Below are 288,358 nucleotides of genomic sequence, written 5' to 3'. Positions count from 1 at the left end.
CAGTATATTCCCTCGGCAGATAGAACGGCTGGCACTTAATAATCATAAACTCCACCAGGGGTGAGCAGTGTTTGCTGATCACAACAGTATCATGGCACCATGCATCATTGATGTAAACACAAAGCCCGGTGCCACGGGTTTTTCCTCCCGCGACGAGAGCTCTGTCCGCTCGATAGCACATCAGCTGGTTGAGCTGAATAGCGCCGTCTGGAACGCTGTTGCTGAGCCATGTTTCCGTGAACACAAAAACACACCAAGTCCCCCCAAGAGGGGTTTTCCTGCTTCTAAGCAGAATATTAGTTGTTGGATAGTCGAGACTATTAACACCACCTATGAGTCCTCTGGTCGTCCGCCGCTGTCGGGAGCCAAGGCTCACTCCACACGGGGTATGGTGGCCTCCAAGGCCTTCCTAGCAGGTGTGTCCATGCTGGACATCTGCAATGCTGCGGGGTGGTCCACAGCTTCTACTTTTGTAAGATTCTATGGCTTAGAGATGCCAGTCACTCCAGGCACTTCAGTCCTCTCGTACTAAACTGTGCTCTTCGGAAACACATTAGGCAGAGGTTTGGCAGTATTGGTACTCGTTCCCCAAAGCGTTTCGATGCAGCTTGAAAGAGGAACGCTTCCTAAAGAGGAACGTCTCTAGGTTACGTATGTAACCCTAGTTCCTCGAGGGAACGAGACGCTGCATCTTGAGGCCATACCCCCGGTACCCCAGCTGCGCTGCTCGTGCTTTTATAGCTTCTTGGTTGCTTACGTCACCCCGCCCGTGACGTCATGCTCTTCTATAAGACAGATTTGATATGATATTCAGAGTCACTCATGCTAAACGCGTTCCCCAAAGCGTTTCGACGCAGCATCTCGTTCCCTTGAGAAACTAGGGTTACATATGTAACCTAGAGACGTTTCACAGTATTAAACAGGAAAGTAACAGAATAAATGTTGAAAACGTAAAAAATAAACAAATACATATCTGATATAAAGTAGCTGTAGCAAGACAATAGTGTCATAATTGAACTCAATTAATTTCAAGTTTTCTTCACTGCCGATAGTGTCAGTGCCATCAAATCAATGATTTTACAGATTTGCACAATTGGCCTGCCAACTCTCCTGACCTGAACCCCATAGAGAATCTGTGGGATATTGTGAAAGTTGAGAGACGCAATACCCAACATTTTGGATGAGCTTAAAGGAACACTCCGACTTTTTGGGACTTTAGCTTATTCACAGTATCCCCCAGAGTTAGATAAGTCCATACATACCTTTTTCATTTCCGTGCGTTTTGTAAGTGTTATTTGACGCACCCACCGTTAGCCTAGCTTAGCACAAAGACAGGATGTAAATGGATAATGGTAGCATAGTAATGCCAATAAGTGACAAAATAATGCAAACATTTTCCTATTTACATGTTGTGATCTGTATAGTCACAGCGTGTACAAATAACAAGGCTATATGAGACAGAGACCATTTTTAATCGTATAAATACTGGGAACTATATTCTCACTAGGCGTAGGAACACAGCTAACATTACTTGGGCGGAGTGGCTACTTGGGCGGAGTGATTAGCGCAGCACCCGAGGTGCACCATGGTGAGGAGCAGAGTTTGCTCAGAGTTGGAGTAATAGAGTCAGCAATTACTAGATAGTAAATTTATAGTGTACAATCATGGGTGTTCGCTTTATTGTAAAGAGTATTTCGTTTGCTCTGAACATTTTACTGTAGACGAATATTTTGAAAAAATGCAAGTTGCCACATGGACCATGAAATGTGTGCTAAAGGATATAGCCATCCCATCGATAATAAAGACAGGACAAATTGGATCACCTGTTGCTGCGGTAAGTGTTCCGTTATGTTTTGAGATGACTAACATTAGCCATACTGTAACAGTGCCATGCTAATGTAATATAACCTTAATAGTGACACTATTATGTGAATAGGGGCTCCGTGTATCCCCTTTATTGTTATCATTGTGTTGTCATGAACACACTGCTCATGATCATTATAACAAAATCACTTACTTGGTGGACAGCTGACCATTAGGTTCACTCGGCATGGGGCGTTTCTTCCAGTTGATCTTGTCACAATGGGGGAAAAAACGACAACTGCCGGGTGTGTTAGGGCAGAGAAATCTTCCGTGGTAGTGACGCAAATATTTTGATTGTCATCAAGCCTTGACATTGATGGCAATACCCGGTCCCATTCATTACAACAAAGGAACTCGGTTTCTGTCAGCATAGGTTGGCATGTTACACATTTACACCACCAGTCCGTGTTCGTTCTGATTCTCCTTTCGACATCAATCTGTTCGGCATCTTGTCTTACAGCTTCCAAAGTTTGTAACTCCTCGTCTGTGTATTCTGGCTCAAAACTATATGGTTCTGGATCTTGGTTTGATACACAGTAAATTTCCTCTGAGTCTAACAATTCCTGAAAGTCAGCCATGATCACGAGTCACGTCTAGCTAGTTAGTCACGTTTGTTTTGTTTACGTTCTCGGTGCTGCGCTAATCACTCCGCCCAAGTAGCCACTCCGCCCAAGTAACGTTAGCTGTGTTCCTACACCTAGTGAGAATATAGTTCCCAGTATTTATACGATTAAAATGGTCTCTGTCTCATATAGCCTTGTTATTTGTACACGCTGTGACTATACAAATCACAACGTGTAAATAGGAAAATGTTTGCATTATTTTGTCACTTACTATGCTACCATTATCCATTTACATCCAGTCTTTGTGCTAAGCTAGGCTAGCGGTGGGTGCATCAAATAACACTTACAGAACGCACAGAAATGAAAAAGGTATGTTTGGACTTATCTAACTCTGGGGGATACTGTGAACAAGCCAAAGTCCCAAAAAGTCGGAGTGTTCCTTTAAGTACCCCCTGTTATGGAGTCAATATAACGTCTTAAATATAGGCAAAAAAATTAAGTTTTGCAAAAGAAAATAAAGTTTTACAAATGAAAATTAAAGTATTGAGGAAAATAAATTAGCTTTTTGCAAACAAAAATTAAGAATTGCAAAACATAAATAAAAGCGCGAAAGCAATGATTTTGCAATACATATTTTCCATGATCACATATATTAATTTTTTTTGACTTAACAAATCAATAAACAAACCAACTAGAGATCCAGTCTCATGCAATTTCTTTTTATGAGGACTTGTATTGTTCTGACCAGGGTGATGATCTAACAACAGACCAATTTTTACATGAATTGCCAAACATCTCAGAGGAGGAGAGGATAGAGCTTGACAAACCTTTTCTGAGGTTTCACAGGCTGTTCAGGAGTTGAGCCTCGGGAAGTCACCTGGGTTGGATGGGCTTTCAGTGGAATTTTTTAAAATCCTTTTGGAGTCTAATGGGCCAGGATTTATATGATGTTTTTGTAGGATGCCTTAATGGATGGACTCTACCTTTAAGTTGCCAGAGAGCAATGTTAACATTGATCCCCAAAAAAGTAGACCTTGGATGCCTAAAAAACTGGAGACCGGTTTCACTGTTATGTGTTGATTTTAAAATCTTGTCGAAAACATTGACTAACAGGCTTAAGCAACATATGACAACCATAATCCATGTGGATCAAACATTTTGCATCCCTAAACGGACAATCTTTGACAATCTGTTTTTGGTGAGAGACATCATTACTGTTGCAATAAGACATAAGCTGGACATTGCTTTGCTTTCTCTGGACCAGGAGAAGTCTTTTGACCGTGTAGACCACTACTATATGTTTAAGACTCTGGAAGCTTTTGGATTTGGTCCATATTTTGTATCTTGCATTAAGCTGCTTTATAATGATGTATATAGTATGCTTAAGATTAATGGATCTTTGACAAGGTATTTTTCAGTGACCAGAGGCATAAGGCAAGGCTGTCCGTTGTCAGGCCTTTTGTATGCGATGTCTATAGAACCGCTCTTGATTATGCTGAGGAAACAGTTGTGTGGTGTTTCCCTTCCTGATTCCCCTGAAATTGCTCCCATTAAACTTACCGCATATGAGGATGATGTAACGATAGTTATAAAAAATTTCGAGGATATTAACAAGTTAACCTCTTGCTTAAATAATTTTCAAAAAGCATCATCTGCTTGTATTAATTGGGAGAAATGTGATTGTGATTGGCAAACTGTTGCGCCCCCAAAATTGCCAAAACAGTGTAAATGGGGCAGGTTTCAAAATGCTTGGAGTTTACTTTGGGAATGATCATTATGAAAAGAAGAATTGGGAAGGGCTAGTTGGTTGTGTTAACGGTAGACTTCAGAGATGGAGATGGCTGCTTTCACAACTTTCTTTTAGAGGAAGATGCTTAGTAATTAATAATATAATTGCTTCAATGTTGTGGCATAAGTTTACTGTTCTAGACCCTCCTAAAGACTTGTTTAAAAGTGTTCAAAAGACATTGGTTAATTTTTTCTGGGATAGTTGTCATTGGCTTCCTCCAGGAGTTCTTTACCTTCCAGTGGCAGAGGGAAGTCAAGGGCTTATACATCTTGAGTCAAAGATCTTGGCAATGAGGATGCAAACATTGCAGAAACTTTTGTATAGTTCAAATGATTTGCCCTGGGTGCGTTTTGATAGATCTATACTTAAGCATATTGGTGGAATAGGTATGGACAAACAATTGTTTTTAATTAAGAAAACGTTTGTCAAAAAGTTTTCTGATCTGTCTTTTAGCTTTTATGTCTCAGTGCTCAAATCATGGGAATGTTTTGACATATTCAGAACTAGTGAAGAGCACTTTGGTGTGGAAGAACCTTTTTTTTTTACCCGCTTTTTGAGCTTCCTTCAAATGTATCTCAGTCTTTAATCAATAGATTTTTTAATTCTGGTGTTACTAAAGTTATTGATTTGATTGATTTAAGTAGAGGTCAATGGAGAACTTCACAGTGGCATGCTGATCAAATTGGCTTTAATTCTCTTAAGAGTAATTGATGGGTTTATTAGGGGGTTGAAATCATCCATTCCTCTATCATTTGGTCAATCTGTCAATCATGTTTTGGAGAATGGTGTTGTATTCATGAACTTCCCTAAGTTAAAGGTGGTTCCCAGAGAATGTGGTATTGATGAAACAAGGTTATGATTCCTTATTAAAAGGTTATGGATAATTTAACTTTGATTGTATAAGAAAAAAAATACTATACCACATATGCGTTATACTTTACATGTTGGTCAGTTGAAAGAAAAAGTTCTGACCAAATCTCAACTATCTATACCTGAAAATATTCTTCCCTCCTGGAGACTTCTGTATAAACCTCCAATTTTTAAGAGATGTGGTGATCTGCAATGGCGATTGATCCATTGTATCCTATAGCTACAAATAAGTTTATTGCAAAATTGAATGAAAATGTTACTTCGATTTGCCCATTTTGTGATGCTATTGATACAATTTTTCATATGTTTTGTGACTGCTCTAAACTTGACCCTATTTTTGTACTGTTGGAAATAATTATATCTAAATTGGGGTTCCTGTATACTAACAGCCTATTTATTTTAGGCTGTGGTTATAGGAAGTCTGCACAAGAACAATGTGTACTTGCTAATTTTGTCGTAGGTCAAGGTAAATTGGCAATTTTGAAGTCACATCAAGAAAAAAATGCAGGCAGAGATGTTTGTATGGTGGCTTTATTCAAATCCTTAGTGGAATCACGAGTGATTATAGAATATACATATTACAAGCATATTAATAATGTTCTTTTTTTTAAATGGAGATGGTGTGTTAAGGAAGCACTGGTTATAGTGAATGATAATGGGGGGTTGTTTTTTAATTGGTAATTTTGGTAATGCTGGTATTTATTTATTTAAAAAAGAGGAAGTGTGTGTAATGTGATTGTGATGTAATAATGTATATCCAAAAAAAATAGTTTTAACTATGGTGAATAAAAAAGGCGTGTAAAAGTCAAAGTCTCTGTCTCTCTCGTGTGCGCTCTCTCTCTGTCTCTTTCGCCCACGCTCTCTCTGTCTCTCTCACGCTCTCTCTCTCTCTCTCTCTCTCTCTGCCCTGTGAAACTTGCATGTGTTTTTCAGTCCTGTCAATGATAAACTTTCACTCTATGATGGTTAAGCTGTGCAATTAATCCGCAAATCACATTCGTCAAGGGCCGGGGAGCAGCTGGCCCGTAATGAATATCAACTACGACAGCCTACATCACACATCCTGCGATGTGACTATCGTGGATTCGTACATTGCGATATCAATGCTTAAACGACACATCGTGCAGCCCTATTACACACAATGTTAATCAGACCCGGGTCCCGAGGGATTAGATTCGGACCTGACCCGGACCCGGCTGATGTGTGATTTTGTCAGCTAAAAATAATACATCAGTTTTAATTTCTGCTTTACTTAACATACATAGTGAAGCATGTTTCCTCAAACACCAGTCATTACACAACACTGACTGAACAACCACAAAGTGTTTTTAAGTAGATGACTATCATTGTACAGTGGATCTCAGTTCTGGTCTTGCACATGTTGTATGTGTCTCTTAATAATAATAACTTTGCAAGTTACAAAAAACACAAGCAGTGTCTGATCACAGCCGGGTGTTCTCCGAGTCCGATGACGCCGATCGCACGGATATTACACACAATGTTAAACAGACCTGGGACCCGAGGTAATAAATTCAGACCTGACCCGGACCCGGCTGATGATTTAAAATATAGACCCAGGTCAGGTCCCGGGTCGACGTGTCTCGGGTGCACTGTGAAGACCTCAAGCGCACACCAAGTGCTGCCTCCTTAACCTGATCCTGCATGAGAGCAACCAAGAGGGCACAATCACAATTATCGCCTTGCCGGATTGCCTCAACAGTTTATCGCGGACGATCGGTAACAGTTGATAAATTAAACTTTTCCCGAATCCTGTCGGGATTATGGCCACAACAGCACCTCCATTCAAAATTTGAAACAAACGTTCTTCTTGTTCGGGCTTCTGTTGGCAAATGACGGGGATATTCTCCTCAACAGAGCGAATAGCATCCCGTGTCTCCATGTGCGCTGTCGTTTTCGATTTCCCTAAACTATAACTACAATTAAAAATTCAGCGCTTAGCATCTATGTCACGGCTCTCAGCCCACTCTCTGTTCGTTGATTGGATGGCTGGTGTGGAGCCAGAGAAAATCTGGGAGCTGGTTTGCAACCCCAGACTGAGTACAAAAACAAACTGAAATTGAGTGGAAATCCAATATATGACGTAGTCAGACTATTAAACTGCCACACATTTAGAAGAATTAGAAAGATGCTGGACACTTTTAAAAACTGAAATGTGTGATTCTGTCAGCTAAAAATAATACATCAGTTTTCATTTCTGCTTTACTTAACATATATAGTGAAGCATGTTTCCTCAAACACCATTACACAACACTGACTGAACAACCACAAATTATTTTTAAGTAGATGACTATCATTCTACAGTGGATCTCAGTTCTGGTCTTGCACATGTTGTATGTCTCTTTTAATAATAACTTTCTAGTCAGTTACTATTCATATCAGATAAAATACATATGATATACACATATAATTTGACCAAATTATGTTTATTTTTATATGAAACATCACAAAATATATTTATTAATCAGGTTAACACTATTTAATATGACAATTTATATTAAATAAAATAATTTGTATATGAATTAACTTGCATGTATTATATACATGTTTATTACAATATGTTTTTTTGATTTTTTTTGCATGTACAGTGTATAATATAGTGTGTTAGGTAAGAGAGATATACAAAATGTGTTGAGCAGGAAATGAATTGTGCACCAAAACTAGAATTAAGAACCACTGCTGTAAAGGGTTTTATATTCTGGACTCTTTCCAATGTGATTTCTAAAGCCCCTTTCAGACTGCACGTCGGACCCGCAATATTTACGGAACATTGCCGGGTCACCTTCTGTGTGAAAGCAACCACGTCCCGGAATTGATTACCGAATTGAACCCGGGTCGGGGACCTAGTAACATTGCGGGGTTCGACCCGGGACGAGCGCTGTGTGAACAAAAGCCAGATCTAATTCCGTATCGAAGTGATGACGCACGTTATCGCGCGACTCTTTTACCGGCTGTTTTGAAGGAAGATCAACATTCGCGACGAAAACATATGTGCAAACTGTAATGAAGCAGAGATCAGTTAGTTCCTCACTTTCCGCGCTGACGCCGAGATCGTTTGCTTGCTTCAGTGAAAGTATAACGTGCCTAGCGTTGTCGACTCGTACATTACACGTCACGCGCTGATGTCACGTGTCGTTACGGGATCTTCAAGGGTTGTGTGTGAAAGCATGCACATATACCGGGTCATCACTGGCAGTGTGAAAGTGCAAAATCTAGCGACCAGGGAACAATTGCAGGAACACTTTACCCCTGTATTTGCCGGAATGGCAGTGTGAAAGGGGCTTAAGATGGCTACATTCACACGGTCGACTGAGACCACAAGGCATGGGTTGAGGTCAGCGGAAGAAAACAGCAACAGCAAAATGGCTTTAAGAAGAATTTGGACACAAGAAATGGAGAGAAAAAAAAAAACTCAGAACAGATCATTACTCAAACAGCTTGCAACACTAATTTCTTCCTGGTATCCATTCTCAAATAGACTCCTGTTTCTCTCATTCTTCTCACATGTGTTTTAATAACAAAACGTGGTTTGGGGACAGTGTATAGTCATTGGGTGACAAGGTAGTTGTCAACTCCTGTAATGTGTGACCCCCTGTTGCGGATAATTTACATAGTGTCAGCTAGTGTGAACAACACAATGACTCAAGACTGCAAGTCATGTAGTCTGAACAGCACTGGGATCTGGCAACGTTTAATGTTGGCTTTTTTTTTTTTTTAATGAAGCCAATTTCAGAATTTAGTGTGAAATGGTCACAGTCCTAAACCTCTTGTGCAAAATATCAATTATCATACAGAAGAAAACACCCTTCCACTAGATTATTTATGAAGGGTACATGCAATGGTCACTTATAGGAAGTAATTAAATTGTTTATGGTCATTTGACCCAGGATGGACTGGGCAGTGTCCTGAACTGACCCACATGTGCAAAAGAACAATACGATTGCACACAACATGTGTTGTGTCATATGGAAATAAATATTGAGGCCACAGAAATTAGTACTTACAGATTTATTTATAAGCTGATGTTCCATGGAATCCAGTGAATTACACAGGGTTCTTCCTAAAGTTTTGCTTGTTATATATGTCACCATATATATTTAGTATGACATGACAGTGTCATTTAAAAGCAAATGGAAAAGTATTTCCTTTAAAATATTTTTATTTTTTTATACAATGAGTTGCCAATGAAAATTATCTTAAATACCTACAACATTATTGTAATTGTCTGAGAAGTTTATACTAGGATATACAGTAAGTGTATCTATTCTGTGTCCATACCTGCTGTGCAGCAGCATGCATAGCAGATCTAGACCCTCATTAACATGAGTGGAAATGCTGGTATACACCAAATATTTTTGTTTAAAAAATGTTGGCACAGGATGGAACTTATGACAGGAATTCCACTTATGTTAATGTTGTCACTGTGACCAACCAGGACAACAGGATATCTGATTATTAATGTGTGTGTGACTCTTATATGAAGTTAGTACTTAGATCAACCACATTACAGAGAAACATTCAACAGAAGACAACTATAAAAAAAGGTTCAGGTGTAGTACAGTCATGGCCAAAAATATTGGCAAATATAAGAAGGCTGTGAATATTAATATGCATTGTTAATCCTTTTAGTCTTTTATTTAAAAAAAATCTCAAAAGTATAACCATTCATTGGAATATAATTATGAAATACCTTTCAGTTCAGCATTCAACACAATCATCCCTCAAAAGCTTATTTACAAACTGATCCAACTGGGGCTCAACACTTCGCTGTGCAACTGGCTGTTGGACTTTCTGACTGGAAGACCTCAGGCAGTACGGGTCGGCAGCAACACATCCAGCACCATCAAACTGAACACTGGGGCCCCCCAAGGATGTGTGCTGAGCCCCCTCCTCTTCACTCTGCTGACCCATAACTGCACACCTTCACACAACTTCAACCTTTTTATTAAGTTTGCAGATGACACGACTGTGGTGGGTCTCCTTAGCAACAAAGGATGAGACAAACTACAGGAGCTAGGTGAGCTGCCTAGCCGGGTGGTGCAGTGACAACAATCTCTCTCTGAACGTGGAGAAGATGAAGGAGATTGTTGTTGACTTCAGGAGAGCACACACTCAGCACATTCCTCTGACCATCAACGGTGCAACTGTGGTGAAGGAGTGGATGCCGAGTTGCCATATCCTTCATACTGATATTATATTATATTATTACATGATTTCTTGTTTGACTATTAATCAAGTTATAGCAAGAGTGAAATGTGTAACCTTATGTGTGCTGTATTTCTTTTCCTCAAGATTAATGTCCACATATTATGTGTGTGTATCCAACCGTAATGATAAGACACTCGCCAGTGCTAGAAAGCCTTGAATTTTAGATAAGTTCTCTGTGTATGTGTGTTAGTATCTGTCTGTACAGGGAGAAGCTCAGACAGTCCCAGGACAAACGATCAACTGCCAGTGTCCAGCGTATCAGATATACGTCTTTGGAGAGTTTTATCTAGGTTTTGGAACCAATCAGAATTTTGTTGACTCATGTATTGACGCAATTAGTATCCTCTGTCAGGGTATAACTGTGGTTGATTTTGTATTGTACTGGGGGCGGCCTGCGAACTCCTTCGAGAGTGTTGAAGCTGACTTCTGCTGATGAAATTGCAAACTATTTTCTTCAAGTAAAATTATTATTATTAATTGAACTCATCTCTGAGTCCTGGTCTTCATTGCGACATATCTGGTCCTTGGGTTTTAACTGTAAATTCCCCTACAGTTAATGGTGGAGGATCGGCGGGCAATAGTTCTTTGTTGACATCCCTGATCAATCATCAAACCAAGGTAGGAAAGATTTTAGATTTAATATTATTGGTTAGGGACTGTCTGTAAGTGGAGGGGGTCGAGAGAAGGAGGAACGATAGACTCACTCAGACGTGAGGGGGTAGACACCAGCTCCAGGGTGGAGTAAGGTAAATTGGTGTCACAATATACCTGTAAATAAGTAACCTTGTGAGTATAAGGGGTACAAGTACACATCGGTAGGTCTTGATATAAGATATTTAGAGATGTGTACAGTTACAGAGGGAACAGGTGCACACCTATAGGTCTTAGAGAGAGACGTAAAAATTTTCTAGGTGTGCACAGTCCAGGGGGGGACAAAAACGCATTCTTAACAGGCATGTGAACCAGTAAAGGGCAGTGCTGGGTCAAGCACCGAGGGACAAGGGACACATAGAGCCGTAAATAGGCAGTGCTGGGTCAAGCACAGAAAGCCGAAAAGCACGAGAGGCCATAAAGGGCAGTGGATTTACGGCCAGGGAAGCCAAAGTAGGGGTATGGGAAATCCCGAGAAGAATGTAAGACGCTAGACGGGGGTTCTAGTCGTATCTCGCTCTTCCAACTCTCGATCACCCACCATTACAGACAGGGGCGCCCCGAGCTTAGAAATAGGCCAGGTCAGTGGTTAGGGAACAGAGTATCCAAAATTAGTGTTTAAAAATAAATAGTGATAATTCATATGTGCACCTATAAAAAATACAGGGATATATGCAAAGGGAAAGTATTGATTGATCTGGGATGCCTCAGGAACAACCCCAAAAGAGCTAAAATGTAGTTTTCATGACCCTGATTGGATTGGACCAGTATATGGAAATTCTGGAATATACTTTGCAGTTCCATCACGCAGAAGTCAAGGGCTGTTGGTAAGATCGCCGCCTCAATATGTTTTTGGTTTATGATAGAAATATGACTGACAAATTAGGTAACCTGGTAAGCCCTGATAGAAATAATGAAACAGAAGAGAGCAAATGCTGTAAACAGTTTGGCTCTGAAGCTCTGACTTTAAAAATATTCTCTGAATTCATTGAAAGAATGGTCAGTCTGAGCTTTGATTCTGATTGGAAAGTTAAAACTAAAAAATTTATTGGCTTTAAACAAAGACAGAACCAGAGAAATAAACATTTATAAATGTATGTGCCGATTTGTTAAAAACAATCCCAGAAGTAACTGAGTGATGATTTAATCTGATTCTCTGTGCATAGAAGGTTCAGATGACAAAGAATGATATCATAAGATCTGTTCCAGTTCTTATATAATTGTTGAAAGTTCTGACAAGGCATACTGAACAGAGTTCTGGGTTAGTGAAAAAAAAAAAAAAAAAAAACTGAAGGCACACAAATTGGCAGTGGCATTTTGGAAAAACTTAGAAGCTTATGTTTTGCTTTAAAAGATAAAATTGCTTTGACTACAATGAAGCCATTGTTTTATCTCATGCTGGCCCCCACCATGATTCTGGCTTAAGCTGTAAAAGTACCAGAGACATGTTCTGAGTGGAAAATTTGTAATTCCTATACTGTATTAACTAATGTTTGGCCAAAAGATTAATTTTATTGTTGGATTGCAAAATTGCAGCCACGCAGCATCATAAAAATAAAATAAAATAAAATAAAATGAAGAGAAAAGAAAATTATTGTTTGTTTATGAGATGATAAAGTTGTAAACAAGTAACATAAACGGGGGTTTCAAAGTAACTTTGAAGACAGCATGCTAGCAAGACCCAAAGTAATATACCTGGGTCAGATAACCTCTGACAGATTTAAAACCAATGTTGAAATTCAGAAGCCATGGCCAGAATTAAGTGAATGAATAAATACAAGTTGATGTAAAAGTAATGACAATGACTGCAAAGAACTTTGAGAAACATTTGAGTTGCGAAAATAAAGTAAAAATACAAATATAAAGATGTTTATTTTTAAAATGCATATAATTTCTGTCAAGTTTTGTAAAATGATAGTATGATGAAATTAGGTTAAAAATGAATGAAAATGCATTGTTACGAGTCCTGAATCCCTCAGAGTTCTCTCTCTCTCTCATTCAAAGTAAGCTAAAATGCCATTATCTGAGCCTGTGTTTAAGTGATAAGATATTTATAGTACAGCACAGTGTTTCAGTCAAATCATATGCACTGAGATGCTAAAGGACATGATAAAAAGAGTTCAGATTTAATGCATTAAGAGGGCAATTGGTAGTTAAATGTTCAACTGCCCAATGCATGTAAGAAATAAGAGATTATAAAAATAATGAATAACAATTTAGGAGCAATTGTTGAAGAGACATGAGGTCTTTAAAATCATAATACAGACCCTGAGCTATAGGTGTAAATAATTTTGAATAGTTAAACAGTTGTATTGCTATTTGTTCTATGACCAGTAACTTATCTGTCTTATTTTTAGTCTTCACCATCATACAGGGCCTGATGGCTGCAGCTACAGAAGCAACAGAAAATTACAATGAATGGACGGGTGTGAAAAATAAATTCACTGAGTAATCTCAGCATGATAGTTTGGAGGTATCCAATTTAGTTTAGCGATTAAATATTAGTTTGATTAACCTTTTTCAATGTTTTAACACTAGTAGGTGCTGTCAATGGCTCTCATGGTTCTTGAGTGCACCTTTCCTAAGCTGCAGGAAATACTGGATTCTGGAAGAAGACTGTCGAGGATGTTGCAACGGGAAAAAGTGGTTACCAGTGTGCATGAGGTGATTTCTCAATGACGGGTAAGATCCTCTTCTGGCCAATAGGGGACAACCTAAGGCAGGGGGTCACCGCCACTGGGCACCTGCCCTGAAGGGAGGTGTTATATGTGAGATGGTAGTGGAGTTGAGCAGATGCTTGATAGGCCTAGAGCATCATTAAGAGGGGAACTGTATGAAGTACAGCAATCTGCCTCAAAATGTGAGCTCCTCCAGACCTGATCACCAGCAACCGCATTCCTTGACTGATTGTTGTGACAAGCGTCCACAACTTGATGCAACTATGCCAGGGGATCACACCCTGAGGAAAAGAGGCTTATTTATAAAGAGTTAATGGCAATGGGCTGTCAAGAACCATCTGAGACCATGTGATGACAGTCATTATTTTGAGACAAAATTTCTTATGAGGCTAAAATTATATTGAACTAATATGTCTATATCATAGTCTTTACTCATGCAGGTCATTAGGCATGGCATAAGATGATTACAAGATATGGTGGTGGCTAAAAATGAAGACTGCTTCTGCTTAATCAAGAGATGGTTTAGATAAAGGTTAAGGGAATTAAGCATGTAAGGTAAAAATAATTTTAAAGAAATTTTCCTAGCATTATGTATTTTAAACAGTTTAAACTGAGATTTGAGATATAGAAACTTTGACATTTTTAACCTATTTGAATGATTTAGGGTTATATGTTGTAATGAATTTGATATTATAGTCTAAGTTAAAGTTTGGCAAAAATTGTCAAAATAAATAAATAATATTTTGCACAGTAAGAGAGAGAGAGAGTGCTTGAGTGGAGGCAGGGATGGTGCTCTTCTTCTTTTATTGGCCTGCTAAGTCAGAGTAACCAAGACAGAGCAATGATTTGAAGACCAAAACAACCAAGCTGATTTTACTCTAAATAAAAATCATTAATGAACAGGCAAACTTTGAGATTAGATAAGAGACTAGGTTCAAACTAGGTAAAATGCACAGACAATGTTTAAGTTTAAATCCTTCTGATTTAATTGCAAAAGCAAACCTTAAATATGAGCTGTTAAAATATTAATGTGTTAAGTATGTGCATGCACAAGGATGGCTACTATAAATTTTTGGGGGACAATTCTGTTCCTGTTTTGTTTCAATTGAGTTACTAACCTCTGGAAAGAGTGTTTTATCATTACAGATGTGTTGAGTGAAATTACTTTACAGAAGTCGATAATTCTGAGTGAAACTAATGAAAAGACAATGCCGAACATGGGACAAGCTTTAAGAGGATTGGTTATCCAGCTCTGTCTGCTACTGGTAATAATGACTTATTTGGTCTTTTATAATACTGATTTAAATCACTCTCTGGATTAATATGTTAAAGAGTGTTTATATGATTGGATTTGTGAAATTTAAGTTTGCCGTCCAAAATGGGTTTAAAATCCATGCCTAAATTTAAATGAGGGTCTAAATTTTAACAAGTTAACACTTTGTTGTTTGAATGGTGAAGGTAAATATTTTAGACTTGACGGCAGAAAAACAGTGACAGATTGGCCAAGTCACTAACCAAATTATCCAGAGAGCACCCTCACATAAAGAAGCCTGGTGGGAAAACAAAGGAGTGAATCCTGCTTGTGTAATATAGTGCAAAAGCTTTATGTAGTGGTTTATGTAGAACAGAGATAAGTTGAACAAAAACGTGTGGATAGCCCCTTAATGGAGCAAATCCATAACAAGAGGTTTGAATTAATTGAAATAGCACAGCAAAAAAAAATTATAATAATAAATTTTGTTTAAACAACACAATTGTAATAGGCTCTATGGAGCTGCTTATGAACACTTGTCAAGTCAAATTAATATTGTGAACACTGACAGGTCTTTTTGATAATGTATACTGTTTCAATACAGATTTACAGAAACTGAGGATGTCTCTTTAATAAATATTTGGCTGTTTAGAACTAAGTAATAGTATTGTTCATTTAGTAATAATATTGGGAAATCTGTCTGCTCTTTTTCAGTTTATAATAATTTTGAGTAAATTAATATTACTGCCAAATGACAAACATGAACGAGGGTTTTTAAGACATTGATCAAGTAGCTGACCTGTAAGCATTTATCACTGACAAAACAGTGAGAACTAAATTGACTTTATACTAAGTATTGAGGATTTGCTTCTGAATGTGTCGCTAATATAGTCTGAGTAATATGGTATGATAATTGACAAGATTTGCATTTAAAAAAAAAGGTAATAATAAGGCAATGAGTATGGTTAACAGTAATGTCATGGTATAAAATAAATACATGCATGACAATAAGTGGATAGGTTAGTTGTATTTTAAAAGTTAGACACTTCGATACTTAAAATGTAATTTTAACCAAATGTGTTAACAATGACAAGGTTAATGGTTCATGTATGTTTAAACAGCATGTGAACTATGATGACTGCAAATGGATTTGTGGTGAAAGTAAAGCTTAATAAAAGGGCTATTAAGTAATAAACTAGGAACTGCTCTAGGTTTTCGAGGAAATAATGATTATGATTATTTTTATTTTTAAAGATGGCTCAATATTGATCTTACTTATTTTTGGTTTGTTTATTTTTGTGTTTTTAACACCAAGTTTGGAATGAAAGGGTAAAATGGATATTCAATCTCTATAATTGTACCATTGATCGGGAAAATGATAGATTTTCATAAAATAAGGGTATCTTTACTGGGATTTAGGTTATAAGCAATGTCTGTATTTGGTATCTGTGAGGTGACTGAGGGTCTGACATATGTCAGGAATGCAATAACAGTGGTTATTCATTTAGCCCGGCTTCCAGAGAATAATATATATACGTTTATTGTAATGAGTTTATTTTACTATATGACCAAATTAACTAAAATTCATCATAGTTGTATAAGACATGTTAAAAGAAAACAAATAAGACAAATATCCTTCTTAAGGGTTAAATTTTTTTTTGAATTGGTTATAGTGTATGCGTTTTTCTTTAATGATTTGTTAAATCTGGTTAATGAATATGCAAATTTAGTCTTAAGGCTGTTGGATAAATGTTTGGTTTTAGAGGGTAAGTGTGAAGTAGCTGTAGTAGGAAGAGAGGTATTTACAAAGATATGTTGATGAAAGTGAGGACACTTTTCCAGGTAGAGGGACACACAGAATGATTCACTGGAAAAGACATTATGTGAAGAAAGACTAGTGCAAGTGCCGATATTGTGGGATTAAGTAAGTAGATTAATGTATATGGGAAATAAGAATGTATATGGGAAGTATTTTGTACAAAATAATGTGTTTATTACTAGAAATGTCAGCCAGTACCAGAGATTTTAAGTATGCACATGTTTAAGTTGACCAACAGTCTGCATTCTTAGCATGCATCACAACGACACCTGACCTCATTTATTAGACCAGATGTGGGGTATTAGACCCCACATTGATCTAAAACGGGGGACTGAAGGAGTGGATGCCGAGTTGCCATATCCTTCATACTGATATTATATTATATTATTACATGATTTCTTGTTTGACTATTAATCAAGTTATAGCAAGAGTGAAATGTGTAACCTTATGTGTGCTGTATTTCTTTTCCTCAAGATTAATGTCCACATATTATGTGTGTGTATCCAACCGTAATGATAAGACACTCGCCAGTGCTAGAAAGCCTTGAATTTTAGATAAGTTCTCTGTGTATGTGTGTTAGTATCTGTCTGTACAGGGAGAAGCTCAGACAGTCCCAGGACAAACGATCAACTGCCAGTGTCCAGCGTATCAGATATACGTCTTTGGAGAGTTTTATCTAGGTTTTGGAACCAATCAGAATTTTGTTGACTCATGTATTGACGCAATTAGTATCCTCTGTCAGGGTATAACTGTGGTTGATTTTGTATTGTACTGGGGGCGGCCTGCGAACTCCTTCGAGAGTGTTGAAGCTGACTTCTGCTGATGAAATTGCAAACTATTTTCTTCAAGTAAAATTATTATTATTAATTGAACTCATCTCTGAGTCCTGGTCTTCATTGCGACATATCTGGTCCTTGGGTTTTAACTGTAAATTCCCCTACAGTGGAGAGAGTGAGCAGCACCAAGTTCCTGGGTGTGCACATCACAGAGGACCTCTCCTGGACTGAAAACACAGCAGCACTGGCCAAGAAATCAAATCACCGTCTCTATTTCCTCCGCAAACTGAGGAGAGCCAGTGCCCCGCTCCCCATCATGTACACCTTCTACAGAGGCACCATCGAGAGCATCCTGTCAAGCTGCATCACTGTGTGGTATGGTGCCTGCAACGCGTCCTGCCACAAGACTCTGTAACCCATAGTGAGAGCAGCTGAGAAGATCATTGGTGTCTCTCTCCCCTCCCTCCAGGACATTTATGGAACCCATCTCACCCGCCTCTGCATCACAGGTGATCCCACACACCTATCACACAGCTTCTTCGGCCTGCTGCCATCAGGGAGGAGACTGCGGAGTCTCCAGGCCAGGACCAGCAGACTGAAGGACAGCTTCATCCACCAGGCTGTCAGGAAGCTGAACTCACTCCCGAACCTGCCTTTTGCCTTGCGCTGCTTTATTTAACTTCATTTTTAATTTTATTATATGTCTTTTTAACATTCCCTTATTGTATAGTTGTATCTACATTTGCCTGATGAGGTTAGAGAACACCTGACAAGAGATCAGAGACCATTCATTCATCCAGAATCACTTCAGACCCTTTAGATTCCCAGCTCCATGTTGGTGGTGCTTCTCTTCAGTTCACTCCTCTAATTTTCTTTAGGGTTCAGGTCAGAGGACTGGAATGGCTGTAGCAGAAGCTTGGTTTTGAGCTCAGTGACCCATTTCTGTGTTGTTTTTGAGGTTTGTGTTTGGATTATTGCATGTTTGGAAGATCTAAACATGGCCCATTATAAGATTTCTAACAGAGTCTGTCACTTTTAGATTTTTTATCTGTCGGTATTTGATGGAATAAAAGATGTCATGTATCTAAACAAGACATCCAGGACCTCCAGCAGAAATATAGGCCCACTACATAAAAAATACAGCTGTATATTTCATTGTACACATGGGGTACTTTTTATCCCTGTGTGCACCAAACCCATCTTGAGTGTTTGCTGCTAAAAAGCTAATTTTTAGTTTCATCTGACCCTAGAAGCCAGTCCCATTTGAAGTTCCAGTCATGTCTGATAACTGAATATGATTTAGTTTGTTTCTGGATGAGCTAGGATCATTTTTCTTGAAACCCTCCCAAACAACATGTGATGATGTAGGTACTGTTTGACAATTTTTTAAATGTTTTCTGACTCCGAGACTCAGCTATTTTCTGCAATTCTCCAGCTGCAGTCCTTGCAGAGTCTTTAGCCTCTCAACTCTCCTCCTTACAGTGCATTAGGACGATATAGACACGTGTCCTCTTCAAGGCAGTTTCATAATATTTTCTGTTGATTGGAAATTCTTAATTATTGCCCTGATGGTGGAAATGGCGAATTTTCACTGCTCTAAATCTTTGTTAAAGCCATTTCATTCATTTGTGAAGCTCAGTCATCTTTTGCTGCACATCAGAAATATATATATATTATTCTCATTGTGGTGGATGATTAAGGGAATTTGGGCTTTGTTTTTCCTCCTATTTATATTTTTGTGAGACAGAAAGCCATGGCTGGATAATTTCATGTTCATAATCACCCTAGAGTGCTCAAAATTGTGAACATGAATGGAAATATACTTCAGAAATATTTTAGTCAAAAGGGGTGTCAATAATTGTGTCCAACGTGTATTTCGGAAAAACATTCATTTCATAATGATATTATGAATAAATAGCTGCCTGGATTATAAAGCCTCCTAAAAGCAAACACAAGATAAAATGCACTTAAAGAACGTTTGGATTATGAACTGGGTTGAGCAAGCACCGCTGAGCGTATTGAGCGAGCGGAATCTTAAGAAAGACGCTCTGCGCACTTAAGAAAAATATTACAATCCGCTCAACTCACATGCTCTGGCCTTTAGGACTATTTTACGAGCGCTTTGTTTCTATTTAATATAAACAACTGTTTATATAGTTAAATTACAATCAGTTGTTAATGGGGACAAAATTGTAGCTACTATTCTTTTTTAAGATTACTTGCTTCTGTGGCTTGAGAGTGTTAGCTAACAGTAAATCGACAGGAAATGCTCTGACAAAATCAATTGCAGATAAGCTTTATGAATCTGCTGTAAGTTCGAAGAGAAAGAGTGAGTGTTCACTACTTTAGACTGTGGTGATAATCAATAGTTTGTTAATTAATACATTTTTCTGTGAGGCTGTCTGCAAGTTACAGTGTAACAGATGTTGCAAGCTAGCTAACGGTAATGTTAACAATGTCTTATCATCATCTCGTAACTTGATTGAATTACAGTTGATTGAGAACTGTTGAATTTATATCTAATTAACAAACAGTGTAATATCACATATCCTTTTCTTTGTAAAATGACATAAAACAGTAGAAAAGGAAAAAAGGGAAGAATCTATAGTGACGTCTGTGGTTCCTATAAATATCTTCCTGTAATGACGTCACATTGGGGGTGTAGCACAATGTCACAACATGAAGCATGTTAGATGTTGTTGCAACAAAGAGAAAAAAATTAGGGACGTCTGCTTCTTATACCTCTACTTTTCTGAGGTAAGACATTTTGGTAACGCTTTATAATAACTTTAATTAAAAAACATTATATAATGTTTAACTAGTCATTACTTATATATATATATATATATATATATATATATATATATATATATATATATATATATATATATATATTCACATATCTAGAATATGAGATAATGTGCTTTTTAATGTTCCCTAATGAACTTATTAAATATTACAAAATGATTAACAGATCATTACATGTAAACTGAAATGCTCACAATTTTGAATTCATATGATCATGTTTTTTATTTTTAATCTTCAAATGATTTTGACAGATGGTTTACAATGATTCAAGGCTTTATTAATAAATCATTAACAAACATTATATAATGCTTAACTGATCATTAGTTAATGGTTACAAATGTCATTAAACTGTCAATGTGTTTAAAAAATCTTCAAACGATTTTAACAGAAATTATAAAACGTTTACAAGCTTATTTGTTGAATGATATTAAACTTCAACTCAAATATTAGCTTATGCTCATTTTTACATTTACATATGTTGTGGAAATATAGCTTTTAGTCATTTTAAGAACTTTGCAAACTGTTTTTGTGTAAATATATTTATTAACTCATAATCACAGCCTTTAAAGGTCATATGTTTTGTCTTTGTTTAATTTTAATCATGTATTAATTATTTGTTAATGTTTTTTAAAGTACCCTATCTAAAGTGGAAACTATTCATTAGTTATAAATGCTTATAAACATTTACTAATCTTTCGTACCTTCATGAGCAGTCATTTTGATTGCAAAAAGTGTCCCAAAATCTGTACAAATAATTTATTCATCATTTGTTCATGTTTTTACAATACCCAATTTAAAGTGGAGACTAATCATCAAGTGTAAAAGGTTTATTTTTTATTATTTTATTTTTTTTACACTGGACTTTTAGCCACGTTAACAATGTTTGTTTAAATGGTTAAGCTTAGCTAAATGCTTGGTAAAGACATATCACACATTGTAATTTTGGTGCAAAACATGTTTTTAATCACTTCAACACAAAAAAAAAGTTGTAAAAATAGTGTTTTGACTGTAGCGGTCATAAGACAAAAAGTGTCTTTTCCATTTGGTCTCCATTATGCATAGGAAAGAATGGAATTTACAAGAAAAGCTTTTAATCATTGTAGAACATCTGTAAAAATCATTTGCAGATTTTCAAGATGTGAACGATCATATGAATTAGAAGTTTAATGACATTTGTAAACATTTTAATTGATATGAAATGTGAATTTTTAGGTTATTTTTAATACATTTATTAGTAAACGTTAACAAGCACATTATTTAATGTTTCTACATATGTGAATATATATGAACTAATGATCTGTTAAGCATTACTTAATGTTTGTTAATGATTTATTAATGAAGGTTTTTATAAAGTTACCGAAATTTCATTCTTGCAATTTCTTTCTCACATAAAATATTTATTTTATATATGTTATAACTTGAAAACTAACCTGTTAATTAATTTCAGAGTCTTTAACTATAACGAGAAGTGAGAGCTGTGAGTTGTTTTTGGGTGAAAGATTGCAGTAGTTTCTCAGCTGACCGTAAGTTCCTGTGAGTTTTCTGATGAATCAAGTCACTCAGGCCCAGTCATTTATCTTATGAAATGTTTTGAGCATAATAAATGTATTGATTTTTTTGCACAACGTGAAAATAATTTAGTATAACCTGTATTCATGCATGTTTTTTTAAGAGAAGTTTTAGTGAATTAAAATAATTCTAACATGTTTGTTCCTGATGCAACAGTAAATGTGGTCAGCCTAAAGAGTTGACTTATAAATTTTTAGTGGATATATAAAATAAGTAAACTTAATACATCAGATGACTATGTACAGCATCTGCTTGAGTGTAACAGTGAAAATGTAGCAACTCATCCTTATAGATCATAGCAGCAGGCAACACATATAGTAATGCAGTATTGTTGTTAAATGACGTGATGTATGTATTTTTTGTTGTATAGTGATGAAGTGTACTGTGTTGGTGTTTTGGACTCTTTTGTGGCTACTGTATAGTTCAATGTCATCTCCTCTACGAACCCCGATGGCAGGAAATCAGTTCACTTCCTTTATTTTCATCGGCTTTGTTTTGGGGCAAGCTCACTCAGGTTGGTCGATCTTTGTTGTCATTATGACTAAAGATGTGTATGATTATAATGTGTACTAATAGGAATTAAAAACCAAATGCTCATTTCTTCATGCCTCTAGTGTGACTAATGTGTTTTTATGTTCCAGCTGATGATACCTACTCTTCAGTGATGCCTCGGACAGTAACAGCTCTGGCAGGCTCTTGTGTGCAGATTCCTTGCACATTCAACATCTCCAATTTTGAGGACAAATGTAAGAGGGCAGAATCTAACAATGGGATCTGGCTGAAAAACCAATCACAGTATGCTAGCAAATACAGTTTTGTAGCTTTTAATTGCAGTGAAGATTTCATTAGAGGATTCAGTGACATAAAGATAACTGGAGATTTCAATAAGAGGAACTGCTCCACTGTCTTCTATAACATCATGATGAATCATTCAGGCCACTATTACTTCAGACTGGAAATAGATCCAAATGTGTTCAGAACTACATTTAACCCCAATACAGCTGATTCATCTGATTCAAGCAAGACTGTGAAAATCATTGTCAGAGGTAAATGTCATCTCAACTGAACCGACCACCTACACACCAAAGTACAAAATATTTTTTTTTCAGTCTTTAAAAAGAAATGAAAATATGAATTAATTACTAAATATAATGATATTAAATCACTTTTATACTATGCATGTCAACAAACTGCATTTTTTTTTTAAATTCTGTAACATTATAAAACTATATATTCAGTGTTGAGGGGTTGCATTTCTTATGCATGTAGACACATAGTAATGATATAGATAAAAGACAAAATATTTCAAATAATGGTAGCAGTGATTGTACCTTGGGAAACCTTTGGTGCAAGTGTGAAAACCCAACTTTCTAACATGACTATGCCTTGTGAGGTTTCCTTAATGTTGTCTGTCATCACTTACCTTGTAGACTCACCACAACCTCCTGAATTTAATCCCAGTGAGCTACCGTATGTGATGGAGGAAAGTACAGTGAATCTGAGCTGCTCTGCAGAAGCCCCCTGCCCCACGCAACGTCCTACAATATCCTGGTCTAACATCCCTGAATCTGCCAGCATTACAAAACAGTTACTGGAGAAACCTGATAAAACAGTGTTTTCATACGTGACCTTCAAAGCTTCATACACTGATCACAAAAAGAACATCACCTGCACAGCTACTTATCCAAGAAATACACATGATGCCTCTTCTGCTGTGACCACCCTGCTTCGAGTCCTGTGTAAGAGATTTGGAGTACTTTTGTGTTTCTCATCATACTTGATGTGATAAAAAATTAATAGGTATCAATTTTTAACCCCGTTTGTGCTTGCGTTTTTCTTAAAGTTCCTCCAAAAGAAACTCACATCATCATTACCCCATCTGTTGGCACTAATGTGACTTTGACCTGCAAAAGCAAAGCCAGTCCATCAAATAACTTGAACTACACCTGGTACAAACGTGGGCAGGAGATGCCTATAGCTTGGGAAAAAAAGATTAATTTAAGCAGAACTCATAGTCAAGAATCATACTTCTGCATTGCACAAAATAAACATGGAAAACAGGCATCAAAAGATTTCCAGTTCAAAGATGATAGTAAATAAAGCATTGTTTTTTTTATGTTCAGATATATTCTGGATTCACAAATACTGTTTGAAATACACTCTTCAGTAATCCTTTTGTGTTTTAGGACAGAGTGAATTCTCTCATCTGGTGATATATGGCTGTACAGGAGGACTTTTGGCTTTTGTTCTGTTGTCTGCAGGGTTTTTTTACTGTATGAGGTAAATATATAATAACAGAAATATACTGTAGTTAATGTGTACAATGTTGTATTTATTAATTGGATGTGTGTATAATTTATTAATATATTTATGTTTTATATTTACTTTTTTATTTGTATATTTTATTTTATTTTTTTGCAACAGAACAAAGGCTTCAAGACAGGGCCATGTCACAGGAAAAGATCAGGTGCATAGTTCAATAAACTTCAATTTTAAATGCCAGCTGTTTTGTCCACAGCAACTAAATTTGTTCCAAATAGAGCCACAGCTGAATTAACCATTGCATGGCTGTGTCTCAAACCTAGCAGTTTGATTCCCGAATGAAACCATGTTTTTTAACCAATCAGTTGAGTGTCTTAATCATAAAAAAAAAAAAATTCTGAATCCTGATAGGATCTGTGTATATGAACAAATCAGCTGAATAAAGTAAGAGTCACACAGAAAGGTGACTAAAAGACTAATTCATTTCACTTACAGTAGGATCTTCTCAAACAATGCTTATTTTACAGCAGAAGGAAAGCAATTAAAAAACTAATAAAACAAAATCTCACCTCTTTTCCTCAGGCTGAAGGTAAAAACAGAGACATGATGGCTATCTATGTTAACAATGATATTGTGATCAGCAAGAATGGTGAGAAGAAAGGAACTGATGATCTCCACTATAGTGAGATTGACTTCTCCAAACTCCAGACAGGCCACAAGACAAGGGAACACCCAAACAATGGTCCAGTGACAGAGTATGCTGTGGTTCAAATGATAGAGAGAAAGAGACAAATCAACAGTGACCAGCAAATGGACCAACTTTATGCTGAGGTCCAGAAAAAGTGATTTTTTTTCTTTTTAGATGTTAAATCTTGTTATTGTGCAGAGACCTGTGACACTTGTCAGCCATAGACAGTCATCAATTTTTCACAAATGCTTTAATAACATCTCTGACGAATGGTGTAACACTATCTAAATAATGAAATAATACTTTAGACTCCAGCAGCTACAAGAAATATATTTCAAATAGTATTAAATGCTCTTATAGTGCTCTTAAATATATTGATATTGAATACTGGTTATTTGAGTGGTATAATATATAAATATTCATATAAATGAAATATTAAAGGGGTCATTTTATGTTTAAATAAAATTAAATAAGAGGAAACAAGGTCTGGTTGTTATTAACTTGTGTATTAAATAAATTCAGTGCACACAGACTGAAGTTTAAGTCTTTCATTCTTTTAATTGTGATGATTTTGGCTCACATTTAACAAAATACCACCAATCCAAATCCCATACAATACACGTTGCAACATTTTTATGCAGGACTCCTCAGTCCACACTAAGAAGAAAAAAGCCCATAAAACCCCAGTTTATGCAAACGTTTTATGTTAAAACCAAGACAAACAACTCCTTACCGTTTACACACTCTTGCAGCACACCAGAAATCTGATGACGTCATTCATGACTGTTAGACGTATACTCCAAAAACACCCACCATTGCCTTTATAGGCCAGATAGGACACGTGAAACAACAACACGCCCCCTCATTCCACCAATTTGCGAAGAAAACTATTATCATTGAGGTCCTGACAAAGTTAAATTGTATCTTGTTTGCCGATGATACTAGTCCCTATTGCTCTGGACAAAATTTTTAGTTCCTCTTGGAGAAAGTGGAAAAAGAGCTTTCCAAATTAAAAACTTGGTTTGATTATAACAAATTATCAATGAACTTGAATAAAACTAAATATATTATTTTTGGTAATAGAAAAATTGAGGAACCAAACAAAATTTAAATTAATCATGTAGAAATGGAGAGAGTGTGTAACAAAATCTTTGGGTATCTATATTGATGATAAACTCAACTGGAAATTACATATAAACTATCTAAAGACAAAAATATCTAAATTATTGGTATTATGTGTAAAATAATCATGGATTAATCAGAATTCACTATATTTATTATACAATTCACTCATTCTTCCGTACCTAAATTATTGTGTTGAAATATGGGGGAATAATTATAAATCTATTATCAAACCTATCTTCATATTGCAGAAGAAAGCTATTAGAATTGATAACAGAGTTAATTATTATGCACCAACTAACCCATTGTTTATTAAATTAAATGCATTGAAATTACAGGATTTTGTTGATCTTAGCACATCTGTAATGATGTATAAGGTTCACAATCTCAAGTTTCCAGTCTGTATTCAGGAGAGGTTCAAGCCCAGAGAGACTCAATATAATTTGAGAGGAATCGGGGTCTATCAAAAAAATAAGGCCAGGACCAAATAACAAAGGGAGGTGTTTCTCAGTTAGAGGAGTAAATCTATGGAAGAGCCCTGATGACACATTAAAACAATCTATATCAATAAAGGTGTTCAATTTCAATTTTTTTTTTAAATCAAATGTGATTGGTAGCTAAATTGCATTAGAATGATATTGTTTAGTTTAAATACCATTAAAATAAGTAGAAGGCCGGTGTATAATGCAATGATTCACAGCAGTATTAGGGTAATGGAATGTTTAGAGGAAAATTAACAAGGTGACTTGTGTAATGTTATAAGTAATGGTTTACATTAATATGTTATTCATATGAGCTGTTTATATATAGCTGGTAATATTCTTACATCTGTTTCCACTTTGCTACTTTCTGATTATTGTTGCCTCATGCTGGGTATTTAAATCTTGGTGTAAATAGGGTTAAGCATCAATAAGTCTTTCACTTCAGCCTAAACCCCTTCAGTCATCGCTGTACTATAATAATTTTGTTTGTGTATGTTGTTATGTCTGAATGACTGAAGAAATAAACTACTACTACTACTACTGCTACATAAGGGCTAATAACATACAGGACTAATAACTGGCCACTAACTGTAGTGAAAGCTTTATCATTTGTTGAAGCAAATTCATTATACAACTTTCAAACACTAAAACTGACCTCATTCAAAGAAAACAAGGGAAGGGAATAAAACAGTCGACATGCCACAGGATGGAAGGCAGCATTCAACACCCCGACGGGACATTTTGAATACCAGGTCCTACCCGTTGGGCACACTAATGCCCCAGTTATCTTCCAGGCCCTGGTGAACGATGTGTTGAGAGACATGGTGAACAGATTTGTCTTTGTGTACCTTGATGATATTCTGATCTTCTCTCCCTCATTGCAGGTCTACACTCAACATGTCAGTCAGGTGCTGCAGCGGCTGCTGGAAAAACCAGCTGTACGTCAAGGTGGAGAAGGTCGTGTTTCATGCCAAGTGTGTTTCGTTCTTGGGGCATATAATCTCGATGGAGGGGATCAAGGCTGATACAGCTGAGGTAAGGGCCATGGCCAAGTTGCCAACCCCTGACTCATGGAAAGCATTGCAGCAGTTCTTGGGGTTTGCTAATTTCTATGTACATTTCATCAGGAACTTCAGCCTGGTGAACCCTTCACAGCACTCACCTCACCTAAGCTACAGTTCAGATGGAATGCACAAGCTCAGGAGGCCTTTGATGTTCTTAAGTCCTATTTCATCTCTGCTCCTGTTCTTTACCTCCCAGATCCTGAATGGCAACTCATTGTTGAGGTGGATGCCTCTGATGTTGGAGTAGGCGCGGCCCTGTCTCATTGGTTCCCAAGGATGGTAAGCTTTTTACAATACAAATCATTGCAAAGCAACTTTACAGAAAATTACGTTTCTACAATATTTAGTAATATTAGCATCACTTATAAGAGGTTACTGTCAGTTTATGTGCAAAGGAATTTTCTAAAAAAATTAATACAAGACAAAATCAACCAGACAATGAAGACTAATAAAAACAATTATTTGACTGCATAGTAAGTATCAATATTTGTTAGTTCTGTATGTTGTTTCAGGGTTAGCATCATCTGAGGTCCTCTGAGGGGTTGGTATCATCTCTTCTCTGGTATTCTGGATCCAGACTGGAGCTTGTGTTAATCATAGTTACCACAGGATGTAAATCCCGTGGCAAAACAGAGAAACAAATAGAGACACAATTAGCATAGCTGCTGTTCCCACAAAGTAAAATTTATTTGTTTAACCCAAGCTAAAGAATAAGAATGCGCATTTGATCAGATACAACTGCAGTCAGAAATTATGAGATGCATTATTCGAATGCTTGGTGAAAGAGATGTGTTTTTAATCTAGATTTAAACAGAGAGAGTGTGTCTGAACCCCGAACATTATCAGGAAAGCTATTCCTAGTGATTTAAAGTGGCTAAGAAAGAAAAAATCGTAGTCACCATGGAACCAGTATATTAAAAAAAAAAAAAAAAGATTTTGGAAAAAATAAAACAGATTTCATAGGGCCCTACAAATATCATCTGAAGCTATAATAAAATGTTTGTGAAGGACCCAAGAAGGACTATGCACAGTCACATTCCACAAAGGTAAACTTCAAGTTTTGTTGAAATAACCCTTAAGTGTGTAAATGTATAATTTACTTCAGTTTAATTTAAATGTGTAATTAAAATAAACAGAAAATAAATTTTTATTTGAAAGTTTAGAATTAGATAGTGTAAGGGAAACAGGTCAATTTAGCTCGAAGGGAATCATTTAAGATTTTAAAGGGAATTTGAACAGAATCTGTTTCATGGCTGATCACTGAGATGCCCAGCGATTCACTGAACGAGCCTTTTAACATTACATCTGCACTGGATATCAATATCCAAAGTAACACGATCGGCAGTTTAAGACATTAACTTGTAAGCACAAAACACAAGATACTTCTCTTTTCAATATGAATAAGGCTTTATTAGATAAATCTAAGACATATAAACTAATCTAACACATAAGCGCACGCTCTCACACATTCACACAAGTTGCAGGAAGACAGAAAGTTAGGAAAGGATGAGTTTAAGATAATGAAAATGTGGAATCCCAAGTTTACAGCAATACGTGAAATTGCATAGACATGAACAGCCATCAATCACTTAATTAACCCTCACATTGAGTTCCTCAATGAGGTTAAAATGATATTAGATACACCAGTATAGATCAGAGTCTGGAGGTACTTGCGTTGCCTGTGTAAAGGGGTTCCCTTTGTTATCATTGAAAGGGGGGTTTCCCGAGGTTGCTGATTAGCTATAAGTTCAGTCATCGTTGAAGTGACGTCTTGGGAAGCCTGTGGTTGGCCGTTGGCTGACGATGCAGAGATATGTGGGCTGGGTAAGTTGAACAGTCACTCGAGGTCAGACTCGGAGGCATGGCGTTACAAAACTTAACTCAGAACACGAAACACTCAAACGGAAAACAAAAAGAAACTAAAGTAAAAGAACAGAGGTAAAGTTTGACGAGACTCTGTGGTGTTTCCTCTTATCGTGGCTAAGTAGCAGCAGGCGTGCAGGCCGACGCATGCTGGAACCACGCTCAAAGAATGCTAACAGTGATGACTAAAAGCAAAGCTACAAGCTAAAAGCTAAAAGCCGGCATGACTAATAGCAAAAGCTAAACGCAAGCTAAAAGCAGAATTTGATGGTGTCCTGAGTATTTAAACTGACCTTTTGGCCACACCTCAAATGTTGTCTTGACCAATTAGATATTGTCTTTGCTCAGGGTATCATAAATCATATGTTATCTTATCAAGCACGTGATCCGAATTTTCCCGCTCTTGGGTATAATTTTGGACATGATACCTGTAGCTGTCTCTGAAAAGGTTGAATTTTCTTTTAAGTATTCATTTAAAAAATAATTTAACAATAAATCGTGTATTTTTGTTAAAAGGTATGAGGTTCCATTTGTGCCAAAATTATGTCGACATGCTGTCTGTCTATGCTATGTGTCGTCTCCGCTTACAAATGGTGTGTAATGTTTTATGAATGTTCATTTTTGGTAATAGTGACACCTACTGGTGAAATGTGTAACATCAGTTGAATTTTTCACATGATCTAGTTAGCCATGTGAGTATCAGATCTACAAAAGAAATGTGCACATGCTGAGAGCTCTTTAATTGTACGATTGGTAAAAGGAATGTCTACATAAATGTCTCCTAATGTCTCCTGGATTTTTGATTAGAAGGCACACACGGTATGTTGTTTATACTTTGGATTGCATCTCTTACTTTGCAAGGTTAATGTATTGTGTGTATTGATATTGGTTCAGTAAGAAATAGACTTGGTTAAACTGCGGTAAAAACAGAAACACACTCATAGGTTATGTATCTGAATGTAATTTTATTTGTTTCAGTTTTTAACGGTGTCAGGATGTAAAGATGTCAAGATGTTGATATACAAAGGGTGTCACAATGTTCAAGTGATGTCGAAATATAATCAAGATGGCGATAAAGACATTAAACGTTAAGACATCAGTTGAAGCGTGATTCTTTTAATCAGAAGAAAACCTTCAGGAGCCGTTACTATTCCTATAAAAAGAATATGATACATTTGACAAATAACTGATGGTCATAAACATTTCAAGCAAGCAGATTAAAACACAAACATACTAAACATGAATATGAATCCTTAAGCTATCCCATAGTTATTAAAAGACATACACAATAAGTGATTATAAACATGATAGTCAAATGTGTGGGTTACATATAAATGGTGGTTAAAAGGTCTCCTTAGGAATTTCAGTCTGGTTCTGCTAGGTGGGGGGAAGTCAATCCAAGGATCTTGTTTATTACTCTCATGGGTTTCCATGTGATGGCCGGCATTGTATCTTGGTTACTTGCCACAAATTTGGCAAAAATTTGGAAAAAATTCAATCTCTTCTCTGAATTGAAATTGTCAATAATTGTTCTAGTGGTGTTAATGTTGAAAGCTGTTCTGTGAATGAGTTGGTTGGTTGGTAAATTTTGTTTCTGACTTGTGGCACTAGGAATGATTTACAACCTCCTGTTGCCTTTCTGAGGAATTCGGCTCGTGTTTCTACCACAGTCCTGATCGACTCTTTAATTTTTCTGGTTCAGGTCTGATACGCTACAATAGCCTTGAGTTGTGTAGACAATTGCATAGTGAAAATTACCCCAAAGCACCACCTAGTGTCCATCCTATTCTAATATAACAACCAGTTTAAATGTGAACAAGGGATCTGCAACATTGAATAAATCCTTTATTTATAACATGTAAATGAAAAATATAAAGGATTGGATACACCTATGTGACACAGTCGTGCAGCAGCGAGCATCACAACAGTGAAAGGAACCTCAAGGTTGTAAATGTTTGAAATTGTATAGGGCCCCATAATATATTTTGCCTGGGGCCCCCCAAATCATTAAATCTGCCCCTGGATATGATCTAGTGTATGTGAATATTAAATGGCAAGAATATTGTGATGGGGTGAAGAAGCACATGACACATTCCTTAAAAGTGGATTTTATTAGTGAGGCGTTTGGTGCTCTCTCTCTCCCTTCATGCTGGGGCTGGTGGTCACACACTGCTCTCTGCGGGAACAATAGGAGAAATGGTTAGCCGAGCCTTGTGGAGACATTTCTGACCTCTATGTTTATTTGCCAGGTGTATAAACCCGGTGCTTGATGGGACACAGGTGTGACCACTCAGCCACCCCCCCCCACCCCCCAAGCGTCGTCCTGTGGAGAAGCGGGACCTGGAGAGACCGTCGGCGTTCGCGTTGGCTGTCCCCGCCCGGTGTTGCACGGTGAAGTTGAAGTCCTGGAGCGCGAGGAATCACCGAGTCACCCTGGCGTTCGTGTCCTCCACTCGGGCCTTCCACTGCAAAGGAGCGTGGTCAGTGATTAGGGTGAAGTGGAGGCCGAGGAAGTAGTATTGGAGGCAAACGCCTCCCTTTCAACAGTCGTGTATCTTCGCTCTGCTGGGGTCAGCTTTCCGTTGATGCATATCACCGGGTGTTCCTCACCATTATGGACCTGGTACAGGACGGCTCCCAACCCAGTGTTGGATGCGTCCATCTGCAGCAGGAAGGGGCAGTTGAAGTCGGGGGCTCTGAGCACCGGTTCCAACGTGAGGGCTGTCTTTATCTGCTGGAATGCTGCCTCTGTCTCAGGGCTCCAAAGGATCTTCTCCGGCTGCCCCTTCCTGGTCAGGTCTGTCAGGGGAGAAGCTAAGGAGGATAAGTTAAGGATAAAGCAGGGTTAGTAGCCCGCCAACCCCAAAAAGGCCCGTATCTGAGTCTTGGAGGCAGGTTTCGGCGCGGAGAGGATAGCCTTTGGAACCATAACGATGAGGCAGGACTATGGGCTAAATGATGCTTCGATGACCCCTCACCTCAGCATCTCCTGTACCTCTTCCTCGATTGCGTGTCACTGAGCCTCCGGGACATGATAAGGCCGCTGCCAGACGATGACCCCAGGTGGTGTGTGGATGTCGTGCTCAAGAAAGTGGGTCTGCCCAGGCTGGGGGGAGAACACATCAGAAAACAGACTGACCAGGTGTTGCAGCTCCGACCTTTGGGTGGCCGAGAGTTGAGGGTCCATGTCAACAACCACAGGATGAGAGTTGGCAAAGGCAGAGAGCTGGGGCCTGGTCTCGACCCAGCGGTTCAGGAGATTCACATGATACAGCTGGTCCTCTTTTCTTCTTCCTGGCTGCCGCACATGGTAGGTTATGAGGCCAACTTTCTCCATGACGGTGTACGGCCCCTGCCAGGTGGCCAGGAATTTTCAGGCGGCCGTGGGAACCAGGACCATATTGTGGTCTCCTCGCTGGAACTCCCGGTGCTGACGATGGGCATGACTCGGCCGATCCGCTCTCGCATCTTCCGCACATGCTCTACCGTGGTTTGGTGTACCACCGGTTGTTGCTCCCATGCCTCTCTTGCGACGTCAAGCAGGCCACGGGGCTGTTGGCTGAAGATGAGTTCAAACTGGCTGAATCCAGTGGATGCTTGAGGTACCTCCCGGATGCCGAAGAGTACATATGGTAGCATCTTGTCCCAGTCCCACGTGTTATCGGCGGCCACTCAACACAGCATTTGCTTCAGGGTTTGATTGAACCGCTCAACCAGCCCATCGGTCTGGGGGTGGTACACTGTGGTGCGGAGCTGTTGGACCTTTAGGAGCTTGCACAGGTCAGCCATCATCCGGGACATAAACAGGGTGCCCTGGTCAGTCAGTATCTGGGATGGGATGCCGACCTGGCTACACAGTAGAAACAGCTCCTGGGTGATAGCTTTCATGGTGGCCTTACGGAGGGGGATTGCCTCAGGGTAGCAGGTGGTGTAACCCACGATGACAAGGATGTGTTCGTGGCCCTGGGCGGACTTTGGCAGCTACACCAAAAAATGGTTCTTCAGTGGTTCTTCAGCGGTTCTTTTGGGAGGTTGAGGTACTATATAGCACCACTGCTGTACATAAAGAAACCATTAAGCCAGCCATTATGATGAATGTTTTATAAACAATGCCCGGGTCGACACTGGCTTTGCACATCATTTGCTATTAAAACATGGAGCAGTCCCAGTGATTAAAGACCCAATTCATTTAAGTACAACTGCATCAGATTTCTGTCTTTTGTTGGAAACAAGCTCAAAAGTGAATATATGTTATTGAAAACAACACGAAACATCACTATTATAGCTCTGCCCACGGCACGCCTCCAAGAGCACTGCTTTTTCCGGAGAGAATCGGAAAGCTGTATTTTTCTTTTATAAATATGTTCAAACTAAAGACTTTTTGGAGATATGAATGATGCAGTACTACTGTAACAATGCTCGTTGTGTAGGAAGGAAGACGGCAGGGTCAGTTGTGAATACTCACTGCTTTATTTATAAATTCAAAACAAAAAGTGGGCAAAACAGGCACCAACAAAAGACAAAACAATCAACATAAACTCCGTCGAAATGTATCAGCCAGCAGTCCTTCTCTCTCCCCCCAGCTCCTTTTTCTCCTGGTGTTTATACTCTTCCACACCAATTACTGCAACAAGAGACAGGTGTTCGTTATTTGCGCTTAACCCACTCACTCAAAATGCATTTCCTGATACTCTTCCCTGCTGTAGGGTTCGCTAAACCATACCCCCACCGTCAGATCTGTCAAGGGGCTGGTGAGGTCCGAATAATTAGGCACAAACCTTCTATAATGTCCTGCCAGCCCCAAGAAATGTCTGACCTCCTTTTGGTCTTGGGACACGGACTGGTCACAACCACTGCAGTCTTAAAATCATACTTAAAATCAAGAGGTTAAGCTGTGCCGCTACCTGGGACTCCCCGGAGAGCAGCTGGACCAGGCGCATCGGCCACTGGTCCCGTGGCCAGCCACGGACCTCGGCCGACTTCTCAAATAAATCCAGGAATGTCTCCGGGTCGTCCTCAGGCACCATTTTGTGAAGAGGGAGGTGGGCAGGCACAGCTTGTTGGACCGTGGCTTCCGGCCGAACCTCCCGGACCATCCAACTCCGGAACCTCTCGTGGTCTTCCCTGGTGTTGATCACGTTGCTTGACGGCGAGGGATGTAAACTCTGCAAATGGTGCAGCGGAGGGAACGGCACGGCGGTCCTTCTCTCTATCTCCCCGCTCTTGTTTCTCCTGGTGTTTATACTCTCTCCACGCCAATTACCGCAACAAGAGACACTTGTATACTTTCAGTAGATCCACTCTCCACCAAGGGTCAGTCTCAGTGTTAGTGTTGGCAAAGGTGGTCAACAATCCGTCAACAGCAAGTGTAGAGGACAAGTTTGATGACTGATTAGTTTTGCCCCATAGTGCTGCATTCTCTGAAAAATGTTTCAAGGCCAGTAAGAAGTAATTTTATTCTCATCAAGCAGAAGGTCAAATTGAGGGCAAGGATGCAAAAATGCCAAAGATGTTTAAAATGACGGGGCAAAATGACATTAAAATGCATCAAAGCTTAAAGGGTTAGTTCACCCAAATATAACAATTATGTCATTAATGACTCACCTTCATGTCATTCCAAACCTGTAAGACCTCCGTTCATCTTCGGAACACAGTTTAAGATATTTTAGAATTAGTCAGAGAGCTTTCTGTCCCTCCAAGCATCGCCTCTGGATGATGGGGGGGGGGGGTATTTTTTATTATTAAAAGGATTTCTATATTTTATCCACTCAATAGTCTATAATATAATAGCCATATAAACGTAGCGTAATTATAATAATAAAAAATAGTGGGAAATTCAGTGATATTGGCGGTGCAATATCGACTTTTGTGATTGGCCAATACTGGCAGACTGGAGCCAATGGAAATGCTTCTCCTTCCGTGCACGTCTTATTCCTCTGAGAACTTCAAAGCAGACCGCTTGAGGTAAATTATCTGGAACGATTCATTGATTTACAATGCTTGCCAACTCACAATTGACACTTTCCACACACTCTTACGCCACACATCCATTTCTCATCGCAAATCAAAGAGGACACGGAGACTGACAGACAAGACAGAGCAGAATACTTATGTTATAATAAATAATCTGAGCTCTCAGATTCTGTCAATTTTATTACAGAATTCAAGCAATAAGTTTTCGCGCTTGTAAATGTGACGTGACAGATCCCTATAGTGGCGCGTGAACCGATCATCTCTAGCTAATAGTAAATAAACATGAATGAACAATGTTGAAAGATACATTACTTACCGAAATGTATATTCCTCCTCATATTGATCAATCAGTTTTTTTTTTCAATGCACAGAAAGGTCAATAAAACTGCTGGAGAACAATTATAACATTTAACTCAGGAAAGCCATTTAATTACCATATATGTAGCATGTTAGTTGGCTAGAAAAAAAGAGCTATAGAGAATATTTAGCTAACTATCTGTAGGCCTACTAAACATATTTATTATATTTTTACTTATATCATTAAATACAGTTGTTGTTATAATAATAAAATGCAATATATTTCACTTGAATTATATGTGACCTAAGAATTACTGCCAGCTGATTGGGCTGATTAGATGATTTTTTTATTTATTTTTTTGTCTTGAGAAAAATTAATAACTACTGTATATCTTGTGTAGCCTACCTAATATTTATCCAAATGAGTCATTATAGAATCAAATCACAAGCACTGATCTGAAATCATAAAATTTGTCAAGCACAAAAAACGTGGCTAACCAAAAATTGTACCATGTAAACATTATAACAATTAAACATTGTTACTAAACCTAATACAATTCTGCTTAGTTACTAAAATGTTCAGATTTTTTACACCAATCTATCTGAGGTTGGAAGTACATACATCTAATGAATGAAATTGGAGTGTTCAGTCATTGACAAAGCTTCAAAGAAAGGTGTTTTGACCGTTTTTATGTCAGACGGTACAACCAAATAGTGAGTACCACCAAAGGGGTGGTGTTAGCACAGTGGATAAGACACACGTCTGTGGTGTGGGAGACCCAGGTTCGAATCCACTATGAGACACCAAAGTGTCCCTGAGCAAGACACTTAACCCCTAGTTGCTCCAGAGGCGTGCGACCTCTGACCACTAGCAATTGTAAGTCGCTTTGGATAAAAAAAAAAAAAAAGCGTCAGCTAAATGAATAAATGTAAATGTAATAAATGAGTATGGGGTGAAAAGATCAGGAGAGATGGAAGAGATACAAAAGGTGGAGAAAAACTGCAAAAAGGTCAAGTTTGTGAAAAAAAAAAAACCTTTCAATAGGCTGGCTACGAACCTGCACGCCCGAGTCGAACTTGTGAAGTCCGAACTACCGAGAACACGTACTTGTTATTGAGTAACAGCCCCTGTGATCCTGCAGAGCTTAGCTCCAACCCTTATCAAACATACCCGAACAAGCTAATCAAGGATTTCAGGATACAGGTAGGTATTTTTTTTTCAGGGTTGAAGCTAAACATTACAGGACAGTGGTCCTCCAGGATCAATGTTCCCGAACCCTGCTCTACAAGGTAACTTTTTTTTTAATCAACCCTTGCAGTATCGATGAGATCTACATCCAATAAGCTCCTTGACGCTTTATTGATCAATAGCCATCTTTTTATCTGTGCATTACTGCACAACATTAGCAACCATCCGTAGCAACAAAACATGTTTTTAATTGGAATACTGTTATTCTTGTTGCATGTCAAAAATTGTTCCAAGTAATATGTTTTTCAGTAAACCTGTTTAATGAAGTATGTTTGACCCCTGCTGGCATTGTAATGTCTGTCAAGAACTTCTTGAGCAGAGTGAGTGGTCCATTTGATGTGTGTATGTGTGTGTGTGTGTGTACGTGTGTGTGTCTGTGTGTGTAAGCTCACAGTTGCTGAAGTTCCGAATTTTTATTATTTCAATGTTTTAGTATGGATTCAGGTATGGTACACTACTGTTTGTTCATATAATAATACTGGTTAATGATGTTTAGGCAGACTCATGTGAACTGGCCTAGTTTTAATTAAAGGGTTACTCCACCACAACATTTTTGTCATTAATCACTTACCCCCATTTTGTTCCAAACCTGTAAAAACTTAAAAGTCTTCAAAACAAAATTTAAGATATTTTGGATAACTGTCCCATTGACTGCCAAGTAAGTTACACTGTCAAGGTCCAGAAAAGACATTCTGACGATGTCTTTCATACTTTTTTTTTTTAAAGTGACGTGACATTCAGCCATGTATGGTGACCCATACTCAGAATTTGTGCTCTGCATTTAACCCATCCAAAGTACACACAAAGTGCGCCCGGGGGAGCAGTTGGGGGTTCGGTGCCTTGCTCAAGGGCACCTAAGTCGTGGTATTTCCAGTCCGAGATTCAAACCCACAACCCTAGGGTTATGAGTCAAATTCTCTAACCACTAGGCCACAACTTCCCCAAAGTGTCACTTACTTGGCCTTCAATCACAAGTCTCTCGGTTTTCATCCAAAATATCTTTAATCATTTTCCAAACAGGGATGGATCTACTGGGGTGGCACGTGGTGGCAACTACCACCCTAAGAAAAAGCTGTGCCACCCCACCTTCCACCCCAGAATTATCACAGAATAAAATATAAATGTAAGCAATGTTCCATGTGGTATTTTTCAGCTGCAGCAATGACAGAGTAATGCAAAATAATCTCAAAAACACATCATGCCAGTGTAGTCCGCTTCATTAACAAATAACTCTTATGAACTGGACCTTTCTGAGTCAAAACCAGATAATTATTGCTTTTCAGGTAACTCCGCAGTCCTCTGAGAAATCTAATCCTGTCCAGATCTTGTAATTGTTTGGTGATCTGATTCTACGACCGCTCGCTCCACTCTCATCATGGATATAAGGTGACTGTGATTTCACCAAGTACAACATCTTTGTTGATCCAGGAACAACATTCCAATTAACGAATCCAAATTTAGGGATAACTTTAAGGAAATATCTGTTTTAGGCTTACGATCAGGGTTAGGTTCTTGTACACCCTTGTGAATCAGCTATCATTTCACACTGATTTTAGGAATAAATTATGGGTGGGGTTAGGTTTAAGGTTAGGGATTGGGTTAAGTCAATATTTTTGGACAGTAATGTTGATCCAGGAACATGTCTTAGTAGGTTCCTTTAGGATTATTTTTCAGTTTTTATCCTGGGTTTATGAATCCTTTAAAACTCATTTAAAATAAACTTCACTCTTGTATCATTCAGTATTTCAGAACAGGGTGGAGGACCCATGATTGTTGGCTATGGGGGAGAAGTTTTGCTCTTTTTTTTTTTTTTTTTTTAGTAAATTAAGCTTTCTTTTCAATATGGTGTACATGGATGGGTTTACAGCACACTAGCTACAGAAAAATAAGCATAAAATAAGTTTTTCATGGTGAGCTCTATAGATTTTGCCATAGTTTGTAAAGACCAATAGATGCAGTTAATTTTAACAATGTAGATTTGAATAGTTTCAGAATACATTCAGGAATATCAAAAATTACATTTACTGCCATTTTATGAGATATATATTCCATCATCTTTTCTATGCTCACAACCCTGATATTCACTGTATAATTAATGTTCAATGTATATTTGTGAATATTAACCCTATAAAGCCTACTGTATCATATTTGATACATGAATTTTCTACAATATCAACATGATCAAAACTTTGCTGTAGAACCTGCAATATACTATAATATTGTACAGTATACTGCATATACTCACAATCTACTACATTCCGTCTGATTGATAGTTAATACTTTTTACTTTTTTAATATGTAAAGGCCACCTAAAATCCATCTAAAATGTAAGATTTTTATAAAATGTAAGATTTTTATAAATTGTAAGTAGAACTCCTATACTGTTTTAATATTTCAATATTTTTGTTTTTGTTTTTTCTGTGTCAATTTCGTAAAGTTTATATTCACATTGAATCTTACGTGATAATATCCTTTTTGAAACAGAAATGGATTCTGTAAATGTGAGGTTTATGGCATATTGAATGAAGTGAAGCGATAATTGTGTATCAGTGTAATCTTTTTTATGGAATGACAGTTTATTGCATTTGATGTTATGTAAGAAAATCGAATGATGCACGTAGCAAACTTTGATTTAGAGTAGTATTTATTCAGTCAGCTCATGTCAAAACATGCACACATTCAATGACTGAGACTTGCCTGTGTTCTTTGGTCCGGATCCTTCAACCTTAGCTCAACCTGAATCATGTCAAACATATTCCACCGATAAAAGGCTAAATAAAAATTAAAAAGGCGAAATAAAAATTAATCTTTCGTTACATAACCAGTACAAGTAAAAAATTATGGCACTGGAGCTGTCCTTAAAGACATAGCTGATATCTTTGCTCAAAATCATTTTATATTATGTAGTATATATATATATATATATATATATATATATATATATATATATATATATATATATATATATATATATATATCGAATTCATAATATTGTCTTGTTTGAACAGAAAAAAAATAATCTAAAAGGCATTTTGGGACATATCTTGTAAACATTAAATAGAGTTTTTAGCTTCTACTGTAAAATAAAATAAGGCACCTAGGTACTGATACCACTGATGGTGAACTTTTTGGTTTTGTGTTTCTCAGGTACAGCGTCCACTTCAGTGCAAAAGTCACATTAAAACAGTCCCCTCTACCTCAACCCATCCTATTCTTTACATCTACTCAACATCAGTGTAATGTAGCATCTGTTCAGTTCCTCACTCTCTCCTCCAGCGCCCTCAGCTCTCCTTCCACTTGTGCAGGTAGATCAGCTCCAACCTGCTGGGTGAAGTAGGTCCGAAGCTCCTGTGTTTCCTTCTGCCAGAAGGGTTTGGGCAGGTCAAAGAGGGCGCCCATATCGATGTTCCCACCCAGGCCTTCTGTGTTTATGGCACCGTTTTGTGGAATCCATCCCACAATGCTTTTGGTGGCAGCTTCCTCTTCACTGGTACGGCCGCATCGTTTGAAGATCCACTCGAGGACGCGGGCGTTTTCTCCAAACCCTGGCCACAGGAAAGAGCCGGTCTTCTGATCTTTCCGGAACCAGTTGACGTGGAAGATCTTGGGGAGTTTGGTGGGGCCCTTGCGTGTCTCCATACTCAACCAGTGGGCCAGGTAGTCGCCGAAGTTGTAGCCGAAGAAAGGACGCATAGCAAAGGGGTCATGCATGATTACTTTACCTAAAGAAAATGAGCCATATATATTATATTCTTTTTTTAATCAGTAAAAGATTTTAGCTCAGTTTATCACTAAGTGCTTAAATGTAGCGTACACTTTTGTGTACTGTTTCTCATCTGGAGAAATAAAAGTTTGTACCTTTATGTTCAGCAGCAGCTGTGGATTCGGATCTCATGGCTGCACCCACAAACACACCATGACGCCAATTAAATGACTCGTACACCAAAGGCACACCTTGGAAAACAGACAGGTACATTTTGAGATATAATGTATCAAATATGTACAGTATATATATAGTACTGTTAGAGTTTGAGATGTGTAAGGTTTTTTTATGTTCAACAAGGCTACATTTATTTAATTAAAAATGCAATAATAGCCACAATATTTTGAAATATTATTATTATTAAAAAATAACTGGTTTCGGTTTTTAATTTATTAAAATGGAATTAATTCCTGTAATGGCAAAGCACAGCATTTTATTTGTAAATATATAAATGTCTTAACTCTAACCTTTGATCTCAATTTAATGCATCCTTACTGTTTACTGTAAGAATGATAACTATATGATAACTAGTAAGAAATAATGATGAATAGCTTCCACACCAACATATAATGAAACTCTGCAGTTTGTTTTGTGCCACTTTAAATGCTTGAGCTCTTTAAAGCAGGATGGATTCTGATTGGCTGTCAATGTTATCATTCATCAGCTTTAAATGCTATTCTTTTAAATTCCGAAAGGTTTTAAAACTATATATTTTTTCATTATTGTAATAATTATTGTCCTTGGTGTGAGCCAGTGTTATTTTAGTATCAAGATACTATTCTAGTTTTTAGTAATATTTTGATTAAGTTTTTATTTTTATATTTTCCATTTTGTTTTGTTTTTGTCATTTTTACTTAATGTGTATTTTATTTCAGGTAAAACAAAAATAATAAATACATGATTTTAGTTCATTGTGAACAGGCCTCAAAAGTATTGGAGTTCTTAAATAATATGTCAATTTTATATAGACAATTTTGATTAAGTGATACCACCCACCTTCTGGTCTTCTGCCACCAAATACAATGGCATCAATGGGGACGCCCTCGTCACTTTCCCAGAGTGGGTCTATGATGGGGCACTGGCCAGCCGGGGCACAAAACCTGGAGTTCGGGTGAGCACACAGTGTAGAATCACCTGAGAAACACAACACCATGCCACAGATGGTGTACATATACAGTAAATCATTTAATTTAGTATACGAATAAATTATATTTATATATTTATATTTGTTATGTATATATTTGTAAAAAGTTTTTTTTCTATTTATAAATGTTTCTAAGAATTTTTGTTTATATTTTGTAAAAAATGTGTTTGCTAAACAGTGATCTTACCATACTTCCAGGATTTCTTATGCCAGTCTGTGAGTTGGATTCCCGGAGCAGGTGGTTCCAGACCCTCCCACCAAACACCCCCATCGCTGGTCTCTCCCACGTTAGTGAACACCGTGTTCCTGGAGATTGTTGCCATGGCATGAGGGTTTGTCTTCATGGACGTCCCGGGGGCAACTCCAAAGAAACCATTCTCTGGATTAATAGCTCTGAGTTTACCTGGTGAAGAGAATCTAAATTAACCACTTTGTCTGGTAAAAACATCTATTTCTAACCATAAACAACAGTATTCCAATCAACACTATATGGCAAAACTGTTTCTCAGCCACTACAGTAGGTGTTTTGTTTACTGAAAGCCATGTGCTTATTTCAGTTTTAATTAGTTCTGTTCTGCTGCCAAATATAAATGCTAAAATAAAAGATATGGTGTCATCTCCTTGCTGCCCATAAACCCTTATATCATGCTGTGTTGTCAGATGCATGTGTGGTCTAGAACAAGTCTTATTTCTCACCCTGACTGTCAAACTTCATCCAGGCGATGTCATCGCCCACACACTCAACCTTCCAGCCTGGTAGTGATGGTTTCATCATGGCAAGGTTCGTTTTCCCACAAGCGCTCGGGAATGCTGCTGCAATGTAACGTTTTACACCCTGAGGATTTGTGATTCCGAGAATCTGGTGGAGAAAGAAACAGGGATGTCTATCAACATCGTGTTTGCAAATGATGACTCTAAAAGAGTAGTACAAAAGTACGATGCATAGTCACTTGATCAATGTGGCTAACATATAATATATATAAGGCTGTAAACATTCTGTATGATGTCCCGTACCAGCATGTGTTCAGCCAACCAGCCTTCGTCTTTGGCAATGCGTGAGGCGATACGAAGGGCAAAGCACTTCTTTCCAAGGAGCGAGTTTCCACCGTAACCGCTGCCGAAGGACAGGATCTGTCTGGTGTCAGGAAGATGTGAGATCAACACCTTGTCCGGGTTACAAGGCCAGCTGTTTACTAAAGGAGCTGTGCGAGAAAAACGGAGAAAAGGTAAGATAGTGACGAGAAAATAAAAAAATACCGTATTTTTCTTACTATACGTCCCACGTAAGTCGCATTAGTCCAAAAATACGTCATTACGAGGAAAAAAACATATAAGTCACACTGGACTATAAGCATGCATTTAGAACCAAGAACCAAGAGAAAACATTACCGTCTCCAGCCGCCAGAGGGCGCTCTATGATGCTCAGTGTAGGCTACAGGAGAACTGAGCGGTATAGAGCGCCCTCTCGCAGCTGTAGACGGTAATGTTTTCTTTTGGTTCATTTCTCTCGGTTCATGTCAAATTAATTTTGATAAGTCGCACCTGACTATAAGTCACAGGACCAGACAAACTATGAAAAAAGTGCGACTTATAGTCCGGAAAATACGGTATATAGTACAGTTAAAAGGTTTTTTATTTTATTTTTATAAACTCATATTTTTATTCAGTAAGGATACAACACATTGATCAGACATGACAGTAAAGGCATTTATAATGTTACAAAATAGTTATATTTCAATTAAATGCTGTTCTTTTAAACATTCAATTCATCAAAAAATCCAATACGAAATGTATCATGGTTTCCAAAAAAAATATTAAGCAGCACTGTTTTAAACACTGATAATAACAAGTAATGATACTTGAGCAGCAAATCAGCATATATTGGACTGATTTCTGAAGGATCAGTTGACATTGGAGACTGGAGGAATTATTTTGATTATTCAGCTTTGCCATCAGTTTCGCCACATTAAATTTGAAAAAAAAATTGTTTAAATTGTAGTAATATTTCACAATGGAGCTATGAACAAATAAATACAGCCTCGGTGAGCATGAGACTTCTTTTGAAAAGAAATAATCTTACTGACCCCAAACTTTTGAAAGGTAGAGTATTAAGCCAAATAATACTGTACATAAACAATATATGGCACATAAAGTGACACAATGGTTGATTTGAAGGAACTGGTGAAAATTAAGAGTTTCATTTGATCGATTGAATCGCATTTACATTTAATCTGATATTATTATGAATTAAGGTACCTTTGAGTGGTATAGGTCGGCCCACAGAGTGCTGGCAGCGCACAAACTCCGCCCCCTCAGCTAGTTTCTCCAGCACAGGTGTCCCCATGCGTGTCATGATGCCCATGCTGGCCACCACATATGGTGAATCAGTCACCTGAACGCCAAACTTAGCGAGAGAAGAGTTCACAGGGCCCATACTGAAGGGGATAACATACATAGTGCGTCCTACAGAGGGACAGAAAGACACAAAAACACAAGAGATGTTTTGGGCATCGCAAACTATCTTACATCAGTGTGTGGACTGATGGACAATTTGATGGGTATTTGTATTTTAAAATAATATTTTAATTAAATGTATGCATTTAGCAGATGCTTTTATCCAAAGCGACTTACAGTGCATTCAGACTATCAATTTTTCCCTATCATGTGTTCCCGGGGAATCGATTCCCCACCTTGCGCTTGATAGCGCAGTGCTTTACCAATTGAGCTACAGGAACACTAATATTTCAATTAATATTTCAGGTTAAATACTAATGAAATTCTACTAAAAGGATTCTGTGCATTTAACAAAATGGAAGTTTAAATTTTTAGAACAAACTTGACATTTAAATATACTTCAGTTTATATAATATTCAAATTCAATATTTTATACAATTCTAAATAATATATAAAATAATATTGAAATCTATTTATATAATATAAATAATATTTATAATATTCTTTTATATCATTATTTTAACATTTAAATAAAAAAGGCAATTTAGATTTTTATTTAAGACACATTTTCCATAACTTTCATATTTTAACTATTTGACAGGTTTCAGCTATTGTTCAGTGGTTTGAGTAACACACACCTGCCATGCATCCAGGGAAGCGTTCCTCTCTGGCTTTCTGAAAGACCTCCTCACTCATCCAGCTGCCCAGCTGGGACTTGGCACCTCCGGTGGGAATGGGAATAGTGTCTCTTTGGTCCTTAGTGACAATCACAGTTTTACTCTCCACGCGAGCCACGTCTTTAGGGTCAGTACGTGCTATCCAGCTGCACACAGAAAAAAAGTAGATATCTTAATCAGGACTAAGGTGATTTAAATAATTCGTATTATCATCAAGATGGGTTAAAAAAACAAATTATAAGACTAGAAAAGAAGGTACCGTAATTACCAGTTTTCATATTTGGTGAGTTTCTTCACCATGCCATCTTTCTCTAAGTTGGCCAGGATGTCTGCTGCCTCCTCTGGAGTGCCAGTGACCACGTGCACTTTAGACGGTTTACATTCGGTCACAGCGCCCGACACAAACTCAGCCACTGATGGGGGCAGAGAGGGGATGGAGGCGAGTGACCGCACGCCCACTGAAGCTGTACTGATGGCACTTCGCCTGCGTGGACACACAAGCAAACATTGGTACAAAACACGAGACAAACAATGGTTTATTCTGCCATAACTTTGTTTAAAAATGATCCATTAATGGAGTAAAAACAGGCTGAACATACTGTATCTGAAATGTAAGTTACTCAATATTAACTGCTTGTTTATTGAACTAGACTTCTATTATAAACAATAATTGTAAAAAACATTTATTAAAAAAGTGTGTCCTCACAACGGCATCATCTGAATTGGTATCCACTAGGGCTGGGATAAACGATTATTTTTTAAACGATTAATCTAGCGATTATTTTTTCGATGTATCGATTAATCTAAAGATCAATGCAGAAAAACCCCTGGATTGGTTATATAACGTTGGACAGAATGTTGATCCGGCCAACGCGTATATTCAGTGCACATAAGGTAAACATTTAGCAAACGTTTTTTAGAGGAATAAAAACAGGTCGACGAATCGATGCGCATATTTTGCGTCAACGTATTTTTTGCGTCGACGTCATTGATGGCCTTGACGCGTTGTCCCAGCCCTAGTATCCACCTTTGTATTACAACAAGAAAGTAAGTTACTTCCGGTGAATGTGCCAGTCTTCTGATTTGTTAGCTTGATAACAAGAATAACACAGTCCATTAAAACGGTGAACAGCAAAAGTATTTATGTTACAAACCAGTGTGCTTATGATTACCGTACTAATATGATAACAAATAACAGTTTGCACTATCAAGCAAAATACTGTATGGACTGTTTTGGAAGGTGAAATAAGGAAGTCTGTTAGCGCACTTATGGTTGAAAATAAGGTGGATGATATAAAGCCAACTCAGTTTAAGGTCTAACCTGAAGACTGTAGATAATGTGTTAAGTAGATGGATCTGTGTGATCCATGACATGTATGTCAGTATGAATATTGCATCATAACTAATAAATGTACTTGATCTGTGATCTGTGACCGTAACTGAAAGATAAGTGATTGAGAAGCTGCAAATCTGCAAGACTTTGGAAAGAAATGCACAACATGTATACCAATACAGTAAAACAACAACAAAACAATTTTCATTCAGAAATTGCTAGTAAACATTTCATAAACAATTAGTAAGTATAATTTTATTGCTGTAGCACTCTTTTTTTGTAGCTACAATACGCAACGTGCTTTACACAATATAAAAAAAAAAAAATCATAAAAGATACATTTATGTTGAGCTATACACAATATATAATAAAGAAAAAAGATAAAACGCAAAAATATTCAAAAACATCACAAAATATTAAAAGCACATCTATACAGGTATGTTTTCAAGTGTCATTTAAAAACAGACACACATTCAGATGATCTAAATCCACTGACAAACTGTTCTATAGATTTGAAGTCATCACTGCAAATGCCCCTATCTCCTTTTGTTTTACATATAGTTCTTGAAACTGCCAGCAATTCATTAAAAGAAGATCTCCCTGTTTTATACAGTCTCAGAAGCTCAGTTAAATACAAAGGTGCCAAACGTGCTCCAAAAAGGAGCTAAAACTGTTTTTATGAGGTGGCTAATTCATATGAATTTGTACACCTCATTTGTACAAATTCATACGATTTGTGCTAAATCGTACGTATTTTACGAGTTGCACAATTCGTATGAATTTGTATGAATGACTACACCTCCACCCATAAACCTACCCATCACCTGAAAATTTTCATCTGCCCTCATCCAACCGGCCAGGGGTGCGTTTCCCAAAACCATATTACCTGTTAGCAACTTAGTTGGTTGGCAATGGGAAATTGCATTGTAACCAACAAAGTTACTAACTTAGTTAGCAACTATGGTTTTGGGAAACGCAACCCAGAGCTTGAGAATTGAAGAATAAATTACATTTATTTATTTAGCAGACACTTTTATACAAAGCGACTTACAAATGAGGACAGTGGAAGCAATCAAAAACAACAAAAAGAAATATAAGTGCTATAACAAGTCTCAGATTACCACAGTACACGTAGCATGGGGGTTTAAATAATATAAAAAAATTAAAACAAAACAGAATAAAAAAAAGATTAAAGCAAGCTAGTGTTAGAGGTCTTTATACACACACACACACTCACGACTGCATAATAAATGAAAAGAAAATTTAACAAAAAGATTAGGTAGTTTGATTTTTTTTTAAAGAATAGAATTAGAATAGTGAGTGTTAAAGTTAGAGGGTCAAATAAAGATGGAAGAGATGGGTTTTAAAGGTGCCATCTGTAATGTTTGGCAAAAAAAATCAAGTCATACTCCACATTCCATACCAGATGGGGGCAGTATGCCTCAATAAAGTGAATTGGTCTACTCTAGAGTAACAAACGAGAAATGGCATAGTCTCTATGCTCCACCCCTACTTTCACAACAACACTACAGCCATAGCCGAAGCCATAACGCTGCAGAAAGATTTGTGAGCGCTCAGACGCTCTGACGTAGATCGAATGCTTATTTTGTATTTAAAGCGGCCGCAAAGCAAACAAGCTTGTTGATCTCGTGCAGACTAACCACAAGGAGTTATAACCTCATTAAATATTGTTGTGGACGAAATATTAGGATCCTTTACTTAAAATGAACAATCTCAGACACCTTGGTCCACGTATCACTTTTAATTTATTTTTTTATGTCCCTGTAGGCAAACAGGGACACATCATAGATTAATACAAACGCTAAACAGCAATAATCAACCTGTCCTTTATTCTGCTTGAGAACTAATGTGCCAACTCAAGCATTCACCGTGAGACACACGCAATTGACTCTTTTCACATGCTTTCACGCCACACATCAATTTTTTCACGCACAGAAAAACCACGAAGCAAAGAGGACACGGAGACCAACAGACTAGACAGAGCAGGTTAGTTATGATACATAGGGCTGTGCAAAAAATCGAATGCGATTTTCATGCACCTCTCATCAGTAAAGACGCTCCTGTAATTAGAAGTATATCTCCAGCATGTGCATTCAGATCAGGGTTGCCAGGTTTTCACAACATATCCTGCCCAGTTGCTTCTTAAAACTAGTCCAAAACTAGCCCAATCGCGTTTCCGGGAGGTTCCCCGATAAAAATTGCTTCCCGGGGTTAAAATATAAATTTTTGGGAAGGATTTCCCTGGTAAAATTAGCATTTTAGGGGCTAAATATCACGTTATTGGTATTGGGATTGCTTCAAACTGCGGACATGAAAAACAACCGCAGACTTGGCAACACTGGTTCAGGTGGAGCGGCAGTTACTACACAGAGCCGTAGTCTACTGACAACTAACACAAAATCGCTTTCAAAATCGACAAAGAATCGCCTGCGATTTTAACATCGATGTTGTGTAGATTGTCAGTGAATTACGGCTCTGTGTAGTAAATGCCAACCAGTGTTGCCAAGTCTGTGGTGGTTGTTTTTCATGTCCGCTGGTCACAGCGACCCCAATACAAATAACGTGATATTTAGCCCCTAAAATGCGAATTATACCAAGGCAACCCTGCTAAAAAAACTATATTTTAACCCCGGGAAGCAATGTTTTATCGGGGAACCTTCTGGAAGCGAGATTGGGCTAGTTTTGAGAAGCTGGTCAGGAAACTGGGCAGGATTTGTTGTGAAAACCTGGCAATCCTGATCTGAACACACGTGCTGGAGATATACTCCTAATTACAGGAGCGTCTTTACTGATGAGATGTACATGAGTAAAGACATGCGCAGCCCTATATAATAAAATGGGTAACTTTAAGTTATAGCTAGCTAATTATCAAACGCAGCTACGGTTAGCCATCGCTAACATTAGCACGTTTATCGAACAGCCTTCGATACATTTCTATGTTATAACTTCCCGAAAACAAATACACAAACATATAAAACAAACTTCTAGCGAAATACTAACAGCATCTAACTTGCAAGTTCGGAGTCGAACATCATTTCTTTCAGGTCCATCAGTTGTCTCCAGCGATTAAAAGCAGTGCCGATGTTTACTCTGGTATTCTTATCGGATTTGATTTGTGATTCCAAGCGCGGTTGTTTCCCTGTAGCGGGTGTTGGTCTCTTGCCAAGGGCTTCAGCTATCCTTCCGCTCTTCTCCTTGAACTGAAAATAGTGGGCTGTACTTTCCACACGATTGACATCAGGTTCAAGTACACGCCCACAAGCCCTGCGAGTTATTCATGTATTGCAGGTTAGCTGGTGGATATGTTGCCCGCATACCGCCTCCCACGACCGAAACTGGTATTACAACACCTGTCGGGCCGGGGCTAGTAATGCTAATGCTAATTAAGGTTGATATCTCTGTAGCACTATAACTTGACATTTTTGTAATGACATCATCGCCCTTATTTCTTCTCATTCTTTTGATGCGTGTAGGTCATGTTATGGATATTTTTACCTCAATTTCTGCATATGGCACCTTTAAGCCGATTCTTGAAGATGACTAAGGACTCAGCTGCTTGGATTAAGTTTGGGAGGTCATTCCACCAGGAGGGAACATTTAATTTAAAAGTCCGTAAAAGTGACTTTGTGCTTCTTTGTGATGGCACAATCAAGCGATGTTCACTTTTAAGAACACAAGCTTCTAGAGGGCACATAAATCTGAAGTAATTAATTTAGGTAAAGGGCAGCAGAGCCAGTGGTAGTTTTGTAGGCAAACATCAATGCGTTGAATTTTATGCGAGTAGCTATTGGAAGCCAGTGTAAATTAATAAACAGAGGTGTGACGTGTATTCTTTTTGGCTCATTAAAAATTTATCTTGCTGCTGCGTCCTTAATTAATTGTTAAGGTTTGATAGAATTGTCTGGAAGACCAGCCTGGACAGAACAAGAGCTTGAACAAGGAGTTGTGCAGCATGTTCTGAAAGAAAGGGCCTGATCTTCTTGATGTTGAATAAAGCAAATCTGCAGGATCGGACAGTTTTAGCAATGTAGTCTGAGAAAGTCAGCTGATCATCAATCATAACTCCAAGGCTTCTAGCTGTTTTTGAAGGAGTTATGGTTGATGTGCCTAACTTGATGGTGAAATTGTGATGAAACGATGGGTTTGCTGGAATCACAAGCAGTTCTGACTTGGCAAGGTTGAGTTGAAGGTGATGATCAAGAAATGTATGTTAGACATGCTGAGATGCAAATAGCTACCATCGGATCATCAGGATGGAATGAGATATATATTGCGATATGAAATCTAATCTATTTTTTTCTTACAAACAAAAATGGCATGAGCACACTTACATTCTCATTTTAAATGATTTAAACATCAGAGTATTATTTAAATTAGAGTAAATTATTTTGTTTTGTAACTTTGTAACTTTAGGATATGGTTTGAATTGTTAACATATTAACTAACATGAACTTACCACGAGCAATACTTTTGTTACAGTATTTTTTAATCTTTGTTTATCTTAGTTTACAGCTTTTCATTGTTTGGTAATGTTACTTCACAGTGCATTAACTATGTTAACAAATACCATACAACTTTTGATTTCTACAATGAAGGCTATAGCCTAAATGTTGAAATTAACAATGTTGTAGAAGTGCAGTTTAGTTATAGTAAATGTTAAATAATGAAGTTAAATAGTTGAATAAATATAACATTATTGTAAAGTGTTACAGATTTTTTTTATAAACCAGTTCATACGTCTCGTGAGTTCAGTGTTGGACAGGTCAGTTGTTTAAACCATTCATTAAATTGAATCGGTTCAAAGGAATCATTAGTTCGCGAATCAGACGTGTACAGCATGCGTTGTGTAATTATCTCTACAGTTTAGGATATCGCGGAATCGTACATCGCGATATCGATGCTTAAACGACACATCGTGCAGCCCTAGTGTCATCAGCATTACAGTGGTATGAAAAGCCATGTTTCTGAATGACAGAACCTAATTATGCCATGTAGACAGAGAAGAGAAGTGCTCCAAGAACTGAGCCCTGAGGCACCCCAGTAGTTAGATGTTGTGAATATAAATATGAATAAAAAATAAATATAATTTACAACAAGTAGTTTGTTGAGCTTTTAATTTACTATATTAAGCAAAGGGCAATGCTTTGACCCCCATGGAATGCACAAACTGATAGAATGCAAACCATCTCAATAAACTGGATAAAATACATAATAGAGGAAAACATAAAAAAATTAAAGAATGATGAAGAGAAATAGAGAAATATAAAGCAAGAAAAACCCAAGTTCATTGAACAAACAAAGCAGCAAAAACAAAAACAAAAACTTTTTGTTCTTGTTATTCAATCATCTGCTTTCTAAACTAACATATGGGTCAAAAATCATCTGAGACCATCTTGTCATTCTTTAACAGTGCTGGTGAACTGAGCGCTGTCAGCATGTTCCCTGCAAAGTGAACCCAAAACCTTTGCGCTGCTAACACAATGCTCTATCACTTAGAGCCACAGGAATACTTGCCCACACTCTCTCCCCCATAATTCCCCTCTATAGTCTCTGAGTCTGTCACCATTTTGACCCCATGATCCCTGACATTCATCAATACCCACTGAGCTTTGAACCATCAATTATCGTAGGATGTTAGCCAAGCCCCACATGAATGGACCAATCAGAAGACCTCCTTGGCATTCACTCCCCTCCCCTCAGATTCTTGTTAAAAAGGGTATGGCCTCTTCAAGCACACTATGTTCATGCATGAACACATAGCACACGTAACAATTTGAGAAATGTGTGAAATAATAGAACACATAATATGCATTAGAACTATACCTCAAGGCCAAGGGTGTTTCAGGGCAAAAAAAACACCTGTTAAACAAGTGAGTAGACTTTTAACATAAAACACACACACATATACATCTCACTACCAATCAGTTCCTGGTATCGTGCATTTGTAGGGTAAAGTTTAGCTAGTAGAGACTTTCACACTGTGCATATTTACTTGAAGTCCTGTGCTCATGTAATCACCCATTCTGGTGAGAAATAGACAGAGCAGATATAGATGCAATAAAATGGGTTTTATGAATATGTTTTGTTCAACATCATTACATGGCGAAATTTGATATGGAATCATATTATTGATTCCACATTCATATTATTGATTTCACATATGACTCAAAAATGCTTGTTGTGACTGCTTTGTGTGGTCAAAGGGGATGGTTATTTGTTCATTCATAACCTGTTTTTTCAGACTCTGTATACACAGTGAGTCTCTCAATACTTCTCTATATGACTTACATTGCTGCATTCCTGTATGTGACACAGTCAATAGCACTAGTTTTAGTCTAATAGTGACATGTAATATGTGGCAAATCTCATTATTTGGCAATACCAGACTGCAGGACTCTGGAGTATTATAATTTACTCTGTATTACTGTATAACTCTATCAAACATTGTGCTGCATTATTGCAGACTATTGTAGTTTAGTACCCCACTAAAACAAGGGAGGTGAACCTGTAATTGTACAAAGTGTTGACAAATGTTTTTTTATAGAACAGGTCTGTTTAAATATCTAATCTAACAAGAAACTATACAAGGATGTTTACCTATAAGGTGGTAGTGATACGGTGTATTCAATTCTCTGTTTTGCTCAGTTTTAGCGACCAGAAAATACAATTTATGATCTGAATATTAAGGTAATATCTATCTATCTATCTATCTATCTATCTATCTATCTATCTATCTATCTATCTATCTATCTATCAATCGTTTGTGTGTTTTGCAGATTTTTCACCAAATTATCTAACATGAATACATGGGGTTAATATATATAAATATTAATTTCCCATATATATATATATATATATATATATATATATATATATATATATATATATATATATATATATATATATATAAATTAGAAATAAAATGTTTATTAGTTTAAATATGTATAAAAGACACTAACCTCCTTAGTACTCCAAGCAACAGGCAGGACATCTTTGAGGTGGAGAAAACAACTGAAATTATGACTTTAGAGAAAAAAAATAAAGCTATCACTAAAATAAAGCAATCCGAGAGGGTGGTTGCTCCTCTTCAGTCCTCTACACCTCTCAGGTCAGATTACCTCTTGAGGTAGACTAGAGTCAAGTAGGACCCTTGCACTGTAACACGTGTATCTTATCATCAGCTGATCCCACCCTCAGCTCAGATCCTGCACTAATAATGACGCTCCTCTCCCTAAGAACCAGCCTTAAGTGTTTAAATTATAAATAAAACTTTGCACTGGCAAACTACCTAGACGATTAACTTATTTATAGCTTATTTTAAGTTTAATATTTCCCACTTCTTGTATTATATGCGTGAGCTTCCAATAAAACACGACAAAGTGGGAACACTAGCTGTTGCATGTCAATCATAAAGCTCTTGATTGACGCTGCTGTGAATCGCGAGGATTCAGATCAGTTCGCTGTCTGCTGGATGACGCAAGCGCGCGCGCTGGTTCCTGAAGGCTATCTGATTCTTCAAAGGAGTCACAGCGCTCCGTCCCTCATTCCTGTTCGATGCTGGTTGCAAAACACAGCTTAGCAAAGTCGTGTAGAAGTGAATGCTGTTTTTAAAGCTTTTTTTGCGAGCAATGAGGTCACGTGAGCATCACCTTCGTGTCAGGTCAGCAGATGTTGGTAAAGTTGAGTCTGGACACTGTAGGCGGAGTTACTGGCTCTCTGTGACGTCGCTCCATTCATCATCATTTTTTTTATTTTTATTATTATTATTTTTTTAAGCCTTTAATGCTCATTAAGGCTCCATTTATTTGAAGAAAACAGTTTTCACAAAGTTCTGAAACATTATTACAATTAAAAAATTAAACTTTACATTTTAAAATGCAATTTATTTATTGTGATTGCAAAGCTGACTTTCTATATCAAACATCACACAATCCTTCAGAAATCATTCTAAGGTGATCTGTTGCTCCAGAAACATTTTTCCAAATACCAATTAGATGATTTCTGAAAATTCAGCTTTGCATCACAGGAATAAATTAGAGGTTAAAATGTATTTTTTTTAAAAATTAAATTGTAATAATTCACGATATTACTATATTTTTGATCAAATAAATGCAGCCTTCTTTCAAAAAGAATAAAAACATATTAAGTGTAAGATGTTAATTCTTAAAAAGTAAAACGACTCTTTTAACTGATAAATGTATTTAAAATAAATAAATGATCATTAATTATTAGTCTTTGTGAGAAAATTCAAAGATAATTAAAATGCAAATTCCACCACAGTATCTAAACACTTTTTGGACCCACTGTAATGTTTATTTGTCAGTGCTCACTCAAACCATGGTAAACAGAAAAGTCTCCATTGCACTGACTGTGACCACTGAGTGAGAACGTGAGAGAGGACATGAACATAAACAGGCTAAAGATCAGTGTTTGTGTGAGAGAGAGGTAGATTAGAAGAGAGTGGATAAAGATAAGATGAAAAGACATTGTGGTTAGACTTTAATCTGTGTGACAGATCTACAAAAGCCCAGTGCCCCACTATAGACTCATGCATGCAATATTGTGATATGCAACAACTGATCTATAATATAGAACATTTCTTGTGAAGATAATCTTATATCCAGAGTTCTTAAATAGTTTATGGGGTTTCAAATCTTATGTACATTGAGGGTAGTGAATTATTGTCACGCAGACTACTGTAAAATGATTTTTTTAAGTTGTAAGTAAAACAAACATTATTCGAGTTTTACCAGAAATAAATAAATAATCATATTTTTTTTTTTTTAAATTTCAAAATTCCACATGTAGCCTAATTTAATATGTTACTAGGATTCTTTGTTAATATTTGTGAGAGAATTTCTGAGAGAAAATTGTATGGTAATGAATTAAATGGCAGTGCTTGTGAAAGCAAGGATAGTTCTTATGTTCATTCACTAACATACATACACAAACACACACACACACACACACACACTGTGTTTGATGAGAAAAAAGAACTTTGCCCTTTGTATTGTGAAAAACAAAAACAGGTAATGCATGGGTCATTTTAACCAATATGCCCTATGAACTTGAAAAGAGTTTTAACCCAAAGACAGCATGCACTAATTGAATATATGTTCTTTAAAGAAATGGTTTACCCCTAAAATGATGAAAATGAACCCACCCATAGGCAATCCGTGATGTAAATGAGTTTGTTTCTTCATCAGAACTGATTTGGAGAAACATAACTTTACATGACTTGCTCACCAATAGATCCTCTGTAGTGAATGGGTGCCAAACATCCAATAAAAACTTCACATTAAGCCACAAGTTTGTATTAATGTTTACGAAACAGTTCTAAACAAATGTGTTAGTGGGTTCTTATTATGAGTAGAGTAGAGGACATGATCTTTTTCACTGGAAGACATGTTAGTATGGATTATGGACCATTATTCTGGCCAGGCGCAATGGTTTAAAGTTAAAATGCCTTAATCATGAATTTGTTTCATACAAACATGCAGCTTTTCATTTAACAATGTTAACTGATGGACTGGAGTCCTCTAGATAACTGTGATGTTTTCATCAGCTGTTTGGACTGAGGATGAGTACATTTTCAGCAAATTTCAAATTTTGTGACAGTTCTTTTAATTACGTTTTACAAGATCAGTGAGATGTGTTCAGTCCTTTGATATGCAAACAACCCATGTAAACAGTAGTATTCTGTTTCAGCAGTGGATATCCATGATGGAATGAGTGGAAAGTCAAGGACTAAACAGCGTTTTGATGATTAGATCTAGTGGTCTGCACATATTTGGAGTGTCTTGTATTATGGGAAACAGCATGCAGTGTTCCCTTTCCTTAGGTGCTGTCTCTGTCCTTTGTTGATACCATTAAAAGCAACTTTTAGGAATAATTTAGGTAGTCTCTTGCGTAACAACGTTTTTCTTTGTCAGTTATAAATGTAATGGTGTTCATTTCTTTTAGGCCTTTGAATGACTGATCAGAACTTGATACATGTGTAAATTAAACACATTGCAAATGAAAACATATTTTCGAAATTATGTTTAAACTTTAATTTTCAAAATATATTACAAAATGTAATTCAGGGACAAGAAAATAAGCAACATTATGTAACAGCGCACTTGCATATAGTTTGATGTTGTTTGTGTCGTCCAAATTAATAAAAGAAATGTGTATAGCATCAAAACTGTGAGAAAATATCACAATTATTATTGCTTAAATGTATTTTTACAAATATTATTTCAATAATATTTATATATTTTAATTCTAAAATATAGAGAAAAAAAGGAATGAATAACTGAAATAATGTATATCCCAAATACATTAATTTGTTTCATTACATTTTATTTCACATTACATTTTTTTTTTTTCATTTTTCTTTTAATACCATTTATATATTTTCATTTAAAAATATTGATGTTTTCCCTCATTCATTTGAAATACATATTTACTGATTCGCGAACTATACTTTAAAATACAAAATAATGGTATATACAATAAATATAGATAGAAGGCGGCATCTATAATCCATTCCTCATTTACTCTATTGCTCAATTACAGTTTTTTTTTACTAAAAATAACATTAAACAAAATGCCAAATGAATTAAAGAGAATATGTTCTAACCACTGGCACCATATTTTATCTAATTTGTTTGTTCCTAGTTAAATAATTAAGTAAATAAATGAATATGGCCAGTAGGACTTTTATTCTAGTTTCCGTGAGTTTTACTTGTCGCCCCCTCGCGGTCACATCGAGAAAGATCTATTTGTCTCTTGATTCACTTTCATTTTCATTCTTTGTGCTGACTAACTGCGACTTCTCCTCGTTTCGTTGATAACAACTGGATCCTGTCTTCTCTTTTCATCAAAAATCCCCCGCTGTCTAGTGGGATGAGACTTTAAACGCGTGTTTTTCTGCAAACAGCTTTAATACATTTTAGCGAGACAAATCGAAACGAGTATCCTGCAACGATGACTTCCTTAGACATGAGCCCTGAGTCTAAGAAACAGGTTGGACGCCTATTATAGGCCCGAAACATGATTTAAACTTAGTTATGACTGTTTCTTTTTCAGAAATCCTGCATTTTGAGTCTAACCTGCTTATAAATACGGGCGTATACATTGAACGTGCTTTTAAGTGGCAAGTCTGACAAATTCTTCCTATGTATTTTGCAGGTGGATGGATTCTCCAAAAAAATCACCAAGGAGGTAATTACACAGTCACGCTCTTACATTACTTTTAAAAATGCACCACAGTAATTACAGTTTATGCCAAAAATACCACAGCTAGGCTATTACAGTTACTACAATAAACCTGTGCATCATACACCATTATAATTCTAAAAATAAAACAACATGACAGAACCATTCATACTGCACTTTAAATAAGTTATTATTTCACACCAGTAACAATAGCTGTAGTGAAAGATGTGTTAAACTGTCAAATGTGGGTTTTAAACAGGCCGAACAGCTGATCTCAAACTTCTTCCCTGAGAAGATAGCAGAGCTGGACAACATCTTACAGGTATAAAGTCATTCATCATTTGAAAACAGCAGGTGCGTTCATTAAAGGGATAGTTCACCAAAAAATTGAACATTTTAATGAAAATTCTGTCATTAAATACTCACCCTCATGTCGTTCCCAACCCATAAGATCGTCTTTCTCCTTCAGAACACAAATTATTATATTTTTGATGAAATCCGAGAGCTTTCTGACCCTCCATAGACAGCAGGGGTCCTACCATGGTTAAGGCACAGAAACAAAGTAAGGACATTTGGTGTGCAAAAAAAAAACTTTCCTGAGCAAATCTTCTTCCCCAAATTACCTCAGAGATTGTCAGAGAGGATAGTGGTGATATACAGGACATAATCCCTACTGGAGTGTTTATATAAATGCTGTACTAGGGCCATTGACTGTTGTTAAAGGGAAGAGAAAAATGGCAAGGTATGAAGCAACTTCAGCGGTTTATGTTTTAAAACAAGAGTGTACTCTGGACAATGCATAAAAAAAATGTTAGTCCATTTAGTGTCCTGGATGGTAACTCAGGAGAGAAAGTTGCTATCATAGCTTTATTAACTTTTGATGTCTGCACTGATGTTGCATGCACTATTTTGTCCATGTTCTTGATAGGACCATTCCTGTCTATGGAGGATCAGAAAGCTCTCTGATTTCATCAGAAATATCTTAATTTGTGTTTTAAAGATGAGTTTGTAAAGACATGAGGTTGAGTCATTAACAACAGAATTTTCATTTTTGGGTGAACTGTCCCTTTAACATCCACACTCATCGAGGACAGATTGTGCCGTGGATAAGAAATGCTGTATATCTGTTTATTATGGGTTTATTTTATTTAGGATTCCTGCAGTCTGAAGGATCTGTCCGTTATCAGGGCTCCTCTGGACATCCCGATCCCTGACCCGGCCAAAGAGGAGCTCAAAAGGAAGAAGAAAGAGGAGGTAATCATAATCACATCATTTATTATTAACAAGCATCATTTTTCACTTTCATTTCTTTTTTAAGTTAATAGATCCACTTTACTGTGGTTCGGTTTAAGTATTCGATTAGACTTTAAAGCAAGTAATGACATTTTATTCACACAGAAAGAGGCCAAAGGGGGAAAGAAGGGTGGAGATAAAGAAGACGAGGACGAAGGTAAATGTTTAGAAGGAATTTGAAAACGAAACTGAAAATGTCACACTTTTGGTTATCTCTTCCCTAGACCTGAATTTCCCAAATGCAAAATGACTAAGTGTAATTCACAGTATGAACACAGGGGGCACTAAGTCACTGTTAAAGTATTGTGTATCTCCATCCAATTGGTGATGGGTTACAAAGTGGTGCTTTGAAGAGCACAGATTTAATGATGCTGATTGTGATCTGAAAGGTCCTCCCTGTGGTCCCATCGCCTGCAATGAGACAGTAGAGAAACTCATCAAACAGATCAAGCCTGAGATCCAGATTCAGAAGGAGTGTCTTAACACGGTGAGGAAGTGCCGTCATATGCTAATTATGCAGATCTGAGGTTAAATTACTTTTTTTTTTTTGACTAGTTATTGTTTAACTGGTTCTATAATAGTTTAGTTTCTAGGTTTATAATTATAGTAAATATTTTATACTGTATGTTGTCACCAATACATTTAATAAAGCATTTTGGTACAACATCATTTTATGTACATTGTGTAATATTTGTGTTGCACACATGTCCAGGTGTCAATGTGGATACAGCTACAGATTCCCAAAATTGAAGATGGGAACAACTTTGGAGTTGCTGTGCAGGTCAGTTAATGGATCTGGCGTCATGCGCACTTGTGACAGAGTGAAATAACTGTTGTTAAATGAATCATTCTTAAGTTTACGTTTAGATTAGAATTTATACATATTTATGCATTACATATGTTGTTTAAAAAAATGAGTCCTAACTAGGCATACTGAAAAAACAAAAAACAAATAGTTAATAGACTAACTTAAATGATTAATAGTTTATCCCAATTACTTTATATCAAAATGATGTGCAATGTGGGCAAGTTTTATAAATTTGTGTGAAGGACAGTTGTAGCAAATATATATGCTACTATTTGACTCTGTTTTTAACCAATGCACATGCATCGTTTTTACTTTTATTAATATTAATTATAATGTTAAATTACATTACAATTCAAAAGTTTGGGGTCATTCACTTTGTTTCCAACAAGGACTAGGGTGGCCATATGCGCCGTTCATACGTGACATGTCCCGGCCAGGATTTTAATATTGCCTAAAACATCCAGAGCAGTTTGACCAATAACATGCAGGTACAGTACATAATCGACCAATCGTGGGGCTGCGTGTGAGAAGGTGAGATCTAGAGGGAACGATCAAAGCAATGTAAATATGCGCACATGTTTGTTCATTCGATTGACTTGAAGCGTCGCTGCGCACAAATCCCCCAAAAAAAAAAAAATGAAGTGCGCCACAATGCTTCAAGTCAAACGAACGAACAATCACGTGAAAGCGATTCGAAAGCATAAGGAGCCGTCTGCTCTGTTTTTTATAGCTCTCATGAATGTTACACAACAATCAACCTGCACAGTGCAAATAGCCAAAACCTGGATATTTAAATATTATTAAAATCCTGGCTGGGACGTGTCCCGTATGAACGGCGCATATGGCCACCCTAACAAGGACACACTACACTGATCAAAAGTGGCAGTACAAACATATATCGCAAACAAAACTTCAAAAGAATCTCACTAACCCCACATTTTTGAACGGTGCTGTGTATTTAATAATAGTACGTTTACAGTAAATAAAAGCACAAATGTTCCAACAGGAAAAAGTTTTTGAACTGTTTACCAACACCCGCACCAAGATCGAAGGATTCCAGACACAGATTTCCAAGTAAAGAGTCCCGACTGCATTACAAACACTTACCTCTTGATGTCTTCATTATAAACACATTCATATTAATTCATTTTATTTGATATTTTATTAATCGTTAGACATGAACATGCAGTTGTGACATGTTTCTGTCTCCTCAGGTACTACAGCGAGAGAGGAGATGCTGTAGCCAAGGCTTCCAAACAGCCACATGTGGTCAGTTTATTGGCTGTTCAGTTGATCATTTCACATGTTTTCAACACCTTTGAGCTTCTGATCACTTGATTGTTTTGACGCTTATCAACAGGGAGATTTCAGGCAGCTTGTCCATGAACTCGATCAGAACCAGTACTGCGAGTTACGCATCATAGTCCTGGAGATTCGCAACACTTACGTAAGTTCAGTCTCAGCTTGCCCTAAACAGAACGTCTCAGTGCTGTAATTCTGATTTGAATGGATGGTGGTGAGATGTGTCTGAAAAAGATGGCTGATTTCATCTCTAGGCCGTGCTGTATGACGTCATCACCAAGAATTTTGACAAGATTAAGAAGCCCAGAGGAGACTTATCTTCAAAGGCACTTATCTACTGAGTACAGCAGCTGATCTGCACTGAAAAGACCTACAAACACACATTTGCTGAAAAGTAAAAACATGTCGTATTCAGTTTCAGAAGCGCTGTCACAGTGCACTGACTTCAGCTTCAGTTACATCAACAGAGCCTATTGTAGTACAGCTTTTACTCAATAAAAAGTATATCCAAATGTGTTATCACTCATGTTTTTATTCCAAATGTCAAAACATTTGTTTTATTATCCTTAATAATTATTACAGTCGGGGAAAACAGGAAAATAACTGCTTAATTCTTTATGTATGCTGCCAGTTCAAATGATCAGTAAGATTTTTGATCAGAAATCAATACTGTTATTCAATAAGGGTGCAAAAAATGTATCAAAATTTTGTTACTAAAGATTTCTGTTCTTTGTTCTTTTGAACTTTCTATTTATCAAATTATCCTGGAAAAAATGTAGCATGGTTTCCACAAAATTATGAGGAAAAAAACATCAATTGATTAAATGTACAAAATAATATATAATTTATCTTCCTTGTTAACAAAAGTTTGTGGAGTTTTATAAATTTGTTGCAGAATATACAGCCTCTGTTTTACACTCATGTACATGCATTTTGCTTTACTAATGTTAAATGTATTTTTTTTTTTTAAGAAATTAATACTTTTATCATTGATCAACAGAGACAGGAAAGACATTTATAATGTTACAAAAAGTTGTAGTAATGGAGTAAAGATAATCACACGAAAATTATATTTATAAATATATTAAAATAGGAAATGGCTATTTTTAAATTCTAATAATATTTCACAATATTACTATTTTACAGTATTTTTTATCAAATAAATATGGCCTTCGTGAACATAAGAAACTCAAAAACAGTTGAAATAAGTTCATTTTGTTTCCACTGAACTATACTGTAACCATTTTCACAAGTATTAGTTTGTAATTTTCTTTATATATTGATAGTTTTATTTATATATCACTAGCCTAGGTTTTGCCCGTTTTTCAGGAAGAAATTTTTACTTATTTTTACTGAACTAATCAAATTTAATATCATCCCAAATTGTTTTATATATTTTATTATTTATACGTCAGAATAAGCATGATGTTTGAATTTTTACATGTTGTATATTGAATGATTTTGACATTTTGTTCTCCAAAAACTTATTTGAAACCTTAAAAGTAGACACTTTACTTACATTTAATGTGCTTTCTATGGACATTAAATCACTTTTGATGCACACATCTTAAAGGGATACTCCACCCCAAAATGAAATTTAGTCATTTTGTCATTAATCACTTACCCCCATGTCAGCACAAGGATGTACTGTTTCTAGATGTATTTATGCTTCGATTTGAAAGAAAACTGTGCATCCTTGTGGCACGGCTGACGCAGTTTGAAGACTGTTGACAATGGAACTGCTGAATAAAGTTGTTATTTTTGTTTTCTTCACTTATAAACAGTATTCTCGTAGCTTCATAACATTATGGTTGAACTACTTATGGCAGATGGACTATTCTGACTACGTCTTTATATATATATATTTTATATATTAGAAGATCAGCTTCACACTCAGAAACTGTGATGAGGTAATTCTAGTAATTATAAAGTTAACTAGAATAAGATCTTGCCTGTACAGGTAGTGGTTCTTGTTGCCAAATATGCTGTACTTGGAAACTCAGAGCAGGTCCCAACATCACCAGCACAGAGAGAAGGAAGTGAAAATGCGGTCTAAAAAAGAAACGAGCCAGTAGTCCAGCTGTGAGATCAGTAAACTGCTCCAGAGCCCAGTGCAGACGTTTGCTGACAGAGTTATGGATCTTATAAAGTATCTCCTTTAGGCCCCAAAGATCCATCTTGGTTTGCTGGGGGCAGAACTTCCACTGCATGTCCATCAGATCGACTAACAGCCGAAACTGAGACAAGGACAGAATTGAGATTGTTCTACCATCTGTCAGCAGGGTTATTAGCTTCCCTTTTGTTTTCACAGTTGAGTTCAACCTGCCGGTTTATATCACACTTATTATGTCTCTCTCTCACACACACACACACACACACACACACAGTCCTGACAACATTTAGCTCTCTAATAGCTACAAACATTTCTATCTTATCAGTTTGCTCTGTGTGTGTGTGTGTGTGTGTGTGTGTGTGTAATATAAAGCAGCACAGCAACATTCCCTTTGTGGTTTCAACCATATTTAGCAGCTTTATCTGTAATATGGATTAAAATAAACTTTGGCTTTGAAAAAAAACAAAAAAACGTAACACCAGACAAACATAAATAAACAACACAACACACACAAAACAACAAATATAAAACATATAATCTGATCTAGTGCATGTATTTTTTTTTTCTAAACCTGTTTGTTATTGTTACATCGACTCATTTTACTCTATTTGCTATAACTAATATTAACAGATAATTGGTAAGTTTATGGACTATGATTATTGTAATAAATGTGCTCATTCAAAATGTTCCCCCACTATTTATTGTTATTTACAGTACTGTTCAAAAGTTTGGCATTAATATTTCTTTTTATTGTTTTCTGAGAAATGCTTACAAAGTCTGCATTTCTTTGATTAAACAATACACTAAAAAAGTAATATTATGATATAATATAAACTAAATCGGCTCTTTTCTATTTCAATATATTTTACAAGTAATTTATTTCTGTGATAGTGAAGCTGAATACATGATCTCCTAAAAAAAAAAGTTCTTCCCGAGCCCAAAATTTTGAATAGTTATGTATATGTTGACCACATATTTTTGTTTTTTCACAGGTTAGATGGTTTCTCCTCTTTAGCTTTACCTATCTCTAAAATCTAGCAAATATACAGTACACTCTTGTCCAGACTATATGAGACACGGTCACTGTCAACAGTTTGAAAAATAATTTTGAATGCATGTAGCACATACAAATTGGCTTACAATGCAAAATAACTATTTGTTTGTTGCTGGCTGAAATATATAAGACTCAGAGTCCAAACAAAGTTGTGCACGTGAGTTTAATTATTCGTGTAAAAACATTTTGTGAGTGTTCCAATTAATCTGAAATGCACTTAAATCACACACAAATCAATCCTTTGTTTCAACAGAAACATATCTGCACACATGCTCACACACATACGCATAAAGAATCTCCCTCCCGTACCCCGTAAACCCACTACTGTCTCCACACACGCACATTAAACACGCATTCAGTTTTGACAGAAAATATCATTTTACATTGTACTACAAAATCAAATCCTGAACATTAATAGCAATAAAATATCTTACAATATTTAGAATTATTCCCAGAATTCTTTGCACTTTTAGAGACATGTCCATTATCCAGGTATTGCTTTTTTTGGGTAAAGCAGTTACCATACAGTCATTTTTCAAGCTAAGCAGTTGTGCTGTGCCCGTCTGAAATCGGCGTTCTTTATATTGGTGAAACTCACTCACTTAAGCTTAAACCTGCGCTTAAATCTCTGAGCTGAAAGAGAGGCGTAAATGTCAAGGATCCTTTTAGCTTAAACATGTGTGTATCATCTTTTTGTGCCTATAATGTGAAATAAAAAACCTGAAGACCCTGCCTAACGCTACATCAATTCGATTTTACAAAATGTGTTCTTTTCTGATTTTTTCTGTTTCTCTTTATTCCTGCTCCATCCTATTCCTACTACGATGTCACCATCTTCCTCTGACATCGTCAACAGCATTTGGTTTCCATCTCCAGCATATCCACGTTCATCCTCTCTCTGTCGCTGTCCAGAAGGGGGTTCTGCGTGTGTTCCCACCGACGTATGGCACCATCCCACTGAGCGAACAGTGACAAGAGAAGGAAAAAAGACCCGGGGGATTAACAACCAGTCTGTGTATTATAAATAACAATGTGTAATACTTTAAATAATTGTGTAGTAAAGTAGTAAAACACAAAAATGTGTTTTAAGTTTAGAAACATTGTGAGTCTTCCCCTCCCTTGCCTCACAGTGCTTTGGTCCAAATGCCTGCTTTCCACTTTTTCATCACCTACACCACGAGTCCAGTGAGAGAGAACAAAGCCAATAGTTGTGGAACTCCAAGTCTGTCAAGGCTATTATATTCACTCGGATGAAGTATATCTTTAATACAGATGATGCCAATGTATTTTTCGATGAGTCTATGGTACCTGGATGCACTGTTGGGTGGACAAAGGCCACTGGCAGTGGTGTTATGCTGTGGGCGATGTTTTCTTGGGACACTTTAAGCCCTATTATCTCAAAAGCACAATCCTTGACAGCTGTCAGGTATCTGAACCTCATTGAGGACCAACTACACCCATTCATGGCAACTGTGTACCTTGCCAGTGATGGGCATGATCAACAGAATAATTGCCATGCCACACTGCCAGAATCATCAAGGAGTGGTTCACTGGTTGATTTCCTTTAACGTCTTGGCCTCCAAATTCACTTTGGATGAAAACAGCCAAAAAGCTCTCAATGGAGATGGCTAAACTCAAACTTATACGTTTGCCAGTGTTTTCAGATTATCAGTAAGCACAGGAAAGAAAATGTGTCCTTCAAAGAGATAAACTCTTATTGGTAACTCATGACATCTGGCTACCACAAGCATGAAAACTGCTGGAGGCTTATATTTTTTCTCCTCTTTTTTTTTTTGTTTAAGAAAATATAGAGAGATTTTATATATATATATATATATATATATATATATATATATATATATATATATATATACACACAGTACAGACCAAAAGTTTGGAAACATTACTATAAAGTTTCTTCTGCTCATCAAGCCTGCATTTATTTGATCAAAAATACAGAAAAAAACAGTAATATTGTGAAATATTATTACAACTTAAAATAATAGTTTTCTATTTGAATATACTTAAAAAAAAATTATTCCTGTGATGCAAAGCTGATTTTTCAGTTTCATTACTCCAGCCTTCAGTGTCACATGTAACATCCAGTCGATCACATGATCATTTAGAAATCATTCTAATATTCTGATTTATTATGAGTGTTTGAAACAGTTCTGCTGTCTAATATATTTGATGAATAAAAGGTTAAAAGTAATTTTTGCATTTATTAAAAAAAAAAAAAAAAAATTCTAATAATATATATTCTAATAATATATTTCCTTTACTATCACTTTTTATCAATTTAACACATCCTTGCTGAATGAAAGTATTTATTTTATTTAAAAAAAGAAAGAAAAAAAAATTACTGACCCCAAATTACTAACCAGCAGTGTATATTGTTATTACAAAATATTCATATTTTAAAAACATAGATTTTTTTTTTTTTTTTTTTACTTTTTATTCATCAAAGTATCCTAAAAAAGTATCACATGTTCTGAAAAAATATTAAGCAGCAGAACTGTTTCCAACTTTGATTATGAATCATCATATTAGAATGATTTCTAAAGGATCATGGGATAATGATCCTAAAAATTCAGCTTTGCATCACAAAATATATATGATAAATTAAATTATAATAAATTTAAAAACAATAATTTTTAAATTGTAATAATATATCACAATATTTCCTTCTCTTTTTTTTTGATCAAATAAATGCAGGCTTGATGAGCAGAAGAAACTCTTTCCAAACTTTTGGTCTGTACTGTATGTATATATATTAGTCCCATCTTTTTGGTCAATGCGCCTGTGGATAGATTAACTGTTTAATGATGTTGTTTCTTCTTGTCAACAAATATGTTTCGTCAGTTTTAATTAAAAACTCTGGTTTAAAAACTCTAGTTTAAAAAAACTCCAGTAGTAAACAATGGTTTTACTTACAGAGCTGCTGACCATGTTGTTGTGATACGGGTGCCAGCTGACGTCCCTCACACATGCGTCATGATTGGACAATTTGGACACAATGCTTCCCGTCAACACATCGTAGACTACAAAAAAAGATGGGAGGATGTGAAATTATGCAGATTTGGATAATAATAAAAAGCCACTTTCAAAGACAATTTCACGCTTGCGATTATTATCTACTTACTGACGATTTTGCCTGTTGAACAGCCTGTGTAAATTAACTTCTGTCCAGTGCTGAATTCAGGCGAAAAGCGGCAGCGAATGAGCGTGTGCAGAACCCCGTGTCCTCTGTAGGTCATCACAGAGGTGTCACCAGTCAGCTTATGCTTCTTTATTGCTGCAGGCCAACAAAATAACAAGTCAGAGCAGGCACTCTGTGTTCAATTGTAAAACGAAGGTTGACCACAAACCAACAGGGCTAGCAGGTCTGCTACAGTTGCTCAAGCATGCTAACGCACCTCTCTGGGGAACCTGCTGCCAGCGGTAGTCCCAGTTCTGTTGTGTGACAGCTTGCCGTGAGGCTGTGAGCCCCTCTTTAGATGAAAACTTCCTCACGTCCCACAACTTAATGGTCTGATCTTTGGAGTTGCTGATCAAGTACCGAGCGTCGCCCTATAGGACAACATACGTGCATGCATTTGAATCTGAGAATTTTATGAAAACAGTCCTGCTCTTTAACTGTTATGGACCTTTGTCTTGTTCACTGTGACAAAGAATACATGGCCAAAAAGTATGTGGACGTCCATGGTTTGCTTTTATGCACCTGGACGCAGCTGGAATAGTCAACCCCATTAATAAGAAGGAAGTAGCCACATATTTCTGACATGTAGTTTCAATGAATGCTTCATATAAATAGTTACACAAAAGGTTACTCTGCAATCTTGAGTGCATATTTTTATGGAGGAGTATTACAAATTATTGGCCTACTGACCGTTCTATTCATCAAAGAACCCTGAAAAATGTTTCACAGTTTCCACAATTTTCCAGTAATGACCGCTGATTTTGATCAAATAAGTGCAGCCTTGGTTAACATCCTTTAACCAAGGATTTATACTGACTACAAACTTTTGAACTGAAGTGTTTATTGTACCATGCTCACAATCATCTGTCTTATAATAATATTATTACCTAAAAGGTTTGTGCAGTATATTGTAAAACTGTATTGTAAACACACTGTCTTGATGAAGATCAAATCAAATATGACAGTATGGATTGTGCTATTATACCTTGCTGTGTATGAAGGTGATTCCGTCTCTGTGTCCGGCCAGTTGACCCACAGGCTGTGGTCGGTCTTCTCTGAGGGTACGTCTGTCCCATACCTTGCACAGAGCATCATCACTGCCTGAGAACAGCAGCTGTGATGAATTGTCTGCAAACGCTACGGCATTCACATCATCGTCATGAGCGTCGATCTGAAAGATGGGGAGATAGAGAAAGAAAAACACTTGAGTCATGCTACAGAGGGTAATGTCTGGATATTGTTCTCATTAAATGTAGCTTGCACATCAATGATCACTTTAAATTCAGAACAATAGACATTTGATGCAATGAGACCGGGAAGCTGTAAATATCACAGGATGGCTGAGAAATATGACAGATTGACAGTAGAGTTAACGGATATTGATCCAATAAAAAGCTTGCGCCATTAATAAAAAAATTTCGACCAACATTTTTTAAAATAAATGTATTGTATTTAGAAGTGCAGCAGATCTGGAAGTGCACCTAAATGTTTTTGGGTTACTGATGATGGGGTATTTTCTTATCCACTGGATTCTGAATAAATATTTTTTTATTGTTATATTAATAAAAGTGCAAATGTATGCCCTTCTATTACTTTACTAATGTGTGAATCATACCTTTAGTGTTCTCTTGTTTTGTTCACGATCAAACACATACAGACAGCCATCGTTTGCACTATTTGATAGAGACAAAAAGCATCTATCTCATTAAGAATAAAGAAACACTTTAGTTTTCTATGTATGGTAGGCGGTTATTCTGCTATTAAATAATTTAATTAATTAATTAATTAATTAAAATAAAATAGAATAGAATAACAATCCAATAGTGGAAATCGTGTAAAAACATTTTTTTTTAAGTATCCAGATAAAAAAAATAAATAATAATTGTTAGCACAGGATTGTTTGCTGGGGGTAGTATTCTTAGACGATAGTATATTACTAACCCGCCTAAAATTTCTTTTCCATCTGTGGATGCTGCTAGAGAAAAAACACAGAACCTCCTTTCATCAGGACTGAAAGAAGAAAAAACACCTGTCAGCATCAGCGACAATGAACATTAACAACAAAATAATTTCTATGGATATTACATTAAATATATCTCAGAGGCTAAACTGCAAAAATATATCATCAAATATAAATCTTTACACATATAAACTCATTTTCATTTGGGGATGAACAGAGAAAGACCAAACATCTAAAAGCATAATATTACAGTTTTTCATCACAGGATGGTCCCTAAATGTAATGCAATGCAGAGAAGATGTCATCATGGTCATGTGAATGTGATGTGAGAGGCATAAAGACACACTGGCAAAGTCAGCTATTGGCATTATTAGCATATCTGGTGTTATGGAACTTTAATTACTAATATATATATATATATATACATATATATATATATATACATATATATATATATATATATATATATATATATATATATATATATATATATATACACACTATAAATTTTAATATAGGAAGGTTATTTTTCTTACATATTATGAACATAATCAAATATCTATTATTTATATATGATGTCTTAGCTACTACAGTAATGAGTAGAGCCCAACCAATATGTTTTTTTTGGAGGGGGGGGCGATGCCGATATCAATATTAGGGAGTAAAAAAAAAAAAAGGCAGATACCGATATATCGGCCGATATTCTCTGTGTATGATATAGTAGAGTACCAGACAACTGTTTTGACACTTTCCCTTTCGTGTGTGCAAACATTTGACTGGTACAATATATAGAATACAGTATATACATAAGCTGAATATATATACATAACATTTTTTTGCAATGATCACTCAAATGTGGTGATCAAACACTTATTGATCATGTCATGAAATAATATATGTAATATATATATGAGATATGTAATGGAGGCAGGGCATTTACAATTTAACACTAAATTATACAAAATTAGTCTGATATCAGTACACTTAACAGTATAGTTGAAGTTTATTCACCTTTAATTCAATTCAATTCCATTTAATATTATTCCGTTGAAGTTTATTTCACTTCGGAACATCCATTCAAGGATTTGCACTACTGTCTTCATACACAGACAAAATTTAATAAAGAATTGTGACATAATCTGTAAATAAATATAATATAAATTCACGTCTCGCACACTTTAATGCCCTTTGAATGTAACGTGTACATTACCTTTGAAGTGGAATCATAGAATCATTCACTCCGCAGGGCACGTAAGGTCGAATAAGACAACCCTTGAGATATGGCCATTAAAAGTTTAAATGGTTTTCAATACAGACTTATGCTTAAAAGCGTTTCATCCAGGTCGCCAGGAGCAAACAATGGAGCACGCTCTGCTGGAAAAACTAACTAATTAGAACATTTCAAGCATTTTATCTACCGTATTTTTCGGACTATAAGTCGCACCTGGGTATAAGTCGCATCAGTCCAAAAATATCTCATGACAAGGAAAAAAACATATAAGTTGCACTGGACTATAAGTCGCATTTATTTAGAACCAAGAGAAAACATTACCATCTACAGCCGCGAGAGGGTGCTCTGTGTCTTCAGTGTAGACTACAGGAGCACTGAGCAGCATAGAGCGCCCCCTGGCGGCTGGAGACGGTAATGTTTTATATTGAATCATTTCTCTCGGTTCATGTCAAATTAATTTTGACAAATAAGTCGCACCTGACTATAAGTCGCAGGAAAAGCCAAATTATGAAAAAAAGTTTGACTTATAGTCTGGAATATACGGTACATTATATGTTCTGTAAAAAAATAATAATAATCATATCAGCGACATATTTGCCCATACCGATATATCAGCGACAGGCTCATATCGGCAAAATGATACATCAGTCAGGCAATGGTAATGAGTGTCGAAAGAAAAAAAGAAGAAGATTTGAACTCCCTAAAATAAACAAAAACAATCATAATTGGTCATTACTTTTAAAATTTCACTTTGCAAGTGTGTTGAGTTTTGGTTAGCTCACAATCATGTGATGGCTGTAGTGATGAATGGTTATGGAATTCTGTTCTAATATGTCATCCACATGAAAAGGAAGCATACAGGTGATTACCTGAGATTTAATGCTAAAATGTACTATGAGGAAACACTAACTTGAGGTCCAGAGCGGTGTGTGTTTCATTGTCCCCATCTACACTGCACACATGGACTAAAGAGAGGGAGCACAGGCAGATATGCATTACTGGAATAAATGACAGTAGTGCCAATAAAGGAGTTAAAGTGACTTGGCCCTGTCTTACTGTAGTCAGACCAACTGGAGTACAGCACACAACGTGCATCAGGGGTGAAACACACATCCAGAATGCTCCAGCCCACATCTCTGGCCTTCACCGTCTTCTTTAGAGTAAAACGGCCCCTACTAGTGTCATATAACCTGATATTCTGATCTATAAAAACAGACAGAAAATGGAGAGTATAAGATACCTTTTGTGCTACGCAATTCAAATGTTTGGTTCAAAGATTTGTGTGTGTTTGTTTTTGTAATAAGTCTCTTATGCTCACTTAGGCTTGTTTTTATTTGATCAAAATACAGTAAAAAAAAAGAAGAAAAGAGTAATACTGTGAAATATCATTACTATTTAAAATGACCATTTTCTATTTGAATATTTTTTAAAATTTGTAATTTGTTGACCCCAAACTTTTGAACGGTAGTTATATGTACTTAAATTAAAGCCAAAAAAGATTGAAACAATTACTTTGGTAGAACTTTGCTATGCATTTGAACATGTCTGAGAACATGACTGACATTTGGAAGCTACTAAAAATAGAAAAATACTAATGACAAAGTCTTGAATTACAGTTTCACCTTGGCATGCTGTCAAGAACATGTTTCCCTCATCACTGTAGACTCCACAAAAGACTTTTTGCTGGTAAGTGTCCTTGTATACCACATGATTAGGCAGGAAACTATGAGGATATGTAAATTAAGTATTATATACACACATGCAAAGAAAATATCTCTATTTCCAATGTACTGACACGTGTGAGTATCTAGTATTTAAATGTTTCAAATATACATTATTATTGTTGTAGCACTGCATTAGTTTTGCTCTTACTGTGACCGGATTCGACTGCACTCTCCATGAGAGAAACTTGACCCCAGACACCGTCCCTGTTCCCGCTTCAGAAAGAAATACACAGTTAGATTATAGAAAGCTACACATTTCTGAACTCTGCTCTATTTGGCTGTATAAATATTTCCTGATTTCTTAATTACAAATCTGAAGAGCTGCAAAGATTTAGTTTTTAGTTTTTTTTTTTTTTTACCAATATTGCAATTGCAATTTAATATGCAAATTTTTTTTAAAGCTCTTTATGTTCTGCATTATCCAACAAAGACAAGCTATAAATCATAGTACAATATGACCAATACAATATTAGATAGATTAAACATAAGTGTTCTTTTCCGTAGGCAAGGGCTACCATGTTATGATGAAATTAGGTGATGCGTGACTTGATATGAAATGAAATTTTTAACAACAACAATCACAGTAGTATTGTTTGATACACATGCGTCCCGAAACGAAAGCCCCTTAGCAAAAACATTTATAAGAATACGAGTATCGTTACACACCTAATATCCATAGATCCGCCTTACCTCTGCCAGCATTTGTGTGAAACTGTGTCTTCCCTTTAAGCATGAGGAAGCAGTGGCAAGCAGGATCTGTGTGCGGATCTCACTGTGGTCAACTTCCTGTGTGTCTGGTTGGGCATCCACTGAGCGAGAATAAATAAGGGACAGTAAATGACCACAGAAGTGTTTAATTCAGTGGTATTTATGGCACCATTGCTCAATTTTATAGAAGGAAAATTATGCCATACAGTCCATAATTCTTACCTGGAGGGTCATATCGATGTCCTAGCCGCCCATCCCAGGCCCCATCGCTGTCCTCATCTGAGTCTGAATATGACTGCACGAGCTGTAGGCCCGTCGCTCCACTTCCATGGACCAGGCGGACCTGGCCCCTATAGTAGAGAAAAAGGAAGAGCAATTTGCAGCACCTGTTATTCAAAACAGGAAGTGGCAGTGTTCCAGAAAATGCTGCCCAGGCAAAGGTATGTGATGCAGGTTATGTATATAATTACCTCCGCAGTAGGTACGCCAGAACTTGTGCCAAGTCAACGTTCTCTTCCGATCCTGACTGCCTCTCGGCTTGTGTGTGACCCGTCTGATCGGAATTCTGGTTAGGTTCTGGTTCGGACTGGTCTGGATTGTTGCCAGAGCCTCGACCGGACATCCCAGAACTGGACTTAGAGCCCATAGACTGATAGTCTGCCAAATAGTTCATTTAAAAATAAGCAATACAAGCAATCACATTCATATCATTATAAAAACACAAAAAAATATTATAAATATGCTCGAATTTATTTAAAGACATTGAACACCATCTTTAAGTAATTATGTCAAAGCTATGACATACCCCCAAATAATATGTGAAATTCCTGTTTTGGCAAAGCTGAATATTCAGCAGCAATTACTCCAGTTTTCAGTGTCACATGATCTTTCAGAAATATGCTGATTTTGTTATCAATTATTAATATTATTATCAATATTGAAAATAAAAATGTATTGATCTTCTTAAAGACATTTGACACCAGTTTAAGTAATACTGTACATAATAGGAAATACACACAATTAATAAGAAATATACTTCGCTGACTATAAATTTGAGATGCACATGAAACAATGCATAAATATGTATTTATATATGTACAAAATGAACAATGATGTAGTTCATTAATTGTTTGATATGTCGGTGCTATTAACATCCCAATATCTGCTTGTCTTGATAAATTTTGACATTAAACGTGTTTTAAATGAATGTTGTCCTAAAACAACAGGGTAGAACTGAAAAGAGCAAGTGGTTTCATATTTACTAAATAAGAGTTTAAAAAAGCTAATAAGAGTCTACTTGTAACGTTAAATATACATCCAAAACAGCCCTTTGTTTATAATTTAGCGCTCAAGCTAGCAAACAGTAAGCGACCTACAATAGAGACCTACCAGTTAATTGGTAACAGCGCTTTGACAGCTCTTCTGCTCCGTTTGTGTCTTCCTGCAGACCTCGGTAAATAACCACCAAACATTCAAATCAAAACTGAACCTTGTAAAGGTGTGAGTTCAGTAAGCTAAACGCTTTTGCTTCCCAGAGTAGGTTTTAAGACTCTCTAGGTTCGTGACGCGCCATGTTGTTTACGATCTCGCGACTCGCCTTCCTCAGGTCACGTGACACGCTCTCACGCAGAACAAACATGAATAACAGAAACAGCACGTTCACAACATTTGACAGTTATGCCGTCTTTATTGAAAATATTTTCCAGCCACAAACCATAAACAGTAAGAGAAGTATTGATAACTCCAATAAGAGAAACTGCTGATTTTTTTATTGTCATGAGCTCCCAATATATATATTGGTTTTTTTTACGATAAACTTTAATTCAGCATTGGAAGTTACCTAGCAAAGTCCTCGGTTAGAGAAATTAAATTCACTCACTGATCTATATATTGTCTATTATAGATCAGTAGATATTTGTTACTGTATGTTTAGTTTTCCTAAGTGTAAAATGATAAAAAATAGTCCGATGTCATTTAAAAAAAAAAAAAAAAAAAAAAAAAAAAAATATATATATATATATATATATATATATATATATATATATATATATATATATATATATATATATATATATATATATATATATATATAAGCAAACATAAACAAATTCCAAAAGAAATAAAAAATAAAAATAGTAAATAATTCATAGAAAACAACAAAACATAAGCATGAGGTCTTAACACACACTGTTAAAATGTGTCAATAATTACAAAATTACAGACACTAAAAAAAACAGCAAGACCCTGAAACGGCTTATGTCAGAATTTTCCATCACTACTAAAACTAATTGTATATTTTACATTAAAGGTAAAAATTGATAGCCTGAATGCACTGAAAGTTGCTTTGGATAAAAGCGTCTGCTAAATGCAAACATTTAATTTAATTTTAATTTAATTGAGAAATGATACTCTGGATGACCTCTTATGAGGTCACAGTTGTGACATCTTTGGAAGTTTGGCCTGTTCGGAGCCTGTAAAAGAAACAAAGCTGTGTCAGTTCATCTAGCTGATACTTAAGTCCCTTCTCAGATACAGTTGTGACTTGTGAGTTCTACACAGCAGTTGTGTTTTGTACAATTCAAATGGCAAGAACCAGGGGTCATTGCTCGTCAGTGATTTGCACCCAGATGCGACCGAACAATTGTTGCATAAAGAATTCCATCCATTCGGACCTATCTGTTCTGTCCGAGTGTGCAGAAACAAAATAACCAATCATTCTCATGGGTGTGGTTTTGTGATTTTCGAAAACTGGCAGCATGCAAAAAATACCCTTGAGGCAAAACCAATGTGCATCACATGTGTCCAACACGTGAATATTAATGTCCTAGCAAGGACCAATAACAGGTATGATATATATCTATATATCTATATCAATATCAATATCTATCTATCTATCTATCTATCTGTCTGTCTGTCTGTCTGTCTGTCTGTCTGTGTGTGTGTGTGTGTGTGGTGTGTGTGTGTGTGTGTGTGTGTGTGTGTGTGTGTGTGTGTGTGTGTGTGTGAGAGAGAGAGAGAGAGAGAGAGAGAAAGAGAGAGATGCTGTTTCAAACTTTGGGGAGGTTCTGCAGCCCGCAGAGTCCTGCAAAATAAACAGCAAAACCAAAGGAGAGCAGCTCTGATGCACCATCTGAACCCTCTAAGCAGTCCTGGGGAAGAAGACTTGCAAACCCTGCAGTAAGTTTTTTCACAACTGCTTTGAACAGGCGATTCATAATTCTTCGCCTATTCTCGCTTAATAGTATTCCATAACCAACAAAGTGTAAAGATGTTGGAAACTAGAACTTTACTGTGCAGTGTTGTCAAATAAAGATGTAAGTTTGAAAGAGTGCTCAGAATTTTTTTTTTTTTTTCATAATAATATTATTTACAGAATTCATGTAGATTTGTGCAATTTGCACCATCTGCTGGACAGTTTTATTATACTAGATGCACATATAAGCTAATTAACAACGATCCATAATGTTAAAAACATCTGTATTTATTTTAATAGTGCTGTGCTGCTTAAAAGTTTAGGAATATTTAATACTTTGTGTTTTTGAGTTAGTTTTTCTTTACCGAGCTCCTCACGGTAGATACATAAATACATACACAATTAAATCACTAAGAAGTATGTGTGTGGGCCTTTTGAGCGTATTCTTGGTGTGAAATGTAAAACATGAAATCATTCGTTTAGATGTTAGTGCTGGTTGAATTTTACAGCGAGGACTTTTAATTATAAGCCACATTTTGAACCGGAAGTACTCACTCGGTTGTATGCAGCGTCTGTGTTTTCAAGGAACTTGGTTTGTTACTTTAATTCGTGGTGAGTGTGACCGTTGTACCGTTATTAGCCGCGATTTAGCTTTGATTTAGGAGATTTGTAGATCTGCTTAGAGTAGAAAATGTAAAATAATGTGATTTATCGCTTCCAAAATTGTGTAGGAAATCTGCCATTTACGTTACCGCTGTGATGGGAACAATCTGCTTTTATTAGACGGTTTAAGAAAAATAGGAGAACAAATATGTGAATACCAAGTACAGCAAACGATAATAAACAAAACAAAAAAACTAGCTTTTCTAATACCTTTTTGTTTGGTAACTGTTTACCTGTTATCCTCTCGAGTCAGTCTGTCAGTATAATGTCACATTTTTGTGTTTTATTTCTAGTATTTGTCTCTGCTTCTCATATAATTCGTATTTTTTCCTTTGTAATACACTATTATAAACCTGTTTTGTTGTGTTGTTTACAGGTGAAATACAGCACCTGTGAAACAATGGGTTTGTTACATTACTTCACTTTTATTTATTTGCAAATATGAAATTGTAATATCTCAACCATCTTGTGTGTTTTCTGCATATGCCTTTAACGCACCTCATAAATTCGTTATAAATTTTTTCCCCCTGATAAATTTACTCGCAAGCATGTGTCTGTTTAGCTTCCATTGCATGCTTCTTCTTGCCTTAAGTGTCCAAATAACATTTTCTTGCAGATGTTGAAGAGCGGACCTATGGTGGTTGTGAAGGCCCAGATGCTATGCATGTGAAGCTGATCTCTTCAGATGGCCATGAGTTTATTGTTAAGAGAGAGCATGCTTTGACCTCTGGCACCATCAAGGCTATGCTGAGTGGACCTGGTGAGTGTGAAACATGCTCAAAGTCTAGCTGTTATGAAACGGCATTTGTTTTTTGTGGAATTCTTCCATCAATCATTTGTTTTCAAAAGCATTTTAGCAATATATCTGAACTGAAGGAGGAAGCGCTAACTAACAGTTGCCTGTTTTTCTTCTAGGTCAGTTTGCTGAAAATGAAACCAACGAGGTGAACTTCCGGGAGATCCCGTCTCATGTTCTCTCCAAAGTCTGCATGTATTTTACTTATAAAGTGCGCTTCACCAACAGCTCGACAGAGATCCCAGAGTTCCCCATTGCTCCTGAGATTGCCCTGGAATTGCTTATGGCTGCAAACTTTCTAGACTGTTAAATACGAAGGGTGAATGTGTTATATTGTGACTGACCATTTATTTGCCATCATATATTTCTTATGATTTATGAGTGTGTATTTATGAATGTTTAGTATTTTTGGTTCCACTGAGGTTTTGTTTGTTTGTTTTTTGTTATGTTGTTATTTCAAATGGCTAGATGATTTGTGTTATGTGTGCAGCGTTTTAAATGTCTTACAATCGTTTTGTATTTGAAAGTTTTTTGCTGTTCTCCTAGTGTCATTCGCACTAGAAAATAAAATGGATAATCCAAATATATAATTGTCACATCTCTATGACTTTGTTTTTGACTGGTTTAATAATTAATACAGCATTAAGAATAAACAATGGCTTGCATTTCTTTCAAGACACAAGTGAACACAAAGTGAAAGGAAGCTCTATGTATTTTCAAAACATTGATAAAAGAGATCTTAGGGTAGTGTGTGCTAAATTACAGTAAATTATGAAATGATTGTACCATAAAAAGGACCGTGATAAAAACATGTGATAAAAAAAAAAAAAAATGTATGTTGAAACCACTTACTTCTGTGAAAGAATTAATTTAAAAGATTAGATACAATTATTGTAACTATTTCTAATGATAATACATAATTATTAATTAATCATTTAAAATGATCCCTGACCCAAAAATAAACTATATAATATAAAATAATTTTTTTTTTTAATAATACATATTTTAAAAGTATAGGTATTGATTATTAGAACTATTAATAATAATAGTTATTAAATTAATAATTAAAAAAGTAAGATTGTTCACTCAAAAATTATTACAAATCTGTATCTTTAAAGTTGTTATAAACCCATGTAACCTTCATCTGTAATAGAATAATACAGTAATAGATATTTATTAAACAAAATAGATACAATTATAACTAGTATTATTAATAATGAATAATTAAAACCCCAAAATAATAATAATAAAAAAACATTCTGAACTTGAGCCTTTTTTGGAAAGAGTAATGAATTAATAGAGATTAATATTTATCTATGTGTTTGTTAGTTATTATAATGATTAATAATAATAGTAGTAATAGTAATAATGATAATACTTAGTTAATAATTTAAAACGACATTTCACTCAATAAATAAATAAATCTGTATTTTGAAAGTCATTCCAAATGTGACTTTTTGTTTTCTTTGGTGGAATAATCAATTGATATACATTTATATTTATAAAAAAATATTTATTAATTGTAATAAATTTATAAATAAATACATTGCTTACATAGACCTAAATAAAAAAAATGTGAAAGTCGTTCCAACAAAATGATGAAATAATACTTTTATAAAAAAATAACAGATATTAATTAATTAATATAACTTTGATAAATTGCAGTTAACTATTATTAATTAATTAGGGAAAAAGTGTTACGTTAGGCTAGTGTGACCTGTTATCAGAACACAGAAGCGCTCTTGTGTCACGTGCTAGTGACGTCAGTCGCCCTGCTTGTGCTCCCTCCTCTGATGCAGGGGGATCCATCATGGCGTCGATGCAGGTAAGATCACAGCTGACATCTAGCTCTGTTAAATCTGTCAATCACTCATCGATCAAGTGTCGAGTGTGTCGTCTCTGATCGTATAAATGGGGTTTGTTTGGATACGCCTAATTAAGGGATCTAATATTGTTGCGTTATTTCTGAAATCATAACTTGTCCTGCTCGCTGCTCCTGAGCTGTCAGGTTGAGAATTATCATCGGTGTTTGAAAGCAACAGCTGGCGAGCAGGACTCATAAAAACTCCCGATTCACCGCAAACACCAACAACGCGATGAGTACAATCGACGTCTTATTTCTATAAATATAATAAGTTTGAGCCTGAGTGGCTTGAAATCCTACTAACGTTGTGTTTACTTATTTCTCTCCAGCTTTGCAAGGTTATTTGGACATTTGAAGTTATAGTTTAAATTGAACTGAACTAATATATGAGTCACTGTATTGTGCTGAATACGTATATTAGTAATGACAAAATACAGGCAATGTTTGTAGCCACACAGCTCATATTGGTATAAATATTCAAATGAACGTAAGCTTCAGAGGATGTATTTGGATTCAAATATGTAAGTCAACAGTATTTTGAATACTGTTCTGAATTTAAATGCTCGGATGTATCTCATACGACTTAATGTGAATAATGTAAAATGTGTATACTTGTTTTATTCTGTTATATTCGTTATATTTAGAGGTTTTAAACTTTTTTTAAAATGCTAAGTACCTACATATCCTTTTATCATCTGCATATTACTATGGGTGGGATGCATATATATATATATATATATATATATATATATATATATATATATATATATTACACACACAATAAGTATAAAATCTTTTAAAAAGTTATTTTCTTTCTTTCTTTAATACTTTTTCTATCTCTCTACAGAAAAGGTTACAGAAGGAACTGCTAGCCTTGCAGAATGATCCGCCCCCTGGAATGAAGCTAAATGAGAAGAGTGTACAGAACACCATTACACAGTAAGACCGTCACTTCCCGACTCTTCGTTTAATCCCATACCCGTGTGTGTGTGTGTGTGTGTGTGTGAGATCACGATGCACTTATTAACAGGCTTGCTTTCTCAGGTCCTCCTGTGTCAGGGACTGTCACGGGAAACGATTTGAAAGTGCAATGACTCATTGTTTTTTTTTTTTTTTTTTTTTTTTAAATAACCCATTGTTGTGGGTTATTTATACTTCATTATCATCATGTCACGCATGGAGCACTCCCGCCCATTGTGGGCATTGTGTTTTTAAATGTTATCAGTTTTAAAGCAAACCTTTCCCGTTTGGTGTCATTTGTAAGGCTGCTCTGCCCGACGATGTATAGTATGTCTGCTCAGACTAATCAAAAATTAAAGTTGACAGGTCAGCTTGAGAGGGTAGTATAGCTGTAACGAACCTTACGGACCTCTTTTTGGTTGTATGTGTTTATATCTTTCTGTGCTGCAGTAATGAGAATAAATCACTGACATAATTACTCAGTACTATAGAGCTACATTTTGACAGCCATGGGTTATAAACATAGGCATAGCATTTCTTTTATGAAACTCTGTTCAGTAGTTTTCCATTTTTATATGGTAGCAGCTTTGTGGCTTTGTCTTGGTACATATTTTTGTCAAAGAACTGTCAGGCATGTGTTAAGAGTTTAGCATCTTGACAGACGTGTTTGTCCTGAACTAATCGGTCTTTGTGTTCCTTGCGGTCCCATCAAGTGTTTTTTTTTTTTTTTTTTTACACAGGAGGCTCTCTGATGCAGATTTGTCAAATATGCTACATGGTTGAGGTTTAACCAAAATATAAACTCTTACTCTAGAAAATCTCTTAGTCTCTTCTCTCACATGAAGTAATACACTACAGGTCACAAGCTTGGAATATTTAAGACATTTTATATATATTTTTTGAACTCTCTTACAGTATGTTCACCATGTTGAACACCTGCTTTCTTTCTTTTATTTATCTATTTATTTACCGAAGATGCAATGAATCAGTAATATTGTGAAAATGTTATTTCCGTTTAAAAAGAACTGCTTTAATGTAATATTTTCATTTATTTCTGTTTTGACAGCTGAATTTTCAGCAGCTATTATTCCAATCTTCAGTGTCAGAGAAATGTTTCTAATATGCTGCTTAGGTGGATATTATTATTATTATTATTATTATTTTATTTATATTTTCTTCTGGATTGTTTACGGAATGGAACATTTAAAGCAGGATTGATTTGAAATAGAAATCTAATAGAAAAGAAAATGTAAAGATTTTATGATTTTTTTTTTTGCCCCGAACGGTAATATATCATAGTTTCCACAAAAATATTAAGCAGCACAACTGAGTAATCCACTTGCACACTAAAATATTTTCTATGCACTTTACTGTCCATTGCAATAGTATGAATGATATGTTCATAGTTCTACCTACAGTGTACATACACTTTTATATAATCCGTCTGTATAGTGTTCACAGTACACCTATCTGTATATCAGGCTGATAGTATTTAAAATCTGTAAATTATGTCCATGATACTTATCTGTAAAGTTTTTGTACATATTGACCTTGTATATTCTGTACTTACTGCTTATTGCACTTCTGGTTAGATGCTAACTGCATTTCATTGCCTTGTACCTTATACGTGCAGTGACAATAAAGTTGAATCGAATCTACTCTAAACTAAAACTGTTTTCAGCTTTTATAATAAGAAATGAGCAGCAAATCAGAATGATTTTTGAAGGATCATGTGATGCTGTTTTAGCTTTGTTAAAACAAGATTAAATTACCTTTCAAAATATATTTATTTTGAACACAGTTCTTTTGAATTTTAATAATATTTCCAAAGTATAGCAATATATAATTTTTTTTTTTTACTTAATTTTTGATCAAATAAATTCAGCCTTGGTGAGCAGAATACTACACTTATAAAATTAAAACAAATCTTAACAAAATTAACATATTAACGTGTGATAAATTAATTGAATATGGTTATGGCTCTTAATATTTCTAATGTATTTATCTAATTTGACTTTACTGTAGAGATGAGGAATTAATTGATGTACAGCATTTTAAATTGTTCATCTAGAAGCAAATGCAGTTTTTTTTCGGCCACCTTGTCGACATGATACATTACCTTTTATATATAATAGGTTGTATTAGTGTTGACAAAAGAGCCGGTACTTCGGTACCAAGTCGGTACAAAAAAAATGAAAATGGTAAACCCATTGTACCGAGGACCCGTTCAACCCATTCTTGACGCACACAGCGTTATGATTTCCGCGGACGGAATCTCAAAATCCAGTCATGAAAATAAAACTTACATTTTAATATGGACAGTCACAGAATTGGTAAAGTTAGCATAAATTAATCAAATCAAATCTCCATATGGACCGGTATCTGTAAATTTTTAGCCGCAAATGTTGGTTGAAATATGAATCCTGCATGTTCTGCGCGTCTCTGTCTGAATGAATGGTTTTTTAATACATAGATTGAAGCGCATGACGCTTGCAGTAATTTCAGCATCTGCTGTCTCAATGAAGACATAAATACATAAACAACATTACCAGAACTTTTGAGTCACTTCACAAGAATTTTACCGTTTCATTTAAGTAAAACCAATGTCAATTTAAACTTATTCACAGCAACCAGTCAAAATAAGTTATTTTTTTATTTTTTAAAAGAAATAAATCACACAATATTTCTTCCATGTTTTAATTTTAATAACAAATCCCCTTTATTTACCAAAAAGAATAAAATGTTTACATTTCATTAATTAAAAGACAAAAAAAATTATGGTGAAACTTGTTTACTGTTTTTCATAATTATATTACTTGTAGAAAATTTTTAAACACAATTGTAAATAAGTATAACGAATGGCATTGGTTTAATTTTTAGTGATAAAAAGTTTTTTTTTTTTTTTTAATTAGCATATTTTTGTGTTTTGCTTTGGTACCGAAATTGGTACCGAGAACCGTGGATTTTCACTGGTATCGGTACCGAATACTGAAATTTTGGTACCGTGACAACACTAGGTTGTTAATTTTGTTCCCAAAAACTGAAGTTTATTAATCTAACCAAATTTGTATCACCCTCTATGCCTCTAGTTCTGGATATTTAACGGCTGTTGTCTGTCTTTTATTTCTTATTATCTTGCTACTTTCTGTCTCTCTCCTCCTTTTTCAGCCTTTTATGGCTGAAGTGAAACTCTCTGCTGGCTGGCAGAAGAGAAGTACTATTTTTCTCAGTGATTTACTTTGTTCCTAATATGTATGCAAGTTTTGCATAGTTTAAAAGATCATTTAGTCAATCAAAATGCTTCATTATGATGTCTTTTTCATTTTACAGATGGATTGTGGATATGGAAGGAGCCTCTGGTACTCTTTATGAGGGGGAGAAATTTCAGCTTCTTTTTAAATTTAGTAGTCGTTATCCCTTTGACTCACCTCAGGTAGGTCAAAATATTATTTATTAACTATTTCTTAACCAATAAAACTATGTATTTTATATTGTTTTTATAATGTATATTTATTGGAAGTATTTTTGAGTGTGTGAGTGAGAGAGAGATTATTATTTTTTGACTCCCTAAAAAAAGCCAAATTTCTTATTTTAGTATTATTTATACATAATTATAGTGTTTAATATTTTGAATTAGCATTTATTTTTATATTTTGAGTTTATGCTTTATTTGTTTAATTTTGGATGTGCTTTTGACCCTTGCATTAGTGTTTGTCTTTGAAATATTATCAGTTTAAATTGTTTATTTCTGTGAGTAATTCAGTAAACTTTGTTCAGTAACGTTAGTAAACTTCAACTTTTATACTCCACGCATTTGAAGTTTTTTGCTTGGTTTGTTTTTCATCAGTATTATATTTTACTGTATTGCAGCTTTATATATATTTTAGATTTTCGATAACAACACTGTTTCTGAGATGGTTTTCCATAGTTTATTTTATTATATCTCTGTACGTAGGCAGATAAACAAGTGTGATTGCTCATAGTAACATTGCTGCTCATTTGCATAAAATTCAACTTGAATTGAAACGTGAATGGCTGGACACTCTTTAATGTTCATTTGTAGCGGCCAGGTGAACTTTTAAGGCTCATCTAAAATAATAGGATCAATGCGCACAAGGGCATCTTGAGCTCGTAGACTGCAGATTTAAAAGCCACATTTGAGAGGATCAGCTCTGATCTTATTTTACATATCGGTCCCACTATAAATAGCAGAGCGGTATAGACCAAATTAGATAAACAAGCTCACACACTATTAAGGCTTTTAGGGATAAGAACAGCAGGAGTATATGGATGGAGGAACTATTTGAAAACCACGTTACAGCAAGTGACAGAAATGCTGCTGATGGTTTAGAGCTGATACATGAGTGTTAATGAAGCAAAAGTAAGTTTATGTAGTTTAGTCTAAGGAGTTTTAAATGTGATAAAACCGGAAAGCACTTAACGGTGACTGATAAATAACCTTTTTAGTTGCTGAAGTGGCCCTAGCAGAGTTTGTGAGCATTAAGGGCATTCAGTCGGAGGTGAAACACTGGCTATTTTTTCCCCTCTGGCCATGTGCTTTTCCTCCGTTAAGTCCGGATCTGACGCCGGCTTCTCATTCAGCCAGCTGTCTCGGTCTCTACCTCCTAATCTAACAGCCTCATGCCAATTGTGAGGAGTAAGCACTGGCTTATGAATTAAAGGGATAGTTCACCCCAGAATTAAAGTTCGGTCATCATTTATTCACCCTAATGTTGTTCCAAATCGATACGACTTTCTTTGTTCTGTGGAAAACAAAAAGGAGATTTTTTGAAGAATGTCCGCACCGCTCTTTTCCACAATGAGAGTGGATGGGGACTGGAGATGTCAAGCTCTAAAAAAGACAGAGCACCATAAAAGCTTCTAAAATATAGTGTCTGTGTGTTTGTTCACTACTCACTGCTGTGTATGTGCACTTGGATGGGTTAAATGCAGAGGGACACCACACTTTTGGCCACACATCACGTCACTCATGCAATAAATAGAAAGTCCTTTGAATTTTTATGATAGCTTTATAAGGAACAGGCCAACATTTCTGTTATTTTTCATAGCATGACTATTACGGACAATATTGTATGGAAGCTCATTTCTTCTTTGGGAAAAAAAATAAAGTAATTGTGACTTTTCATAACACATTTGTGATTATTAATTGAGAAAATTTTAAATGTGCAATTCAGAGAATTACCCTCTTTTATTCCTTGGTAGAATTGAGCTTCTGCAGGTTTAAATCTTGCAATTCTGAGTAAAACAAAACAAAAACAGATGAGATGGCTGAAAACATGTTTATGTTGTGCTTTGACAGGTAATGTTCACAGGAGACAATATACCTGTCCATCCCCACATTTATAGTAATGGCCATATCTGCCTGTCCATCTTAACGGAGGACTGGTCACCAGCTCTTTCTGTGCAGTCCGTTTGTCTTAGCATTATTAGCATGCTGTCTAGCTGCAAAGAGAAGGTAAGTGTCTGTTTTGCAAAGTTACACTCCAGATGAAAATGTAAAGATAGCACATTTAGGATCTAATATGGGACATACTGTATTAGACATATGTTTGTTCATTAGTTACAATAGTAAAACATCAACCACATCACACAGCCATATTTGGTGCCTCTCTAAATCAATGGCTTACTAACTGTTGTCTTGCTTAAATGTCTAAACACTGACATTTTATAACTATATATATATATATATATATATATATATATACACACACACACACACACAACCTTAATGACCTTTATAGTTTACATTAGCTTCCGAAATTATTTAATATTACTATAAGATTTGTAACCCTTTGATAATGAAAATTGAAGACTGGAGTAATGGCCGCTGAAAATTAATCTTTGCCATCACAGGAATAAATTGGATTTTAAAATATATTAAAATAGAAAACAGTTACTTTAGAATTTTAAAAATATATATCACAATAATTTGTGGTAAATGCAGCTTTGGTAGGCATAAGAGACTTGTGCCAACAAACAAATAAATAAACAAAAACAAAACGTCCATAATAGACGCTCACTGGCCACTTTATTATATACACTTGTTCTATGCACGTTAATGCAAATATGTAATCAGCCAGGCACATGACAACAACAACAGTGCATTTTTATGCATGTAAACATGGTCAAGACATCTCTAGGGTTTACAGAGAATGGTCTGAGAAAGAGAAAATATCCAGTGAGCAGCAGATCTATGGGCGAAAGTGCCTTGTAGATGCCAGAGGTCAGAGGAGAATGAGCAGACTGGTTCAAACTGGTTTGCACAGCACATCAAATATCGAAGCAGATGATGCAGTACCAGAAGACAATCGAAGAATGGGAAAAAAGTTGCCTTGTCTGATGAGTCTCGATTTCTGCTTCAACATTTAGATGGGATGGTCTGAATTTGGCATAAACAACATGAAAGCACGGACCCATCAGGACTTATAACCACGGTTCAGGCTGGTGGAGGTGTAATGGTGTTGTGGGTAATACCAACTGATCCCACAGCCTACATGAGCACTGTTGCCGTCCGTGTCTGTCCCTTTACAATAACGCGCCGTCACAAAGCTCAAATCATCTCAAACTGGTTTCTTGAACATGACAATGATTTCACTTTACTCAAATGGCCTCCACAGTCACCAGATCTCAATCCAATAGAGCATTAGCCGACAAATCAGCAGCAGCTATGTGATGCAGTCATGTCAATATGTACCTAATAAATTGGCCAGTGGATGTAAAAATAGGTTTATTTTTTTTTAAAGTTTATGTATTTATTTCTTTATATATTTTACAGAGGCGGCCTCCTGATAACTCCTTTTATGTACGGACATGTAATAAAAATCCAAAGAAGACAAAATGGTGGTATCATGGTAAGAACTAATATTTGAATTGGCAATAATTAAAACATTTGTTGTGGAAATGCATTTTAAATATATCTTTTTTTAAATCTGCCTTTTTTCACAGATGATACCTGTTAATATGAACTTTCTAGAAGTCCTACTGACATTATAAAAGCACTTTCTGAAATCATATGGTCTCTGAACTTTAAACTTGGACTCAAACGCAAGCATGGACTCAGACCACAAACATGAGAGATGATGTCAACTGTGTTAACGGTGGCCAGTTGGATGCATGTTTGGGGAAAAATAAAAACAGACGAAGAATGGAAATCAGTTTGAAGAGGATGGAAACAGACCTGTCTAAGGGTTGCTGTGGAAAAATGTAGATAAATCCAGGAAGAATCCAGGATTTTAATGTCCTTTTTTATTTTTTTTTGTAATGAGATTATTTCTGTCTTGGACCACACATATTCCTGTTCATTTTTGTCATCGGTACGTTTTAAGGTCCACGTGTCTTGTGCAATAACAAGGATAGGTGCAAAGCAGGGCAAATAATGAGAAATCCAAAACGAATCTGGAAATGATTGTAGTGTCCTTCGCTTCTTCTCTTTCCTTATATTCCTACTGAAACGATATGCACTGTGAAACGATGACAGAAAAGATCAGTTCATTCTGATGAGGATATGGCGCACTGCTTCAGCGAGTTTCTGATGTTCCACTGTAAAATAGTTTAATTTAAGAAAGGTACTGTTTTCGTCTCAAGTTCTGCTATCAGTCGAAATGGTGGTTTCGTTGTTATTTATGCTTGTAAGGTCTATAATTTGTTTGTTTGAGCATCAAAACCAACCTTGACCATCCATGAACTCATGTTGTCCTCTACAAAGTCATACGGGATGAACCAGTGTTGTATGTAGGTTTGCCGCTAAAGCAGATCTGTAGGTAACCCAGTTTATTGAATGTTGACAAGAACGTTCTGTCTTGTATTTGTATTTGTATAAAAATGTTCTGTTCTACGAGGCATAAGCGTGAATCTATTTTTTTAGATTCATCAATCAAAAATTTTTTGCTTCATCCATATTTTTTATTTTATTTATTTTGGTTCAAGCAATGAAAAAACTGAAGAATGGCAGTATGTTCGAGAGTGTATATCTTATTTGATTCTTGGGGACATGTTTTATTCTCTGTAACCTATATATTGTCAAGATGCTGATTATCCTGGTCATACTTGCCTGGCTCAGGTGATTTTTTTCAAGGAAGGGGGAAAAAAATCTAAAATATTCCTAAATATTTTCCATTTGATTATATTATCTCCTAAAGGACTGTTACATAGTTCAGACAAAATTACATGGTCTACATGTAGATATACAAATTATGTTATAGCAGAGCACATGTTTGATAATGTTTGGATCCTGCACTTTTTCCAAATTTAGATTATTTTATTTCTCCAAAAATGAGTGTTTCTATGGTCACAGATTATCCGGTAGTTGCAACCCGATCTCACGGCAATTTGTACATTTTTCACATTTTACGAGTTGCACAATTCGTATGAAATTGTACGAATGACCTACACCTAACCCCGCCCCTAAACCTAACCGTCACTGGGGTTTAGACAAATCGTATAAGGTCGTACAAATTCGTACAAATAAGCCACCTCGTAACATATGTACGAATTGGCCGTGAGATAGCGTTGGTAGTTTTGCTTTTGTGTTATCTTGGTAGGGTGGGGTAACATTTTTTGTCCCCAACAATTCTATATCTTATGGTTTGGTATCAATTGTATTTGACTTTATGGTATCTGGTCAGTAATGTGAGATCTCACACTGTTTATTAACTTCATACACCCCAAAGATGTATTTTTAGCCACCCATTCAGAAATACTTGAATATTCCAAACCTGGTTGGCTTGTCTTCTGTTCCGTTGTCTGTGGTACAGTGTGCTTAGACTTCTAAGTGAATGTGCTGGTGGAGGAAAAACAAAAAGAAATGGAGATGGCCATGACTCTTCCCTCTGCACACAATATCAGGATACTTTATTTAATGTTACACATGTAATTGTCCTTACTACTGAAAGAGAATGTGTGGAAATGACAACAGGGCTAAACTTGAATGTGTGATTGGTGGATGAGAAATATATTGACACCTGTGATCGTTTGAAAGGAAGTCAATAAGTGTACACACTTCTGGTTAAGTAGACTTGGGTATCTAAAAAGTTGTATTCTTTTTCATTAATGAAGGGTTCTATTTAAATTGGTTTGCGAGTTGTAGGAGTTATTGTTTTGATAACTTTTTTTCCCGTTTTTTTATGTAAAAATTATGTAAGTTGTGCCTGTTAATTTAAATAATAAAAATACAGGTTTTGAGTGAGTCCTCTCATTTACACATTGCATAGCTACAGTTATCCATTTTATTAAATGCAATATGGACAGGTTAAGAATAATCATATTTGTATTTATTTACAAAGTAATATTTTTGAATGCTTAATATGCTGTTCTATTATTTTCATTGATGATGGTGATGATGATTATGATGATATATATATATATATATATATATATATATATATATATATATATAGACAGAATATTAGGCAATTTAAAATATTACTTTAAAAATAACTAGAATAATTATTAATAATAATTATTACTTAATATATTGTGTGTGTGCGTGTATATATATATATATATATATATATATATATATATATATATATATATATATATATATATATCCTGTACTATTAATAAGGAAAATGTATACATTGTTTGTGTATATATATATATATATATATAGATAGATTATAAATATTGGCACCCTTGGTAAATATAATCAAAGAAGAAGAAAATTAATCTGTGTTGTTAATCTTTTTGATCTTTTATTTAAAAAAAATCACAAAAATGTATCCTTTCACTGGATAATAAGAATTTAAAATGGGGGGAAATATCACTTTAAAATAAATGTTTTTCTCTAAAACAAACTGGCCACAATTAATGGCACCCTTTTATTCAATACTTTTTAAAAGCTCCATTTGCAGTTTAACAGGTCTAAATGTTCTCCTATAATGCCTGATGAGGTTAGAGAACACCTGACAAGAGATCAGAGACCATTCATTCATCCAGAATCACTTCAGACCCTTTAGATTCCCAGCTCCATGTTGGTGGTGCTTCTCTTCAGTTCACTCCTCTGATTTTCTGTAGGGTTCAGGTCAGAGGACTGGAATGGCTGTAGCAGAAGCTTGGTTTTGTGCTCAGTGACCCATTTCTGTGTTGTTTTTGAGGTTTGTGTTTGGATTATTGTACAGTTGGAAGATCCAAACATGGCCCATTATAAGATTTCTAACAGAGTCAGTCAAGTTTTTATTTTTTATCTATTGGTATTTTATGGAATAAAATATGTCATGTATCTAAACAAGACATCCAGGACCTCCAGCAGAAATATAGGCCCACAACATCAAAAATAGAGTAGTATATTTCATTGTACACATGGGGTACTTTTTATCCATGTGTGCACCAAACCCATCTTGAGTGTTTGCTGCTAAAAAGCTCATTTTTAGTTTCATCTGATCATAAAAGCCAGTCCAATTTGAAGTTCCAGTCGTGTCTGTTAAATTAATATGCTTTAGTTTGTTTTTGAATGTGCTAGGAGAATTTTTCTTGAAACCCTCCCAAACAACATGTGATGATGTAGGTTCTGTTTGACAATTTTTTTTAAGGTTTTCTGACTCCGAGACTCAGCTATTTTCTGCAGTTCTCCAGCTGTAGTCTTTAGCCACTCAACTCTCCTCCTCACAGTGCATTAGGACGATACACACATCCACTTCCAGACAATTTCGTAAAATTTTATGTTGATTGGAAATTCTTAATTATTGCCCTGATTGTGGAAATAGGAATTTGTCAGCTATAACTATTTACTTAAAGCCACTTCACTAATTTGTGAAGCTCAATCATCTTTTGCTGCACATCAGATATATTCTTTGGTTTTTCTCATTGTGATGGATGATTAAGGGAATTTGGGCTTTGTTTTCCCTCCTCTTTATATTTTTGTGAAACAGAAAGCCATGGCTGGATAATTTCACGTTCATAATCACCCTGGAGTGCTCAAAATTTTGAATATGAATGGGAATATACTTCAGAAATATTGTACTCAAAAGAATTTAGGGGTGCCAATAATTGTGTCCAATTAGTATTTGAGAAAAACTTTTATTTCATAATGATATTTCCCCCCATTTTAAATTCATATTTTCCAATGAAGGGATACATTTTTGTGATTTTTAAAAAATAAAATTACAAAAGGATTAACAATGCAGATGAATTTTCACAGCCTTTGATCATATTTACCAAGGGTGCCGATATTTTTGGCCATGACTATATATATATATATATATATATATATATATATATATATATATATATATATATATATATATATATATATATATATATATATATATATATATATATATATATATATATATATATATATATATAATGCATTAGATATTTAATATCCATTGTGTATTATAGGCTGTGTATACTGTGTTAATATCATAGACTGTATAAAAACATGTATGTATACATTAAGTAATAATCAGTTTTATAATCATATCGCATATTACATGTAATAAACATATATTTATTACCAGAGTATGGACTCTGTACATGAATAATACATGTAAAAGTGTGTTAAATACGTTTTAAAAAGTCATGTAGTGTGGTATTTAAATGTATAGTGCATGAATTCATCCCTAGTCGGCATCAGGAAGCCGGACTGTACCATCTGCGCGACAGAGGAGGGGCGCAGTCTTTTTGCCATCCTCAAAGAACTAAGTACAAAATTGACTAAAACTATAGTAAATGTAAATATAAAAACATTAAATTCACAAAGCAGTGCTGTGCCGTCGTCCAAGTGGGCTGTTTTTGAAAAGGCACACGTTGTTCAAATGTTGGTTTGGTCCTGGTACCATCAGTTCTCTTTAGTGTTTGCCAATGTTGGAGGTGTAACTGGGGTCTGGCCCTGGACGAAGGTAAACAATTATTATTAAATGCGTTGTGGTTTGAAATAGCGATGAATTCAGGATTGCAGCTAAAACCGCGCTCTGTCGTTTGGGTTGTTTGGTGGCAGCACAGGCAGTGTGCATCGGTGAGATGTGAGGGCTATTTAGTCGTTCAGCCATGATGTCTGCAGATTCCCAGCTGAGTTCAGACCGGTGGCCTGTGTGTGCGCTGCTGGAGAGGAAGGTTGTGTTTCAAAACCCCGTGTAGGGTTCGAGACACAGTCCTAGCCAGGTTGAGTTGAATGTTTAAGCGACTATAATATCTCCCAGCAACGAGTCTTGATAATCATCAGATCTCAGAAAATGACACCATCAGTGAGTGCATAGACAGAGAGAAAACTGGGAAGAGAGTGACCTCACTTTCGAGAGTCAGGTTTACAAAGACAGCTGTCTTCTCATCCACAGCACTAACAATCTCCACGATGCATCCTAGTGGTCCAGTGTCAGTCAGGCTTGATGCTGACTTGCTTCCAGTCCATCATTTGTCACACTGGGTTTAAGGATTAATGTCATGCATTTGCATTTGATGCTTTTATAGTGTGGAGATGTACAGGAATCATGCAAATATCAGATGATTTTAAAAGGGTAAATGCCAGGTCTGGAAAACCCAAGGAAGCAATAAAAATCTTAATGATTGTTGTACAAATTTATATTGTATATTTATGTTTTATGTTTAACTACTGGAAAACATAAAGACTGAAGTTTTCCTTTAGGCATCTCTAAAGTGTTATATTAGCCGATACATTCAGTTGGTTTTTAACATCCTTAACCTGTAACTATGAAGACTGGTAAAGACATTAAATTTCATAGTTCAAAATTTTCTGTATTATATTCTCATTATATTGGATGCCAGTTGGCAAACAGTGACATGAACATATATAAAGTCAAACAAGAACGCATTAAATCATTTTATTAATAAACAGTAACATTTGCCTAATTGTCACTGGATTAAGAGCTAATGGTATATTCTTCACATTTCTCACAAATATAGCAGAGTTATTTTAGTACTATTTATGTAATATTGAAGCATTTATGAATTTAATTGGCTTGTATTTTTATTTTAGTAAAATGACAAATAGCTTTATATATATATATATATATATATATATATATATATATATATATATATATATATATATATATATATATATACAGTGGGGATCGAAAGTTTGGGCACCCTTTGAAGGTTCTGTGAAAATGCAAGTAATTTTACAAAAAATAAGAGAGATCATACTAAATGCATTTTATATTTTATTTAGTACTGTAAGAGTAAGATATTGTACATAAAAGATATTAACATTTAGTCCACAAGACAAAATAAATGCTGAAATTATTAAAATAACCCCACTCAAAAGTTTGGGAACCCTTGATTCTCAGTACTGTGTTCTGTTACCTGATGATCCTCGACTGTCTTTCTGTTTTGTGATGGTTGTGCATGAGTCCCTTGTTTGTTCTGAACAGTTAAACTGAGCAGCGTTCTTCAGAAAAATCTTTAAGGTCCTGCAGATTCTTCAGTTTTCGAGCATCTTTGCATATTTGAACCCTTTCAAGCAGTGACTTTATGATTTTGAGATACATCTTATCACACTGAGGACATTTGAGGGACTCAAAAAAAACTATTTAAAAAGATTCAGACATTCACTGATGCTCCAGAAGGAAACAAGATGCATTAAGAGCTGGGGGGTGAAAACTTTTGAACACGATGAAGATGGCCAAATTTTTCTTATTTTGTTGAAATATAATTTTTTTCCATTTAGTTCTGCCCTTCGTAAGCAACAGAAGATACTTGTATGTTTCCCGGTACACAAATTAAGTACAATTTACCTTGATCTTCAAATTCCAAAAGTTTTCACCCCCCAGCTCTTAATGCATCTTGTTTCCTTCTGGAGCATCAGTGAATGTTTGAATCTTTTTAAATAGTTGTGTTTGAGTGCCTCAAATGTCCTCTGTGTGAAAAGATGTATCTCAAAATTATACAGTCACTGCTGGAAAGGGTTTAAATATGCAAAGATGCTGGAAAACTGAAGAATCTGCAGGACCTTAAAGATTTTTCTGAAGAACGCTGCTCAGTTTAACTGTTCAGAACAAACAAGGGACTCATGCACAACCATCACAAAACAGAAAGACATTCGAGGATCATCAGGTAACAGCTCACAGTATTAAGAACCAAGGGTTCCCAAACTTTTGAGTGGGGTTATTTTAATAATTTCAGCAATTTTTTTGTCATGTGGACTAATTGTTTATATCTTTTATTTACAATATCTTACTCAGGACAGTACTAAATAAAATATAAAATGAATTTAGTATGATCTCTCTTATTTTTTGAAAATTACTCATATTTTGGGGAAGTCGTGGCCTAATGGTTAGAGGGTCGGACTCCCAATCGAAGGGTTGTGAGTTCTAGTCTCGGGCCGGACGGAATTGTAGGTGGGGGGAGTGCATGATCAGCTCTCTCTTCACCTTCAATACCACGACTTAGGTGCCCTTGAGCAAGGCATTGAACCCCCAACTGCTCCCCGGGTGCCGCAGCATAAATGGCTGCCCACTGCTCCGGGTGTGTGCTCACAGTGTGTGTGTGTGTTCACTGCTCTGTGTGTGTGCATTTTGAATGCGTTAAAAGCAGAGCACAAATTCTGAGTATGGGTCACTATACTTGGCTGAATGTCACCTCACTTCACTTTCACTTTATTATTTTCACAGATTCTGCAAGGGGTGCCCAAACTTTCGATCCCCACTGTATATGTGCGTGTATATATATATATATATATTTTTTTTTTTTTTTATTTCTGTTTAACTTTCACTTGTCACTTCAACTTTTTTTAAACTTAATTTTTTTTTCAGTTAAAGTAAAATTATTTTACATTTTTAAAACCTATTTTATTTCAGTTTCTTCAGTTTTAGGTAACACTTTACAATAAACTTCCAGTAGTTAATCTCAGTAAATATATTAACTAACGTGAACAAACATTAAACAATACATTTATTACAGTATTTGTTCATTAGTTGATGGAAATAGCCAATTCACAGTGCATTAACTAATGTTAACAATAATTAATAGCTAATGCATTTGTAAATGTTGAAACTAACATGAACTAAGATGAATAAATGTTGTAAAAATCTTGTTCATGCTTAGTTCGTGTTAAAGTAGCTAACAAATGTTTAATAATAAACCTTATTGTACTGTTAACCAGTTTTATTTAAATAACAATTTTAGTAGTTGTTTTAGATTTAGTTTTTTTTTGGTTGTATCCAATTGAAGTGCTTGTTGAGAATACACTTCAATGTTATGAAAGTAATGCAGTCTTTCACAGCAGTCTTTGACATTTTTAAACATAATACTGGTGTTATTATCGCCTGTTAACTTTGAGTTAAAATTGCTACATGATTGTCTGTTTTAAAAATAGTGTGCTTGGCCTTTCAGTTTGGAATAGCTTCAGGGCCTTGATCATGTCTGTCCTGTAATGAAGTGGAAAGGACGTTTTTCATGTAAACTACTAAACTACAGTCTAAATATTGACGTTGAGAAAGATTGTTTCGTGCTAAATCATGTTGTTTGAACAGCGATAGAGCATGGCTCAAGTGAAAGTGCAGACATCAGCCCCCTTGTCTGGACCTGGCCTGACCGCCGTTGCGCCCGCTGTGGCCATGCCCAGCCCAGGAGCTCTGGGTCTGCAGCCCACCATCAATGGCACAGTGCCAGCCACAACGCCCACCTGCCCCAGCCCTGCCTCTGGCTTTGTGGACTCCACTGTACCAGCCAGCCCGTCAGGTACCGGGACGCTGCATACAGCCAGAACCATTTGTTACTAAGCAAATTATGTTTGGGGGAAAACAGTGTATATTGTATTATGTCACAGGGATTCTGTTTTCCACTTAATCTAAACAAATTAAATCGAATAACCTAGTGGAAACATCCGATTATAATATGCATCAGTCATAATGGTTAACATTTATTAGTCAGTTCAGTGGAATGACATTTGTTTAGATTTATTTTTAATATGTTAAAATGGCAAAATGAACTCTTATTATTACAGTGGGCCCAAAGCATTTGGACCATTATTTATTTATTTATTTTTTTTACATTTGATTCGTTAGATAGCAAAATATGAAACCAGGTGCCATTATTTGAAGGATAGATGGCACACACACAGTTTTCAAGCAACACTTTTCACGAAAAGATGTTTGTTTGGTTTTAAATGGTTACATTTATATAAACTAGCATCTTGGTTCTCTTATGGTTTCCAAGGTTGCATTTATTTGATCAAAAAAAAAAAAAAACACATTTAAATTATCAGTTTTCTGTTAATGTATTTTAAAATGTAATTTATACCTGTGATGCAAAGCTGAATTTTCAGCATCATTACTCCAGTCTTCAGTGTCACATGATCCTTCAGAAATCATGCTAATATGCCGATTTGGTGCTCAAGAAACATTTATTATTATTCTTACTGAAAATAATTGTTTCATGTTTTTAGTGGAAACTGTCAAACATTTTTTTTTTTCGAATAGACACTTCAAAAGAACAGCTTTTCAAAAGGAAAAAATGAAGATTCTGTCATCATTTACTCACCCTCCACTTTCTTTCTTCCGTTGAACACAAAAGCAGAGATTCTAAAGAATGTTGGTAAACTAACAGTTGACGGTAGCCATTTTTTTTCATATTATGGAAGTCAGTGCATATATTATCAACTAGTTTACAAAGTTCTTTAGAATCTCTTCTTTTGTGCCAAACAGAAGCAAAAGCTCATACAGCTTGAGTTAAATGATGACAGAATTTTCATTTGCCTTAATGCATCTTTGCTGAATAAAAAAATATGAATTTCTTGATAAATAGAACTCACTAACAACAATCTTTTTAATAGTGGTGTACCTGTGTCATGTGCTGTATATATCTCTTTTGGAACAGTAATACTGTGAAAAACCTGACATGCTTTTGTTCATTCTTGCTTGTGTTGAAGCTGTATCTATTTCTGACAGGCCCTCCTCAAGAAAACATGGCAAACCCTAAAGAGAAAACTCCCATGTGTTTGGTGAATGAGTTAGCCCGTTTCAACAGGATTCAACCTCAATACAAGTTGCTGAATGAGAACGGGCCAGCACATGCTAAGGTACTGTTAACGAGGATCTGTGATAAAGGCTGGTGTATTGATTGATTACAAATTTATTGGAAAATCCATTCTATATGTAACTTCATGATACATGAATTAGCTTTGCACTTCCTAAAAGCTCTCCTGCTGGATTGTGTGTGCAGATCTTCACGGTGCAGCTGTGCTTGGGGAACCAGGTATGGGAGTCAGAAGGCAGCAGCATCAAAAAGGCTCAGCACTCCGCAGCTACCAAGGCCCTGACAGAGAGCGTCCTCCCCCGGCCGCTGCCTCGCTCACCTAAAGCCGACTGCAACAGCAACCCAGGTACCAACTTATTTATAGGATCTGGTTTTGGCAAGTTAGTTTCATTTGTAATATTTTCCCTATAAACCAGTATAAAATTTCAGATTATAATGCCTAATAGCTGCTAGGCTATAATTAGGGCCCTATGAAATCCATTTTATTTTTTCACAAATTCCTTTTTATTTTTTTCAGTTAAAATTTTTCTGGATTCTGTTTTTTTTCCGTTTTCATTTTTCTCGACTCTTTTTTTTAATGGTTGAATTACATTTTATTAATCAAAAAGCATGTCTAATTAATTAAAGTCAGGAAACCTCTACATTTTCACATCAGTTTATTAAAAGTTTAACAAAAATGACGTGTTTAGGGCCCTATGAAATGTTTTATTTTTTCTTCACCCTATGTTTTATTGTTCTGTGTTTTAGCATGTCTAATTATTTAAACTTATTTTATTCTTTTTTTCTTTTCTTACAGTAGCCTTTTTTTCCCCTTCAGAAATCCTGTTGTGTTTTAAAATTGTTCTAGTTATCAAATGAGGGCATAAAACATTAATTTATCTTTTAATTACTGAAAATTCAGCAAACATAATTTTTTGGTAAACAAAGGGGATTTACTATTAAAATTAAAATATGTTGTGTGACTTTTACTTAAAAATATTGTTTGTTTCTTTTTAGTTGTAGTAGACTATGTACATTCTGCTAAACAATAGTAATACATTTCTGGCAAATACTTGTCTTTAAATTAAACTGGACGTTTATTTTGTCAGGTTGCCTTTACAGTTTTGTGTATGAAATAAGACGCTAGTTTTACTCAAATCAAACGGTCAGATGCTCATGAAGTTACTCTCAAAACAGTTCTGGAGATGTTCCTCATGAGTTTACTTCCTCGTGTAGAGAGACCGCAGACGCTGAAATCACCACGAGCGTCACGCGTGCTTGCATAGCCCCTTTCACACTGCACGTTGGACCCGGCATATTGCCAGAACATTGTCGGGTCACCTTCTGTATGAAAGCAACCACGTCCCGGGATTGATTCCCACATTAAACCCGGGTCGGGGACCTAGTAACATTTCCGGATTCAACCCGGGACGAGCGCTGTGTGAACAAAAGCAAGATCTAATTCCGTGTAGAAGTGATGACGTGCGTTATTGCGCAACTCTTTTACCGGCTGTTTTGAAGGAAGATCAACGTTCGCGATGAAAAAATATTTGCAAACTGTAATGAAGCAGAGATCAGTTATTCCTCACTTTCCGCGCTGACGCCGAGATCGTTTGCTTGCTTCAGTTAAAGTATAACGTGCCTAGCGTTTTCGACTCGTACATTAGACGTCACGCCCTGATGTCACGTGTCGTTACAGGACCTTTACGGGTTGTGTCTGAAAGCACGCACATATCCCGGGTCATCACTGGCAGTGTGAAAGTGCAAAATCTAGTGACCCGGGAACGATTGCCGGAACACTTTACCCCTGTATTTGCCGGAATGATAGTGTGAAAGGGGCTTATGTGTAATAGACGAAACCGCGCTTCTGCTCCATTCTTTCATCAGAGACATGCAGAACATGCAGGATTCATATTTTAATTGACTTTTCCAGCTTACTATTCACAGATACTAGTCCATATCGTGATTTGAGTTAAATGTAATGACCTACTTTTTATTAATTCATTCAAAATCTGACAAATTCCGTGACATTCCGCGTTAAACTGTGAATTGCATTTTTATGACTGGATTCCACGATTCTGTCCGCGTTTTCTGCATCGCGCAAATCATAGGGACCTATACAAGCAAGCTTAATGGTTATATGCCAGGTTGACATGAAACACAAGACGACTTCTAAGTCAAAATACACCCTCAATTTTTTTGTTTTTCCAAGTGGACTGTTCTATGAAGTCGGGGGGAGTCCCTGATACATTGATCTCCTTTTGGCAGGCAGCATCACTCCTACAGTGGAGTTGAATGGCTTGGCCATGAAGCGAGGGGAGCCAGCCATCTACAGACCCCTGGACCCCAAACCCATTCCCAACTACAGAGCCAATTACAACTTTAGAGGAATGTTCAACCAGAGGTACGTCCTTCAGCCTGTGGATATGTGATTTTCTTAGGACCCCGACTTTCCTGTCTTTGAAGCACTGAAAGTGCTGAAAGTTGTTATAATGATTCTTTAAACTACATTCTACAGTAGTATGGTTCTGGTAGATGTATTATTTGCCTTTGCTGCCACCTAGTGGTGTCATACTGGAGTTTTATCAAACATACTCAGATTAACTGTCTGGTTTTAGAGATTGACCCCTGTATTTAACATTTTAATGATGAAGATGTCCTATCTGTGATTTTGTACTTAGCTTTGATTGTTTATCAAGAGGACAACCTATAGGAACTTAAAGAGCTCTCTACCTTTAGGTGGCAGTATTGCTCTATTTTTTCCTCAGCCCTTGTGACTTTGCTTCCCCATGTTTCACATCAAGAGGTAACCCAGCACACTAACAGAAATGTAAAAGTAAACACAATGAAATGGATTAATATTCCCATGCGGTTGGACGATGCTGTGATGTGTTCAGATCCCTCTGCTTTCTTTTGAAAAAAAAAAAACTGACTTGACTTCATATTTTGAGTGTTTGGTTTCTAAATGTCTTTTTTGTATTCTAATGGTTTATGCTCTTGATGGCCAATAATTTACAGCACATATTGTGGTTGTCATGGATTGCAAGCGAACTCGCGTTTAATTATGCAGCCTGGGTTGTTTTTTGTAGTACCTTTCATAGTTTTGCTCATAGTTTTTGAAGATGAAGGCATGCCACATGATAGCATCTGTCCCATTTGAATTATGCGATAAATCACTATACTTTCATATATGTCTAGGATTTGAGCTCTGCATCTAAAACCTCTGATTTATATTCCTGCAAACTTTGAATCGCTATTTGTTAGTCAGGTTTATTCCGGCTAAACCGGTGAGGATGAAAAGAATCATGCCAACACTGATGTGTTCATCGGTTAAAAGAAACGAACAGCGAGAAGCAGAGTCGACGCTAATCGGAAAACTACATTACATTCCAGCAAGCACATTACACCTTAATCCAGCTGTCATTTGAAGCTTTTATTTAGACGTTTGCTTTCGATTGAAGCTCAATGGACACTGTGAGAACAAAGATGAGGTGAGAAACCCGAGTCTTGTAATGCTAAGATCTCAACCTGATATCAAAAAGCGGCCTGCGTGTAAGTCATTTAGTGGGAAAAATGTATACATGTTTCTCCGCTGCACATCTAGAATTTCTATGATGTAGTCTTTGAAATAGTAATACAACAAGGAGCCAAAGTAAATCGGATCCTCTGAGCGATTACATCATTTTGGTGTGAAGCCTGACCGGAGACCACCATGGGGGACTGTTGTAGATATTAAGGGTGTTGCATATGAATTACACCTTTAAGTCTTTTGCCCTCTCCTCATTCAACACAGATCCTCTCAGATGTGCTAAAGGCCTTGTAGAATTCATTAATTAAAGCTCTCTAATTTATGGTTTTAGTAAAATATCGATGTTGTGTCTGTACTGTTCATTATGGTGAAGAATAATGGCATGGCTGCAGTGGGTTCAAGGATTATGTGATTTAGAGCATTGACAGATTTATGTGAATATGCATGCTTTAATCAGAAAAGGTATTGATTAGCAAAAAACTATTTTGATTTATGCAGTGGTACTTAAAGGGGTAGTTCATTAATTCCAAAAATGAAAATTCTGTCATCATTTACTCGCCCTCATGTCGTTCCAAACCTGTATGAGTTGCTTTCTTATGATGAACATAAAAGAAAACGATGACAGGATTTTCATTTTGGGGTGGACTGTCCCTTTAAAGGTGTCATATCATGAGGAATCTTTTAAGATGAGTTCTGAAAGTTTAGAGAAAGCTTGATTTATGCTTCCGTAGACAGATGCATGTTTTTATATACACCAGGAATTGACAGGCCGAGGTAATAAAGAGGATGTGGCATAGATGGTATTATTCCTAAATACCTAAATATCGTAAAATGTGAGCCAAACATTGTGCTTTTCTTAGCTTGGTGTAGCACCTACAGCTCTGCATATTGCTCTTAAGGATCCCAGTGTTAGAAACAAGTGACAAACGTTTATTTTCAATGTTGTTCTGGTCATGAAAACTAAATGAAAGCTTTTTGTTTTGTTTACTAAAACAAGTGTGTGTGTGTGGGGGGGGGGGGGTATTTTGTGTTAAAGAAATATATTAGAATACATAAAAAAATTTGCTTTTCCTACTTAAGTCACTATAAATGTTTAATATTAGCAATAATTCGTAAAATGTCATGTAAATGCTCCATTCCAAATAATATTGTGCTGGTCTGCTTTTTGCATATTCAGACTTAAAAAAAAATTTTTATTTTGAATTTTTTTTTTTTGATTTTTGCTTTATCTTTACCAACAGCATTATCTCAGGCTTTTTTTTTTTTTTTTACACTTTTAAATCATTCTGATATGCTGATTTGGTACTCAATATATATTTTGTTATGTCTGCTGAAAGCTGTTGTGCTTCTTAGTTGTTGTTGTTGTTGTTTTTTTTTAGTGTTTTTTTTTTAGATGATCTTTGAATAGAAAGTTCAAAATAACAGCATTTATTTGGAATCTAAATATCGGGGTAACATTATAAATGTTTTTATTGTCACTTTTGATCAATTTAATCTATCCTTGCTGTGTAATTTCTTAAGGAAACTTATAGACCCCAAACTTTTGAATTTTATATCCTTGGACTTGGAGATGAAGACTTCAGCTTGTTTATGAATGATGTAAACATTATTTACATACTCTCATTACACTCCTGGCTAACTGGCTTTTAGATATATCAACTCGCAGTCCATATCTTCTTTCAGTCCATTGAGACTGCAGTGGTGCAGAACAAAAGCATCTTTTCCGACAACCAAATCATGTACCCAAGAGTACTTATTATCCCAGCTTATTTAGACTAAGACCAAATCTGCACTCTCATCCTAACTCAGCTTATCCAATCATGTGACAATTGAGCTGCAGTCAGGTAGCATCACACAATTACCTCATCCATCCAGGCCTTTGCTCTTTGTGACTAACATCAGGCTTTGTGTTCCTAACAACATCCTGTGTTCATCTTCTTTGGGGAGTGCCTGCATTCTTTCAGAGTCGAAATTTGGATGGGTCTTTTCCGGGACGACCTCACCTTCTCTCATTTGGGCACGGCAGTAAGGATGCGTCGCTGCTCAACTGTAACAATAATGAAGATAATTGCTGCCGAGCCTCTCCAGTGATATTTCCTGGTCTGATATTGAGCTGTGGCTGACAAGACTGGAAGCTCAGAGGAAGAGAGTTTGCTAGGCGAGCGGCATGGAGTGGAGGTGGACATATGTCACTGTCTGGGCCAAATCAGCACCTTGGTTTGTTTTGATTGCAATAAAGATAACGTGGCTCTGGGGTACGGTTGGCTCAATACCAGATTTTGCCTTGATTCTGGTATAGCAGTATCCATACTAAATATATAACTGCATACAAACAAATGGTAGGTAAATAATTACCCCTTAATATTGTATGATATTTATTTAAATATTATCGCAAGGTGTGTGTCTGAGCAACCTTTTTTCTTTCTTCCATGTTCTTAGATGGCTTTTTTTATGGGTATGAGTAATTTGAGATACTCCAAAATTTTGGCAACTGAAAATACATTTTTGGATTCAGTCAGAAAATGTTGAGGTTCATTAAAGCTGCGGTAGGGAACTTTTGACGCTCTAGCGGTTAATAAACAGAACTGCTTGCGTCTTGCGGAAGAACATCGTAGCCGGAACTACTTCTCTCTGTTTATGTCTATGAAGAATCACAAAGGTACTGGGTTACTCCGCCGCGGTATCCCCAAAGCAATCTAAAATAGTCTGAATATAAACACTTATTATAGTTGCACCCTAGTTATTCAGGACAAGCTAAAAACACGGTTTGGAAAATGAATTCATGGTGTACTCGCTTATTATATAAATTTTTCTACATTTTGAACACAAACAAAGTTACGGACCGCAGCTCTGATTGGTTGTTTCTTACCGGGAGCAATGGATTTCTGCAAATGGCAATAGGACCACTGGGAGGAGCCAGAGGAACTTGATTTTTTTCACAGTATATCTGTCTCATATTCTACTGTCAGGACATAATGACAGGTTTAACAAATATGTAAAAAATATATTTTTACAAAAGTTACCTACTGCAGCTTTAACTATGAATTAAAATAGAAACATAATTATATAACAAAATATGGCTTATGTGCAATTTAATGTATACAACAGTTTTTATTTGAGTGTTGATTTTTAAATAAAGTTGATCAATTAATTGGGTATTTAATAATCTGTATTTTCATTTGCGGTTTACAGCTAAATAAAAACTGTAATTTCAGTTTCAGTGTTTCTGTATAGAAGTAATTTCGGTGCATTGTTAATCGTAATAAAAATCTGATTAATTTTCGGAATCATCACAGTTTTCATTCTCAAATCACGCATTGCATTTTAACACCCTTTATGTTTCAATTCAAACGGACTGAACTGTGCAGTTACTGTATATTTTTGACAGGGTTTGAAATTTGCTAAACTTTAAAAATGTTATTTTTTTCTACTATGTACCAGACAACCCTAGACGAAGAGCAGAGATAGAGAGAAATTAATATCATTTTGAGACCTCTTTCTTGCTCTTGATGCTTTGTCTGTCAGTATGATCCTGGTCTGGACAACTAAAAGTTGTTTCATTTTTAACCGGGTGCTTTTCTTAGCTCGTTTCTGGCACCTGCTTATTCTTTTTGAGATTCTCTGAGGGTACTGGGAAATCAAATGATGATTTATGTTTGTGGCATGGTTAATAAAATGGTGAAAGGATGGTGCTTTTCTCTCAGCACCTAATCCCTCAACCATGAGCAACCACTCTTTTAGAATACATTGTCTAGTCAGTACACTATCTTTCCTGCTTTCAGTATTTCATTGTTTATCATCAAAATGAAATTTTGGTGAAGGGGAAATCTTTGCTTACTGGAATTGATTTATCTTTCCTGTAACATTTGAGTCATATTTTAGGAATGATGTCCGTCACTGTCAGGCATGCTGAAGATAAAGCAGGTGACCATGACTAGTGTTAAGACATAAATGGACTCTTGTGTCCAAAATAGAGCTCTGCATTATGAAATCTGCAGACGAAACCTTCAGGCCTCCCAGGAATTCATGAAACACTGAGAAAACATTTAGGTATCATTTTAAACACCCTTCACCAAAGAGTGTTTTGAGAATTACTGTTTGCATTTATCCATTGAACACTTATTTAGTTTGACAGTTAAGCCATTCAAGCCAGACACATGCTGTTAACCCTCAATGCAAAGGTCTTGCCATATGGCAACGTTTCCCTTTTCTGCACTTTCTCACTGTTCAGAAATAAAAGTGCTTCATGTTTTGCAATACATAAAGTCATTCATAAATAACTATTAAAACTGACAGCAATGCATATTTACAGTACCTTTTGAATTCCTGAATCTTTTAAATAAACATAATACTTACCGTTGCACTTATCTGTACATAGTAAATGCAGTTATTTTTCAGTGGTTGGGGGTGCGCCCAAAGCTTGAATCTGTCTTCAGAAATGCACGGAAACAAATAACGTTTTCTAACAGTTGCCTGTTACATTACAGAACATAAACTTTCACTTACCATGTAAACAGAGTAAGTAGGAGAGATGACTGTGGACGATGGCAAGTGATTTGTAGATTCAGATCACCACTGACAAAACATCTAATCTTGTAAAATGTGTTGTAAGTAGTGCTGCTCCATAGTATAAGAGTGCGTGCGATCACGAATCTCGCAAGTCAGTGTGAAACTAAAAAAGGATCATGCACACGTCAAGTCCACTTTATTTAAATAACGCTTTAAACAAAAAAGATTGTGTCAATGCAACTGAACAACATTACTTAGGAAAGCAGTGTGTCAAAATGCAAAATGACAGTTCATCATTGAATTCAGTGATGTCATCTCTGTTCAGTTTAAATAGTATCTGTGCAATAATTTGCAATCAAGTCAACGATATCGCTGTAGACGAAATGACCCCAACTAAGCAAGCCAGAGGCAAGGAACCAAATCTCCATCAGTGACAGAATGAAGAAAAAACCTTGGGAGAAACCAGGCTCAGTATGGGGTCCAGTTCTCCTCTGACCAGACAAAACCAGTAGTTCCAGGGGTCGTCCATCGGCAATGGCTGATAGACATGAATAGCTAGATGAGCCGCAGAGACAGATCCCCTGTAAAGTCTTATCAAACATCTACTTGATGACACTTTCTTAAAGACTTGGCCAGCAACAGCACTGAACTTCCAATTCATTTCTGTATGATGTCACATTAATAATAATTTAGTCATTTCACACCTAAGTATTCATTAATCAGTGGCCAGGATTGTAATCTTATAAAGGCCTACCAAACATGACTTTGGGGAATCCATTAAGCATTCCAGCAATATGATGTCTGCATCCAGACGTACATCCACGAGGCTGCCAGAATTGAATAAAAGTGGTGTTATTAGGGTGCTGGACTTCCTCTCATAAGCAGCTGCCAGAATAATCACTTATTTACCCAATATCAGTATCAAATGCAGAAATGACCCTGGCCCTGCTTCTGTTTGAGGCCTTGAGGCTGGAAATTGTGTCAACAGAACAAACTGGCAGTAACTCATAAAGCAAAGGTTTATGTGCAGCTCTTAGTTTACTGCAGAACGGTTCACGATTCTTCAACTTTCATTTTAATTTAATGCACTTTTAATACCTAACGGATCACAATTTTGTTCACTTAGGACTTATGCTTTTAATGAAGAGCAAAATGTTTGGCTGTTGTGAGTCGTTGCCAAGACGTTGCGAAAAATAACACGTTAAAATTATTTATGCATTTAATGCACTTGTCCCTCCCCAGACCTATGTGGATCATCTGCCATTTCATACAGTCGATTGATGACTAATATGAGGCAGGCCAACAACTTACATTTACATTTATTCATTTTATCCAAAGCGACTTATAATTGCTATATATGTCAGAAGTCGCACGCCTCTAGAGCAACTAGGGGTTAAATTTCTTGCTCAGGGACACATTGGTGTCTCACAGTGGATTCGAACCCGGGTCTCTCACACCAAAGGCATGTGTCTTATCCACTGCACCAACACCACCTTTAACTTAACTTAACTTAACTTAACTTAACTTAACTTAACTTAACTTAACCCTAATAATAATTTATATCCATAAAATTCAAGATTGAAATTTTGTCTCAAATTTACATCACATAGTTAAGAAATATCACACGGGCTAATGGTTAGAGAGTCGGACTCCCAATCGAAAGGTTGTGAGTTCGAGTCCCGGGCCGGTAGGAATTGTGGGTGGGGGGAGTGAATGTAAAGTTCTCTCTCCACCTTCAATACCACGACTTAGGTGCCCTTGAGCAAGGCATCGAACCCCCAACTGCTCCCTGGGTGCCGCAGCATAAATGGCTGCCCACTGCTCTGTGTGTGTGCACTTCGGATGGGTTAAATGCAGAGCACGAATTCTGAGTATGGGTCACCATACTTGGCTGAATGTCACGTCACTTATACAAAAGTTCATTAAGAAGTTAATATTCTGTTATTTTAGACACAATGTTGACCGTTTTGCTCAGTTTTGCCAACCAAAATATACAGACATATCAGAACTTTTCATCCCCGAGCAACATTAACTTCTTAATCCACGTTTTGAACGAATTTGGTGAACCATTTGGCGCGTTGAATCATTGGCCCTAGTCGCGTTGGATTTGAAGTGGCGCTGCACAGAGCGATCGGTGTATGTCATCGTGTATGAGTCGTCTGCTCTCTTGCGGTACTTTGATGTCACACATCTGTCGGTCTGATGGTGATGAACCGCTTCAAGTTGAACAAGCAAATGATTCAATGAACCATTCATAAAGAACCTTTTACTTCACTCCTAAATGAATCAGCCATTTGAACGAATCAAGGGAATGAATAAATGACTCGATGACTTAATCATTAAGACATTTACCACCACCTACTGGCAGTTTTAGTTTATTATTTAGAGTATCACTTCATTAAAGAAATTATTTCATATTTTCATAGTAATAATAGTTCATCAAACCAAAAATAAAAATTCTGTCATCATTTACTCACATGGTCCAAAAGAGTATATGTAATACATTTGACCATTTTAAATAATTCTTGCTTAACCTACTTTTTTGTAATCTCTGTTTGACGCTTTGCACAACAATGACTTTAAATGATCTTTTCAGAGTTATTTCTCCAAATTTTATGTGCAAATAATGAGATTAGTTAATCACAACATCATGTTATTAATTAGATTAAAAATTGTAATCGCATACCAGCCCTAGTATTTATTTATTTTGCTGTTTTTATTATCTGGCTGGGGAAATAAGTGTTTAAATAGATGTTTAAAAATAAAAACCTGAATGGGGGCATTACAATATTTAAAATGTACAATGTGAAAAATGAATGTTAATTTTGAGATTCAAGGTTTAAGAGTGTTATTAAATTCTTAGTATTTTTAAATAAGCATAATTGATATGTTACCAGTGTCATTTACATATTCTTTATATACAGTTTTAATTAACATTTTGAGTTTGATTTTATCTTTATGTTTTCTAAGTATTTTTTTATTATTTTTTATAAATATTACAAGTCAGGTTTATTATTCATTATTTAATATATATAAATATTTTTTTATTTATTTAAGTTTTAGTTTTCATTTGTTTCCAGTTCACCTAGGCAACATATGTAATTTTTGCGATCTAATTTTATTATTGAATTTAATTTCAGCTTTATTTCCATTTGATTGATTGCATCTCAGTTTCTTAGCATGTTTGCAGTCATCTACAACCCAGCTGCAGAGCTGCTCCATGTAATGGATCTCCCGGGTCAAATGAGGTCTTTCTGTGTGAGCTGGAGCGGTGTCAGGCTAGCTCATTGTTCTGGAGGTCTCATGGTCAGCCCAGCTGTTGTGGTCCAGCCTCATACTTGTGGTTTGTTAGTATGAATCACTCCAAAACTCACATTCATATCAGAAGGCTGGGCCAGCAACTCCTTCTTAGATTCAACAGTTCCTTTTCCGCTGTTATCTCGTTCCGTTCCGAGGGGCGTCAGAGCAAATGATTTCCTCTAAATGATGAGGTGTGGGGTGTTTGTTGGAAATGTGTGTTTTGGAGGACTCTGCTGCGGCCCTCCCTGTTGTTGCTCAAGTCATGGGCCTCCCTTCACACAGAGGAGGAGCTGTTATGAAAATGCTTTTTTTTTTTTTTTTTTTTTTGATGGTGGCATTGTTTTGTTTGGGGTGAGTCATTAATGCTTTGAGGCTTACAGTCAGAGGACAGCTGCTTGTCTTTGAGTCATACAGCGTATTTCTCTTCTGTTTGGATCCAGGTGCTTACATAGCCACACAGGTGTGTCTCCCATGGGATCTGTCCTTCTGTATGTTTTGATCTCTCATGGTAAACATTCAACCTGTATACAGTAAAGCAATTATTGTGAAACCATTAACTTCAATAAAATAAACATTATAGTACTATAAATTAAAAATCAATGAGCCGTTGGCTTTTAAAATAAAATGTGGATTATATTTTGAATTAAAAAAAATAATATATATATACACACACACACACACACAAGGCTGTTGCTGCCTATAGGCAGAGCAGGCAATTTCAAAGGGCCCCAAGCTTTGAGGCAGGGCCTCCATAACCATAACACACTTAAGTTGAATCGTCAGTTAAACCAATTAATGTTGCTGTTTCAAAGCGGGTACGCAAAGAAGTACAGCTCTTAAAGCTGCGGTAGGGAACTTTTGATGCTCTAGCTGTTAATAAACAGAACTGCTTGCCTCTTGCGGAAGAACATCGTAGCAGGAACTACTTCTCTCTGTTTATGTCTATGAAGAATCACAAAGGTACTGGGTTACTCCGCCGCGCTATCCCTGAAGCAATCTAAAATAGTCTGAATATAAACACTTATTATAGGTGTACCCTAGTGATTCAGGACAAGCCAAAAACACGGTTTGGAAAATGGATTAATGGTGTACTCACTTATTATATACATTTTTCTACATTTTGAACACAAACAAAGTTACGGACCGCAGCTCTGATTGGTTGTTTCTTACCGGGAGCGATGGAGTTTCTGCAAATGGCAATAGGACCACTGGGAGGTGACAGAGGAGCTTGATTTTTTTCACAGATTATCTGTGTCATATTCTACTGTCAGGACATAATGACAGGTTTAATAAATATGTAAACAATATTTTTTTTACAAAAGTTCCCTACAGCACCTTTAATGCAGGTGTGTGAGTTGTCATCATCTATTTTGGACTGATTGCAATTTATTCTTAATTCTTAACTTTTTCTGTCGATCAGCTTCATTTCTTGAAAGAGCATGAGTGCCGTTGACATGCACAGACATGGCGTATGAACAATTTTTTTTATTTTTTTATAAAGTACTTAAGATGTGTGTATCTTCTAATTTTTGCTGATGGTTACTTTACTGCTCTAACACTGCTGTTAATTTCAGTTTCAACTAAGTAGAAATTAACTTCTCTTAGTGATCATCTCTCTCACTTCCCTTTGATTTTCAAATGTGAAACAATGCAATATTAATACTATTACAATATCTGTGGTCAGTATTGATTACATGGGAGGAAGAAATTCTGCCGAAACCCAACTAGAAAAAAAATAATAATAATAAAAAAAATAAAAAATAATATATATATATATATATATATATATATATATATATATATATATATATATATATATATATATAAAAGCATTGATGTCCATTTCCTGTCACTTAAGTGGTATTTTGGAACTTTGAATAAATTACTGACAAAATATGATTACAAAATTATTACAAAATAATAATAATAATAATTATTATTATTATATTGCTGATATAATAACATAATTAACAAATAAAAAAGAGATTTCCAGTTTGTACACATTACTATTTTTACTGTTTAAAGGAAGTCTCTTATGTTGCTTTTATTTGATCGAAAATACAGAAAAAAAACGTAATATTCAGCAAAAATTTGTAAAATTGATGAGAAGTGATGGCAAAGACTTATATTGTTATAAAAGATTTTTACATTTTTTAAAAACTTTTTGATCATCAAAACCCCCCCCCCCAAAAAAAAGATTTATGAAAAAAAAAAAAATTCTGAAGGATCATATGTCACATTGAAGACTGAAGTAATGACTGATCAAAATTCAGCTTTACATCACAGAAATATATTATATTAAAGTCTAGTAAAATAGAAAACCATTATTTTAAATTGTAATTTCTGACAATATTTTATTTTCCTGTATTTTTGATGAAGTAAACGTAGGCTTGATGACCCTAATGGACTTCTTTCAAAAACATAAAAAATAGTAACGTATCCAAACCTTTGTTCGGTACTGTATGTGTAAAAATATACACAATTTAAAATAACATGAACATGGAGTCATATTTGTTTGGGGTGGGCAGCCGAGTCATATTTGTTAGGGGTGGGCAGCCGCCAAAATCTTTATTTTTTCATTTTGGTGAATTTTTTTTTCGGAATACCATTCATTACACCAAATCTTCATTTTAAATCAGACGTAACAACAGACATGACTTGCATTTGACTGAGGGAGTCACTAATGAATTCATGGAATTTACCAACTGAGTGACTCAAACTGATTCAAACCACTCACTCGCAAGTGAGTTTGAGGGTGTTCAATGAATCTTGTTCGCAGGACATCTTTTTGGCTGTTTGATTAAAACTAAACTTTTCATATGATTCGTTTCTTCACGAATTAGGATTTTGTGAATGACTGACTAATTATACTGCAAATCATTTATTTACAGTATAATGATATGTTTGTTCATATTTTGTAAATTATACAATGTATTAGGGTAGTTACCAAAGAGTTTCCCCCCTACATTATTTTGCTGCTTGGATAATAAAATTGGAAACTATCCATAACACCCTAGCAACCGTATAGCAAGTTTCTGAAACCACTCAAAACCCCTTAATATGTCCTATCAACCATCCACAACACCTGCATTGTCTTGCATAATTTTGTGCAAGTAGATCTTGGTATCACAATTGCAGATAAAAGTCTTCCAATAAATTTCATTTGAAAGTTGTAAATGTTGCGATCACAGCAGTTGCTTACGTCTTAATTAAAACAATAATCTACTAGCGTTATACTAATGCCATTAATGAGGACACAAGCAGCTGTGCAGCTGACACATCAGTCCAGCTTAAAACCGTAGTGCCATAATTGCTACAGTAAATGGACTGACACTAAGGGCTCCTGGTCTTATCTGAAGAGTTTCATATAGAGTTACATCAACCACCACCTCTTTGTGCAAATGAGAAGGACCTGAAGTCCAATTAAATCTCAAGATGTGCAAATACAGTCTTAATAAGCCAGTGTGTCATTTTAAATCAGTCGTGAAGAATCGGGGAGGATCAGAATTTGACTCGCCGCTGCATTTCTGAAGTGATGAAACAGGGGAAACCCACTGATTAAACTGCAGAGATCTTTCTAATCTCATGTTAGCAACAGGAACCATAACACGCACTCCAGAGGAATTTGGTGTTAGCTGTCATCCCAAAGGCATATCTGGCTTTTAAGGGCTTTTTTTTTTATCCTCTGGGGTCCGAGGGTGTTTTGGGGACTGGAGAAGTTTTGACATACCCTGACATTTGTGCTTTTTTCAGTTGTACATTTTAATGGTTAAAGTTTAATAACATTGTAATTAACACAAACTGGTTTGCAATAATATGTGAGCAGCATGCATGTATGTATGTGATTGTGTGATTGAGAAAACAATGTTTGTGCGTGCATAGTGAAAAACTAAAATGTTGAAATCAGTGAGCCATAAAGGCCATAAAACACAAGACTTTTGAGAACCTGGATCTTGAAGTCTAGAGTTTTTGCTTTAAAATGATGTGAAAATCATCTTACTTATTCACAGAAAACAAAATATTGATTACAATTTTCTAAGACACTTTTTGTGTAGAAAAATGGGAGTATCCCATCATAATTATCCCTGCATAATGGGATTCACACCTGAGAAGACAAAGGCACTACATTTTAGCAGAGTCTTGATAAAGAGTGGCATGGCCACCCTGAAATATGATTGCTGCCCCCACTGGATCCCCCAACATCACTGGCTAGAGTACTATCAATCTGACGATGCCTGTATGCCACTGGATCAGAGCGCTGTCAATTGCTGCCAGAATGTTTGGAGCACTCAACAACACAATTGTCAGTTTGTTGATGGGTTTTGTCAGTGATTTAGAAAGGTAACAATTTTTTTTATTTATTTAATTATTTTACTTGCAATAAAGCTAAGTTCAAAAGTGCACAAAATCTATATTTTATTAAGGCGGTATTAGTTGCAGTCGAGAAATCATGCAGCGAAATCAGTACAAAAGGTGTGTGTTTTTTGCGCCATTGCATTGTTAAAGGATAAGTTTGTTGTTCACATATAAAACTTTAATGGCCCTTTTTTTAAATATTGGTATCGTAAAATTTGCTAATTTACAAGATCAATACATTCTTTATTAAACCAGTTTGCTGAATTTAACGCATCCTTACAGAAGTGTCGAAATGCTGAATCAAGTCAATCACTTCTTAAGAGGACAGATTGCCATGTTATTTAAAGGGGACATTCAATTGTCAGTGAGTAACAAAGAAATAAGTAGCTGCATTCTGATTACTTTTATGTGACTGATCAAGCTTTTAAATGTAGTTTATAACAAATATACTATTGATTTTATACAAGTTTAATAAAGTTAACACTACACTCTAAAAACTGCTGGGTTGAAAACAACCCAATTTGGGTTATTTTGACAACCCAGCGCTGGGTCAAAAAGGGACGAACCCAGCGCTGGGTTATTTTAACCCAACCAGTTGGGTTATCATATTTAACCCAGCCTGCTGGGTTGCCATTTTTTATGGTTTAAAATGACTATATTGCAGGGTTTCAAAAACCAGAGCGGGTGTTTTTTATCACTGTATTTCAGAAGGAAAACTACTGTATTTAGAAAATGTTCGATATCATTTCGCATGTGCTTGATAAGGCAGCGTTTGTGAGCTCAGCACCGCTCTGCAGCCGTTACCGGAGAAACCTACCTCTCCCGCTCTTAGCGCCTCCTGCTGGCAGAAAATAAACTCGCAGAGTGCAGCCATGTGGGGAAACAATGCATTTCTACGTTAAAATTAACCCAAATTGAGCTAGGCATTAAACCTACAAATGTTGTTCATTTTAAATATCACTTTTACACACAAATAATAATTATCAAAAGGAAAATATTTATTAAAAACAAGAGAAAAGTCAAAAAGGAACATGTTAGAAGAAATGCAGAAAAGGATGGCATTAACAGCTACAGAGTTCATAAACAAAGCATTGAACATTTGATGAATATAACTTAAGACCAAATTGGACTTTGTTCAATTGTATATATTGTATAAAAATATACGAAAACACATACAATAAATTTACAATTAGTTAGGTTTTTTTCCAACTATTCTGGCATGACAGTACACAAATAAATCACAACATTAACTTTGACATTATAACATTTAACAGACGCGTGTGTGTGTGTGTGTGTGTGTGAAAGAATGTGAGCAGGTGTATGAATGACAGAGTGTAAACTCTTCTACTAAACAACACAGAAAAAGCATTTAACTTTTTTTTTTTTAACAAATGATACACTTACAGTTTGTTTCATAGTCCATTAATACAGATCATGCATCACAGTCAATTTTCATGATCTCTTTAGCATAACTGATGTAGTCATGAAGAAACCCCATCAGCACAGCATGTGACATCTTCTACATCATCAAGGGCAGCGTCCTTCTTTAAAACCACCGCTGCATCAGTTTAGGGGAAAGAAGATTCTCCTCTCTGACCAGCATTCATCCCAGTCACCGCCTGCTCTTCAGTGGCCTAAGAGAAACACATTTGAAAAAATTTAACATTTAATTAAACTATCCATTTTCAGGTAGAGGTGTATTCACATCCGTAAGGATAGGTAAATAATCGGTTTTAAAGTTTCAACACTTTGAGCGGTTGTTTAATGTCTCAGTTCACCACAGCGCTCCAGGAGGCTATAATGGCAGCACTAGTGTGAGGGCAGGTGATATTGTTTGAATATTCTCTTTTTGTGTCCTCCATTGCTGGTCTGGGAGACCAGTATTTTATTTTGAACATACATGTTTGCTATCATATAATTTAAGATGTATTCATATATAAATATCAGAATTTACTTCTACAATAACTCTATATTTATGAAGCTTGAAAATACTGATCATCTAAACTATAAATGGATTAACAAATATTATGAGAAAACTAAAAATATATTAATTTATGTTGTAAAGACAGACAAAAGTCTTATAGGTTTGGAATGACTTGAGGGCAAGTAAATTATTTTTTGTGTGAACTTTACCTCTAAGAGCGAAGACCAAGAATAATGACTCTCCAAATCAGACAACTCCAAAGTTGGTTTGAGTTCTGCAATAAAAAACACAGACATCAATGGTCTTAATGAAATGAGCACGTAATTACACTGTTGTTGCATCAAAATGTGAAGTAAACTGGCAGGAGACAACAGAAAAATTTATTTTCTAAAAATAACTTACATAAAATCTCAAAGGAATGATTCTCTCCCATGTCTCTTGCTTTTAACATCTACAAAAACAAACATTATTTTACTCTTAGTAAAAAAACAACAACTGATAACATGAAATTATGAAGTTTACTTGCCTTAAACGATCCTTCCCTCTCTTCAGAAGAAGCTGAGAAAACCACCTCCTCACACAAGCACTTGTGTGTCCTTAACTCCAGTTAGTTTGAGTTCTGCAAAGAGGGACATCAATGGTTTCAATAAAATATTAACATATACATACATACATATATAAAATCACACTGTTTTTGCATCAAAATGTGAAGTTAACAGGCAGGACACAACAGAAACATTAATTTTCTAAAAAAAAAAAAAAAAAAGTAATAATAATTTAACTTACATCAGTCTCAAAAGAATGAAGTTATCTTGTCTCTGGATTTCAACATCTAAAAAAAACACACACATTATTTTAGTCTGAGTAAAAATAAAGATAACTTGATGTTATTCTGAAGTTTACTCTCCTTAAACCGTCTGTCCCTCTCTTCAGAAGAACACCTCCTCCTCATCCTCACACAGGTCTGTGACTCCTCACACAAACAGCTTCTGTGTCTTTAACTCTCAACGCGAGGACAATGAAGACAGGAGCTGGACAAGTCTGAAATATTACATGTAAAACATACTTTTAACAGTTACCACTTCAACAGCCTCTAAATAATTATGCTAGTCTTTACTACACAATGCCGTTTCCTTCAGGAGACAAACATACATTCAGTTTAACCGCGAAAAAAAAAGACAAATTCACATGAGCGTAACCGTGACCATAACCGTCTGTTAACGCCTCAAAGAGAACAGATAATGTAAAATCTTATGTAAATATGACAAATACATTCACAGACGTTATATTAAAAGTACATCCTCCGTTCAGTAACGTTACATGAGGCAGTTAAGACCTCCGTGTCCGAGGCGAAAACCGCGTCCGTTTTTTTTATATATATATATATATATATATATATATATATATATATAACGTTAAGCTCCTTTGTTTCCGCCTTTCATAAAACCTTCCGCCTTTCATACAACCGGGTAAACAATAAAAGATAACTTTACATTTTGAATATTTAACGTTACTTACCATAGTCTTTCACTCACTTCTCGCTTCTATCACGCTGAGAAAATGGCGGCTGCTCGCACTGGAGACGTACGATTTTGACGTGACGTGCGTGCTCTCCTTCACGTCCGCGTCCTCAACCCACCCCGCTGGGTTAAAAAAGAGAGTTATTTTCAACCCAAACTTGGGTTAAAACATCCCAAAGTCCTATCCAACGGCCTCAACACAGCAGTTGGGTTGAAAAAACAACCCAGCGTTTTTTAGAGTGTAAGTGACTTATATTTTAGAGACAATGTTGCCGTTTCTGCTCAAAACAAAAATAGATTCAAACAAAGATCACAACACTGTTTTGTGTTTTTGAGCAACACACATGATAGTGTTTCTTTATTGAATGAATCTGCTCTTTGAACAAATCAGTTAAATTAATGATTCAGTGACTCACTAGCCCCTTTCACGCTGCACTTTGGACCCGGAAAATTGCCGGAACATTGCCGGATCGCCTTCTGTATGAACGCAAACATGACCTGGGATTGATTCCGGTAACATAGTAACACTAGTTACATTGCCAGGTTCAGTCCCAGAACGAGCCTTGTGTGAACAAAATACAGAACTTATGCCGTAAGGGTGTGTGGTAGTGATGACGCACGTTATCGCACGACTCTTTTACCAGGTGTTTGAAGGCAGATCAGCGTTTTAAAAAAAACAACAACAATAAAACAAATGTGCAAACTGTAATGAAGCAGAGGTGGTGCAGAGTGACTGATTGACTGATACAATCTTTACTTGTTTGTTCACATTGAGTTCACAGTTTTAATGTTCATGTTTCCATCCTTTCAGTATGACTATAAAGGTCATGCAAAATGATCTCAATCTCACTTTAGATTATCATTTCCATTGTTTGTATGCTGTTGTTTCAGTGGTTAGAAAGGACACCATTTATTGTCCATTAGTTTAATTCAGGCACCTGACTGGAGAGACCCCAGACTGTTTCATCATGCAGCTGGAAAAGTTGTAACACCTGTAAGCATTTCATACACTTTTTCTTTAATCCTCATGGGGTGTTCGGTCCTCAATGCTGAAAATTCACAAGTGATGTGTATCTATGTCAATGTAAAGGGTAACAAAACTACAGTCGAGGCCTCCTGTTAGCAGTTAAATGGCAAGAGATAGATTGAAGTCATCAGAGGCCCAGCATGTGCGGCTAGCTCTTACTTTAGGTTAGCAACACACTGATGATCAATCAATGATGAGAAAGAGAGATAGTCTGGAACGTTGCCTGGCTGTTAAAAAGCCTGTCCAGGTGACTGATCAGTAGTCAAGACCCAGTCTATCCGTTTCTTCTGTGTTTACATAAAGTCCCTGTACAGCTAGCCAGTTCACTTGGTGGCCATCTTGAAAACACCCCCAGGCAGTTCTTTCCACTTAAGCCCGAAGTATACTTCAGTTTTGATGCTGATGCTTAGTGTGCAGTTTAGCAAGGTAATCAAAGTATATTCCATTTGATAGTATATGCAAACGCAGCCATTCAACGCATGCATTCTAGAAGTTTAATGTTTTGTTCTACAGTGTATCTTTCTGGAAGTTACAGGTGGTAAAAATGTCTATGTACTTCAAACTAGAGTTGCGAGCAATGTTCCCTCTTAGCTGCGCACGTTCGTGGTCTTGCAACTCTTTATGTCACAAATAAATAAATAATATACCACGAACAGGACAGACGCAAAAATTACTTGGGGAAAGGTTGAATTCTAGTAAATATAAAATAATTGCAATGCTCGAGCAAACCACTATAGAGTTGGTGTCGCTATAGAGTTAGAACCGAAACAAAATAACTCAACATGAGAGCTAACGCAAACACAGTGACATGTGAAATAAAATGTCATCATGTAAGAGCAGAGTGGAAAGCACATTAAAATCATGCGCGAGCGCGAATCTATCCACTCGCACCAGTGATGCGCGGGTCAATGTATTAATAACCCCCACACGACCGACATTTTCAACTAACCCGCCCGCAACTCGGGCCAAAAAAAAAAAAAAATAATATGTTGTACCCGACCCGCTTCCTGACCCGCTTTTTTAAAAAGCAGTAAATGCTCATCGTAGCATCATTGGGCCATAGGAACGTAGGCAAAACTAACTAGGCAAAAAAAAAAAAAAAACTTAATATATTATAATTTTGTCAAGAATTATAAAAAATCGTCAGTAAGATCATAAATTGTACTAAAATAGTCTATTCTGGCTATGTCTATTTGTATGTTTCTGCAAGGTCAGCAGACATTGAGGCTCGGGTTTGTTCCGATCAAAGCTCGTGAGCGGAGAGCGCATTCCTGAATATCCCGATCCGCTCGCTCATTCCGTGGGGTTTCGCTCAACCCAGAATGGCCTGCTGGTTCCAAAATATGCAAGGAGTCATTTAATAGTTTAGTAATAAACTGGTGTTTTCTGTGTCGCTGCAAAGATGAAGTTGACAATGCAGACTTGCCATGAACGCCAGAGAAAAATGCACATTTCATATGGATTAAATCATCAGAGAGTAGCCCGTTTGTTTTCGTTTGAATGTTTTCGTTTAAAATTAGACATTTCAAGCTGTCTGTAATATATAGCCTATATTTTTCAAATCTGTGAGGCACACGCTGAGTTTAGTTCACATGCAATGCAAGTGTGATCGTGCCGGCGCCTTATTACATTGTAGGCTATATATTTGCTTCTTATTTATTAAATCGGGCAACTGATTGATAAAACATTGATCAAAATTAATATACAATTTATACAAAACGAAAATCTTAAAAAAAAAGTTTTCTATAAAACAAAACTTAATGAAGTCGTCAAAATCATGTTTTACCAAAAACAGTGACGTTGCTCCCCATGCAGTCTTCTTTGCCGCCTCCATCTCTATGTGCAGACTGAGCTCGTGCGTCATCTTCATGCCAGTTATTCAGCCAATAAAGTGTAGGCCTATGTATTTCAAAAATGTGTCTAGTACTATGACCTGACCGGCCATGACCCGAATATCATGAAAAATATTTTTGAATGACTCATAACCGCGGGTAACTGCAGGCGACCGCATTCACCCGCTCATTTTGGATCAACCTGCGCATCACTGACTCCCACGCAGATTTCCTTTGCTTTGTTAACAAAACCAGATGCGCGTGCTCAGATCATAAACTGTATAAGGATCAGATATATGCTGCCTTCCAACATGTCTCCTCTCGCTCAACCTGTGTCCTGTGCACTCACAACTCTCTCTGTGCTCACGCGCAAGATATTAAATCTATTCGCACCTTTCTATTTATAACCTTTTCTGTTCTCATCTTTTACCGCGTTCAGTGTGAACGTTCTGTTCCGTTAACATGGCCTCGAAAAAAAAGACTATGCATCACAGACAGAGTTTGTGAACCTGGAGTTATGCATATGCCCAGTCTGCTCTGTTCTCGCGCTACACTTAGGCGCGCTGCATCCTGATTGGTTCAGATAACATACTGCGGGAAGTCGGGGCTGCAGAAAATCGTGCTATAAAGCGATTTAGAAATCGCGCACACTCAAATCTATCTATTATCTATCTATCTATCGTGGTTAAATGTGACTATAAGACAAATATATAAGAAATTGTAAGCATTAACATCATGATTTTCTGTAAAGCTGTTTTGAAATTAAGTGTATTATCAAAAGTGCTAAATAAAATTGACTTGACTGTGAAACAATGGGCTGTGGGCAAGTGTTTACGACATGTGCAATGTACGCAAACCCTAGTATACACATACAGTAAAAGCCAAAGAATGCTTTGGCCTTCATTCACCCTATTTAGAAAGTAATTTTTACAAAAATTCAGGAGATTTGTCCATTTCTTCCCTGGTTGTCAGGTTTCTCGCACAAATGGTCTGAAGTTTGGCAACATGTCGCTGCCATTGTTATAGTTGCTATCATGCTATGCCTGCATAGTTTCTGGATATAATACATTGATGATGATATGCAGCCCCAAATGCTTCATTCATCAAAACCATACCCGATGACATTTTTCACAGCTTCTAAAACTGTAGAGAAGATCGCCAATACATGCTGGCCAATGGTGAAACATAATCCAACATCTGTTTTAAGGAACGCCGCTCGAGATTTGGGTGTGAGCCTCCTCCTGAGGGAGTTGAGGTGGATTTGTGCTTGAATAACTACAGGAAAGGAGTCTAGTCTTGTTTATGAAAGGATACATGAGCTTTTGTTACAAAATGGTGTGTTTGGGATGATCCATTACTCGTAGTTATGTGAATTAAACTTGATGGAGTAGTATTGCACATCGATTAGCATCGCTAGTCACGAATCAAATGCTCATTTTTTAACTGGTTGAGTTTTTACGTAACATCTGTCACTTTGTGATGTGTAATTGCTTTCTTCTTAAATAACAGTTGATTGGTTGAGATGGCCTTACATGAATGTGTGACTATTTCATTTGAATTGACAAAGTACAGAGCAATTCTTTGGAATGGAAATCTAAATGATGGCTGTTTTCCATTTGATGTTTTCTTTGAAACCAAGGATCAATTAAGATGGCTTGCTGGGAAGTGTAATCTGCTTTCACAAATAGGTCTATTAAAAACTTGGAAATGTCATCTAAATGCTGAGTTAGTATTAGGTTGCTGATTCCCGATATATGTCAAGTTCTTTGGAAAGTAGTACTATGACTCATTAAGTCTTAAAGGTCTTAAAGAAAATGTAAAAAACAAAAACAAAACAAAAAATCATAATTTACTCAAAACCCTCATGTCAGTCCAAGCTTTTTTGGAACACAAAATAAGCTACTTTGAGATACTTTGAGCTATTTTGACTGTCCAAAGTTGCACTTACAGTATGTTTATGCTATTAACTTTTGAACCGTAAAGTTTAGAGTAGACAGAATTTTTTCTTGTTTCATGCCGAGTCGAATGGACACCAAAATGTAAAATTCTACAGGTCAAGATTTTTCGCAGTTTTTTCAATATTTCGAAAAATCTACTTTATCAAACTCATCCTGGATGGTTTGATTTGATGTAAGGCTACATCTGAGGCTGTATCTCTGTAAGGCTTTGACATATTGACAGCAAACTTTGTGTGGGCTATTGCCACCTCACACTGACCACACCACACTTATATAATAACAGCGCCACCTATTGGCCCTTAAATTGCTGCTTGCTGCTATGTTATTTCATTTCATCGTTTCATTGTCCAAACAAGTTAATGCTGTTTTAAACCCCAATGACATTAATTGTATGGACAAAAACACTTCAAACACTCTTCAAAATTGGGGCGCAAATCTCATTCTGGTTGTTTTTCTAATAAAACTGCAATTTAACATGCTTTTGTTTTAAATCCAGATTTGTTGTGCTTGTAGGACAAAATTTGTGCGTGATTATACATCACTATAGTACAATATGACATCAGTTTGGATTAATAATAATAATAGTAAATTAAAATATTCATATTCATTTTATTTCACTGTAAAATAGTGCATAGTAAAATAGTTTCACATAGTAAAATAGAGAAAAAAAAAATGACTTCACAGTGCAACTGAAAAATTACAAGCAAATGATCATGGCTGTCTTCATTTTTTCTTGTGTGTTCCACCAAAACACATTTTTCACATTTTTGGGTGAACTATTCCTTATAAATGTCACAACCATGTCTTCTTGATTGTGGCTCAATAGGTTTAAGTCAGTGCCCGCTGATTCATTTAGTAAATTAGCTGTTCTGGTGAAACCACATCTTCAAAGTCTTTTTGATACTCATTCACTGTGAGTTTTCATTTTATTGAGTCATTCCCTGTCTCTTTTCATCATCCCTTCTCCCTCGGTTCTCTCATACTGTCTTCAGGCGGCCACATTCACACGCATAAATAAAAGACAACACTAATGTTTGCCTTCCAGTGGGTTTCTCTCCCTGTCCTCTCACTAGGTGTTCCCGCTTTGGCTTGTGTTCCTTTCTAATGCAGACCAGACAGTCCTGGCTGGTGTGTGTGCTGATAGATTATTGGGTCTAATGTGGCTCAGAGTGTGTCAGCAACGACTTTCCCACGTTGCACAAAGGGACCTCCTTCGAGTCGGGGCCACAGAAACCCTGCCTGCACCTGTAACCAGAAAATCGACCGCCCCAACATCCTGGCTGGGTCCCATGTTGCACTTGGCATTTCCTCCATGCGTCTGGGACCACACTTGACATGCAAGGGCAGGCTCCGCCTCCCTCAGAGGGGCTGTGGTCAGCCGAGCGCAGAACCCCTTGGAATTCTGGGAGAGAAAGGCAGAATCACTGTTGGAGCAGAAAGGAGACATGCAGTACGCTGGCACAGCGATGTGGCTCCGATCACACATGTGCTGGAATAATTTTACAAACATTAAAAAACTATAGACAAAACCTCCCACTCAGTTTGTGCAATCAAGAAAGAAATTACCATAAAAAGCCGGTAGACACATTTATGATGCTGAACTGAAACGACAACACAAGCGCGTTCTAAATTATCATGAAATGTTTTATTATTTTATTTGTATTTTTATTTATACATATATTAGTATGAGATGAAAAATGAAAATGTATCTAATTTAACGGATTACTTTTGGTATATTTATCCATATACAGAGTCTGAGACCACATTGAAATTAGGGGTGTGCCGATCACGAGTCTTTTTTTAAGCCTGAAAATAAACAAATTTGTAGCATTTTAAGTTATTTAAAACAAAGAACAGTTACCGGATGAATAAATATTTCTAATAAATATTGTTTAAGAATATAATGTAAAAGCACTTTCTACTGCATATTTGTAATTTGCGTTATTTATTGTATTTCTTCAAATGTAAATATTAGATGAAAAACACAAATTTGAAATGTTGCCTTGCTAAATGAAATAAAATGTCAAAATAAAAATCAAATCCATAATTAAAGGGTTACTCCACCCCAAAATGAAAATTTTGTCATTAATCACAGTCAACAATGTAGTTTCCAACCCACCTTCGGAACACAATTTAAGATAATTTTGGATAAAAACCAGGAGGATTGTGACTGTCCCATTGACTGCCAAGTAAAATACACTGTCAAGGTCCAGAAAAGTATGAAAGACATCATCAGAATAGTCCATCTGCCATCAGTGGTTCAGCCGTAACATCATGAAGCAACAACAATACTTTTTGTATGCGAAAAAAAAAATCACTTTATTCAATAATTTCTCTCCTCTGTGTCTCTCCGCATCACCGAAGTGCCATTCTGGAGAATATCCGCTGAATGCAGGCAGCGTACACTCTTCTGTGTCAGCCTTGTTCTATGGGACAGAAACAAGCCTCCCGGTTTTCATCCAAAATATCTTAAATTGTGTTCTGAAGAAGAACGAAGCTTTTACGGATTTGGAACGACATGGGGGTAAGTGATTAATGACAAAAGTTTCATTTTGGGAAAGTATCCCTTTAACTCATGCTTTTAATTGTCAATAAAATTATCATTAAAAGCCCAGTAGATACATTTATGGTGCAGAACTGAAACAACACCACAAGCACATGCTAAATTATCATATTTAGTTATAATTCTCATATATAACATTTTAAGTTTAAGGACAATTTGTTTTAAAGTAAACGTTTGATTTTATTTCAAAAAAAATTCTCCATGTTTAACACATGCTTTTATTTATTGGATTTTCAAAATATGATTTGAAATATAAGGTTTGTGCTGAACCAATTATTGCAAGAATTAAATGCAGATATATTTACTGTTTTAGAGACCCACATTGCTGATTTATATGGTTGTAGTAGTTACTCAGTCATTGTGGGATTATTATGATACAATTTTATTGGGCAGGAATATAGTTCTGCATTTCATTATAAGGCATGTAACACTATCTTTTCTTCTTTCCTGGTGGCTTTGGCATGGGCTTTGACTTCAACATCTCCCAGATGGCTTCAATTGGTATCAAACTTAATATCACGAGCCCTACAATGAAATGGAAGTTCTCTATTAACTGAAACGAAATAACTGGAACATTTATGGAAAAGTATATGTAGATCAAATGACCCTTAGTTCAGTATAATTCAGTACACTGCACATGTCTGTTTCAGTTTTAGACTTTTCTCTGTTCAAGTTTAAACAATCATGAAAGCGTTTAGCATAGTCATTGGCCAATGATGCTGTATTCTGCCTGCAAACTTTCACCTCAAATTAACTAGAATATTCTGCTTGAAAAAATTAATAATAAAAAAACCTTTGGCCTCTTTCAACTGGTGCATTTTATGTTAAGTCAGCTGTTCATCAACCCATTTTGTAGTGGAATGTACGCAGCTGTTCAAAAGTTTGCTTTTTTTGTATATATTTAGTATTTTTATTCAGCATGGATGCATTAAATTGATCAAAAGTGAGAGCAGTGGCTTTTATGATGTCAAAAAAAAAGATTTATATTTTAAATAAACGCCTTCTGAACTTTCATCAAAGAATCCTGAAAAACTTTAGTTTCCACAAAAATATCAATATAAATTTTTTTCAGCATTGATAATAAGAAATACTATCAATTAAGAAATGTTTCTTAATCACAAAATCAGTGTATCAGTAAGGATCATGTGACAGCTTTGCATCAAAGGTATAAATTATATTTTAAAACACAAATGCTACCTTGGTGAGCATAACTGATTTCTTTCAGAAAAAAATAAAAATAAATCGTACCGACCCTAGTCTTTTTGGTAGTGTATTTGCAAGTGATTTCTGATGGATAAAATCAAGTCATGCCCTAAATTTTTCAATTGAATAACCTGTTTCACTCGGAAGCACATCAAGTTATGGAAGTAAAAAGGGTACCATTTAGTTCCAGCATCTGATTCTAAGCATTTCTTAACGTCCAACACCTTTTGACCTTGTTCATGAATGTTGCTGATGTATTTTTAATTCCCCAGTTGCTGATAAGAGCTAAAACTGTGAGAGCGTGATGATTTTGGAAAGCAGCAGCTACTTTTTAGCACGGTTTGGTCCCCAGATGCTGCAGAGGAGTGTGAATGGGTTCTCTCCGACGAGGGAAGGGGGCGAGCTGACGCTGGGTCAGTCAGTAGCGTTCCTCATAAAGGCCTTAAAGTGCAAACAGACCCTTAAATCTGCCCACTGAACAGCCGCCTGACAGCCCTGCATGGGTGAGCCAAAGTTAAGATAAAGAAAGCTGGATATATGTGAAGCCGCTTTTGTTCCGGGCTCCTTCGCTTGGAGCCAATGGGAGTCATTATTTCACCAACTCATTGTTATGTTATTGACCCCATGGAAGAAGGGCCCTTTAATTTCACCATTTATTACTCTACCAATATTGTTCGGGTACCGCCTCAGAAATAAATCTGTCTTTTCTCTAGTTGTTTTAAAGCTTTGTACACCACTCCCATCAGCCTTTGTGTCTTTAGACACTTACTTCATTGGAGCTCAGTGACAGCGGAGTGAAGGGGGTACATAATAATGTCCGATACAGCTGCATGCATAGAAAGAATGGCTCTCGATGCTATACTAACTGTCCGAAAACAGACTAGTCCATTTTCTAAATAGTTTAGATTTGTTTTTAGCCGTGCTTTACTTGGAATGCAAACAGTTTCGATGAATTTCCTTTAAAGCATTCATGAATGTTCAGACGGATGCATCACATCTCATGCTGTTTTTATTTATTTCTTTTTGTGCATTGAATATGTATCGGTCAGTATGTGAATGCTCACTTATCTTACTTTTACATTTAGATTGCCCCTGCTGTCATCAGTTGCTCACTTAAAGTTAAACTTTAAAACTTTAATAACACTGATAAGTAGCAAATCTCAAAATAAATGTCAATTTTTCATACTGAATAATAATTTTTACATACTCTTCAAACTTCTAAAGATTAGTTTTCTCATTTAGCTAGTTGATTTATATGTATCCTTATACAGAGTCTAGATCACATGTCAAGTTATTTTTTAAACCTGGAAATTTTGAGTTATTTAAAACAAAAGTCAGCTGAAGAATTATGTCTTATTGATATTGTTTAAGAATAGAATTTGAAAAAAAAAAATTAGATTTGAAGTTTTTTTATGTATTTTTAAAAAACGTTATTAAATACTAAAAGTAGAAGCATTTTAAGTAGTGGTATAATATTGCGGTGCTTAAATTCACTTTAATTCACTCCACGGTTTGAAACATTTGTGAAAAATTTATTTTACTTTTTACAGTTTTTTTATATTATTTATTTAGACAAAATTGTAAGGAATTTAATATTCATAGAATTGTATTTTGTGTGTCATTTATTGGTTCTTGGCAATGACATACATTTTTATTATTATGATTATTATTGGCTTATTGTATCTGCTGATATTGTAATATTGTTGTATGCCTCATATATTTAAAGGGGTCATATTATGATTTTTTTTTTACAGATCATTATTCAAAATATGTTGACATGCTTCAATGTTCAAAAAACATATATATATTTGTAAATATTGTACATTATTGTAGGTCCTCTATGCCCCGCCTCTCTCAAACACATTGTTTTCTACAAAGTGGCTCCTTCTGACATTCAAAGTCTGCTCTGATTGGCCAACTGACCCAGTCCATTGTGATTGGCTGAACATCGAAAGCATTGCGAGCAAATGTAACGCCCCTTTCCATAATCGCGACCTTCTTCTTTCAAAATAAATCTAAAGACCGTTAATAATGTCCTTAGTTTTACCATCAGTTCAAGCCTGAAAGAGGAACAGAGTCGCATGACAGACACAGTGATGAAGCTTGTATGTGTTTGCAGTACACAAGCCACAGAAGGTTAAGACAGCTGACTCCACTGTTTGACCATCTCTCTCTCTCTCTCTCTCTCTCTCTCTCTCTCTCTCTCTCTCACACGCATGCGTGCACACACACGACATGTAAAACTCCGCATTTGAACAGTCAATAGCAAATACTTAAACTAATAACAAAACATACTTACAGTAGCTGATTCAGAAGCGCCAGATTGTTGTAGCAAAGTCAGATTGACCTCCTCTCCTAGGTTCACGATACAGTCGTCCATATAATACGTTGCTGTTCTGTTGTAAGTAATCTTAAAGATTCCTAAATGCATCTACTTTCAGAAGGCCAAATAAAGTGCTTTTGCTTTGGCCTAGAAACACACAGCATCTCCCTGACTGCTTCAACATTAACTGCGGTTACTGAAACCACGCCATCTTTCTTTGCGTGAACTTTTGGGTGGCATTACGCAAATATTCCCACATCGTGACCAAACGGCAACCTCCCACGCTCTCTGTGAAGTCAACAAGGAAGTGACTTAAACTGTAATTTGTCAACTGGCCACTAGAGGCTGGCTGCAGAAGGGACACAATCCTATAGACTCCCCATGGTAATATTTCCAACTTCACAGCAGAAAAAACATGTTGACAGCCTGGCTCAAAAAATGATTTTGGTCTATATAGCAAATTTTCCCCTTCATGACAACTGTGATGGGAGTACATTTTATTTTTATTTTTATAACTCGTCTGTTTATTTTTTTTTAAGCCTTAAAGTTATGCATAATTAAGTGTGTGGCCACTTGAGTGACAGGTGGATTGCTGCTGCTGTCACCACTGTCAAGATAGGTGGGCGTGGTTTCAGCAACCAGCTCCCGCCTCTTTGCCCATTTTCGATTATCCGGGAGTGAATCGTGCTGACATGCTGCCAAGATGGCAACGGCCACCTCTGCCCACTTTGAGCTTCAAAAACACTTTTTGGAATCCTACGGGTGACGTCACAGACACTACGTCCATGTTTTTATACAGTCTATGATCCTTAACGTATACATGTGGGGTCGTGGCAGAGTCTTAACTTTGATAAAGAATATTTCTTTGGTTTAAGACTCTATTCTCTGTACCTTCAGGGATCTTATCTAAGCAAAATCTGCTTTTAACACTCCAAAGAGAAAGGAAAACTCTAAATCGCATCATATGACCTCTTAAACTTGATAGCATGGATGGAAAAACAAATCCTTATTTTTATTTTATTGCTTCTCTATCACCACAAGTCATGTTTTTCCCATCATTCCTTCCAATTAGCAGCCGGCATGTTCAATTCATCTCCTGGTTGCTTTTCTAGTGTCTGTTGTTTCCATTCTTGAGTTTGCACAGGGATAAAACTGCCAAGTTTCGATAAGATAATCCTCTTATAAATCAAAGGGCTTTTTTTCCTTTTACCTGCTTTTTTCTCTTTGACTCAACCTTTCCTTCTCTGTCTCTTGGCCCTCTCCCAAACCTAGGTACCATTACCCAGTGCCTAAGGTATTTTATGTGCAGCTGACAGTGGGGAACAACGAGTTTATCGGAGAGGGGCGGACTCGCCAAGCTGCCCGACACAGTGCAGCCATGAAAGCCCTTCAAGCCCTGAAGAACGAACCCATTCCAGAGAGACCACCTCAGGTAACCTTCACAACTGTCCCTCCTAACTGAACACACACTGCAAAGCCATGCAATCAAACCTTTTTTTAATTTCATTATTTCATAATACTCGTATTCAGCAAGGATGCATTAAAATGATCAAAAGTGATCTCATCCTGTATCCTGAAAACATTTATTTTCACAAACATATCCAGCAGCACAACTGTTTTCAAGATTCATTATAATACATAAAATATGTTTCTTAGCTATCAAAATCTTACTATCATATTAGTATGATTTCTGAAGGATAATGTGACTAAAGTCTGGCATAATGGCTGCTTTATATTCAACTTGCCATTTCAGTTAAAAACATATTAAAATAATAATAATAATAATAAAAATATTTTAATTTGTAATACTATATAATAATATAATTGTTTTACTGTATTTTTTATTTAAATTCAGCCTTTGTGAGTATAAGAGACATTCGAAAACATAAAAAAACTAAATAAATTTTGAATTTTTGAATTGAGTGTACATACTTATGATAATTGAACAAAAATAAAAATCTTATGTTGTTTACCAAACAGTTTTTGATATTTTTCCAGATATAAAATCTGAGACCATTTAAAAAAAAAAAAAAAAATAGCCGAATAAGAAATATAAATATTCTGTCTAAGAATTTATCATTAAAAATGTCTAATTTGTAATGGATATTATTATAAAATCCATTAAACAATATATATATATATATATATATATATATATATATATATATATATATATATATAGATCACATATAGATCACATATATGTGATTTTATAGTATTTTCACTAATAGTCTGGGACATTTTATGTGTCAGTTTTCTGTTCATGTGCTCTGCATATTCATAACCTGATGTCAGGTAAAAGTGATATTAAGGCTTATGATATTTAAGAAGACACAACTGTCCTTGTTTCCTCATCATCTGTCAATGATCGCAATATCTAGCTATGTTTGAACGTAGCTTCAGGTCCTCCTACAAAATACTAATTTCTCCCACCGGAAATCATATTACCTTGTGCCCCAAATTCCTGACATTGACCAATGTTATTTAAACTGCAGTGGCGCCTCTCCTGTATAGTCGTGTCCCTCTTCTGTCTCCATAATGAGGGCTTTGTCAGACGCTTCTTCCGTGTATTGCTTTACAAATTGATACACCATACCTGTGCACACCTCAGGGCAAAACCGTGTTCGTCTGCATGTCTCCGCACTCTTGTACCATATCTCAAACCTCGAGGATGAGTATTATGCTCACACGAACAAACACACACACAATAGGTTTCATTCACACATATTTGTGCGCACATCTTAAATCACTAATTATGTGTACTTGATCCCTCATTTAGAAGTATACAGATTTAATGACCAGAATGAGAATAAGAGCAAATTTATGTGCATTGTAAACTTTTAAACACGTATAAAAAAAGGTAACTTATGTTGTTGAATGTGACAATAATGAATGTTACTTATATTACAAAAGACTTCTGTTTCAAATAAATGCTGTTCTTTTGAACTTTCCATTCATTAAAGAACCCTGAATGGATATTACACAGCACAACTGGTTTTAACATTGATGATAATTATATTATTTTTCTTGAGGACCATATTACTAAAGAATAGAGTAATGACTGCTAAGAATACAGCTTTGAATCACAGTAATAAATTGCACGAACATTTTAAAATAGAAAACAGTTATTTTATATTGTAATAATATTTCACAATATATAATCTTTACTGTCTTTGCTTAGAATAATCCAGATTTATCTACATTTAAATAATAAGAGCAACTTTTTGTTGCAGACTTTTCTGTGAATATAAATAAGGCCGTTTGCACCATTATTAGGGAATGAGAGTTGGTGTTTGTGGCTCAGCTGATTTTTATTGTCAAGTACACAATGTTTTGCTTCCCTTCAACACGCTCATAAACTCACAAAGCCAATTGTTTACCATGTGCTAACAGGCAAATGAGCACATGCCAGAGTTGTGGAGGGAATAAACAAGGTCGCAGTATGTACAGTAAGCACAGCTCTGAATGGTTAGTAAACAGACCTCAGGAAGCTCCTCAGTCCTGTTCAAGACCAAGTGACGGGGTCCGTCCTCTGGTTGTCATGGGAACGGTGCTCAGTGACCGCACACTGTAAGCAGGAAATCTCTCAGATGAAGACGTGCTGACAGAAAGGCGGATTTGAGGGGTTTTCAAAGAGAAGTGGATGATTAATCCATCAGAAATGTTGATTTTCAATTTGCCCTATTTAGCAGATGTTTGTAAGGCATTTGTTTTATATCAGTCACTAATGGCTTCTTATTTTAGATTCTAAAAAAACCTGAGGCTCAGCCTGATAGATTCAGATGTTGTTGATACATAAAACACATGTGTATTAAAAATAAACAAAATGCTGTGTTAAAATCAAGGATGTCAAAATAATTGAAGTTTTTTTAGGGGGCGTTTTTCTCTCTTTCTCTCTCTCTTTCTCTCTCGTATGTTTAGCAAAGACAACTCAATAGCATAGTTTTCTCGACTGAATTTTATAAGGACCAGATAGCTGTGGGAGGCTCTCAGTAACTACAAACCCGATTCCAAAAAAGTTGGGACACTGTACAAATTGTGAGTAAAAAAAAAAGGAATGGAATAATTTACAAATATCATAAACTTATATTTTATTCACAATAGAATATAGATAACATTTGCGTGTGGCAATGTGTTTTGTTTAAAGCACTATATAAATAAAGGTGATTGATAACATATCATATGTTGAAAGTGAGACATTTTGAAATGTCATGCCAAATATGGGCTCATTTTGGATTTCATGAGAGCTACACATTCCAAAAAAATTGGGACAGGTAGCAATAAGGGGCCGGAAAAGTTGAATGTACTTGCAACTTATTAGGTCAATTGACAACATGATTGGGTATAAAAAGAGCCTCTCAGAGTGGCAGTGTCTCTCAGAAGTCAAGATGGGCAGAGGATCACCAATTCCCCCAATGCTGCGCCGAAAACTAGTGGTGCAATATCAGAAAGGAGTTTTTTCAGAGAAAAATTGCAAAGAGTTTGAAGTTATCATCATCTAAAGTGCATAATATCATCCAAAGATTCAGAATCTGGAACAATCTCTGTGCGTAAGGGTCAAGGCCTAAAAACCATACTGGATGCCCGTGATCTTCGGGGCCCTTAGATGGGACTGCATCAGATACAGGAATGCTACTGTAATGGAAATCACAACATGGGCTCAGGAATACTTCCAGAAAACATTGTCGGTGAACGCAATCCACCGTGCCATTCGCCGTCTAAAGCTATCTAAACATGATCCAGAAGCACAGGTGTTTTCTCTCAGCCGAGGCTCATTTAAAATGGACTGTGGCAAAGTGGAAAACTGTTCTGTGGTCAGATGAATCAAAATTTGAAGTTATTTTTGGAAAACTGGGATGCCATGTCATCCGCACTAAAGAGGACAAGGACAACCCAAGCTGTTATCAGTGCTCAGTTCAGAAGCCTTCATCTCTGATGGTATGGGGTTGCATGAGTGTGTGTGGCATGGGCAGCTTACACACCTGGAAAGGCACCATCAATGCTGAAAGGTATATCCAAGTTCTAGAACAACATATGCTCCCATCCAGACATCCTCTATTTCAGGGAACAGCTTGCAATTTCCAACATGACAATGCCAGACCACATACTGCATCAATTACAACATCATGGCTGCATAGAAGAAGGATCCGGGTACTGAAATGGCCAGCCTGCAGTCCAGATCTTTCACCCATAGAAACATTTGGCACATCATAAAGAGGAAGATGCAACAAAGAAGACCTAAGACAGTTGAGCAACTAGAAGTAGTACCTGTATTAGACAAGAATGGGACAACATTCCTATTCTTAAACTAGAGCAGCTTGTCTCCTCAGTCCCCAGACATTTGCAGACTTTTATAAAAGAAGAGGGGATGCCCTGAGTGGTAAACATGGCTTTGTCCCAACTTTTTTGAGATGTGTTGATGCCATGAAATTTAAAATGTTTATTTATTATTCACATTTGATATGTCAATTATGTTGTATTCTGAATAAAATTTTGAAATTTGAAACTTCCACATCATTGCATTCTGTTTTCATTCACAATTTGTACAGTGTCCCAATTTTTTTGGAATCGGGTTTGTAATATTTCTACAACTGTGGTGCAGAATTATTACGTTATTTATTATGCATTATAAGCTGATGACACCAACAATAATATAAAAGTTGTTATTAATATGTTTATTTTATTTTTTTCACGTTAGCTTTACACTATACAATCATTTAATAACTATACAGGTAAAATGTTAAAAGGCATGGAAGAATCATAGCAAAAAATATGACTAAAATAAAATTCTGTAGCCAATATAAATTTAGCTTCCAGTCAGAAAAGTAGTACTTCAGTAGAAGCTGCTCTTTTGTGAGTGTGATCTTGATGTTTTTTTTCAATCCCTTTCCTGTCCTCACAATTGAAATCATTATTTAGAAAGTGTGCTGTATTTGAAGTACGTCTGGGTGTATTTGCAGTCTGAGGAAGAACAGCCTGGTCGAAATGCTCCTCAAAATCTGGCCAACACTTTAGTTGTGTGAATGTTTTACTTCTTTTGTGCATTTTAGACTCCAAAATCGAGTGTGTAAACTGATATATTAGCCAAATCTCTGTGTTTTTTGATCATTACAACACTTAGCTTGTGACCAGTCAGATCAGTTTAAAGGTCCCATTTTACGCGCTTTTTTGAAGCTATGATTGTGTTTACAATGTGCAATATAACGTGTTCATGTTTCGCGTGTAAAAAAACACAGTATTTTTCACACAATTCACCTATCTGTATACTGCTGTTTCCACTGTCACAAAAACGGGCTGATGACTTTCTTGTTCTATGAAGCCTCTCCTGCAGAAATACGTAACGGGTTCTGATTGGGCCAGCGGTACCTGTGCTGTGATTCGACAGCAGCTGAGAGCAGGCTGACCTCCTGGTAACTTGATTGGGCTAGAACGCACGTGCTGGAGTGGAGATGTATTTATAGTCACAGGAGGAGCGTTTTTACTGACGAGAAGCGCATGAAAATCGCATTCGTTTTTTTTGCACAGTCCTAACATCTAGTTAAAGGGCAACGCTGTTTAGCTTTGTTGTGTAATAAGTTACAGAAACTGTTAAACGCACCAACTTAAATAATAAAATACACTTACCGGTTGTGGTCCATAAACAACGCCTTCTCCAGACAAAGAGGGAACTGCTCCATCTTTCAAGAATAATCTTTGTGCAAATCCAGCATTAAACTGATTGAGATTGAGAAAGTTGTCCTCCGCAAGCTGTCCTCAGCAAAATAAGCTGCACATAGTTTTACATGTGCATTATAATTTTCGGGAACCGAGTTAAACATAAATTGTAACCATTAATCTCAAAGTACAGCGTTCCTGGGAAGCCCAAACAAAGATGATTGGACTCAGAGATGAAAAAAACAGCGTTTCAACAACATGGCGACAAACACAAACAGCTCTTCCTTCTTCTCCGTCGGAGCGCAACAAGGCCACACCCCCCTGTTTGTGAATTCATGTGGGCGGTGGTTAGTAAAAAAAACTGTTTTAGTGACGTTATTACTGCAGGAACTAGAGGGCTGTAGTCCAAACGGGTCGTTTTTTGTAGGCAAATTCTGTTAAATCAAATATCTCGTTTTGCATTGAACTTTGAGCTTTAGAATTTTACAGATATTATTTATACTCTAACAACAACATTACACACTAACTAAAGTTTAAAACATGGAATCACAAAGAAGGGGACCTTTAAGAAGGGCACTCGGACAAACCTTCACAGACTGTCACTGTTGTGTAAGAGTTCTATTGCAGCTCCTGTTATAGTTGATAAGATATGAATCAGAACTAAGGCCCCGTCCACACGGAGACGCGTTTCTGTGAATGCGCAAAAAATTTTTATCGGATAGGCGTTTCGTCCACACGCATCTGCCGTTTTCGTAAGGTGAAACCGCTATTTTTTGAAACCGGGTCCCAAAGTGGATAAATTTGAAAACGCTGTCTTTACGTTTTGGTCTGGACGACTAATCCGTATATTTTCAGAAACGATGACGTCATCAGCCCACGTCTCCCCCCTAGTCAGACACCTCTACGTCACGTAACAGCAACAAAAACATGAACAAACACTGAATGATTGTCTTTTTATTAACTAACATTAACAGTAATTTATACATAATTTCTTCGTGCTACAAAAAAAAGCACAATTGTTGAATAAGACAAAAAATGTTTTTGACACTTCTGTTAGAGGGAATATTGTTGGTCTAGCAGTTTCTTTTTTTTATTTTTTATCATAGTGATATACACAGTATCAAATAGGCCAATATACTGGATAAAATGTTACAGTTATTTTTTTGTAATAGGTCTGTTTTGTGTTTAACTCTTTCAGTGTTCAGAGGAGAAGATAGAAACGGAGGAGAACAGCGATGTCAGCAAATCCGAGATCAGCCTGGTCTACGAGATCGCCCTTAAGAGGAACCTGCCTGTTATCTTTGAGGTAAACTGAGCTACTTGAATTGAGAATATAAAGGTATGTAACACTACTAAGGATAGATCAACAATCATCTTCATTGCACAGTTATTTCCAGTTCTAGTGACCCAATCCAGCTTATTAAACATTTTCTTTGTGAACATGTTGTTTTCTCAGCTAGACAGCACAAAAAAAGTGTCATACAGTAGGTGGCCAACCAGAGTGTGTTTTCTCTCTGTGCGAGCGCCACTGCGTCTGCAAAGTGCATTTGCAGATTTTGACATCTGAGTGGCACTTTTATGGAGCACTAAACCTGCAGAAATTAAAAATAAATTAATAAATATATAGATAAATAAATACATGTGATAAAAGGAAAATAAATAAATAAATGATGCAATAAAAACAAAAATAGTTCATTTGTAATAAAATTTAATCCCGAATTTATATTTTAAATTACCTTTTTCTTTTATGTATTTTTTTAATCACTTTTCTAGATTGCTCCAGGACTGATTTCATGTATTTTTATATCAAATAAAAAAATATTTATGTGTGGTAAAAAAAAATTCAAGGCACTTGTGTGTCTATAACTTTTAATACTTTCGAGCATTATCAAATCTGGTTGATAAAAAAGTAAAGCCCAAAGAGTATTTTTTCAAAAGACACCAAAAATTATGTTTGTAACACACTGAAGTAGGAAACTGTTACAATTTTAAGTTAGGTAGAGAACTTTCAGCTGTGAGTCCCATAATGGTGTTAACGGCGTGGCCCTGCAGCGGCGGTACACTTGGCGGTATAAGGCGTTTTGGTTTGCCACCTAATGTATGCTATTGCAAGTGTAAAACAAATTATGTTGAATGTAATTGTTCCAAATCAACTTCCTACAAGAAGGCATCCTTATTGCATACAGGACTTTCAAATGTATAGCGTTCCCGAAGTACACAGGAGTTTAGGCTTGCTATGAATTCTAATAGATTTTGATGTTAGCATTTTGCTAAGCTAACTGCTATACTCTAAACATATACTGCACACACAAATAAAAGTTGAATAGAAAGTTTTATCTATTCAGTTTGATAACGAATAAAATATTTATATTGGCTCAACCTCCGTCCTGGATTAATTTTTTCCATCTGAACTTGTCACAATGCATTCTGGGATTGCCTTTTAGTGTATTATGTATGTGTTGCTGCCTCAGACATCCAAAAAAAAGATGAATGTTTTGGTGCAGGTTTTGTGTTGCGAGCATGCTTATGATGCTTTAAAATACTGGCTAGATAGATGTTTAATAGGTTTTGGAACCGAGCAAGTGTTTCTCTTTAACTGTAATGTTTCCCCCCCTAACCTTCAAGTGTTCATTCTAATTGAATCAACATCCAACAGAATATATTTAGACATCCGTTCATTTGATAAATGGAAAATTACTACGTAGCTTCAGATAAAGAGGATAAAGTGGGTAACTGATAATAGTAAATGCTTGGTCTTGGTGAAGCTCTGTAAGCATCTGTTAAATCTAGTAAATGTAATTGCTTTAAAATTAAAAGCATTTATTGTGGGAAGGAGGGTGATTTGAACACCATTCAAAATCAGCACTTCATTAAAGAACTGTATCAGAGATGCTTCAAATCAACACAAACCTCAACGCTCTGTATAAACACCAGAGGAAGCCTGAGGGTCTCTGTAGCCTGACTACTACTGCATCCATGTTTATCTTACATGATTTTCCACGGCTGTCTCCAACTTCACAATCTGCAATCATCTACTTGGCTTTGGTCAACCAGAATCTTCCTGACGTGCGTTCTCCACTTGCATGCAATCTTTTACGTCTGGGGACCCCGATCTAACTGCATTTGGACACACTGTTGCTCTTTCTTTCTTTTTTTCTTTCTTCAAAGTTTTGACTGTAAGTCATCAGTGAGAGCCTGGACTTTTTTCAAGATTGTTAGATCTTTTCAGGAATTTTCTCCCCAGCTATTTGTAGGAATGGAAATGTTTTTTGTTTCTGATTCAGTTGGCACACAAGCATGGATATTACAGAGTAACTCTGAGAGAAAGAAACCATGAAACCATTTCTTGGTCAAAGATGTGGGACACATCTAAATGTAATATTTAAATAAATAAATATAAATCTGTGTGACTTACTTTCCGTGGAACACAATAGGAGATATATTGTGTTTGATTCATGTGTATGAGACTTTAGTCATATATTAGTCATATATCCATATATATAATCGCATGAAGATATTCCATGATTTCAGTTTTATTTTGATTAATTGTGCTGCCCTTAAAGGAACAGTAAAATATATTCTTCCAGTGAAGAAACAAAGTCAGGTTTGGATTGACATTAGGGTGAGTAAATGGTGACAGAAACGTTATTTTTGGGTGAACTATCCCTTTAGGTCAACCCGAACAGTGTCTCAGCTGTTCTCTTATGAAATCAAGGACCACTCTCACCTTCTTTTCTGTGTCAAACAATATCAAACAGATGTCAACTTCAAAGAACAAATACATTAATCACAGTTTCTTGTCGTGGATGACGCCTTACGGAGATTCAAGAGTGGAAACTCGCGCCAAGAACCACCCATCTTGTACATAAGTACCTTCCCTCAGGGAATTCACATCAACAATCCATACAAAAGAGCTTTTCTTTATTATATCAGGTCTTGCCATTGTCCCACCCTGGCCTGATACCTTGCCTTTTCACCAGGCTGAGGACACGGCGGTCTCACTTATACCATATCTCCCCTCGCATCCATGGGATGAAGAATGATCAACCTCATGTTACAGCGATTCCTTCCTTCAATTTGATCTCCACTGCCAAGCCATGCGAGACAGAGAGCAGACAGAGGAACTGGCCACCGTCAGACACATGAATCAAACACTTGCTGGAACCTCGTTCACTGCCTGAGGATGCCATATCATCTGTTGCAGACATCACAACCTCGTCTGCCCCAATGGAGGGAGTCAGGCACCGGTGCCAAGACCTCCTCACAGTCCTCGTATAACCGATGAGACTCATTCACCGGCTGGAACTGCCACCTACCTACCTCAGTGTTTTAGCTGCCATGGAAACTGTGTCAGGAGGCCAATGCGAGAGTTACCAGGCCCGTTTTGACTTGGTGGTGTAGTTGGTAAAGTAACCACATTTAGCACAAAATAAGAATGATGTAAAAGTATAAAGGGATAGTTCACTTTTTTCTCATTTTGTGATCTTTTACTCACCCTTATATCATTCCAAAAAGTTTGACTTTCTTTCTTCTGCAGGAAGAAGATATTTTGAACAATGTTCACCTATTTTTGTCCATATAATGAAAGTCAGTGGGGTTTAAAATGTTGATAATTTCCAAAATATCTTATTTTGTGTTTCACAGAAGAAAGTAAGCCATACAGATTTGGATTGATATGAGGGTGAGTAAATGAGGACAGAATTTTTATTTTTGTGTGAAGTTTTTTAGGAGATTGTGCCCACTGTTTAAAGGGGTCATATGATGGGATCAGAATTTTTCTTTTCTCTTTGGAGCTCTTGGTGCATAAAGAAGATCTGTGAAGTTGCTAAAGACTAAAGTCTCAAATCCAAAAAAATTTCTTTATAAGAGTTAAACCATGTCAATCATGCCTACCTAAAACTGCTCATTCAAACATGCCCTTACATGTCTATGTCATGAAGATTTGCTTAACTCCATCCAGATGTTCTTTCAAAGAAAGAAAACTTTTATTCTCGCTGTTGCCGCTGCCACCATGTTGTGGAGATGCTATATCATATGATGCGATCATATGATATCATATCGAGTTTATGATAAAATTTATGTTAATGATGATAAGCTCTGGACATTTTTACTCAGTATGGACTAATCTAACATCCTATCACACAACAGAAATAAATGTGACAGCAGCCAGACAGTTCATGTCACTAATAAGTCTGCATGTTCTGTGTGTCTGTGTGAATGCATGGAATAGTTTCGTCTGATACACAAACTCAAACACACATGACTCACTGTTTTGTCGCAATATATGAGGACATGAACACATGAACTTCATCTCCAGAGATGCTTGGAGAGTCACTTCACCAGCTTTATGCAGTTTCGCTTACAGTCAAAATTTACCGAAAAATTACCGTCAAATACACACTGACACTAAAACTAAAACTAAAAGAACTTCAATTTGTCAAAAGTCTGGTTTAGCTTGAAGTAATGACCAAATATATTACTACTGTAAACTAAAATGCAATTCTCAAAGTAATAATAATAATATTGTAATATTAAAGCAATATCATACAACCAAGTTATTTATTATTATTCATTTATACAGTTCTGTTGTGCAGCATCTTATCTGATAAAATGAAAATGCTATTTTTTGTTTTAAATTGATTTCCATTTGATTACATTTTAAAAGATTGATTAAATTGTTAAAGTTTTAATTAATTAATTCATTTCACTAGACAACATTTTTTATGATACATTTGTATTGAATCATAAAACGTAGAATCCATAATAAATCAAATGGAAAACACAGAATATAGGGGAAAATAAAATGTTTTATAGTGTCCTCCATTAAAGTGTAGCATATGTGTATATATATATATATATATATATATATTAGGGGTGTAACGATACGCGTATTCGTATTGAACCGTTCGGTACGACGCTTTCGGTTCGGCATTATGTATACCGAACGGTTCGTTGGAGTAATTAATTATATTTGAAAAAAAAAAAAAAAAAGAGAGAGAGAAAGAAATATAATGATATGCGTTCAACAAGGTAGCCCAATAACCCAAACAACGTAACAGGCAACGCCCCTGACACTCCCGAAGAAGAAAAAAACACCAACTTATATGTTTATGTTAGGCTACTCAGCAGGCGCTCGCTCACTCAGTACGCGCTGAAGGCTCGTTGCAAAATAGCCAATGCGTTGAACAGACTAGAAATGAGAAGATCCTCCAATAACCAACAGGTCTGGTGTTTGGGTGCACTTTGGATTCCCTTAAGCTATAATGGTGATGGCAAGAGAGTGGCGGATAAAAAAACAACGGTATGTCGCATCTGCAACATGACAGGGTACACCAGCGGGATTACAAAAAAAAAAAAAAAAAAACCAGCGGGAATATCTGGGATATATGCGTCAGTACTATCTGGGAAAAGACGAAAAAAAGGAGAAACATGCACGCAGCAAACTATCCCTGCAGCATTTAGACACTATAGCTTACAGGGAATCCAACCCAAACACCAGACCTGTTGGTTATTTTAGGATCTTATATTTCTGGTCTGTTAAATGCATTAGACATTTTGCAACGAGCCTTCAGCGCGTGCTGAGTGAGCGAGCGCCTTAGGGGCTGTTCACATATCGCTCCTAAAAACGCGTGGAAAACGCTAAGCACGTCTTTCTCCTCCTTTCCAAAGCGCTCGGGCAGAAGCGCTCATGAGGCGTCTGTCTTTGCTAAGCAACAATGACGTGCTCTCTCCATGAGACGCGGAAATTTCAGCGAAGGATAAATGGATTTGCAGCTCTAAAAATCGCTTGCAGTAGCTCTGCTACTGAATTTATTTCAAAATTGCAATCCATATACAACTATGATCAGCTGTTCCTTCATCTTGGCTGAGCTCTCAACGTTGTTACGGGAAAGGATGAAGCTGATTGGTTGGTTCTTGTCACATGACCCGCGGTGCGCTTGCGGCATTCTGAAAAGTTGAGATGTTTTTACATTTTGCTGTATCTAAAACGTATCGAACCGAACCGAACCGTGACATCAGTGTATCGTATCGAACCGAACCGTGAATTTTGTGAACCGTTACACCCCTAATATATATATATATATATATATATATATATATATATATATATAGATAGATAGATATAGATAGATATATATATAGTGGAGTATATCAAACAAGTAGCCCTTGAGACTATTCTATCCCTCACTTGCAAAAGGTTTGAAGACCCCTGTATCACATCATCTTTATGCCTAATTTTGGGACTTAGGAAGTGGTCATTTAAATTAAAAAGTTCCCTTTTATTTGAGACTCTGAGAAATTTCTCATCAAGGAGAAGTTGAAATCTCATTGGAGTCTTGATCTATTTCTCTCTGGGAATTTATCGTCTGACTTCAGAACTGAATTGAGTTAGTTGTATAATCATCTGTGACTCTGAGTACAGTTTTGATGTAACCAAGCTAAATCTCCACTCTTGGCCTATGGAATGGACAGTGTGGGAGTTCCCCTTAATGACGGACTTGCAGCTTTTAGTCCTTTTCCTTCCTCACCACACCTCATCCTTGCAAGAGAGCTGAAAACGACAAGCTGATATTTCCAAGAGGGAAATGTTGCAGAATTTCGTCACTTTATTATAGAGTGAGGCTCACCCAGAGGAATTCTCTCAATTCTTATGTAACATCTAAGTGTGATGATCAAATGCATTCCACATCAAGGCCTAGTAAATATTGGGTTATGCCACTCTGTCAAGTGTGCGGGAAATGCACAGAGCTCTCTTGTGTTTCTCAGTTCCTGGTCATCTTCAGATGAAAGTCCAGATTGTTGAGGATCTGGAGCTTACCGATGAAGATTAATGATGTGTGTCTACGCGTCCTATCATTCATATCAACTGTCATGAGATTTAAAGGGGTCATATGAAGCGATTAAATTTTTTTCTTTCTCTTTGGAGCATTACAAGCTCTTGGTGCATAAAGAAGATATGTAAAGTTGCAAAGTCTCAAATCCAAAGAGATATTCTTTATAAAAGTTAAGAGTCAACCACATCTACCTAAAACGGCTTGTTCTAACATGCCCCAACATGTCTACTTCACAATGTGGGAAGATTTGTATAACTCCAGCCAAATGTTCAAAGAAAGAAGCCGTAACTTTTATTCTCGCTGTTGCAGCCACCGCCATGTTGTGTAGTTGCTGTGTGTTTCATTGTGGAAGTGAAACTACTTTGTTTGGCCTTCCAAAAGAGGACAGAACTAGAAATCAGTGGTTAAGTTGTATCTACAACACTGTTCCACAACAGTCCAACCCAAATATTCAGATGTGTTCAACACATTTTATGGAGGACGAGGATTGTTTCCTGAATGAGTATCCTACAATGCCTGTGTCTGTTTATATAAAGTGGGGCAATTCCAACATTGCAAGGACTGTCTGGCACTTCTTACTCACAGCCTGTAAGTACATTTACCGGTACATATTTAAAGAATTTGCCACTGATGATTCAAACAGGAGTTTTGAGCAGTGTAGAGTAGTGCTTGTTGTTTGTCATTTCTCCGATCACAGATGCAGACATGGTTTTATGTTTATGCGATAATAAGACAGTATAAAGGGCCGTTCACATATCGCGTCTTTTGCGTTAAAACTGAATACTTGAGCTGTTTAGATCACCAAACCTTTGTGTGTTTTGCATGCAATCCTCTAGTAATTTTGAAGGTCAGTTTCTGGTCTGGTCTGCATGATAAAGATTATAGTGATGGGAATATCAAAGCTTAAGCCAGTGTGGACATTTTTCTTTTAAATGAGCACATAAAATGAAGGATATCATTTTGCGCGTGCAAGTTCGTTATTTCCAATGTAGGCTCATAATGGAATGGAAGCGACGCGGTCGCGACGCGCAGGCGGTGCGAAGCGCAGGCGGTGCGACGCGCCCAATTTTTCCAGGTGCGTCCACACTGCATCAAGCATCTCAACTTTTCAGAGAGCCGCAAGCACACCGCGGGTCATGTGACAAGAACTACCCAATCGGCTTCATCTTTTCCCGTAACAACGTTGAAAACTCAGCCAAGATGAAGGAACAGCTGTACATAGTTTTATATGGATTGCCATTTTTAAATAAATTTAGTAGCAGAGCTACTGCGAGTGATTTTTAGTTGCGCAAATCCATTTATCATTTGCTGATATGTCCGCATCTTCACGGAGCGAGCACGTCATGGTTGCTTAGCAAAGGCAGACGCCTCAGGGGCGCAACTGCCCGAGCGCTTTGGAAAAGAAAGAGAAAGCGGCACGCCTAGCGTTTTCCACGCGTTTTAGGCGCGATATGTGAACATAAGTCATTATAGTCAGTAGTTATTTCCCCACTGGATGCAACAAATGCCTTTTTTGTAATAGGTTTTATTGGTTTTGTCTCATCAAGCCGGGACACACAGGATCACAGTATGGTAAGGTCATAACATTGCCATCACACGCTTGAGGAATTCAGCCAATCACAATGCACTGGATAGCTGGCCAATCAGAGCACACCTTGCTTTTCAGAACGATGAGCTTTGTAAAAAAGGCAGGGCATAGAAGAGCAACAATAATTTATAGTACCTAGAAAATACACCCAAAATACACCAAGTACACAAAATAATGTTTTTTTTTGTTGTTGTTAATTTTTTTTATATCATTGTCACATGACTCCTTTAAAGAGAGAGTTCTCTCAGAAAATACATTTCTATCATTTACTCGCCCTAATGTTCTTTTGAAATCCGGATGATTTTCTTTCCTCTGTGGAACACTAAAGGTGAATGGGAACAAGATAAAAAAGCACCAGAAAAGTACCATAATCACAGTCCATATTTATAGTTTTCGAAAGCGATTTTCAAGTTTAATTTCTGTGTCACTATTTTGAGCTGACTGTACATCTTCTAGTCTGCTTCTTTTTTTTCTGTCTGTTCAGCTATCATGTGGCTTCAGAAGATTTGGAATATAGTTCATGAGTCATATGGACCACTTTGGTGGTTCTTCTGTTTTATTTATTTGACCATTTTTTGTTTTATTTTTCGCCCATTCTCAAACTCTTCATCCATTGTGTTGAGATGCTGCAGGAACATTCATAAATATTCCACTTTTGAGTTGCAAATAAAGGCTTACAAGTTTGGAACAACATCCAATGGTTAATATTTGGATGATCTTCATTTTTAAAGTGTTTGCATGTTTGAATTGACATGGGCCATAAAGTTTGCCACTGTATTTGAATTGGGCTTGATAATCTTCATTAGTTTTATATGGGCATATGGCTTCTCTCAGCTGAGCCTGCTTTACTGGACTGTCACATGTTTGAATGAATGCCAGAATTGTCATGTGTGTGAAGAGAGGATGTGAGGAGGGAGTCTCTGGAGATGGATAACTTTCAGTTCTGACTGAGCACACAGAGGCCCACCCTCAGCTGTGTGTGTGCGTCTGTGTGAAACTCGATCCCCCCAGTGTTGCTCTTAAAGAGCTCAGAGCAGCTCACCTGTTCTGTTGGCTGTCATGGTGATGTCACAGGAAGTAAATGCGATTACATGTGCATTACATGAAATTTTGGTTTCTCACGATAGTGAGAAATGGATAGAAGTAGCAGAAAAGAGAGTGACCAGAAACACAGAAACAGAAACACAACTATGCAGTTTAAAGAAAAGCAGCTATTCTTATGAACAATCTTAAAATGCAGAATTAATGTGCGTGAACTGTCCTAGGATTTATATGCATATTCATGTATATTTATATATTCATACTCAGAGTATGTGTTTAATAACCAGGTACAGTCTCCCAGGTTCCAGTGGTCTCACTCCCCATATGAGTTATTGATCCAGTTAAAACAGACGGTTTGAGTGTAGAGAGTCTAATTAGCAGTATTCCCATTGTCAAGAAAGAAGGTGGTAAAGGGCAGAAGGAAGAGAGCGTGCAGCAGACACGGCCTAAGGGGAAGAGAGAAAGAGAGTGTGACTGGAATGACTGCTGTTCACACTTCTGCATGCATGTGTGTTCTCTTGTGTAATGTGTTCATTATATGCCCCTCAGGTGCTGAAGGAGAGCGGACCCCCGCACATGAAAAGCTTCCTCACACGTGTGACGGTGGGAGAGTTTTCAGCCGAGGGTGAGGGGAATAGCAAGAAACTTTCCAAAAAGAGAGCGGCCCTCTCCATCCTACTGGAACTGAAGAAACTGCCAGTCCTTCCTGTTGTGGAGAAACCCAAAGTGCATTACAAGAAGCGGCCCAAGACCATTTTAAAGGTGGGTTGATTTAGAAGCAGATCCAGTTGGAGTGCTGCTTCCTTAAGATTCCAGAGTGGTGGCTGTTACTGGAGCATTAGATCAATGTTTTAGTTCACTAGAATTCTATGCATTAATATGGGATGTATTTTGGGAAGTCTAAATTTAAACTGTGTAATTTCTGTGCTATAGCAGCATAAAAAATGCCTGTATTTCGGCACTTATTTAAAAATGTAAAATAAAACTACTTTACCAACAACCAGTGGTTGCATATGGCTCAATTTCTCTTGTCAGTATACTTTTTTTAAGTAAAAAAAAAAAAAAAAGTAATATTGTGATTATTAAAATTTTATATTCTTGCAATTTAGAACAACAGTTCCCTATTTGAATGTATTTTATTCCTGAAATGACTAAGCTAAATTTTCAGCAGCCATTACTCCAGTCTGGTGTCACACGATCCTTCAGAAAACATTCTAATTTGCTGACTTGCTCTCATCACTAAAGTGAACTTTGGACCAGTTCTTTGGGGGACTTTGGAATGACCAGCCTTTTTGGGGGACTTGAATTAGTGTCATTGTAAAGCTACAATATTACATTGTAAAGCTACAATGAGAAATCACAGATTTGGCAATGACCAGCTTCTCTTGCAATAGCTGAAAGGGTCGTCCCTTTAGCCTTCATATGGACAACCTCCTGTCACAGGCTTTCATTCACCTTAGAGCACGCCACCATTTTGCAATCTAAGTGAAAATTGTTAAATTGGGTTTGTCATATAATTAAGAAAATTAGCCCTAGGTGCCAGATTATCACCAATAACTTGGAAGTATCTGTAAGTGTTCTCTAATTTTGTTGTTATAAACAGATTGAGATTAATGTCATATTCTTTAAAAATATTTGTAATTTTGAAGCTTGGCAGGCCCAATCCAAATTTATTTGCTCACTCAGTCAGTCACTCATTCACACACGCTCATTCACTCTTTTGTCATTCTCATGACAGGGTTACTGATGTGAACATTAACCAGCCGTCCATCTGTCCCTCTTGCTGCTTTATCTGTGTCTCTCATCCTTGTTCTCAATTTCTCTTTTAGACAGGGCCAGAGTATGGACAGGGCATGAACCCTATTAGCAGACTGGCTCAGATTCAACAGGCCAAAAAGGAGAAGGAGCCCGAATACATGCTGCTTTCAGAGAGAGGAATGCCTCGCCGGAGAGAATTCATCATGCAGGTAAATTTAATAAGAGAGGGACTCAGGAGGTGTAAAGTAAAAGGAAAATGTTAAGGCCGAGAGGGGGAGTGAAGGACAGATGAGTCCTGCACAAACACTGATAACCTCCCACTGGGCAATCTGTCTTAATCAGAAAGACTGTCACCTCCTCTGGCTCTGATTACCACTGACCTTCAGCTCTGTCGAAGTCAGGCAGAGACACTTTTGAGACGCGCGCACACTCTTGCTTGTCAGCTCTTGGAAATTTCCTCTCATTGCATAAGCTAATGGATAATTGCTCTTAATTTAGATCATTAAGGTGACAACAGTAATTTTCCTATGTAGGCCCAAGCACTTTTCAAAGCTTTAACACATAATGCTGGGTACACATCAAAGATAATTGGGCTGATTTTGGGCCGATTTCCCCCCTTCTGACAATCCTAGTTATTTTCCGATTATCTTGATGGTTCGACAGATTCTATTATCAGATTTTCCTATGGTGTGAGGTGTGTTAAGAGTGTCCGAACCTGATCGGAAGAAGGTCGGAGCTGCCCTAATCGCATAAATTAATTGCAAAATTATCTGCCTAGCTCAGCATGCATGTGAATTTATCCAAGGTTTGCATGAAAGTTGATTATTGGCTTGGATATAAATGTAAAAAAAAATATTCTGATTGTTCAGTGAATCACAGATTTGCTCTTAGCACACATCACATCACTGGCTGGTGTCCACTGGTTTATTACAGGTCATTAAAACAACAACTGTACTGCTGGCTGCCCAGGGAAAAAACGTTACCTCATACAGTAAAAATGAACCCCCTGTGGCCATAAGAGCAGCGCTTAGTCCCTATGAACAAAGATGCAAAAATACCAGCAGAATTGGCTCTAAATCACCTTGGATTTCCACATATGTTTTGAAATGCCTCCAACTTGGATCTGCTTTTGGTCTCTAGTTTTGGATCAAAGATCAGAACTCAACTTAGTTGACATGCTTTTGTTAGTTGAACAATAGCCGCATTTCCCATGTCGGGCCAAAAGCAGGTGCGCTAGTGCCCTGTTTGTGCTTCCTCTGGGCCAACTGCCCGGGTTTTTTGGTCTGAAGAAAAACCTTGGGCCAAAGCAGGCCAGCTGGGGTTAGAGGAGTGGTTATGAACAAAGGCGGAGTTTCTCTGCATCTGGAGAGCCTCAGCGCCACAGATAATTTCATAACGCTAACAGCTATAACACCAGCATTCCAGTGACTTATTTTTTGTTAGTTTTCTGATAATTTCTCTTTGTTGGTGAAATGATGGGGTTTGCGTGAAGTTGTTCCCGAGAGGCGTGTAAAGGGCTACATCTCCGAGGCTATTAGCCCCGCCCGTTTAAAGCACTGGCTCGCACTGGCACGACAATGGAAACTTAATTGTATGGAATAGATTAGATAAGATAGGGTAGTATATTGCGGATATAGTAGCATTGACTATTATGGATTAGAGATAAAAGGGTAAAGTAAATGGTAGAATAGATTTGTTTAGATTAGTGGTGAGTTCATGAAGTAGAGTAATCATGGTAGTGATTAGAAAGGAAAAAGTTAGGTAGAGTTGTATAAAGTAGAGTAGATGGAAGTAGAGTTAAATAGAATAAAATGGTGCAGAGTTGTACACAGATGAATGGAGTTGTGTAGGCTATAGGGTTGGGCCAATAGACAATGCTATCATCCTGCTATCATCCATCCATGGCTGACAGACTTCATTCAATTTCCACTCAGTTACTTCAAATTAATTTTTTTCGGATTTCTTAATAACATAAAGTTGTTCCCGGTCAAAATATAAATTACATTCAAAATAGTTTAATGAACACATTTAAAATAGTAGATTTTATTGAATAAATGATTCAAAAATAAAAACGGCAAATGAATTATAAGCTAGTTGTTTTACACAAACTAAAAACAGCAACAAAATTAAATTTTTTTTTAATTAAAATAGATTAAATAGGCTAGAATATGTGGGTCAGATCATGGGTGTTGGATAATAAATATGTTTCAATAAAATAAAAATAGCCATATATTAATTCAGTTCAAAAAGTTTTGATCCTCTGACGCATGTTCCTCCTCGCTCCATAAGGCCCCGGTATACTTCACTGTATGCGTTCCATTCCATCTTGCTCACAGCCGTGTCCAGACAGATTTCAAGATAATCTCAACCATGGATGTGCTCGAACAGATGAGCTCTACATTCACAGTATCACCCACTGTACTTGACTCACTTTGACTCAGCGTGCTCGCAGTCTCAAAAATTGGCCTGCACATGGAAGAAAATCACCCTGTTCTTCCCCAAAGTCATTGTCCATTGCGATGTTTTGCTGTAGATATCTTCGGATGCCAATTTTGTAGACAACGCCCAACCCTAGTAGACTAGATAGGATGGATTGAGTAGCATAAATAGGATAGAGAGGAGTTGTATGGAGTAGACTTGTGTAGAGCTGTACAGAGTACAGTAGAGCTATATACACTAAAAATCAAAAGATTAATAAATGTACTCTACTTACTCTACTCAATCCATCCTTTAGGAAATCCATTTAGTAAAATCAATTTAGTTCATTTGTTGTTTTATAGAGTTGTACAGAGTGCTGTAGAGATGTATAGATTAGGGTGAAGGTATATAGAGTGAGGTTGAAGTAATAGAGTAGGGTAAAATACATAGGATGGATTGAGTACATTTATTTAGTAAATTTGTACAAATTTAAGTACATTTGTATAGTTTAGAGTATAGAGTGGTGTAGAGGTGAATAGAGTAAAGTTGAATTTAGAGTACAGTAGAATACAGTAGGGTAGATGTGAGCAGATCAGAATAGTATGGTGAAGAGTAGTACATAGTTGAATAGAGTTTTGTAGACTAATTAAGATAAGTAGAGTGTAGAGTTGTATGAAGTAGAGTGATTTGGATCTCTATAGAACAGATAGATTGGAGGGATAAGAGTAAATCCGATTTTAGAAAAATAGTATTATAAGTGAAAGTGAAAGTCGTGACATTTGCCAAATATGGTAGCCCATACTCGGAATTGGTGCTCCGCATTTAACCCATCCAAGTGCACACACACAGCAGTGGGAAGTGAACACACCGTGAACACACCCGGAGCAATGGGCAGCAACTGGAGGTTCAGTGCCTTTCTCAAGGGCACTTCAGCCATGGGTATTGAGGGTGGAAGAGAGCGCTGTTCATTCACTCCCTCCCACCTACAACTCCTGCCAGCACCGAGACTCGAACCAGCGACCTTCTGGTAACTAGTCCGGCTCTCTAACCATTAGGCCACAGCTGCCCCGATGAAAAACACAGAGAGAGCGAGCCAGCCAGAAGTCGAACCTAGAATCTTCTGATCCATAGTCAGATGCGTTATCCATTGTGCCACTGGCCCACCGATAAAAAGTAGTACTTATATAAAGCAGTACTTAGTTGAATGGGGTTGTGATAGACTGGATAGAATGGGTTGAGTGTGGTAGACTGGATAGAGTAGATTGGTGCAGAATAGTGAGTTGTTTTGAGTAGAATAATGGAGTTGTGTAAACAGGACAGGATGAATTGGAGTAGAGTCGAATGAATATTGTAGAGCTGAACAAAGGGAGGGAAACTTTTCAGCAGAAGAAAAATAGTACACTGAACACTGTAGTAAATAAAAAATAATCATGTTGAGTCTCATTCTGAATGATCCGTCAGAGGCTTATCCCACTCTACCACACACACAAACAATCAAGCAGCATCCAAGTTGGAGAAGTTTCTCTTCTCTGTCTCCCGTCCGTTAATCCCTCGCTTTAAAGCACTCCAAGCATCTCCGAGCGTGCGGTAACACATCCTCTAACTGATTCTCCATGCTCCTTTCACTGTCACATTAGACTCAGCTTGTGTGTGTTTCTTTTGTGCTGCCCAGTCGCTTCCACATTGTTCGCTCTCTGGTCTGTGGGCATCAATACGTGTCTGTTTTCAGGTCCACACCATCTCTCCCCACCTGCTGCTTTGCTCCTAATAAATATGAAAAGATGGTCGTCTAGGTTTAGAGATGGTTTGACAACAAAATGTATTTATCTTTTAAAACTATTCGACAATATAGTACTACCGATTGGGTGTTGATCGTTTTCCAGATTCAGACTTTTCTTTGATTAAGTAGTCAATATAGACAATTTTCACCTTCAGATGTATTATTGTTGCTTATTATATTAACAATCCTGTTTTTTTTTTTTTTTTTTATTCTTTAGGAAAGGCAAAAACATTCCATTTAATTTAACTCCGCTGTCATTTAGTCATCGGTACTACTAATTGTCACTCAGTTACAATTTTACATTAATGGTGGTCATCTAGACAGCTTCAAACATCTCTAACTGTTTGTGTGTTTGTTGACAGGTGAAAGTCGGTACCGAGGTGACCACAGGAACTGGTCCCAATAAGAAAGTGGCCAAGCGCAATGCAGCTGAGGCCATGCTGCTTCAACTGGGCTACAAGGCATCTACACCATTACAGAACACTCTGGAAAAGGTCAATTTCAATCAAGTTAGTTACTACAACTGCCAGTAGCTATTAAGCTTAGGTTGCATATTAAGTGTTTCAGTCAGTGTTCATAAATTTAAAACACATTTTATTCGGATAATAAAACAAAAATGTAAATAAATCGTATAATAGAATTATACAAGTAAATAAATTCTATAGTAAATATTTAGTGACGTAAAATAAATATTTTAATTCCACCTTTATACTTTACATGTTTTAGTACAAAAAGTGATTTAGAATTATTGTGATGACAATTATGACAGCAATAATTTTAAGCTGCATATTTGAAACAGATCATTAAAAAGGAAACAAAAAGCTTTTTGCTCAAATGTTTCATACTTTCTTATTTATTATCATTAAAAAATATATATATATTTTTTGTAAAAATTAGGGTAACATTTCTATTAGATAACTCTCTCATTTATCAAACTAATTGTCATAGTAAAGTAAATAAATGAAATATGAAAAATCCATATTTTTTTTATTATTTATTTAAAAAAGTGAATTTTATTAGGATGACATTAGGATGATAATTAATGACAAGAATTACAATGCCAATGGCAGTTTGTTGTTTTTGACCTGGTTATTTTCGATTTAGGGAATTTTAGGGGGAAAATACTAAAATGCAAAACAAAATATAATAAAATCCTTTTTAGGGAAAAAAATACTAAAATATTTGAGACTCACCGGTTCATACTGTCAAAAATGTAAACAATTTATGAGATCATTCTGTAGCACACCAACACCATTCAGTGTTTTTACATGTAGGTATTACTTCTCTTAATTAAGTCAATCCCATCTTGTCACCACATTCAGTATGAACAGCGTGGGGGGGGGTATTAATGAGCAAGTACGTGGATGTATATGTTTGTATCAGTATGCGGCTTCCCGTTTCAGTGCGCACAACCTTAATCTTTAAATCTCCCATCTACTTAGTCTTTGCATGTTAGTGACGCTTATGTTGTGATGTCTCAATTTGGTAGCAGTTCTCCCTTTCTAATTGAAGCAAGGGAAAGCGACTTGTCTGACATGCATTAAAAAGGGGTTTGCTAAACCGGCCATCTTTTTCTCTCCCTCCATTTCTTCACCGCTCCTCTATTATCTTAACATTGGCCACAGATGGACAACAAAGGCTGGAATGGACAAAGGGCTGCTTTTCCTGAAACAACGACCAACAGTAAGTGTTTTTCTCTCCGTCTGTGTTCCCCAGTGTAGGTGATGCCGGGCCGTTTAATCTATCTGACTGATTAATAAGGAACCGAGGCGGCTCAATCACAAACTCGCTTCTATGGAGAGCCTGTGAATTCCTTCTATTCACGCAGACTTATGTGCTTTCCCAGGGGGTCTATGAGACCGCAGTATTACACACTCGCTCACACATTAACCACCCAAACACTTTTCCAGGGTACCACCGTGGTCTTCCAGACAGGTTTGCAGCCACACAAACATATCCATTTTCATGCCATGCTCGGCTAAGGGTTCTGTGGAGCTCTTAGGACTGAAGTTCTGAGAAATAAGGTCTCAGTAAGGACCTCAAATGATCCCACTCTGTCCAAGATCTTTTAATGTGTACTCTCTTTGGTGCCTGTTTACAATTCCTACAAAATAATGATGCAAATCATGTTATAATGGCCATTAATGTCTGTTTTAATTATGTGCTAATATAGCATACAGATACCTGATTAGCCTAGTAGCTTATGCACTATGCATGCACATTTTTAATGGGTATGAATTGACATAATGTTATTATGTAAATGTTAATTACAATTATTTTATAGATTGATGTATTTGAGGTAAGTGCATCCAAAAATGAAAGTTTGCCAAAAAATGTACTCACCATCAGGCCACCCAAGATGTTAATAAGTTTGTTCATCTGAACCGATCTGGAGAAATTGAGCATTACATCACTTGCTCAGTGAATGGGTGCCGTCAGAATGAGAGTAATCATAATAATTCACAAATAAAAAGCTGTGTTTTTGTTGGAAACAAATCGACTAATACATTATATCACTTCCTCCGGTGAAAAAGTCCATCCTCTGTTGTCATCTCATATCACTTGTCGCCTAATTTGTTTAGAACTAATTTAGACTGTTTTTGTTTACTTGTTCTGTGAATATTTCTCACTTGAGATTACTTGTTTTAACTGGATAGAGGACTCATGCAGCCAGAAATGTTTAAAAGTTAAACCTGTCCTGATGGATTGTGTGGAGTTGCTTGTAATTTTTGAATCAGCTGTTTAAACTCTCATTCTGATGGCACCCATTCACTGCAGGGCAACCACTGGTGAGTAAATCAGGCAGTTTCAGATGAATAAATCATCTACATACTGGATGGCCTAAGAAATTTCATTTATTATTATTTATTTTATTATGCAATATATAGTAAGCAATTCTATACAGATTTTCAAGTGATGCTGTTAGTGTGTGCTCGGTATAGCTATTAATTGAAAATTGATGGAGACCTGATTTCGAGGAAGTACCCAATTGAATGATTCCCAGCTCTGAATTTGAGAGATGAGAAATGATTCAAACAAACATAGCACATCGCTGTCTTTGGATGTTAAAATATATTTGCAAAGCTCATAAACAGAGTAATTCATATCAATGTGTTATTCAATGATAAGCTATTTTGATGTGGTTAGAAGTTGTGTTACGAATAAGAATCATAGCAGTCAATTCACACATATGAGATTTGTAAATAAAATCATTTAAGACAGCTGGAGAAAACAAACAGAATTAAGACATACAGAGCGTCTGCCATTTGAGCATCTCTGCAAACAGCTTTGTGATTATAATGGGCAGTGATATAGTTTTGTTTTGCGTCAGTCTTGCCAGACTGAGTTGTTGTTGTTGTGAACTTTCAGACATTATTACACCCCTGGCCTCTGGCGTTATTGGGTCCTGATTCAGTTTTTCCGGACCAGTCTTTTTTTCTCCTGTGGAAATGTGCAGCTCTGGTACTACATGGCACTTGAGTTGAGGATTATATGAAATCGCATGATAACAAACAATTTAAATCATTGTTAAATGATAAATCAGACATGCTGGTTGCAGGAACGGTAATGCAGAGTGAAATGACCAGTGTCTTTGTGCATACAACTTCCTTCAGTGAGTTTTCAATGACTGCATTGTGTAATTAAGCAGTTTTGTTGCTTACTTTATTTGAAGCACTGTTTTGGATGAATCTATGAAAACAACAGCTTTTCTAAATCATCTCTAAATCAGGTCACTCATGGTCTAATGTTGGAGCATATTTGACCCAACTATGTAGTGACATTCCTGGAACTTGCACACATGCTGACGAAAGCTCTTGGCTGATGGAAAAACCTTTATTATAGAGCCTGTGGCAAGCAGTTTATTTTCTTGCCCAGCATCCTACAGTTAATTCAGCCTGAACCGCTTGACAAACTGTGCATTCAGACTTTTTAATAATTTATGCCTTTATGAGCCTCATGATTTTGTAAAATTGTGCTTTTGTAAAATTACAAGCTTTACATTTTTGCTTTTGAGTCCTTCCAAGTTTGGCCCCTTTTGACTTCCATAGTAAGCGCTTCAGTATAACCTTGATTTTTACTTTTTTAAAGAATATGAGAAGTGTTCATTTTTTATTATTATTTATTATTATTATTACTTTATTTAAATTTTTGTGCTTTTTTTTTGTGATTATCAGCATTATTCCACAAATGTTGATTTTGCTTAAAAGAAAAGTTCACCCAAAAATGAAAATTAGCTGAAAATGTACTTACGTAAGTTGTTCCAGACCAGTATGAGTTTCTTTCTTCTGTTGAACATTAAAGAAGACATTTTGAAGAATGTGAGTAACCAAGCAGTTTCTGGTCTGCAATGGCTGCGTTTCCACTGTCGTGCCAAAAGCGGGCGTGCTAGTGCGTGCCAGGGCCAGTCACATTTCCACTGTCACATCCGGTGCTTGATCGTGCCTCGTCGGTGCTTCCTCTGGGGCCAACGGCCCGGGTTTTTTGGGCTGACCAAAACCTTCGGCCAAAGCGGGTCAACTGGGGCTGGAGGAGTGGTTATAAACAAAGAGTCTAGAGTGTGTCAGCGTTGTGGACCATTTCATAAAGCCAACAGATATAACACCAGCATTAAAAAAATTTTTCAAAATAAGTTGAGCTAAAACCTCACTTTAAGACAGCATCGAGTGTTTGAAATAACTTGATCCGATAATCATCATACAAGGGAAAAAAATATTTGTAAGCTATGCAAAAGACTATGCATGCTAGCCATTAACGTTACAATAGTAAACGTGGTAAATGTGACCACATGAAGAAATCAGAAGTTAGCTTCTTATTCTCTATCACAATCGTGTATTTATTTAGTAACATATTCTATCTGTCATGAGTCTCGTCTCAAGAGTTTAGCTCCGCGTAACGTATGTCATATAAATATAACAATGGTTTTTGTTCGGGAGCTTTTATAAAAATATAGAAATGATCATACTTTCTAAATGTCATGTATATACTGTGACTACAAATAAACAGAAACAGACTCGACTGAATAGAAGGAATGAATGTTCATAACCAGGGCTTTACATTAACTTTTTTGCTCACTAGCAAATGTGGCTAGTGGTTTTCCAAAGTTACTAGCCACACAGCATTTCTACTAGTCTTTTTGTTGTGAAATTACCTGATAAAAACTGACTATGGCGTGCTAAAATTGATTTGAACTAGATTTGCAACTCTTTTAAATGTAAACCACTGTACACACCCAAATCAAGACTACATAAATGTATAACAATACATGTCATTAACATTAGCTCTGATAAGGTTGTGTGTAAAGATCCTTAAATAAAACCATTTATTAAGATAAAGACATAAATAGTAGCTTCTTATTGCATAATAAAAGTGGTGCATGGATGTAGAAGATTAATAAAAAAGATAACTATACTGAAAAAAAACTTTCGAATTAAAAACACTTTCTGTTTAAAAATCAGAATCAGACTCAGAATTACTTTATTGAACAACACTGGGAATTTCTTTGTTACAAGTTGCGATGGAAAGTAGGTCAGTCTTGAAAACCTCTAGAAAAATGCATGCCATGTTTTGGACAAAGTTGCTTTTATCTTCATTAAAATTTGAGGGGAGCGTTCCTCTCATCATAAAGAACACATTTCAGTTTGTAATTTTTGTGCTCAGGTCCTAATAATAGCCGCGTTTCCACCGCAGGAACTTTACCCAGGAACTAGGGACTTTGGCCTGGTACTGTGCTTCACTGCAGGAACCAGGAACTAAATAAAGTTCCGGGTAAAAAAATGCCTCTCAGAAAGTCCCTGCTGGCGAGGTGGTACTTTTTCAAAGTTCCGGAACTTTCGGGGGCGGGACTTTGGTGCTAAACATTCTGATTGGTTGAGTTCACGCAGCATTGGTTGAGTTCAACCACCATTTATTCGGATCAACATTTTCAAAATATTACTGTTATTGTGTCATGAAATGTAATGTAAGTATTTCAGGCGAGAATGTAGTTGTTTAAAACTCAAATCTGTTGTTTCTTTATAAAGACAGCGCCTATTTAAAAATGTGTTTCGTCGATCTCTGAGATGGTGAGCTCCACGCAATCAGCGGGAGCTCAGTGATCATCTATCCGACGAGAAGCAGCCTCACCTTGGATAGACCTTCTGATATGTGCCGCTGGCTCTGATGTCTCTTTAGTGGTTAAACATAACATATAATTCAGCTGCGGGGTAAATCTAACAGGTTTTCTTTGGTCTGTATTCAATTTATCTATATGTTAAAATGAAAATAAAAAAGGCAAGTCTATATAATATTTCGTTTCATTGTAATGGCTGTATAACGTTACACATATCCCTGAACTAAGTACATTTCTGCAGCTGTTATTATGTTTAATTGAAAACGAAAAGAGGCAGTGGTATATTATATCCTATTTTGTTTTATTATAAATATACTGAGATGAAAATTGCAGTAGGCAAAGCGATCTGAGTTCACGCAGCATTGGTTGAGTTCAAACACCATTTATTCGGATCATTTTCAAATATTAATGTGTCATGAAATATAACTTTTAAAGTATTTCAGGCGAGAATATAGTTGTTTAAAACTCAAATCTATGTTTTATTTATAAAGACAGCGCCTATGTAAAAATGTATTTCGCTGATCTCGGAGACGGTGAGCTCCGCTCGATCAGCGGGAGCTCAGTCCTCATGTTTCCGCAGAGAGAAGCCTCACCTCGGATAGACCTTCTGATATGTGCCGCTGGCTCTGATGTCTCTTTAGTGGTTAAACATAAAATATAATTCAGCTGCGGGGTAAATCTAACAGGTTTTCTTTGGTCTATATTCAATTTATCTATATGTTAAAATGAAAATAAAAAAAGACAAATTTATATAATATTTCGTTTCATTGTAATGGCTGCATATACACATATCCCTGAATTAAGTACATTTCTGCAGCTGTTATTATGCTTAAATGAAAACCAAAGGAGGCAGTGGTATTTGATATCCTATTTCGTTTTATTGTAAATATACAGTAAGGAAAATTGCAGTAGCCAAGACGAGCTGACTGAAGTTATCAAGTACACTGCTGTTTATAGATTTACCGGACTTGCATTGTCGCGGACATCACACTCCCTAGACGAATGCACAAAGTCTGAACTAACTACCGAGGATGCACGTCCAAAATCAGTGTACTTTTTTTTTTTTTTTATCAGCGGTACTTTTTATTGAGAAACGCGCGCAGACCTACGTCACCAGTCTATTTGCCTAATCTTCCCGGTACTTTACACCGCGGTGGAAACTCAGAAAGCAACAGGTCTGGGGGGAAAAAAAGTTCCTGGTACAAATGTTCCAGGTAATTTCGGTGGAAACGCGGCAAATGACTACTGGGTAGGTTGCAACCCAACCCTCTACGAACACCTTGGCAATTGAATCGCCATTGGCTAGTAAATATTTTAGTTTACTTGCCAAGACCGATTGAGATATATATATAATATTTGTAAACTGGAGCAGTTTTTTAAAAATATACTTTTAACATCAGTCAGTCAAGCTTTATAATAACTGATTTGCTGAAATCAAAACATGGACGATAATAGATGAGCGCCAGCCAATGGGATTGCTGTTTGAGCATTAACACCACCCACTACCGGAAAACCCGGCTGTTCTTAAAAACTGAAGACTTCCATAAGAACGCTGTTATATTGACAGGAAAATACAACAAAGAATATTGTTTAAATGCAGCGAGTCAATTCTCTCTCTCTCTAAATTCTGATAACTTCTCTTTTTTTTTGGTCAAATGATGGGGTTACGTGACGTTCCTGAGAGGCGTGTAAAGGGCGGGTTTTAGTGAAGCGCAGCGCAACTTTTGGATGCACGGTGGAAATGGAGTGATATTTTGGCCTCGGTGCTACAGGTCAGAGGCTATTTTTGAGTGAGCGATCTCTTTTACTTTAATACAGAATATTAAGCTTCTGTTTTCTTTGACATCTGCTGAATTGGTTTTTACATGACAGAAATGTAGAAGTGGAATTTATGCTGATTGCACTGATGCAGCTAAATGCATAAATTTGTTGTTAAAACACAATTATCCATCTCTCTCTTCATCTGTTTTTTCTTTTGGCTTTTGCTCTGGTTTGGAGAGTATCCATTCTCCAACTCAGCTGTATCACGCTGGTGTTGTTAGACTCCGTCTATCTCCTAATTGACTTCACAGACTTTCTCAACCATAAAGTCTTTAATGTCAGAATAATGCTGGTTAATTTACGGTTCCTGAGATCTGCCAGGGAGAGAATCAACGGCTCTAAGGGGTGTAAACTCAATTCAGAGCAGATGTACATGTCAGTGACCTGCAAGCGAAGTTTTTCTTTTCCACCCTTGTGAACACAGAACCAGGCTCTCTAAAGCAGATTTACGATGACTTGTCCAAAGCTGCAGTGTGCAGATTTATCTCAACTGCATTTTGATTATGCAAGAGGAATGATTTTTATCCTTAGCTCTGCATTCTTGGGTGTTTCTTCAGCTATGCACATTTTTTGGCAACATGGACTCTCTGAAAACACAGTTTTTTAATACTCTCACTTTAAGTTGTCCAGCAGTGTAAATGCATGTATCACAGAATAATTATATATATTTTTTGATCATTTACAACAGTGACATTTCCACCACCAATTTAAATTATGTCTTTAATTGCATTTTATAGTGGACGTGAAGGAAATTACATTTTGAACATGTTTTAATAAGAATGGCCGGCTAATTTCTTATCTAGCATTTTGTGTGTCTTAAATAAAACTGTACAATATTTGTACACTTTTGGCATCATTTGACAAAGTTGCACATTGGAAATGGGTGATACATTAAAAATACTCTAATTACTAATGATATTAACCTTAATTACTTTCATATTTACATCTTAAACTTTTGATCACTGAGACAGTTTTCGCTTTTTTAATCAAGTACACAAACTTTTAAACTTAAGTAGGGTCAGGGTTGTTTAGGTTGTTTTGATGGAAATTATACAGCACAAATGGTACTGTGGTATTGTTTTTTCTTAGCATGTTTTGTGGTTTTTGACAATTCCCAATTTTGCCATTTTAGCCTGGGATGCTGATTTGCATAATGCAGAATGCAACTTTATGTGTCACATTTAAAAGAAAAATCAATGTCAGTAGCATTTTTGCCAGTCAGACTTGTCGAAATGGTTGACGAGACGTTTGAATCGCTGGTTTTTATTTACTTTCTTATCTTAACTTTGTAAAATTTTATAAAAATACATTTCACCCAATATATATTGGCATGGTTTATCAGCACTTGTATTATTATGTATTATTCATGATGGATTTTCATATTTTAATAGGTTCTGGCACATGGGAAACAATTCCAAAAAAGTTGTTACTTTTACTTTGCAAAAAAGTGGAAATGTGTTCATTTGAATAAAAATCAGCCTCAAAGTACCCTCATTCCTTATTGCTTAAATGTATTCTAAGTGACACATAGAGCTAAATGCTCAGGGTTGGATCCCTCTCAAGAAGTTTAATGGTACAAGATGAGCAAGACTTTTGATATAAAAAGGAAATTTAGTCAAAACTGCACATTGAGTCACAGCTGGCACAACCATATGGTCCCAGGGTTCATGTAACATGCTTTATTTAAGGCAACAAGACAAGTGTGTCAGACATTATTAATCAGTTCCCTGCACCGGTATTCTACAAGTTTGAGCTTTAATCCCACGATACATTCTTCTGAATGTACAATCCCTCAGAGATCCATGGCATATGTGTTATAATTTGTGAGTAGAGTAATGAACGGATGAAAAAACAAGGCAGGAGCGATGGATTAAACGAAGTAAAGGAGGTCTCACAGTTGCGTTGTATACCAGAAAAACAACTTCAACATCACAACATCTTCTTAACTGAGTGTTTTTTATTCCCATACGATCACCCAAAGCTAATGGGAAGCCCAAAAAAAACACAAGATCTCCATTATGGATAAGTATTTCAGCAGCTTTTCGTCTGCAAAGTGGCCATAATTGATTTCTTGGTGATTCTTTTTGAATGTGCATGTGAAAAAGAGGTTGTTTGTTTGTTAAAAAGGGAAGAAACAGAGCAGGATTCCACGAACATTAAATGTATGAGTAAGACAGAGCTTTGCTCGTGTGTGTACGAATATGTCAGTGTGTTAAGTGTTTAGTGTGTTTAGTGTCTTGGAGCATTGCTTCATCGTCTTGATTTACAGTTGGGCCTCGTGTGTTATCTGCTTTAAATCACAGCTTGGGCCATGAGCTGGCCAATCTCCAGCCCACCATTCTCAAATTCAGCCCATCATACTGGGTGGAACCTGTTGGAATGGGGAAAGTGAGAGAGAAGGGGAAAAAGAAAGAGAAATCAGGGTGCCGATTGTGGTATTGTTTTTTCTTTTTGTCCGAATTCCCAATTGATGTCATTTTGGCTCACACCTCTTATTTTATACCATTTTAAGTATGCATTTTTCTCATGTGGACTCTGGATGCTGATTTGTGTAATGCGAAATGCAAGTTGTCGTGTGAGATTTCAGAAATTCATTTGCCGATCAACCATGTTGAAATGGCCGAAGGGAACTCCAATCGGCTGGTTTTCATTTACATTCTCTCACCGTGAATTAAAAGGTTGCGTCAACGACACACTGCAGTGCTCCGAGGAACTGCCTATTTACATTTCTCACAATTATCTGGGATAATATTTACCAGTTTTATGGCCCGAACACTAAGTTAAATCAGTTGTTGCTTGTTCTGGGTTGTCAGATATTGCAGAGAACAGCCGGCTCCTTATTCAGGACAGCAAAAGCAAACAGGAAGATGAGGATATACATACTGCACACTGCACAGAGAGGTGAAACTCATAAGACAGGCTAGAAAAGTAATAGTTTCTTTGTTCCAATTTTTTTTTAAAATATATATATATATATATATATATATATATATATATATATATTTATATATTTATATATATATATATATATATATATATATATAGTTTTAGCCATTCAAAAGCTTGGGGTCTTTAAATTTTGTGTGTGTGTGTCTCTTATGCTCACCAAGGCTGCATTTATCTGATCAAAAATACAGTAAAAACAGCAATATTATGAAATATTATTACAATTTTAAGCAGCCATTACTCCAGCCTTACGTTTTACATGATCCTATGGAAGTCATTCTAATATGCTGATTTGGTGCTAAATAGTGTTGTCATGGTACAAAAATTTCAGTATTCAGTACCGATACCAAAAAATACAAAAGATACAAAAATATTCTAATAAAAATAAATAAATTAAAAAAAAACTTTTTATCACTAAAAATAAAACCAATACCATTCTTTATACGTATTTACAATTATATTTAAAGTTTTTTTTACAAATAATATAATTATGAAAAACAGTAAACAAGTTTCACCCAAATTTAATTTGTCTTTTACTTAATGAAATGTAAACATTTACATTTTAAACATGGACAATTCTTTTGTGATTTATTTCTTTAAAATATAAAGTTGTATTATTTTTTTTCCACAGTAGTAGCAGTAACACATACATTCTACTAAATAATAGTAATATCTAGCACAATGCCTTTGTGTAAAAATGAACTTTTATTTTCATGGGCTACTTTTATTTTGACACTGGTTTTACTCAGATGAAATGGTAAAATGCTTGTGAAGTGACTCAGAACAGTTTTGGTGATGTAGTTTATGTATTTATGTCCTCATTGAGACGGCAGATGCTGAAATTACTGCAAGCATCACGCACTTCAGTCTATGTAGTAAACTAACCATTCATTCATTCACACAGAGACGCGCAGAACATGCAGGATTCAGATTTCAACCAACTTTTGCGGCTTAACATTTACAGATACTGGTCCATATGGAGATTTGATTTGAATAATTAATGCTAACTTTGACACATTCCGTGATTGTCCATATTAAAATGTAAGTTTCATTATCATGACTGGATTTTGAGATTCCGTCTGCATTTTCTGCTTCGCGGAAATCATAGCGCTGTGTGTGTCAAGAACCGGGTTGAGCGGGTACTCGGTACCACCGGTATTTAAAGAAACCTGGTACCGTCACATTTAAAAATTTTTAGGACCGACTTGGTACCGAAGTACCGGGTCTTTTGACAACACTAGTGCTAAAGAAACATTTATTGTAACTCTTGAAAATGTTTGTGCCCCTTTATATTTTCATGGAAACTGGAATTTTTTCAGGATTTTTTTTATTAGAAATTTAACAGCCTTTAATGTCAGTTTAATGTGTCTTTCCTGGGGAAAATACAAAAAATATCGGATCCTTGTATACATTCAAGTACATTTAAGTACATTAAAGTTATTAAAATCAGTCCAATAGAGTAAAAAAGCACACACACACACACATATATATATATATAGTATAGTCCCCATTAAAGTGTTTATATATATATAATATACCCGGCATCATAGTTTTTCTCGTCTACATTGCACTTTGTGATCAACAAACAAGGGCTGCACAATAAATTGCCTGTGAATGTCATGCGCATCTCGTCAGTAAAGCTGATTTATAGTACCGGTAAATCTCAATCACATGCTTTCAGATGGATATTATTCAGATGTATTTAATACACAGAGCCGTAGATAACTGACAAGCTATGCTATATCGCATTTATTAGATGAATCACATCCGATTATGATTGCGATATTGTGTAGCTTGTCAATGTTAGTGTTTTTATTAATGGCATTTATGTTTTTGTTAATCCACTATGAATGTAACAAGGCAAAGATGAATGCACTTTTGGAATTTTAATGTAAGGGAAATGTCATTTTGGAATTTCTGTGGTCTAATGTGATGTTGTTCATGTTTGTATTCATGATACAATTTTCTTTATTGCTGTAATTAATTTATAGCATTAACAAGATGACCTGTTGAATTCATGTTGGAAGTCATGACTGATGAATGTATATTTATTCCAGTGCCTTTATATAAGATTATTATTGACCAATAGTTCATAGGCTGTCATACAGGATGTTTATCAACTTACTATGTTGTGTATAATAACATTCATATTGATTGAACCTGGATTTGAATTTTTTATTTTATTATAACCTAAAGATTGAAAGTTTGAAACGGTTTTCATCTTGCCACTTTCTTGGTAAATATATATATTTTATTTTTTTACTTGAATTAATCAAATTAATTAAATACATATTTAACAAAAATCTATATATTTATTTAATTATTTATTTCATGACCTTTTCAGTGTTCAGAATACAAATGTGCACACAACTAAGCAGTGTCTTTTTCCATCCCTATGTAGCCCAAAAAGGAATTCTTCACCTCTCCCCAGATGTTTATCAAGAAATGGAAGCGAGCCGGAATAAGGGAGTCTCTGGTGCCCCTGGAAACTACCTGACACCCAAAGACATTGGTCAAGGGTCCACAGGGTCATTCTACACCCCGTCGGTGGGCAGCACCGCAGCCATTGCACGAGAGCTACTGCTAAGCGGGACGTCGCCCACCGCTGAGGCCCTGATCCTGAAGGGAAAAGCACCTGCTTTGGCCTGTGGCTCTATTCAGCCTTCCCAGCAGCTGGAGTACTTAGCCCACATTCAAGGCTTCCAGGTATGGAATAAATGAAGTGATTTTGCAGATCTGTTTATCTCTCGCGCTCGCTCTCCACTGCTAGCTCTACCCAGAGAACCGGACCTCAAATTTCATAACATCTCTTGCGAAGCCTAAACTTGATCTGCTTGGCTTGCACTGTTCGTCCATCGGGATGAGACTGCGGAAATGTGGAAGTGCCTGCTTCTGTCATTGATGTTCCTGCAGGTCAGGGACGACATTTCTCACAGTTTCATTTCCCTTTTTCCTGTCTGTATTCCATTGCAGGCAAGGGATAACAACTTGTCTTTAGCTTATTCATCTTCCACAGCTCTGTTTGTCCTAGGGCTGCATAATTATGACAAATTATAAAAGTTACATTTTATTTGTGGAGCAGCTGCACTTTATATTCTATGTCTAGGCTACCAAGCAATAAGAATAGCCTACTGTCCCATTGTGGCAATGACTGGATCAGAGCTATATCTTACTTTTATTTATATATATATATATATATATATATATATATATATATATATATATATATATATATATATATATATATATATATATATATGTATATATATATATATGTATATATATATATATATATATATATATATATATGTGTGCGTTTGTAAAAATGTTTCTATACTTTTCGAAACAAGTCTCTTGGTTTTGCCAAGGCTACATTTATTTGATTAAAATAATAATAATAATACAAATAATAATAATAATAATACAAATGATATTGTGAACTATTATTTAAATGTTTTAAATAAGTTTTCTTTTTTAAATCTATTTTTGAAACCTTTTGAAACATTCTAAAAGTCTTTAACTTCACTTTTGAATGATTTTTGCATCCTTGTTAAATAAAAGTATTGATTTCTCCCCTCCCATATAATAAATAAATAAAAATCTTACTGACCTCAAACTTTTGAACATTGTATTCATGTGTTAAAAAATACAACATAAAACTATATATATAGATATAGCATTTATTCTGGTATTTAGTATAGAATAACAGTAGAATAATCCTAAATGGAATAGTTGGAATAATGATGGAATAATTCTAAATTTATACAATGTAATGCGACTTTTTAATAATTTGCTGTTAAAACATGTTGTAAATAGAAACAGGAGTAAAACAAAATGGAATGCTGTAATTGGCACTTTTTAATATTTATAATCTCAATTATTGTTACTAATTTTGGATTAAGTGTACATTTCTTGGTCCCCTCTCTTCTACACTTTAAAGAAAGCCAGGCCAGTGATGGGAAAGCACCCTCCAGTACCTCACCCTGAACCGGCCCACTTAATTTAGCAGCAGGTGCTTTTCATATTGCACAGTAAAAACATTTTATCTTAACCTGCTGAGGTTGCCTTTGAAAAAGCCTTTGTTTTTGCTCAGAGCTTTCCTGTAGTCTGAAACCCGATAAAGAAGAGTGAGGCAGCCAAACGTAAACACGGGGGGAAAAACAGCAGGTTCCACTTAAAGGGCCAGCTGTGAGGGATGAGCCGACCTGCCTGTGTGAATCACTCCACATTCAAACCCCTTTCCCCATCGAAAACCCTGATAAGAATCCAAACTGGCTTTATCCCCCCCCATTCCTGGGTGTCTTCTATCAGGAGGATTTGAGTGTGTAATAAAGGAAAGCAGGAAATATGCGTTTCATTGAGACAAAGGCCGAGCGATGTGGGTTGGTAATAAAAACCTGAATGTACCAGAAGCAAAACAAAACACTAGAGCTGCGTCTTCAGCGCTGAAAGGCAGATTCCAGACTTTTATATGTTTGTTGGCAGATGCTCTTGTACAAAATACTGTGTTCTTATTGGCAAACAGCTTACTGTTTCTAATCAGAGCAGCAGACATGCTTTCCACAGTGCCAAAGGACATGTTTAAATCAGACCAGGTCTGTCCGCTCAGTGATTCAATTTGGTTTTGACGGAGTTGTTATGAAAGCCCTTATGAGGCATTTTCGTTGGCATTGGAGCAACAGAAACACCTGAAACGGTTTGAGAAAGCCACAACGAGAACCAACGCTCAATCAGTTTCCAAGCAGTTGTTCTACACTGCAGATGTGGTACTCATTGACTTGTGGTTATTTGCGCGTCTGTTTCCTGTAAAGCTTGAGTTCTGATCTTGAAACTCTTAACAGAGAAGCTAATAGACAAATACGGCTGTGTCTTGTAAAAATAAGGACCTAGCACTAGGGCTGTGCAAAAAATCGAATGCTATTTTCATGCACATCTCATCAGTAAAGACGCTCTTGTAATTAGAAGTATATCTCCAGCACGTGTGTTCAGATCAGGGTTGCCAGGTTTTCACAACAAATCCTGCCTAGTTGCTTGTTAAAACTAGTCCAAAACTAGCCCAATCGCATTTCCGGGAGGTTCCCCGATAAAGATTGCTTCCCGGGGTTAAAATGTAAATTTTTTGGAAGAGTTTCCCTGGTAAAACTCGCATTGTAGTGGCTAAATATCACGTTATTGGTATTGGGGTTGCTTCAATCAGCGGACATGAAAAACAATCGCAGACTTGGCAACACTGGTTCAGGTGGAGCGGCAGTTACTACACAGAGCCGTAGTCTACGGACAACTAACACAAAATCGTTTTCAAAATCGACAAAGAATCGCCTGCGATTTTAATATTGATTTTTTTGTAGATTGTCAGTGAATTAAGGCTCGGTCTAGTAAATGTCAATCGGTGTTGCCAAGTCTGTAGTTGTTTTTCATGTCCGCGGGTCAAAGCGATTCCCAATACAAATAACGTGATAACGTTAGCCCCTAAAATGCTCATTTTACCAAGGCAACCCTGCTAAAAAAACTTATATTTTAACCCCGGGAAGCAATTTTTTATCGGGGAACCTTCTGGAAGTGCGATTGGGCTAGTTTTGGAGTAGTTTAGAGAAGCAACTGGGCAGGATTTGTTGTGAAAACCTGGCAACCCAGATCTGAACGCACATGCTGGAGATATACTTCTAATTACAGGAGCGTCTTTGCTGATGAGATGTGCATGAAAATCGCATTCGATTTTTTGCACAGCCCTACCTAGCACATGGCTGTGTTTGGCGTTGACGTTCAGTTGAGATTGGTTCTTTCAGATCTTTCGCTCTTGTTGGGCCCCAACTAAACACACGGGACCTCTTGAGAGTAAAGAGATTTGATTGATGGAATTTGGCCAGAGGTTGAAAATTAGATAGGGCATCAGTACATTGGCTTTTTGGACGTAGTACTGGTGCAGAGAAGGTTGGAGAAAATAGTTTGTTTGCTGTTAATTTCCCTGTTGTCTCAGGCCACATGTGAGGGAAGTAGGGCAGTCGTTTGAGTAATGCATAACATATGTGCTCTCTTTCTCATTCTCTTTATCTTTGTGGTACAAGTGAAATGTGGTACAAGTTGAGCTACACATTTTGTCTGAGTGCCCACACTAACCTTTTAAGTGGGCTCTTAGGTTGTCTGTTGTCTTGAGGCTTGCAGAGGTGTTCAGAGAATTTCAGTCTTCTCACGTTCATTAGAAAAATAGTCTTTAATACCATCAGAGTATGTTCCTATGGCCATTTTGTGCTACATCTAACCTTTTTACTTTTAACATAATGTGCCCCCTTGCTTATTCCTTACTGATTATTTATCAGGATAAATTCTGATCCAGCTTATTCCAGCCAAAAATCACTCATTTAGACAGGAAAAGGCCTTTTAACCAACATTTTAAAGCACTCATTATGTTTAACCCAGTGAAAAACTGTGTACCCTGACTCCCAGATGTTGCATAAAACCTGCCAAGCATGGCTTGTTTGAGGAACAGACCTAAATTTAAGTCTTTATTCGCTCATAATCTTCCCTTTTAGTAAGCTGTCAGTGGTTGTGGCCATATTGAGCAACTGACTGATGAATACAATGTGAGAACAAATCATTCCACTTTGTAGAACTAAATCAGTTGATTCACTGAAGAGATCTCAAAAGATCAATTCATTTATTTAACAAGTCATTAATTTATGAGATATATACGTTTTTCATTAAAGGGGGGGGGGGTGAAATGCTAATCTTGAGTACCTATAGAGTAGTACTGCATCCTTCATAATTCCAAAAAGTCTTTAGTTTTATTATATTCATAAGAGAAGGATAGTCTGTACCGATTTTTCCCGAAAAAACACGACCGACTGGAGGCGTGACGTGTGGGCGGAGCTAAAGAATCACGAGCGCGAGTAAGGCTTTTGCGTCGAGAGCGTTTGGAAGCTGACATTACCTTGAGGAAAAAACCATCATCCAAATCAAACCATGCTTACAGTCAGATTCAGCCATTTATTTATGATCCAGAATCAAATCCCGAGGCTGAAACTGAACGAGAGCAGCAGCAGCAACGACTCGCTCCGAGCGGGGCTCGAACCCGGGTCTCTGGCATGGGGAGGGGACGCACTAACAAGGAGGCAGAGATATTTGAAGCAGTTTTACTCACCGCCTGCGGTTCCAACACACGATCGTGACCCTTTTTCGTTGGGATTGCACCATCCTTAAGAAATAAACGATACGCAAATCCGTCGTCAAACTGGGCCTTGTTTGTAAAACAAGCATCTTCGAAATGCAGAGAACAAACACTTGTACAACTCAGTTGATGCTCTGTAAAAATAAACTCCATCCACTGGTCCCTTAATGCTGTTTTTTCTTTGGTAATCTGTGCAGGGTTGTCTTGCCCTGGCAACCAAAAACACACTCCTTTTGTGACATTTCGCGACGCTCTCGCTCTGATCAGCGAATGCCTCTGCTCTCAGTGCTCTGCTCTACGGGAGCGCGCGCTCTTCCGGCAGAAGTGCCCTCAGGACCCATATAAGGAAATTCCGCTCCATCTAACGTCACACAGAGCCATACTCGAAAAAAACTTTCCGAAACTTGTGACAAACCGGAAGGAGTATTTTTGGAACAGAAATACTCCTTCAAACGTAAAACTTAATTTTTGAAACTTTGTCCAGGTTTAGCATGGGAATCCAACTCTTTAACAGTCTAAAAAACTCAGTATGCATGAAATAGCATTTCACCCCCCCTTTAACTACAAACCAACATTTGATCCCAATCTGACATAGATTATTCATTCATTCATTTATTAATTAATTGATTAATTAATCAATTCATTCATTCTTTCTTTCGTTATTTTATTCTTGTATATAAAATTTTTTAGGGGGGGAAATAAAAAAAATACTTTTGGAAAATTTACTTATTATTTAAGTTTTTTTTTTTCGGAAGAATTTATTCACTTATTCATTTATTTTTGTTTTTAGGAATGAAATCACAAATCAGAATTTCAACATTTATTTTGACGTCATTTAAGTGCATTAAACTATTTTCCTTTTTTTGGGTAAAGTCATGAACAGCTTAAGTATAAACTAGGGCTGCTCCGATCACGATCGGCCGATCATTAATACGCATCTCGTCAGTAAAGCTGGTTCTCTAATCAGTGGTAAATTCCATCAGGTGTGTAATTCACGAAGAGCAGCTGTTACTACACAGAGCTGTTGTTAACTGACTAGCTGTGCAAATCCATGTTCATTTTCAGCGTTTATTTGCGCATCTTCTCAGTTAACAATGGCTATGTGTAGTAACAGCTGCTCAATGTGAAATAACGCACCTGATGGAATTTACCACTGATTAGAGAACTGGCTTTACTGATAAGATGCGCATTAACGATTTTCCGATGTTGATCGGAGCATCAACTGATCAACACAGCTAGATTTTTGCCCATTACACCAATTTTGCCTGGCAACACCTTAAACTGCATGCCATTCATTTATTAAAGTGCTTATGTCTAATATGTGACAGCAAAGCGTCCTTATGGCAGATTGTTAAGGATTTAAGTGCATCTAGCTATTTGATTACTTCAAAAGAGCCGATGCTATTTAATCCTTGTCAGTCATCTTTTATAATTGCATGGAAAAGAGCAACCAGCACGGTCTTCAAAATGTCTTCTTTTATGTTCCACATAAGAAATAAAGCCATATTGGTTTTTATAATAACAGATGACAGAATTCTGGGATGAACTAATGCTTCACTGATTTCTAAAGTGCACAGCCAAAGCCGCATTAAAACATGAAACAAAAGGTTTCCTGTTGAGTGATCTGACATCTAACAGAATATTTAGTAACCTTCAGTGATCTGAGTAAACTCTTGAGCCACTCTTGGTCAGATGGGTGACTTATTTGGTGCAAGTAAGATCAGCTTTAGATGAACCCAGAGATGGATCTTTCCCAAATCCCCCTTTGGTCGAGCAACCGGAGCCCTGCCAGCTAACGTTCACTCCCCAGGCTGGGGACACAGAGATTCGGAGAGGACCAAAGCGAGAGAAGAGGTGGAGCAGTGAAGCCAATCTCTGTGGGAACGCTGCTCTTCGCCGCATGTCAGGTGCACATCATAAAGGGCCTTTTGTGCTGAGCCTGTGAGCTGCAAAGCAGTCTGGGAGAGCAGAGAGCAGGTAGAGCTCAAGTAAGAGATGAGTCCCGAGCATTTTATGAGCCCCATTCATCCCATCATTTTATATGATGCTGAGTAAGACATAATGTACCATAGTCCTCCACCCTACTTGCATACTTCAGAGGTTATAACCTTCTCAATGTATATAATATAAAAAAATGTAAGAACAAAATGTCAATTTTGTGGTGTGGGGGATATTTTCTTGGCACACTTTTGGCCCCTTAGCACCAATTGAGCATTGTTTAAATGCGATGGCCTACCTAAGTATCGTTGCTGACCATGTCCATCCCTTTATGACTACAATGTACCCATCTTCTGATGGCTACTTCCAGTAGGATAATGCACCAAGTCACAAAGCTCAAATCATCTCAAACTGGTTTCTTGAACATGACAATGAATTCACTTTACTCAAATGGCCTCCACAGTCACCAGATCTCAATCCAATAGAGCAGCTTTGGGTTGTGGTGAAAAGGGAGATTCACATCATTGATGTGCAGTTGACAAATCTTCAGCAACCATGTGATCCTATCATGTCCATATGGGCCAAAATCTCTCAGGAATTTTTCATGCCATGAAGAATTAAGGCAATTCTAAAGGCGAAAGGGGGTCCTAATAATGTGGCCAGTGATATATATATTTGTTTAAATATAGTAACATTTTAGTAAGTAAATTCAGATCACAAATCTCATTCTGGCATGGACACACCTTATCCTTCTTTTTTTGTGCCCGTTTCAGTTTTCCCTTTCCTTTTATTTAGTCTTACTCTTTCTGTTTCGTCTCACCCTCTGAGCCCCTCTGCTCACTGCCCGTCTGTTTATCGTTCTGTTTTTCTGTCTCTCACATGGTTTCTAACCTTGGCTAGAAATACCAGCATACCTAGATTCAGATCACAGGCTCTCAGTTTATTTCTTCAAATAACGGCCATTGATGTTTTCTGACCTTCGATTGAATCGCGGTTACATTTTGAGGTGAATGGAGACGAGCTGATAAAAGAACTCGTGCTTGGATTTCTCATCCTGTCAGCGCTTGGCACAAATGCATCTCTCTGTGAGCTTCTGCTTTGATCACGGCCGGCAGCATTCAGCATCTATATGCCAACTGCTCTGTAGTCATACCATTAATCACTTCATAAATGGCTTCATATGCAGGTGATGGAAGAGTCCGTAATGCATCTGTTTCATCCTTTATATCAGTGGGACGTACTTCACTGATAACCTTGCTTCCAACTAGAAGTTTGCATGGTTATTATGTTGAAGCTATAGTGACTTGACCAGAAGTCAGATTGGCTCTGGTCAAAAGTGCTACCACCACACTTCCACAGTTCCACAATATATACAAAGTTGGTGTGGGCTCATGGTGAGAAAGTAGGTTTATTGCTCAACATATTAATAATAATTATTATTAATAATTTAATTTATTGAGTTTATATATATTTATTTTATATATAGCAGTTCATTTATGTATATCCATAGATTAGATATAAACTGTGCCTTGCAAAAGTATTCAAACCTCTTCTTTTTTTTCACCTTTTATGTTGCTGCCTTATGTTGAACTGCTTTAGAGTATTTATTTTCTACACTCCATACACCATAATGACAAAGCAAAAAACAGGTTTGTGACAACTTTGTTAATTTATTAAAAAAAGAAAAACTGAAATAGGTGCTTTGCATTAATACTCATACTCTTAACTCAGTACTTAGCTGAAGCACCTTTACAGCCTCAAGTCTTTGTGGGGATGATGCGACAAGCTTTGCACAAACAAAAAACAAGCACATTTCATCTCTGCTAGGTATTTCACAGTCAACTGTATGGAAAGTGGAAACATTTATGAATGGCAGCAACTAAGCTATGAAGCAGGAGACCACATAAAGTCATGGAGTGATTTCTTTAACGGTCTGCTTATTCATAAATAAAGAGTTACAAACTTCCATTGCCATTAATCAGCATCAAAATTGTGTGGTAGGAGCTCCATGGAATGGGTTTCCATGGGCGAGCAGCTGCATGCAAGCTACATTTCACCAAGTACAATGCCAAATTTGTTGTATAATTGTGTAGTGTAAAGCACGCCACTGGACTATGGAGCAGTGGAAACTTCTTTTGTGGAATGACAAGCTTGGTTTGGCAGTACGAGGGCCGGGTCTAGGTCTGGTGGATGCCAGAAGAACATTACCTGCCTGACTGCATTGTGCAAACTGTACAGTTTGGTGGAGGAGGGAGAATGGTATAGGGGCTGTTTTTGAAGTAAAGGGAAATCTTAATGCTTCATCATGCCAAAAAATTTAGAACAATGCTGTGCTTCCAACTTTGTTGGAACACTTCTATGGAAGGCCATTTTCTATTCCAATATGACTGACCCAGTGCTCAAAGCAAGGTCCATAAAGTCATGGGTTGGATGAGTTTGATGTGAAAGAACTTGACTGGCCCATGTAGAGTCCTGACCCCAACCAACCAGGCTTTCTAGTCCAACATCAGTGCCTGACCTCACAAATGCTCTACTGGATGACTGGGCAGGAACTCCATACTAATGTCTATGCATTTAGAAGTTCCCATTGGTTTAATGGTTCCAATACTTTTGTCCATCTATAAATTTATCTGCCAAAACATGGTAATGTTGATGGCCATAATGTTTGTATCAGTGCATCCTGAATATTCCTAATGCTTTCTCATTCATTACAAAGCTAAGCCCAAACCTGAAGTTATACATGAAAAGCTGCCATTCAAGTCAGTATTATGACCGACCATTCCTACGTTTTAATCACACTTGAATTTCTGCTCTGCCCACCTGCAGCATCTTTATAACCGGTAACCCTCCATATTATCCTTAATGGCAAAGCACTGACTGATAATATGAAATTGATTAAATTTGATGCGAGAACATCTGGAGTTGTATAACTCAGCAGTAGGTCAGGTTCATAATTTCAATTACAGAAGTGGATTGATGTGGGCTTTTGAAGGTGACTCGCTTCATTTATGGCAAATTATATGATTCAGACGACATTTTTGGCACTGTTATGCTTTAGACTTGCACTCCGACCCAAAAATCGGTGTATAATTGTTTTTTGGATGACTTATGAGGTGATTAAAGATGTATTTATGTTATAACTGTAAAATCCAGCATGTATCAAATTTGTTGATGTGCAGTGTCTGCTTTAGTGGTAAAAGGAGCCATATTTGGTTAGGAAAAGTGAAGCTTTATCTAGCTGGCTTTAGACGCTATAGATAGGCTGAGTATATTTGCTAAATTATTTGCCTACACTTTTAAATATAAAGGTTCTTTATTTGCAACTGTGGACCCTTTTAACATCCCTGGAACTGTTCAAATGCACAAAAGGTTGTTTATAGTGGAAAAATGTTCTTTAGATTGGTTCTTTCAAGAATTGTTCGCTGCCAGGTTCTTCAAGGCATTGCTGCGAAAACTCCTTTTTAGAACCTTTATTTTTTTAATAGTGCAGTTTTTTTATTTTTAGACTTTTCCTTCCATTTCTGTGTAGAAATGTTTGGCCCAGTTGTCCAGGAGAGCATTAAATACACATGCTGAAGCTAGACGTATCATAAACAGAGACGTGTTATGACTCAAACTGCTGGTTTAGGGCATATGTAACTGCAATATGATGTTATCGGACGAACTCATGTGTAAAATCCGCCAGCGATATGGTCCTGATAAGGATCACTGGTCCATGTGCTTAAGTCAAAGGCAAGATGTTACTCCATTTATTTTTAATTTTCTTTCTTGCCATGTAGCAAATCCCACTTTAATGAAAATAATAACTATCAGATGATGTATGTTTTGCACATCTGCGCCAAAAGATCTGCCTCATGATGCGGCTAATTCTTTTTTTGTTTTTCTTACCCCCGTACTCTGCTGTGTTGTCTGTGTAAAAAGCACTTCAAATAGCACGGGCAGCGTCCTACGCTTGATTTAGCTCTTTTTCCTCTGCACACCTCCATCTTACACACAGTCGACATCAAACGCATCTCCTTTCCAAGCATCAAAGGCCAAGATGGTTTGTTTCTGTCCCTCTTGCCCTTTCCCTGTTCCTGGAGCTGGTGTTTATACTGGGATTTTCATTAGCAAACACATGCTAGACGTGCTAATCCCTTATGGTCTGATTTTTGCCTCGTTCTGATGGGGCCCAGCTGTATCGCTGTGGTGTATTTGTGCGAGGAGCGATCTTTGAAAACAAAGTTTGTCAGGGTGATGAATTTTGAGGCTGACAGGAAGCTGGCACTGATCTGGACGTCTTCAGCTTGATGGTGGCCTACAGATATTAGCTCTATATATATATATATATATATATATATATATATATATATATATATATATATATATACATACATGCATATAATTATTGAGTAGTTAATATTATGTATATATTATTTTAGATTTTGTTTTCCAAAATTATAAAGATATTTTGAGACTTTACAATAAGGTTCATTAGTTAACATTAGTTAACTACTTTAGTTAACGTGAACGAAGAATGAACCATACTTTTATTCATCTTAGTTGTTCATTTCAACATTTACTAATGCATTAAATGCAGTGTGAATTAACATGAACTAACAATGAATGAGTGTATAGTCATTAACTAACATTTAACAAAGATTATTAAATACTTTATTAAATGATTTGTTCATTGTTTGTTCATGTTAAAACATTAACCTACAGATCCTTATTGTAAAGTGTTACTGATATTTTTTAAGTAAGTTTTTATATTATACTTTATTTATATATATATAAATCTAAATATATTTATTATTATTTTATATTTTTATTTTTTATGGGTTATTATGTTGTATTCTATGAAGATTTTGGTTGTTATATTATTAAGATTATATTAATAAGATTAATAATTGGTTAAAAATTAGTAAATTAGTAAACAGTAAATGTTGGTTAGTTAATTCACTTAAATTCATCAATATTTGCTGAGAAAAATGAATTGTCAAATGAACTAAATTGTTATAAATTTTTATTATATTATTTTTACTTGATAAATTAATGTTTTAAAATGGCAGCCCTAAAAGCATGAAGAACATGATCTATTCGTGCAGAATACAATAGAAATATTAACCAACTCAGTGGAGCCATTTATTTCTTCTCTTCACCAGACACAAGATGTTTGTATATGTCAGAGTTCCTGTTTCCTGGAGCTGTGAATGCCAATCACACATTGTGTTTCTTACTAATCGTGTTGTTAACATTGTCTTTAAAACACACTTCACAGCGGAATGCCCCGTGGATCCAACCCATCAGACCACTTGAAGACTGAACATAAACACGTCCTAGCAGTGAGAGATTCCTTCAGTCTGCTCTTGCACTCATTCATCTGTTTCTCTTCTCTTCAGGATTCCCAGTTTTATGCATTAACAGTTATTTATTTTAAATATATGAGCATTTAGTCCAAGACATTTCTTGTGCCAAGGAGTTCTCTGGAAGCAGACTTTCACACATTGAAACCAGCTGTCCAGACATTTTTCCCATGGAACAACTAACACTTTTCCCAAATCTATATGATCAGTCGTATAGATCTGTTTCCACTGAATTTATCAGTGTTTTTTTTAAAGAAATAGCTCATCTTAAAATGAATTTTCAGTCATTATTTATGCTACCAAAAACGCTTTTAAAATGAAAAGTAGTTTAATTTTTAATTCTGTATGTTCTTCTGCAAGTTCAAAAGTCTTTAAAATGGCCTGGATATCTAAATAGGTCAGGCATGACATGATCAAAGTGTCCAGAAACCAGAAAACACACAGACGCACACAGACACAATCCTTCGGGTGTTGCTGAGTGGAGTTTGATGTGCAGAGGTGTTCTCAGAAACCCCAAACGGGGCCAGAGCTCCCCTCTAAATCGCCCTATCAGAGCGCTTGAGAAAGCATAGATCGTGAACCATTCATGGGGATGAAGATCAGAATCTAAAATCACTGCTGTTATCGAGTAAAAGTGAGCACAACCTACCAGCCAAGTCTGAGGATCCAGTTTGTACTTTTCCCACAAAATGTTTTCAAAGGTCAGAACCGCAGTGCAGTACATGCTGCAAATTGCATCCCATAATATTTAATACTCGCTTCCCTCCTTCTCTCATTTCATGCAGGTGCAATACTCTGATCGGCAAACTGACAAAGAGTTCATGACCTACCTGACCCTCTCACCTGTGCAGATGACTTTCCACGGCATTGGGAGCTCCATTCCAGCTAGCCATGACCAGGTAATAGAACCTACCTATCTGTCTATCTGTCTCTGTCTGTCTGTCTGTCTGTCTGTCTGGTAAATGAGTTCCAGATATAGATGATTTTAAAGCAATGTTTTGTTCAACGGGCTGGTATTTCATCACCTTTTCCCCACGGTTTTTCAAGCCAGTAAATGTATTCCATGCCGATTCTTTGATTGCTTTTGGAATACAAAACTAATATTGGGAAAATGGATAACTGATTGACACATTTGTGCTGACAGATCTGAAAGCATCTTGGAGTGCGCTGTCATTAAGAGGTGTGCATTATGAAGGTTCATTGGGGAGAACAGATATTTTATTGCATCGTTTGTTTGCCGAGTTTCCTTGGATATGTCCGACTTTCTCGCAGCCAGTTACTTACAAGCAGAGTTTCACTCTTCAATATTTTATCAGCGCCAACTTTCAGGCAGTCGGAACACGTACAGCCATTATCCCCTTTGTTAATGATAAGCGTGGTTTAGTGACAGAGCAGACCACGTTTGATTAGGTTTTCTTTTTTCATTTTTTTTTTTTTGCAGTAATTATGAAACAAAAAGAGTCCTAGGATTCGGGCTGGCTAGTATTCATAAGGTGGCTTATTGTGTAGTGTCATCCATGCAGAAAAGCAGTTGCTTACATTATCTAATCTAAACATAGGACGCTCTTTTGTTCTGCCCTTCAAAGCTCCACTCTCTAATAAAGCCCGTTCTATAACCAGTAATAGGGATTTCTGTTGTGGGGACACAGCCGCCAGAGCAAAATGAAGGCAATATAGGCCATGGACTTGTTGTTGCCAAAAGCACTGGTGCATGACCGACTGTTAGGGAGCCTTTCTTTTCCAGATCCCTTAGTACAGTGGCGTCCAGCCACAAAAGGAGTCAGAACAATGAACCCAGGGTGGTTCTGGATTGTGACACTTTTTGGCCCAAAGTTGCTCCACTGCCCCACAGTTTGCAGTCACTGCTTCTAACTATAATACAGTCCAGCAAGAATGAGAGCAGGCCTCTGTCACTGTGTAGTTTGTGGTAGCCAGGCACTGGTTGTCATATTTTTTACTTCCTTGAATATTTCTCAGGGTGGATTTATTTTTGAAACATTTCCATATAAGAAGCATACGGTGACCTTTTGTGACAACATGCCCCAATAGCTGGATGTCTTCTCATGGTTGATATGGTAGTGTGTAGTGTGCAAAAATATGAATCCGAACTGCTCTACAAAGGCAAAACTTCCTAACTTTACAGTTTGTCTCAAAGGAAATGTGACCAAAATCATCTCTGTCCTGTAACGGACAAGTTTGTCTTAATTATTGTCAGATTTAGAAAATCTTTATAAAATCAGTCAAAATTAAGTTGAAAAATAAGGATTTTAACTTTAATTTTTTTTTTATTTACTGTGTGTATATATATATTATATATATATATATATTCAGGGGCTAAACATCACATTATCGGGATTGGGGTTGCTTCGACCCGTGGACATGAAAAACAATCGCAGACTTGGCAACACTGGTTGGACTTTCACTGACAATCTAAACAAAACCAATTTCAAAATCGCAGGCATTGCCGATTTTAAATCGATTTTGTGTAGCTTGTCCGTGAACTATGGCTCTTTGTAGTAAATGCGGATCCACCCGAACCAGTGTTGCCAAGTCCGTGGTTGTTTTTCAAGTCCGCGGGTTAAAGCGAACCCCAATCCCAATAATGTGATATTTAGCCCCTAAAATGCTAATTTTACTAAGAAAACCCTGCCAAAAAATGCATTTTAACCCCGGGACTCAATTTTTATTGGGGAACGCCCTGGAAACACGATTGGGCTAGTTTTGGACTAGTTTTGAGAAGCAACTGGGCAGGCTTTGTTGTGAAAACCTGACAACCCTGATCTGAATGCACATGCTGGAGATATACAACTAATTACAAGAGCGCCTTTACTGATGAGATGCGCATGAATATCAAATTTGCTTTTTTGCACAGCTCTACCTCACATGTATACGGATGGGGCTTGCGATGCATGTGGGCTGAGGCACATGTGACTGGGATGGTTAGATGCACTGTCTTATCTCACTAACTATGTAGCCAGTGGGAATGTGATGGGGTCCGTTGATAACTCTTTCCTGGAGATTACCAGCATACTGTCATTCAAGATCAACAAAGACTATCAGCCTATAGGAGAAGAGGCTATCAGTGTGTAAATGTTTTTAATCCATCAAAATAAATCCTTCTACTTGATTTACCTTTTTAAACCAGCTGCAGTACATTTTGTATCGTATATCTCACAGGCGGCATTAGGATTTTAAACGTTGATTAGACATAAGCCATGTGATGTTATAGCAGTCCCAGGTCACTTTTTGACACTTAACTCATTTGTAGAACTGACAGAGTCCTGCAGAGAGTTGTGTAGAGTGTTGCTCCTGCGCTGTCCTGGCTCCTGCAGAGCCTGTCAGTTCACAGGGCCCAGGGCCCTGCACTTTCTCACTTGCGATGAAGGCCTCAACCCCGAAACCCCTCCTGCCCTGATCCTTGGCCCTACATGCGCATTCCTGGAGGGCCTGGGCGTTTTAGATATACAGCTGAGTGCCCCCGCCGACCCCGTGCCAGCTACGCAATGCCATCTGCCCAACATATGTTTGCAGTCACTTGTCTGGCTTGAGCAACGAACTCACTGGAGACCAAAATACAGACTTAGCTGCATGTCTTTTCTTGGTTAATGTCTTTTTTTTTAATGCTGTGTATGTAGGTTTTGATTCTGTTCATCGTTTTTTGTTTCATTGTTAGTGTGGTTGTGAAAATAGTATTTCAAAAGTTGTTGAACTGATCCAGCGGGTTGATCCCAGAGTGTTTGATTCCAGGAAAACCGTGTCCATTTTTGGCTTGTTAGGGCCTTTAAATTGTCCATGTTCTACAGAGCTGAAGTAACATAAGTGTCAGCCCACAACGGCAGCAAACATGTCAAAGCGGGGAGCTCACAGAGCCCTGTACAAGGTGTTGCTCATACAACATGGAGGCCCCGAAATCGAATGTGACAGGGCGAATTTGGCTGCTGCTGCGTGTGCACGCTGTGCTCAGCTGGCTGCTCTTTTCCCAAGAGCCTTTGCATCCAGCCTTCAAGCTGAGGCTTGGGAATAGTGCAACCTCATACATCGGGGAAATCTGAAGTTGGCAGTTTCTGAAGTTCTCAAATGAAGACTCAGAGCTGACCGGCAGAGGCCAGAGGTTCTCGAAACTCAACTATGGGTTGGCTGCTTTCTGTTTTTAGTCCTATTGAAAAGAAATATAATAGCCATTTGGCAGACTGTTTAGAGCAACAGAGTTGGCCTAGTCAGAGGGGATATATTTTACCCAGAATGAAATTTCTGCCCTTAATTTGCTCAGTCCAAATCGGAAGATATTTTTAAGCAATGTTTCAGCTGTTTTGTCCATACCATGAGATTCAGTGAGGTCTAAAACAATGTTGGACCCCACTGACTTTCATTGTATGGACAAATAACAAAAAAAAAAAAAATACTTTTACATGTATTCATTTAGTTAATGCTTTTTTTTCATAAGCAGCTTACAAATGAAGAATGCAACATCAGTTTTTCTTAAGGAGTCAATAACACGTGAAGTTCTACCAATACAAACTTTCAAACACTGTTCAGAATAGAACAAGCTACAACAGAAAATAATTTTTGGGGGGTAAACTATTTCTTTAAAGCATAAAAAGCATGAAAAGTTCTGAAAGGCTAGTTTGTCATATTTGCACATAACTGTAAAGACTTTGAGACCATTTCTCTTGGTATCTCACGACATCTCTGCTTTGACTTTCTAACAGTACTGAGACATTGTTCTTGAGCAATTAATTGTAGCCCTTGGATCGTGTATGTTTCATTATGTGCTTGTTTGTTTGCAACAGGAAGCGTGTTCATGGTGAGAATGCGTTCCACTTGTTGGGAAATGGCTCTTTCATTATGACAAGCGAGGAGAAAGTGATTGTGTGACAATTCGGACACCTGTTGAGAGGATAGGCAGCTATTGACAGGCCTGATTCATGGCTGAGAGGCTGCTGTGTCCATCTTCAGAAGATCTCCCGCCGGGTGCTGGGCCGTTTGAAGTCTCCTCAGGCCCAGGGCTGGAGACGTTAGTACAGCAGGCCACCTCTGTCAGGGGTCTCGGCATGTTACTCAACTCGGCAGCTGTTCTCGTCTTCTCTCTTTGACACGAACTAAGCCTTGCATAACGTCTCTGTCGCCTACAACAGCACCTGTAGGAAATCTGTTTACGTAAAAACACAACCAAAAGGGTTTTACCTAATCTACATTGTTAGGAGTAGGATTATTTTTTCCAATGCTGATTGTTTTTTTTAAAGTCCACTAAGCAAAGACATGTTAGTTGAATTGCATGATGAGAGAAAAGTTAATATTAGGTTAGATAACAATTAAAAAAAAAATTGCATATTATGATATTTATAGCTGATCTTTGGTGCATTAAAATAGATTCAAACAATATTACAGTCAAAGGCTTAGGGTATTAAGCTAAATTCAATCCTAAATTGTAGCAGATATGGATTGGGTTGTCCAACACATTCTAATATGAAAGTGATTTTGACTCAGCAAGTGTGTTACACTACAGCAAAATAATAATATATAAATAATATATTTAAAAATCAATTTAAAATGGCTCCAGCACAAAAAACTAAAAGCTAGGGCTTCTAAAAATATACACTACTGTTCAAAAGTTTGGGTTGGTAAAGTGTCTATATGTTTCTTATTTTTTACAAAGACTACATTTATTTGATTAGAATACAGTAAAACAATATTGTGAAATAATATTACAATTTAAAATAACTTTAAATTGTAAAATGTATTCCTGTGATGGCAAAGCTTTTTAGCAGTCATTACTCCAGTCTTCAGTGTTACATGATCCTTTAGAAACCATTCTAGTACGCTGATTTGGTGGTCAAGAAAAAAAAGTCTTATTATCAATGTTGAAAATTAATGTTCTTTGATGAATAGAAAGTTCAAAGGAACAGCATTTATTTGAAATGTAAATCGTTTGTAACATTATAAATATCAGCCACTTTTGAACAATTGAATTCATCATTACTGAATTAAAATATCTTAATTAAAAAAAATACACTTTTTAAAATATGTTACTGATCCTAAAAATTTTAATTGCCAAAAATGCCTAAAAAAAAAAAAACGCTAAAGCCAAAAAAAAAAAAAAAAAAAAAAAAGAAAAGAAAAGAAGAAAAAGGGTTAAGTATGGGAATGGTAAAAAAATAACAAGAAATAATAAATTGAGTATGGGTCACCATACTTGGCTGTATGTCACGTCACTAAATGTATAATAATAAGAGCTGTTTTGCTTTTTATATCATTGTTGTTCTAGGCAGATGTCTTTAGATTAAAGTGAGCAACTACATATGTACACACAAAATCTGTGAGGCTTAAAAAAACAGTTGGAGTTGAAATTGCGTTGTAACGTTGTTCATGTGGTTTCTCCCCAGAACGTTTCCTGCACTTTCTTGTCTAATGGAAGCAGCTGGATTTTCACTGAATTACACTAGTTCCACTGAAAGACTTGTAGATATAATCACATGAGGTTTTTATATTGGTATGGCTGTGCTTTTGAGAGAATTTACATTTACATGTATCAGACGCTTATCCAAAGCAACTTACAGTGGAATCAGGCATCTACATTTTTTTTTACCAGTATCTTTGTTCCCTGGGAATCGAACCCACAAACTTTTGCGCTGCTAACGCAGTGTTCTACCACTGAGCCACAGGATACTTTTATTCTGGTCAGTCCTTTTAGTAAAGATTCAGTCTCGCTTTGGCTTTTTAAGATGTTTAGTGTGATTTAACATTGCTCATTCATCTCTTCTGATTCTGGACATTAATCATCAGCCGCTCGGGGATCGGATGTCAGCTCTTATCACTGCTCGCGACTTGTCAGGTAGAAAACGAATAATGATAATGCAAGGTTGCCGTTTAGTGATACCAGCCCCATACCTCCTTCCATCCCCCAAAGTTTACCATTTTGGAAACAGCTTTTCCCCATGTTTCTACCCTGTGCTTTCAGCAGGAGGTAGTGTGTTGATCAGCACCCATTTGTCAAGCGGTGCCACACTGTGCCGAGACCCCATTAGCCCGTCTTTGAACGTTGCTGTCTCAAACCGTCCCATCGAGACCCCCCTGACGGCCCGTTGCACCAGCAGCCGCAGGCTTTGGTGAGAAAACAAAGCCCTTCCATTACACCATCACTCACCCTCGCATGTCTGTCATCTGTTTTTCTTAGGAAACGACTTTCAAAGTTGGCCACATTAGAATGCGGGGGACCTCAAACAAAGCGTCAAGAGATGATGGGGTGAAGGGGAGGGATCTTTTCTTCTTCCCTCATTGACCCCCCTCCAATGCCCATCGCTCAACAAGCTTTGAATCGGCCTGCCAGAAAATACGATTGTCGGGCCACTAATCTAAACATGAACTTGCACATTAAGGGCAACTTGTTGATACCTAAAGAGGCCTCTCCAAACACAAAAGGTTTGATAATAGGACATTAGCACCTTGACGGACTCTTAAGTGCCAGACTCACTTGAGTTAACTACCCACGGTGCCACATTCGTGCTTCCCACTCGATTTTTCAGTGCCACAAGATTTGAATCTCAGTTTCACTTTGAGTTCAGTTTCACACACGAGTTTGTTGTGGTGTTGAGTTGTGCAATGAGCATAATTCAGTTGGTTTGGCTGTGATCCACCAAGATGAAACCAGCTTTGTGTCATGTTTTACAGGCATTACCATTTAAATTGGGCTCATTTTAAACATTTATGCAACCGTGAATCCAAGCGATCTCACGCACTAAATGCACACATGCTCCTTTTTCATTTTCCTCCCCGATTTTTATTGAATTAACACATATTTATGGGTTATTTCTTTTTTTTTTATCCTTAAGTTTCAAAATATGTTTGTCATGCCCATAGACCAAAATTGTGAGGAATATTTGTTGGATTTTGTCAGCTTATGTCAAAACTGGTTTTCATTTTCAGTTTGTTAATCTTTGTTAAAAAGCTTTTGTTTATTCTCCGAGGAGCGAAACAAAACAATGGCTTAGTAGCAGAGTGAGAACATATGTTTGCCTTATCTGCAAGTTCATTGCATATCTGGGTGTTAGTGGTAAAATGATTATTTCAGACCACAACACCTCCACTGAGCTCTTCTGACACGAAGCTGCTGTTTTTTCACACCATTGCCCTCATGTGCTAAGTGCTACGTTCATTAGCACCCTGGTGTCAAGTGAGCACAATGGCCATTGATTAGTGTTATCTGGGGAGGTGTGTGAGTGTGTACTGTTTGCCAAAACTAAAGAGTGGGCAGTGATTATCAGTGAATCATTTCAAGTCTAAATCAAGTTCTGTTTGGTTTCTTTGAAATGGATAGATGAGAGAATCTCACAAAAAAAAGAATCTCACATAATAAGTTAGTCTTTTGTAAGGATTTTTCATATATGAATCCTTTTCTCATGGCTCCTTATATAACTGCAGAAGTCAGCGCTCTTCTGTATTTTGAAGGTGAAAGGAAGGAGAGCTTTATTAAACTACATTTACAAGCCCTTGGGAATGACTGGGTTTCACATACAGCCCAGTCTACAGGCCTGAAATGGTCTCTTGATTCCAGTTTTCTCGATCGCTGTCACAGCAGCACCGAAAGACTCATTCAGGAGCAAACTAATTCTGACATTTTGAGATTCCTTCCCTGAAACAACCCCTATCCATTTTCTGCCTTTTTAGTTACACTTTAGTGCAAAAAGCAGGGATTGAGATCCCCTCTTAACTTGATATGTGACACGCGTCTTGTGGTTAAGAGCTGCTCTACATTAATCATCACAGAACGCTTCTCCTGAGAACAAACTTTCAGCGGGTAACTGTAAGCATATACAAGACAATGAAACTTACTGTTGTGTAATTAACCACAAGTAGTAGGAAACACTATCCCAAGATCCCACTATCCCAAGATGTGTTGATTTATTCATTAAAAAAATATTTTTTGGCAACCTGTAATTAAGGGATGTGCTTCCCCAAATTGTAGTCTATTAGACACTCTGTGTCTTCGGTGACAGTTTCAGAGTCACGACTGTATCCATAAGAGGATAATGTTTGGTTTTTGCATAAGCAGCCACATGCATGTGTTCTTTTTATGTGCTAATATACTTTAAAATTAGGGCTGTCCATAACGTCAAAATGTTAATCAAATTAATCAAATTAAGCATACACCGTTAATCTTGATTAACATGTTCATTTTGTCATAATTTGCTATATCCAGCTAAGTAAAAACCAAAAGATTGAAGGATGATTCGCACAAAATATTTAGTTCAACTTTCCAATATTGAGGATGAGTCAGCATTTTAGAAGGATTTCTGAAGGATCATGTGACACTGAAGACAACTGTAATGGCTGCTGAATAGTATAAATTACGTTTTAAAGTATATAACCGTTATTTTAAATTGTAATAACATTTCACAATATTATGATTTTTATTGTATTTTTGATCAAATAAAGCCTTGGTGAACAGAAGACACGAAACATGAAATATCTTACTGATCCCCAAAGATCCCCAAATATATTTACGTATATCTACAGCTCAGTTTAAAAGGAACCTTTCACCATGGCTTCATTTATATGATTAAAAACACAGCATCAATGAAAATCAAATATTATTCAAGTTTAAAGTAACCTTTTTCTATTTGAATATATTTTAAAATGTAATATATTCTTGAGATGCAAAAATGTATCTTGAGTGTCCATTACTCCAGCCTTTAGCCTTTAGGAATCATTCTATTATGCTGATCTGCTGCTTGAGAAACTTTATGTTTTTTAATTATTATTACCAATGTGGATCTGATGATGAAGACTGTGGATGTCTAAGCAGGGGTTCATTAGTCGCCCAATCAGTTATAAGCACCTTAATCAGACTTATCTTATGGAAATGAGAGGAGCAATCTGAGAATGTTTTTCTGTCTGTCTGGGACCCCCTCTCATCTTTCAGACATCATGAAACGCCTGTGAACAACGAGTGCACCAGGGGTTAACGCGGATTACGACCGAGGTGTCACACACTCCTGCTGCTAAAGAAAACAACAGGCTTTGTGTGTGTGTGTGTGTGTGTGTGTGTGTGTCTGGTATTTCTTAGGACAAGGATCTTGATGAGTTGCCCTAATGTTTTCAGTTTCAGGATCCGTGTGCGTTAGTGAATAAAGAGAATGCATTCCTTTTATCTCAGTATTTATTTTTTAGAGAGATTATTATTAGAGATGTGGGCAGCCTTTTGTATCGCTGGTATTTCGGAGATGTACGTGCCGCAGGAAGTGTTCAGAGATGCATGACAGGTTTAATATGTCAGATTAATATACCCTTTGCATTTTCTGATTGGAAAAGGAAACTCTCCCTGCGTGGTCCTATCACATCTTCCTCTACTCTCATGTGCATAGATTAGGCAGGAGGACGACACAGCCAAATCATACAGCAAAATTGATGATGGTATTGTCAGTGTCATCATGACATTTGTTTTTCAGTTTTAGAAACTGAAAACCAAGGTTGATATATGCAGATGTGTTATCAATTTAATCTGCCAGAACATATTTTTTTTCAATATTCTGCCTTTCTAAAGTTTGGGTCTAAAGGTCTGTAAGTGTTTTTTTTTTTTTTTTTTTTTTTACATGCTTTTGACATTTATTTTTGTCAAAGATTGATGAAATCAGCAATGATAAGAAGAATTTTATTTTATTTTTTTAAGCACCGAATTACCAATGAAAGCATATCAGAATGATTTCTAAAGGATCATGTGACACTGAAGACTGGAGCAATGCCATCGCAGGAATAAATTACATTTTAAAATATAAAACTGAAATTGTAAGAATATTTCACAATGTTAATTATTTACTGTATTTTTGATCAAATAAATGCAGCCTTTTGAGTATAATAGATTTCTTTCAAAAATGTAAAAAAAAAAAAAAAAAAAAAAAAAAAAAAACTGCACCGACCCCAAACCTATTTGGCCTCCAAAGAGTAGAATTTTTTTTTTTTTATCTGTAAAATGAAAGTTAATCAGCCAAAAGAACACACACACACAAAAAATACAAATAATAATAAATACATTATATGACTTTTGCACTAAAATAAATAAACATTATTATTTTTTAATAATTATTATCAGTTTTGTACTATTCAAAAACTATAAAAGTTTAGTGGAGGGGTAGATTTTAATTACATTTTACATTTACACTTTTATTTTATGCATGTTACGTTTTATTCAAATTTGCCAAATTTTCCAAATTGCTTCAGAGGACTTGGAATATTATGCATGAGCTACATGGACCACTTTTATGAAACTTTTATAGATGTTTTTTGTATCATTTTGACAGCCGACAGCCCTAGTCCTCATTCCTTGAGAAAAGAGCAGCAAGGAACATTCTTCAAAACTTCTTCTTTTGTTTTCCACAGAAGAAAGTTGCCCGTTTGAAATGAGACGACACATGATGCAAATAAATGATGACAGCATGTTCATTTTGGGTTGAAGAGGATAAACATGGTGTGATCCGATCATTTAGAAATGCATACAGATTTATTAATGTGTGATTTCAGTTTTGTAGCTGGATCTAATAATACTGCAGCATTGTACAGGCGATCTCCATACTGACAAGTACTTGATTTCTGGAACAGGATGTAAACCTTGAATAAAATAGCTCAGCTTAACATCAAGGCTTCCTATTCAATGTAGGCGCATCGTAAATATATTCTTCTCGGAGATCTTGAGATTCCCTCTTTTATTCATGCAGTCCCTGTAACTCTTGTCTCCAGACGTGTAGCGTCACGAGTAAAACGGGATCAGACTTTGAAATGAGATTTGCAGGAGGAAAAGACAGTGCACTGATTTATAAGAAGCCAGTGGGCAAGAAAATGTTTTTAGAGGCTGCAGAAGGCCACAAGGTCCTCCATTAATCCCGACCTCTGATAGGAGCAAAGAAGAAAGGAAGACCGGCGAAAACGTGTATGGAGAGAAGACCATGTCTGCTCTGTTGGTCTGATGGGCTCAGCTGCAGGAATGGTTGGCTCTTTTCACCTTTTACGACTCCCCTCTTAGTTTTATTATCTACAGTCTAATTAGCTCTGTCCTAATCATGTGTTAAATTGCATTACCTGGTGTTTACTGTCTGTTTGCCATGTAGTAAAAACGTGTGAGGGTGCCTGTAAACCCAGATCGCAATGAATTTGATGACTTTCCCTCCTTTTAAAGAGCTTCTGGTACGGGAGCCGCAGGACTTCAGGGAGAAATGTGACCTGCAGAGTTGGCATTTAAAGAACGCTGTCCTGCACAGAGCATTTCTAGGAATCTATTTTACCGTTGTGAATGTTTTTCGCTTTAGTGCCAGCTGAAGTCAGTACATCTTATTGCTTATATTGGACTGTACTTTGAAAGTTAAAATCACGCAATAATGCCTTATTTATTTTTTATTACAATCAACCAAACAATTTACATTTCACAAAGAACAAAAAAAAAAAAAAGTATTTTTCTGTTATTTGAAAAATTAACATTCCTCAGTTTGACACCAAAGAAGTAGCATTATTTTAATTATTTTTTCTTATTCCATTCATTAGAATTTTTACACAAGTTAATATCACCCATAATACTTTATAGAGAATGAAATCTTTTTTAATTGTTTATTCACGTCTTCAAACCATTTTTCACTCCCAAACTAATATGCTGAGTTTTTTTCCCTAGACATTTTGTATAGTTATTTTTATTTTTATTTATCATTCGACAACATCTAAGTTTACTGTTAAAACTTTATTTAGACATCATTGGCTAGGAAATCTAGTCACAAAAGTTTGGTAACAGGATTGACAAAGTTGCAAACTTTCCTCAAAAGTGAATGGAACATAAATAAAGTCGAATGTTAAAAGGTTTTTGGTCGGTAAGAGGTTTTAATTGTTTTTGATGAATTGTTTCATACTCATCAAAGCTGTATTTGTTTGATCAAAAATACAGTAAAAATTGTGATGTTGTTAAATATTATTTACAACATTAATTTTTTTAATTTAAAAGTAATTTTAAAATTACTTTTTTTCCATTTGAGTATATTTTAAAATGTTATTTATTTCTGTGATGGCAAAGCTGAATTTTCGGCATCATTACTCCGATCTTCAGTGTCACAGTATCCTTCAGAAATCAGAAAATAGTCCAGTTATCTTCTGTTGTTGACTGGCCATTGAATGGTTTAAATGATTTCCTGCTGTATATGCACATTTCACTGGAATACTGAGCATTGCAATGTAATTGACCTTTTGAGATTGATTCAAGGTTGATTTAAAAAAAAAAAATTTAAAGTCCCGTTTTGTGCCAGATATAGGACTTTACAGTCTCTCACAGACATAATTTCTTTGTTTCTCAAGGAAATACAGACATTTCTGTAATTCTCTCAGCATGCCGCAGTTAACATTATTGGATTTTCTATGAAATGCCATTATTTGCAAACCTCCTCTTATGTAATCAGTGCCTCTGACATCAGCGTTGAGGATCAGATTACGAAAATACTCATCTGTTTCCTCAAACACCAATGCGAACGCTCTGAACTGCATATGCGTCGCTTAAACTAATAGTCCAATCAGACACATGTTATACATTCATCAAATCCGAGGCACACGGGTCCAAATGTGCCAGGATTCGAAGTACGTCAGATCCCTGGAGTGGCCTGCCCCTTTGATACAAGCAATCCAGAATGTATTGTTCTTTATAAACACATCTCAATGATGAAATGTCTACTGATTGTGCCGCACGTTCACCTGGCAACAAGGTCGAGTTTTTCCCCAACATTTTGGGGGTGGAGGGCGACCCGTTTTTGTAATCAGCTTCGAGTGGCGTGTTTGCTGGGAAATGCAGATGGAGAGGGGGCGTCCAGAGACCCTGTGTGCTTGAGTAATGGGGAATCTTGCACGCCATCAGGGATGGGCCCTTCTCATTGCACCATGCATTAGAGCGTTTTATTGGTGCGTCCCGTTTGGATATGGAGTGCTTAAAGCTTCCTCTGAGGCCTCTATGGGGGGTGTGGAATTGCGAATTTGGACTGAGGGATGTAAAACGCTGTCTGACTGCAGACACTCTCTTGTTACAGGATTCGGTTACATGCATACACACACAATTGCACACCTTTCATCCAGTCCAGACAGTCTGTCACTGTGAGAAAAAGATAGGTGATGTTATTGAGAGAGTTATGGAAGACAGTTATTAATTTACAGCTTCTACAAGAGCACAGATTTCGCCTTATCTATCATGTTATAGATTTTATTGTGAACAATTTATACATGCAGAACCACTAACCGACTTAATTTTCCCATGTCGGGTATTTCAGTTTTTTAATCCTGTTAATACTTCCCCCTTAAAAACATACTAGCGCGTGTGTAGGCACATGACTCTGCCCCGTCCAGTGAGTGGTATAAAAGCAAAACACGGACGGAGGTGAACGCCGGTTCAACACATAGTGAGCCTCGCATTTTCGCTAAACTTTGTCAGTTGCTTTTGTTTTATGGTTTGGACATTCAAGCGATTAGATGATCGGATGAGTATTATTATTTCAAGCTCCCATGTTCGCGCAGCTGCATTGTGGCACGAACACTCATATAAACAGCTGTGAAGATTGCGCGCACAGAGGAACGCAAAAACTAGTTGTCAGCGCTGTTCTGTGATTTATTACTAAAGTAGCTTAGAATCTCAAAACTTATTATAGCATATTTTTCTACTTTTGAAGGAACTACACTATTTTCAACCCACAGCTTCACAATAATATAGAGACAGTATGACTAATTCACACACGCAATCACTCATACTGGTACTTGTGCCAATTTATCTTTATCTGATCTTTATTTATCTCTTACACCGAGCAATAATCTATAAGAAATGTTATGAACATAGATAAAATAACTTCTTATAGTGCGCTATGATGTCAGATTGCGCTTTTGAAAAAATATCCCCTTTACTAGTTGATTTCAACCGTCCGGCTGAGGCCAGTCTAAAAAGACACTCAGGACAGTTGACAGAACGCTGCTGCGTGTCGTCATGAAAGCGTATCATTTTCACGTGTTATTAAGCCTTGCCACTTGCCAATTTAACCATTCAAAAGACTTTAAAGCATTCAAACACAAGACTCGGAAAAGCTAAACTGAGCAGCTGGTTACTCGTGCTGTGCTCAGTGCGCATGCAGAGAGAGAGCCGCGTCTCACGGACAGTAACACTGAACTGAGCTCTCCTTTGCGGAATTGCTAATGCAGCCTTTTTTACACCACAGACACAATTAATCTTTGCTTGGTAATTGGCCAACAAAGTATTGACTGTTGTGTGAAGTTTTGTTTGATAGAAAGATATGTAATGGATTACAATCAACGTTATCTGAAATTATCAAGATGAATTGGTTCTGACAGTTTAACACTTGAATTATTGTCATATTTTATTACCATTTTCTAAACTATAGAAAATAAATTGATAATGTGAGAAATGTTCAAGGTGTCTGAATAAATTTTGGTTTGACTGTATGTTTAATTTTTACAGTGCTATTTTACATTTAATTATTCGGTATCTGTACCTGGACACTTACAAACTTGAAAAAACTTAAACATTGTGTAAATAGCACAAACAAATTAACAGTACGAACATACAAATTAAACACTTTCAAACAGGGCCCACTGGTGCAACCTGCACCGGGGCCCTGCTAACCCCAGCTATGGCCCTGCTTACAGTACAAACCTTGTCAGTGAACTATGAGGGCAAAAAAACTAAACAGAAACAAAATAATCGTTCATTAATCGTAATCGAGGTAAAATGTTCAATTAATCGAGGTTTTGATTTTAGGCCACAATCGTCCAGCCCTATTACAGAGTACAACAGCTGGGATCCCTCTAACTAAAAATTTATTTTAGCCTGAATGCATTGTTAGTCGCTTCAGATAAAAGCGTCTGCTCAATACATACATTTATTATTTTTATTTATTTATATGGGAAACTGATTTTGAATGATAACTAATAAACTTTTAACAATGTTTGATTCAAATCAAAGTTTGTAATAATATGATTCCCAGGCTTGGTTCATGGCTTATTGTTTTATATATATATATATATAAAATTATTTGCATCTCGCAAATTTTCATCTTACCTCACTCTCTTTCAGTGTTAAACTGACGCTTCGCGCTGGCTTTTTCTCCGCCTGCTTTGATTTGATTGGCCATCTCATTTATTTTGACATTGACATAGACAAAGTTCACCTATAGACTGGTGCAGGTTAATTCCCACACTTCAATAGTATTTCTAGCTCCTAAAGGGCTGTGTGACTATGAGGAATGATTACTTTAAGATTTATGTTGGTATACAGTTTGCCCTGTTGCTCGTGTGCCAGTGATTATCTCTTATGCCATAGGTTGCCAAGCCCTGCTTTAGAAAATCACAGAAACAAAGCACGTTGTATAAACATTGTAAATGTCAAACGCAAAACACCACAGACATTAAGAAGAAAAAAGCTGTAGAAACCAGACCGTAAGCTGTGCTTTTAAACAACTCTTTATGATCAGATCATGACAAATACTTTTCTTTTTTTAGAATTCTTTACACTTTTCCAGACATTTTTCTTTAACAAAATAAATATCTTAATAGAAACAATTCTTTCTTAGTTTGTGCATGTTCTAATGAGTGATATTGTTTCTAATCATTAAACAGGTTTGTGTTGCCTGACTTTGATGTTTGCAGTGGAGCCTGCAGTAGCAATAATATTTTTATGTCCCTTAGAAATGCACTTTTGACAGTAGCTTGAGCTGACAGAAGTAGAAACTTAGGTTAAGAAGCAGAAGTAAATTTATGTTCTTAATCGCAAACAGTAACATCTTTAAAAATAGCAACAACCTCATTTTTATATGGTGAAATTTAATAATTCTGATTCTAAATATTGAGTTTCATCTAAATTAACCATTGATCATCCATAGTAGGACTAGTGCTGTCAAACGATTAATCGCGATTAATCGCATTCAAAAAATGTTTACTTAATATATGTGTGTGTACTGTGTATATTTATTATGTATATATAAATACACATGCATGTATATTTAAAAAATAAATATGCTATGTTTATATATTAAATATATTTATAAAGATTTGGAATAAGTGCACAAACACTATAGCGTAATTGCAAAAAATACTGTAATTATATTCCATTACTCCCTTAATACATGTCTATATTAATAATATGATAAAATTCTATATGAATATTCCGCATTCCATATTGTGCCATAATACTGTTGGCAGTTAGTGTTACTACAGTAAATCAATTTGTAAATTGAGAATTGAAAAGCCTTCTGACCGTACCATTGCGCACAGTGATTCTCCTGTTTGTCAGCGCTGTTTCATCTGGATTTAAAGTAGTTTCTAACTAGTTTAGAGTCATTTGTGTGCTTCCCTGAATTCAAGCGCTTCACACAGGATCTCACTGCGCTGTTTAGTGTCGCGTGACCGAGACTCATCAGCGAGTAAACGCATCTGTTCTAGTGAGCCAGAGATGGTCTTACTATAGCGAGATGAGATTGTCTGTATTACTTACTGTTGGAGAAAGCATAACAGTCAGCTGGGATCACGTGCAACTTAAAAACCAATCACAGCTTTGATGTCATTGAATTTCAGTCAGTTGTGCAAGACTCATTCGCCAATAACAGATACTATAGGAATTAATGAGAAGTGCCGTAAGCTATATCAGTGACTTCTCTTAAAAAAATATAGAATATTTTCAGTGTAAACTCTAAAAATAGTTCAATCCAAAAGTATTGCTTAGTGTAAAACTTATTGGAGATTAGCTGATAGGTTGTCGATTCTTTAAATTATAAGCTGTTTCCTCTAAAAACTCAGTGTAGTGAAGCCTATCCTCTAGGGCTGCACGATGTGGTTATGAACGCGATATTGTGTAGCTTGTCAGCAAACTACAGCTCTGTATATTAAGTGCTGCTCCATTTGAAAGCAGCTGATGGACATTTACCGCTAATCATAGAACCAGCTTTTCTGATGAGATACGTATGACAATCGCATGCGATTAATCGTGCAGCCATACTCTCCTCCATTGACATCCATTCAAAAAATAAATAAAAATGGCATCTGGTCTCCTTTTCTGCAAACTGGCAAACCGGAAGTGTTAGCATTAGCCCTTACACTTGTTTGACTGAAGGTTGCAGGCTTGTCTTCTAGTGGCCTTGAGTGAGATCGCACTGTGCTGCCGTTTGAACTTTGAGTCTAGCAGATAAATGCTCCATTTGGCGCAGATCAAATGAGTACTGCTGATTCGTTCCGCTTTTGCCACATAAACATTATGTCGAACATGTATACATTTATAACTTCTTATCGTTTTATGTCGTTATATATTATATGGCGATAATGATCAGCCAGCCCTATATTTTGGAGCTAATATATCACACTTTGAAGACTTCAAGAAAACAGTGAATGGCCTACAGTGAACATGGGGGCTGCAATCTCAGTGGTCAGTTTATTATTTATGCAAATGTCAGGAAGTGATTACACGCCCCCACCAAACCACGGTTTCCTCACTGTAAAGCTTATGATATAAAGGTCCTTTCCGCTAGGTATGCAGTGACATGACAGCTGCCAGCTGATAAGCAAACCTCCATTTGCATTTGCTATCCGGTCTCAATATTTGTTATGATGAAATCTATAGATGGTAAGGAAAAGAAAGGACTGTGGAGGGAAACCCACCATATACAGTTGTCTGATAGGCTGGGTCCTCGTGTCCACCCACTGTTTTCCATTTTGCTTTAGGCAACTCATGCGGATCAGATTATAATATGTGTGATTATAATGTGAGGGAGAGAGCTGATAAAAGATGCTCCAGGCAGAGAAGAAGGGAATCCTTTTTCCATGGTGGCATCCCTCTATCATAGAAAGTTGAACTGTATGATGTCAGTGGAAGACTAGTTTCATGAACCCACATTAAAACTGCAGAATCGATATTGATCAGAGTGTACTGCTTAAGTGTTCTCAAGACTATACTTAATCCTGACAAATGAATGCGAAGTGATTAAATCAGATATGGTCACAACTTTATTGTAATGAAATTCAGATTTTATATGTGTTTAATACAGTTCCGAATTTTGGGGTCTGTAAGATTTCTTAAAATATTTTTGAAAGAAGTCTCATTTGCAAGGCTGCATTTAAAATAATGATAATAATAAACACAGAAAAATAATAATATTTGAAATACTATTATAATAAAATAATATAATTATAATTCCTGTGATGCAATACAGATTTTTCAGCATCATTACTCCAGTCTTCAGTGTCACGTGATCCTTCAGAAATGATTCTAAAATTCTGATTTGGTGCTCAAAGAGCATTTCTTATTATTATCAGTTGTGATGCTTAATATTTTTTTGGAAACCATGATACTTTTGTACAATTTGATACAATTGTTTGATGAATAGAAAATTCAAAAGGACAGCATGTATTTGAAATACAATGTATTTTGTAACATAATGAATGTTGTTTGATAAATTATAAATTTAATGTGTCCTTTCTGGATACAAAGTATTGATTTCTTATAAAACAATTGTACTGCCCTCAGTATTGTATATATTTTAATCTCTAGAATATTTATCATAAACATATACTAATGCACTTGCACTATATTGTTTATTTTATTTCTCATTGATTTATTTATTTTTTATTTCATTGTATTAGTTTTATTACTGTTCAGTTTCAATTTGAAGTTGCTTTGGTACCTCGCTTATCTTATTGTTTGATTTCTTGTTTATTTAAAATTTTTAAGCATGGAACATTTGAAGAAGAGTAAGTTTTTCCAGATTTGAATCAAAAGTTTTAACTTTTTTACTGAGACACTATGCCTGACTTCCTAATATGACATTCATATTAGGTAAATGTGTTTTTTTAATTCTGAATTATGGTGGAGCGGGTTAGTGCAAGTTTTCTCTCTGATTTATAGTATGAATGTATGTATTTTATACAGGGAGTGACTGTTTTAAGCTATCTCAGTCAGATGTTAAGGTATGCAGTACCCTGCACTTCTCCCATGTGGTTTGTGTTTTGACATGGGAGGTGCCAACCACGGTGTCCGAATGACGAACAGATAAAGGAGCCCTCTCCGGCCCTAATGACGCATGACATGCTGCTGCGTTTTGGGTCCTAATTTATGGCTTCCTATGTCAGCAGAGTCCTTCTCTCCAGGGAGGTTCAGGCAATTATTGACCTTGCATTCTGGACACGTTCCATGAGAAGACAGAATCTGGAATTTTGATGACCGTACTCCGGGTCTGTGTGAATGCAGATGTCTCGGCCTTGTTTTAAACACAGTTTGCCATGTCCAATGAAAGACATTGTGCAATTTACACATACTACAAAATAATCTTTGCACTTTCAACTTTTATTGAGTAGCTTGGATTGCTTCCATGTTGGAAATTTTTAGAGTTCTAAATAAATCTCACTTCAGGTACTGTATCATTATATATCAGATTTTTTTCCAAATGACTAGCCCAAATGATTATTTTATTTTATATAATTATCACATAATATCCACTTTTGCATTGTTTAAAATCCACTTACAAATGAATGTGATTATTGTGGACTGGTAGTTGAATTTTCATTCTTTAAAAACTTTTCAAACTTAATTTTAATTCAATTTTGAATTGATTTTTAAAAAAAAAATTCAATGTTAAGTTGAGTTTCAAATTTTTAGTTTATTTATTTGTAGATTTAGTTTACACGCTAAACTAATTTTTTGACAGCCTCATAATTCTTAGCGCAGTCTAGTGTCACTAAGTCAGTTTTCCAGATGTTTTTAGTATTTTATCTTTGTTTAAAATATATATACATTCAATTTGTGTTAACAATACCAATGGTTCCTAATGGTCCTTCACACGTAACCCTCTTGTGCTTTTCTCACTAGTCTGATTGGAGAATCCTAAATCAACATCTGGTGTTGAGAGCACGTTCATGTGAAAGACAATATGAAATTCTACACTCTAAAAAATGCTGGGTTAAATACAACCCAGTGCTGGGTAAAATATGGGCAAACCCAGCAATTGGATTGTTTTGGCCCAGCAGTTAGGTTAAATGTTTAACCCAGAATTCATGGTAGTAACCCAACTGCTGTGTTAAAAACAATCCAATTGCTGGGTTTGTCCATATTTTACCCAGCACTGGGTTTTTTTTTAACCCAGCATTTTTTTGAGTGTACGGAGGCAAGGGACATTTTTACAATTGGCTAAGAGCCCAGCGTACGGTTTAGAATGTGTGGATGAGCGGCAATAAATTACGTGCGAATGTAGGGAGCGTTTTATCACTCGACATTTTCACCATTATTGTTTCAGAGGGAGGGTCTCTTTGTTCTTGTGTAGAGAGGGGATGTGTACTCATGTCTCTGATGTGCCTACAGAAGTGTCGGAAATAGTCTGGAAGCTGGATTTGATAAGCGGCTGAAATTCCACATCTCCCTCCTATTGGTTTCTTCTTTATGTGTGATTTCACAGCCCATTGAGCCGAGGGCTCTGGTATGTCCTGCTTCCAGAGTGGCTCATTTGGAATGGCGCTCATCTGCTCCCCGTCTGATACCCGGCCTGTTTCAAACTTTATGGATGTGAAATATAGGTGGTGTAGGACAGGGAGCCTCTCCTCTCCAGGTGTTTTGGGCGCAAGTTTCCAAACGAGAGGCAGGAATGTTACTGTGAGTTGTCTCCAGAGCTTTGATGTCTGAAAAACGGTGGGCTTTCTATGGGATTCTCTTTCCATTGGCCTCTCATGTTACCGTTGCGCTTCGGAGGGCCGCTGGCAGAATGGATTTATATGCCCCTTTTAAAAATGGGAACAACTTTTTCCCACTGTACATATCACTGTACAGATCTCTCATAAAGTGACTGTGCACATTTTAAAGGGATAGTTCACATACAAATGCTAATTCTGTCATCATATACTCACACTCATGTCATTCCAAACTAGGACAAAAAATGCATTTGTAAAGCCATTAAAAGTGCCATAAAAGTGGTCCATAAGAGGATCCAAATGCCTAAAACTATACTTAGCAAGTAACAAATCTTTCAGACTTGTTTAGTGAACTGGATCAAACAACTCACTTTAGAATCCATCCGAATATAAAGAGCTTGAGCTTTTAAAGCAGCAGACGAAATAACTGCAGTGTGTGCTTATAATAAACAGAACATTATCATACATTGATGTGGACGCTTTTATAGTTCCCATTATACTAATCATTCTTGGTGTAAACATGCCTTAAATGACAGAATTGTCATATTTTGGTGAACTATCCCTTTAAATGGCAATAAAGAGTTTCCCCTCCGTCTCTCCTCCTTAGCGGCTGTAATAATTGTTTAGTCTAGAATGAGAAGTGTCACAACCTCACCGCCGTGAGTCATCCATAAATTTGAATTCTTCCATTTAGCTCTGATCCTTTGGCATTAGGATTCTGACGAGAAAGCAGCTCTCGACTCTTTTGATGTCAACAGCCTGTAAAGTTTTGTAATAAATAAAACAAAGAGCAGGATTTGTGTTTCCATTCTCTCACCCGAGCTTTGAATGGCTCAGAAACCCATCTGTTGGACAGTCGGGAAAAAGCCCAATGGTATTGGAGGCTGAACCCGAGCGAAAGAGATTGTGGCTGTGTGTACACCTGCAGAGTGTTTGATTGCGTTTCAGATTGTGGGCCTGTTTATAGTGCTGCCAAAGACGCAGTGAGCGGTTCCTCGTCATCAGTGGTTAATGGAGGACTAAATGGGCTGTGTCTTCAGCCGCATGTCTCACAGAGATGAGGTGGCAGAGAAAACAAATGATGAAATGCCGATCAAAGGCCAGCAGGGGGCCAGGACTGATGCTCTTGGAGTGGACCGTGGATGAGCTTCGATGGGAAGCTGTGCCGGACGATGGGAAAAACCCACCGAACGACCAGATGAGAGCTTAAGCCTGGGCTTCATCTCTCCCCAGTAAAAACATGAGATGATCAGGTCTAATAGCATACATTGCTACGCCCATCTCACAAACTCTTGAACTGAATGTTCTCAGAATTATGACACTTATGTTTCATTGAACCTTGGGTTAGAGGTTGGCACAAATAGATTGAGCCATGGTGCTCGTGTGGGAAATGCAAGTTCGAATCACGTTCCATCAATAAAATAAGCCAAGTATTGCTCAGTTTGGGTCTCTAAATAAAACGTATTTCTCGAGTTTGGGCTCCATTTTCTCCTACATGTTATGCAGTGTTAGCTATGTTACATGTGGTACAATTTTAATACATATTGTGGCGAGTGGGGCGGGGCCGAGAGGCGTGGGAACGAGGAGTGAGGCCAGGTGTAGTGATTGAAGATGAGCTGCACCTGCGCCCCACCGCCGGCATCGAGTCCCACGTAGGAGATGGAAGGATATAAAACTGGAGCGACTCTAGTGAAGGACGAGAGAGGACCAGGCCTGGGCCATTATTTTATGTTTGCTTTTTATTTTGTGTGCACCAGTCGTCCGTGAGGGGCTGGTGCGCTGTTTTGTGTTTATTTTTGAATTATTAAAGTGATTTTTGATTGTGCGCCGGTTCCCGCCTCCTTCTTCCCGATGAGTATGGAGATCATATTGTTACACATATATTTAGTCTAGAAATCAAATTAACATATTTCAGTTTATATGTTTCCTATGTCAGGCTCTGCAGGGGTTATAATGACATTTAATTAAAAGTGTACATTATATTTAGTCATTAGCAGATGCACAAATGAGGAACATTTAGCATACAACAGCCAACAATATTGAATTCTTTAGTAAATCAGAATCCAATAGTAAATAAGCAACTGCAGAAGTAGACTTCAATCTTAGTGAATCCCCCCCTCAGTGGCTTTACTACAGGGACTGACTGAATGTAGTTAATGCTTGCTTTCTACGCTCCATATCCGTGAGTGATAGGCTGTCAGATGCTCTCTACTTCAGCTCGAAGCCTTCCGTGTTATCCTTGTTGGATGCCCCCCCTGTGAGAGCCAGGTCGATAGAGGTGCTTGGCCCCGTCGATCCATCACCCTCCTCTCTGTCCACAAATTAGCCTCAGCGGCATGGAGCTCATCTCTCGGGGAAAGAGCCACTGTTTAGCCAAGGCAGTGAAGGAAATGAAAATGCAATCAGGGAAACCATTAAAGCAGCTTAGAAAAATGAGTCCTCACTGTCCTTTGACAAAGTCCTCCGTTCGTCTTCCTCCGCCGCCTTTTTAGTCCGCACCAAGATATTTAGCTTTGACACATTCCACATTCCACCTTTTTTCCATTCGTTTGAATCCAACAGTGAGCTGATGAATGCGTCTTGCAAAGCAGCGCATGTCTTGGTTTATCGATTGAGCTTACTAATGTCTTCGCTGAGTGGTGGCATGTTATCTAAAACAAGGGGGAGTGATGTGTTGGTGTCACCTGGGGTCCCGGGACAGCGCTACTTCTGATCTGATGTTCTCAACGACAGAGATTGACCACTTCCGGGTTGGGGGCTAGAATAAACATATTTCAGCCCATCAGTGATTCGGCCGTCTCACTCGATCTCATTAGAAAAGGAATGTTGTAAGTGACTGTTTTTACAAAAGATAGTTGGATATTTATCTTTGAGCGCTCTGTATCGTGATGGGCGGCTGGGCCTTTATCACAAGTCTGTCTCCCCCGGTGTGATTCATGGTCTTGGTCTGGCAGTGCAAAAGCAGATGCTGCTTATTTACTCAGAGACTGTAATGGCACACACACACAACACCGGTAATTACCCTTTTGATTGCAATTTATTGGCCACAGGAGAGGATGAGTTATACGCTTTGTACCGTAGAGGCATCTGCATCCGAATCCATCAAACGTCCAAGCTTACGTTTACATCTCAAGCCTCATTTTTACCCGTAATGCATAGATGGCTTACGACGCGAGGCTACTTAAATCTACCGTAAATGCCATGGTGGATTTAGTCGTGAAGACGGTTTTTGATGGAATTTAGAGACATGTTTTGTTTTTGATTTATTAGGGCACTTTGAATTGATGTCTTGGGATGGTGTCGTTTTCATTCCCCCTCCATTCGTTTCCATAACATGCACATGTTCCCTGATGTAAATTAAACGCATATTGAAGTCAAATAGCAGAGTATTAAGTTGGCCTACGAATGATTTATTTGGCATTCAGGAAGCCATTTTGGTGCTCGCTCTTTCATTGCAGTCCTGAGAACTGTGAGTTTACCGGGGAAACTCAGAATGCCTTTAAATTATCGTCTGGAATATTGAACAATTTCCTGGCTGAATAATGTCCTCCTTATTGAGCCTTATACAAGCTTGTCATCAATCACCAAAACAAATTTAATTTAACCCTGATTTATTACCGCTCCAAACGCCTCTGGGAATTTACATGCATGCGCTGGTTAACAGACTACAGCCGTACAGTATGTTCCATTATAGATAAGAGTTTGTTTTCCAAAGATTTCCCAACTTGATAAGACATTCCACACATAAAAAGGTCTTAAATGGACGAATACAGCACTGGCCGTGATCAAAATGACTTCACTTTTCACCGTTCGCTGTGATTTGACTGTCATCCGTGCAGATGTGATGGCATAAACTCACTAACGTGGCTCGTTTCCTAACTAACTGCACTCATTTCCTGTGCTTTGGCCAGCTCAACTCCATTTTCACATTAGCACATGATGAACTATTCTTTTAAGATGTTAAGTCAGAGTCTGGGTTTTTGTCAAGATTCTGTAAGATGATTGGGTTTGTTTCAGGCCTGTGAGGCTTTCCGACTGTTAGCAGAGAGCCTGAAAAGCAACCATTAATAAAAAACTTTAAAAATAAAATGTATAGACATCACTGTGGGGAAAAAAATACTTTTCTTTTTACAGAATAAATAGATAAATACCTATTTGTATACATTTATATATAAACACTACTGCTCAAAAGCTTTTTTAAGAAATTAATAATTTTATTCAGCAACAATGCATTAAATTGATTAAAAGTGACAGTAAAGACAGTAACTTTATATTAAGAGTGCTGAAAAAAATGTAGTGGTTTCCACAAAAATATTAAGGAAGACAAGAAAATTTGAATGATTTCCAAAGGATCATGTGACACTGAAGTAGGGCTGGGACAATGCGTCAAGGTCATCGATGACGTCAACGCAAAAAATACGTCAACGCAAAATATGCACATCGATTCGTCGACCTGTTTTTATTTCTCTAAAAAACGTTTGCAAAACGTTTACCTTATGTGCGCTGAATATACGCGATGGCCGGATCAACATTCTGTCCAACGTTATATAACCAATCCAGGGGTTTTTCTGCATTGATCTTTTTTTTTGGCGGCTCTCAGAGCCTTATTTAGAATAGAATGACTGCTGCGCCTTTTTATCTCCACGACAGGCTGCTGGCTCCCACTGTTAATTTTAATTAATTTTTTTGGAAAAGCACTCTCTGTATTAGCTTAAAGCCCTCAAGTTTACATTGGTTACTGTATTCTTTCAATTGCTCTAAACAAGTATTTTGGGTGACCTTTTTATTGAATGCTAGACATCAAGTTGTTGTTATTTTTATCTTAAAGAAGAACTTTTTTTTCAGTAAGCTAGGCCCTATGTGTTCAGTAAGCTTGTTTCAGTAAGCTATGTGTTTTCAAGGCTTCAAGGTTTTATTGAATGCTATCTCTATACAAGTGCAAAGTAATGCATTCTTAGTCAGTCTTTTATTTTGTAATTTTAAGAGCAATAAACATATATTGCAATGTTAAGGAATTCATGTTTTTTTCATTCAGATATGTAAATCAACATGTATAAATTGTTAGTAGTCAATTAATGGGGAGATAATCAAAATCGAATCGGTCTGAAAAAATTAATCGTTAGATTAATCGATGCATCGAAAAAATAATCACTAGATTAATCGTTTAAAAAATAATCGTTTATCCCAGCCCTACACTGAAGAGTGGGGCAGTGTCTGCTAAAAATTCAGCTTTGCATCAATACATTTAAATGTAAAATATATAAAAATAGAAAACAGTTATTTCAAATTGTAATATTATTTTACAATATTATAGTTTTTATTTTATCTAAAAAAAAGCCTCAAACTATTGAATAGTAGTGTCTAATTTGTATTTATTTATGTGTTTTAAATTAATAAAAATATCTGGACACCTCTTGGTTATCAAACATTAGCCTACTAAACCATTCGCAGATGCTCCTTTAATATTTTACATTTAATTTAAAATTAAATCTAAGTAATATTAATAATATAAGTTATTAAAAGTAATATAATAAACAACAGTATGTACAACCTTCATATAGTATAAGTTATGACTGATCTGAAATCAAATGATATTTTATACATAACACGTATCAAAGTCCGTTTTATCTGAGATGAAGACGCTCATGTATATACAACAGGGTGCCTGAGACAATTAGTTGGTGTTATTTGATCTAGCCAGATACTGATTAATCAGGGTGAGGAATGCACACACATCTGTGCATGTGTGGTGTCCACGCCTCTCGTGAGTGGGCTGGGGTGCTGGGGGTTTGGGTTCAGAGGGAATAGGCTGTCAGCTGTGAGAAATATGTCATGGTTGTTGCGTCCCATGCAGCACATCTGGTGCTCATTGGCAGGATGCTGGATAGAGCATCAGCCCGGACAACCAGGTGGATCTGCCAATTCTCAACCCGCTTCTGTCACTGCAAGGGTCTCCCTGCACCCCTCCTCACAACACTCTCACTATTCTTGTTTTCTTTCGCTCTGAGTCCCTCTAGAGCCATGACTCTCGGTCGTAGTCATTTTATTTAGTCCTGCTGAAAGGGCTTCAGGGATTATGGCAGACATGTTTTATAAGACATCCTAACATCCGGTTGAAGAGAGCAGCATCTGCCTGTAACATCTGACTGCCAACTCACAGACAGTCTTGCAGGATACATTTCCTTTATGTAAATGATGCATTTAAGGCCATTATGGCCTGTGTGCACTTAATATGGTTGGGTAAAATTATGTTTACTGCATGCAAAAAAGAATTGAAAGCTTCTTTTTTCATTCATTCATTTACCATTAAGGAATTTGGATTCACTTGGACACCCCATACATAGTCTCAACCTCAGATGTCACATCCACAGACAGTTGGCTAGGGTGTCTGATGCATATGGGACACAAAAGTGGAAACACTTGAGTGTCAAAGTTGTCATCGGATTGGTTGAATTCTACAGGATTTCTGTGACGTGTGTCACGTTCTTTAACGTTCCGCCTGGAAACAAAGATGCCGCGGCGTTAAACCCCCTTACGAAAGAAGAAATCCATAGTGTTTACACGCGGTACGACGTGCTCATTTCTTCCGTCTTCATGGAGAGCGCAGGTCATGGTTGCTTCACAATGGCAGACGTTTCCGGAGCGCAAGTGCCCGATGGCTTTGGGGAAAAGAAGCGGAAAGCTGCGCACCTAGCGTTTTCCACATGTTTTTAGGCGCAACATAACCGGCCCCTTAGCCTAACAGAACAAACCACTGGGACAAACGATTATATTAATAATATTGACTAATTGTTCTGATTTATATATTTACTGATGTGCTTTTCACTGTACTCCTTTAGGTTATTAGACATTTCCAGCATTATTATAAATATTAATTATTATTAACCCAAACTAAGACGATAAAAAAAAACAAGTTAGAGTGTTCTTTTATCATAAGTGAATGTGTCCAAGTAATGTTAATTTCACAAATCAAATTGAATTTTAAGATCATAGAATCATAGAATTAGCTAACGAATTAATTTTAGACAGATCCTCATTAAAGCGATTAGGATATTACAAGTGAGATCATAATGATTACATTATATAGACATTTTGGCAGTTGTGCATGTTGATTCAAGTTGGCGTCATCTGGGGTCCTTGCAGGGGTCAGCATAATCTCTTCAAAGGTGTTGGGACATTTGAAGTCTGGATCAACACTGTAGTTGGTGTAATCTCTAGTTACCTTGAGATTAGGGGTAGGAGGTAGGAGCAGAAAAGTAAATGGAAAAATAATTAATTTAGCTGTGGTTCATAATGTTTCAAGCAAAAAATATCTTGACTTTTATCAATAGAAATGGGAAAAAGGGTATGAAATTTGTTATGTGAATGCGAGGCTAAAAAGATGTGTCTTTAATCTGGATTTAAACTGAGAGAGTGTGTTTGAGCCCGGACACTATTCCAGAGTGTAGGAGCAAGATGAGAAAATGCTTGCCCTCCTTTAGTGTATTTAGATATTCTAGGTATTACCAAATTCCAGAGCTTTGTGATCTTAAACAGAGTGATGAATTGTAAGGCATAATAAGAAAAGTTAAATATACAGGAGCTAAACGATTTAGTTCCTTATATGTCAGAAGCAATAATTTGAAATCAGTATGGAACTTAATGGGTAAACCAGTGTAGGCATGATAAAATTATAATATGATCATGTTGTTTTTTGTTTTGTTTTTTTTACTTGGTGGGAACTCTAGCAGCATTTTGGGCTAACTTTAGCTTGTTTATTGAAGATGCAGGGCAACCAACTAGTAGTGTAATACAGTAATCCAATCTAGAGGTTGTGAATGCGTCAACATTTCTGCATCAGATACAGATAACATACTCTGTAGCTTAGTGATGTTTTTGTTACATATAAAATATGATCTTCGAAAGATCAGTTGCTGTCTAATATAACACCCAGGTCTTTAACTGCAGATTATGACATAACAGTACTTCCCTTTAGTTGCAAATTGTATTTTAATAGATTCTGTGTGCCGATTTTTGGTCCAAAAAGTAATATCTCCGTCTTGTCTTAATTTAATAGAAGAAAATTACTGGTCATCCAGTGTTTAATATCTTTTAACACATTCTGTCAACTTGGATAGTTTATAAATTTTATCTGGTCGTGATGAAATATATAATTGAGTATCATCAGCATAGCAGTGAAAACTAATTCCATGTTTTCAAATAATGTTGCCAAGTGGCAGCATGTATATTGAAAATAACAGAGTGCCTAACACAGATCCTTGTGTAACCCCATAATTTACTGATGTTAATTTGGATTTTTCACCATTTAAGTAGACAAAATGGCAATGGTCTACTAAGTACAATCTAATCCACTATAATGCCTGTCCCTCAATACCAGTGTAATTTTTTAGTATGTCATGGTCTATAGTGTCGAAAACAGCACTAAGGTGAATTAAAACTAGTATTGAGACACATCCTTGGTCAGAATCTAGATGTCATTTGTAATTTACAGTGTTTGTGCTATTATGAGGTCTGAATCCTGGCTGAATTTTTTATAGATACATATATAGTATAGTATAGTACAACCGGAGTGACACTAATTTTACTAATATTTTAGACACAGTTGGAATATTTTAAATGGGTCTGTAATTTACCAATTCATTTGGTTCTAGTTTTCTTAATGAAAGGCATAATAAATGGCAGCTTAAAAAGTTTTGAAATATGACTTAGTAATAGAGACAAATTAATAGTATTGAGAATAGGCTCTTCTGCTATAGGTAAAAACTCTTTCAATAATTTAGTGGGAATAAGATCTAGTAAACATTGTTTGTTTAGATGTAATGATTAGTTTATTTAGTTCTTCTTGTCCTATAGTTGTAAAGCACTGTAATTGTTCTTTAGGAGCAATAACAGAGGCTGGATCATAAAACACAGTCAAAGATTGAACATTTATAAATTAATTTATAATTGTTTTGATTTTCTCGGTGAATAAATTCATAAAATATATGTTGAACTAAAATGAAAATGAAAAAGGAAAATAAAAATATAAGCCAATTAAAAATATGCTAGTTACTGTAATAGAGAAAAAATCTGGCATACTTATACTGTACTTATGGACAAACTTTGTGGTGTTGTCCACAAAGTCTATTCTCTGCTGTTCTTCCTGTGTTCTTAGCAAAACAGAATATCAGTTACACCTGAGTTATGAGACATTATGTCAGCACACTGTGTCCGCACACTTGATTTATTGCTAATTCTTTGCATATCGGCCCGTAACGTGGCCAACTGGCAACGTAAATCCCACTCACTGGCTGGAGGAAATGCAAGCCTGAAAACGTTGACCTAATAACATTAGATAAACGTTAGATAAACAGAGAGCTGGAAGGAGCCAAACAAAACAGAGGGAGCAGAAAGCGTCCTGTCAGTCTCGGGTTTCTGATAGTAAGTGTTATTTAAAAAGCAGCTGATGTGGGTTATGTGGTCTCACTCAAAGCCATCTGTTTCCTTACCTCACACAGGCTGCTCTTAGTGCCTTGAAACAGCTGTCAGAACAAGGACTGGACCCTGTGGATGGACCAATCAAGGTAGAAAATGGATCATGTGACATGTATGTACATACAGAGCCGTAAGTATGCCACACCACCCTCGTATAACATCTGCATTAAAAAAAAAGATCACATATGTAAATGACTGCCAATCAGAAGAAATACGTTATGTTTTGATGACGTTATATAAATGACAAAAGTGCTCAGAGGCAATCTGGGTAGCCATTACCTTTTATATAAACTGTTAGGAGATTCTCAAGTTCTCATCATGTTAGCGGCCTTGAAATGCTTCCCATGTGTTGTTCCAAGCGGAGTTAGCTTAATTTAAGCCAATATATGGGCCTGATTCTTGCATAAACCAGAATGAATTCAATGTTTTGAATGCTGTCCTGAAATATCTGATGTAACGTCAGCCCATTACAGAAATAAACAAGAGTTTATTTAAAAACAACTGCCACAGTGCGAGTATAAAGTGCTGGTTTAATGATTGATTGATTTAGATCATTGTTAAAAGTTATGGGGGCGTTAATGGGGTGGGGGACACAAAAATGTATCGGCTTTGCTCATGAATATTAATTTTGTGATTTGCCTGTCCTAAATGATTTGCATAAGGAAAGACCATATGCGTCTGTCCACATGACCACTTATAAAGTAGTCATTTTATGTAACCGGCTACAGTGTTTTTTTTTTTTTTTTTCTGCACTGTAGCCGAACAAAACAAAACTTTAAGGTACCCCCTATGATGCTATTTCGAATATTGCCTTTCATGCAGTGTGTATGTAATATATATGCAATATATGTATGTAAATGTAAAAAGCCAAAAGTGCATGATAAATAAAGTTATTGTGTCCCAAAAAGAAAGAAACAATTCTGACCAGCCTGAACGAGTCATCAGTACACGTCACTGGGTAACACATTTGCATAATACCCGGCTATATTCTACATTGGCCAGCCGCGAACAACTTTACCAGCGCTGTACACTATAGCTTGTTCATGTCAAGAAGACGTTATGTCCTACACTGTAAAAGTAAATGTGTTTTATTTTCACTTCCAAAAGATGAGGCTGCAAAAAAATCAGTGGATAAAATTCATTTTTTCCCACTGTACCACAGAAATATAACCCCAGCCTTTGAAACTGATGGCATTTGAACTGACATGCACACCAAACATCTCCATAACCTTGTAATGAGAATGGAATCTGTTGTAAGTGAAAAAAGAAGTATTTACCACGACAATAAAAGCTCTATGGTTTCACGTTTGAAAGCGTATTGGACTGTTGTTAAATAAGTAGCACGTCGCAGTTAACTACAGCCTGTTGGAATGTATGAGCCATTCAAGATGTCTTCCAACTTCCTGTTTCAGTTGAAAACATGTCAACAAAGAAAGGAGAACTACTTATCACAAAAATAACTACTCATTCTATGCTTTAAAGGATTAGTTCACTTCCAATTTTAACCTTTAAATGTCACTGTCTGAAACCTGTTAGCTCATTTTACTTAATGACTAAGAGAGACACACAAAATGAAACCCACACAATATGAATTGTTTCCCCAATCTCTCCGCCCGCAGCGGAAACCCTCACGCCACTCCACTCCACGTCTTTGCATGATCTTTATCCTCCTGTAATCAGAGGGGTTGCTGTGGGAATGATGAATCTCTGTCATATCCGTGATGAACACAGGACTGGAGAATGAAAAATGAGAGTGGAAATGATAGACACGCCAGAACGGAATTCTCACCAACCCGTTCAAGAATATTTTCATAGTAGGTGTGGCGTAGGAAAAGGTTAAAGAAATGTTTATTTACAGTGGCTTCGGCTTCTCAGGCATGAGCTAGAGCAGAACAAAGAGGAGAAACTACCCAGTTCAACAGCCCAATATGGGTCACAATGAACGGGGCTGATGGGAAGAAAATACTTCAGTAAAAAATTATTGGTTGCACTTTATTTTACAGTACGTGTACTTACAGTGCATTTATCTAAGAACGTTCTGGTAATACAAGGTAACTGCATGGGGTAGGGTTAGGTTTAGGGTTAGTACTTAGTTATTACATAGTTATTACATAGTTATTGTTATTACTATAATAAGTATATAGTATGTACATGAGGAACAGGACTGTAAAATAAAGTGCTAAATTATTCACTGCATTACTTTATATTAGGTACATATACATTACCGTTCAAAAGGTTATTTGATCAAAAACAGTAATACGGTAAAATATTATTAACGGTTTGTATATTAAAATGTAATTTATTCCTTTGATGCAAAGCTGAATTTTCAGCATCATTATTCCAGTCTTCAGTGTCACATGATCCTTCAGAAATTATTTTAATATGCTGATTTGGTACTCAAGAAACATATTATTATTAGTATCAGTGTCGAAAACAGTTGTGCTGATATTTTTGTGGAAACTGTGATACGTTTGATTTCAGGATTCTTTGATGAATAAAAAAAGCTTTTTATTTCTTTAAAAAAAAATTGTAAATACTTACCCCCAACTTTTGAACTGTAGTGTTCATGATTAAATATGAATTTATAATATAATTTTATAAATAATGAGCCAAAAACTTATTCTTAATGCATTTTTGGTTTTCATTTATTAACCATAATTAATAAGAAATAAATTATTATTATTTTTTTTTATTAGAGGTGTTGTGTACAGTTCTGTATTTTTATATTTTATTTGTGTGTTATTTACTATTTTATGTTTGTGCTATTATTACTTTATTATTAAATCGAATGCAGTGGTGGTCGATCGTTTTCATCCTCCTTTGTACTTTGTCTGTCTTGCAGACAAGTGAAACGTCTAGCCGAGAGGACGGACAGCAAACCGACTAACTCAGGCACCACTGCTCAGGACTGCAAGGATTCAAAGGCCGTCGTCTAGGAGCTGAACCCACCCCCCGAAAGCCCCCACGACCGCCGCTGCATCCTTCTACACGTGTCAACATGCAATATGGTGGATGTGTCCCATACAAAATGACAAAAAAAATGCATTCTTTGAGTCTATGTGAAGACAACACTATCTTAACACATTTATTTACTCTAGAGTTAACTAAAAAGAACAAGTAAGTGAACTTAAAAAATAAAATAAAATAGATAAAAATGTAATGCATGGTAATGTTTAAAAAATCAAGGGAAATTTCCCCATTTGATAGATGTTTGAATATTATTTTCACCTTGCCTCCAAGTGATATGGATTTAAACAGGCTTATGTCATGCCATTAGTATATATAAAAAATAAACATTATTGGGGAAATCAAAGTTGTGTATCTTATTTGGGGGGGTTATTAATTATTATTTCCTTTTCTCTTTAATCTATGAATAATAATGCTTGAGTATTTAAAGATTAACCGATGCCAGTGCTGTGAAGTCGTAGTTGTTGTCTTCATATATAGTCACCCAGCTTACCGTGTATGCTGACATAAAGCATTCATCTATCTATATGGATGTATATGACTTGTAGAATATCATATGCAGAGGAAAAGAAAAAAACATATACTACGAGTGTAAACCAATGGATAAAACTGATGCTAGAGGTCAACAGCACAGGATCACCTATGATACAGCTGATCCGTAGTATCCAGTTGAACAAACAACCCAATGGCCTTCTATAAAGCTCCATTAAAATTAGCATTTTGTTAAAGATTCTTGACAGAAACACAAGAGGCCCTGAATAGTGATCTACAGCTACGCCTCTTTTGCGAAGTCCTGTTTGATGATTGTTTTCTTCTCCCTTCAGTTTTGTCCAGCACATCTACACCTATGTTGTGTGTTGTATTGACTCGATACATCAACTGAGTGCTTTTAAGGACTGCATTCTGGAGAAAAGAGAGGCTGTGATCAATAGAGACAGGCCGTCTTTTCAAAACGGTCGGGTCGTAAAACAATTATCTGAAGCTGTTAAACTGCTGGAAAAGCGTTTTTCTCTTGCTTGAAGATATACGGTGTAATAACAGACATGTCCGTTTCTTAAAATGCAGTAAAATCACATCAGTTCATGTCGAAACTGTTGGCGTCTGTGCTCTTCTTTCCCGATTGTTTTTCCATGTTTTAAATTTTGCAAAAACCGAAATATTTCCAGATTTAAACGGGAAAAGAAAATCTTAAATCTAAATGCATAATGTGCATCTGTGATATCGGACGCAAGTTCTTAAAGGGACAGTTCACCTAAAAAATGAAAATAGTTATTTACTCGCCTTCCACTTGTTACAAACCTGTATGAGTTTGTTTCTTCTGTTGAACACAAAATAACATATTTTGAAGATTGTTTGTTACCAATCAGTTGACGGTAGCCATTGACTTCCATAGTATATTTTTTTTAATCCATACATAATGACTAAAGAAACAAACTCATACAGGTTTTGAACAACTTAAGAATGAGTAAATGATGTCAGAATTACATTTTTTGAGTGAATAATCTCTTTAAGATCATGTTCTTTGTAACTACACAGCCATTTTTTCATATTTTCTTGCCAACTCATGGGTGTGATTTCAAAACCACATCGATTTGCTCATGGTGAAGTGCTGTGTCATACCTAAAGGGACTTTAAGGCTCAGTAACACAGGAACTTTCATCTTTCATCAGGAGTCTTTCAGCTGTTGCAACACAGCAGTCATAGATACATACTATGAGTCCAGTCAGTATCACCGAGGAAACGGTCATTTATTCATAGTTCGATGAATGAATGATCACTGCCATATAAAACCAACTTCAACAATTTCATTGAAATCTGCAATGGTAAATCTTTCGCCCATGTAATTAGCAAATATTTAGCAATATGCTAAAAACACTCCCTGTTAGCACACGTACATCACATAGGCGTCTGTTTGATGTCTACAAGACATATTTTTCACGAATGTTCGCTAATCTGCAATACGTCTACAGGATGTTACCTATCAGATGTCAAATAGACATTTAGAAGATGTCTTTAAGATGTAAAATGTAAGTAAAACTATCAGATGTTTGTACACAGCAGATGGTTTCCAGACGAAGAGATCTTTAACAGACATCTTCGTACGCGTGTTATCTGGGCTATAACAACAGTAATGCATTGAAAACACTCAGTACATCTTAGCCGAACAACAATAATTTGCTAAAACACCTCTAAGAACACCTTGGAAAATACAAAGCAAGGTGCTAAAAATGTTCAGAACACCCTAACAAGTATTGTTCAGGAGAATCAGGTATATAGTGTACTTATCAAATATACAGCAAAAATTTTTAAACACTCTGATGACCTTAGCAAATGTTTAGCCCCCCACGAACACCTTAGCAAATGCCTAGCAATATGCTAAACTTGCAATGCCTTAGCAAAAGAATTGCAATGGGCTAAAAACACTCAGAACAACTTAACAAGAGAATAGCAATTTGCTAAATAAAAAAAAAAAAAAAAGACTTAGAATGCCTTAGCAAATGGTGCTCACCTTAGCAAGTATACAGCCACCCGCTAAACAGTGCTTGTTATCAAATGTATAGCAACATGCTAAAACACTGGGCACTTTAGCAAATGTTTAGCAACTCTCTAGAACCACACAAAGCACCTCAGCAAATGCATTACAGTATGCTAAACTTGCAACACCTTAGAAAATGCATATCAAAGTGCTAAAAACAAATACTATAGCAACAGCAATGCGTTAAAATGACTCGGAACATCTTAGCAAAATAGTCATGTGCTAAAAACACTTAGAACACCTATGTAAATCTATATTAAGGTGCTAAAATCACTCAGACTACCTTAGCAAAACAATAAGAATGTGTTAAAAACCAGTCAGAACGCTGTAGCAAATGTGGAGCAACACCTTTGTAACCACTCACGAACACCCTAGCATTTTGGTGTTGAGTTTTGCGCAAACAAGCCGTCCAAATTGATTAAGAAAAAGTGAAACATCAGTTCAGTTTCTATGTTGACTGACTGTCCTGTGGGTCATGAAGAAACAGATCATAAATAAATGAGACGGCTTTTGTAATTATTACTACCAATTACAGGTAGCTGTTTTTAATTTTGAAAAAACATCGGACTGGGGAAGGAGGAACTCATTATGAAGGCTGATGGATTTACTGTTGTGGCCTGTCCTTGTAAATGACCTCTCTCTCCTACTTGTTAAATATATTCATGTACCAATAATCATTTAGCACATTATTAATAGTTTTATGTGCAGATATCCCTAAAATGTGAAATTGTGAATAAGGTTAAATATCATCCTTCAAATGTTATGACGTGGAAAGCTACTAAAAATCATCGCCAATGAGAATTGCTTTGGCCCGTAGGGCAACAAAGTTAATTGATTTTTCCACCAGAATGAATTTTTATCGACCTTTTAAAGCTAAATTAGTGGTTATGTTACTCTGCTGAGTGAAAGGGAAGAGAAATCCATTTGGATGTGCAAAGGAAACATTTCATCTTGTGTTTTCAAAGCTGTGAATTTCTGGCACTGGGAAGCTTAATTATTTTCTTAGTGGGGAGTTGCTTCAGTAGACTGATCCTATCTTGATGATTACTTCTATGTCTCTGTATTAACTCTAATCTCTTGGTACGGACCATCAGGTTAATTAATCAGACTCAAAACATTTCTACTCCTGGCTACTGAAGTCAGTTGCTTTAAGATAAACCATTTGCTGCCCAAATAGCTGTATGTCTGCAGTGCCTCTTGCTATCGGTTTGTGAATGACTGACCTATGATGAGGCTTCTGAAATAAAAACATTTCCTAGTTTAGTGGTCTAAGTGATTGAAATTTCAATTGTAAATAGTTTTGCATGTCAAAATGACCTGGTTTTAATACAATCCCTCAAAATAATATCAAAATTATAATTCTTATAATCTCTTCTGTTGACTACGGCTCAATCAAAAATTCTGTAATATTGTGTGACTGCAAAAGCTTCAGTTTTTAAACAGTCATTACTCCAGTCTTCAGTGTCATGATCTTTTAGAATTCATTCAAATATGCATATTTGGCTCTAAATTTAGGGTCAGTAAGATTAAATAAATTTAAGATTTAAGTAAAATTAATTAATTAATTAATTAAAGATTTAAAAAATCCACACACTACACTAAAATTACACTAAAATCCATCCAGCATTCAATTCTTGTGGTTCGGATGATGACTGCTGCTCTATTACAAGTCAATGACATCCATTAGGTGGCAGTAACAAAGCAAAGATTTGAAACCATTCAGCTGAAAAAAAAATGTCAAGATCCTTTGCGATATATAATTGAAACCGAGGGGTACGCACTGCATACGTTCATTCTCTGAATATCAGATGTAGGATCGTTTCTACGGAACGTTTTATAAATGAGGCCCAATGGTGTTAAGAATGGCACACCTTCTTTTTCACTCAGCCTACACCCACTCAACATCTAATAGATCTGTCATATTTGGAAAAAATAACTCCCATGCAATTCACTGTTTTTGCGACTTTCCTCACCTTTTAATTTTGAAAGTTATTACTATGAGTAGATTCATCTCTTGTGAAACACTCAAACTGTTGTTGAGCTGTTCAGTAAGTATGAGGCATGGTCATTCATAAGTTTAGCAATTGAGGACAGGCCTTTCTTCCTTTGATGCAGTTCCCCTTTAAGTAAACTCACTTCACAATCCCTTTCACAACTACAGATAATAGGAATTTTGACTTGAATGGAACATCCGAGTCAATTCTAGTGCTTACTCCTCCAAAATCCCTCCCATTTGCTGTGTGATGGACAATAACGCTGCCGTCTGTGAGTACTCGAAGTGTATTTCCCCTTCCAGCTTTCACTTCCAGCAAGTCATGTCACTCGCTCCTGTGGAAGTCATATAGCGATGCACTCAGAATTATATTTACTAGAAAAGCTAGCAAATTCTGAAACCATGACTCTCTGCCAAGTTTCTTGCTGAGAGTCAGGCTTATGAAAAGACATTGAGATTATGAGATGATGTACACAAAAACCAACAAATAATCTAAATCATTTTATTAATTTAAGTTAGGTAGAGACACTAAACATTGGAACCATGTTGTGTGCTCCTCTATAGAGCACTCTTTAGGAAAGTTACAAAAAGAGTATTTATGTCATACTGTTAACGAATGAAAAAAAAAATATGAAGAGGTAGAGATTTTAGGCTCATCACAGTCGGTGAAGGGCACCTATTGGAATGTAGTTTAAACTCGTGTGCTGGCCTTTTTTGCCTAAATATACATTTCAGTGGTCCAGGTTTGAATACACAAAAAGGAAAAACATTAAATGAATGAATGTGTGTGTGTGTACATAAAAATTGTAATGAAAACATCGTGTGTTACTGACTGAAACTGGTAATTACATGAATTTGAAATGTGAATGACTCATTGTAAAAACGGCACGAGGAATCCATTATGAAAAAGAACAAAAACAAATGAAATATTTTTTTTCAGTTAATTCACAAGTTCAAAATGGGCCAAGTAAAACTAAATTTAACGTTCAGAGACAGAAGAAAACCAGGCCATCTCTTCTGATTGACCAACTCATACATTTACATATATCATAATCCTCTGTAGATTATACAGTAAAAAAATAAAAATAAATGACTCCCTTCCCACCAGCAGCTGGAAACAGACCAGCATTTTACCCACTTGTACTTCTCATGACATCAACAAAGAGAAATGTGGGGGAAACGATGCTAAAAATTTTATCTAAAACATCACATGGTTCACAGCTGGACCCTTTCGGACACATGATCTCCTGCCGCTGCCTTTAAATGGATCAGATTGGGAAATGGAGTGGCATGGTGCCACGCTGAACTGTGTAGATAATGTCGGCAGTGTAGAGGAAAGTAAATACAGTGCATGTCTACACACAAACAAAAAAAAAAAAGTGACAAGAATTTACTGTTCATACAGTAACATACTGTATAGTTTCACAAAGACGCTATATAATGCTGGTGACTACATTACGTAAATAGTTAATTACATGTATGATTTCAAAACTATTGACACAGTATATAGATGGATGGTTTCATTAAACAACCCTTAAAAAAAAAGACAAAACATATCAACAAATAAATCCTTAGTGTAGTACACAGCTTTCTTTGTTCCAGAGGAACAATATGGTAAACCTTTGCATTTGCCAAATGCAAGTGCACCAGTCTAAACACAGTCTTTTCACTTCCTTCTGCCCTCTCAGTGGTCTTCTCCTCATGCGGGTTAGAAATGTACCCTTGTGGGTTAGAAACAGTGCCCTCTAGATCCCGTTCTTGGCCTCGTTGTTGTTCATCGCCTCTTTCCTCTGAGCCAGGAAGGGGTACATGCACTTATCTGCACCCAGGAACCGGTACATGCACACGATTGCTTCGAAGGGCAAGATGCTGCAAAAGCCAAAACCAATGGGAGAACGTTACTTCTGATAGCTCTGACATTCTGGAGGCATTTCAAAGTCCAATTTAAGGACTACTCAAACTCACCTTTTCATAAAGTTGACCATGTATACAATGCGAGGCGTGCAGATCATGGGCTGGTCTGTCAGGATGGCCCTCATGGACTGTTTCACACAGAACTCCGGTCTCAATGGAGGAAGAAATGGCTCGATCTCTTTCCTGACCCGCCCAGGCGAAAGAAAGGAAGGGAGAGAAGGAGAAAACGTAATGATTAGGAGTAGTCTGTGTTTAATAAAGTCAGCCCAATGTGCTTCGCAACTCATTACTGAGTGGAAACAGATCCAGTATGCACCTTCTATTCAAGTGGAAGCCCCTATTGTGTGCATGAAAACCCAAGCTGTCAGTGACATGTGAGGCCACAATCAAAGCTACCCTGACTGTTGTTAAGCAATGTCTACTCGAACTAGATACGCATTGTGTTGTTCACTCTTTTAGTGGCCATCTGAAACCGAATCGTGACATTTGGACGGCTTCTTTCTTTTACCTTATTCTGCATCCTCGGAACATGCCCGTGTCCACCAAGTAAGGACACACCAGCGTCATCTTGATACCATCCTTCTCCGAAGCCTTGATTTCATGGCTCAGGGACTCGTGGAAGCCGATGGCACCGAACTTGCTAGCGCAGTAATCCTGAAACCGAGAGGAAATGGAGTTTAGTGAAGCTTCCCGAGGCGGTTTTCCTGTAATAGCGCGGGAGCGCTGGGATCTGCCGTTCCATTAGCATTCTTCTGTGGTGTATGGAGTATAGGTAGAGCGGAGCGGGAGGGTTTTGATGTGGTTTGCGGTGGATGGGATCTTCAAAATGGAGTGGGCAAACACAGATGCGTGTAGATAAACACTCTGGAATAAAGGGGCTCACGGCGGCTTAAGTCACTCCAATAATGCAAACCACAAAGTCACATTCAAGGGAACATAATAGGTCAGACAGTGTGACAGGGCATCTGAGACGCTTTGATGTGAATGTAAAGAGGAAGGCTTGTAAAATAGACGTGCATGTACAGCTAACAAAACAAAAAAGGTATCGTTTCCCCAAAAGGCTGTTGGGAAAAATGACACCAGTTTGGGCAGCAGTGAAAGAAGAGGATTGTACATGTACTAGACTCCAAACTTTCAAGAGTTTCCTCAAATACACAGGCTGGTTTAACAGATTAAAACTAATATTTCAGGTGTTGGAATTGGCTAAAAATAAAAGAAAAAATAGAAAAAAAGATACTTTTAATATGTTAAACCAGTCTGTTTTTCTCTTTAATGGCCGATCTATCAATCAACTGGTAGTTCAAAAACTTGTCTGATTTCAAAAAGTACAGCTACATGGGTATGTACTGTACATATAGTAGTTTATATAAGTGTATGTTATTCACAGAATGTGTGAAACCCCAGTGCATCATGGGAAATTTGTCTCTGCGGCAGGTAGGCCCAGTGAAACCACTGAGCATCTTTTGGTGTTAGCGTGCTCCTTAATTGGCGTGGAATACTAGGCGTGCTGTGCGCCGCGGCGAATTTCCATGCCATAGTGAGCCAACATGCTGAGACTCTCCAAACACGCTCTCTTTTTCAGTCTGCCAATAGATTTATGTGATGGATGCAATGTACTAACCTCCACACCAGCTGTGCTGAAAAGGCCCAGTGAACTGGCAACTGTCACAATGTGGCCATGGTTCATCTCTAGCATCTTGGGAAGAAATGCCTTGGTGGTCTGGAAGAGAATAAGAGGGTGGGGGGGAGCAAAGACAGTTATTTTGCTGTTGCTGCTCGTCTCTGCCAAAGCCCTTTGATCAGTCTTTTTCTTTTCCTCCTCCCCGACTAATAATTCACTGAGACTAAACACTCATCTCCCTTATCCTGCTGGGGGAGTTTAGAAACACAATTCCATTGCAGTCTTAAAGGCAATTTACAGGGAGCTTGCTTTCAACATGCACTTAGGAGATTCATTTATGTACAGCTCAGTTTGTTTTGGTAGTACTGGTTTTCGAAAAGTTTTCCTTTCTGACATGGAGGTTTAACTTGGATGAAAGGCAAACTATTCTAATGGATGAAATATCGCTCTAGACCTTGGGGGTTGTTTTGTATTGGTCTGAAATGGCTTATTAAAATGGTGAAAAGACCACTTGCAGGTTCACAACAAGTGGTTTGTCTGTGGTTTCCTCTTTTCCCACAACAGGTTGGTCCCAAGAGTAGCATCTCAGTATCAAGTGCACAAAGCCTGAGCGGTATACTCACTCACCACTGTCACCACAACAATATGGCTAAAGACCACAACCACTGCTGTAGGTCAACAAAGACGGGAAACAAACACCACCTTTTTAGCCTGGATAAAGCATTAGTATTGGAAAAATTCAAAATAGTTAGCCTGAAAAAGACTTCTGAAATTGTAACAAAGAAACTAAAATGCAAGTGTAACCAACGTGGTGATCACGGAGTCAAGGAGTTGAACTTGTAAACCAGGTCAGAACAAATCTTTTAGCTTTGTAAACCATACTGAAAACAACTAATTAAATTAAGCTTGAAATGACTTGAATTAAAAGGAAATTATAGGTTTAAAATGTAGAAAAAAAGCACAACTTGTAGTTGCTGCAGAACTTGAAGCCATTTAACTAGCTCAGTGTCATCAAAGACATTAATGAAACTGTGATGTAGAGAACTAGAGACATGTATTAACATGGGAAGGCATCACAATGAGTCGTTGGACAAGGACACCATATAAGTCATACCATATATTCAATCTACATTTACCTTGTATTAGCAAATACTTCCTGGTAACGTTGGGTTTGATTCTGGTCAAGTAACTGGTCTGGTAATCAACTCAGTGTTACCAATTAAACCCAACATTGTCAGTCTATCTTCTTAACTAATGTTGAGTTTGATTGGCGAACTTGCTCAGCAGGTAATGTTAATTTTGGTCAAGTAACTGGGCTGGTTATCAAATCCAAGATTACCTGGCCAGCTAGAGAACTTGACCAAAATCAAATCCAACCATTACCATTTTAGCTACATGACTAAAATGGATTTTGACTGGTCAGGCAGCTAAGCTGGAAATGTTGGGTTTGATTTTGCTCATGTAACTGGGCTGGTTATCAATCCAACATTACCTGCCCAGCTACACTAATTGACCAAAATCAAACCCAGCATTACTAGTCTACTTGAATAATAATTTGGTCAAGAAACTAAGCTGGTAATGTTGGGTTTTATTTTGGTCAAGTAATTGAGCTTGACAAAATCAAATGCAACATTACCAGCTCAGGCCCTTGACCATTGGTCTATCAAACCATAACCTCTAAACTTTCACAAATGATCAGAAATGGCTAAGATTATTTGAAAAAATAAAATAAAATAAAAAGAAACCAATCTGCTATGGAATGAGGGGGCCGCAACTGATGTGGGAATGGCTTTGCTGACCTCTCAGACACAAAATGTGTGAAACTGAACAGAAGTTCATGTCTTAATTCATAGCTTCCGTAATTGCTTCTCAGCGCCTGAGTTTACGCTAAATTAACTTCCAACAGCAGAGAGCTTCCTTGGCCCTTGCAGTGGTTCTATGCCTGTTGTGCTCTCTAATTGATACAAGCTCAAGTGCATCGTCCTCACAAAGCTCTTCACAGCTGCCGTGTCAGCCTGGATTAGTGCTAATGTTTGACCAGTAGGAATATGCACAAATATTGAAAGCACAGATGGCCGTTAATTAAAAGAAAGTGGACCGACCTAAGAAATGTAGCAAAACATTGGCCAGATTGATGTACAACACTCAAACTCTGAATGCCCAGAGACAATGAAGTGGGGGCTAATTGATATGCTGTTACTGTATTGCCGATGTCTCATTAAAATGGGGGACGGGATCTATGGAATCAAAATGAACTCTGAAGCAGTTTAACCTTACAAAAAAATAAGCCAAATCAAACCATCGGTCAGTTTTGTTGGCCGGTAGTTCTGCAAATATAATCAGCCCCAAGTCAAATAGCGGGTACAGGTGTATCGGCCTTGAGCAAGACCATCTAAAATTACTCAAGTAAGACCCTTCTGCCTGGCTGCTCCCTTTCTCCTGGTCTAGTAGGAATGCAGGCTGGAGAACTTGGCTCCTGTCATTTGGCATCTTGTCAAGCTGATCCCTAGACAAGAAAGCAATTGTCACATAAGTGGGTCAGGCAGCAGCTCCCCATTACCAGCAAGCTCGTGTACAAGACTCTCTTTCCCTTGATGCTTTTCTCTAGGGACAGCCCTTTTTCTTCGGAGTCTTTTGCTTAAGCCATGCTCACTTAGCAACTAGGAGGCTTTCACGGACACCACTGTGCCCAGGTGTGGAATACGCTGCTCACATATCACCTATTATGGGGTCAGCATCGCAGAGAAAGAGAGAAGCTTTTTCCATTCAGCTCTCAATCTAACTAGGCACTAAATTTGATCATTTGCATAACTTCAACTATTTCCTTCAAGTACCAATCAGTCCGCCAAAGTGCCACTCTGACTTAGCAGAGAGCTCAGTGGTCCTGGGACTCAAATGCAGCTGGAAGTATGGAAAGAGCAGAGGGCCTCAGCCTGGAAGAGCACCGCTCCGAGATAACGGCCTCACTTCCTGTTGGCTCCCCCAGTTTTGTTGCATTCCCACCATGCTATCCAACAAAAAGATGATGTCCATCTGGAGTTTACGCTCTCTGCCTTGAGTTTCGAAACACAGTGGACTGTTGAAATGAGGGCGCTGAACTGGCTGCCAGGTCATGTTTGAGACTCTTTAAGGAGACGACATGGACCTGTTTTGAAGACAGGCTTAAGAGACTTCACTGTGGCCAGAAAAAAGAAAAATGTAGACATTAAAACTATTTGGAATGTAGTAGCTTTAACCTGGAAAAATGCCATACGATTAATGGAATAAACAAATATCTGAAATGCATTAAAGCAAAAACACAACAGCTTTTGCAATTTATACTCCATCCAGTATTGAAAAGAAATGGATGCACCTGTATGCTGTTTTAGCATGTGATGGAGAGATTAAAGACCCCATGAAATGGATTAATCACAATGTGTTTGCTTATATTGTGACATATGGCCAGGATATATTACGCATGTTGTAGTATTTTTATAATATCAAATACAGATGGAAAAAGAAAAAGACACAAAACTTTGATAAAAACAAAAACAAATACATAAACCAAATTACTTTAAGTTTGGCCAACCAAGCACAAAAAACACTGACCACCAGGGCCATCATCCAAGAGGGATGATAAAAAAAAAAAAAAAAAAAGTTTTAGCTTTAGGTTTCTGTACAAACATGCCGACACAATCAATTATAAATGGGAGGACAAAAGGGAAAAAAGGAAGTCTTGCAGTTTTACAAACCACATGCAAGCAGCAACCAATTAAGAGAACAAGTTTGTGTAAAGAAAGAGGGAAAGCAGTGTTGGTGCATTTCTATTCAGCTGGCTTGTGGCTTTAATGACCACATCCTCCACTTGGTATTCCTTGCCTGTCCTTAATGATTAAGCTCTGCTTTCATCTTTCATCTAAAACCCCAACCCTGCATAAAGCTTGGGCAAACACAACCAAAACCTTAATGAGAATCCTCACTCTAACAAGTGCATCTGCTACAGCACCACTGCGGCTTACACTGAACACATTCCAAATAAAACAAGGAAAATATAGATAGCAAAGAACATGGTGTACACTTAAGCTCAGTTTGAGGCCAAGCATTTTCTTGCTTCATTAAAAGGACTTCCAGCATTATCCACATATCTGCCAATGTAAAAAAAGAAAAGAAAGAAAAAGGGCCTCCCTTATAGAAGGAGGTGTGGTATCGTAATGCAATATCTTACCCGAAGGACTACAAAAAGCATTTATTAGGAGTAAAAAGCCCAACAAGATTTATGAATATATTTATTTTCTAGGCAGTCTGGGATTATGTCAACCCTCCCATCTCCAATAAAACATTAACCATCCTGTCTTGATAATCATTAAAATATAAAAATCCCCAACAGACAAGAGCAAGAAAAAAACAAAAACATCCATACTCCACCTCAATGTGACTTTACAGATCGCTCCACAAGGTGTTTTCAGTAAGACAGTGCCAACTACAGACAGGTCTATTGCACATTTACTGGCAAGAGGTTAATTAGTAAGGCCAAGTGAGAATGGACTCATCCAAATGGTACTTCCCCAGGCAGGATGTGCTCTTCAATGGGCTTTAAATTAACAAACCAAGGCAGAGCAGACTGTTCCTGGTAATCTTACCAAAATCCCCTGCTGGAGTTTTCTTGCTCAGAGCTTGTTTATATCCGCAGATCAACGAGCTCTGGAGAGGACTAGGTTGAAACGACAGGGGGCATGTTAATAAAACCTCTCCGAGTGGAGGTATGGCTTTAAGATCAGTTCTGATGTTATAACTCACAGCGAGTGAATTGATAAAGTCAGGGAGGGTAATCTGATCCCAGATCAGCTCTGATATTCTTACTGAACCCACGCCAGATCCTCATAATCTCACAGCCTGTGGATGTCTGCTTCAGCAGAACATCCAGACTGAGCCGTAAATATTAATACTGGCTGCCACAAACAAAGGAATGAATGAAAACAAATGGATAACAGACTAAGACAGAAAGGGCCAGACAGATGAGACTGGAGTGATTACATGAGGAATATCCAACACTTATAGGAGTGTTTTAAGGGGTGGCCCATATCAGACAACAGACATTTATTTGTATGCACTCAACGACACCAGGCGGATTAAACGACTGAGCTTCAAAGTGGCTGATGTAATTGATTTTTGAAAAAATAAACATGGCTCTTTTAGAGTATAAAGTCAAAATTTCAGCTTCACTCTAGCTTATTATGAACATGCATGGAGCAAAAGAGGTTTGCTTTCCAATTTGGCCCAAGTGCAAATACCAGTGCAGAGAAATGAGTATGTGCTGAACAGATGGGCGCACGGACAGTGTCATCATGTGGTATAGCACAATCACTAAAAGAGGGCATTCCACTGTGTTTCCCACTTAAAAATAGCTGTACACTTCCTTTATGATACACATTGACTGGTTACACCATTAGATCAAATATTGCTGTAGTAGTTACACAGTTAAATGAGACTCACCCAGAAGTGTGCATGACAGTTCACCACCATGGTTCTCTCGATCAGTTCATCGGGGCACTCCAGCATGTGGTGGCCGGACACAACACCAGCGTTGTTGATCAACAAGTCCACTTCACCGACCTCCCTGCGCACTTTCTCTGCTGTGGAGTACACGCTTTCCCTCTTGCCCACATCAACCACATACGTATACACCTGCGGCTGGAACGGAGGGACCTCTTCCACACCCCCAACAGCTCCTTCGGGAAAAACACAGATCATCTGAGAGGTAGAAAAATCACAAAGCCTTCCTGTGCACATTAGGCTTAATTTGATAAGGATTTCATTGAGTTGAAATAAATGAAATGAATAGAAAACAACTGCAACTCCTGAAAAATCATATAAGCAGTTGTGTAGAAAGAAAAAAAAACAGTACATAATCTAAAATAATAAAAGAGATGAATCCCACACTGGTATGGATTCCAAATTTGAAAAAGTTTTGTGCATGTGACATTCATCAGGTAAACGTTGCCTGATGAAAGATGTCTTTCTTTCTTTCTTTTTTATAATTAATTGTTTCAGAGTTTGAATCTGCTTTACATCAGACATTTGGCAAAAATCTTAGCGAATATATAGGCCCAACTAAGATAATTGTGACAACAGGGAAGGAAACTATGGCCTAATTTAGACAGATAGACCGATAATCGGTTGTTCAAGATCTACTAACTGGTGGGTCTCTGATGAATATTATCACTACTGTGTGTTCAACATAAAACAACGGTGTTCATAAGCAAACTTATGATTATAACATCTTTTGAATAATTACACTACTTCTACAGCCAGTCATTCTCAAGCAATCAACATGTAGAATTCGAGGATAATAAAATATAAAAATAACTTTGACTGGAGTGCAGCAACTTAATGGCAATAACAACAACAATAATAAATACTTAATATCTTAATATTTGAAAGAAATATTACATATAATTTCATATTATAATACTATTCAAAAAAAATTCTTGCGTTTGTTTGTCTTGGGTAAAAGTAATCTCTCTCTCTCTCTCTCTTTATATATAAGATATATATATATATATATATATATATATATATATATATATATATATATATATATATATATATATATATATATATATATGAAGAGTTCAGATGCAAAAGCCTCTAAATGCCATCTGAAATTTTCATAAAAAATTAGGACTTTTATCATGCTCCTATATTTATGGTCAGTTATTTCACTTTAATAGCCTGGACAAGGACCTGTACATTGCCATTAAAGTAAAATGACTCAACCTAAGCATAGGAGCTTGATAAAAATCCTAATTTTAGATGAAAATTTCAGATGGCATTTAGAGGCTTTTGCATCTGAACTCTTCATATATATATATATATATATATATATATATATATATATATATATATATATATATATATATATATATATATATATATATATATATGTCTATTCTGGATATCGGTTATTGGACATTTAAACAAAAATAAGTTTTATGAGTGATGACCCATGTTTATATTGACTAATATTTACCTATCTTATTTATACATCAATCATTCAAGGACTACATACACCAAACAAGATTGAATAACAAAGACATAAAGCTACTCTAGTCTAAATAGAAAAAGTAGTTCACAGACAGACATGTTAGTTCAGTTAAACAAATAAGAAATCATGACATTTACCCTCTTTAGTCATCGGGTTGTCTTGCTCTCTGTAGATCTGTCGCACCATCTCGGCAGTTTCCTCATTGCTGTGGCTGTTGATGTCCCACAGCACCAGTGTAGCCCGGCGCCGGGCGAACTCCTTGGCGAAGAGCCGCCCGAGTTCGCCGCCCGCCCCGGTGATCAAGCACACCTGCCCCGCTACGCTCTTCTCCTTCGGCCGTATGAGCCACTTGAGTCCGGCCATCACGATGGCCCAGAGAATTTTGAGAATGACCACGAAAAACTCCACGACAATGTTCATCATCATGTCTAATGCCGCTTTGTGACGTTGTTTGAAATAAAGAAGAACTTCTCACAATGTCCAGTTACACCTAAATGACTAAACAACCTGAGTTTTGCAGCTGAGCGGTTAACATTAGCATATAATTTATTCTTTAACTATCCGCCTATTCAAGGTTATGGGGTGAACATCCAATCAACCCCAACTGTCATACAACTACTAATATACACATATATAAAAACGTCAAGAAAACGCTTTGAGAATATGAGCATCACAAATAAAAGCACTAATATAACAATACAACTGGCGAGAAATACAGCCGAGTCTCCCCGTCAGTAATGCCCGTATGAAACCTATCGTATCCGGGCACGGATGCGCTCGATAGCTGCCGGTGCGCCGCTGTTCTGTAAGCGAGAAAGAGTCAGACTCCTGCGACCTCATCAGAGCTGCTGCCGCTGCTCGGGCTCTATTTAAACCAGCCCCTCTCCACAGGACCCCACAGAGTGATTGGCCGAGATGCCTGATTGAAATTTACATCTACTATCTCGGGCTGTGGACGTTTGGGAAGACAGAGTGGAAGTCTAATAACACTGACTAATAAATAGTCGTGGTTGTATTTTTTAATGCAACGAATACTTATATTAGCCTACATCAATGCACAAAGATTTTTTTTTTTAATAGCATTTGTGCTTTGCTTGGAGTAAGTAAAATATCCAACAATAGGCCTACAGCAAAAGCAGTTTTTGTGATAACAATTAATTTAGTGGAAAAATAACAATCAATAAAAGACAAGTTCATCTGAAAATGAAACCTTTTAAAGCTCTTCATTATTTTATACAGAAAAACACTAAAAAGCCTTTGCGCATTCCATTTTGGGTAACATTTAGAATCAGTAACACTTGTTAACTATTAACTATGACATTTCTCTCAATAAATTCCTAATTTGCTGCTTATTAATAGTTAGTAAGGTAGTTGTTAGGTTTAGGTAGTGGGTAAAATTAGGGATGTAGAATAAGGTCAAGTGGAATAAGGCATTAATATGTTCTTAATTAGGCTTAGCACTAATACATGGCTAATATTCTGTTCATATGCATGCTAATAAACAACTAATGGGTGTTACCTATTCTAAAGTGTTATCACATTTGGTAATATATACATTTATATGGAAACCAGCTGAAGAATAAACAAACTGAATCCTAAAACCATACAACTTTGAAGGCTTTGCATGTCTGTTCCCATGCAATACAAATAAAGTCTGAGAAAGAAAACAGTTATTTGTCAGAACACTGTTACCAGATGGCAAAAGAGAAAACAGTAGGTCACGGGGATGGTTGAGTCCTTTAAGAATGGATCTGAGTTTTTTAAGACATCCTTCTCAAGAGATGCTGGATAGCTCATGGCTAGTAATGAACCGCACTGCCTTCACTGCCCTCTGCAGTTCTTTGTGTTCAGATACAGATCAGTTTCTGAAGCGTCTGCGGCCAGCGGGAATACCCTCAGTGGCACATCTGTAGAGGTTTGTCTAAATCAGCAGCTCTTTAGTCTGACATGTTTTCTAGACCACAGGGCATAGTGGTGATGGTGGCTAACCCTCTCAATAGCAGATCGATTGATGTGCGACCAAATGCAAAGAGCTGCTGGGACTGGGAGAGGATTCACCAGACAGTCTAGAGGGGAAGTAGTTTGTAAGGGGTTTTAGTGACTTTTCACATAAACTAATCATTGAATCTATGACAAGAATAAATTATGCATACAAACAATCCACTTGCTCACATTATAAACAGGTTTTAACCAATGAACATGGTATTCCATAGAAAGTCGATGTCTCAAAATGTCATAACAGTGACTGAATGTGTCAATGGATGCTTCAGTACTTTAATGGTTGTGTTCACTTAAGTTTACTGAAAATATGATGAGCTAATTGAACCTTTTATGCATGTCTTAATAGTTAATGGGATTCAGTCATCCTTAAGTCTGATATATTAAAGGTTTAGTTTGCTGTAAGCTTATGTATTTAATATCTGTTCAGCTGCACGGTATACGAATAACTTCATGAATGAAACAAGGCATATCTTCTTTCCTATCATATTTTGCAGCAAGGTACAGACAGTTTCATGTATTCCAATAAATAATAAATAAATAATAATAAAAAAATGCCTTTACAACGTCGCCACCTCTTGGACTGACATTGTCATTACACATTCTTATTCGGGAAATCTATTCTGCTGCGTTTAATACGTGTTTTAAAAATTCGTAACATTAGTTTTATGCAGTACAGTAAACACATAAGTAAATACAACAAAAGATACATCAAATTCACAAATTAATCTAGATGTTCAATTGTTAAGAGTAGTTAAACTAATTGAAACCAACGTGTGATCATGTTATAAATATACACGTATACGTTTACGTTTGTATGAGTAAAATCAAATAAAATGTTGCTTATCTATATAATGAAGACTCTATTACTTATTATTTAAACTCTTCTCAACCAGATTGTTTTATGCTTTAAACGAAAGATACAAAACAGACAATATAAAGCCAGTAACAAAGGATAAAAAATAATAACATAAATAACAAAATACTATAATATAAAATAATAATAAAATAAAAAATAAAATAATAATAAAAGACAAAACAAAAATCCAATCATAGACAAGCATGACCTTTACATTACTCAAATAATTGTAAATATAGAACACAAACGGACAGTTTTAATTGCCTTTCTGTTAGTACTATGTTGGATAGTAACGTTACACGGGTAATTTTCCAGGTCGTTATAAAACACTGTAAAACAGTTTTTTTTTTTTTTTTTTTGTTAGAAAATGTACACTTATGAATGTGAAACTTAACCAGCAAAATAAATAGATTAATAAAAAAAAAAAAAAAAAAAAAAACTTCGTTATACATATTTCCATAATTAAAATATCCAAATACTACATTTTCGAAATGAAAAATAAAATTAAAGAGTAACTTACTCACCTCTATGAGATAGCCTCCTGTCACTAGACTAGACTGTTGTGTCACGTGGTTTTGGCAGTAACTATGGAAACGTCCACACAATGGACTATCAGCTTCCGTTTTTCACTTTTATTCACCGGAATGAAACAATGGCCGTAGCTTCTATCGTTAAGCTTCTTAAACGGACTAAAATGACATTATAGTTTGTCTGACACTTGAAGTGGAGATGAAGCCTCACACCAGCGTCGTCAGACCTAAACTGATGTCACTGCCAACTGAAGCTCCTCTGATGATAATACAGGACATTACAGAGACCCGACACACTCTTCCTTCAAACTCCATCTCCAGCCCTCCAGAGTCTGCCGAGGCCAGCCTGAAGGTTTTCTCAGAGACACAGAAATGCCCATGCAGTCCGAGCGGTGAGTGTTCACATTTCAGTGTCCCTCCAGCAAGACACAAGACTTCACTGGATGCATTTATCTGTATGTTCAGTGCTAAAACGTGTCCAGATCATGAACTGTATCAGATGTTTTATTAACATGTAACTTACATTTAATGTTTAATATGAAATTGTAGATTCCAGGGACCTAAAGCCTCACAGTGTCAGCTTTAGTACTAAAGGGTGAGTGCATTAACAAAATAAAACAATGTTGACATTCTGTATATAACGTTATATCTATAGAGAGACTATGCAAAGACTGAAAAAGTCACTAAAGTTGGCAGGTGTATTTCTACACAAACACTGTGTAATGGCAACATGAATTAAACCACTATATATGACCCATTATTCCACATTGTTTGCGTCTTTCCAACTTCACAGGCCACTGCTTCCATTTCTAGCCAAAAACCGCTCAAACGTAACCTCACAAAACAATGTGTATGACTGTGATGTTTCTGGCCGGCATTTCTTATTTGATAAACGATGGAGAAATGGAACATACATCACTAATGGCATTGAAGGTACAGTATTTATCCCACTTTCCATTTATTTGATTGTAATCATGCTTGAGACATTCATTGTATCGTTATTAGAACACAAATGGTAAAAAAAGGGGTCAAAGAAAGCATCTTAATCCCATGTGTATTCAGATTGTGATACTGTCACATCATTAATTGATGAGATGGAACAAATGTGTAATTGGTAGTTTCAGTGGGGCAGCCGCTAGATGGCGCTCATAACATGCATGAATATTTTCAGCATCTTCTCTTTAGATACTGTTTAAGTCAAATTAATCACAGAATGCTTTTGCAATAATTGTAGTTTAACGTGGTTAGATGGTTCTCTTATTTCTGAATTTCGGTTTTGTGTTTATTTTCCCAAACAGATGATGTTCTGATAAGCCACAACCCAACGAATCCACTCTCTCAGGAGTTCCGTGTTTACCGCTCTCACAATCTCACCAGATTTGCCCACCGCAAGGAACTCTGCCCACGCAACCCAAGACCACTTATTTGCGGGTGAGCTCTTCAACAAGACTGCTGAAATATTGCATTATGATTTTCTCTCATCCAATTGCTAAATTTCGCTACATCCATTCCAGGTCTGATTATCTGGCTTCATTTCCATCAGTTTTGTTACCAGCCACCACTCCATCTGCCAGTGGACCACTCTGTTTATCACAAAACAGGTAACAATATTTTAAAATTGTATTTTAAAATTTGGCTATACATATTCTGTTTATTGCATATTTAATATACCTTTTGCATTTCAGATTAAGGATGAAAAATAGAGCACGCAATCTCTTCTCTGATGGCGCTAACAACAAAAGTGAGCATTTCTGCTTTATGATTAAAGCTAATGTTTAAATGCTTATTACTTAGCATCAATTAACTGATTTATTGTCATGATAACTCATTTAAATAGACTATTTTTGAAAGCTTAGTTATTTTTGTCAGTTGGCGCTGGTAAACTGAGCTCATAGCATGTGTTATTTAGATGTTTGCTCAATGTTTAACAGATGAGATCTTTCACTTCACTCTTGTTACAGATTCAGACCACAGACACTGATGAATTTGACATGCGCATGTGTTTTTCATGAGCTCATAAACGTTGAATACACACACTTAACTCACTTAACACTTAAACACACACACACACTTCCCACCAGACTGTAGGCCATTATTAAAATTCCCAGTCTTTTGTATGAGGTGAGAAGAGAGTTACCTGTGTAAACCTGAATAAAGCAAACTGTGCTCTTGTCTAACCAGCCTGTGGGCCGGTAATTGTTTTTCAGCCCAGTCGTACCCTGATCCACACCTGGGTGCCTCGGCCTCTTTTGTTCAGAGGCTCACAGAGATTTCCTCTCTGGAAGCAGAAACAGTTCGGCAGGAGAGAATGAAGAGACTCAAAAAGTTCAATAGGCAGGACTCCTAATCGGAGTTCATTAGCCAAAGAAGAAGCTCTTGACTCACAGCTGTGCCAAGATGGAGCAAATAAATTCAAGGAGAAAAACTTGAGAGGTACAGAGTGTTGTTTCACAGCCACTGTACTGTAACTGAAATTAAAGGAAATCAACGACTGTAGAAACCATTTACATTTCTGATTTAAAACTATCAGGGATTGTTGAATTTAAAATCAAATTTACATGAAAGTGTATCATGCATTCGCCAAGAATAACTGCCTTAACATTGCCTTAAACTTACAGTGATAATGGCATTATAGCACTTAAAAATGTTTTCTAAATCATGTTGCATAGATGAAAAAACGCAATGCTTTGTGTACTGCCTTGAGTACTTAATATGATCATATCCAAATAAACATATTTTTGTCAAAGATACTAATTCTTTTAATTATATCTAAAAGAACTGCATTATAAAATAATATGAAACTGTAAGTGTATTATATTTTTTGATTGATAGATTTGTTAGTCTCATATATCAGCCAATAGCAATCACTTACAAATGGCTGCTGTATGTTGTAGCTGATAATACACTGTACATTAGAGATACAGCAGTAGCTGAACTCAGGTAGAACGCAGGCTTTCCTGGAGAGCGTGGGAGAGCTCCATTCTACACCAAAGTGTCTACTGTCGAAAGGACAGTTTTGATTCAAAACTAGGTTGGCACATTCTGGGACGATAGAAGAGAGATCTTTTTGGCTTCACGACTTCATTACAGGAACCACCTGCAATGAGAAGGATGTTATTATTTTTGGGTTATTATTAATTATATATTTTTTATAATAATAATAGTTTCTAGAGGGTTGTTTATTAGTAATCGAAAAAGAAATTAAGTAATTTATTTGTTTACAATTGTAATGATTTCCATAAGTTTGTATATTATTATTATTAAATGAATAAATTATATATAAATTATACAAATTTATATATAAATTTGTATAATTGACAGCTCGAGTTTCTCTTCATTGTCACATAAATCTTTCGCCTTTTACTAAAGATTTCCGTGGAGGGGAACTTTTGCGAGTGACCTGTATTTTTGGGTGCTCTGCTCACTGCAGAGCTACAAGGGGAAGTCGTGGCCTAATGGTTAGAGGGTTGGACTCCCAATCGAAGGGTTGTGAGTTCTAGTCTCGGGCCGGACGGAATTGTGGGTCGGGTAGTGCATGAACAGCTCTCTCTCCACCTTCAATACCACGACTTAGGTGCCCTTGAGCAAGGCATCGAACCCCCAACTGCTCCCCGGGCGCCGCAGCATAAATGGCTGCCCACTGCTCCGGGTGTGTGCTCACAGTGTGTGTGTGTGTGTTCACTGCTCTGTGTGTGTGCATTTCGGATGGGTTAAATGCAGAGCACAAATTCTGAGTATGGGTCACCATACTTGGCTGAATGTCACTTCACATTTTATTTTAGAGGGTTTGTTGTTATTATTACTATTATATATATCCTTTTTTTATAAAGGCGATGTTTGGATTTGTTATTATTATCAGCATCTCTTATATGATGAATCAATAAATTATTAATTTGTTTGAGATGGTAATTAATTCTTGAAGGTGATGTTTATTATTAGTATTTTTAAAGGTGCGGTGTGTAGATTTTAGCGGCATCTAGCGGTGAGGTTGCGAATTGCAACCAACGACTCCGTCCCAGCTCACCCTTCCCTTTAAAAAGTTTTTGTAAATAATTATTTTGTTGTATATATTACACATTGCACCTTTAATACTAATAATATTAATCAGTAGTAATTCAGAACATTTGCTACGAGCCAAAGTGAGGAAGCTGCTCAAGAACTATTCATGGTGTTTTTTGTTGTTGTTTTTTTTTTTTTTTTTGAGTACAGTGACTTTCAACTTTAGTCAGTCAAAATGACCTAGAACAAACAGTAACCAAAGAGTATTTTAATAAAGCACTACTTTAGACTTGCCCACAAGAGGTTTATCATTTCAGCTCAGCTCTCTCCAAATCAGCCTGACTTCCAAACCTTTATATATTAGAGACCTTTTAAATGTTAGTTATGTTTTCAGGGTAGTTGAAAACTAATGCCTATGATTAGATACTTAAAGGGATGAACTTCAAGACATTTGAATGAGGACTAAATTAAAACAAAAATGAGTATCATACAATATGTTTGGCCTTTGTGCTCCATAAAATGACCACCATGCACTGTAAAAAATTATTTAGCAGTTTAGTTGTTTCAATGAATTTTTTTATGTTGACACAACTTGCAGTTACTGAATTTGTTCATTCAACTAAAAATTTTAAGTTTTCAGTGTCTCAACTAGTTTGAAAGTTGACTGAACTAGGTCATTTGTCCTCATAACTTAAAAAAATTTGTTGACTCAATTCAATAGCAATATCACGTTCACAACATCACTTATCGCGAGATCTCGTCATTCTCCTGAATGCTGTTGAAGAGAGAAGAAGGTCGTCAGCCATTCTAGTCAGTTTCTCCTCAAAGTTTGGACATTTGACTAGAATACAACTTTGGTAAGTAAAATATTCGTATTTATTGGCTTAATGTGTAAAATTACATTTGTTGTCTCAGAAGAGTAAGTATTGTTTAAAGAGTCGTATATTCTGTATGTAAGTTACTGTATGTAAATGTTCTTTTCGCGGCACTCTGAAGCCTCAAAATACAGGCGGTTCCACAGTAGTCTCCTTATAAATATTAAAACAGATATTCTCCCATGCGGGACAGCGGAGCTGAACTTATGTGGAGCACGATAAAAATACAGTTTGTATGTATTATTTGAGCCCAGGGCTGCGTTAGAGGCCGTGCAAACAGAGCGCGAGAGCTCAACGGATCACTGTATGGATTAAGAACGGCGGGAATAAAAAAAAAGGAACTGCTCTAAACCTGACAGGGTAATGCTGTGTTCACACCAAACGCGAATAGAGCGTCTGGCGCGAATGATTTCAATGTTAAGTCAATGCAAAGGCGCGTTTACGCGCGTCTGGAGGTCTCGCGGCGCGAATGGGGCGTTAAGCGCGGCGCGGAAGACGCGAATTCGCCTCATTCGCGCGTCTAGTTCGCGCGAATGACGCGAATTGACGCGCGAATAGAGCGCTTCGCGCGAAACGCGCGTTAAGCGAGAATGGTGCTTTTTGTGCATTTAGCGTTTGACGCGAATTCGCGTCTGCCGCCCGAGTTGAAAAATTTGAACTTTGGCGTCAATTCGCGCCGCGTTAACCAATCAGAAGCCTGCTAGGAGTCACTCATTCAACAGTATGTTCCTGCAGCCTCGGGTTGTGCAGGAATACCCTTCTCCACTCATTCAACAAGGAGGAACGACAGATGTTGTCAGTGAGGAGTCAACCGGAGCTATATGACAAAAATTCATATTTCTATAGAGACCGGAATAAAAAGGACCTATGTATATATATAAAACATATTGATAGATAAATTGAATAAAGGCCAAAGATAAGAAACGTTTAATTTTACCCCAAACGAATTATATTTTATCTTGAACCACTAAAGAGACATCAGAGCCAGCGGCAAATGTCAGAAGATCTAGCCGAGGAAAGGCTACTCTCGGCGGATACATGATGACGGAGCTCCCGCTGGTCGCATGGAGCTCATCTCCGAGATCGGCGAAACACATTTTTTAAATAGACGCTGTCATTATAAATAAACCGCATATTTGAGTTTAAAACAACTACATTCTCGCCTGAAATACTTTTAAAACTACATTTCATGACACAATAACAGTAATATTTTGAAAATTATCCGAATAAAAATGGCGGTTGAAAATGCTCCGTGGACTCAGCTGGCAGAAGCCCCCCCATGACGCGAATTCGCGTCTGTTGTGAAGTTAATTTCACGCGCGAATCAAGCGAATTACTCGCGCGAATGAAGCGAATGATCTCAAAATGGTCAAGCGGCAAACTAGGCGCGGTAGACGCGAATTTGACGCTCTATTCGCGTTTGGTGTGAACACAGCATAAGACATTCGTCAGAATATACATCGATGAAACATTAGGAGAAAAAAGAAGATTCCTACTCGAACCGTGTCTTTTCTGCATGTTATAAGGGAAACAAATGAGCAGCACAGATGAGCACCTCCCTCAGAGTTCTTCTGGAGCGCGTTATCTTAACGTTACATTTGATATCGCTGAAATAAGCTTAGTTCTGATGATTTTTTTTACAGTCTACGGTTCAGATGAAGTTCTGAAGGTAGCGTTACAAACTCTTCTTTCAGTTTTCTGAAGTAACGTTAGTCATTCAAGTGCCTCACTAGAACCTAGAACCCAGTGTAATGCTGCTTGAATATCTGTTTTTATACAGTCTATGGTGAATATAGGTCATAAGTAAATTGCGTACGTTTAAATCTATATATTTTAGAATAAAAGTAATAATATCATATATCTTGTATAAATAGAGATACAATAACGATCGACACAAATGTGTTAAATTTCCTTTTATTGTGTTATAATTATGTGTTGTGTCATTTAAAAGCATTGTCTGGATGGTATAGTTTGTCTTTGGCATTTAATATAAACTTGTCAATACATTTGTCTTTCTCTGTAAAGATTTATTTATATGTATGTTTATTATTTTACAGTGTTTTAACATGTTTTTGTATTTTTCATGTTTATGATATTTTTGAATGACTGACGATTCAGCGCAGAATACAATAATCCTGTGGATGGACTGCAGCGAGTCCTTTTGCAGTTATCCATCAAAAAGATATGCAGACATAATGGAAATGGCATTTACATTGTAGAGCTTGGACGAAGTTGTAAGTAAATTTATTTATTTATAAATGCACATTTATTGGAGTCTATGTGCTTTACAATTGTAAGGCCCTGTTTAATGCATCCCTTTGTTTTTATTAAAGCACACAGGCTCTGCGCAGGAATTCATCAAGGACATAACTGCTGGGATTACGCTTGTGGATGACCAAACTGAGCACCATCAGTCTGCAGTGATGTGATCCAGGTAAAAGAAGAAGAAGAAATCTGGGTGATCTGGGGTTGTAACTCGTTGTTAGACGATCTGTGTACTGTGTTAGACGATCTGGGACTGGGACTAACAGAAATAAACTAATTCAGGTTTAAAACAACTTGAGGTTTAGTAAATGTCAATTTTCTTTCTTTTTCTTTTTTGGGTGAACCCTTTACGAAAATGTAGATATTTGCATTGGAAAACAGCTTCAAAATTTAGAGAACATAATTTGACATTATTTTCCCCAGTTTTATTCCGTGAATTTTCTATAATTGGTATTTAAAATGTCTTTATAAAGTGTTGAATTTATCTTCATAAAACCACCAGAAACCCTGTTTATGGACATAGCCATTCTTTATTATTTTGCTGAATACTGTTTTGAATCCTGAAAAATGTTCAGTTCTAGCATATTGGCCATTAGCAACTTTGCTTAAAGGATTGTTTCACCAAAAAAATTAAATTAGGCCATGTTTTACTCATTCTCAAGGCACCCTATGTGTATATGATTTTCTTCTTTCAGAGGAATCTGATCTGAGTTGAATTTAAAATTGTCCTGGCTCTTCCAAGTTATTTAATGGCAGCAGAAAGGTGTGTTTTTTTTCTCAGCAGTCCAAAAATAGTCAAATAAAATGCACCCATCCATCAATAAAACGTGTCTCACATGGCTCTGGGGGGTGAATAAAGGCTTCCTGTCGCAAATCGATGCGCTTTTTGTAAGAAAAATATCCATATTCAAAAAGTTGTAAACACTTTTTTTTCTTTTCCACTATCATACGTGCAAGCCTAATTTTGTGATTCTACTTTGTGATTGGCGTATTGTTGTCTCCTCCGCTCTTCCGTGTTCGTCACTAATCACCGGTGCATGCATGACCCCTATGTCCTATTTTCATCCACCCGGAATGGCTCTTACGAAAGTGAGAGAAAAGGGTTTAAATATGTTTTGAATAACATTTTAAATATGTATTTTTTTTTTATTACAAAAACACATGGATTCGATACAGGAGGACATTATTCACCTCTCAGAGCCATGTGAGGTACTTTTTATTATGAATTGATGCACATTATTTGACTACTTTTGGACTGTTGAAAAAAACACCCACCTATTGCCATAAATATTTTTTTATATAATCCGACTGGATTTGTCTGAAAGAAGAAGTCATACACACCTACGATGCCATGAGGGTGAAAAAACATACATGGGTCAACCAACCCTTTAGGGCCATTTCATAGTCAACTCATCTGTAGGCATACGTGTCCCCGAGGCTACGCATCGTTATGCTTCAGCCGCCATTATGCGTCGGTGTGTAGCCAAATGTGTGGTCCTAGTTTTTGATACGCGACGTGCCGAATCACGCAATACTATGCGTTGTCGGTGGGGGCGACATTGCTTATACATATTCATCCACATTTATACCATAGTTCATCAGCAACAGAATACACTCCTCTTCAGTTGCCATTGTAATCTGAATATCATGTGTAACAGATATGCAGGTCAGCGATTCATGGGTTAAATTCTGTTTTATAAATTCAGACTGTTGGTACTAAATGCCAGCCTGGCTGGACTTAAATTACTTTACGATACCCAGGCGAGCTTCAAAGAAGAAACGAAAACCCCCAACCCAAATTCCTCCAACACACTGGAGACAAAGGAAACCTTTTTGTATAAGTTCCTTACTTTCATTTTATTATTAATATGTATTTTAATTATGTTTTTGGATTGCATAAAATGGTTAATCCTTGTTATGTGAAGAGTATAAGTTGCAAGCTCATACTTTAGGAAATGTCTCTCCTCACTTTAACCTTCTCAAAGAAAGCCATGTTTCTGCAACCCCCACTTTTGCAGGTTGTAAAAGTTACGACCACACAGGACAGGAGAGAAGCCAAGTCACTGGCTTCTTTTGAACAATGCATTCTATGGAATGTATTCATTAACTTTCTGTTTTCATGTTTTATAAATGTATTACGTATTCCCTTTTGGTACATTTAGATGTTTCCCAACATCTGCAGTGTTATCATGTGTTAAACAAATCTTTAAATGTGTAATTCGATCTAAAAATTAGATCTTTGGTCATATATATATTATGTCTAGTCTTGTTCTAATCGTCATGCTTTGACAGACCCACTTATCTAAAGTAAAGTAATGAAAAATGTATTATTCTGGAATTACGAACGTGCTAGAATATCCCTGATGAAATCGGACAAGTCCTAAATCATTAGGGTGGGTTGTTCCCAGAGACAAAGGAACTTTCCCGCCGCTTCAGATCGCGGATGTTCATTGGGTGGTTCACGCGAAAAGAGGCGTGAACATCTCAAGCTATAAGAGTCGACCGAACAAGGTCCGCCTCTCTCTTCTTGCTTTTTTTCCCGTTCTCCGTTCTCGGACACGTCGCTCCGCGCGGCCTCGGGCCGCGCTCAGTTCTCCTCCCCCCTCAGCACACGGACTGAGGAGAGGAAAGCCATTTTCATGGCTCATTTGGAAACTTTCATTTTCGTTGTTTTCTTTTCTTTTCTTTACTAAGTTTATTCAACTATTCGCCTCTCCACACAATGAAGACGAATTCTGGAACATTGTTTGTTGAACCTTTCAAATACCGCGCGAAGATGAACGAACACCTCTTTGCAACAAAGGAACACGTGACTCCACGCTCACGCCAAGATCCAGCGCAGCTTGCACGCGCGTCACACGGCCTCCGGCCCACGCGCGCAGTTTTCAAAGGACCACGTGACATCACACGTGCGTCGCCGGTACCACGCTCACCCACTGGGCCATGCAAGTATCGTTTTCTATGGAGATTTAAATGCTGCTTTAAAGTGTTGCTATTATTTGATTCGTTGTTGGTTCCACTAAGGTTTACTGACTGATTTTCATACCTGAGCTCATTCTGTGATCTCTCTCGCTTTCTCCACTTCTCTCTCTCTCTCTCTCTCTCTCTCTCTCTCTCTCTCTCTCTCTTTTATTTGGATTCCGTTATGTCTTGTAAATGTTTATTGTCTGTATTTTCGTACGCATATTTACTCTGTGTGATTTGTAGTTTGATGTATTACTAGTTGAATTATTAAAAACCCATATATAAAATGATTGGCCTGGACTCCACCCCACTCACATTACGAGTCACTGAAATGTTCTGATCTATAGCTACAAGCTCTAAATTTAGAAACTAAATTTATCATAAGGATAGGATAATATTTTCATGGCCAGAGAATACTTTTCCTTGAATTATAAGGCGTGATAACTTTATTGAAAATTGATAGGTCTACAGTGGTGTGCTGGACATACCACGGTTTGATCTGCAGTAATTTACAGTAAGAGATCACAATAATTGATATGAAGAATGTAATATTGACATATTAATGAGTAAATTACAGTGCCCTGTGATTAGTATTGGTATTGGCAATTGAGCTATTTTTCATAATCAATAAAATTAAATGTAACTGTCATCTGAGATATATATTAATCAAATTCTTGATTAATTATTCAAATTCCCTATATATCATTTGAGTTAATTACTATGTAAAACTCATTGTTGTTACATTTTGGTGGAGGATGCGCGGGCATTTCAAACTTCGTTTTGTGAGCAATCAATCTGTGTATATGGTTTTTAATAATTTCTGCACGTGCGCTATGAAATTATGTAACGTTACTGGTGAGAAAAGTCGCAAGACGCGAACTCACTCAACTGACTGAGGCAAAAAGCTGGTCAGTCAGCGCTAGGTATTTGTAGAAACTTAACAGTATAGTCACTGTTATTTTTAATGAAAGTAAACTGCAGTATAATGTTAAAAGTATCCTGTTAAGAAAGACCAAAATCTTTTTACAGTGAGAACATTTGAATATGAATAATTAAAAGATAAAGAAATCTTTTATTAGTTGCAACATGTAAATCTGAACATGAGCGATGTTCCTCTGATTCAGTTAAAAAGGCCTTGCTTATTGAATTCGTGGTAAACCACAATAATATTCAAAAATAAAACGATAAAACTCCTGGTCTAAAATTGGCTTAGCTACCCGATTTTTAAACCTAAAACATTTAAATCATAAGTGCTATTTTGATTAATGTTTATTGGAGTCAACAGTTGGAAAATTCCTGTTTTTATTACAGTTGTGTTTTGGAAGTGAACGGATCCTTCTTCAACCTATGTTAATATAGCACCTCAGAGATTAAAACCTTTAGTTTGTTACTTGTGATTTTTGATGCAGAAAATCAGCCTGACAAACGATCAGATAAATTCTAAGTCATATTGAAATTGTAATTCCTCTATCTAAACACCAGAGGGAAAGTGTGGGTTAGAAATTTCAGGGTACACCCTGCTTTCTGATTCCAGCTTGCATGAGTGCAAAGCTGCCAACCTGTGGCCATTTCAGATAATGCACTCTGATTGCTAAGTTATAATCCCCTGTGATGTATATTTGAATTGGATGTCTAAATTCTCGATAATTATTTGCATTTACAGCTTTGCTCGTGCGAATAGTATTACAGGGAAACAAAAGAATGTTCCCTGCCTTTGACTGTTTACATTTACTTTGAGTTTAGTTCAAACATGATTTGAATTAAAATGTAATTGTTAATAGTGGAAATCTAGATGTTTTCAGGTCAACCACTGATTGACCCCCTTAGAAGGTAAGCCATCTAGTGGCAGTCTGCATGATGTTCATGCTTCTTTACAAGCCATTGACTTTCATTTGCAAACTGTCGCCAACGTGACAGATGTGAACACATTGTACCTGTTAAAAATCACGGCCAGCCGTGATGTGCATTGCTTTCTGGATCGTCAACCAGAGACTGTCAAGGCGTACTACCAGCAACCGCTACAGACTTTGATTCTTGAATTCTCTGATCCAAACTCAGACCATGGGCTCCTTATTGCTATGGACCTCAAACAGGGCCGATTTGAAAACCCACAGACTTTCTGTAGTCAGCTACGAAACACCTACTTCGGAGCATGCAACGAACCAGGTATGGAACAGAATGTCAACTTAAAAACTTTGTTCCTCCCAAACCTACATGCCAGTTGGAGTTTTCATCTCAGAGTCCCAGCGTGTCCACGTAACAGGACTACACAAGAGTTACGGAACTTAGCCCACAAAGCTTGCACCAAGCAAAAGACTATTTGTGAAAAGACTGTGAAATACCCCAAAGTCTCTGTCTCTGAGCACTGCTTGGAGTTAACCCTAGATGGCGCCCTACAACACCACAGTCACAGACATCTTTACAGAGAGTCAATACCATTCCAAGCCAGCAGAGGGCAACACAGTGCAGCCACGTCTGAGACAGCAGAGATCCTGAGGGTGCTGAAAGATCTTCTTCACATGAATACTCGCAAGGAAGATGAGCCAAGCACCCAGAACACTGCCCGAGCTCCACAGTCAACAGCTACAGCTAACTGAACGAGACAGCACAGGTCCTCACACCAGGTACCACAAACACAAGGTACCAGAAAATGCTGTTTTGACTACCTGCCTTCGCAGCGAGCTACACAAGACCGGTCCTCATCACCCACCGATCGTCCCACCTGCCCTAATGCCAACATTCCTGGGCAGCCCTGTCAAAAAGGGGGTGGGTCAAAAAGGAGTCAACAGGGAAGACCTGATCGACACAGGATTAAACCTGACGGTGATCTCATCTTACCCTTTCAAAGACTCCAATTTGAAGCTAAGAGACAAGATCGAACTCTTACACCTCAAACTTATGAACTGAATGTACAGGTGTACAGACAGGATGACATCCAGTTTGAACAGGTTGTTTCCATTCACCTGACATTCGTTCCGATGAGTCTAATACATCCCATGTATGTCCCACCAATGAACACTCATACATTGCTCATCGACAAAGACCTGCTAGAACACTTTGACCCTTTTCTGAACTTCAAACAGCTAAAAGACTTTGCTCAAGTGCGAGAACCTCTTTCTCTCCAGCCACACAGGTTGCTAGAGCCAGACTGTCAGGTCGCAGAGGTCACAGGAACTCCCACAGAGCCAGACGGTCAGGTCACAGAGGTCACGGGAACCCCAGCAGCCAGCCATGAGTACAACGCCCTAACAACAGGCCCAAGTTCAAGCCTCTGTACCTTAGTCAACAAACAGGGTACGGTGGTACCAGCTTACACCAAAGGGGTCGCTGTTCGGCTCAACCTGCAAGGTGGTCAAACCTTACACCACACGCTGGGTTTCTTCCAATCCTCACCTGAATGTGTGGAACTCGGACTCACACTTGCAAACAAGCATGTCAAACACCAACACCTGTTCCAGCAATGTGATAACATCACAAAAACACACAATGTGATCGTGTACTGGAAGAAGGTAAAAGGACACTCAAAGTTACCAAGTCTAGACGAGGACTTTAAAGATCACACTGACACCCTTGCCAAAACTGGCACACTAAACAACATTCTGTGGTCACTCCCAACCCACCCACCCACATTCAAGGTTGAAGTGATTACACACAGCACAAGAACTTTACTAGCTAAACTGCCTACCTCAGAATCGCTTACGCAGGCTCCGTTGTCTACACAGACCAACATAGCGGACATGCGGGCTTCTGAAACCTTGATAATGACTTTGTTTTACCACCTCTCAGACCCCTCCATCCACCCTGGCAACCAGTCTACAGTCACTGACAACCAAAGCCCCAGACCACTGCATGATACACAAACCATGCTGCGTGCACAGAACAATATTGTGGGTTGTGCACCGTCTGACATCACAATGCCAGGGCGTGTAATGCCACGGAGCAAAAGGGGGATACTGCCAATATATTTCCATGACGCAGCATGTGCTGCACCACGCAGCACCAGAGCCACTGACACAACACTGAGGCAAGCGTCATGCCAGCAGCAAGATGTGGCAAAACATGGGCGAGGGCGAGCTAAACCCAGTCGCCGCCCACGAAGCAAAGAGACTGTCCTGTCCAACCAAAGACAGGCCTTGTTTGTTTCTTTCTCCCCTTTCTCTCTCTCTCTCCCTATTATCTGTACCAGGATGCTGCTGTGGTTTGCCGTGCTGTGCTGTCAGCCAAAGAGAGGACAGCTGCCACCGAGAAAACCGCTGAGACTCCTGACTACCGATGACAAGGCACACTACCCCAGCACTGTAACCGAATACAGCTGTACAAGGTTCCGATGGAGAGAGGACTCCCTCACTCACACTGAGGCCGATGTCAAACACCTGTTCAGCCAACATGAGAAAGTGACGGTTACACAAATGGAGTTAGGTGGACACCACCACCGCTCCAAACAGTTCCCGGGAGCTTTGCTTAGAGCCGCTGCTGCCGCCAGAATGTTTAACATTGTTATGTCCAGTGTCAATGCAGCGAACCAGACTGTAAACTCCTTGAAACCACTGTTTACTGCCTTCCAGAAGGACTTTACCCAGACTCAGCTGTTAACAGCATTAACAACAGCCATGCTGTGGGAGGTTAGCTCCTCCAAAGACAGCCTAACCACGAGTAAAACCCCACCATACATGATACCCTTAAGCCTTGTGTTAACTGTGCTGTCTTACACCATCACCATGCCAGCTGACCTGCTACGAATGCACCTGGCCAACTCTCTGGATAGCGCCTTCCTACGGCACGCAAACCCCAAACAGGGAGAAGTGAACGTGCTCCTGAACCAACTCATCAGCGAGTCAAACCAAGTCTACAGACCTAAAGACATTGTCAGTGTCAGGATGTGGAAGAGCAACACCCACACCAAAACACACATTCCAAATGTGGTGGCCTACCACGACAGCAACACACAGCTGTACCTGGCCCCAAACATGCACATGTGTACTTTAACCAAAGACATTCATTATCTCTGCCTTAGCAAACCCTTCCTCAGACACATCTCTGAAGGAATCTGCGAGCTGCAACCCTGGGTCAGCGATACGCGCTGCCCTGCCGAAGCCAAGCCTCGTACACAAGTCACAGAAACGCAAGCAGAGATTGTGGGTAACAGATGGCTCGTCAACACTCCTGTGCGCTCAGCTATGCTGACCTACGACCAGCATGACACCGCCACCCGTGCCAACCTGCTGGACCAAGTACTGAAAGGTACCACCCAACACATTGACATTACTCCTGTCGATACAGCCCTCCAAGCACTGTCTCGACAGCCCATTCTGAACCAGTCATCTGCGGTCCTAGCCTGGACTGCTGCCGACACTGCACGGTGCATCTCCACCGTCATTGGTCCCACCCTGACTCTTGGCGTGACCTTCATCCTATACAGGATACTCAACGAGATGCAAACCTCTACAGCCAAACTCACGACAACGGTGGCTGGAGGTCTCCGATGGAATCCCCGGAAAAGGGACGCAAAGTCAAAGACAATACCGAACCTCACCAAGCTGAATCCTCAGCTTCAGGAACCACCTGTCATCATGACCCACCTGCTGCATGACCATCACGATTCACCTGTCATCTGCCCATCCGGATGATTGCCGTCCGATGATGTCCACACAGGGACTTCATCTGACGTAAAGGGGGAGATGTAACAGATATGCAGGTCAGCGATTCATGGGTTAAATTCTGTTTTATAAATTCAGACTGTTGGTACTAAATGCCAGCCTGGCTGGACTTAAATTACTTTACGATACCCAGGCGAGCTTCAAAGAAGAAACGAAAACCCCCAACCCAAATTCCTCCAACACACTGGAGACAAAGGAAACCTTTTTGTATAAGTTCCTTACTTTCATTTTATTATTAATATGTATTTTAATTATGTTTTTGGATTGCATAAAATGGTTAATCCTTGTTATGTGAAGAGTATAAGTTGCAAGCTCATACTTTAGGAAATGTCTCTCCTCACTTTAACCTTCTCAAAGAAAGCCATGTTTCTGCAACCCCCACTTTTGCAGGTTGTAAAAGTTACGACCACACAGGACAGGAGAGAAGCCAAGTCACTGGCTTCTTTTGAACAATGCATTCTATGGAATGTATTCATTAACTTTCTGTTTTCATGTTTTATAAATGTATTACGTATTCCCTTTTGGTACATTTAGATGTTTCCCAACATCTGCAGTGTTATCATGTGTTAAACAAATCTTTAAATGTGTAATTCGATCTAAAAATTAGATCTTTGGTCATATATATATTATGTCTAGTCTTGTTCTAATTGTCATGCTTTGACAGACCCACTTATCTAAAGTAAAGTAATGAAAAATGTATTATTCTGGAATTACGAACGTGCTAGAATATCCCTGATGAAATCGGACAAGTCCTAAATCATTAGGGTGGGTTGTTCCCAGAGACAAAGGAACTTTCCCGCCGCTTCAGATCGCGGATGTTCATTGGGTGGTTCACGCGAAAAGAGGCGTGAACATCTCAAGCTATAAGAGTCGACCGAACAAGGTCCGCCTCTCTCTTCTTGCTTTTTTTCCCGTTCTCCGTTCTCGGACACGTCGCTCCGCGCGGCCTCGGGCCGCGCTCAGTTCTCCTCCCCCCTCAGCACACGGACTGAGGAGAGGAAAGCCATTTTCATGGCTCATTTGGAAACTTTCATTTTCGTTGTTTTCTTTTCTTTTCTTTACTAAGTTTATTCAACTATTCGCCTCTCCACACAATGAAGACGAATTCTGGAACATTGTTTGTTGAACCTTTCAAATACCGCGCGAAGATGAACGAACACCTCTTTGCAACAAAGGAACACGTGACTCCACGCTCACGCCAAGATCCAGCGCAGCTTGCACGCGCGTCACACGGCCTCCGGCCCACGCGCGCAGTTTTCAAAGGACCACGTGACATCACACGTGCGTCGCCGGTACCACGCTCACCCACTGGGCCATGCAAGTATCGTTTTCTATGGAGATTTAAATGCTGCTTTAAAGTGTTGCTATTATTTGATTCGTTGTTGGTTCCACTAAGGTTTACTGACTGATTTTCATACCTGAGCTCATTCTGTGATCTCTCTCGCTTTCTCCACTTCTCTCTCTCTCTCTCTCTCTCTCTCTCTCTCTCTTTTATTTGGATTCCGTTATGTCTTGTAAATGTTTATTGTCTGTATTTTTGTACGCATATTTACTCTGTGTGATTTGTAGTTTGATGTATTACTAGTTGAATTATTAAAAACCCATATATAAAATGATTGGCCTGGACTCCACCCCACTCACATTACGAGTCACTGAAATGTTCTGATCTTTAGCTACAAGCTCTAAATTTAGAAACTAAATTTATCATAAGGATAGGATAATATTTTCATGGCCAGAGAATACTTTTCCTTGAATTATAAGGCGTGATAACTTTATTGAAAATTGATAGGTCTACAGTGGTGTGCTGGACATACCACGGTTTGATCTGCAGTAATTTACAGTAAGAGATCACAATAATTGATATGAAGAATGTAATATTGACATATTAATGAGTAAATTACAGTGCCCTGTGATTAGTATTGGTATTGGCAATTGAGCTATTTTTCATAATCAATAAAATTAAATGTAACTGTCATCTGAGATATATATTAATCAAATTCTTGATTAATTATTCAAATTCCCTATATATCATTTGAGTTAATTACTATGTAAAACTCATTGTTGTTACACATGCGACCCGACTCTACTAATATCACCCGACTCTACTACCCCCTGTTGCTTGAGCCGTGTATTGCATACACGCATCAACCGTGACGCTTACGTTCACTGTTTAGACTATGAAAAGGAGTGCGTCGCTCGCGTTTCTTGCTCGCGTTTCCCGCGTTGACTATGAAACGGCCCTTAGGAGTCATGCTTTACTCTGAACATGCAGTGCAACAGACTATTATTTAAAAGGAATACCTATTTACACCAATATATTTTCTGATCATTGTATAAATGGTGTGACAGATTAGACACTTAGAATCAGATTAAGAAAAAAAACCTGAATGTTGTATTGGTTTGTCACATTTTATGTCATTCAGAAATCATGTAGAATACCAGTGAAGAAAATAATTTCCCCCCATTTTTAGAATAGTTGGTTCTGGGGGTGTATTTTACACTTATCTTCCCATGGGATTTTAAACTCCTTGTGTTCAGCAGAACAAAGAATTTAGTACAGGCTTTTAACAGTTTAATACAGGAAGTTATTTTGAATGTTTCTAAACGAAACCATTGAGGAGCACCATTTAATTTTGATTTTCATTTTTGGTTAAATTTTTCAAAATATATTCCACTTGAAGGTGAATTACACTTTGCAATTACTACTAATTGGTAGCTGTGCTTTTAACAAAACACACAACTTTAATAGTGTATGTACATATGTGTGTTCGTTTATACATTTATTAAGTAATGTAATATTTTTTTTCTTTTCCCAGCCATCCAGTGACATTAAGGATGTTGAGAAAGAAATTGAAGAGGGCATTCTGATTGTAACTGAGGAACATCAATGTGATGTGCTTCCCAAGGAATAACCAACATTGGTCTCATTTGGACATCCTGTCATCACTGACATCTCCCATGTCCCCAAGGTATTTGGACTCCTAATGGGTCTGTATGCAGTGAACATCCACCACCTCCAGCGCATTAAATACACCATTGAGGCTCTGCAAAAACTTGTGAAGACCAGCTGCTCCCACCGTGTGCTCGCTACAGCGGCAGCAACTGTAGGTGTGGTGGAGTGAATGTCCAGTGCTCTCTCCACCCTCAACACCACAAATAAGGTGTCCTTGAGCAAGGCACAACTTCTCCCCGGGTACTGCAGCATAAATGGCTGCCCACTGCTCTGGGTGTGTGTTCACGGTGTGTGTTCACTGCTGTGTGTGTGCACTTTAGATGGGTTAAATGAAGAGCACAAATGTATGTCATGTCACTTTCACTTTTCAGTGTTCATGATGTGTCCATCGGCTCCACCGCACTCTTTCTTAAAAAGTAGTGTTTTTTTTTTTTTTATAAGGAAAGGTTCTTTTGTGCCTTTCACTATATAGAATGTACATTAAAGTTTACATGTCGTGACTTGGAATATGCATGTTCTCATGTAAACAAATGTTGTTTCCCCTCTCATTTTCTTAAACAGTATGTACACATTTTCAGTATGTAGCATTATGATGGGGGACGAGTTTGGAAACTTTCAAGATCCTTCTGATGTTAACACTTCTGTCTGGTCATGTTGTGCTATGAAATTTAGAATCTGACTTTAGATCTTTGTGCTTCCATGTGCATTCATTCCATTTATATCTTATTATACAGAAATACAGTACACTCATTTTTTGTAACTAATTGTGATGTTATATACATATATCTTGGTTTCTCATTTTGACCATGACTTGCATTATGGTGGGGGGAGTGCATGTGAACTTGTGCAGGGTTAATATGCAGAGTTCAACCTTCTGATTTTCATATTGAGTTATGAAATTAAAAACAATCCCTGTGGTTTTGATCTGATGAATTGAAATGCAACTATTTGTTTCTCAATCCCATGCCAATGTTATTTATTATACATCACACTTTCAAGTGTTGGTTCAGATCTTTAGACGTGTTTGTATTTTGCATTTTTTGTTTTGTTTATCAATTTTTCAGTTGATGTGTTGACAGCAAATTGCTTGTTCAATTTAAATGTGAATGAAAGTGTTGTCTCTATCATTAAATAAATTACATTAAAAAAAGTGTTTTGGCATCTTTTTTTAAACATTTAAGGCAGTGGAGTAACATTTGTTTATGATTATTGATCGAAGTAAAAAAAAAATCCCTGTTGACACAACATGATTTAGTTGACTGGACTAGAAAATAATAGTCAAGTCAACTTAAAGAAATTTGTTACCTGGACTAACTCCACTCTAGTTTGAAGTTGTTTCAACAAGATTTTTTTTGTCAAGATAACAAAAAAATTTTAGGCAGCGGGGTAACAAAATATTTTTAGTTGACTCAACAAATTCTTTTTTACAGTGTGAGGTTTCTGTGCACTGGAAAGGAAAGTGACCTCGTCAGGTTAATGGTAATGATATACTTCAGTAAGTTCACTCCAGAGAGTAGACAGTGTCCTCCTCTATCTTTATGAATCTGAGAATAGAGACGGTACCCAAGCCAAACCTAAACACAGCCAAATCCTCGAATCGAAAGGCCCAGATTTGGCAAGAGTTTTGAGGGTTAGCTCAATAGAACAGTAAGAACGGACAACACAAGTCCAGTTCAAAGAATGACTTTGAGATCAGGTGACATTAATATGTCCAGTATAAAACATAAGAGACCTTTTAGAGTTGTTTTAATCTCCGTTTCTCAGATAGATCAGTGAAACATAAAATGTCAAACTGAAACAGTTTCTTTCTTTTTTTAAAGTCAACAAATTAAAACTGACCTTTACCTTTTGCTTTCCTAAGAGTTAATGTGAAGGATTCATTGGTGCATGTTTTTCCAAAGAAAAAAGTTTGTCTTCTTTCATCAAGATGTAATAACTTGCTCTGCTTCTGAAATGACATTCAAATTTGGTTTTACATCACCGGTGCCTCTTTTTTTTTTAGCTGTTCCACTTATTTTTATTGATTGATTGATTGATTGATGAAATAACATTTGCAGTTTGGACACACTGACATTGGCCCAGTACTTTTAGTCAGGGTCAGAGACCATCATGTACAGCTTTACAACCTTCCATCATGTGCTAATGATGAGTAACACCTCACTGGAACTAGATTCAGAAAAACAGTCACTGTCAGAGTCAATCAGGGGTCACTGGTCCACTGATATGTCTTTAAAAACTGCTGAACCAATGTTGTTCTGAAATCTTGATGGCAAACATTATTCTGTCAGAGTAGTTTTCCTCTCTCTCTATGCACTCTGGTTCAGATGTGCATGACAAACAGACTCTGTTATGTCCAGTGTCAACAATGAGAGCACACCTGCACCTTAGACAAACAGAAACGGCTGTCTGCATGGATGCTCTCTACATAACCAAGAGCTGAGTCACTCTATCAACAAGCCATCAGACTGTAACAGATGGAAACTGAGTGAAGAGGAAGTTCTGGAAACCTGAACAAAATTTCATTCATTATAAACACTATAACATCACACTAAAAGAAGAGATATACAGAAGATGATATAGAACATAAGCAGTCTGTGGAGATCATGATAAAATGCTGTGAAAACTTGAGAGAAGCATTTTGAAAAGACTGTTATTTATTACAAAACACTTAAGAAATAAATCGGAATTAAAATGAATTACAATACTTTTGCGTTATACTGTACATCTAACATGACTATAATATGGAGAAAAGATGCACTGCAAATTAATAAAAAGCAAATATTTAACAAAATGTATTTTAATAATTTGTTTTGCATTTAGTGCATTAACAATGTAAAAGCTAAATACTTGTTTCTGGAAATAACATTTATATAATTGTTAATATTTTGTTATATTAAACAGTATAAGTTGTACACTACAGTTTGGGGTCAGTAAGATTTTTTTTTAATAATTTTTTTTTTTCTCAAAAGGATGAATTAAAATTCATTAAATAATAATAATACTTAAATAATTAATATTTTTTCACAAAAACATTAAACAGCACAACAGATTTCAAAAGGTATAGATAATAAGAAACATTGCTTGAGCATCAAACCTGAAAATTTTGCTTTTCCAACACAGGAATAAAATACATATATTAATACATATTCATATATTAAAATACAATTTTTCAATTGTAACAACATTTCTCAAAATAAATGTAACTTTAGTGAGTCTTCTTTTAAGAAACACAAACTTTTAAGCAGTAGTGTAGATGAAAATGTATAAACAGCTTTATGCAGCACAGGGGAAATCTCTGTAAATGGATCATTGTACATTAGGGTGCTCTGGCACCAGTGCTATGAGGCTGGTTCAATTGAGCGTTTATTTGCATTGGTTTGGTATCCACATTGGCAGTTTGTATCCAGGATGGTTTTCTCATAGGGCTGTGGTATGCATAACACTGACATGACCCCACATAACTCCCCTACACTTATTCACCATAAACACTAACCACCCTCACACACACAATGCATTACAATGCAGTTAATCATTATTAATGTGGAAGGTCCATTCAAACCTGTTTTTCAGACTCTATAGAGTATACGTTTCAAGGGACAGCAGGGAAATCTGCCACATAAATAATGGTTCTGATGCAAAAATACCTTTGCTGCACTTTCATCGTATCTGAAAGGAAACCTGCACTGAAAGGAAATTCATTCTTAATGTTTTCTCAACTGCATGTTATAATAAAATAGTTGACTGATGCTAGATGAACACACTAATGTGTTTTTATGTGTTTATGAACAGTTCCCATTTGCAGCAATTCCTACTGAGAAGTGATGTCATTTCCTTTTGTTTGATGATGATGCTACAGAGTGTTACTCTTGCTTGAATCTGCTCCTTTGTTGCAGTGAACAATCACAGCTGCCGACAGTCACAACAGATCTCCGAGAGGTTAATTCTCACTAATATCCCGTCTTTGCCTTGATCCTGCTCTCTGTGCATGAGCAGCCCTTCATTCTTCTCATGATTAGGCTGAGTTCCCTGTGGAGGGAAGCATAGACACGAAACATGCTCTCAACATCAACATTTTTGTGCCTTGTGTGATGTTTGCCACTTTATAGCACATTAAATTATTTCATAAAACCCTAGCAACCATTAGAACACTCAAGCAATGTGCTGACAACCACTCAGAACACCTCTTCAAATATTACACACACACACAGAACCCCATCCCCCCAGACCCCTCCATGCACCTTGTTTGCATTTTTGAATGTCTGAACTTTCTAATTAAACTTTTCTTGCAGTTTTTCTTTGTAAACTGGTTTATATGTGGACTTTGAACTCTGCAGTGTGTTGTAAATAAACCTACACACAGATCCTGACTTTGATTCTGTTATGGTTGTATACTGATTAGATAAAAACTAATTCTATAACTTAATTCTCTCACCTAATAACATTTCCGGAAACCTTGCAGACATACCACAATTAATTACCAAACATAACATGGAGGCTCTCGGTGGGAGTTTGCATAGCAGAGGTGGATGTGAGCAAGGCCAAATGTTCACATTCCTACCTGTTTCCCTGCCGGACAAACCTCTGCTGTCCGGTGGAAACAGCCTGGGCACTGATCTGAGATCAACAAAAGAGCCAAAAGAGCTGAGAAAGAGAGAGAAGAGCTCTCACACACCCTTCACTCAAACAACATTTCCCCACCTCTCTTTTCCTCAACCTCTTCCACTTTTGTGTGCTGGAGCAAGGTTAGAAACACTCAAGACAGATTTAACAGACAGATCAGGGGTGGACATTCAATTCCTCTGCTCTGATTGCCACAGAATAGCTCTTTTCTTTCTGCCTTAGTTCTCTGTAAGTGCGTTTATTCTCTGGGCAAACGGAAGAGCTGTGTGGCCAGAGGAATTCCAGGTCACAAGGATTCCTCCGGCAAGCATGACTTCACCTGTGTTCATTTCCTCTCCAGCAATGAGACCAGTGGCATTGACTTCAAGAGGAACCGAAGACATTAACAGATACTTTTGTCATTTTAGACTATTTGGGGGAGCATAGAGTTTATTTGGACATGATGGGATTGTTTTCAGTGGAACAGAGTGCCGTTCTGGTGGTGGCCGCTCTTTTTGGGACGTACCAGTTTGCTAAAGGAGGGTGTTCAGGAAGGTGCTGTCAAGGCACAGATTTCACCTGTGTCACTACAGATTGGAGGATGGACCTTGTCTATGGGACATGTTATTGTGATGAGAGGTGTTTAAAGACTAAAGATTGTTGCTTTGACTACCCAACAGAGTGTCCAGGTATGTGGTACAGTAATATTTGGGCAGATGGCAATCTTATTACTAGGCATAAACATTGTTTTTTTCCCCTATAACATCAGTCCATATTTTACCAGTACATATTTTAAATACTATAGTTTTAAAATGATAGCCGAGTTGATTTATCTGTGTTTTAAGATGCCTGTGGTCATAGAGCTTTGATGGATGCCGAGGCTTTTTAGGTCGGGGAGAATCTGTGAATTCTGTTCCAGTTCATTTGGTCGCTTCCATGGCTACAGTACGCTGGGTTTTCTGCAAACTGGAAACCCAGGCTGTCAAAATATTATTGATTAAACTGTAGAGGGTGGAATCACACAGATGGCAAACCAAAACTTGAAATTCCGACCCAAAATACACATTTTCAACGTAGAATAGCTGGTAGTATTATTTTTTCCGAGAAACAAATATGTAAACTTAGCATCTGCAAATGTATTCGTGTTTTTATGCTTTAGTACAGTCAAAGTATGTCATACAGCACCTTTAAAATCGAAGTGCCTTGATGGTGGATTTGATTCTCATGAACATTCAGCTATTCTCTTCACATGACGTTAATTGCTTATTGACATGTGGAGGAATTTATATTTTAGGACAATATTTCTTACTTTTATACAAGATCAGTCGGTGTCAAATCATTCATAGTGTAGTAATGCATTAGTTGTCAAATGCAAAACTATTAACAAAAAAGGAAAGATCTGTCATGTATCCTATACAGTGTCTGTTTTTACACTGAGCTGTCAGATCTACCTTGACTCACTGTTAATGCATTATTAGTGTTATAAAAAAACACTTTATAACACTAATAATGCAAATAAGTTTGCTGCTATGTGACAACATGACACAAACATTACATTAATATTTACCAGTGTCACGCTGTCTGGTCTTTGTTTCCCTGGGTGTCCACTAGTGGGCTCACTTCCCCTTAGGCACCTCACCGTGGGGCACTACAATTCCCACTAGCCTTGTCCGTCCATCACAGTAATTGCACTCCTGTTAATTACACCAGGTGCCTTCACTTATTAGTCATTAGCCTCCCTATATTAACCAGTCTTTTCTTGTTGTCTGCATGGAGTCCTTCCTTCCGTTACCCAGTTTTCTCGTCTTCCAAGTTCCTCATCTCCAAGTTCCTGTTCCCTTTCCTGTTCCTTCTTTGTTAGTTTGTTTGTTTGGATGGTATTCTGGTTTTGACCCCGGCTTGTTGGATTACGATTTGGGTTAGGCCTACCCTTAATAAACCACACTGCGATTGGATCTTTCGTCTCCTGTATTTCCCTGGGTCTCCGATCATCACAACCAGTAGTTCTCAACCTTCTTGACTCCAGGGCCTCAATATTTATTTCTACAACAATATTTGCAGGCCACATAAATTGTTTGTGATTTACTGGATACATTTTTTTTCATTGTTTTATTTATTTTTATTTATTTATAATTTTTTTTATTTATTAATAATTATATTATATTATATTATATTATATTATATTATTATGAATGCCCAATAAAATAGTTTGGAGCTTGACATAACTAGGAAAATGTACAGTTATAAATGGGTTGTGTTATATACAATGTATAAAGATTGTATTAAAGTGATCATTAGGCCATGATCAAGGGCAGTCGCGGCCTAATGGTTAGAGAGTCGGACTCCCAATCGAAGGGTTGTGAGTTTGAGTCTTGGGCTGGCAGAAATTGTAGGTGTGGGGAGTGCATGTACAGTGCTCTCTCCACCTTCAATACCATGACTGAGGTGCCCTTGAGCAAGGCATCGAACCCCCAACTGCTCCCCGAGCGCCGCAGCATAAATGGCTGCCCACTGCTCCGGGTGTGTGCTCACAGTGTGTGTGTGTGTGTTTACTGCTTTGTGTGTGTGCACTTTGGATGGGTTTTTTTTTAATGAGACTACCTCGGATATCCAGATTTTTCAAGACTGGTGGAATCTTGGTTCTTATTAAAAAAAAAAAAATAAAAAAGTTTCTTGGGATAGACTGAATTACAGTATGACACATCTTGGATCAAGGATCCCTTGGAGATTTGCTTTTGCCCACTGGTTTGAACAGCGTAATACTGTAGATCTGTCAAAACCCTGGTGATCTTGGTTTCACTTCTCACCTGTGGGTTGTGTTTGTAGCTCAGCCGTGTGTGGTGAGTGAGTGGAGTCACTGGAGCGGGTGCGCTCATCACTGCCAGCCCTCATTCCGGGTCCGGAGACGCAGCGTTGAGAGACTGCCCCAAAATAGTGGACAGACCTGTCCAAGGCTGGAAGAACAGGCCGGATGCATGGAGTATCAGGACCGCAAGGGACAGTTTTGCACTTCTGTGCAAGGTATGAATCTGAATCATCATAGGCTATACAGTATTTTAGGCCCAAATGCACAATAATAGCGTATTCATTATAGAGTTTTCCATAGACACACAGACACACACACACACACGCACACACATGCACACAAACAAACACACACACACACACATATATTAAAGTGCCCTTGCGAATCTGGCAGTACTCATAAGAGATTCTAAAAGAAAGTGCAAGCTGAATGTTATGTGACATTTAGTTGAACGTTATTTACAATTAAATGAAAATGTATTATAGTTTGTATTTACAATGCATGCAGTTTGTTGAACTTAAGTTTTTTTTTGACCCACTTAAATAGGATTTACATACATCTTTCAAAGTTATTTCATAATTACTTCTATTGTCTTCATAAAATGTGCTTCCGAATGTACTGAAAAACATTTACAGTAAACTAAAATATACATTAAAATAATTTATATTTAAATTGTATGTATTCCCTTATAGTAACACATCTATAATGATGAAGTTGCAATTTATACTGTACATGTTAAAAACCAAAAATCAGTACAGTTAATATATCAAGTACTTTATTAGGTAGGTCAGCAAACACATCAAAATAAGTGTACTTCTTTAAAGCATGACAAGAGATTATTAAAACAATGATTTAGAAATATAAAGTAAAAAAAAAAATTTGACATTATTACTTTAAATTGTTAAAAACATGAAAGTGTACTTGTTTTTTGTAAACTCCTTTCTGTAATCAGATTAATATATATATATATATATATATATATATATATATATATATATATATATATATATAAAGTAAGATTTGAAGTACACTACATATTCAATAAAATTAAGTGTACTTCTTTTTCAGTATTGCTTTATATGTTCTGCCTTCTTGCTTACACTGGCAGAGATTAAAACACACTTCTAGCTAAAAAACACAGTGCTTCAATCAAAGAACAAGGGAATTTTTTTTTTACTTGATGGTCTAAAATTGATCACTTAGATGTTTATAGGTGGAACTCAAACAGGGACTGTTTTGGATTTATTCCAGGAGCAGCATTCATAACAACAATGGAGTACAGCAAAGGCAGAACTCACGATTTGTATAGGGCTCCAACAGATGCAGGGTATGTATCACCGTAGATTAAACAAGCACTAAGACACTGTTATTGATGTTTACACATTTCAACAAATAGCTCACAAAGACAATTTTTAATATTTAACTTTATTTCTTGTAATTGTAATTTTATGTCTTGTAAATGTGATGACTTATAATTTTGACTTTATATTTTGTAATTGTGAATTGGAACAGTGCTAACATCACAATGTGACTATTTCTTATAACTATTTCATCACAATTAACACAAGGCAACTTTTAAGTCACTTGATGATGTCATGTGCTCCACAGTTTCTGTATTGAGTTCAAGATGGAGTCTCTGACACCGCAGTGCATGGTGGAGAACAGACCCTACACACGCTGGATGCAGTACTTGAGGGAAGGCTACAGTGTCTGTGTGGCCTGCCGACCTCCGGCGATGAACAACCACAGTTGGAGTTGCCAAGGAGACGGCAACCTAGCTGAGAGGTAGAGTAGCCAAAGTGCCACAGTGTTGTTAGAGGACCTGTTTCTGATGCAGCAACAATAGCAAATCATCTTGTGAGTTCATTGTGAGGTCAGAGTATGTTTTCATGCAGAAACATCACCAGAATTCATGAGACATTTTGCAAAAGGCTCTTACGGACTTTCTGGCCACATTAAATCTGTGGCTTTCAGCACCATTGTGAATGGATTACTTCTGACCTTTAGGATTTCTAATGCTATCTTAATGTAGTACTTGTTTCTTCGACAACAGGCTTGAATTTTATAAAAACTAACAGATTTCAAATTAAAACTGGGTTGAAAACATGTTTTTAATGTCTTCATTGCTTTGCAGACATTTTATGTGTAGATTTGATTATTTTGCAAGCCCCAGACTTTGATATGTATAATATAAAAATTGGCTATGAAAACATTTCAGTTTTTGACTTAAAGTAAAATAATCTAAACAAAATGTTTATAAAGGTTTATTTTTTTTTTTATTTTTATTTTTTTAATCGAGTACTTATTTACCTATGAGAGCTTGAGTTGAAAGTAAGCTTTTTTATTTGCATTCAGCTTAGTTATGACTGCTGCTTTGCAATCACATGAATTACATTAAAAAAAAAAAAAAATACATATATATATATATATATTTATTTTTTATTTATTTATTTATTTTTTTTTAGTTAGATTTCACAATATACATTTTTTTTTATTCACAGCCTTGGTGAGTGTAAGAGACTTTCAAACACAGAAAAAAATTCTTACAGCCCCCAAACTTTTAAATGGTATAAACTACAAAATAGCAAGACAATAGTCAAGCATTTTATTCCAGAAATGTTTAAATATAATTTCTATCATGGAATGATATGAAACAAAATGCAAATTAACTATAAACCACACAGCTGAAGAATTACTCATAGCGTAAAATAAGGTTTTTGGACCTGCCATCTGATTGAAGATGCTTCTTGTCTTGGCAGGGATGAGCTTCTACACTGGCAGGCGGTGGGAAGCCCTCGCTGCAGAGGAACATGGAGGAAAGTGCAGAGACTACAGCACTGCTCCTGTCCACACGTGCACAGCTTCATTTTCATTTAACCATAAGTTGCTTCTTCAACCCCCTTGATAAAATACATTAGTAAACAATATATCCTATTACATATGTAAAACAACAACATACTTTCAAATACTACTATTGCTGCTGTAAATATAACATACATGAAATAGCTGGCATAGTTAAAGTTAAGCGTCCTCTAGCGAGTGTAGAAATAAGGACAGTATCGTGCTGCATCTGTCGATATGAAATAACATATAATGCCATTGCTTATCAAAAGGCACATTTATTTAATTGGAATGTGTGGACTTTTTATACCGATCTCACAGTAATTTGTACATATTTTACTAGATGGCTTATTCGCTCGAAGGACCACACCTAACCCCACCCCTAAACCTACCCCTCACAGAAATCATGCAAAATTATGATTTATAGAGCATACATTATACATTTTATGAGCACGTGCGTTCTTTGGGATCAAACCCACGATCGCATGATTACATGTAGTCCTATAATGCAATACTCTACCAACTGAGCTACACGAAACCCAAATTATAGCAAATAAAAGAGTACAAAACATTCATATGAAAACATGCTGTTGCCGATTGGTAAAATTTTAGTATATGCTCTGATGAGTCATATTTCAGGGATTTGGACAAAATACAGATACAAGCGTAGTGGTTGGAGGACAGCTTAGTTGGAAGCTATATAATTCACCATCTTGACCAGTGGAGTCATTAAATTGCTTGATATTTTTTGGTAAAAAATTGAATTATTTTACTCAGTGATTTTAACAAATGGTTGAATAAGTCATCTGATGAAGAAGAAAACCGATAAGGAAGTAGTCTTTTGAGAAATAAGATAAAAGTAAGAAATACAAACTCTAATTACTATAAAAAATGTCTTTCCTATAATTGTAAGAATTAGGGATAAAATTAAAAACATATTAAGTGCTTCAGTTAAACATTTAATTAATTAAAATAGAGTTAATAATACAATATTACTTGACTTTATCTATTTTCCATTCATTTAATCAGCTTTTTTTGTATTTCTGTTCTACTTTAGTATCTGATTCTTATTTGAATACGGCTAATATCTGATACTTTGTCGTGAAATAGTTATTTTCAGTTTTGGGAGATTTTGAAGTTCAGAATGCTTTTAATGAATAAAGTGGGACTAGTGGTGTTGGACTGGATGGTTAAATTATCTTCTCACATTCTTTTGTATGCACCCGCTGATTTATTGAACTTGTCTTTGTCTACGTGTGAGTTAACTTCTATCTGAAAATAAGCACATATTACTTCATTTTACAATGGAGGTGATGTACTTGATCTCAATAATTACAGACCTATATCTATTATATGCTCTATATCTACATTTTAAAAAAAAATACATAAACAACTTTCTAATTACTTATGTATTAATAATGCTTTATCACCATATCAATCCAACTTTAGATCCAATAATTCTTCAAACGCAGCATTACTTAAGTTCATTAATGACGTGTTTTCAGCTGCTGCTTCTGATGATTTGGTTGATTAATATTTACTTTTAGATAAACTTTATGCTATTGGTCTTCTCAAAATGAAATTATGTGGTTTAATTCATACTTGCATAACAGAAAACACAATGTCAATAAATCATATTTTTTGTTCAACAAAGAGGTGGTTCAATATTGGGACCCCTTCTTTTTTCTATTTATATTCATTATCATGCATTTTAAATAATTGTAATGTTCAACTTTATGCCGATGACACTGTCATATATGTGTCTAATTCTGATATTTTACAAATTCAGTTTTCTGTTCAGTATGATTTTAATATTTGCAAGATTGGATACTAAATTAGTAAATCTTATTTCATGATGAGTCTTATATTATGATTTTTGGTTTTAGAGAGAAACTTAAATCCAAAATTTATTCTTGCATTATATCAAGACAGTACTCCTTTGCATACTCGATACTAAGAAATATCTTGGTGTGTTCACTTTCCTTTTAGTGACATATTAATCATATTCCACATGAAATCAATTTTGGAATTAGTACTGTACATCAATCTCAAAATTGTTTCACATACAGTGTTTGTAAGAAACGTGTCTCTCAACTTCCAGTTGTTGAATATTGTGATGTTGTTTATCATCATTTTACAATGTATGATGCACTCCAGTGGCCATCTTTGCACATACAGTAAGATGACATATTCATTGACTTCAGTTTCATAATCGGATGTATTTACTGTTAAGTTCTGTTCGGACTTGCTCCTTGTGTCAAAATAAATGAATAAAAAATAAAAACATTGGTAAGAAAGGGTTTTTGTGTTTAAAGCCTCAACAGACTGGAATAGTTTACCTGCATATATTCAAACTATTGCTTCAAGTTTTTTAAGCAAACTTAATTATATTTAGTTTTGGTCTGTAAATGTTATCCCTGAAGATGTTACTGTTTCTTTATTATTAATTTTTTTTTTGTTCATATTTGATTGGATTCATTGATAAGTATATTTTCTTTCATATTTGTTATTTCAATTTTGTGGTGTTATTTTCTAATTAATGTTAGTGTTTTGTTGTTTGGTTGTGTTTGTGGATTTATTATTAATCTGTTTTGTTGTTATTATGTTGTGATTACGTTACATTGTTTTTGGGAGCCCTTCGAAAAGGAAATCTCAAGGGGTTAATCTTAATAAATTTACTTGCATATATTTATTAAAATCTCTTTAGTTTTTACAGTAGTATTGTTTCAAACTTTTATTTTTTCTTTGAAAGATCTCCAAGAACAAAATTAAAGGCAAAACAAAGCTCACATTTGGCTCACCTGCAACCCCTAGTGGAAACAGTTGATCAGTTCTTACAAACAGTGACAGAAAGAAAAAAACGTCATCGGCAATACTTAAATAGTTATCTTTTAATTTACAAATTTACGTTCCTGAATTACAAACATATTTTGTGAAACTTTCAGTTCAATTACTATGAAACAAAAAAAAAGAGACCTCTGACACACTATCAGGAATATATATATCCAAAAAGTGTCTGACATCAGAACAGCTTAAAACCTGAAACCTTAAATTGTACAGATCTTTTAATACTAAAAGCAGAAGCCGCCAGAAGCTCAATAGTCTCCTATTTTCTTCAGGATTCTTTTTCAAACTCGAAGTCATTCAGGATCATTCTCCATTTGCCCTCCCCATACTTCCTCACACCTGCTTTCAGCTTCCTATTTTCTTCTGCACTCCATTTCTGATAGGAAAAACATAAAAACATTGGTGCTGTTATCATGCGTTTAAATGCATGTACACACACACACACACACACACTGAAGATGTCCACCTTCAGAGTAACTCGCCCTCCTGAGTTGACTTGTCACACTATCATTGCAAAGACCTTAATGTTCGCAGAGTTCTTAAAAAGAAATTCAAAACATGTATGATGTTATTTCTGTGGAACACACACATACAACAACAACAAAAAAATTCTTTTGAAGAAATGCATATCTTTGATGTCATAAATAGATTATCGGTTGCACTTTATTTTAGTACGTGTACTTACATGTACTTATAGTTTACTTGCAGTGTATTTATCTAAGCAAGTTATGGTAATACAAGGTAACTAAGTGGGGTAGGGTTAGGTTTAGGGGTAGGTTCAAAGTTAGTACCTAGTTATTACATAGTTATTGTAATTACAATAATAAGTACATAGTATGTACATGAGGAATGCTCAATTAGAACTGCTGCATTAAAAAGATTTACTGTATTTAAAGTTCTATCGAAAAAAAAAACGAACAAACATAGATTTGGAAAGATTGAGTGAGCAAATCTTTGGTTAACTACTTACTTAACAACATACAAAATGACAAGATAATTGATATTTTGATTCAATAAAACAATATACATTAAATAAACAAACCAAATCCCTCATCCGATAACGTACTGCAAATGGAGGTTCTACAAGTTGTTTGCTCTTTCTTGGCAGTTTTAAGGTCATGAATTTGTTTTGAAAGAAGTTACCTTTTGGGTCTGTGAGAAAGAAAGAATTATTTCAATTTCACGAATTTGTTTACATTTATTAAAGCAATTTGAATAACAACAACTAAATCAAGTCAAATGAGATTGTATTTGTATTTGAGGCCAGCTTCACTTGAGAATTATTAATCATTGATTCAATTCAGTTCAATTCAAGTTTATTTGTATAGCGCTTTTTACAATACAAATCATTACAAAGCAACTTTACAGAAAATTATGTTTCTACAATATTTAGTAATAGCTTATAAGTGGTGACTGTCAGTTTGTGTACGTATGACAGGATTTGTAGAAAAATGTATACAAGACGTAGTCAGCCAGATGATGAACATTATTACAATTATTAATACGTAATAATTATTATATGATGCAGTCACACTTGTAGCAATATTTGTTAGTTCTGTTTGTTGATTCAGGGTTAGCATCATCTGAGGTCCTCTGAGGGGTCAGCATCATCTCTTCTCAGGTGTTCTAGATCCAGACTGGAGCTTGTGTAAATCCTAGTTACAAATAAAGACATCATTAGCATAGCTGCTGATCCAACAAAGTAAAATTAATCAGTTTAACCCAAGCTATAGAATAAAAATGTGCATTTGATCAGATGATAATACAATCACAATTTAAGATACATTATTTGAATGCTTGGCGAAAGAGATGTGTTTTTAATCTAGATTTAAACAGAGAGAGTGTGTCTGAACCCCGAATATTGTCAGGAAGGCTATTCCAGAGTTTGGGAGCCAAATGTGGAAAAGCTCTACCTCCTTTAGTGTACTTTGCTATCCTGGGAACTACCAAAAGTCCAGCGTTTTGTGACCTTAGGGAGCGTGATGAATTGTAACGTGGTAGAAGGCTATTTAGGTATGCAGGAGCTAAACCATTGAGGGCCTTACAGGTAAATAATGATCATTTGTAACTGATACGGAACTTAATAGGTAGCCAGTACAGAGACTGTAAAATTGGGGTAATATGATCATATTTTCTTGACCTGGTAAGGAAACTAGCTGCTGCATTTTGGACTACCTGTAGATTGTTTATTGAAGAAGCAGGACAACCACTAGAAGTGCATTACAATAGTCCAGTCTAGAGGTCATGAATGCATGAACTATCTTTTCTGCATCAGAAACAAATAACATGTTTCGTAGCTTGGCAGTGTTTCTAAGATGGAAGAATGCAGTTTTTGTAACATGGGAAATAAGATTTTCAAAAGACAAATTGCTGTCTAATATAACACTCAGATTTTTGACTGTAGAGGAAGTAACAGTACATTTGTCTAGTTGCAGATTGTAATCTACAAGATTCTGTGTAGTGTTTTTTGGTCCAATAATTAATATCTCTGTCTTATCCGAATTTAATTGGAGAAAATTATTGGTCATCCAATCTTTTACATTTTTAACACACTCGCTGGTCGTTAGCTGGTCTGGTCTGGTCTTGTTGAGATATATAGATGAGTATCATCAACATAACAGTGGAAGCTAATTCCGTATTTTCTAACAATATTACCAAGGGGCAACATGTATATTGAAAATAGAAGGGGACCTAGAACGGATCCTTGTGGCACTCCATATTTTACTGATGATAAATGAGATGACTCCCCATTTAACCCTTGTGCGTTGTTGGGGACGTTATCGTCCACTAGGGGGTAAAGTTGAGTCTTATTTTGGCCACAACTTTCTCTGTTTTTGAGCTAATGGAATGATTTTTGGTGACAAATCTTATTTTGACCCATATTTTGGGGAAATGCTTTGAATTTTTTCAAAAACCTAACAGTACACTGTGGGCAAATTCACTACCCTTTCGAGTTGTTCGTGGATGAAAACATCCATAACTCCATTAATCAACCTCAGTCCTGATCAAAACTACCAAATGTTAAAAGAAAATTCCAAGATTTTAACTTTTTAATTACCAAGTTCATAAATTATGTCACTGATTTGGGAAAAAAACACACAAAATTACATATTTTCATTATAAAAAGTGATTGTGGACTGGATATTTTTTTTACCTTTTATCACAGTCTTGGGCATGTCAAAGATTAGTAACAAGATTGGCTTTGATGCATTGTTAGTTTTTGTGCAGCATTAGATTTAAATTTTTTCTTCCTAATTAGTTGTTGGTGGCTGTTTTGGCCCCATTGACTTCCATTATAACGACATTTTTTGATTGCAAAGCCATGACACCATATAATCATGCATTCTTGATTGTTTGTGGTTTTCCCTTTTGGGAAGAGGTAATAAAAATATTTTTTACAGTTGATCACTAGGTGGGACCATTTACCCTTTAGATGGGCCTGTGCAAAAAAAAAGGCTTAGTTTCTGGCTTGTATATGGAGTTATATTGAGTATAACAGCAAATTATAGTGTTTGTGTGTGTGTGAAGATTCTTGATTGTTGGTGGTTTTCCCTGTTGGGAAGAGGTAACATTTGTTATTTTTTACAGTTGATCACTAGGTGGGGCCATTTACCCTTTAGATAAAGGGTTAGTTTCTGGCTTGTATATAGAGTTATATGGAGTGTAATAGAAAATTATAGTGTGTGTGTGTTTGAGAAAGAGAGAGACAGAGTGTGTGAGAGAGACCTTTAGAAGCAACAGCTTCTAATGTATTAGAGAAAATAGTGCCCATGTTGTCAGTCATTTCGTCTAATTCAAGTGTATATTTGGGTACAAATAGCAGTTGAGATAGATCAGGCAGGTTATGTGTGAATCTGTCTTTGGTGACTTAGAACAATAGTTGTGCCCTGACCGTAACGCTGAGGCATAAAGTTACAAGGAAATGGTCTGTAACATAATCACATTGAAGTACGATATATCTATTGATGATTAGTGTTAGTTATTACAGGGATGTTTATATTCTTATATTGGAAGTGATTGCCACCATTGAAATCTTGCAAGGCTTTCACCCGATATTTAACACAGTGCACCTCATTTGTGGAAACATCAACACCAAATAAGCATTTCATTTATATTTAAAATATTTTATACAGCTACAATGCATGTAAAAAAATTCACAAAAAAGGGTCTACAGAGTTTACTAAAGAAAAAGCGGTTTATTAAATTTATAAATGACCAGAAACAAATAAATAAAATTTGAATTAATTTTAATAACAGACAACTGGAGTTTCAAATTTTGAAGTTGAGAGAGATGGTTTTACTCGTTTGGTTTGTTTTACTCTAGGCTGTCCTTTCACTTCCATCCTGTCCAGATGAGGTTTTCTCTGATTTTTCATGATGGGCTTGAACCACTTTTAATGCTGCCCAAAACAAACAACAACAACAAAAAAGTACGTACTTCATTGCCTTTCTGGTAATTAGAAGCAAAACACACAGTCGATAAATCACAAAGTAAACCACTAGTGGCAGGCAAATCTGCTCTTAAAAGCCTTTATTAGGTTTATTATTGCATCATTTCCTCACTCTCAGGAAAAATCTAAAATTCTAAGATATCATTAGGCAAATTCCCATTATATACTGTAAGCACATTGAAACCACAGTCAACATAGACCATTAGGATTTTCCCACAGGATAACAAATCAGAGTTAAATGTAAGATGGATTAATTTTTTGGTAAGCATAACAAAAAAGGCCCCATATTTCCAGTAAGAAAACAGCGGGAAGTTCCTGGCTGAATGTATTGAGGAACATGTCAACGTTCTCCAACAGCTGGTTGAAAGTGAAATTCATCAGGAGCTGATCGTATGCATCATTCTTACTCACAATGGTTGTCAGCTTCCCTTGTAGTTTCTGTTAAGACAGATACAAAACTGATGTTAATTTGCCACACTGCATGAAAAGGCATGTTAAACTGTAAAAGGTAAATTCACACCGCTGGTATCTCTTTTTCCAACCACCACAGGGTTTCCTTTGCCAACTGTGAATTTCCTTTTTTTAATGACTGAATCTCATTCAAACTCTACAATGTGAAACATCCAACACTTTCAATCTTTAATACCTGAACAATCAGTAGCATCTTGATTTTAGCATGCAAGCCTAAATCAGACATTTCCGTTAATGACTCCCAAATTGGCAGCGCTGATATCAAGAGAATGATTCGAACAAAAGGATCTTATCGGACATCTGAAATCCACAACACAACACAAGAAATTATAAATTAGCTGACTGAACGGTCACTAAATCTTTCGTTTACATTTGTCTTTATGTCTTAAAGGGTAGCTCACCCAAAAATGAAATGTTTCATTTTTTACACAAAGAAAACCAAATTAAACCCTGTGGCTCATGACGATACATTGATGTGTAAACACAAAAACAATCGGTCTTTGCAAGGAACTGAACAGTATTTATATTGTTTTTTAACTCAGCATGCGCTTGAGGCATCTTCTTCTTCTTCTTGCTTTATGACAGATTTCAGACAAGTCCCTTTCACACTGAAACACATTGCCGGATTGCCTTCTGTGTGAATGCAGACACGTCCGGTGTTGGGTACCTAGTAACATAGCCGGGTTCAGTCCCAGAACGAGCTCTGTGTGAACAAAAGCCAGAACCAGTTTGTAAAGGGTGTGTCGTAGTGATGACGCACGTTGTTGTGCGACTCTTTTACTGGGTGTTTTAAAGATAGATCAACTGTTGCGACGAAAAAATATGTGCAAACTTTATTGAGATCAGTTAGTTCCTCACTTTCTGCGCTGAAGCTGAGATCATTTGCCATCTTAAGTGAAAGTTAACATGTCTAGCGTTTTCAAATCATTTATTACATGTAACATCCTGATGTTGTGTGTCTTCACAGGGCCTTTACTGGTTGTATGTGAACACACGCACATATTCTGGGTAATCAATGGCAGTGTGAAAGGGGCAAAATCTAGCGACCAGGGAACAATGGCTGGGACACATTAGCCGTGTATTTTCTGGAATCGCAGTGTGAAAGGGGCTTTATAAGTGCATTACTACCATTGACACGATATTTACAATCTCAATTAGGAGTGTCAATGGTCCATTTAAGAGACAGGTGGCGGCAATGCACTTATAAGTCTGTGATCCATTTTTCTTTACAAATCCTCATTTTGTGCTTTCAATTTGTGACCAGCGTTTTGTTTTGACCATTCTCCGTGCTTGTCACTTACCACACAGCACCAACGAACTACAATTTCCGCCTGCACGTCTTCCGGTTCCCAACAGTCAGCAGAAGTGAGAAAAAAAGTGTTTATTACATTTGAAATCTGGATATTTATCTTACAAAACACATGGATTCGCTACAGGGGGCCTTCATTCACCCCCTGGAGCCTTATGAGAGACATTTCATTACAGACGTGCACACTTTATTTCACGTCTTCTGAACAGTTCTGAACAACAAACACCTTGTTACCCCCATTGAAATGCTTGGAAGAGCAAGAACAATTTTTAATATAACTTCGATTGGATTATTCTGAAAGAGGAAAGTCACATACACCTAGGATGCTTAGTGAGTGAGTTGAAGATGGACGATTTTTCATTCTTGGGTGAACTAACCCTTTAAAATGAAGATTTACTTTAAATGCTTTCGGATGAGACCATAACTAAATACATTTAGAATAATAACAAGTCTGCAGTTAAAATGATCTACAAGCACAAAGATTATCTCTTTACTATTTTTTACTATTTAATATACCTCTTTATCAGAGGGATTCTCTTTTAAAGTATTTTCAAATGAGGCTTTTGAGGCTATTTCTCTTCACTCTCTCAAAGACTGAGAGAAAATCTGTGTCGTAAGTAAACCAACACTAGGTGTCACAATAGTTCAGTGAACCTGTTTGCTATAGTGAACCCCAGCATTAGATGAAGGGTGGAATTGGCTCAGATAAGGATACAAACTTAATTTGTGGGGCTGTGTGTGGAATTCACTTCTGTAATTCTGCCACATTTTGTTAGATTTTGCTAAAAGAAGTTAAATGCATACTGACAAAATATGATGTTTAGAACATATTGTATTGTATTGTATTATATAATATTATATTATATTAAGATTAAATTTTGTATCTGTAAAGCAGGTAACCAAACATTGCCATATTTTTGCCAAATCATTTGTCTCAGGCTGTGAAACCTCACGAGATATTAAGTTTGATTACAGGCTAATCTTATACATATGTTTATTATCTCTTGTTTTCTCTACACTCAAGAGGAAATACACTCAAGTGTGAGGACAGAATAGATATTTGAAGAGTTGCAGGTACACTACCATAAACTTTGGGGTCTGTAAGATTTTTTAAAGAAAACCTTTTTAATATTCTGATATCGTCCCCTTGGAATTATATCTGACATTTTTGTCAAAATTGAGTTATACACATATTCTTATTCTGTGACAATTTATTTACATTATGTGATGTTTTATTTTAAGTTGTGTACATTTTGGGATTTTTTATTGAAAAAACAAAAAGGTTCTATCTACAGAAGTCAGAACACAAAAACTTTAAAGCTCAATATCTCAAAACTACTCAGAACGCAGAAAGAACCTTATAAATCCAAGGGGACGATATGATGCTTAAGAAACATTTCTTATTATGTTCAGTGTTGGAAAAAAAGTTGCGGTGCTTAATATTTTTGTGAAAACTGCAATTTACTTCTCTTCTTCAGTTCTTACTTCTTCTTGTTTTGATTATGTTTAAGTAATTTTTGCAAATTTATTTTAATTCCTAGCAGTTGTGAACTATGAAGATTAAAAGGCTTTAATAAAGACAGGAAATGGAAGTTGCAGAGCACAAGTGAGTTATTTACACATTTATTTATTATCCTGCATATGCTAGTAGACTTAACATAGACAATGTGGTTTATTTTACAGAAATGTTGACATACATGTACCATGTCAAAGTGTTCTGTGATCACATAATTGTACAGATTACTACATGCATTCAAAGATGCTGATATGTGCAGAAACAGTCTGCAGCTTAAATGTGTCTAAGGACATTGAGATACAAGATAACATCGTTTAAACAAACAAAAACAGAAAAGAGGCAGAAGACAAGAGAGGAAGATATACAATGTAGCAAGGGTGCATGGGAAAACAGGCTATGAACACATTCATATTCAACCACGCTTTCCAAAAAAAAAAAAAAAGAAAACCACACACTTGCCATGACGATATATATCACAAATGATCATGTGATGAAAACTTGGTTGTTCACGGTCCATCAGATGTTAGAGTTCATTTTTCCAATTAAAAATGAGCAAAGTCACACAGATACAAATCCCTTTGCATCTACTGCTCCCATAAAGACTGATGGGAGATGTTTCTGTACTCATATGATGATGTGCTACAAATAAAAAAGCAGTTGTGAGTGCAAGCCTGGTGTGAGTGACGAAGAAAACAAGAGTTTAACAGTACTGACTTTGAGCCCCACTCATTAGCCTTTATTCAACAGGTGCTAAATGGTGAGAATCTTTTAATTTGTGCAATATTTGAAATTGTCATTTTGAAATGCCACAATGCACATGAGAGTCTGCCAATGACAAGATTAAAAAATATATATATTTCAGCAACCAGCTATAAGTAACTTTTATCTTATGAGCTGTTCAAATGGTCAGGGCTCTAAAATTGTATTTTTGAGCATATGCAAGCACTTATAAGACATGAGACATTTCATATGAGCGTTTTGTTTTGCTTGTGTTTTATGGCATGACTTAAAGGCATAGTTCACTTAAAACTGAAAAGTCTGTCATCAGTTCCTCACCATCATATTTTATTTTTGTTTATATAATTTGAATAATATTAGTGTGGCCCAAAACAACACTGAACTCCATTGACTTTCATGGTATAGAAAAATATCAACTATGTTCCACAGAAGAAAGTAAGTCATACAGGTATAGAGGTGAATAGATGATAACAGAATTTTCATTTTTTGGTGAATTATTCCTTTTAAACAGTTGTTGCTGTACATGCAGTATTGAGGAAATTGTAGCAGCTTTAACATGCTGAATAAATATTTCACTCTAAAAAACAAATTCCATTCAATTACCATAATAGAGGTGCCTACAGGGAGTGCAAGCCATGCACAAAATTGGTTAGAAACCTTCATTCATTGATGACTTAAACCCTCAATATTTATATACAGTATCGGCATGTAATATTTGGACACTTAAATTTGATACAAAATATCACAATAAGTAGCATTTGCAAGATGCCTTTTTTTTTAAACTAACTGTACTTTCTTTATTTTTGAGTCATTTTTTAATACTTTTTCCTACCAGTTTATACTGTACATTGATATTTGACAACCAGAAAGTGTCCAAAACCATCTGTCTTAATTTGACTTTTACATTTTGTATTCTTTAAAGAGTGCTTGTGCTATATATCTTTAAAACACATTCAACTTAGTTTGATATTTTGTAAAATTTTGTCCGAATATTTTTTGGGGCAACTGTATATGAGGCATTTAATGCACAGAAGGGAAGCTGACCATCCTGTGGGAATGCATGAGATGGGCCATTATTCAACAGTCTGTCAAAACAGAAACAGGCATGTGACGACATTCTTTTAAAAACAACGACAACAACTGAGACAAGATGATGCGTTCTTTAAACGAAGAAAACATAGACATCTACCATATCAGAAAATTAGTGTCGTAGAAAACCTGAGAACTTAATATTACGCATATCTGTTACTTAAAGACCTGATTTTTACCCCTATAAAAAGTATAATTTTCTGTACAGTGCTATATGAACAAAGCCAACTGATTTATAGCCTTCTCATAAATGTTTATGAGCAGGCACGTGTCATTTCAACCACCATATGGCAGGAAATTGTGTTCGTGCAGAATTTGGTTTAGAAAAAATAGAACCACTGTCAGCATTAATTAATAAAACAAAAAATACTTTTTATGAGCCCATTAAATCATTTAAAGAGTTTGTGTTTCATATTTCAAACGAACCTGTTTGGAGACATTTATAAAAGACTCTCCTAGTCTGATTTGTCAGAAGAATCTTATTTGAAGAATATAACCGGAGTGATTCTGACAGCCACAAAGTATTTTTAAAATTATATTTTTTAAGTGGTAACACTGATATTTCAAATATTAAAGATATATCATCTGAAAAATACGATTGAAGTCTTTGCCTGTACACTTACAAACCATTAGACTGTAAATAAAGTGCCACAATTCTTGGCCTGCATAGATTGCAGTATGCTGTATTGCACTTTCCACCATAGTTCCTCATCCTCGTCTTTTTCACAATCCTCATTCGGCCCATTCAGATTGTGTGATTTCTCCAAACACAATGTACATTTTGAACAATCAGCCAACCGCCACCCCAAAGCAAGTAATATTCATATATTTTTCCAGCAATCTTGGAATAAAGGCAACATAAAATGGATTATTCTCTCATGTGACAGGAAAAACATGTCAGCCAGGTGATAATACATAACTCAGAAGAGAACAACGTATTCTTGAATACTCCGTTAAACCAGACAGAGGTGAGTTTGTTAAGAAATGACTCAAAGGTCAGGCATTTGAATGATACAGATATGGTGAAATATGAATAATAATGAAACAACTCATGTGAAAAATTCAAACTGTAGTGGCCTTTACACTACTGTACTCTTGTCAAAAAAAAAAAAAAAAAAAAAAAAAGATGTGTGTGTGTGCGCGTGTGTGTAAATGAAACCGTAGTTTGTGTTTTGGTCCTTTTGACAATAGCATTACTAGGACATGGGTTTTGAGTTTAAAAAGGGAAATATGTGAACAACATTTGTAGTTTTTAATGTCCAGAACTACTGATTTGATGGTAAAATTAATCTAACACCACTATATAGACTTATTATTATTTTTTTTTTTATGTAATTGACTGTTTGATGTGCTATTGAACATTTCAGTATGTAAAGATAAGTTAAGACATACATACCTGCTGTACCCACGTGTTTGTATGATATATGTTTAAACCTAAAACAATATTTTTTTTGAAGGTTAACATCTTCATTTTATCCAGGCATCTAGCGATGCATAACATTCAATAAACAATTTACAGCTATTGTATATTGTCTGATTGCTATTCTCATTTGGCAAATATGTACAGGTGTTTATGTATCTCTGATATTAAGAAAAAAAGTCTGGTCATTAATTTGAGATTTTGATGCTACTAATTTGAGTACCAAACCAGATAGTAAAATAATAATAATAATATAAGAAAATAAAAACCTCAAATAAATGTGACATTATAGACAATTCCTAGATCATAACATAAACACATCTGCATTAGGTACACATTGCATTTCTACAGAGAGTCATGATATGTTTCAATACGTCGCTACTTTGCAGCTCACTTTTCACAGTCTTTGATGAAAATTCCCTCTTTAAAACAGAAAAAAAGGCTAACGTAAACCCTTTTGACATCTACTATGCCCTCTGTGGCTATGTGCATTGCCATTGGTGTACAGTAGTCTCTAATATTTACCGTGGAGTGCTCTCAGCAAACTAAGCACCGTAAAACAGCTTTGTTAATATGCATGCTCTTGTAGATCTGGGCCTCTATGGCTCTGACTGTCTCTATAAAATAATAAAACAAGTGAAAATGTAAAATGTACAAGTAGGTCTACAGTGTCCTCATTGTTGGTAAATACATTCTAAACAAGTCTCTCGTTTGCACCCGCATCCTCCAGGCCTCATCTGCAAGAAACTGCAGTCTCATTTGCATTATTGACAATGACACAATTACAAGGGACTTTTCATGCCATGCAAAATTAACTTTCAGACCACATCTGCGTGCCCTTTTCTCCACCAGTGCGCTCCACTCTGTATGAATGTCAAGTCACAGTCACATACCGGTTTCGCAAGATGGCGAGTGATTGCCATCCCCCGGCATTAGATGGATCTCTGGCGTAAACATGTGGTTCTCTACTTTGTGTTCACTTTGGTTAGAGTCTGGCTTTTCCTCTCCATTACCACCAACTACCACTTGAGTGCAGTTCTGTGCTGCTAGTTTGGATGAGGAGATGGCTGCGGAAGCCACTTCCATTGAGTTCTGTCCCTCGTGGTAATCCTGTTCCTCCAGGTTTCCCAGAAGCAGCGCTGTCTCCCCAGGATGGTATCCACCAGCTAGTATCTTTGGAGAAAGAACCAAGCCTTTCAATGGGATACTTCCCAGTATTTCAGAATCCGAACAGAGTGGAGAGCATTCTCCCTCCGGGGAGTCATCTTCCAGAAGACTGTTGTTGATATCCTGTGGAGAAGATGTGTTGGGCGGTGTTAGAGGAGCATCCTCTGGTGTTTCTATGAAGTTGACTTTGAGGTCCTTTGTCTTCACTGGATTTGTGCCTCGAATGGAGCTTCTGATGTTTTCTATGACCTCGCTGAAGTTCTCACCATCTGGTCGCTTGTCATTGTCTTGGTTGAGAGTCTCAGTGTTCTCCTCCGGACTCATGTCAAAGGGTGTCAGCTGGCCGAAATGAAGGTGCGGAGGTACTTTCAGTTGCCTTTGCTGAACCTGCTCTGCTGTATAAGAATGGGTGTTGGATGCCTTCTCACCCTGTCCAAATTCAGCGGTGCAACTTGCAAAGCTGTCAACGCTGGATATGCTCCTGACATCCGTTACTGGTCTTTCCTTGGGTTGCCGTTGGGTGTCCGTCGGGACTTCCTTCATCTCCAACTCTACCTTGTGGTTTGACACAGCTGCAGGTTGTGTGCTGTCGACTATGTTGAGATCTGAGAAGGACTGTGTCCTTGCCATCTGGTTATACATTTCCTCTAGTTTCTTAGCATTCAGATGCTGTGGACTTGGCGTTCTGACATATTCCCGTGAGCCGTTTGGGCCACTCTCGGGAAACTTCTTGTCAAAGGATCTGAGGCTGATATCCGAGGATGTGCGCTGTGGAACACCCCAGTGGCTCGGAGAAAGGTGGTTGTCCATTGGCTCTTTATCATCATTTTTGTCCACAGCGACATCCAGTAGCTCCATACTTCGTGCTATGGCATCTTTCAGGTTCATTGAGACAATGCTGCCGTTTCTCTTGGCTCGTTCTAAGGCTTCTCTTCTCTTGATGGCTTTTTCCTGTCGTTTCTGCTCCTTGTAGAACTCAGAGAAGTTATTCACAATAATAGGGATGGGTAAGGCAATGACCAGAACACCAGCAATGCAGCAAAGTCCCCCCACTATTTTGCCAAGCAGAGTCTGTGGATAAATATCTCCATAGCCCACTGTAGTCATGGTGATTGTAGCCCACCAAAACGAAGCTGGGATGCTGGTAAATTTGGTTGCATCCTCATCCTTCTCTGCAAAGAATACCAAACTTGAGAATATCATGATTCCCATGGCTAAGAACAATATGAGTAAGCCGAGCTCATTATAGCTGCGCCTGAGGGTGAATCCAAGAGACTGCAGTCCTGTTGAATGTCTTGCCAACTTCAGAATCCTCAATATTCTCATGATGCGGAATATCTGCACCACCCTCCTCACGTTCTGGAACTGCAGCACACTTTTGTTTGACTCAGTCAGAAAAATAGTGACATAGTAGGGTAATATAGCTAATAAGTCAATGACATTTAGTGGCCCTTTGAAGAATTTCCACTTGTTTGGTGATGACAGGAAGCGCAGGAGATACTCCATTGTAAACCATGCAATACACACGGCTTCAACGTGAGCGAGTTGAGGATTGTCATTGGCTTGGCCAAATTCGTCTATCACTTGAAGTTCGGGCAAGGTGTTCAGGGAAAGTGCTATAGTTGAAAGAATGATGAACAGAATGGATATGATGGCCAATATCTGCAAGAGAAAGAAAAAAATAAAAGATTAAGTCATTATATTTTTTTCTTGAACACTCTTGGTTCATTATTCAAAATGTACAAACGAATCATCAGACCAAAAGATTTTGTTCAATGCTAAAGATTAACTTGCAAAAATATATTTAGTTAAAATGTGTACTCGCTTATGCAATGAAAGCACAAGAGCACAAAGCCATTCTGTCTTTCTTTTTATGCATACAAACACATAATCTTATTTTTTTTTTAAATTATATTATTTGTATGGATCCATTCAAATGAAAGGCAAATCCATTTTAGTGGACAATTAAACACAAAGTTTAACTTTCTTTTTAATTTTCTACTAAAATTCGATTTGTTTTTATTTCAGGATCCATTCGCTTTACAATTGAACATTGTTGGCACCAAGATTAAAGCTTAAAAAAATAGTCTGAGTGTATTTGTTTTGGTTTTAAAAGCAATCACCAAACTTTCTTATGCATGCCTTTTCTCGTGTGCACTTTGTGTATCTCAAGCATCACGATCAACTGGTCATAGAACAGCTCTGGAAAATTTGATAACATAAAAACACAGTAAATCCATTTTGTTATGATTAGAGGAGTTCGATTTCATGTGTGTTTTATTTGTGTGTTGTACGTGGGTCCGGAAACCATAAAAATAAGGGTACACATAAAACTAGTACAAAAATAGCATCCCATTTTCTTTGATTACCTGTGCTGAAGGGGACCTTAATGAATGAGCAAGCATGGAATGGAAATCAAACATGAGCATGAATGAAGTGACACAGCTCTCTGCCCATAAATGGCTTCAGTAAATGAATGAGTGGGAGGATCAAGCATGAGCAGACCTTCCTGCCATTATTGACCAACTTCAGGTTGAGCTTTTCCAATCAAAAAAGGTTGAAGGAAACAGACATCCCTTCACCCACATATTTCTCACTGCAGCCTTTCTGCTGAGAGTATTTCATTCAACATGCACCACTGATCTCTTTCCTTAAACATTTTGAAAGCATGGTGTTGCTGCTCAGTTTTATTATGTCTAGTAAAAAAAAAAAAAAAAAAGGATACCTAAGGATGGCTTTTTTTAAAGACCTGGCAAATTCTCTGTTCTCTCAATGATTGTTTTTTTTCTATACTTTATTGTCTGGCAATCCAGTGAAAGAAGGATTTGGTCATACGTAACTTGTCACATGGACACGCCACCTGCTGTACTTTATCTAGCATTCATTTGTAATCTCCTGCATCTTCAGATGTTTTATGACATTGTAACAATGTACAAACAAAAACACTAAGAGCTCAGCTACAAAAAAAGCAGCAAATTCAAATGATGTCATATATGGTTAAACATCTCTAGAATTTCTGGCTCCTTTTGCATAATTCAAAATGGTAAATCAGGTTCTTAAGTGTCTTGTGTATCTAATTTATCTTCCTTTACAAATATTGATTCATTGTCGATGTACAGTATAACCGCATGCTAATGTTCCATTTCCTGTGGTGTACCATGACTCTATTAAGTTTGTGCCGTGTATAGCTGTGAAACTGCAGGAGATAGTTTTATGTACAAGTAACATTTCCTTGCTTTGCTACAGTATTTAATAAAAAAATAACCATAATATTATATTATATATTCAGAAATAATATTTACTAATAATTAAAATAATGAAATTTGGTGCTGAATATTTATTTCATTTAATATACTTAGCAGTATTGTTAATTTACTTTAAATTTAAATAAATCTCTAATTAATCTCTAAAGGTCAAAATAGCAGCGGATAAAAGGCTAATTTTCTTCTTTTCTTCTGTTGAACATAAAATAAGATATTTTGAATAAAATTTGTCAGCAAACAGTTATTTTTAGTTTACATTTAGGAATCACTATTTTATTCTATTGACAGTCATGGGCCTTAAATAAATATTTTCATCACTACTGTTCAAAAGTTTGGGTTCAGTTAGATTTCTTGAAATTAATGAATACTTTTATTTCACAAAAAGGGCTCATAGTCCCCTCTGTGTTGATTTCTACTCTATTATTCTTGCAATATTAATGCAAATTATCCTGTATATCCTCGGTGGTGAATAAAGTGATAGTGATGTCATAAAGGGAGTGGCTTAAGTGCCCACTTACATAAACCACTGAATCTGTCCAATATTTAGCCGACCGCATACATGGTTGAACCATAATATAAGGCATGCTCAAGACAGAAGATATTGCCATGAAATGAGCTAATGCATTTTATCTCAGGCCACAGAGTTCCCGCTGTTCTACATTTTGTAAAGCAAGAGCGATTGTGGTTCAGGAACTATTATAATAAGCACTCGATGGAAACCTATTAGCAGCATGTCCCATCAGTCAAGCATGGATTTTCTGAAGAAGTGTGAAGTCATGGTGTTTCGAGGACACTGAGTGCCATCTCACTTTTACTCTCCCGAGCAACTTAAATCCCATTCCGGATTACAACATTAGCTACGTGTCCTGTATCTGCACTGCATGCACTTGCCCGTACGCAATGTGTTGTGGAATTAATTTAGCACCTAAAGTCATAAGTACAAACCAGATTCCAAAAAAGTTGGGACACTGTACAAATTGTGAGTAAAAAAGGAATGGAATAATTTACAAATCTCATAAACTTTATCATATTTATTATATTTATTAAATAAATATTTTATTCAAAATAGAATATAGATATATCAAATGTTGAAAGTGAAACATTTTTAAACGTCATGCCAAATATTGGCTCATTTTGGAATTATTGAGAGCTACACATTCCAACAAAGTTGGGACAGGTAGCAATAAGAGGCCGGAAAAGTTAACAAGGAACAGCTGAAGGACCAATTTGCAACTTATTAAGCAAGGCAAGGCAAGGCAAGTTTACTTATATAGTACATTTCATACACAATGGTAATTCAAAGTGCTTAACAGAAAAGAAAGTAAAATAGAATATATGAAGAATGAAGAAAAAATAATAACAAAAATAAAAAGCCATTTTAAAACTTTGGAAATGATTTAAAAATGGACTTATTTAAAATGAATTGAAAACAGTTAATATACAGTGAATATGTAAAATACAGTGTATACAGTATAAGGACCTGAGGACTGGTGTGATATGCTCAGATTTTCTGTGTTCTGGATGAGCTACCGCTGTCTAATTGTCTTTTTGGGAAGGCCGGTGAGGAGCCCATTACAGTAGTCCACCCTGCTGGTGATAAAGGCATGAACGAGTTTCTCCAAGTCTTGACTGGAAATCTAATTCTTGCAATGTTTTTTATATGATAGTATGCTGATTTAGTTACTGCTTTGACATGACAACTGAAACTAAGGCCTATCTCCAGAATCACACCAAGATTCCTGACTTCCCGATTAGGTCAATTGACAACATCATTGGGTATAAAAAGAGCCTCTCAGAGTGGCAGTGTCTTTCGGAAGTCAAGATGGGCAGAGGATCAATTCCCAGATCACCAATTCCCCCAATGCTGCAGCGAAAAAAAGTGGAGCAACGTCAGAAAGGAGTTTATCAGAGAAAAATTGCAAAGAGTTTAAAGTTATCATCATCTACAGTGCATAATACCATCCAAAGATTCAGAGAATCTGGAACAATCTCTGTGCGTAAGGGTCAAGGCCTTAAAACCATACTGGATGCCCATGATCTTCGGGGCCCTTAGACAGCACTGCATCACATACAGGAATGCTACTGTAATGGAAATCACAACTTGGGCTCAGGAATACTTCCAGAAAACATTGTTGGTGAACACAATCCACCTTGCCATTCGCCATTGCTGGCTAAAACTCTATAGGTCAAAAAAGAAGCTATCTAAACATGATCCAGAAGCGCAGGCATTTTTTTCTGGGCCAAAGCTCATTTAAAATGGACTGTGGCAAAGTGGAAAACTGTTCTGTGGTCAGATGACTCAAAATTTGAAGTTCTTTCTTGGAAAACTTGGACGCCATGTCATCCGCACTAAAGAGGACAAGGACAACCCAAGTTGTTATCAGCACTCAGTTCAGAAGCCTGCATCTCTGATGGTATGGGGTTGCATGAGTGAGTGTGGCATGGACAGCTTACACATCTGGAAACGCACCATCAATGCTGAAAGGTATATCCAAGTTCTAGAACAACATATGCTCCCATCCAGACGTCGTCTCTTTCAGGGAACACCTTGCAATTTCCAACATGACAATGCCAGACCACATACTGCATCAACTAGAACATCATGGCTGCGTAGAAGAAGGATCAGGGTACTGAAATGGCCAGCCTGCAGTCCAGATCTTTCAACCATAGAAACATTTGGTGCATCATAAAGAGGAAGATGCAACAAAGAAGACCTAAGACAGTTGAGTAACTAGAAGCCTGTATTAGACAAGAATGGGACAACATTCCTATTCGTAAACTTGAGCAACTTGTCTCCTCAGTCCCCAGACGTTTGCAGAGTGTTATAAAAAGAAGAGGGGATGCCACACAGTGGTAAACATGGCCTTGTCCCAACTTTTTTGAAATGTGTTGTTGCCATGAAATTTTAAATCAACTTATTTTCCCTTGAAAATTACACATTTTCTAAACATTGTTTAAACATTTGATATGTCATCTATGTTGTATTCTGAATAAAATATTGAAATTCGAAAGTTCCACATCATTCCATACCTTTTTTTATTCACATTTTGTACAGTGTCCCAACTTTTTTGGAATCGGGTTTGTATTATTTAACCTCCTGCCCTAGCTCTTTCTATCAATCAGTCATATGCTTCCAAATCCCAAACAGCTGGAGATGCACTGGAAATCACATACATGTAGGAAAAATTACAGTGAGCGAGATCAAATGAATACGGATCAAAGTGTCTGACCTTATTTCTGTGGATCCTATAGAAGTGACCTGCATGAAGTGGGAGGTTTTAAATAGATAAATTATGACATGCATTCATGTATGCTTTTCGACTTCATTGGGATAATCCCTTCAGGAAGGACCCCATAGCTTGCAAGTTTGTTTGCTTCTGCCTGTCCATAAACTTCATTGCCTAGGAGGACACACATTGTTGGTAGTTGTCTTGTCTGTTACAAAATGTCATCCTGCAGCTTCCAGTAAATCTATAAAATGTGTTACATGAGCTTTGGGATTAAATGTTTTGTCTTGTGGTGCAAAGATAGATCTAACAAAAGGGAAAAATGTCTCTGAAAAGAACTGTCATGGGAGCAGTGTTAATGGCATCAACAATATTTTGGAAGATAATGGTGATAAAAAAAACTAATAAATAAAAATATGGCAACAAAATTTTACATCTATCACAATAAAAATCAATGCTTTTTTGCCTGAGTAAAATGACAGTTTAATCAATGACATCAAGTGCAAAATGATATAAAATATTCAAACATTTTACAGATTTTTGAATTTAGATATTAATATCTAGGTCAAATCTAATTTAAGAGGATAAAAGAAACATTTAAATGATGAGTGAAAAAGTATAAAATTACATGAAATAGGACATTGAAATTGTAGTCTTAAAATGAACTAAAACCAAAATATATGAATATGTCATGACCAAATATTAACAAAATATTTTGTCATGAAATATTTGATATATATATTTTTGTATTTTGTATAAATATTTTGTAAAAAATAATAAAAAAAAACATTGTATGTATGTACAGCGTGGGAAATATTTATTTGACCCCCAGCTGATTGTGTACATTTGCCCACTTACAAAGAAATTAAGGTTCTCTAATTCTAATGGTAGGTTTATTTTAAAGTATAGAGACAGATTACCAAAATAAAAAATAAAAAACTTTACATAAAGGTTAGAAATTGATTTGCATTTCATTGAGTGAACTAAGTATTTGATCCCCAAGGAAAACATGACTTAGTACTTTGTGCAGAAAGCCTAGTAGGCAAGCACAGAGGTAAGATGTTTTTTTTTTTTTTTAGTTGGTCACCAGGTTTGCAGACATCTCAGGAGGGATTTTGATCCACTCCTCTTTACAGATCTTCTCTCAATCCTTCAGGTTTTTCTGCTGTCATTTGGCAATTCAAAGTTTCAGCTCCCTCCACAGATTTTCTGTAGGATTGAGGTCTGGAACCGGCTAGGCTCCTCCATGACCTTAATCTGCTTGTTCTTGAGCCACTTCTTTGTTTCCTTGGCGGTATGTTTTGGGTCATTGTAGTCCTTGAAGACTTATCCATGACCCATCTTCAGTGTTCTGGCTGAGGGAAGGAGGTACTCGACCAAGATTTTACAGCCCTGTTCATTTCCCCCTCAATGCAGTGAAGCCGCCCTGTATCATTAGAAGAAAAAAAATCATTATGTTCTTTCTAAAACTTTAAACGGGCCTGTACATGTGCCTTCCTGAGAAGGGGGACCTTGCGGTAAATTGCGGCGTAGTGTGTTACCAATGTTTTGCTTGGTGACTGTGTTCCCAACTACCTTAAGATCATTACCAAGCTCCTCCTGTGTAGTTCTGGGCTGATCCACCTTTCTCATGATCATCCTTACCTCACCAGGCATATATATATATATATATTTATATTGTTTTCCAAGACTGATGCAAATAATTAAAGGGAATATTCCCAGGCTGGCTGATGTTTCTCAGACTAGTTTGTGTCACTGGAATCTAAATGAGGAGAGCAAATAAATAAAATAAATTCCACATCAACCTCTGCTTATGGCCTAAGTCTCACTGACTGCTTTGACAAGCTCAAGAGTCTTTGGTCACACCAAACCCAGAAAAACCAAGGCTTGAGTAAGCAGCTTTGAACACAGCTTTGAACACATTTTCTCAATCCAAACCTTTCCATGTAAAGATATTCAATAGGAAAGACTTGGTGAAAAAATCCAGCCAAACCAGCAAAAGCATGAAACATCCCCTTGCTTCATGGTCCCAAGGTTTTTAATCACCTGTCATTTTATTCACCTGTCACCTCTTCCATGCAGCCCTAAGAATAGGCTATTCCACAGAGTCTCTAACTTCTATTTAGCCACCTGTCACCAGGGACAGCCATGTCATTTCCTGGCTTTCTGTGCTGTGGTTGGGCTTCACCTGCATGCCGTGAAAGAAAAGCGACTTGGGCCACACCAGTCTGTATGTCAACTAAGAGAGGTTATTGATTGAGTACACATCACATTATGGACACTGTGCAGAGCAAGCTCTGCCAAGCCATATCGATCGGCCACTTTGTACATTATCGTGCCTGATGCGCTTCGAACTGGGATAGTTTGCTGTCCCGTATCATCAATATGCACTCCACAGATTGGGCTACTTCTTAAGCATGGGATCAATTCTTGTCATTCTGGCTAGGGAAATGCTGAAGGATCATCCAATGTGAGACTCAAATATTGTTATTAAATTTGTTTTATTAAAATTAACTGGAAATATATGATGCTTGCCGTTCCAGGTGAAAGATACTGTCCTTGTGGAGAGTGTCATTTTAAAGCCTTATATAGATTATGAACTTCCTTCATAGAGACAAAAGATCAACAGGCAATAATATATATTCAGGCAGAATGCCAGTTATGAAATGTTACTTGGCATCAGTAAAAATGTTATAGAACTGCAGTAGTTAAATGACAAATAGCGTTTTTAATGTTAAAATTAAAACTTTTACATTTTTGGTATCTAAAATAAAACTTCAATAATATAAACTATAAATATCAGACATTAAAAAACAAAGAAGCTTAAACTAAAATTAAACTTACAGAAAGTTCCCATGTTAAGATAAATCGGGAGTATGTGCAGAGGTGTGTATGCTGGTTGAACATGATGTTACTGTAGTTCAAGACTAAATGTGAACATGCATTTACTCATCTCACTTGCACAAAATCAGATTCAGTATTCATCAAAAGGAATCACTAAATGCTAAAAAAGCTAACTCAGAACTTTATGCAAACCTTAAAATATTAAGTATGTTAAATAACACAAATATCCTTATACTTGACCCATTTCATTATATTAACCAGTGTTTGCTGCTGTCCATAAATGATCCAGTTCAACCACACTAATAAGCAAAAATGACTTTAGTGTGGTGTAATGATGTAGAAGAATGTGTTGAACTTTCTTCTCTTGCGTCCTATTCTTCATGCAATCCAGAATGGCAGAGCAGCTGAAAGGTTTGTTTAAGCTTTTAAAATGTACATTTGAAAGATATATCTAACAAAAGATATATCTTTGAAAAATACAAAAAAAATATTGAATTTACATTACCTTCAGCCTCACTTTTGGTGTGAAAGGGTTTTTACATCTGCCATAGATATAACTTTTTTATATTATAAAACAAACAAGCAAGCCCAGGCCAGATGATAGGAAGTAATGCAAAAGTAACATAAAAAATCTCCACAAAACTCCCTTTTAGGGACTAACACAATACTGTAAAGCATTACCTTTAAAAGTAACCTTCCCCAACACTGCTGATATTATTGTCACGGGAGGAAAATAATTTTTTAAAGCTTTTGTTTTTGCCAGAGAATCTTTGAGTTCACTTTATAAAACATTTGCGTTCTTTCGTAAAACTATTGCATTTTCCTCTAATTTTTTTTGTACCATCACCATGTCCTTTTAGGGGCTCCATACACCTGAAATTGTAATGCTCTGTGTTTTTGTTTCCAGCATTTTCTTTTTATGCAGTTTATTTCTTATTTATCACTCTAGTCATGGCATACCAGCTCCAAACACTTGAAATAAATGTGCAAGTGTCAAAGAATGTGAATGAGAGGTGCTGGCAGCATCTTTTAAACACAATATCCATATCAAAAGTTAGCAGTTAATAAGCATTGATTTATCCTGACAAATCTTGGTTTTTTAAAATGTGGCAAATTAAATTAAATGAATGGTAATGTTGCTGAGCTTCAGGGGGTCCATATGTTTGACTGCCACGGTAAATACGCATGAAGTGATTGGCACTGGGTACAGAGAGCTCCACTCAGGTCCGTCCCGGGCTCAGCTCCACAATGTTGATACCTACAGTACGAGACTTTATTGTCTGGGCTATAAAAATTTTTGGTTGTACAAGCTCCAAGGTTTTAAGGATTTTGGGAGCCAAGCCAATCCCATTCAGTCTCAGCAAGAGCAATGACCGCTGATCCATAAATGCTGAAGAAAAACCACAGAAAAATAAAGTCAGGGGTGTCAAGAAGCCCACAAATGATATTTCATGATGAAAATATAGATATGCTCCACTGAATGCTTGGTCTACAAATTACACCACTTCCTCAAAGTCCTGACAACCCTACTGTGGATTCCCTGAATGTAAAGTAGGAATCCATCAATGTACTTGATTAAATTCAGTCCTTTGTGTCATGCTCTGACTGTTTTCAATTAATGATGCTAATGAAGACAACATTTAGCCTCCTCATTTTCCTTTAACATTTCCTAATATGATCGATAATGAGCCTTGATATGCTTTACTGAATAATTCCTCACCACTCAGAATGTCTTGTAAATGTTCTTGCTTAATCTTAAATTTCACTAATACAGACGTCTCTTATCACTTTGGAGACATAAGGAAAAGACAGAAGTGCAAACAAAACATCTTTTTTTTTTTTTTAATCAATTTGACAAATGAGTGTCATGTATAATGGATGCACTCTTGTAAAAGGTTGCAGGGAAACCCTGGAGCCACAGCTTCTAGTGTAATGACTTTCCAATGGGTAAATCTAATTAGACTGAAAGTGCTAGCTATTAGATCTCATTGACTCACCTAGCTATTCACAGCACTGCTGGCATTGTCTCGTTTTAAACCTTTGGTCTATTGTAGCTTGCCGCTTGACATCTCCTCTACAATGTCTGTCCTTCTGTCTTTGACAGATGCCAATACTATTGATACAGCTTCTGTCAAAGCTTTCGTCAAAGGCTTAGGGAGAACAGTCTAGCCTTAAGCTTCAATGCAAGCCAATGCTTTGAATGCAGCAGTAAATACCCTTGTAAATGTTGAACGGGAGGTTCTCAGATGGATTGATGGGTGGGGGAAGTGGAAGAAAACTTGCTGTCATATAATGAAAGATGAGCCAAGTTTCAAGAAATCCCTTAATAGAGCCGCAGTGTCCCACAATGTACCTGCTAATCCATACGGGGCTTCTTTGAGCTGTCATCCACAAAAAATGCAAAAGTGAAAATAAATAAATAAATAAATATTTATGATGCAGACATGTCTGGGTCATATAGGCTATTTTAAACAATGATATTATTATTATTATTATTAGTAGTTTATTAATCACATTACAATTAGATCTCAGCATTTCGATGGTATTCGGTGTCAATTGTTTAATGCAAGTGTTTTTATTTGACCAAAATTAAACGATTAAAATAATTTCAGTATCTGCTTAAAACAAGAGAGAACAAAAGACAAACATTAATGAAAAACTTTAAAAACTTAAAAAAATAGAAATGTTGCCTTGGCAGCTAAGTGAAATAAGTTAAAGTTCTAAAATGACTAAAACTAAAACTGGAACAAAAATAGAGCTATACTGAAATATATATTTAAAAATTACAAAAGTTTTTACCAACATTACTAAAACAAACTAAAATGAAAACTGAAATGATAAAAATCAAAAAAAATTAAAAATTGTAATAAATATTATAACAGTATATAAATATTAATACAAGACTGATGCAAAATAAAAATTCAGTAAAAATATATTCAAAGCAAGGCATTAAATGAAAACAAGCCATAATGTAACTGAATCATATTCATTTTTTTTAACCAATAAAACAATAATATTTACATAAATATTAATACATTTTACTAAACGATAAAACATGCCACAAGGAGACATCCAATTAATTTTTGACTAGGAACTCAATGAATGGACAGATTCAAGAAAATGTATCAAACTTACCAGTTTTAAAGGTGTTTTTGCTATTGAAAATTAAACCAGAGATGCTATTAAACCACTCTCACATTGATAGATAGGCCTAAATGTTACATATAATATAAATCACCTGAAAATATTCTCAATATTCGTTTTTGCTTAATTTTATATTGCACCAAAATATATTGTGATTACATGATATATATTGATCAGCCCTTTTTGCACTGTTGCACCATTGAAAGAACACAACTGGATTCTCTGTGCTTATAAAAAAATGCTTATGCATTGTCACCCAAGAGGCAAAGTGATTTTGTATTTATGATGTCTTTAGGACACCTTCAAGACACTGGAAGCACACAACAGGCCCGAGCATCCTTCCTTTTAAACCTTACTTCCAATTTTACTTGCAGTAATTTAAACTCCTTATATTCAAAGCAGGGCACTCAGCATTTTGGAGGCTTTTTTTTGTCTTGTAACTATGCAATGGCACTCGCGGGGTTCAATCAATCTATACCTTAAAATGTGAAGCTCAGTTTATGAGCAGCATCTCCTGCTGTGTGGGCTGATAGGGCTTAAAATGAACCGTAATGAATAACAGATTCACTCCCACTCACTGGTCATCCTTTCTTTCTTTCTTTCTTTCTTTCTTTCTTTCTTTCTTTCTTTCTTTCTTTCTTTTGGATGTTTTGCAAGCTATCAGCGTTTCAGAGTGTTGCAGCTAAGGGCTGTGAGCTTCTGCTTTGTGGGAAGAGATGCCCATGTAACTTTAACTAATTGGTGTTTCTATTCACTGTGAAGCATTTTCAGAGATGGATGACTTGAGATTTCCCTCTCTCACATTCCACAAGCTCTTCTCTGGTGCTTTTCCAAGTAATGATAGCCTCTTAAATACCATCTCTTGCAGTCTGCCATCTGTTCTCTGAACGTATTCAAGGTCTGTTGCTGAATTCTGCATATTTCTAATTTCTTCACCACTTGCAAGAACCATGTCACCTACAGAAAGCAGGCATAATCTAGGATGCGTCTGTTCAAATACACAAAACTAATGAGGCAGATCAGCTCTGGACCTGTGGACTAATTAGGGAAATACAGTAAATTTACTGATACTGTACATACAGTAAGAAATCACGAGAATAACAATCAGGATTTTTTTTACATATTTTGGTGAATTTGATTCATGCTTTCAGCTACCATTAAGACACATTTCATCTATTTAAATCCATTTAGCAGGATTTTACCCTAAAATAAATAGCCATAAACTGTGAAAAAATCATCCGATTCTGGGCCTGCTAAGTAAGGGATAATGTACATCCAGCCGGTTGTTATCTCAGAATAAACCCTCGAAAGGGTGATCAGGTCTTGTATCAGCCTGAAGGGGTTTATTCTGAGATAACAACCAACTGGATGTACATTATCATGCTTATTACATGGCTAAAAAAGATTTGTTTTTTTACATTATATTTAAATTATTACTGAAGTCTTTCATTGTAGCATACAGTAGCTAAGTGTTTTCAGTCACAAGATGGTGCCAGACTGTCAACAATAGCGGAGTGACTTATTAAGCACACAAGTAGTACCGGTCAAGATAACTAGTAGGACCTTGATGAGTGGTGTGTTATTCAATTTGGCGGTTGTTATCTGGGAATAACATATTGCTGGATGGCGTGATTGACCAATCAGAATCAGGTAAATGATGATAAATAATAATATATAGTATTACATATAAAATATTTATAGTAATGCTAATAATAATAGAGAATGTTTAATGAGCTGTTAATAAGCATGATTTGAAAATACTGCTTTGTCATCATATTGATAAATTCCATTTTCAATTCCATTAAGTTATTTTGGAGATCACAGATTTATATGGAAACTGATTAGACCTGGATTGTTTTAGACTTTATTAAACTATAATGCATTCTGTGCAAAGTTAATCTTTTGAACCATTTACACAGACATTTTCATTGTTTTAATGGACCGGACAGTAGAGAATGACTGGAGAGCATGGGGTGGAGAGTTGGGAATGGGACTGGCTAAGGACCCCAAAGGAGTCAAAGCATAAAGTCGGGTCACCTGAGGGGCAGTTGCACTATTTGTCAGTGTGCTAACTCTAGGCGATCAGTGCCAACAATGCACAATTTCAACAATACGATCTAAAAGAATTTGTTGTCTTGTTCGTCCCTCTGGTGGATAATATTAAAGGGGTCAGACAACATTGCTAAAAAGAACATAATTTTGTGTATTTGATGAAATGCAATGTGTTTATGTGATTTAAGGTTGAAAAAACCCATTATTTTCTACATACTGTATATTATTGTTGCTCCTCTATGCCCTGCCTGTCTGAAACGCGTCGATTTTTACAAAGCTCATTGTTCTGAAAAGCGTGGTTTGCTCTGATTGGCCAGCTATCTAGTGGATTGTGATTGGCCGAATACCTCAAGCGTGTGATGGAAATGTTACACCTAGGAATGTGCGACACCACTTATTGTGTTTTTTCGATATCGATACGATACTTCTAAATAGAACTTTTTAAATGATTTAATTTATTATTTTATGTAATTTATTATATTTATTATTTGATTTCCATTTGAATTGGTTCATTAGAAAGTAGACATTTCACTCTCTATAGATATGTTTTCATTTCTTTAAGGCAAATATACACAGAGCTTCGTGCTCAAGTTCACAGAGACCAAGATGGTAGAAAGCACATCCCATTTGCTTTCATTATTTTACAAAAGTGAAAAGTTTTGTTGTTATTGTGAGTGCACACAAATAAATGTAGTCTTTACAGATTTTAATTATGTATCACTCTTATCTGTATGCCCAAAAATGAGGAGTATTTTATAAGTAAGTGAGCTCACCAGCGCCTCCATCTGCAGTGATCGCTGCTGTTCAGATTCCACGCCCTGCACAGACTCTTAAACAGCCCATAATTCTCTAGGTTAACATTAGACTGAGCGGCCATGTAGAGCTAATACTTTCATATTTCTGATGATATGCCATATTTGAGGTCGATGCATGATAGGCAAGCATGTTGATATCCTGCCTGATGTACTGTATTATCACATAGACTAGCTGTTACTATCTGTCCATAATAAATACATTTTTTTCTTTCTGTGACTAAGTGACAAATACAATTTTGGTCGACCAAGCCTCTTCTGGTCGACTAACAGTTAGTTGACTATTAGGGGGCATCCCTATTATATACATATTGATTTTTTTTTATTAAATAAAGAGAATCACTGGTGAATAAAACACCTTAGTATCATTATTTTTTATTTGATTATTGAACATTTTGATATTCACATCAGTATTGATATATAAATACTTCAAAATCAATATTTCCTTCCCTATTTATGCCCCTTACTAGGTTCAGGAAAATTTCCTTCGTAAAATGCGCTGAACACACTCGAATATTTGGGTAGTACTGTTCTGGAACAGAGTTGTAAATAAAACTTGAGTTGTGTCCTCTTTTGGAAGGCAAAACAAAGTAGTTTGGCTTTCACAGCGAAACACACAGCGTCTCCACGTCATGGCGGTGGCAGCAACAATACTACAGTAAGAATAAAAGTTACACCTTCTTTCTTTGTGCATACATTTGGATGGTATTATGCAAATCTTCCCACACAGTGATGTAGATATAGGGTTGCCACCC

At 36.7% G+C, this 288,358-nt stretch overlaps 11 protein-coding genes, 4 long non-coding RNA genes and 1 other non-coding gene across 23 annotated transcripts in view; 11 read left to right on the top strand and 5 right to left on the bottom strand.

The window, feature by feature from the left end:
* Window positions 1-10,258: 10,258 nt before the first annotated feature.
* LOC127946614 (uncharacterized) lies at window positions 10,259-17,587 on the top strand. Its single transcript, XR_008151125.1, has 2 exons — window positions 10,259-10,769; window positions 10,865-17,587. It is a non-coding gene; the product is annotated as an uncharacterized LOC127946614 (long non-coding RNA).
* A 4,590-nt stretch (window positions 17,588-22,177) lies between these two features.
* On the top strand, window positions 22,178-25,049 carry LOC127946111 (myelin-associated glycoprotein-like). The gene is made up of 7 exons (XM_052542413.1): window positions 22,178-22,378; window positions 22,506-22,910; window positions 23,295-23,603; window positions 23,708-23,956; window positions 24,051-24,144; window positions 24,289-24,331; window positions 24,709-25,049. Exons 1-7 carry the CDS (start codon window positions 22,237-22,239, stop codon window positions 24,970-24,972), a joined length of 1,506 nt encoding a protein of 501 aa, XP_052398373.1. The 5' UTR covers window positions 22,178-22,236; the 3' UTR covers window positions 24,973-25,049.
* Window positions 25,050-39,787: 14,738 nt separating this feature from the next.
* On the bottom strand, window positions 39,788-53,867 carry LOC127946541 (phosphoenolpyruvate carboxykinase, cytosolic [GTP]). Of its 2 annotated transcripts, XR_008151116.1 has the most exons (11): window positions 53,216-53,867; window positions 45,171-45,386; window positions 44,864-45,048; window positions 44,028-44,234; window positions 42,786-42,973; window positions 42,468-42,630; window positions 41,959-42,174; window positions 41,624-41,761; window positions 40,723-40,818; window positions 39,976-40,586; window positions 39,788-39,934 (listed from the first exon to the last, which is right to left on the bottom strand). XR_008151116.1 is itself a non-coding variant. In XM_052543190.1 (10 exons), the coding sequence occupies exons 1-10, from the start codon at window positions 53,245-53,247 to the stop codon at window positions 40,117-40,119; spliced, it is 1,911 nt and encodes a 636-aa protein (XP_052399150.1). In that variant the 5' UTR covers window positions 53,248-53,867; the 3' UTR covers window positions 39,788-40,116. The 2 variants fall into 2 exon arrangements, 1 of the variants encoding a protein (XP_052399150.1); XM_052543190.1 differs by having other exon boundaries at window positions 39,788-40,586.
* Window positions 53,868-57,008: 3,141 nt separating this feature from the next.
* Window positions 57,009-61,373, top strand: LOC127946530 (proteasome activator complex subunit 1). Its single transcript, XM_052543161.1, has 11 exons — window positions 57,009-57,266; window positions 57,432-57,464; window positions 57,718-57,780; window positions 58,611-58,712; window positions 58,857-58,908; window positions 59,141-59,238; window positions 59,464-59,532; window positions 60,566-60,633; window positions 60,774-60,828; window positions 60,920-61,006; window positions 61,116-61,373. Exons 1-11 carry the CDS (start codon window positions 57,228-57,230, stop codon window positions 61,200-61,202), a joined length of 753 nt encoding a protein of 250 aa, XP_052399121.1. The 5' UTR covers window positions 57,009-57,227; the 3' UTR covers window positions 61,203-61,373.
* Window positions 61,374-64,172: 2,799 nt separating this feature from the next.
* On the bottom strand, window positions 64,173-74,455 carry LOC127946404 (DDB1- and CUL4-associated factor 11). The gene is made up of 15 exons (XM_052542956.1): window positions 74,240-74,455; window positions 73,321-73,507; window positions 73,073-73,200; window positions 72,833-72,951; window positions 72,291-72,355; window positions 72,041-72,141; window positions 71,475-71,621; window positions 71,329-71,383; window positions 69,169-69,237; window positions 68,843-68,900; window positions 68,213-68,398; window positions 67,445-67,598; window positions 67,171-67,323; window positions 66,963-67,069; window positions 64,173-64,985 (listed from the first exon to the last, which is right to left on the bottom strand). The coding sequence occupies exons 2-15, from the start codon at window positions 73,494-73,496 to the stop codon at window positions 64,878-64,880; spliced, it is 1,626 nt and encodes a 541-aa protein (XP_052398916.1). The 5' UTR covers window positions 73,497-73,507; window positions 74,240-74,455; the 3' UTR covers window positions 64,173-64,877.
* A 1,465-nt stretch (window positions 74,456-75,920) lies between these two features.
* LOC127945908 (elongin-C) lies at window positions 75,921-78,092 on the top strand. Of its 3 annotated transcripts, none has more exons than XM_052542036.1 (4): window positions 75,921-76,027; window positions 77,083-77,110; window positions 77,323-77,466; window positions 77,622-78,092. In XM_052542036.1, the coding sequence occupies exons 2-4, from the start codon at window positions 77,107-77,109 to the stop codon at window positions 77,810-77,812; spliced, it is 339 nt and encodes a 112-aa protein (XP_052397996.1). In that variant the 5' UTR covers window positions 75,921-76,027; window positions 77,083-77,106; the 3' UTR covers window positions 77,813-78,092. The 3 variants fall into 3 exon arrangements, with proteins under 3 accessions (XP_052397996.1, XP_052397994.1, XP_052397995.1); XM_052542034.1 differs by lacking the exon at window positions 75,921-76,027 and adding an exon at window positions 76,533-76,655; XM_052542035.1 differs by lacking the exon at window positions 75,921-76,027 and adding an exon at window positions 76,678-76,856.
* A 1,106-nt stretch (window positions 78,093-79,198) lies between these two features.
* LOC127946585 (probable ubiquitin-conjugating enzyme E2 W-B) lies at window positions 79,199-89,527 on the top strand. Of its 2 annotated transcripts, none has more exons than XM_052543261.1 (6): window positions 79,199-79,327; window positions 80,214-80,305; window positions 83,657-83,759; window positions 85,647-85,802; window positions 87,123-87,198; window positions 87,293-89,527. In XM_052543261.1, the coding sequence occupies exons 1-6, from the start codon at window positions 79,313-79,315 to the stop codon at window positions 87,304-87,306; spliced, it is 456 nt and encodes a 151-aa protein (XP_052399221.1). In that variant the 5' UTR covers window positions 79,199-79,312; the 3' UTR covers window positions 87,307-89,527. The 2 variants fall into 2 exon arrangements, with proteins under 2 accessions (XP_052399221.1, XP_052399222.1); XM_052543262.1 differs by lacking the exon at window positions 79,199-79,327 and adding an exon at window positions 79,431-79,887.
* A 2,501-nt stretch (window positions 89,528-92,028) lies between these two features.
* On the top strand, window positions 92,029-210,910 carry LOC127946049 (double-stranded RNA-binding protein Staufen homolog 2). 3 transcript variants are annotated; one of them, XM_052542335.1, is made up of 15 exons: window positions 92,029-92,187; window positions 95,779-95,986; window positions 97,195-97,325; window positions 97,469-97,628; window positions 99,530-99,665; window positions 128,578-128,737; window positions 135,158-135,265; window positions 144,973-145,185; window positions 146,253-146,390; window positions 150,742-150,873; window positions 152,005-152,062; window positions 163,657-163,961; window positions 176,489-176,602; window positions 206,876-206,941; window positions 209,695-210,910. In XM_052542335.1, the coding sequence occupies exons 2-15, from the start codon at window positions 95,788-95,790 to the stop codon at window positions 209,737-209,739; spliced, it is 1,965 nt and encodes a 654-aa protein (XP_052398295.1). In that variant the 5' UTR covers window positions 92,029-92,187; window positions 95,779-95,787; the 3' UTR covers window positions 209,740-210,910. The 3 variants fall into 3 exon arrangements, with proteins under 3 accessions (XP_052398295.1, XP_052398293.1, XP_052398292.1); XM_052542333.1 differs by having other exon boundaries at window positions 206,876-206,964; XM_052542332.1 differs by having other exon boundaries at window positions 206,876-206,982.
* LOC127946053 (uncharacterized) lies at window positions 94,634-232,068 on the top strand. Its single transcript, XR_008151007.1, has 2 exons — window positions 94,634-94,696; window positions 231,869-232,068. It is a non-coding gene; the product is annotated as an uncharacterized LOC127946053 (long non-coding RNA).
* On the bottom strand, window positions 114,844-116,599 carry LOC127946052 (uncharacterized). The gene is made up of 3 exons (XR_008151006.1): window positions 116,398-116,599; window positions 115,666-115,920; window positions 114,844-115,498 (listed from the first exon to the last, which is right to left on the bottom strand). It is a non-coding gene; the product is annotated as an uncharacterized LOC127946052 (long non-coding RNA).
* LOC127946050 (retinol dehydrogenase 10-A) lies at window positions 214,837-225,757 on the bottom strand. Its single transcript, XM_052542336.1, has 6 exons — window positions 225,045-225,757; window positions 223,356-223,591; window positions 217,884-217,982; window positions 216,771-216,916; window positions 216,314-216,445; window positions 214,837-216,217 (listed from the first exon to the last, which is right to left on the bottom strand). The coding sequence occupies exons 1-6, from the start codon at window positions 225,331-225,333 to the stop codon at window positions 216,094-216,096; spliced, it is 1,026 nt and encodes a 341-aa protein (XP_052398296.1). The 5' UTR covers window positions 225,334-225,757; the 3' UTR covers window positions 214,837-216,093.
* On the top strand, window positions 228,373-231,041 carry si:ch211-171b20.3 (uncharacterized). 2 transcript variants are annotated; one of them, XM_052542338.1, is made up of 7 exons: window positions 228,373-228,686; window positions 228,844-228,889; window positions 229,088-229,227; window positions 229,593-229,725; window positions 229,809-229,895; window positions 229,980-230,035; window positions 230,476-231,041. In XM_052542338.1, the coding sequence occupies exons 1-7, from the start codon at window positions 228,494-228,496 to the stop codon at window positions 230,604-230,606; spliced, it is 786 nt and encodes a 261-aa protein (XP_052398298.1). In that variant the 5' UTR covers window positions 228,373-228,493; the 3' UTR covers window positions 230,607-231,041. The 2 variants fall into 2 exon arrangements, with proteins under 2 accessions (XP_052398298.1, XP_052398297.1); XM_052542337.1 differs by having other exon boundaries at window positions 230,502-231,012.
* LOC127946620 (U5 spliceosomal RNA) lies at window positions 231,614-231,728 on the top strand. The gene has a single exon (XR_008151127.1). It is a non-coding gene; the product is annotated as a U5 spliceosomal RNA (small nuclear RNA).
* A 3,230-nt stretch (window positions 232,069-235,298) lies between the features above and the next one.
* On the top strand, window positions 235,299-248,024 carry LOC127945813 (uncharacterized). Its single transcript, XR_008150946.1, has 3 exons — window positions 235,299-235,402; window positions 235,502-235,602; window positions 246,871-248,024. It is a non-coding gene; the product is annotated as an uncharacterized LOC127945813 (long non-coding RNA).
* Window positions 248,025-251,748: 3,724 nt separating this feature from the next.
* Window positions 251,749-259,924, top strand: LOC127946029 (somatomedin-B and thrombospondin type-1 domain-containing protein-like). Its single transcript, XM_052542313.1, has 5 exons — window positions 251,749-252,295; window positions 254,433-254,627; window positions 255,664-255,739; window positions 256,021-256,197; window positions 257,172-259,924. Exons 1-5 carry the CDS (start codon window positions 252,067-252,069, stop codon window positions 257,287-257,289), a joined length of 795 nt encoding a protein of 264 aa, XP_052398273.1. The 5' UTR covers window positions 251,749-252,066; the 3' UTR covers window positions 257,290-259,924.
* An 8,014-nt stretch (window positions 259,925-267,938) lies between these two features.
* The window catches only part of LOC127946532 (potassium voltage-gated channel subfamily B member 2-like), a 101,421-nt gene continuing 81,001 nt past the window's right edge, over window positions 267,939-288,358 (bottom strand). Inside the window, exon 3 of the mRNA XM_052543165.1 lies at window positions 267,939-273,923. Coding sequence (XP_052399125.1) covers window positions 271,980-273,923 — 1,944 coding nt within the window. The 3' untranslated portion in view covers window positions 267,939-271,979. The remainder of the gene's footprint in view (window positions 273,924-288,358) is intronic.

The sequence above is a fragment of the Carassius gibelio genome, chromosome A24 (genome assembly GCF_023724105.1).
Source record: "Carassius gibelio isolate Cgi1373 ecotype wild population from Czech Republic chromosome A24, carGib1.2-hapl.c, whole genome shotgun sequence".
Classification (NCBI taxonomy): Eukaryota; Metazoa; Chordata; class Actinopteri; order Cypriniformes; family Cyprinidae; genus Carassius; species Carassius gibelio.
Note: the sequence above shows the minus strand (reverse complement) of the source record. Positions and strands in the feature narration are given on the sequence as shown.

Excerpts from the sequence above, each read along its gene's own strand:
- si:ch211-171b20.3 (XM_052542337.1), top strand. The coding sequence starts at position 228,494 with ATGAAGCCTCACACCAGCGTCGTCAGACCTAAACTGATGTCACTGCCA. Across the intron at positions 228,687-228,843 it reads ATGCCCATGCAGTCCGAGCG|ATTCCAGGGACCTAAAGCCT; the intron begins GTGAGTGTTCAC and ends ATGAAATTGTAG. Across the intron at positions 230,036-230,501 it reads TGATGGCGCTAACAACAAAA|CCCAGTCGTACCCTGATCCA; the intron begins GTGAGCATTTCT and ends ATTGTTTTTCAG.
- LOC127946530 (XM_052543161.1), top strand. The coding sequence starts at position 57,228 with ATGACTTCCTTAGACATGAGCCCTGAGTCTAAGAAACAG. Across the intron at positions 60,829-60,919 it reads CTTCCAAACAGCCACATGTG|GGAGATTTCAGGCAGCTTGT; the intron begins GTCAGTTTATTG and ends GCTTATCAACAG. Across the intron at positions 61,007-61,115 it reads TGGAGATTCGCAACACTTAC|GCCGTGCTGTATGACGTCAT; the intron begins GTAAGTTCAGTC and ends TTTCATCTCTAG.
- LOC127946050 (XM_052542336.1), bottom strand. The coding sequence starts at position 225,333 with ATGATGATGAACATTGTCGTGGAGTTTTTCGTGGTCATTCTCAAAATT. Across the intron at positions 223,592-225,044 it reads CAACCCGATGACTAAAGAGG|GAGCTGTTGGGGGTGTGGAA; the intron begins GTAAATGTCATG and ends TTTTTCCCGAAG. Across the intron at positions 217,983-223,355 it reads ACTGTCATGCACACTTCTGG|ACCACCAAGGCATTTCTTCC; the intron begins GTGAGTCTCATT and ends ATTCTCTTCCAG.
- LOC127946585 (XM_052543261.1), top strand. Across the intron at positions 83,760-85,646 it reads ATCCCTTTGACTCACCTCAG|GTAATGTTCACAGGAGACAA; the intron begins GTAGGTCAAAAT and ends GTGCTTTGACAG. Across the intron at positions 85,803-87,122 it reads TGTCTAGCTGCAAAGAGAAG|AGGCGGCCTCCTGATAACTC; the intron begins GTAAGTGTCTGT and ends TATATTTTACAG.
- LOC127946111 (XM_052542413.1), top strand. The coding sequence starts at position 22,237 with ATGAAGTGTACTGTGTTGGTGTTTTGGACTCTTTTGTGGCTACTGTAT. Across the intron at positions 24,145-24,288 it reads GGGTTTTTTTACTGTATGAG|AACAAAGGCTTCAAGACAGG; the intron begins GTAAATATATAA and ends TTTTTGCAACAG. Across the intron at positions 24,332-24,708 it reads ATGTCACAGGAAAAGATCAG|GCTGAAGGTAAAAACAGAGA; the intron begins GTGCATAGTTCA and ends TCTTTTCCTCAG.
- LOC127946029 (XM_052542313.1), top strand. The coding sequence starts at position 252,067 with ATGATGGGATTGTTTTCAGTGGAACAGAGTGCCGTTCTGGTGGTGGCC. Across the intron at positions 254,628-255,663 it reads GTTTTGCACTTCTGTGCAAG|GAGCAGCATTCATAACAACA; the intron begins GTATGAATCTGA and ends GATTTATTCCAG. Across the intron at positions 256,198-257,171 it reads GACGGCAACCTAGCTGAGAG|GGATGAGCTTCTACACTGGC; the intron begins GTAGAGTAGCCA and ends TTGTCTTGGCAG.
- LOC127946404 (XM_052542956.1), bottom strand. The coding sequence starts at position 73,496 with ATGGGCTCTAAGTCCAGTTCTGGGATGTCCGGTCGAGGCTCTGGCAAC. Across the intron at positions 69,238-71,328 it reads CACACCGCTCTGGACCTCAA|TCCTGATGAAAGGAGGTTCT; the intron begins GTTAGTGTTTCC and ends TTCTTCTTTCAG. Across the intron at positions 67,324-67,444 it reads GCAGCAGGTTCCCCAGAGAG|CAATAAAGAAGCATAAGCTG; the intron begins GTGCGTTAGCAT and ends GTTGGCCTGCAG.
- LOC127946541 (XM_052543190.1), bottom strand. The coding sequence starts at position 53,247 with ATGTCCTGCCTGTTGCTTGGAGTACTAAGGAG. Across the intron at positions 45,049-45,170 it reads CTCACCAAATATGAAAACTG|CTGGATAGCACGTACTGACC; the intron begins GTAATTACGGTA and ends TTCTGTGTGCAG. Across the intron at positions 44,235-44,863 it reads CTTCCCTGGATGCATGGCAG|GACGCACTATGTATGTTATC; the intron begins GTGTGTGTTACT and ends GTCCCTCTGTAG.
- LOC127945908 (XM_052542036.1), top strand. Across the intron at positions 77,467-77,621 it reads GGCTATGCTGAGTGGACCTG|GTCAGTTTGCTGAAAATGAA; the intron begins GTGAGTGTGAAA and ends TTTTTCTTCTAG.
- LOC127946049 (XM_052542332.1), top strand. The coding sequence starts at position 95,788 with ATGGCTCAAGTGAAAGTGCAGACATCAGCCCCCTTGTCTGGACCTGGC. Across the intron at positions 99,666-128,577 it reads AGAGGAATGTTCAACCAGAG|GTACCATTACCCAGTGCCTA; the intron begins GTACGTCCTTCA and ends TCCCAAACCTAG. Across the intron at positions 163,962-176,488 it reads CCCACATTCAAGGCTTCCAG|GTGCAATACTCTGATCGGCA; the intron begins GTATGGAATAAA and ends CATTTCATGCAG.